Source organism: Cheilinus undulatus, linkage group 8 (assembly GCF_018320785.1).
Source record: "Cheilinus undulatus linkage group 8, ASM1832078v1, whole genome shotgun sequence".
In the NCBI taxonomy this organism is placed as follows: domain Eukaryota; kingdom Metazoa; phylum Chordata; class Actinopteri; order Labriformes; family Labridae; genus Cheilinus; species Cheilinus undulatus.
In genome coordinates, this window is record NC_054872.1 from 38,005,938 (window position 1) to 38,256,948 (window position 251,011).

The following is a 251,011-nucleotide window of genomic DNA, read 5'->3' on the forward strand; positions in this document are numbered from 1 at the left end:
TGTATCTCTGTCACAGTTAGTGCACCCAAGAACTGAGGATAACTCCCTTTTCTAAGCTGCCATGGCAGAGCTTTTTAAAAAATACACAGAAATTGACTGGACAATCATTCTGTAACATTCATAACAGGCTAATCAGAGTGACAGGACAAAATGAGGCATTAGAAATGTGCAGCCCCAGTACTAACCTGAGCTGTGCAGCAACAGCTGCCATGGTTGGAGCTTGATGGTTTCTAAAATTCATACCAAAACCTACTGGAAGATGTGAAAAAACATCTTCTTTGCTAAAGAAGCTTTCTTGTTGTCTCGTTGCTCTTGTTATAACAAAGAAAGTCTGATTTAACTGCTGCTTTGTTACAGCTTATCCAAGCTACTAGCTACAGTGGTAGCAGCCATTGTCCACACCGGCTTATAGTACAACTTAACCCCACCCGTAACGTTCACAAACTCATGCTGAAGCAAGTGGAGAGAAGAGCGAAACATCTTTTCTGCTATTAAAGGTTTCAGTGCTCTTCTTTTAATAAATATATGTGGTCACGCTCTGCTAAAAGTGCTGCTGTGGCTACATCAAAGTAAGTGGCTCCACCAGCAGCCACTGTATATCCAGGCTCACAGTACAGTGGGATAAGATTTGTTACACTTCCTTCTGAGCAACGTCCCACAGATGTGTTTGGGAACGGCAGAACCTTTCGAAAAACCTTGGAGGGTGGTTGGACAAATGCTCCATCACATTCATTATGGGACAATTACAACAACAAAGCATACATATTAGGCATGCTCTGCCCTGGGGAACTACATAACTCTATCTTGATGGGCTATTCACTATCAGTGGAGCCAGTCAAATTTAAACTCTTACCAAAGTCCTTCAGTGTGATTCTTGCTCTTCCTGTTTAACACTGGACCCAAACTAATCTCAAAACTGTTTAATGGATTGCAGTACTGGCCAATCCATGGGCTTTGCAAAGTTAATTGAGTGTCTCAACCATCTGCAATGCAGTGCAATGTGGTACACAAATTTTACCCTGTCACCTCACCTCTATTTTCCTCTGTCTCTCTGTTGACAGAGCTTGCCAGCTTGTTTTATTAGGTAGAGATAGCGGTGCAATAATAAGTTCAAAGAAAATTGTGCTCAATGCTGCACAATGCGAAGAGATAGCTGACGCTCACATATTGTTAGGAAACACATTAAGACTAAACTTAAAATAGCTGCCAATATTAACACTGTCATAGAGGGAGCTCTGGCTTTGCATATGGCCTTAGCCACTTCATCTCACTCCCCATCACTCTTTGGAAATTCACGCCGCGGCATATTTGAATAATCTTTCCGTTTGTTTACATGTAATGAGTGGTTGTGGACTGATGCACGGTGCTGATAGCTGAGGGAAATGAATGGGCCGTCCATATTTAAACCGGAGCATTAGGGTAAAGAGGTTGTTGGTATTTGTACTGATTTTTGTCTTGTGTGTCAGTCAGCCCATGACTAGACTTCAGGCCGGGTCAAATTCCAAACAAATACAAACACAGACGGGAAGTAATGGCGTCTGATGTGGGATGGCATCATGTCTGGATTCTCTGGCTTTGGAGGAGTCTGAGTGAGCCTGTGTGTTTACGTATGCATTTTAAATTTCATGTGTTTGCTTGAGTGCACAATTCTACATTTCATCTTTACATGCAAGCAATCTATGAGTGTGAATGACTGTGCATGCATGTGTGTCATTTATATCTGAATGTGTGAGACTGTGTTTGTGTACCCTGTGTCTGTTTGATGAGGGCCAAAACACACAAGTGGAAAGCTGCCCAAGGGGTGATTGAAGTTGCTGACATTTTAAGGCTATTGAAAACAAAAGCTAATAGGCAGCACCACGTGCCGGAATCGTGTCTGGTTCATGTTTAACAAAACAAGGTCACAGAGGTTGTCGGGCCATGAATTCCATAAATAACTTGATAATGGGATTTTAAAACAAGCCGTCCACCAGTCATCTCCCCTCTCCTCGCACCCTCCCTTTTGCCTATAACGGGCCTTGTGAGTGTGTGAGTGTGTGAGTGCATGTGTGTCTTTCAGAATAGAGAGCAATATTAGAATGCAAATGGATTCACACCGCATCCTCATAAACAACGGTGTTCATTTAACCCCCGACCTCTGCATTTAACTGCCCATCAAGTCATTTGTGTTGGGCAAGACACGTGGAAGTAGGCCAGCAGGGGTGTGAGAGTGAGCAAACAGCCCACTGGTGTGCATACTTGTGGGAATGTGCAGTCTTCTATGAGCTTAATATGTGTCCATTCATAGATAAAAGTCATAAAAGTGTGTTTACGCCTGTTTGTACGTGTGTGCATCAATGTGTCACCACCTCCATCAGTGTGTATCCATGTGTGGTGTGTTTTTTCAAGAGTGGGTTTCAGAGTTTACCATTTGCAATGCTCAATTAATCTTGTCAGCATGCATTTACGCCGGGATTGAACACCTTTAAAGTGGGCCTGGCTTTGTCACTCTCTCCTTCTCTATCCATTACACACACACACACAGTCCTCTGAAAGACCTTCTACACAACACTACTGATTAAAACATATTAGAGGCTCCTTTACCACACGGCACAGGCAAGGATAAAAGTTACCCTCATTTTAACCATTTTATACTTTTTCAAGCCCGTTGCCAGTGAAGTCCTTGATTCCAGTGTCGATCTTTATACTGGTTCAAATATCTCTACTTTTTGTATCAAGTTCCCTTGGCTTGAACAAAAATTTAATCAACACATACATTTTTCTCATGCTCATGCCAGTGAATATCATTTTATTCTTCAATTAGGTGCAAAGGGACAGTTTTCAGGCTTTAATAAAGTGGCATGACTCTTGTTCAAATAGGTCTGAATACTTTTCAACACCACCATACAGCTATACAACCCTTTCACTGACAAACAAAGGGGGAGGGGGGGTAATTGACAGCAAAAGAACCATGTCGACTCTGTGAGCATCCAAAGCCTCAGCCTGTTGCTTGCAAACTGCATGTGAAGAATGTATGTGATGCCATCATGTCTCTTTAGACTGTGGCTAAATGACTGCATGAAAGGGGCTAATGTATGACATGCTAGCTTGTTAGATTAATAATTTAAAAAAGCAACTCTAAGTTCACAAAAAAAGAATGCTTTTTGGCATAACATGGATGTAATTTAAAATGGAGGACTTCATAGGCCAGATAAAGCTGCCATACATGAGACAACAATGGCACTGATAACCATGCAACTCAACACTACAACTCAGGTAAATGGTGATTGGACAGATCGACATGCGACTACAGGAGCTGGTTGAGATACAACTGGTTTTACCCACTGAGCCACAGTCGCTCCACAATAGACTGCTTTCCAAATTATTACGCAAAGTGATATTGTTCCCTGGAATATTCTCCCCAAATATACATTCCTCTTTCTCACAAAAACAAGATTTCACCAATAAGATTATGTCAATTTCTGTGGTATTCTGCGTTTAATAGTAGATTCCTTTTTGTTGACTAATTCAGCGATTCCATCCGCAATTCCATTAACGCGAAAATCATAGGTCCCTAGACACATATAGGTCAGTTCGGTTCAGTTCGGTGCGGGACGGCACGCTTTTTTTGTCGTTTCCATAGAGAAAGGGTCCCAAAAAAGTGAACCGTACTGTCCCACTTTTCGGCACCCTTCCGTAGGGGTGCCAATCTTACCTAACCATACCAAAAAGGTGGAGTTACACAGAACAATAGGGGCTGCACTGACGTCACGTCAGCGCGCAACTCAGCTGCTCACCTCCAGGCTTCAAAGACGGAAGTCTGCTGTGAGAAGCGGGTGAAAATGGGAGTAAAATGGACCAATATCTGCCTAAATGGGAAATATTTGGACTCGACGGAGATCCAAACTGTTTCCTAGTCTGAGGATATCAGTATCTGGCCACAAATCAAGTTTCCTGACGTTTATCTGGATGATTTTAAGAACACAAAGCAGAACCTGAAGGCTCACATCAGCCTGATCTATCCGCGATGGATGAGAAACTAAATTAATGCAGAAGTTTTGTGAATACGAAGCCTTTGAACAGTTCATTCTCATCAGTAACTAGTTTTAAATCTACGTCTTATGTCAGATAAACTGAAAACATCGCTCTGTGGTTGTTGAACGGGTTCGTAAAACTTCAGGCTGCAGACTGTTTTTAAACGAGATCAGCGCACCCCGGATTTCTGACTTAATCTAGTTTGATTTTAACGCCAGCTGAACTTTAACGTTATTTTGAATGCGGCGAATTCTCACAGTACAGCTCTAAACTTTCATATTTTGTCGTATAAACTGTTCTAGACTAAATATATTCACATATTAACGCAGTGTTACGACTCAATCTGTACACGTATTCATCAGCTGAGGATCTGTACTGACAGCGGTTAACATCATTAAGATGTAGTTATTTTTCTAAAGCACTTTCAGCTGAAATAAAGCTGTTTACTGCTTATTCCCGACTGATTTCTGTCACTCACCCTTTCTATAACTCTGCAGCTGGAACAGCTGACTCGTGCTGTCTGTGACTTTACATGCATGCTTTTACAGCCCCGCCCACCCAAGTGAGAGCACAGGTGTCTGTGGAAACGCTAACTATTTGGGGTTTAGCGTACCAACCCATACCAAACCGAACTGAATCAAACCAGACCTCCTGATGGAAACACAGCTATAGTAGCCTGCCAAATATTCACTCTGGTCATGCCGCTTGGTTGGTCACTCTCTTGTTCTTTTCTTAGCTCCATTGTTTCTCCACAGGCTCCACAGCCTGACTGGCTTCTTTGCAGAGGACGGCTTGTGTGCGACTTAATGCTCTGTAGCCATATGCCAGGGCCTGAGGGCCACATCAGGCCCCCCACATCATGCATCCGGCCCCTAGAACATTATCAAATTCAGTAATATTCAGAAGAAAAAACTGATCATGTATATCAGGTATCTTTTATATCTCCCTTAAAAAAAATCCCTGAACCTATCAAACCCTCCAAAAAACAATTAGGATTGAAAAAACTGTCCAGATTGGTTTAATATTTGATCCATTTACAGAAATCTACCTGTCAGTCCTTACTGGCAAATAAGGTGCATAGTAAACACAAAGTTATCCGTTCATTCTTGATTAAAATTGAGGGTTATTTTCGAATTCAGGTGTTTTCCTGCCAGAGAATGAAAACAAAAACCCTGTTTCTGGCATGTTTTTTTCATGTATCAGGACACGGCACATTAGCATTAAACTCAGTGATGAAAAACTTAACAGCCCCAAAAATATTCAGCTAAAATTTCTCAATTGCCCCCTTGTGGTTGGCTATGGTACATGGACCAATCTCTTTTTCTGATGTTTTACAAATGGCAAATATATGACAAAAAAAAAAGAAAAAAGTTACGTTTATTTAAAAGTCTAGCCCCTAAATCGTCCATCAAGGAAAAAACTGGCCCTTGTATGAATGTAGTTGATGACACCTGCCATAAACACTTCTGACAAGAAACTTACTGGTGCTAAAAGCAACCAGTGCTATTTACTTACTCAGGAAATAGAGTGCTTTGTGTAAAATGTGCAAAATATAAAATCAAAGCACAACCAGAATAAGATTGTTATTATCTATTATCAGCTATGTCATTATGTCTTATTATACAACTAATGATTTTTATTTGACACTTACTCATGACAAAAATATATTATAAATAAAAAGTCAGCTTTGCCGACACCTACTTCTGAGGATTTATGTAGTCAAATCTGATTGGTCAGGTTATGAATCACCATTAAATGCCATTTTTTTAATCATTCTTGCTTCTTAGCATGTGCCACATAAGAAATAGACATAACAATATGATCATCTTCTACACTTGAAATGAAAATTTCTTCTATGATAAGATTTGATTGATGGTTTTCTCACTCATTAAGCCTGAATCATGGTGAGATGATGATATTAAACATGTCCATTTGAATACAGAAGGCTGGTGAATGATGATCTTTATGAGCCTATTGGACACTTGCCTGTTTTAAGTGGTTGGTTATATCATTTGATGTCCTGTGGTATGACAAAAGTGGTCAAAAGTAAATTAACTTTACATTTTCGGTTTATTTATTGGTTATTGTGAGGTGATATCTGACAAAGACAAGCAGTTCCCTACATTTCTGATGCTATAAACTTCAAATGAGTGAAATCTTGGAAATGCCTCAAACAGATATGCTATGGTCAAAATAGTTGGCTGTTTATTGATGGGCTCACAGATTCATTCATCGGTTTTCGCAGCTCTGTTGATAAAGCCTGAATGCCCCGTCCACTGGCCTGCCATGTCCCTGAGAGCATCCTTGTACTCAAATATCTCCACAGCCTCAGAAAACAATGTTATACAGTAGCAAGAGCAAGGATTATGGGAGGAAAGATAGCGGTCAAGGTGTCTGACCAAAGGAGACAGATGATGTAAACAATGCACTTAGTCACGCTGTTATGGAGAGGTTATAAAGAGAGAGTCAGTCAAAGAGAGTCAGAGTGAGAGTGAGAGCATACAGGGCCCATTTTAAGAGGGCACACTATGTTCGGCCCCCTGTCTCTTAATCCTGAACGTTTGTCGCGGCTAATTATGGTGGACAAGCCTCTTTATCGAACCTGCTCCTGCCATCGGCATTAGGATGCATGAGCTGCGCCTGTTGTTTTAAACGCTCTCATTAACCACACAAATCAGTGCTGTTGACAGAGTGCTTTTGAATTAAGCGTCTCGCCCCCACCACCGCGCGCCAATGCATGCAGGGCCCAGGACAAGGAGCAATTTATAACACCATTAGCCACACTCGCCGAGGTTACAGGCATCAAAATTGTTCCCGTCTAATTATTCTTAATGGATACAGGGAGGGAGCGACGCTCAGGACAGCTTTTTCATTAGCCCTCAATCAAGAGGGTCGGGGGAGAGAGGGGAGGGCCAAATGTACTGCTCAGGCAAACGGGAAATCAAAAATAATCGTGTTTGCTTTTTTCATAATACAACACGAATGCATAGATGGAGAGAGAGAGGGAAAGAGGGAGGGATGGAGCCAGGGCAAGTGAGGAGATGCAGACAGGAAAAGAAGAACTGCTCTTGATGTAAAAATTCCTGCTGTTGTCTTGTGAAAACAAATTTAAAAGTGACAGTTTTTACTTCCTTGCAGATTCGTAGCACTGAAACTTATGCTTATATATTCATACTGATCTTTAATTCTTAGGATGAGAAGCAGATTTGTAAGGCTTGCTTCCTTGTCAATAAATGCTACAGTTGAACAGAAATCATCAGATTAATCTATCTATTTATTTATTTAATTGTTAAAATACGAAGTTCGTGATGAAGTTTCTAACATGGAAATTTCATTCTTGTAGCCAAACTGAAAACAAATCAATCTCTTTTTGCACTTTTAACAGCTTGTACAAAAACTGGACAGTTACAATATACAAATGGTAATGTGCAGAACTTTGAGGCATATTTGGCCCAAAAACTGAGGCTGAAGTAAGGCATAGATGTGGCAAATAAGCCACCCGAGGGCACCATCGGGTGGGAAGGAGGACTGACAAAACCCTAGTCATGCTCTGGATGTCCTTGCATATTACCAGGGGCATAGGAAAAATTAGAAAGGTCACATCTTTAGGGCAGAGCTAGGGGTGGCTGTAGCAAGTAAGCACAGCCTAGGGTATGGTCTGGCCAGGTAGTGGGGTTACCATGAGGCCCTGGTGGTGCTGTGGATGCCCTGGTGGTGCTGTGGATGTCCCAAGCACCTGAAAACCTCTGGACATCTCCAGGCATATTACCAGGTGTGGAAAAGGTCTGGACAAAAGAAATGCCGTTGAGCTTGATCTTGAGCTGCTGATACCTGATTGGTTAATACATTGCACTACAAATGTATAACAAACAGAAACCAGAAAACTTCAAATCCTGAAAAAATTTAAGGTGCTTATAAAAAGTATCCACCCCCGTGGATGTTTCACCCTTTTATTGATTTTATAAATCAGTTGTGCTCAATATAATTTTGATTTTTTTTTTTTTTTTTACAAAACAACCCAACCCTTTAATGTCAAAGTAAAAACATATTTCTGAAGTACTGCCAATTAAATCAAAGTATGTAAGGTAAAATAAGTGATCACATAAACATTCACCCCCTTCAAGTCAGTATTTAATAGATCTACCATTGGCTACAGTTACAGCTCTGAGTCTGTGTGGATAGGTCTCAATCAGGCTTACACATCCGGACACTGCAAATTTACTCCATTCTTTCTTTAAACATAAACAACCCTTTACAAGTCCAGCCACAAATTCTCCATTGGATTCAGGTCTGAGCTTTGACTTGGCCACTCCAGAACATTCACCTTGTCTTCTTTGAACCATTTCTGTGTAGCTTTCTCTGTATACTTCAGGTCATTGTCTTGTTGAAAATAAATCTTCTCATAAGCCATAGTTCTCTTGCAGACTGGATAAGATTGTCCTCCAAGAGGTTCCTATTTTTTGTCACATTCATTTTACTCTCTACTTTTACAAGCCTCCCAAGGCCAGCTGCCAAAAAGCATGCCCACAGCATGATGCTGCCAACACCCTGCTTCACAGTGGAGATGGTGTGTTTACAGCATTTGGTGTCAGGTAAACAATGATGGCCAAAAAGCACAAGTTTGATCTCATCAGACCAAAGACCTTTCTTCCACTTGACCATGGAGTCTCCCAAATGCCTTTTCATGAACTCTAGTCAAGGGTGAATCTGAGTCTTCTTCAACTGTAGTTTTCTCTTTGCCACTCTCCCACAAAGCTTTGACTGGTGAAAAACCTGGGCAACAGTTGTTGTATGCAGAGTCTATCACATCTCAGCTGCTAAAGCTCGTAACTCCTTCAGAGTAGTTGTAGGTGTCTTGGTGGCCTCTGTCATTAGTCTCCTTCTTTCAGGGTCACTCAGCTCATGAGGACGGCCTGATCTAGGCAGATTTGTACATGTGCAATATTCCTTCCATGTCTTGATGATGGATTACACTGAATTCCAGGGATGTTCAGTGGCCTGGAAAAAAATTTCATCCATCCCCTGGCCTAAACATTTCAATAACCTGTTCTCTGTGTTTTTGGGGTGTTATTTTGTCTTCATAGTGAGATGGTAGCCAGGAAAACTGATTAACCAGTGACTGGACCTTCCAGAGGCAGGTGTCTGCATCACTTGAGACACATTCACTGCACTCAGGTGATCCCATTACACTAATTGTGAAATTGTGCACCATTTGGCTGAACCTCAGTTAAATAAGGTCAGTCACATTGGGGGGGGGGGGGTTTCCAGTCACTTATTTTACAATATATATATTTTATTTAATTGACATTTGACATTGAGGTTTTGTTTGGGTCAAAAAAAGAAAAAAATATACTGACCCTATTTGATTTATAGAACCAATAGCAGGGTAAAACATCCAAGGGGTGAATACTTTTAATAAGCACTCTATATGAAGAATCTGAAAATAAAGATTTTAATGTGATTTATCCTTCCATTTCCACCTCTAGTGTACGTAAACTAATTCAATAACAAGCAAGCCTTGTTTGATGTCTAATTAAGCTAAGAACAATTCATAATTTTTACCCTCATATATCTATTTTGCCTGTGGCAGGTCAGACAACACTCGCCCTGACGAGTCACCCATAACCAAACTGTGACCATGGCTGCTTTCACAGTATAACACACAGCCAAGGGCAACCATTTACCTTCTCCCAACCACCTCACTTCAAACACCAAGGTATTCTCTGCCTGCAATTAACTTCCCCCAAAGAGTGCTCAATCATACAGTATCTGTCATGTACAGCTTCTGAGGCGAGGAATGGGAGAAAAAAAGGAGAGGGAAGCCAAATAGTGAGTGTTAACCATCTTTTTACAAGCCATTAAACGGGAGGACATTACTGCACGGCGTAGTCCCTTAACGAGGACTGACATATGCGAGGGAGGCAGTTAGCACCTAACATTAAGACGCGGCGGCCCACTGATGAGATGGGACATTGTCCATGGGGGAGGTATCAGCGTTAATTAGGGGATAATCGGCTGCGCTCTATATCTCTGTGCTCACCACCATAACTAGCACCCTCTCCCCCCGACGTGAAGATGATATGGTAAAAGAAGAGAGGGAGGGTGTGTAGTTCAGTTGTAGATGGTGTAATTTAGTGGAGATTGGTGCTCGTGTTCTCTGCAGGAAAGAAGGAGAACCAGACGGCAATATCTACCAGAGGATGCATCATGTCAGGATGTGGTGTAGGAATTGCAACACATTAATCACTTTCCTGCAGCGCTCTAGGACGTCTTTTATTACTTATATTACAGACAGGAGAGGTTTTATGATGTTACAAAATAAGAAACAAAAATACCTAATTCTTTACTCTGAGGGATATTACCTGGATGGATTTCCTTATACAAAACAAGTGTTTTAGAATGTTTTTTGCAAGCAACCCAATTTTAAAGAGTAATACTGTGGAGCAAAACGCAATAATATGAGCATCAGTGAAATAACAGGATTCCTGGTTCACTGGAAATTCATTCACTGTGCAGGAAAAATGCCCACTAGAGCTCAAACAACAAAGTTCTATTTGTTTTATTATCAATTTCAACAATAGAAGACAGCGTCTTGCGGTGTTGCATTGCTGTAGGTGTTGGACCGGTCATATATGATGGAAGCAGGGCACATGGCAAAGCCTCCCAGGCCATCTTCTCCAGCCCGCAGGGCATCCGAGGGCATTGAGAGAGACAGAATCGGGCTAAGCATCCCTCGCACTCCCCAGTTTGGCCTGTAGCACTTTGTGTCACAATAGAGAAACAAAAGAGAAGCACATGCTAGAGCGCACACCGTATGCACACATGTGAATGTGAGCATGTGAAGTGTTAACTGTCTAAAAGTGTCAGAGACAGCATGGCAATGAAAGAGAAAAACCCCACCATGGATGATGTCTATGATGGTATGTTGGGTTTTTGACTCAGAAATCAGATGGATTTTTCAACCAATAGGTTTCAACTTTATCTGAAGTCACCGGTGTTAACTGGACCAGGATAAAATGCTCCTCCCCCCTTCCCACGATGCCCCTGGGCCACAGTGATGCACGGCGCTGGACAGGCCAGAATCATGCCTTCCAGCAGAGCCAGCCAATCAGGTTGAATTATACTCTGTGGGCGCCGGAGCGACATGTCAGGGGATATTCGGGTTGGACAGGGCGAAGCTTCGTTTCGTGTGGTCAGTCGGTGCCCTGGGGACAAATGCCTGAGCTTCATATGTGAAAGGTTAGCTAAAACGTCCATCTCCTCCAATAGCCACAGGTAAATGGATGGGAAGTGGGAGTCAGAGTGAGAGTGGAAATTTACCTTGTAAATCTACATTAACTAGAAATGATAACCATTCAAATTGACCTGTCGTTAGGTTACATTTATCTTCTTTGAAGCATACTCTGATGGCATGTGAAACCTGGAGGTCACAACAGAAAAGCAGTATCTTTTTTCTATCCCCCATTCAGCATCCAGTGTGTTCACTCATTCAAGACTTTTAAAAATGCTTTAGAGTTGCATGGAATTTTTATCCAAGGTCTTACCAATCCATCAGGAAAACAGGTTTTGATGGAGAAAACAACAGATGGATATAGCAGATAATCAAGTGTATTAGAAATAAAGGCAGTGAGTCAGCCACGCAGAACCCAAACTATTTTATCCACGCACACCCCAGAAAAAGGAGGCATAAAGCGGAAAAGCACGGTAATTAAGTGTGACTAAAAGACAACGATAAGCAGTGATTAATATTCGATTAAAGCCAGAGGAATTTCCTTTTAAAGTAATTAAGCGTTTATTAATCCGATTTGTAACCCCTGAAGTGTCGTGGAATATGCTGAATGCCAAAATGTAGTTGGCTCCACTTCACTGCTGTTTCTCATCTTTCTACTGCAGATAAACATGATGAAGACATTCACCTTTACCATATGTTACAACCACAGCCTAAAGCTCTGAACTTTGGCTGTCAGCAAGCCACAAACTTTTATCATCAAGGATTTTTGCTCCATACAGCACAATAGAGCGTCACACCGAGGGTTGAATAGCATTCTGTTGCACCTTGAAGCACACAAAAGAGGGTTGGCAGAGGAGAGAGGCCGAAGATAACAACAGAAAAAGGAACAAGGACATGTACATACAACCTGTCTCTGTACAGTGTCATAACACCGTCTGTGGAGTCCATTATCTAAAAAAAGGCATTTCTTAGAGCGCATTCATTTATACTTCTAATTCAGTTTTAATGAACTTTAAGTGACTTTTATGCACGTTGTAGGTAGCCCTAGTCACATACTGAATTTAACAATGCATTTAAGTTACTACTTTTACCATATGGAGCAGCAGCAATCAGCTGCATCCTACTGCACATACTTAATACCATAGATGGATTATGAACCAAAGCAGTTCATGCAGTTCAGGTATTTAAAGCAATCCCAATCACACTAAACCAATAAATGAGAACCAAAACAGCCTGACTTATGTAAAACAGCCGGCAGATTCAAAGTCTGTTTGAATGAGGAAATAAAGGACAAAGGAATCATAACACAGATATCCAGAGCGACAGGCAAAAGATTATACAATATTCAGAGAAAGGTCGGATCTAACAAAAGGTGAAAAAGCTGGAACAACTGACACAAGAGGATAAAAATGAACTGACTCAGGAGGGAAGCAGCTGGTAGGCAATACTGAGAAGGGGATACAAAGATATACGACTGAGATGCATCAGGTACTTACAGACACGAGAAAGACAAAGGAGTGAGTATGAGGAATTTAAAAATGCGATCATTACCAAAATTAAAAAAAGGAAACAAACATGCAATGAAATATGAGGAACAAAATAAAAGGGAAACCATCTATCCTGAAAGCATGACAGTGCTTAAACAATTCAATCAACTTGGTTTTAATGGAAGAAGCTGATGTAAAGTTTTACCTGCAAATTCCACATAAAATAATGTGCACCCTTGCCCACTGGATCTGCTGGGCGCACATGAAACACAGCCCTGAGTAGCTAGAGGTATGAAATCGTGAGATGACAGGAGAACTAAGAAATCATACAGCTTTAGGGCAAAAGTAAACTGGAAGAAATCACCTGCTTTCAGGTGAAGACAGTTGACACTATGAATGCATGTAAATATTTGCGTAGTGTGACAGTTTGTCAGGCTGTATGATAAATGTTTTACTGATCAATAAACTGAGTTTCAGTGTGGGCCTTAAGATCCCAATTCGGACGCTGTGAGATATTATCATATATACATATATATATATATATATATATATATATATATATATATATATGTGTGTTAAAAAAAGAAAAAAAAACAATACTTTTTGGTTTGCATGTTGTAGAGTTGATTTTATTGCCCAAGGGATCAAAAACACCATAACATTCAGTTGTGCACAATTCAGCTACCTGATGAATATGTTAACCAGTTGGCTGGTGTTTTTAGCTGGGTTACAAAAAATTACATGAGTATCCTTGTTCACATTTACTATAGAACTATTTGGCCACACTTCTTTATTATTGAGTTCAAGTGTTTCAATCAGACTATTTGCCACAGGTGTATGAAATCAAGCACCTAGCCATGCAGTCTCCATTTGCAAACATATGTGATACTAAATGGGTCGCTCTAAAGAGCTCAGTGACTTCAAGCCTGGTATTGTGATGGGGGCCACCTTTGCAATAAGATGGTTCATTATATTTCAGCTCTGTTGGATATTCCTCAGTCAACTCTTAGTGATATCTGAAGGAAGTGGAAGTGTCTAGGAACAACAGTAACTCAGCCACAAAGCAGAACATCAAATAAAAATCGCGGCTTGGGATCAATGACTGCAAAGTGCGCATAAGTCTCCAATGTTCTACTGATTCCATAACTGAAGAGCTCTGAACTTCCACTGGTATCAATATAAGCACAAAACATGCGCAACAGGAGCTTCATGGAGTGGGTTTCCATAACCAGGCAGCTGCATGCAAGCCTCACATCAACAAATCTAATGCCAAGCATCAGAAAAAGTGGTGTACAGCACACTGTAACACTTGACTGTGTAACACACTTCTCTGTTTGGCAGTCAGATGGGTAAGTCTGGTTTTGAGCATTACCTGCCTCACTGCATTGTGCCAACTGTGGTTTTTGTTTCAGGAGAGATAATGGTATGGGGCTGTTTTTCAAGGTTTGGGTCCCCTTATCTCCAGTGAAGGGCAATCTTAACACTTCAGCATACCAAGACATTTTGGACAATGATATGTGTCCAACTTTGAGGCAACAGCTTGGGGAAGGCTCTTTTCTATTCCAACATGACTCTTCCCCAGTGGACAAGACATGGTTTGATGAGTTTGGTGTGGAAGAACTTGACTTGCCCACAGAGAGCTCTGATGTAAACCCCACTGAGCACCATTGGGATCAACTGAAATGGAGATTGTGAGCCAGATCTTCTCATCCAACATCAGTGCTTGACCTCATAAATGCTCTACAGAATGAATGGGCATAAATTCTCACAGAAACACTTCAAAATCTTGTGGAAAGTTGTCCAAGAAGACTAGCTGCAAAAGGGGACCAACTCCATATTATTAGCATTGAAATTTAACCAAAGTTTAATCTGTGCTTTCCACCCTCTTCGTGAATATAAAGGCTTCCTCTGCTGAATGGTTGCATTTTAGTTCACAAACTCTCTTCCTTCATGTTAACATATGGGACGTTAGTCAAAAAGATAGACATCAGACCTGGATTAGCAGTAAAGGAGGAAAAGCAATGCCATGTAAATGTAACTACAACTAACTGTACAGTCATTGCACCTTTCATAACTGTGAGTTTCTGCTTCAAATCAGCTGGAGCATCTGTTTTGCTTTTGTTGGAACTGATCTGAGGGATCATTGATGATTTATCAGTAATTACATTTTCTGCAGTTCCACCAGTCCCTTTGTGCACAAGTCTTGACGAAAAATACGTCATAAGTTCAATTCGTCAGCATCCTCTGCAGGGGAATCGGCCTTCACTTTATACAGTGGAAGTAGGGGGAGGTAAATTAATATATAGTTCAAGTTTTTCAGACTCACACTGAGGAAAGACCGTAGTGAATACCAGAAAAAAGTGATGATAGAGAAAGCCTGTAAAATTCCAGAGGTTAAAAGGGAAGCAGCCAGAGTCCATGCTTCTCTCTGTAGCGTGCCCTTTAATCTCTCCTCTTCCATTGTGATGTGTGTATGTGTGAGCGTCTGCGTGTGGTTGCACAATGCGGTCATGAGGCCTGACAGGGCACTCCGGGGGGCACGAACCAGTGCCACGTCCATCCACTGCACTCTGCACAACGCCACGCCATGTCCTGACAGGGTCCCGCTCTCTCCTTCTGCGTAATTTAACACAACTTTCCCAGGCTCCCCAGACGAGTGAAGTCCAGACACACAACGACATGTTAAACACTGCTGTTCATATGTCTTGTCGAGTCTGCTCGGAGAGTCTCACTGCCTGACCCTTTATGTCTTCTTAGCTGGCGGTTGATTTTGTGTAACTTAACCTCTTTTCACACAGTTTACTACTCTACCAATAAACTGCACTGTTCATTTTCCAATCTAACACAAATTTAGTTTAACCTAGTTTCTTAATCTGATCTTTGTGGGAATTATTTTGTGTTACACTTTCCATTTCTCCACCTCATTGATTCTCTTCTCACACACTATCTCAGCTCCTTTTCTCTCTCTACCTTTGACAGTTTCCTGTAAAACAGCCCTGATCCTCAGCCTAAGCTCTCTGTCTCTGCTATCCGCTGAGCTTCCCTGCCTGGCCTCCATCTCCAAGCTCCCTCTCCCCATGGCTCTCTCATCTCGTTGCCCTGCTTGACAGCTTCATCTGATCCACAGGACTTTCAGCGAGAATCTCTGGCGTTCTGCCCGACCCACAGGACTCTAAATCCCACGGTTCATCCTCTCTGGGCTACCTTCCTCCAGCCTCCTCCTCCCACCAGGTCTCAATGTGTGGTAAAGAGTTGTCGTTTCACTCCTGACTAGAGCACAGGTAAGGCTCTCAGGGGTTAGCGCGTCTGTTTTAGAAATCCTGGGATACTTGGACTCGAAAGACGAGGCACAGATTGAGTCCTTTGTATGCAGGAAATGGTGTGTCCCAATGTAAAGCGACAAAGGCTTTTCCTGGTGACTTCTTCATGCATGGCACTGAATCAAACATAGCTACGTCTCTTTGTTAAGATGTGTGTTTTCAGTTTTTCTACACAAGATACTAGGTATCAGGGGTGATTAATCGAAATTTGAAGATTTCAATCATCTTTCATCACATCATATTAATATGCTGTCAGCTGCCATTAAGCAATGAGGGAAGATGCTAAGAAACTAATTTAGCATCGTATAACTGAACAAATGATCTAATTCAATTGTTAATTTTTTAATTAAACTTTTTTCCAAGTTCTGTTCGGACCTTGGGACAAACAGCAAGAAAAGATCCTGGAATTGAAGATTATATGTTCCTGTGCTTAACTGAAGTATCCTCTGTAGGTCAGAGGATACGCAGGTTGCAGATTGAGAACTTGCAGGCAGCAGACTGAGAGCCTGTACATAAGAAAAAGGCCAGTTTTAGTCTACGTAAAGACAAAGAACACCATCCAACCCATTAAACAATGACGAGTGAGGGCTTTAAAGATAGTAATGAACCTCAGAGCTCAATGATACCAGTGTCTACTAGGGCGTGTAAGCTTACATATGTAGTATGCATAAATCACTATAGTCCAGCAAAGACATAAAAGCAGCAGCAACCAGTCTTTGTTTTAGATTCAAACGAAAGTCACAAATTCAGTCTGAAATAGAAACCCAGTTACAATTAACACAAGTAAATAATGTGATGCATCTATTCCACTTAACATCTCTGATTAAAATTATACATTTCTGCAGTTAAAATTAGAGTGATTCAAGCTTAATCTGTTCACCTGTTAACAGAAATATCCACCATATACTAAAAAACATAACTATATACAGTCACTAGAAAAAGTATGTGAACACTTTGAGATTTCTTGGATTTCTGCATAAATTGGTCAACAAATGTGCTCCAATCTTCATCTAATTCTCAACAATAGACAAACACAGTCTGCTTCAACTAATACTGCACAAAAATGGCATGTTTTTATGTTTTTATTGAACAAAACATGTAAACATTCACAGGGCAGGGTGGAAAAAGTATGTAAACCCCTAGGCTAATGACTTCTTCAAGAGCTAATTGGAGCCAGGAGTCAGCCATACTGGAGTCCAATCAATGTGATGAGATTGGATGTGTTGGTTAAAGTTGTCCTGCCCTATAAAAAACACACACCAGTTTTGAATTTGCTGTTCTCAAGAAGCATTGCCTGATGTGAACAATGCCTGGCACAATCAAGAATTGTTGACTTGCATGAAGCTGGAAAGGGTTACAAAAGTATCTCTAAAAGCCTTGATGTTCATGTGTCCACGGTAAGACAGACTGTCTACAAATGGAGAAGGTTCAGCACTGTTGCTACTCACCCTAGGTGTGGTCGTCCTGTAAAGATGACTGCAAGAACACAGCGCAGAATGCTCAATGAGGTGAAGAAAAATCCTAGAGTGTCATCTAAAGACTTACAGAAATCTATGGCACATGCTAACATTTGTGTTGACAAATCTACAATGAGTAAAACATTAAACAAGAATGAGTTCATGGGAGGACACCACAGAGGAAGCCACTGCTGTCCAAAAAAAACATTGCTGCACATTTGAAGTTTACAAAAGAGCACCTGGATGTTCCACAGCACTACTGGCAAAATATTCTGTCCATAGATGAAACCAAAATTGAGTTGTTTGGAAGGAACACACAATGCTATGTGGAGAAAAAAAGGCACAGCACACCAACATCAAAACCTCATCCCAGCTGTGAAATATGGTGGAGTGGCCATCATGGTTTGGGGCTGCTTTGCTGCCTCAGGGCCTGGACGGATTGCCGTCATTGACGGAAAAATAAATTCCCAATTTTATCGAGACATTTTACAGGAAAACTTAAGACCATCTGTCCACCAACTGAAGCTCAACAGAGGATGGGTGATGCAACCGGACAACGACCCAAAGCATAGAAGTAAAACAAAACAGAAACAAAAAACAAAATGGCTTCAACAGAAGAAAATATGCCTTCTGGAGTGGCCCAGTCAGAGTCCTGACCTCAACTCAATTTAGATGCTGTGGCATGACCTCAAGAGAGCGATGCACACCAGACATCCGAATAATATTGCTGAACTGAAACAGTTTTGTAAAGAAAAATGGTCCAAAATTCCTCCTGACCGTTTTGCAGGTCTGATCTGCAACTACAGGAAATGTTTGGTTGAGGTTATTGCTGCCAAAGGAGGGTCAACCAGTCATTAGCCTAGGGGTTCACGTACTTTTTCCACCCTGCCCTGTGAATGTTTACATGTTTTGTTCAATAAAAACATGAAAACATATCATTTATTTGTGCAGTATTAGTTTAGGCAGACTGTGTTTGTCTATTGTTGTGAATTAGATGAAAATCGGAGCACATCTGATGACCAATTTATGCAGAAATTCAAGAAATCTCAAAGGGTTCACATACTTTTCTAGCGACTTTTCATTCATCCTGGTTCAACTATGGGCTATATTAATACAGGACACTTACTTTTCATAATACGGATGAGTCTTGATCACAGAAATCATTCCATCTGTTTTGGTAGTGTCATCACTACACTGTAAAATATGCACACTTTACCACATTTTTCCTCTACAACATTGTCATTTAGTGTTTTAGGCTGTTTGAAGCTCTGTGTTGAAGGGGATATATCATTAAAATTCAGAATTTTAAGCAAAACCAAAGCTTTGGATGTCATGAATCCCGCACCAAAATTTGTACATCTATTTGGGTAAAATTTTTTTTTTTTTTTTTTTTTTTTTTTTTTTTTATTTTACAAGACAAAGACACATCTTATTTGACATAAGGGTGTATGGTAATACAGGCGCTGCATACCACTATCTATTCTAGATTTTCTTTTTCCAATGAGCATCCCCCCACACTAGGTGTGAGCGTGCCTGGTTGTCCGGGACCCCCAGCGGGATAAGCAGTATAGAAAATGGATGGATAGATGTTTAAATGCACAGTATGTAAAGTTCCACAGCCAGGGGGCTCTCAACCAAAACAATAACACAATATGAGGAGTTTGGACTAGCACTGCTGTCCAGCTTTTGCTGTTTACTTCTTGTTTTAAACTGAGGACTCTGCTCAATAAAAACAGTGCCTTATGGCATATTTACTTAACAGAAAACCATTCATACATTTCTCATAAAGAGGGAGATATGTTCTTAAAAGTGCACTTCCACCTTCATGCTGGAAGTGAGCCCAGAATGTGCATTTGTGCTGCATCCTGCGACCGCTTCAGACGTGAACGCGCAAGTCAGATTTAAAATACATTTTTCCCTCATTATGAGAAATTTATTAATGAAAACAAAAAATGTTGCATGCAATCTGTTTAGTGAATACGCCTTATGAGGTGCCTGCAAAACAAGAAGCAAGGCATACACTGTGTGATTTCAATCCAGTCATGGTGGAAAGTCAGCTCATATATATGTGACTGAATCTTTTCCACGCATGAGCATTGTGCACGATTTATGTGCTCACATAGCATAGTCAGATGGACATGCACGACTTGAATGCTCACCGGACAGACTGTGCCAGAAATCTGTGGAGTTCCCTTTGAAAAAGTCTGACACACTAAGGTTGAAGTCATATCTAGTCATATCCTTACTCTCTCTTGCTATCTTTCTCTATACATATCTTTCTATACAGATTTGCCATCTGTGTCAGCTGGGGTAGGCATATTATACTACTTGTTTACTTCCATTATGGGGGGGGTGCACATTAGAAAGTAATTCCTGCTGATGTCATGGTGATTTAGGACACTGATAGTTTACAAAAGTAAAATTATCCAAAGTTAAAGATTCTTTGCTCATGGTTCTGCTCCCGCTGTGGGAGTATGAAGTCATATGACCAAAATATCAAACATGTCAGAAATCAGTCCAACCAATCGGGAGCGGCTGGTTGAGTGGTAGTCGGGTTGTGGTCAGCTGTTGTGCCCCCCTTTACACTGCACGACAAATGACCCATGATCCAACTGAAAGTCAGCTGGACCTCCGAGTGAGTCGTGCCTCTAAAAGTTTGTCTGAATCGGATGAAATTCGCACGGTGTATGCATGGCTTTAGAGCAGACATACCCTCACGCCATCCCAAAGGGGTCCCAGAGGCAAGGCTGGGAACCAGTAGTCTATTGGATTTAACGCCCCTTGTGGACAAAGCATTAAATCTTGCTTCTTTCCTCATCTTGTCTTGTACATGTATATGTGCTGTTTTCTCATGGGGAAAAAAACAATCCTCCTGCTTTAATCAAATCACTGTGAATCTCTGCTGTCAAATTTGAAACTTAAAGCCTTGCTTAACATTGAGAATAATGTTACCCTTTATTAAAAGGCAAACATTGATATGAGGGGACCTGAGCTTTAAAGGTCTACTATATGAAAGTGGAAATCAAAGTGATAGATGTGCCATAAACTGATTTCCCAAGTTGAAGGAATATCAGTGGTTCTGTGAAATTACAGAATAGAGTTAACAAAAGTTGATGCTCAAAATGAAGCAACTGCACAATTTTCCAGTCCCACTTTTGCGTAAATCCTGGTACAAAGTTTCATGCTAGGTATAAACTGTATGAGGACACATCCTAAACTTGAGGAGAAGCGTCCCGTCTCCCTGAAGTCCACAGAAATCAGAGATCACATTTCCAGGCTTGGTCTGGCCAACTCCTCCCCCTTCTGGCCATGTAGACATAGCCCCATCCCATCCAAACACACACAGACAGACACACTCTCTCCATCTCTCAAATAAACACCGCCTACAGCCCCCCTCTTTCTTTTTTTAGCCAGACAGCGAGGGTCCCAACTGCCCCTAAGCCCCTGTTAAAACCACTCCTCACCTCCCGTGTCACTGGGCCATGTCTGTCATTTTGAATCCGCCCATCCTTTCCCGCTCTCGCACTGAGGGCCAAGAGGTTAATAGGGACCGAAACAATGGTCCAGCGCAGACACAACAAACAATGGCCCGTGGGAGCAGTTCGCCTATGGGCTGCATCTTCTCCCAGCATCCCCTGTATGTTTCAACTTCTCCATTCCCCCCTTTTTTATCCCTTATTTATCCCTCTTTATCTCTTCCCTTTTCTCCCCCTCCACCGCTCTGACACTCCCCGTCAATACTCCTCTCTCCTGGACACTCATTTATACCTATTTGCAAGGTTAATTGCCATTTCATTGCCTGCTATTTATTTTTTAAAAAGCCTTGTTAGGAGACTAATAAAGTGACTGTGAAGATGCTGCAGAAAGGTAATTACCACATACGGTTAACAGTCAGGTGGTGTAAAGTGAAGAGGATGTCGCATTGTCATTTCAGCGGCAGAGTTGAGCGTAATTGTTTCTCTCTGCTGGTACTGGGAGGATAAAAAGGAAGGGGGAAGCTGTTAAATTTCCAGTTAGACAGGTGTGTGAGGTGATGAGGAGATAGGAGCAATGCCCTTGTACAATGTTGTGCAAGAATTTGAGTTGTAGAGAGTAAAGGTTAAGACATGTTCCCACAGTTTAATCTATTTCACCAGTTGAATTTGGAGAAATTGTTTATTTTTTATTTATTCATTTCAATATTTTGGCCATTTATGCCATTATTACAGAGGTAAAAGTGGATAGATATGGATTAGAGAGTGGACAATGAAATGAGGAGAAGGAGCCACAGGTCAGGCTGCCTGTGCACACTTGGCACAACCTACTGACAGCTGTGCCCAAATTTAAAACACTGAATATAAATTAATTAAAAATGTGACCTATAGAATACAAGAAAAATAATCTCCAAGGCGGTCTCTTTAATGGTCAGCACACCTTAATTTTCACAGCTTGGTCTAGAAGATCTTAAAAACAATTTGACATGTCTCAGCATCAAGCCATTATCAGAGAGGGTTTGACTTTTAGGGTCTTCTTGACCAAGCTGTGAAAGACATCGCCTTGGAGTTTTTTCCTCTTTAACTCTATGACTACATGAATCCCATGACAAAGAGCACCTCAAACACACTCTTTATTGAGTCTAAGAAGCGCTGCTTTTCACAGATTTTTCCAATGTTTCGCTTTGAACAACAAAAAAGTTATCAAAATCTAGAGCTGATACCTTCCAGTAGGTTGGCTGGTTGATAAGCTCTCATCTGACCAAGATCCTGCTGGTCGCGTGCACACATGTGCCTTTGCATTAACAACATATCTTAAACTCGATGCTTGGACTGAAGTGGCGCTGAGAGTGATAAGTCCCTTTATCATCTCATTAAAATGTACATGTCAGTGTCACAGAGAGTTGAAGAGAGAAAGGATGATGTCTTCTAGTCACTATGTCCTGACCAGCAGATTTTTTTCTCACTTCACCCTGTGTTAATAAACACTAGATGCTGACTAATGTATGCTCATAAATGACACAGCACAGGCTGGAACAAGTGACCCTCTCAATAGTTATCCATATGAATCAATGAAAACAATTATCTAAGGATATTCTGAGTGCTATATGTTGCAATTGTGCCATCATCATTGAAATGATTATAGACAGGTGCACACTGATTGTCTCTGAGTCACCTGTTATTTTAGTACAAGAGAAGGAGGTTAAAAAAAAAATAATAATAATTCTAATTTTGCTTCATAAAGCTTGTTATGTTAATTCTTAGATAGTTTAGACCACCAGAGGGGCTGCAATGAGGAACCTATCATGGATTAAACTGATTCATGATGGATTAAGGCTATTCATCTAGCAGGTCTGTCATCATCATGCTATGTATCTTATAGTTTTCTGTGTGATCAAGTGTGTCAGTGTTGCTTAATAATTTAGAAAGTCAGGATCAAAGAGAAACTAAAATTACACAGGATATAAACTCAAACAAAAACATATTGCATTGGTTCTGTTTTTCAATTCAGTATTTTTGGGCAAAGGTGTTGTTTTACTGTCATGTGTACACTGTTTACATATGTAGAGGTGAAAAGGTCAGTTATTGCCAGTGGTTTTTGGACCCTTGGGACATCCACAGCACAACCTGTGGGCCACCTGAATGGACAGTACCAGAGGCTGTGATCACTCAACACCTCCACCCCTCACTGTGCCCTCAAGATGTGGACTTTGATATTTTTTCAACAGATTACTTTTCCATGCCCCTGGTAGTTTGCAAAGACATCCAGAGCACAACTAGGGTTGTGTCAATCCTCTGTTGGGACTGTTTCTAAAGCATAGTGCGGAGGGCGCTCAACCCAAAGTAGCTGGATCTGTGAGACAACAAGGAGAGGAGAACAGCAAGATCAAACAATAATCATGTATGACTCAACTCAACCAAACTTTATCTGTAATGCACTTTTCATACATAAAAGCATGCAGCCCAAAATGTGTGTTACAAAGAACAGAAAAACAGAAAGTAAAAACATAAATTGATAAAATCAAAAAATATAAACTAAATATGATAAAACATTTAAGAGCAAATCATTTGAGAAAAGGGAAGTTTGATAAAACCTTGTGTAAAACATGCTAAAAATGCTGACTATGGTAATAATAATACGTATAGAATAAAAGCTTGTCATTGTACCATCCAGAGGCAGCAAGTTCTGAAATTTTGGGGCTTGTGTGGGATACATGGAGGACAATTGAAAGAAAACAAAAAACAATAAAGGGATGGGAAATATAAATCAGATCTGTCCATGTTCATGTAATTTAAAACCTATGCTGTTTTGTCAAATATCGGACTTCCTGTCAAGATCATCTGATCTGTACAGCTTGATTCTTGCTGGAAAAAGGATCTATTTGAAGTAAACCTGGTGCATTGTTTTTTAACAGAGCAGAGCAAAAGTGGATGCCTCAGGTTTATAGCTCTAACATTAAACTAGGTTCATGGAAGTTGATGGTGTTAAGGGATGATAAAGACTAAGTTGTGGGCAAAAATAGCAAAACTAGTGAATCTCCTAGCATGATTTAGTTAAGGAATAAATGCTGTCTTCATTTTTCGTCCTTCTTCACTGAAAGGCCGGTAAAACTGTAAATATCAAGTTCTTTCCATGTCAAACAGATGTGAAGCCTTTGAGTGATGACACTGCTTTTATATTAATGTGGAGTAGACAGAGCCCAGACGGAGACAGTGTGAGAACCGAGAAAAAAACAGAGAGAGGGGAGAGGTGAGAGAGGGAAGATGGAGAAGAATACAATGAAGTGGCTTAGCAGACTGAAGCTTCCCAAATCCTTCCATGCGCCCATACGGCGAGCTGAGGCAGAGAAGGAGTCAACTCTTTGCCTTCTGTTTGCTCAGCAACCTCGCCCTGCAGGGAGGCTACGGAAAGAGAAAAGAGGCAAATGTGTCGGGCAGGTGGGATGGGATGGGGGGGCTGGTGTAGGGAAACAGATGGGGTCAGAGGAGGTCATATTGTTGATTTCATTCTCTATTTTTTATCAGCTCTGTTATTTCAAGAAGTTGCTCCCCTACCCCTCCACACACAAATAAATGCCAACAAAAACACCCGTACCAAACAATCTGGAACCCCCAGAGAGAAATGATCAGGGGGTGTCCCCTCAAAACTCCCACCGCTCCCATCTCTACCCCCCACTTATTCTGCCCTGCCGTCTCGTTTTGTCAGAGTCAGCAACAAAACGGACGGTCAAAAAAAAGATAGGGAGAAAAAAAGGGAAAAAAAAGAGTATCGATTAGCCTTCAGAGCTCCACGTGGGCCACTTTTATCGATTAGGAACGAGAGAGCAGCAAAGCACCAGCCATGTTTCGTCTCTCTCTCTCTGTCTCTCCAGGGCCCTTTGTCCAAGAAGAGAGCGATATAATGGCCCTTTGAGAGGGGGAGTAAAGGAGGGAGGCAGAAGACGGAGGAGAGAGGCAAGGGACAAGATGGAGGAGGGGGGCAGGAGGAGGAGAGGGTGATGGCTGTGGCGTCTAGAGCAGGATAGAAGAGTTCAGGCCTCGCGGCGTGGGGGGAAGTGTACAGAGCAATGGTGGAAGGGGGAGGGAGATGGGGGGAGAGAGGTAAAGAAAGACACCAAGGCAAGAAGAGAAAGTCTCAATGACAAAAGGTCGGGGCAGCTGGGCTTAGGGCGACGGGGACCAAAGGGAGCAGCGGGATAATCTGCTAAAGCCCAGAAAGGAGAGATTCAGCATGCGCGCCACCCTCGTAGGGCCTAAGAGCAAATTTGCACATAAATAAGGAGCCAACTTTGCTTTGAACGGGAGGTCGAGGGAGAAAGCATCAGAAAGGGAAAGAGAGTCAGTGAGATACAGAAGGGAGAAGTGTTGGAGCCACAGCTGCCTGCCGGCTGGTCGCTACCGGACCAAGACAAAGTTCAGCATTTCAAGTTCTGTCAGGGAAATTTTTTTCTTATGTTTGAAAGATATTTATCATTTACCTCCCCCTTTCCACCTTAGTCTATCTTCCTCTCTTTAGCTACTGGCCCTGAGCTTTCTTCGTTTGGCCCTCAAAGACTCCTGTCTTCTGTGCCGACATCCCTGTACCCCTGGGGGACGTGCGTGTGTGTGTCTGTGTGTATGTTTTTAAGGGCTGCTGGCTTTGTTGTGACTGCACTGTAACTCTGAGATGTAAAGACATTAACAGACACTTTTCAGGCACAGTGAAGAACACAGAGATGCTAACATTTATTCATATTAAATGACTTTAAAAATTAAAGCTCGAAATTTAAGTTGTTAGTGTATCTCAAAGGAATCTTTTTGCAATAACATGAATTTTATGTTTTCATTCCCTTTCATTTTTTCATCTTTTGTATGCATATATCAGTTGTAGATGGCTTGTTATTGTCAGTGGTGGACATAAGTACATTTATTTGTGCATGAGTTTTGTTTTTGGGAGAAAGTACAACATTTACTCCTCCGCATTTGAAAGACAAATAAGATACTTTGACTCCCCAGTACTCGTCATTCACTACTTTTGCTCAGAAGTCAGCTGATGAATTATCTTTTCTTTTCAAATTCGATCCAAAAGAGAACTATGTTCCTACAGGTCTGCTGTGGTTTAACTAAGGGTGCTTTCCCACCTACATTGTTTGATTCTGACTTTCAGACTTTTCAGTTTGGTAAGAACCAAAATGATAGGTGTGAAACCTCCCCAAAACCATGATCCAAATCAAACAGCCAGACCTTGGCTTGACCAAAGAGATGGTCTTGGTCAGAAACACAGCTCGGTTCACATCAAATGTGAAATCATTTTTTTTACCTTCGTATCAATGACAGAAAATTACGGCATTAGAACCAGAAAAAGTAAATCCAATGTTTAATAAAATGTGAATATTCTCTCGCTGTGTAAAGCCTGGCTGACATTTTCCCCAGTCATCTGATATTTTTGGTTGTTCTTATTAATTTCAAATGGCAAACCTGGAAGCATGTCAGTTTAACAAAAAAAAAAGTGCTCTAAGTAAACAAAGCATTGCAAAATGTACACCCAGGTATTCTTGACTAAACTCGTCTTGCAAAAATAGAGATTTTGCAGTAAGAATACTTAAAGGGGAAATATTTTACCCTTTTAAGACAAGTTTACATTGTTCTCAGAGGTCCCCAAAACATGCCTGTGAAGTTTGTTGCTGAAAAAACACTCCAGTAACAGATTTTGCCTGTCTAAAAAGCCCCCTGTTTCAGCCCTGCTCAGAACGAGCCTTCTCTGTGTCTGTGGCTCTAAATGGTAATTAGCTGTCTGACGCCACCCCTGACCACACCCCTCTCAGGAAATGGATGTGGCACTCCTGATGTTACAATGTTACAGACACTTTCATCCAAAGTTTAGAACCTGACTGGAATTCAAACCATTAATCTCCCAGACAAAAGTCAGCAGAGTAACCCACTGAGCTATCCAGCATCTCAGCTGGCAGCTTAGAGGAAGATCAGGAAGGGACCATGGAACTTTCTTCGGAGCAGGGAGGGCCAAACCAAACCTGGGGGTACTTATTCCCCATGTGACATCATGAGGGTAAAATCTGAGAATGGCTAGTTTTAGCAAACATTTTCTGAATGATGGAGAAAGAGAGGGTGAAAGGGAATGGATTTTTCTGGTATTTGACGGATTGTGGACAGGCCAGGGGCACATATTTTTGTTAGAAAAGCCTGAAAAAGTGATTTTTTTCATAATATGTCCCCTTTAAGTCTCTTGAAAGCAAGTCATCCAGTACTCTAAGTCTAGAAATAATTTGACTGATAAACTTTCCCTGTTATTGTAGCAACATTTCACCAGAACTTTAACTATGAAGTTGTGTACTTTGTCCATCATCAACAGAAAACATACAGTACTGTGCAGAACTTTCAGGCATGTTTGGGCCAACAAATTTAGGCTAAAGAAAGGAGTATTATGGCGAGTAAGTCCACCTGAGGGCACGATCTTGCAGGAAGGAGTATTGACACAACCCAGATTGTGCTCTGGATGTCCTTGGGTATCCCAGGGGTCCTTAAAAAACTGCTGCTGCTGCTGATGATGATGATGCCTCTGTGTCCTTGACACACTGTTGAGATACATTTCTCTGAGTTACTGGTACCCTACTTCCCCAGGTGTAAATGTGTTTATGAGAGTGCCAGTCAGTTTGTTAATCCCTGGTTTTGGTTATTTGCTTTTGCTTTTGTTGTCATGAAATTTGAAATGCACTGTGTATGATAACGATACTAATGTTTTACGCTGCAGTTTAGCCGATTGCAGATACCAGTAATAAAGCTTGCTGTTGGTTCATGCAGGACACAGTAGTCATACACCCAGACGTGATCAGCTGACCTAATTATTGCCTCCCAGCTCCCTCAGCCAATCACAGCTCTTTCTTTCAAATCAGCGGTGTATCTAAATATGACATACGCCTTACTAACGCTTGCATTAATGCTGATGTGCCAAGCTGCTGCCGCTGCTGGCAAAGCTTAATCTCTTCCACCCCAGCCTCCTCCCTTATAGCATAAAGCTTGTTGAACCCTCATATTCAGATTCATGCAACTATGGATTAATTACCTTTGGATGAATTTTATTGTATTCAATTTGTATTGCCATTTCTGTATCCATCCATAGGGGGGTTTCTAGCTATGCTCTCCCTGTAAAGTCAAAGAATGCTGCTTGGCTAACCCAGGTAACATTTTTAGATTAGTGCCTTCTCCATCAAGTAAAACTGTAAATCCATTTTGTAATAAAATGGTTAAATGTTTGATGAGAGCATTCCTGACTGAACTGATGGTTTTTCCATCACTTCTTTGGTACAAAACTCCCACAGTGCTGAAATTCTTTCATATTTGACCACAAAAAGAAATCAGTTTGTACAACAGATGACAACTTCGGCTCAATATAAAACTTTTTTCCTGAATCTGCATTAAATTAATTGAACACACTGAACACAGTGGATAAACTTCTGTTACATATGGTACAAGCTAATATTACAGCTGATATTAACCTACACCAATGTAGAACTGATGCATCTGTGCAGCTCTGATCACAACGTGTCCATAAAATAATACACAAAAAAACAGGCTGTACAAATTGCTGTAATTAAAATGATTAATAGTGTGAGAAAGCACCATAATGATAGTAATAATATAAAGAAAACCTCCCATCACATTTTCAACCAAATGTTTTTACCAAGAAAGGGAGTGCATTGCCTAAACTGAACGAATGCGTTAGCAACATTTTGGTACTTAAAAATTGCCACTATATTGGTGCAATTTAGACAAAGTTCATTTTTTTCCTGCATTCAAAACTAAATTGGCCAATATTGGCAGCCTTAAACTTGTACTTTTGTTGCTGTGGTATCAAAACAGCCATCAATAACATCTCATTTTTACCAGAATTGTATGAATTTTTAAAATCCCACGATATATACTAATTCACCATGTGCAAATGCCCATAAAAGCTGTCAAACACACTCTCCACATCCACTAAATATTAGTTTCAGCTGACTTATATTGAGCTGCTCACAATCAATATCTGAGTTGTTGACTCAATGCTTAGAAATCCCTTTTACTGCCTCTCCTTCATCTGCATCCTCCCTTCATGACTCACGGTGGATTTACAGGATCAAAGACTTCACCTGAGTTCACCTGATGAGCTTGAATAAAGTGCAGTTGTTCTTCGTTTCCTTCACACTTACAGTTAAAACATGCACACCAGTCCAACGCACAAGCTCACAAACAGGTAACATTTATACATAGGCCACAAAAGCCTTAAAATCAAAGTGTACATTTTAACCACATAAATCACAGTGAGCAGAGGCTTTACAGTCTTAATTGGATTGGATATTTTTTTGCAAAACCTGCAGTAACCGCTGGTGTATCATCTGCTAAAAGGTCAAGTATGAATAACAGCCTCTTCTCTTTCTCTTTAAGCACTTTCTGTATCATTCATAATCCTGCAAACACATCACACAGCATCTCATCATGTGCTAACATCAAACTTTTTAAGTACATGCATGCCAGCTTCCTTTCTAATCGTCCATGCAGTGTTTGAAAAGGTGGGTCTGAGATAGATGAGCGATTCAAGAATGAGTTGCAGGTACTTATCGATCAGCCTTGGAAGTTATGAACTAGCTGTCATTTCCCTTTCATGAACGGCTCAATAGGTATTGACTGCAGATGAAAAGCATGTGCAAGTACGGGCGACCTTAAGGACAGGACAAGAAAAAAAAAAAAAAGGAGACTGCGAGGAGAGCTCACTGAGGACAGGCCCTTGACATGCACGTTCATCAGTGCACACAGATGGACACACAAAGACTGAGCTCAGACAATAAATTCACACACATACACTTGCTATGTTATTTGAAGTATAGCAGAGGCTGACATGGATGCAGAGGTAAACATCCAAACCCCTGTAAACACATCCAGTGGCACATATATCTGGCTTAGAGGCCCGGTGCAGCTCGAGACGTGATGAGATCACAGTAAGAACAGCAAGTCGTGTGGAGAGGGAGTAGGAAGGAAGATAAAGACGGGGATTGGAAATGGAGGGTGAGGAGGAGGTGGGAAGGATGGTGGACAGAGATGTATAGATGAGCAGCACTGTGGGAGAGAGAGGGATTTGTGAAGGTGGCGTGTGCCGACGTCACTGCGCTCAAGACCTCGAGTCGTGTGTGCAGGCAGTGGACATTGACAGGCATGTGTCGCCCACTGAGCACCATCCAGATCACAGGCACCCTACGAGGCGCAGATGAAGGGAGGGCTTCGGGCCTCCCTAATCCCGGCTCATCCGTGTTCCATGTTCTGCGGCTCCCAACCATGCTTAGCAGAATTTCACGCCGGAGTCTTTCTGCAAACCTAAAACCAGCGCTCCACACTAAAGGGATAAGGCCAGGGTGGCAATAGGATGAGCAACCTTTTGTCACTCACAGACACCAATTGGTCTCCTTTGACTGCAGTGATCCCTCTTTGCTATCCTTTATAACATCTCTTTTTCTGTTTTAATCACATTTCAGGCTTACGTTTGATTGTTTTCAGATGACTTTTGGGTTTCTTCCTTAAATCTAATCAAACTTAACAACTCTATGACTCATTCTGTGACTCAAGCAGCCTAGTTAAGTGAAGAGAAACCATCCCGTCGGCCTTCCTAGAGCGATGTTTGTGCAAAGATGAGGCACAGGCACAGGATGGGGGTAAAGAATAGAATTAAAGAAAATCAGAAAAAGGAAATGAAATAAAAGAAGGAAGGTATAGCAACCTCCCCCAGCAATGTACTTTGCTGAACAGCAGCGCCCACAGAAAAGGAAACCATGGTTTGAAATGCTGCCATCTGATGCCAGCTGATGCCATTCCTCTCCTAGAGACACAGGCACACTGCCGCGGGCGCAAAGGGAGCAAATCCACACCAGAACTAAGTCTCCCCAAAGAATGGTAAAGCAGGAAAACAACAACTAAGCATGTTAGTTTCACCTCCACGAATATGCATGTGTGTTGGCAGGGGAATGAAAGATGAGTGGCCCTTTGCAAAGCTAGACAATTACAACAGAGCAGCACTGTTATGCGCCGCACAAATAACGCCTCCCCAGGAATCACCAGTGATGGGAAGCAAATGTGAAAGCCGCCATTGGATTTTTTGTGATGAGCAGAAGAATGCGGGTATTTACTGCATGTTATCTCAAAACCCAAACACATTAGGGGCTATTCAACACATAGAGGGTTGAATCTTTCAACCCATTCATTCTGGGCATTTTCATCATTCTGTATGTCTTTAGGGCAATTTATCCTCTTTAGATTGGTTTTGATTCTACACAGTCTGAGGATCTGCATGATGAAATACTTCACTATAGTTGAAATCCTATAAGAAATGCACCATTAGTTTAAAATCACACAGTATATCCTGTTTAGTGCATAAACAGCCAAGGTACACTCTGCAGACAGCAGGCCTAAAATCAGGCTGATCCTAAAGCAGAACATTTTTTTTTTGTTTGCAGGCCTGAAGTTACCTCCCTGTAGCCCACTCACGCGTCCTAATTACAAGATAGATAAGCCAATCCTAGCAGTATAGAGTGATCGCTAGCCTGTCAGCGTCTCTGTGCTCAGGCATCTAGCCGACTGCTGAGCAGTTTACTTCAGCTTTGATAGCAACAGCATCAATAGCAGGACCTAATGGGGTGCATGACCGAGAGATCTGAGCGCAGGCCTTCCATATGCATCTCCCCACTGCATCACAAATCTCATGCAGCATTACCGTGGGCCTGGGAGAGAGGAGTAAGCTACGTTACGCTAGCAAAGTTCAGTCACGTAGCATCACAGTAAATGGGATTTTTCAAATTTGTGTGTGCATGTGCATTCATATGTGTGTGTGTGTGCAAATGTGAGCCTCTTTGGGTCTGTAATTTGCTAGGACTGTGCAGGAGCTTCGCTAGTGTGTTCTTGAATGTGTGTGTGTGGAGAATATCATTATGCGTGTTTGTAGCCGCCTCTGTGCGAGTACATGGCGAGATGTTGTTTACTGCCTCTTCGGCGGCTAGACTGCATGACGGCAGCCGACACAGAGGGGGGGTAAAAAAAGCGAATGGGTGAGGGGAGACAGCGCCAGGGTTATATAGCGGCTAACTGGGGAGCTGTTAAGTTTTATGTTAATTGAAGGGGCTTACACAGAACTCTATTGACAGTTAACATGCCCTTCAAGGTGTTCTTTGTGGTTCAGCACTTCTGTCAAGACAGAGGCAGTCATTTTGCTTCACCTTTATTTATATGCTTGACTACTCAGAACATTATGGAACACTGTGGGGCCCAGTAATAGATGTAGGAGGGGGGCAGGTGTGTGTATGGGAGCTCAGATGACCCAACCAGGTGTCTTGGCCTTCCAAGAGTCATCCAATGAGGGAGCAAGGCCAAGAGGGGGTATCTAAGGGTACAGGAAGAGTAAAAAATAATAAATAAAAATGTTTTCTTGATGTTATGCAAACCTGACAAGGTGAAAATAAGAGGAGGAAAGGTTAAAGTAGGATTTTTTTGTGTTAATACTTCGAAGAAAGCTTTTTTTGACCTCTGTAGCAATCATCACACGCATCGACCTAGATCCAAATAATACAGTCTGAATGCTGCATGTCTCTGTCTGCGTGTTTGAAGCATTTCATTTGAATTCATGAACACACTTGAAGACTGTTTTGATAAGTAGGGTGTGAGTGTCACTGCCATTTCATGTCTAATTGGTTGTGCATACATCTCTAGACAGGACCAGACAGGGTTTCCCACTCGAAGATCAGAGGACTCAAATACCAGCCCAGTCTTCCATCACGCCACCAAGGTCACCTGTCACTTAGCACCCCTCGACCACTGTGCATGTTTGATTTGGTTGACACATTAACAGACAAGTGTGACATTTAGTATTGGATGCTAAGAAGACTATGCCCTTTAAACTCCATCTTCACACTAAACAAGGCTGCAGTGACTCTGCCGGAGCAGTTACAGGGCACGTTTTAAAAGCGTAATCACTAATTAGCAAGTGATTAAAAATGCATTGGAATCAATCTGTATTTAACATAAGGTGAAGTTAAACCACATACCATAGTAGCCTCTGTTGCTGTACGGCCACCCCTGCACCCTATTAATCAAATACATGTAAAACTCATTATGCAACCACCAAATTAGCATCAGCACTTTGTGCTAAATGGAAATAACAAGGCTGGGATACTGCAAACATTGTCATTTTCGGTCAATAAGACAAGAAAGACCTCCCAGTAAAAGGACAGTGATGAAGTATAACAGGACAGAATGAAGTCACTATGCTAATATTAGCTTGGTTGAGAAATGTCAAGCTAGTGAGGGGCGCTACATGGCTACAGCTAATCATTTAGGTTAATTGAGGTTTCTAGAAAACCCGGGCCTTGCAGATTCTCCCTCTCTGCTTCATGTGACTGCTCCCCCACGAAGTCTCCATGTGCCAGCAGTGAAGGGGAGGCACCGACTCTAATTATATAACCCACTATTATCATGGTATGACCTAACATTAATTGGAGCGGATGCCAACTGATGGGACAGGCTAAGGTGGGCAAGGTTAAACATTTTCCCACACTTCCTCATAAAAGGATAAAATGGCTTTAAAACTGCCCTTTCCTTTCAGGGAAAACTTGTCGATGGGACATTAAAGTCCCACTAATTACTGGGCCTTTTCAGAGTCTATTTTGCCACGATCTTGTTCACCTTTGTACCCTGGTAAGGCTGGCAAATCAATGCCCTAGAGGTCAGAACATAAGCGTCTTTGACCCTAAGGCGGCTGACCAGAAACCGAGCATACACTCCACTCCATTCAGCTATGGCACCGGACCCATGCACAAAGCTGCTCCTCATGCAATAAAGATGATTTAGCACAGCAACTCTACCTGCCCGCCACCACTCTTAGCTTTGTGTGCTTTTTGATTAATCATAGGCCAAGAGGGATTTATTGTATGGGGGATATTTGCCTCAGCGATTTAATAATGGTGGAGCAGGAACACAATTAATCAGTAGGAGTCCACTCATGCCCCCCTTCTAAAAAATGTGTAAAATTAATGACTATGAATATGTATATTTGTTTGCTGTGTACTGTGTTCTTGTACTGGAGCTGAATTAGTGAATGCAGTGCTATCAGTGCATAACGTACCCCTCTGTGTGCTGTGAATAAATATATCTATCTCATGGGTGGCCTGATATCTTGCACTCCCATTGGCTGATGAAACTATTGTGTTTTGAGTTGGCATCTATAGAGCTTTCATATGATTAACTCAAATTGGTTGTTCACTCAAAAAATAAGGGAAGACAAACACAGATTGGCACATTAGATCCTCTTCACTTCTGTGTAGTGAACACACTCTCAGGCTCATGCAGGTATGGGAACCTCCCTCCCGCTCTCATAATCATGTACGAGCAGCCTGGCACTATAGAAAAATAATGATGTGCTGTCCTGTTGGCTCATTTATCAGCATGTTTTACAACAGGCGCCGGGTGGAAGTAATTAAACTCTGCCATCATTACAATGAGCCAGGCCCCCCTCTTAATAGACACCCAATGAGACACTAGAGGCTTGCCTGGTAATTGTAGCTCCAACTATCTCTATCTCTCTCGCTTTCTGCATGTGTGTGCAAGTGTGTGTGTTTTTCTGTCTACAATCCCCTTGTTTCATGTGTGGTTTTAATTAGTGAAGAAACAGAGCTGATAAGCAATTGAGAATAAGGGAACGAACAAGTGAATTAGAAAAAGAAGGTAAGGGTCGTTGCTATGCTGAGAGCTTCATTGACCCTTTCATTTAACATTGGACAGGGAAAATTAATCCAGTCAGTGGAACATCTGGATTACATATTGAGGTTGCTCATAAGGGGAATAAAGGGCAGAGCTTAAAAGGCAAAAGCACTGGTGAAATGGGACTTTAAATGTCGCAGAAATTAATAAAAGTGGCAAAAATGGGTTAACAGAGGCAAAATATTGATGCAATGTAGCAGAAATTGGTTCAAAGTTGACAAAAAACAGCAGAAAAAATGATGAAAATGGGTTACAGGTGGCAAAAATGTGCATAACAAATAGTGAGTGCAATTGAAATTGGCAAAATAGGGCAAAATTAGTTGTGAAAAGGTTTAATAGTGGGTCAACAGAGGCAGTAATCAGAAAAATATAGCAAAACTGGCTTAAAAGTTGCAGAAATGGCTTTAAGTTGGCAGAATTGGCTCTAAGTTTGCAAAAATGAAAGGTAGAGTGGTTAAAAGGAATTTCAAATGTAGAAGAAATGTATTAAAAATGTGCTTCAAGTGACAAAAAAGGGTAAACAGAGGAATAACATAGGTGGAAAGTGGCAAAAATTGAGTAAAAGTGCCAAAAATAGCAGGAAAGTGGCCAAAAGCGGTTACAAGTGGCAAAAATTGGCATAACAAATAATGAAATGCACTTAATTTGGACAAAAAGCAGGCAAAATAAGTGGTAAAAAGAGTGGCAAAAATGGGTCAGCAGAGACAATTAGCAAAAAGTAGCAAAACTGGCTTAAAAGTGGCAGAAATGGCTTTAAAATGGCATACATGGGTTAAAGGTGGAAAAACCTGGAGGAAAAGGTGGTAAAACTGAATTTCAAATGTAGATGAAACAGATTTAAAATGGCAAAATGTGTTTCAAGTGACAGAAATGGTTAAACAGGGAAAAACATAGGTGGAAAGTGGCAAAAATTGGGTAAAAGTTGCCATAATCAGGAGAAAAAATAGTGAAGAAGGGTAAGTGGCAAAAATGGGTTAACAGAGGCAGCAATCGGCAAAAATTGCTTTAAAGTAGCAAAAATTGGCAGAAAAGGTGGTAAAATTAGAATTTACAGTGCAAAAATTGGTTTAAATTTGCAAAAGAGGGTTAAAGGTGGCAAATACTGGTAGAAAAGCAGGTGAAATGCAATTTTGAAAAAGAAAAGGTGGGTTTAGCAGTGGTTTAAATTTGTGTTTAAAGTGGCAACAATGGCATCAAAGAGGCAAAACATAAGTAGAAAGCGGCAAAAATTGGTTCAAAGTTGCCAAAAACAGCAGAAACAATGGTGAAACAGGCTTACAAGTGGCAAAAATGGGCACGACAAATAGTAAAAAATTAAGAAAATTGGCAAAATATGGGCCTTAAAGTGTTGAAAAAGGGTTAATAGTGGCATAAATGGGTCAACAGAGGCAACAATGGGCAGAAACGGTGGTAGAATGGTATTTTAAAAGTGCCAAAAAAAAGGTGGAAAAAGTGGTGAAACTGAATTTTTTAAAGTGAAAAAATGGGTTAAGCAGCGGGAACTGGCAAATAAAAGTGATAAAAAGAGGTTAAAATGTTGCAAAAATGGTTTTAAGTGGCAAAAAAATGGTAGAAAGAGGCAGAGATGGGTCTAAATTGCACAACATTTATAAACGGGGAAAATATGGGTGGAAAAAATGTGAAAAAGTGATAAAAAAAGTGAAAAATTAAGTATCTTTTAGCCAGGAAACTAGCAGCAATGCTGCTAGTTTCACAAGTACATTATACAAGCCATTAATCAAAACTGGGGAGGGCCCATTCTCTACTGTCAAGGGCCCAGCCAAACCTGTGGGCAGGCCTGCATATTGACACAAAGAACCATATCAGTGATCCAACATTTCCTTATCCAACCCACACCTTTACCTCTATGCATGGTTGAGTTTTGCATCTTAATAAAGATAACATAGAAAAAGACAGAAAAAGGACACTTAAGGAGGAAAGGAAAAGGGGGTTATGAGCCCAGACATTAGATAAACAGGTAAAAACCTTTCACAGCTAATCCTGCATTTATTAGATTCTCAAAGTAATCTAATACAGATCTTCATCTTTTCAGTAGACCATACATTCAAGAGTAAAATGAGTTGCATCTACTCAATACAATCTTGGATATCATAAAAAAAAAGCTGGAAGACTGGTGGACACGGTCCTTGCTTGCATAAAAATAGAACACTGCATTTAAAACTAATTGGATTTATTTGGTCGCCACTCCAAAACCCAAATCAAATGACTCAGGCTATTTGCCTTGTTGGATTGATGTATTTTACTCTAATCTCATCAGTCATATTAAGACAATTATGGGTGCTTGTCTCAAGGATACATCAGCTATTAAGAAGCCTTATTGGAGATTTACATTAGATCAGTTCCCAGCTTACTAAACGCAGTAGTTCCTTCAACCATACCTGCACCATTTAGTATCACTTATAGCTGTAATGGCACAATTACCCTTCACCACTAGCACTAATAGTGCTCTAAAGGAACCTTCTGACGTAGGGCTGATGTTATGACCCTGGTACATACCCCTGCAAACCCCCATCTAGCTCCCTCTCCGATGTCTGCACTCAGCCCCTGATCTGCAGGTATTGATTAGGCCCATGACCCCAACTGCAAGGCCCATTCTCTAACCCCAACCCCACCCCCCCACCCCCCACTTATCTGGCTCCTGCCTTTTCCATGCTATTTCCATCCAACCCTAATCCCATGATAATCAAATAGGCCCAGACTGGCTCTACAGTGCTGCACCAATTAGCTGTAGAGCGGGTCTGCAGCTAGTGATAGTGGTACCGGCAGAGGTGGTGGCAAACACAGTAGTATCCAGGGAGGCTGTAAACATCCATTAGCGGTTAACCGTCCCTACTCATTTTTCCTCCCTAAAGCTCTCTCATTAGTGCAGCGAGCCCTGACAGGTAAACAGCACTAATGGGAATGGCCTATCAATAAACGCCTCGTGTGTTAACAGGAAGTGCTAGCAAGGGGACCGAAGATACGGAACAGCAGCAATAAAGAGGGGGAAGCGGTGAATTCACTGATATAAATAGCTTTAAACATGGGGAGGTGGGAGGTTATTAGTGATAGATGTTGCATAGGGGGGCTCTGATTGTGTTTCTAGGTGCTTCGCTTAGAGATGGGATGAATTTGCAGCAAAAGAATCAAGTCATTGAAGGAAGAAGAAGCAATTTTGGCCAAATCTAAGACATTATCTAATACAAGGTGCCTAGAGTGTAGGCCACAACCCCCTTGTGGGCCCTTAAACAATGGCTGAGGGACCTTGAGATGTCACAAAAATAAAGGAAGAGTTTCTAATTCCCAAATGTTCACTATTTATGATTTGTACATAATTTTCCTTTACTTTTTGTACATGAATTTATCTGCCTTATTTCCTTATATATTCACATATTTCTTACTGCTTGTGTACAAGAGCAACTGAAATAACCACATTTTCATAGGAATCAATCAAGTATTTCTGACTTATCAAAAATGTTCAAATATATGTGAAGGGATATTTCTGTACTATACTGTAGAGGTGCTGGAAAAATCCGTTCCTCTCAATACTGCTAATATTACATTAAATTTTTCTGAAATGATTAAAATGCTCAAAAAATTGATATGTTTTTCACCCGTTAACAATCCAAGGGCCTCCCTATGGGCCAGCAGATTTTTTTTTTCTAAACTATTCAGTCATTTACAAAATGTTGTTCATAAGTATACCACAAGTTAAACACCATCAGAAAGCTCTGATTCTCAAGATTCAGAGATGCACACAAGTCATTTTTTGCAAGTCTAAGTCAAGTCTCAAGTCTTTGGTAATTTTTTTATATGGGTAAAATCAAGCAAAATTTCACTTTATTCAGCTGAAATCTCCTGAACTCGTTAGTTATGATTTATCTGTTACAGCCTCTTATCTGTCTGTCTCTGTTTCTCGCTGCCTCCATGAACCGTATTTAAAGTTTTAATGTTGTTGTGGTATTTGATGTCCGTTCATTATCAATAAGCAGCAATGCAGAGATTCTAACATTAATTTGTTCCCCACAAACATATGATATTAAGGGATTATTAACCAAGTAATATTTTAACATTGCTCACACCTATGGCTTACGTGGGCGACACAGAGAGACACACAGCTGGAGCGCACACACAGTGCTGACACTGATCCTCTGTGGAGAGGAGCTTTAATGCAGGAGAAAAGAGTATAGGTATTCTGAAACTTTTGCCCTCAACAGACTGAAGTCTGCAGTCTGCAATCTGCACAACCAACATGTTAGTGTGCGTTTCAAAGTAGGTGTGTGCGTGAGCGTTGCGTTTGTGTGTCATTTGCAGCATGAGCAAGGATGAGGAAGAGAGGTTGGTGCTGCATAAAAGGCACACGAACCATCAAAGAGAAGGGGAGGAAAGAGGAAAAAGAGTGACAGGGGGACAAGAGATCATGATGGAAAAAAATTAAAAACTGAAGATTGTGCACGAGTCCCAAATCACGAGTCCGAGGCGAGGTGCAAGTCTTTGCGCACGAGTCCAAGTCAAGTCTCAAGTCAATGATGTGTGCGACTTAAGTGTGACTCGAGTCCAAGTCGCGGACTCGAGTCCCCACCTCTGTCAGGATTCTGACCATGTAAACCATTCCAGGATAAAAGCAACACAGCTGGGGCGCGCTGATAGTCAAGTGGTTAAGGCGCGCCCCATGTACGCAGGCGACCCGGGTTCGAATCCAGCCCGTGGCACTATTTCCTGCATGTCTCTCCCCGCTCTCTTCCCTGTTTCCAACTCTATCCACTGTCCTATCTAATAAAGGCAAAAAGGCCAAAAATAAAATCTTTAAAAAAAAAAAAAAAAAGTAACACAGCAGACACAATGAATGCATTTGTCAGACTACAAACAAACTAACAATAATAAAAGCGCTACAGCTCACCATTGAAAGCTCTCCTGTTCACTTGTTCACTTGTTAAACCATAATACCTACTCTTCAACAGCATCCTCAATAGAGAGGCCTTTAGATTTAATATTGTTATTATCATGTGCAATTTAAGTCCAAGTTAATGTTAACAGGACACAGTTAATGTTAAGTTTTTTTCTGTGTATTTACATTATTGTACACAGCAAAACCTGGAGTGTTGAAATCTCAGTGATAAACATTTTTGAGCAGATTTTAAACCCCAGAGTTTAACTTTAACTCCATTCTGAGTGAAATGGTCTCCAGTGTTGGAGTTATTTGACAGTGTAAATGCACTCAGTGTTAATTCAGCTCTGTAGAAAGTCAACTGATCCAAACACTGCACACTGCCTTTTTAATTCTGGGGGGGTGGAATTTTCCCATCACGCATTGTGTGTTTAAATGTGTTTTAGATGTTCTCAAACATATTTAAAAGTATTTATATGTGTTTATATGTGTTTGGATGTTGCCTGGTGTGCAGTTATCACCTCTGGGATTCATTTGCTCATTGTTCTGGTTGATTGCTGTTGGTTTTGTTGTTAGACACATCTGCACCATGAGTGACCTCGTCCACTGAGTTAGTCTCAGGTGTTCACTATAAGATGACAATCTTTAGTTATTATGAAAAGTGACTTACAATATGAAAAGTAAGTAAAAGTTTTAATGATATCACATTCATATCCGAATAAAAAGGAAATCTTTCAGTTTTCTGAAAGAGTTATACAGAGAGAGTAAATCTAAACACTACAGAGAAGTGCTGAGCTATAGTAACACTAGTTGGTTTTAAGAAAAGTCCATTTTTAACTCCAAAAAGAGTCAAATCAACACTGTGGTGTGGATTCATATATACACTGTAAAAATCTTAGTTTAACTCTGACAGTGTTGATTTGAGTATGCAGGTTTTCTGTGTGATCAGCTGACCAAAGTACTACAAACAGTAGGCTAAAAACCATTAAACTGAATTCATTTTATTCATATTCTAAGGATCAAATAATTATTTGCATCTTCTTAGTGTGCAGCAGACTTGAGTAGATGCTGAAACAAGCATCTCTTTATAAATTCAGTTGTGAATTGCAGTTTATGACATAAACAATTTATCTTTGTCTTAGGAGTTGATCAGAGTTTGGTGATGAAAAGGTCCTGCCCCAGAGTATTTAAAGATTTGAAATTAGGCAAATGTGGCATTTTAAGGTTTTGGAAAAGGGTTATTCAATATAATATAACCTGAATTCTTTGAGAGTCACTTTGATGTCACAGTTCAATAAAACTACCATCAAGGGTGCTTCAAGGCGTGACCTCAGGTATTTCCAAAGCTGCATTTATGACTGGATACTGCAGGCTGCAGTATGTGTTACACCTCTTTGTGTTAATGTGTGTACTTTGTGAATCACTGCTGACTTGAGAGAGTGAGGGAAAGTGAAAGGAAGGACTTAAAAGAAAGAAAGGAAGAAAAAGAGAGTAAGGGTAGGAAGACAGGCTGAGGGGGCTACGAAGAGATGAGAGAGAGATGTTATTTATGTTTGGAGCAGGTTCACTCTAAGTTCACCTTACCATGAGACGTCCCCGGGCGGTGACAACCAAACTGCTGCTGATGTGTGCGTCTGTTAGCGTACGGGTGCGTGCAAGCTCATGCAACTGCTTGAAAGTACAATTATGCTTTCTGCATTTTTACATAAACATGTGCATGAGAGTGCGTGCATATGTGCGGCTGCTCTGAGGGTCAACCACTGAGCAGGAACATCTTAGAGAGGACCTCCTGGTGCACTGCTTAGTGTACTGAGTGTGTGTATGTTCTATGTGTGTGTCAGGGGCCCATTACTAAGTCTGTGGAGCACTAAATCAGCAGTGCTACTGCAGTGGATAAAGCCAATGATACACGGATTACAGCCACACTCAGTCGCCGCTGCCCGCATTTATCCACAGCCAGACAGATAAAGACACAGCGCATGCAAGTGTGTGTGTGTGTGTCTGTGGGTGTGTGTGGGACTGCATGTGGGCCTGTGGCTTTATGGGCATCCATCTTTGTGTGTCTTTTTTGCATATACGCTTAGGAATGCATCCGTGTAGCTTTTGTTGTGTGTGCATATGTGACTGAGGAGTGCATTGTTTTTCTGTAGATCGTTTATTAAAAATACTTATGAGAGCTAGTCAGACTGATTGACAGAGAGAGAGGGGCAAGAGCTAGCTGCCATCATCAAGCAGACCTCTGTTTGAGCAGCGTCTGTAGCCTGGGGTTGTATGGACTTTAATCCACCGCCTGCTCCAATAAACAACAAACCTTATCCTTGTTGAGCCCACATTTACCACTCCAAATCCTGCTACACAAATCTACTGGCACAGCACATATTTTTTTATGAAAAGAGTCATTTTTAAACCTTACCAGGAGTGGAAACTTCAGCAACCAAACACAAGCACTGGTTGGATTCTGGAGTTTGAAATTCTGAAAGCAGAAGTGAATCAAGAAATTAAAAGAAATCGTTAATGCAAAACTGCTGCAATGGTCAAGCATGAGCAATTATTTTAACTCTTTTTTTGTCCAAATCTAAGGTTCAAGTACAATCCTATCTCCAGCATCCCTCTCCTTTCACCACCAGCTCCGTCCCCGCTTCAGCATTAGACCTCCACTGGTCTAATTACGCAGGCTGACCTCCCACAGGTCGCCTGAGTAAAGACCCCCAAAAGATCAATATTCATTCTTTTAGATCTGTCATCCGCTTTTGACACTATCGACCATGCTCCATGTCTGCCCCAACCCCTCTCTACTTTATTCATCTATTTACCCCCGAACCCCCCACCCCCACCACCACAACCTCCATATCAGTGCTCAAATCGAGTCCATGCTCACTGTTATAGGGGAGCTGGTATTTTCAAATGTTCCCCATATGCAAACTCTTTCTCTTTAACTTATAAAAGACACTACATTCTACTCAGTGGTCAAATCGACCGTCCATGTATGGAGGCTTGAAGTTCTGCCATTTACCACATCATCTCCTACTTTCTCATACATGTTTCCACCCTTATCCATCTTCCTGTTTTCTCACTAATGGCCTGAAAAGCCAAAAATATTTTGTAAAAAGACACTAAATGTCTATCTGAAGCAAACACAAGGTACTTGTGCTCTGCTAAAAGGATAAGCGCCCGCTGAAGAAATCCCTTAACCCAAATATCCTTAATATTGGCCCACAAATCAACCACGGAAACCAAGGGATAGCAAAAAGCCAGTGCTTTATTAAGCACAATTCTGAGCTAGAAAATGGGGATAAAATTGTCTGAAGATGGTAACAGGTAATGTGTAACGAGTCAAGATATTCAGCAAAGAAATGTGGACGTTAACCTGAAAAGGTGGCTGAAGGTTCGGTGTGCTGGCACTGCTAACTTTAGCCACATTCTCTAAACCAACTTCACTGTTGGTTCACAGGAACATTGTGAAAGAGGTTTATGGAATGTGGTTTTAGACTACTCATCTTAAGGAAATTATACTTACATACTGTGTTTAATTGGATGTGAAATTATTCGCATAGGAATATCCCTACTTCCAGCCTCCTAGAGCCAGTCCCCTCCATGTTAGTTTCACCACCCATCATGCAAGCAGATTATTTTTCTTATTGTCTCAACTTTCCAAAGTTGTACTGTCTTGCAGTTTCTATACAGTTATTTTATGTCCATATGGTTAAGGAAAAGCAGCCTCTTGCTCTCATCTCCAAAATAATGTAGAAATATCCAGTCATCACACCAAAAAGGAGAAACCAGATGAGCTGTCCTATTAGGGTTGTCCACTGTGTCACTGGTAGGCTTACTATAAGATGAAATAAACAAAAATCCGGCTTGTTTCATGAATTATCACAGATTTTACACCTTTTTTGTTACAATAAATCAAACAATAACTTCCATAAACGTATGTTTGTTGAAGTACCTTTGTCATTTTTGTTTGAAGCTCCTATGAGGAGTTTAAACCTGGCTATGAAATATAAAGTTAATGCTGATGCCTCTGGGAACTATCTCATTTATCTCACTTAAATGTTTTAGATCATCAAACAAATTTTAATATTAGACAAAGATATTCAGAGTAAGTACAAAACATAGTTTGTGAATAATGATTTCATTTTTTCATGGGAAAAAAATCTATCCTATGCCCCAGTCTAGAGAAATTCAAAAACACATGAGAAATAAAAATCATTTTTAATCTATGAGTGAAAACTTCAGACTCCAGTGAACAACAGTAAGAGCCATTATCCACAAATGGGCAATACTCGGAACAACAGAAAGGGCTGGCCTAGCAAAATTACCTCAAGAGTGCATCAAGAACTCATCCAGGAGATCTTATAAACCCAAAACAACATCCAAAGACCTGCAGGCCTCACTTGACTCAGTTAAGGTAAGAGTTCATAAAGAAATGGTATCCAAGGTAGAGTTCCAAACGCCAAAACCACTGCTGACTAAAAAAGAACACAAAGCCTAATCTCACGTTTGCCAGAAAGCATCTTGATGACCCCCAAGACTTTGGGAAAAATATTCTGTGGACTAGCAAGACAAAAAATGTTTTGGAAGATGTGTGTCCTGTTACATCTGGCATAGGATGAACACAGCATTTCATAAAAGAGCATCATACCAACAGTCAGACAAGGTTGGGGAAGTGTGGTGGTGTGGAGCTGCTTTGCTGCTTAAGGACCTGGACGTCTCGCCAAAATTGATGGAACCATGAATTTTGCTCTCTACCAGAAAACTTGAATGAGAATGTCTGGCGATCAGTTCATGAGCTCAAATGCACTTGGGTTATGCAGCAGGACATGACCTAAAACACACAGCAAGTTCACCTCTAAATGGCTTAGAACAAACAAATGAAGGCTTTGGAGTGGTCTGGTCAAAAGTTCTGACTTAAATCTGATTGAGATGCATTAGCATGACCTTAAACAGGTCGTCCATGCTTGAAAATCCTCTAATATGGCTGAACTGAAACAAACCTGTGAAGAGGAGTGGGCCAAAATTCCTCCCCATTCTTGCCTGTTGTTGTTGCCACCAAGGGTGGCACAACCAGTTATTAGGTTTAGGAGGCAATTTTTCCCCTAATACATGAAATCATCTTTAGGAAAATGCATTTTGTATTTACTCAGGTTATCTTTGTGTAACACTAAAATTTGACCAGAAACATTTAGGTGTGACAAATGTGAAAAAATAAGAAATCAGGAAGGGGGCAAATACTTTGTCACAGCACTGTATATGCTATAGTAATAGTTGAAACTGCTGCTGAGGGTAGGTGTCAGACAAGGTGATGAACTGAGCATAGCAGAAACTGCTGTAATTTATATTTCCCCTCCATGGATTCTCAGTAATATTTTCAATGAGTGATTCACTTAAATTTTAATAGACAGGATTACAAGCAAAACCAGAACATAAATAAGAGGCACCATGTTGTCCAAAGGGCTCACCAAAATTGTAACACACCAAAGGTCCCATATAAAAGCTTTAAACTCATCTCAACATATAACTCTTGCTCCCTGATACAATCTCTTCTAATTCCATGACTTAAATCTAAATTTACTTACTACAATAGACTTTATAAACTTGATATAACTTTATTTTTTAATGGGGATTTGGGGAGATTTGGAGCGGTAGGGCTAAGGGGTGAAAACTCCAAATGGGAAGCTAAATCCAGACCCTCATCTCTCCACCTGTAGTGCATCATTGACTTTGGCCGGGCCCGCTGGCCTCATATTCTCCTCAGCAGTGTTATTGTAGATAAGCACCACGTGGCTAATGAACAGAGAGAGGGCTTGTTGAAGGTCAGCCTCTTCATTTAGGGGCCCTCCAATGGGCTGGTCCACTCTGCATGGCTAAACGCATCATCATAATAATGCCAAGGACCCACCGTTTTAAAACTCTTGCATCTTTTTTTTCCATCCCCCCAATATTGCCCTGGCATATTTAACTTTATATCTCTGATATATCCCCTTCATGTGAATTATGTTGATTTTCTGGTTTCTTTCTGAAAGGCTTTTAAAGGTCTTGGCAATTATCCTTTTCTGGATGTGCTTAGAGAGGGATGCTGTCCATCCAGCGTCTGCTGATGATAGGGAAACATGATTTAACACAATCAGAGATGCAAAGCTCGGCTGGATAAGGGTGCTGATGTGACCGGGTGCCAAGGCCGGCCAAGGTCATGTTCATCTGCATGATTAAGGGAGATGAATTCTGCCCTGACCTCTGGATCATGCCAAAGGAAGTACTAGAGTGTGTATGTGTGTCTATAAGTGTATAACTCTTTAACATGATGAACAAAGGATGCAAAGTCGTTTCTGAAATTTTGAAATATTTAAGATTTTGTTACATTTTCATTTCTCTCCATTTGTGTCACTTTTTTTGTCATGAGTAGCACATGTCAGTTTTGTCTTTTTATTTCCTTTGTATTACTATTTCCATCATTCTCTTCTTCTTTCCTCTGCTTCATTAAATTATTACCATCTTTTTTAAAATTTTTTGTGGATATTTTGAGGAAAAGAGTGTCTTTCTGTTCATGTTCCCTCTCCTCTGGCCAAAGGGGAGGTAGATATTGTCTCCCTACTCTCTACTGTCCCCTTCTGGAGGGACAAGGCAGCTGGTTTCCTCACTCTGACACCTGCCCATCACTCCCAGACCAAGTCAAATTAAACCCTTACAGAAGTGTATTACTTAACACTGCCTCTTTTATTATCTGATTTAAATAAAAATACCATTCTTGCCTTTTTCAAGGGTCGCAGTCAAGGAAATTTTTCTGGAAGCAACCACAGTTTATGTCTAAATTAAGACGAAATGGAAAGAAAATCCAGTGTGTTAAAGTTTTATTGTTTTTTGATTAGCAAACTCTAAAGTGAGCGGTGTGTTTGTTCACACTGCGTGCTTTTTAATCTATCCTCTTGATTGTCCTTCAAACAATGAAATGTGAGTACCATCCTGTAGATCTTTGCTGAAAGCATTCATTTAATGGATAATTTGTGTCTACAATCAGGAGAGGCTTACAGTGCCACTTTAAGAGCTGTATTGTACAGTGAAGTATGCAGCACTGTAAGGTATACAGCAGATGAAGGTTATTCCTGTTAGGACTGAAACATTCTGAATCATTTTACTGTAATTCATCCCTGAGTCTTTGGTTTTCTTTCCCGGTAACCTCCTCCTTGTTTCTGTAAGTGTCCAGTGTGGCTCTCCAGCCAGCACCCAGTATGCCAGCTGGCTGAGGGAACAGCCAGAAGCCTTATTTACCCCCCGAATCCCCCTCCCCAACTGATTTCCCCCATGAATACTAATGCAGGGATGCTACCCGAGCTGCATTGGAGGAGAAGATGGGAACAAGGAGAGGGAAAGATGGACAAGAAAAAGAAAGAAAGAAAGAGATACAGGAGTGTAGGTGGAAATGTGTGGGTGTTGGGGGGAGCCCACTTGAGATTTGACATGCCTACACACAACACCACAGCACAAAGTCACCCTCTTTGCTCCAGTGTAAACATTTACTGGGGTCATTTTAAGCCTTTAAAGGGCACTCGTTGAAATACTTGAAAATTCAAGGTCAATAAAGTGACCATATATAGTTCCTTGCCTGTTAATGGTAAAAAAAAAAAAAAAGTGTACGCATATTAATATGTTAACAATGGAAAATAAACACATATAGAGTTCATGAGTATTTACTTCCACATGAGAAAGTTATTTAAATATAAAATATTCATTTTACAAGGCATGGTGAGGTTTCATTAAAATTCTTACTTCTTTTAGAGACAAGGCATGACTAGCTTCAGAATAGTAATGATGATACCACCAGTTTTATCTTTTAATTCCAAATGGGCACACCTATAATAATCACAAATACTAAATTACTAAGTGAATTTTAGCAGTGATGAGGCTCACAATAAAAATAAAACCAATTTCTGTCATTTAAGTTCAATACAACTGTTGTAAAGTGGACTAAAATCAAATATATTTCACCATTTAAACCATTTATTTTTCCTTATTTTCCCATCATAGAATGTGAGAAACATCACAAATGTGAAATGTCTGAATTGATTTGCGCAGAAATAAAGCTCACAGTAAAAATCAAAACTGATATAAAACACAGAAATATAATTAAACTGTTTAAAGGTTTTAAAACTGTCTAAAAATCACACCTATTATATTATTTATACCTTGAAAAGTTCTATAAACTAGTCACATTTACCACTAAAGCACCCTTCAGTTTGTTTTTTTTTTTACAGACTTGTGGCAAAATCCAACTACTCTATAGAGCAGTGGTTCTCAACTGTTAGGCCGGGACCCAAAAGTGGGTCACAAAGCTCTTTCCAGTGGGTTGTGAATGTGTGCCAAGAAAAAAAGGTGGTCTTTAAAAAGTATGTGGAGATACAGGACATCCCTACACTTTTATTATGTTTTCCAGTATTAATGTGGACAAGAATGTATTTTTCTCAAGGTTTCAACTATTTAAGTTTTTTCCCCCAATATTAAATTGCTTCCCCCCAAGTTAATTTGGAAATTCCTTGAGAAATGACCACATTTCAATACTGTCTAAGGAAAATCAAGTAAAATAAAATGTGCACTTACAATGATGCACTTTTCCAACATGTTTTTTTTTGTCCTTTCTCTTTGTTAATTTATGTTTTCTTCCATTTAGGGCCCAAACTACAGCATTTTTCACCAAAAACACCTGGTTATGATTGAATATTTTCAGAAATCTGGGTCTACAAGGAGGTGGTGGTGGGTCCTGACTCTAGACCAGTTGTGAACCACTGCTATTAAGTACTATTATCCTACATTATAATGAGTTATTTGTCAAGAAAATACCCTTAGTATGGCTTGATGAGTTGGCCGTGTTTTAATAAAGACAACATTTGATACCCCTAATGAGCATATGTCTAAATGTGGTTATTTTTCATGCTAAAATTTCAGTAATTGTTAGAATTCCTATGCAAACAAAACCTTTCATGATATTAAGCACCACCACTCACCTTTAAAATGTGTGATTTTCATCAACATATTATGGTTACTTATGATGTTAGGGCCATTCGTTTGGGACAAAAAGAGTCAAAACTGTATTACTCAAGTTCTGGAGGAAACAGGAAGCTTGAGACACTCTGGGCCATTGCTGATTGGTCAGATTATGTGGTGTTGTTACTTTCCGTGATGTTGATTGATCTCCACTGATTGGCTGTGAAAAATCATTCATGTTCTACTGTATCATGAAGAAGGTCAGCCAAAGTGACCATAGATGGTTCCTTGCCCCATAAAGGTTTAATGTAAGATATGGAAACGAGCACCTTAGGATACGACTCCTTGAATAAGTAACATATTTGATTATATTGTTTAAAAAAAAAAAAAAAAAAAAAAAAAATGAAAAGAGGGAAATAAAAGAAAAAATATCTTCTCTTTTCATCCCTGACTTTACTCTGCTTCCTTCCTTTCTCCTGAACACTTGTTCAGCTCTTCCAAAGCCCTGATGAACACAGGAACACCACATGGAGAAGGGGGGGAAGAAAAGAGGGAAGGGGAGGTTGATGGGAAAAGGAGGAAAACAGTAGTGAGAGACCTCCACGCCAGAGGGGCAGATGTCAATCACCTCCTCAGGTGGGCTTCAGAGACACTCACATGCATGCAGTGTGCACCTCCAATATCTAGGGGAATTAAAAATACACGGGCAGAGAGCAGAGGAGCAGAGAGAGAGGGGCAGAGACAGAGAGATGGTAAAAGAGGGAAATAGGGGAAAAAAAGTAGGGGAGCAAATGGGACAAAGGGGGTGTGCAGGGAGATGGGCCCAGATGATGCAAAGGTCGGAAAAGGAATTCAAAGAGCGCAAAGTAGATTCACTGAAAGTCATTACCTGCCACAAATTACCTGGGCAACAAGCTTAAAATAAATAAATAAATCAGTTTGCATCAACAGCAGAGGAGAGTGGGAGAGACTGGGGAGATGCAGACGAAGAGCTGTGGGGGTGGAGCGGGAGGGGAAGGAGTTGGAGGGGGGGCAGCGGCTGGAAAGGGATGAAAAATCGATGGACAAACAAGTGAGAGGGCGCTCGCAAAGAGGAAGCCAAAGGGGGAAAAAATTAAGCATTTAAAGAAATTCTGTGTCGGTGGTTTGGAGGGGAGGATGAGAAAAGGAGAGAGAGCGAGGAGGGGGGAGGAAGTGGGAGCCCGGGAGCACAAAAGCGCCTGAGGGTGGAGGGGAGGGGGTGATCGTGGCAGAGACGGACGGACCACAATGCCCTGCAGCTCGATAGGGTTGAGTGACCACATCAGGTCTGGAGGCGAGCGGCGAGACATGGGCCAAACCTGATGGCTTTAAGTCAAGAGGATTAGAGTCAGGGTCTCTCTCCCTTTCTCTCTTTAACCCCCTTTTTTTCTCCCCTCAAATCTCTCACCCCCATCTCTCTCCCTGCCTCTCTTCATGTGGACTGCCCTGGTGCGGGCCGTCCAATCAGCAGAGAGAAGGACCAAAGTATTACTAATAGTCTGGTTTTAATGTTTCAAGTGGTAAACCGGAGCCCTGGCCCGAATGCTCGGCACCAAGGTAAACAGGTCAATAGTATTGATCCTGATTCTGACTCTCTCCTCTCTCCCCTTCACACACACACCCTAGCACACACACAGTCTCTCAGCTCAGAAACATGGAATGCATTAGAAGCTTTCTGCTATGCTCCGAAGTTGAGGATGGGGAATTGACACATGCATGCACAAAGATGCACAGGAGTGGAAATGTGCACACACCTTTTTTTTTCAATATTCACACATGTAAAACAGCAAAGCACACCCTAATACTGTATTCCCAATGGCCTCTGTATACCTACATGTGAAACAAAACAGGTACACATCAACACATATCGACTATCTCATATATTAATGTCTAATTTGACTTTGTACAACACAATAAAAATATGAGGTAGGTAGGAGCAGTAACAGCACCAGCTGCACCCAAACACGAGGGCAGAGCGAGTCATTTGAATACAGATTCCTATTGTCCTTCTTATGTCAATAAAACTCAGCAGTGCTAAGGAACTAGCGTGGTCAGCAACATTACAGGACTAATTAGCATTTTCTTCTTTCTTCTGCTGGTTGATCTGTTTAAACAAGCCTGGGGGGTCTGCTGTACTTACTGTAATTAAAGCAAAAGGAGCAGAGAGAAAGGCACACATAAAGGCTTCCTCACCAGGGGGACTGCAAAACTAAGTATCCCAGAGTGGCTATTGTGTAGAAGTACAAGGGACTGTACAAAGGTAAAGTTGGCAGGTGAGTGCAGCAGTTAGTGAGGTTTTTCGTATCCAAAGGGGCTCAGATTTTGTCCCTATAATGCCCATACCTGTAGAAACGTCCCTGAATGATACTTAGTTAACCCCTTAGCCACTCCTGGAGCACTGCAAAGTTGCTGAAGCTGCACCCAAGCAAGGCAAAAGAAAATTCCTCTTGGGCAAAGAAAACTGATAACGAATGAAGCTACATTAAATACACAGTGTGAGTCGTAAAAAAACTGAGGAAGGCTTTTTATGCTGGGTTTTCTTTGTCTGAAGTGAGAAGAAAGGAGGTGAAATAAAAGAATATAAATCTTGGATGAAAGTTGGTCAGAAGAAGCAGTGGTGAGTTTAACAGCTGGTTTGAAATCATAAACCTCTCCTCTGATGCTTCACGGTCTTTTCTGGCTGTGGGCCACGTTAGCAGCAGTCATGATCACTGAGGCATTAACAGCACAGCAATGACACCACTGTAATGCAGCCACTTTGCTCTGGATTATGACACTTAGCATGGATTAGATAACCCTTATTATGGCATTCATTTAAGCTAACGTGAGGCAAATTATAGGCTGTCATGTTACTGATACCATGGCTGTTTGGACATGAGCTGACACTGAAGAGGAGCTGTTGCATGATTTGGCTTGATGTGATTGATGCAACAATTTCTCTAGTGTGCAGTGCACAGATCTGAAGAGTGTAATTATTTTATAAGTATGTAATTATTTCCCAAAAGCCTCATTTCAGAGTGAATTGTCCTCAAACTTCATGCTCATTAAATAATTTGGATTAGAAGCATGCCCTCTGATTCCCTGCTAACCCACACATAATGCCATCCAGGAGCAAATGAGAGAGTCTGCTCTGTCGAACGGCTCAGTGCTCTCAGTCTACGCCTCTTGCTTGTTATACATCTACTCCTGCTCAAACAGACTGGCAAAAAGTGGCGGCACCCAGCCCTTCAAGCATATGCAAGTGCCACTGCCAGTTCAATAAGCAAAGAATCATATTTTAAAACAGTTTGTCCCTCGTTCACTAAGGCCCCCGAACTTTTGGCAAATCCAGGACACCACTGGCTCAAATCTACGCTGATGCTGCAAATTCACTGATCCAGGCAGTGATCATGAAAAAAACGCAATATTAACATGGTGTACAATAGATTTGATTTTCTATTCTTGAGATCTACACTCAAAATATTTTAGATATGGCACGCATCGGGCGCTGGTTTAGCTCAGTGGACGCCCACATACAGAGGATGTAATCCTCAGCACACTGGTCAGGGGATCAATTCCTGGTCTTGGCGCTGTCTGGTATATGTCCTTCCTTTAATTTTTGTTTATTTTTCTACTGTCTTAAACTAAGTGTAAAATGAGTCCCTATTTGGATACAGACTTGCTTTTATAGGTAGATTAAAGATTATAACATGACCTTAACCACAGACAAAGGAATCTGCTATGAATTGAAAAATGAAGTAAGAGAACAAAAAGGTGGAGATGGCTTTTGACTTGTAGCAGTGGTGGATTTATTTTACATCTCTGCTGCAGGAAGACTTTGATACGCCTCAAACAAAGTGTGTTGACAGGGACAATAACACTTGAAATTTATCGTGCACTAATTGTTGACCTTAGTTGATCACAATTAACTCAATTAATCTGAACAGCCTTAATTAACACCATAAATTTTTCTGTGTATTTTATCTTATAGGTGTGACTTTACCTGAACAACCTGGTTGTAGATATATTCTTTTGTTGTTCTAGGCACCAAGGAAAGATCATATCTTATTGTACGACTCTTCAATAGCTACCCGATACTTAAAGTAAACTTTAAATTAGATACAATTCACTCTTACTTGAGTAGATTTAAAGACCAGCCTTTTTACTTTTAGTCAAGAAAATTCTAACCAGAGTAGCTGTACTTTTACTTGAATTCAACAGCCAGGTATCTTTTTCTATCTCCTATTGTTACATCACAATTCAGTACTACTTATTTCAACATGTTTATAAAAGAAAAACTATCCATAACTACAAGTTAAGAGTGAACAAATTAGAGCCTGGCTGATTTATCTGTGGGCTGAGGTTATCAGGTCACCATGAGCCTATCACAGACGTACTAGTATCAGTATGTTTGACAAAATTGAAGGGAATAAAAATGTATTTAAAACAACAGCATATGTATGGTGTTCAATTAAGAGAACTTTAAGCTGATGGCAGAGAAGAATCATGGTCCAACATAAGTAAGCAGAACAATACGAGAATGACATACAGGAACAGAAAGGCAGCTTCCAGTAGCAGTTCTAGCTTGCTTGTGTGGCAGTCTATGGCATAACAACTGGTGTTTCTGTGGCAATGATAAACATGTCACAACGAGACACACACTGTTAGAACAGTAAAAATGAAGAAATTCTCTGGCTTTTAAACTTTTAGAAATTTTTGGGGGAATGCAAGTACTCAACTAAAATACACAACATTGGACTCATTTTCTGATGCGTCTCAGTGCAAAGATATGACATTGTATCTTTAAATATCAAGGAGTATGTGTCGTCTACAATTTCTCTAGTGTTTGAAATTATTATTTAACTCACTGTTTTCTCAAATAGAGAGAAGATATTCTGCAGCAATTGTAAGTGGCATGTGACAAAAGTAATGCAGCAACAATTACATGTCTTAAACACAGGTTGTATCCTCTACAAGGCCACAGGCTGTTATCAAAAGTGGCCCATACAAAATGCACTGACATGGAAAAAGTGAGTGTGTGTTGTGACATGTTTGCCAACACATACATGTTCATTTTGGCCTTTATCCACATGCTTACACAATGCATGATGTGTATGCATGCAAGTTGTGTGTGTTTGTGTACTGTGTGTGTATGTGTGTATAAGCCCTGGGGAGAAACCCTGTCTTAAGTTGTGTGTGACAGCCAGCCATCCTGCCAGATCAAGACCTGTCAGCCATGCAACCCAACCCAACCACATCCCCTCACTTCCTCCTCCTCCTCTTCTTCCATCTCTCTCTCTCTATCCCATCCCTCCATCACTGCTACAGCCTTAAACAAGCACCAGCACTTATCAGCCAGAAAAATAATTGGGAGGTCTGCCGCCTGCAATACGCTGGTCCTCCCCTCCGTCCACCCGGGTCGCTTCAGCAGTGTCAGCTCCCATTAGGGGGAACGCCAAGTGCTGGGGCAGAGTTTAACTATCTCTATCACTTACTCTTTTTTGTCCTGTCTTCTGTTTTCATTTTGATTTTTTTGTTCTATCATTTTAAGTCTTTAACGCCACCTCTTTACCTACCTATTGATCTACCTTTATACCTTTTGGATTATTTGGTGAAAGAGTGCTTTCAGACCTAACAGAGCATGGTGATTTAAAAACAGCAGAGTACAAATTTTGCCAAATTCAAATCGCTCAAAAATTTAAATTTTCATTTTCATTTTGCCTTAATTGGAGAAATAGTTATAGAGGGACACAAGGATCTTTTTCTCCTAATGGTCAAGAGAGATACAAGCAAGTGGGACGATGTGTGCATCAGGGTGAAGTGGACGTTGTTGTGGGTACTCTCCGGAGCATCAGTACGTTGTCACTGTCATGTCACAAGGCCGTCTGAGCGTCTCGTGTGGCCGAGCTGCTTGGGAAGCAGGGAGACGGAGAGGAAGATCCAAAAGGGGCCAGCGGGAGTTGATGTTGATGTTGATGTTGCAACTAGGGATATGTGTGTTTGTGCGCGATTGTGTGTGTTTCTACACTGAGGGGCCATGACAGGGACAGCGGTTCAGCTGTCATTCCGGGCGCTACGATGCGACTGGCCGGGGCTGACAGGTCATGGAGGTTCATGTCGGACAGAGCGGTGTGTGGGCGCTTGTGTGTGTCCGCGTGTGTGTTGTAATACAGAAAGGGACGCCTGGGTATTAGCTCCCAAACGTCACATCCACTGAGCCGTGTTGCTCTACCTCTCCATATAAGCATGACATACTGTGACCTCACACAGCCCACTGGTGTTTGGGTGTAATAACCCTTCATTGATACACCAGGGGTGGGCATAATGTAAAAGCAGCTCCGGCACACTGAAATCAAATCTATTTACCTATGATACCCAGGGGTAACTGCCTGCATATGACCATCATAGCTACACAAAAAGCCTCAAGGCAGTGTGACTCTGTGACCCTCTATTTATACTTTTACTACATTGGTGCTCACTGATGTCCTTTAGGACCCCAAATGGTCATCCAGTGTGTCACAATGAACCCTCCACAGTTGACTCTTGCATAAGCGAGGGCACTTTTTAAACCTTTGGCCCATTTCCGAATACATTACACACCTAAATGCAACTCCCACGCATGTATCCTCCAACGCCTAGATACCATTTTGCCCTTGAGCCACTCTCTACCTAAGCTTTTCCCATGTAAGTCCAAGCGGCCGAAACTGCCTCCCACAATGCAAGAGGTGACATTGAGAGGCCCCCGAGTCTCAGCGGATTTGGGGTATCCATCCAGCTACCCGCGCACAAATAAATAATGCAATGGCCGGCTAATGCAGTGGGCCCTGACGCAGTGGCTGACGTTGCCTGCAGCTACCTTTGGGCTGGAAAATAATTACCATGCAAAAGAGGGGGGAAAAAGGCCCCTATACATAGTGTAATGGGCTAAAATGGGGTGATACAATGCAGCTGCCCTCCACGCTCCGATGCCTCTCTCTCCTTCTTTTCCTGCATCTCTGTCACTCTCTCAACTCTCTCGCTCTCTCTTTTTTTTTCCTGATATAAACAGTAGCCAGTGCCTAGCCAACCAGTGTTGCCCGTTTCTCTGAGGGGTTCAGTGAGATGAGAGGCTGTTAGTGGCACCAGCCTCATATTCATGGATGTGGGGTTTCCACTGACACACTGTCACACTTGTTAAAGTAAAAAAAAAAACACACACTACAGGAAAAGGCAAGCAATGAAGTGATAGGTATTTTCTGTTTTTTTTTTAGGAAGTTGTTAACTTGGACAGAATTATAAGACATTTATTTTATTTCTAAGGAATCTCAATCTTTCTAATGTTATTTTAACGATTAAGAAGAACAAGGTTTTTATTTTGTGATTGACAAAGAGAGTTATTCTATACAATTGTTTGTTTATTATCACATTTCAAAGCCACTCAGGTGCAGATTTGGCCAAATCATGAAGCATTTGGTGATGCTGTTGTTTGGTTACCATGCGTCAAGGTAAAGTGCTTAACTACAATCTTTATTTTGAGAGTTCAGTATATATTTTTGGCAATGAATACCTCTGCCAGGCCAAGTATAAGTCTCTGGTTTCCTCACAACCATGCCCCGACAGTGTGTTGTATTCTAATTAGGCTTTGGCATTGACATTGGCCTCAGTTTACAGTGGAGCAAACAGACGGCCCCGGTATGTTGACTAATCCAGTGCAGGCAGAGACGTGCTGACCATGAATTGAGGGCTGATCAATGTCGTGATGTTTACACAGGCCTAACAGTGTTTGCTGAGACACATTTAAACACAGCCCTCCTGCTCTCATCTATCAACCCAGGGAAAGGACCAGGAACAATGGTGCCATTTATCTTTGTACTGAAAAAGACATTCACTGTACAGTGATTATGATGCACACTTAGAAATACTGTGAAATGGGGATGCTGGTAACAGCTGGTTTTGCAAGTAACATCTCTCTTTTTGTACTACAAAGTGGGAGCTAAACAATCATCCAGTTTCCTTAAGTTGACTGAAGGCTTGGACCTCACCTTTTTTCCATTTGGCTTTAATTTTATTACAATACAATACAATACAGTACAGTAAGATACATAAGGACTTGTAAATACCACAACATGACATAATATGAGACAATACGATAGGATAAGATAAGGTATGTACCGGTGTGATCTGGTGTGGTTTGATGCAGCGGGATATGATACAGTGCAATATGATACACAGGCAATGAGAGATGTTCCAGTACCATATTTTCCTTCCCAATACCGATTCCAATACCAAGTTGTTAGGTATCGGCTTAAACCGAGTACTGATCCGATACCAGTGTAAACTTTCTGGACTGACTGTGCAGACTAACCTCTTCCTCACTGCAGTAAACACAGTAGCTTGTGAGTGCAGTGTTTTCCGGCAGCGAAGACAAAGAGATTTTTAGGTTTAAACACTAACATTTAGCATGGTTAAACGAAGCAAAAACTGAAGTTAAACAAAATGGTGCCCACTACTGGTATCAGCAGCCATGCATCCCTACTCTTAATATCCAGACTTGAAACTACAATAATGCAACAGGATGCATTGTGGCTGAGTTGTGTGCTTTCGCACAGTGATGTTAATGTTGAATTGAAGCTTTTCTGTCTCTAATTCAGAGGAGTCACTGCGCCCTTCACACTCTTGGTCCATGTGCAATACACAATGAAAAAGTGAACCATGATCTACAGCAGCTTTTCCTTGCATCCTGACCCCCATCATTTCAACCTCACTTTCTGATGAATGTACTGGGATGGGGGGCTGGGCGCCACTGAGACCACAGGGCATCCTGGGATTGGGGTATGCCGCCTGCCACCAGGTCCCCTTCACTCTAGGGGCCTGTCAGTCAAAGCAGAAAACTTCCCTTTGAAGCTCCGTAAACTCTCTGGAGTGTCCCTCTGCCCCCACCACTTTCTCCCAACCCCTTCCAGGCTCCACACCTCCATCCCCTCATCCTCCCATGTGCTCTCCTCATCTCCCTCTGTTGCCTCCTCCCTTTCCCTGGTGACCCACTCTTGAAATCTGCCGTCCACTGTCCCCAAAAAGTTATCCCCACATCCCCCCTTATCTCCCTCTCAAGCTATGCAATCCAAAAATTGAACTTGAAAAAAAGAGTGGCACAGAAAAGAGCTTAGTTTCACTTTTGCAAACCAAATAAGGTTTAAAATGGTAAGGCGTCATGAGAGAGTAACTCTTAAGCCCTGAAACAGACACGCAGGGTGAATCCCTACGGCTCGCTTGGTTCAATCGTGAGTGACACTGACGGCTTCGACGTGTTTCCCCTTTCCTAAAAAAAATAAGGAGAAATGAAGGAAATGAAGCTGCATTCACAATCCTGGCACATGCTGCTTGATAATTGCTGATTAAGACATAATTTTCACGCAGATCAGGTCCCTGCAACAGAAACTGTGGCAGCTGTTGGTGTTATCAATTAGAGCATTGTTGGTTTTCCATAAATCTAAATCGTGCAAATGATAAATTTGACTTATCAGCAGGCGGCGCTTACTGTATGATGGTGAGGTGTGGGGAGGATGTGCTAAGTGCTGATGTTTAGAAAAATGCTTTGAAGGCACATGTATCATTGAGTGCGGCTCTCCATAGCAGACCATTAGACTTGCTGATGGCTTGTTTAAGAAGTGATGAAATGCGTGTTAGATTTGTTTTGACTGGAACAGCTTTGTTCACACCTCACACTGGCTTGTTAGTGTAGCCAGTGGATTTCAGATAAGTGCTCATTGACTTCCTGGTTACCCACGCTAAAAAGCCATGTGTGTGTGAAGGCACAGCTAAACATGTGTGTTCATGTGGTTTGAGTCCATCTGAGGAAGTGTGTTAAAGGATATAGAGTGTCGCAGCATTAATTGAAAGGGGGGAGACAGATAGCTCAAGCCCGGGGCTGCTGAATATGAAGTCTGAGGCTTAGAGAAGAGTCAGGAGGGACAAAGATAAAGGTGGAAGACTCAACAGTTTTCTCTCTGAGAAGCCTTGAGCCTTGTCCATTGAGACGAAGCAAAACTAAAGTGTTGTTCTCCTCTATCTCAGCCAGCCAAGACTGACCAATTAGCCAATGCTAGCTGCTAATTAGCTGAATTTTAATTAACACCACCGGCATGACCACTGGCATCACCACTTTCCAAGACATTTCAAGATACATCCTACCTGCTCCGAAGCGTCCTCTGAATCATTTTAAGTGGCTTTCACACCAACAGCTCGTTTTCTTTGTTCCGATTTTGATTAAAGTATGATATGCTGTTGAATTTTGAATTTTGTGTTTACACTGCAGTATTCTAAAGCTGGCAAAATGAAGCACATTTTAAAAACTTGATTGTTTTAAAAATGTGCTATATAAATAAAGTGCATTGGATTGGATCGACAAAATGAATCAGCTGTCCTTAGATCATGACCTGCTATGTAAGTAAACAAGGGCCATTTCTAGCCTACTGGAACACTTCCCATTCAACACATTACATAGGTTGACTTGGTGCAGCAAGGCAGTGTTATTTTTGTACCTTTTTCTCATAAGGAAGACAAGACTAAGTCTTGCTAAAAACAGTAACCTAACAGGCCGGATAGACTTATAAATCCATTTCATGGATATATTTCACATTCATCTCAGAAACCTCCTATACAAGTGTTTGGGAAGAGCAGGACAATGATTGGAAGATGAATATCACACATCAGCTCACACAAACTCCACAAGACCAGTGCAGGAAAAATCTGGTTGAAGTTGGGGTAAAAGATTTAACCATTTGTGTTCACTATAATACATTTAGGAGTTTTCTGCCTTTTTGCACACATAAAAACATCAACTTCCACCGCAATTTTATAATCGAATGTCTTCTCTACTGATGTCTCTAGAAATCTTAATCAATTTGGGGGATCTAAGATTGGACACCTAGGCCATTAGACAAATGACCAGCACCCATCAAGCAGGTGGACTTATGAGGTAGTGAGTCACTTGAAACACATAGCGAGGCATTGCACGTTTGACCTCAGGAGTTCATTTGACTGCACAGCTTCCCTCTCTCTCTCTTCTGTGACGGCAGGCGAGCCGTTGCCCCTCACTGCCGACACGTGGCTGGCAGGCCGGCCAGCTCATGGCCACAGGGCCCGCTCCTTTGAATAACGGCAGGTTAAGACATAATCATCTTCGGCGAGGAGAAGATTCACTTTGACCTCATCACCCCCACCCCCCATTTCCTGAGCCCTGCTAGAGATGGAGTTAGAGAGATGGAGACAAAGAGAAAGAGAGAGACAAAGAGAGAGAAAGAGAAAATTACAGTGTGAACCCAGGGGCCAAAAAGAGACAGAGGGAGCGATTGAGGGTGAGGATAGTTAGTTCTCGCCTTTGATGCTTAACTCTCGTCGACAGTGCAAAGACTGAGAATCATAGAGATGTGCTGCGGAAGAAAAAACGTCTCTGTGGGTTGCCGCGCTGCAACCCCAAGGCTGCACAATCACTCTCACATGTTAATGGGCTGCCATTTGGCTACTAAATCAACTGAGGGCAGGAGACTGAGCAAAGCATAAGACAAATATCCAGTTCATTATGGTAAGGCAGTAGAGTTTAAGTCTGAGAACATTAAAAATGACATCTGTAAAAGTTTTCTATAATAAACAGAGGAAAGAGGATGCTAGCTACATGGTAGTACATTTACAAAAACATACATGCTCATACATGTGGCATTAAAGGGTACACAGTAGGGAGCATCACCGCAATTGATGAAGAAAATTCTTCTCATGTACCCGTCCCAGTTTTACACTTTAGATTCTCTCTCTTACTCTGTCTCATGCTGTGTCTGTCTCTTTCACATTCTTTCTCTCTCGCTGGTCCACTAACCCAGTTTAAAGGAAAGCAGCCAGACACCTCCTCCTGCATTTTGTCTGGGACAGCAGACAGCCCTGTTAGTAGGACCAGGCTTCAAATAACTACATATCAACTGCCAATGTTTGTGCATGTGCCTGTGTCAGTGCTTTTGAGTGTAAACCTCCTACAGATGGAGACATCAGTTCACAAACTTGTCTGTAAATACAGCCGTCAGTCTCTATGTTACTGCACACTAAAGCCCTCCATGTCATTCTAATATAATACCAAACCCAAACCTAAATCTGAGCCCTTCAATATTACAGAAAAACATTTGTATCATATCAGGCTTATATCTGCTGATCCACACCCAGATCAAATCTTATATTAACCTAGATGTTGATTAAATATTTATCCAACATACTCAGTCCTAATTTCAAACTGTAGAGATGATGTGCTTTAATTATTGATATGACATGAAGAAAAGTTTGGGGGAGAAATGGCGGAACAGGACTCATGAAATTGGCATGAAGTACTCTGCTAGAAAGACTACGTTTTGCATTCACACACTTTACAGGGGTGTTACTGACAACAGAAAATTAATTGCAAAATAACTGCTGATATGACCAGCCATGGCCAATACTTTTTAATTTAACCACTGAAGGCAGCTGCTGGCTAAAACTTTGGTAAACTGTGTCCCAGGGTGGGAAATTTGCACAAGCCATCAGCCAAATGCAGGTATTTTTGAGCAGTGGCGGGTGGATTTGCTCAACCTACTGGTCACCAGGCCAGGTAAATAAAAGTAACATAGCAGAGTAATTTTGTGAGGAAGAATGGGATAGATTGAGTCCTTGTTTTCTGTTTGTTTCTACTGACTTTACGATCAGAACTGATCACTAATTAACAGTGTTGGGTAGCGTTACTTTTGAAACTAACTCATTAGATTACTGTGTTACATACTGAGAAAAGTAATTTGTTATGTTACTGCGTTACCTACTTCTAAAACTAATGGATTACTTTTGCATTACCAAATATTAAACCCTTTAACCACTCGTTCCACTCGTCGGTTGTAAAAACAACAGATAACGACCGAACGTCTGCATTTGAATGTGCAGACTCTAATACCAATGTAAAGTCTCATTTACAGCCCATAATCTGTATCTCTGCAGCCTGAGAACACCACTAACAGACAGGAAAAACTTGACAGCTCTTTAACATGCTCAAAATCTGACAACAAACTGAGCAGAGGCAGACAGAATCACTCCAAAGCTGTGCGTTATAACAGTGCGTAATCGGAACAGCTGCACAGCTGACTCAATGAAAGCAAACGGAGCTTTTCAACTTATGTTTCACCAGGATGCTGTTCTTGTCCCTTTTATCCAAAAATCCATAATAATGGAGATAATTCCACAGTGGCCTGCTGTCCTCTCTGTCATTTCACTGGTTCAACAAGCTAACAATGTGCGCATAATGGGAGAGAATGTTTACCTTCCGCTGGTACGGCGCTACGTGCCAACGTGACTACAGGAAGAGAGAAGGACAAACAGAGCAGATGCTTCAAGGAACTTTTCTCTCTCTCTCTCTCTCTTTTTGAAGCCATGGAAGAGAGAGGAAATGTGGGATTTTTCTTCCAGTAACTGATTACTTTGTAACACGTTACCCCCATCACTGCTAATCAAGCATTGTCCTCCTCCTCCTCCCTGTCAAAGCTACTGTCAGATATCAGCTGTGTGCTGGAATTGTCTGAAGGTATCATGAGTAGTGCTACAACTTGTCTACTTGCTTGCTTGCTCGGCTTAAGTCCAAGATAGTTAAACAAGGCATGAATTCAGGTGTGAGGTCAGTGGGTCACAGTTACTACAGTGCCACTCAAGAGGAAAAGTTCACTTTTGAGATAAAAAGCCATAGAATTTTAGATGAAACCACAGATTCTTTGTGGCAAACATTAACCTTTTATCTCTCTTTTAATGTACTCAACCATGGTGAAAGCAATAAAACCATTAAATCACGTCAAAATGAATGGCAAATCAACCCCAAAAAGGCAAAATAATTCACTGATATTTGATCCACTGATCTCTGCCCTCTTGTTCCAAGCTGCTCAAGGCGCAGCACTATAGACACGCGTCCTGTGTGACAGGTTGCTTGCCCTCAGTCGGGACAAAACTTTGGCGCCGTGGAGCGCTATGCAGCACTACGCAGCATGGCACAGCCAGTGTGTGCGGACATTATAGATTATAAAACCCCCTAGTCCTGAGCTGTAATCATTGTTGGATCGGTGAGCCAAGGGTCAAACTATACCTCCATGATCAAAGTTACAGTGGTCAGACATCTTCATTTACCTTTTGGGGAACTAAAGAAAACTCGAGGCATACAAAAAATTTTGTACTTTTCTACCATGTTAAGAATAATGAATGGCCAGATTTGTCAGATAGTTTTGGTGTATTAAGGACCAACAAACTGCCCAGACAGTGGCAACACAAGACATGGGCCTTCATAAACAAGTCAAATAACTATGCACTGATAGCAAACTGCACTTGAATGGCAGGGTTAGTATTAACTCTTTCAATTATGTACTTAATTGTGTAGTGCAGACTTAAGTTAGAACAAGGTATGTCACTATAGGTCCTGCGTCACTGCATTTTACTCTACCTACTTTTGCTGTTTTCCTGGCACCACAATTCACACACAACTGTTGTGAACTGATCGTAACGTCTGCTCTGGACTGGTCTATGAGAAAAGTTATCTTATAACTTTTCAACAGTCTAGAAACTTTTTTACAAGGCTTTAAAGTGGAGTGGAGACGAAAGGAATTCGAGTTTTTTTGCACTTCCATGCTGGCTTAATTTATCAACTATCAAAGTTGTTTCCTAACAGAGACTGACTGTTAATATTTAGACAAGTGTGCTAACAGTAGCAGCATACTAACAAGGATAAAACATACAATAAAGAAGAGATTTAACACTGCTAATTATATGGAATCAAATAAATATCAATGCATGGGATTGCCTTCATACAAGGACTTAATTAGAAAATCCTTATTTGAATGGATTAGAGGTAAAGATAAATGACAAGTGAATGGCCTCTAGACTCAACATTTAGAAAAGCCTAACCTGCTAACATAAGTTAATGGGCTTTCACATTTACATGAGAAACCAAACTTGTAGATGATAACAACTTAATTCAGGAATTACAAACCCTAATGCCATATTAAGATTCTCCTGGTCAAATGAGTTGAGCTGCTCTAAGCCCTCACCATTCACAGAGAGTATTAGGGGATTCACTCATGAATATATACCAGCCAAACAGAGTTTAGGACTCAAGTGATTTGTCTTGGCATTTTATGTTTTAATTGTCTCCGAGCAGGAGGTCAATCCACCCAAAACATTTCTGCTCATCAGTGAGTCGTTACTGTAGAGGAATGCATTATAGCCCAGGCACAGATGTTTAGGGAAATACCACACAGTCACATACATGTGGTTAGCCACTGATGAGGGACAATTCTTAACTTAATTGATTTTTATCCCCTTATTAATTTCCTCACCTCTCTCTCTCCCTCCTCCTCTCTTTCTCTCAGGCTTCATCAGCAGTCTGTCAATAGGACTTCGTGGCTGCGCTCGATCCCTTATTGCCTCAGAATCGCCTCAATCAAATCCCAATCAGTCACTCGTACCGCCCATCAGCACCCAACTCTGGCCATTCCCTGCACACACATATAGATGCAGATGATAAATGAAGAATATCAACACAAACATAAGTTCAAATCACATACACCTTGGTTATTACTGAAATCCCTCTGACTGATCAATAGGTCCACTTTTCATTAACTCATTTGCTCCAATTACAGTGAAAGAAGTTCCTGTTCTAAATGAGTAGAGAAGAACAGCAGTGAAAGAGCCAGAGTTTAGGATATTATGAACTATTAAAAGCAGTCCCAAAATAAATAGTTTGTGCTCCTTTTCTAATAAGATGAATCATTTAAACGTCTTAGATTTCTGATGTCAGCTCTGCGCTGTTTCAAGGATCTCCTAAAAGAATTTTACCCTCCAGTATTTAAGAACTTGAAACTTTTTCTTGGCATGATTTGGTATTAGCGTCATTATCATGTTTTATTCAGAAACTTTTTGTAATCTATTGTACTATAAAAGATCCATTTTTTATCATTTATAGGATCAATCAATACTTTATTTCCACACTGAAGGGGATAACACAAGCACAAACACCAGAGTGCTAAGACCAGTTCATGTCAGACTCATTCTGCAACCTTTTACATCCTGAAATGTTCAATTCATAGTACATTAGAATAGGACATTATATAGGGTATCAGAGATTACTTATAAATATCATACTTTCCAAGGCCAGGTGTACACTGTGAGATTTCAATCCAAATCTGAGCTGATTTTTAGCATGATCATGTGTTATTTGATGGGATACAAAATAATTATCTAGTTTTCATTAAGACCAAGACCATGGCAGCCCACCTTTGTCCAAAATTTCCCATCATAGTCTAATTTTCCCCACTTAAGTCATGTTTTTATAAAGCAGTGAACAAACAGCTCCAGAGTGCAAAGCATGGAAACACTTGGATAAACCTTTTTTTTTTTTTCTAAATACAAAACTGATATAAATGAAATCAAACACCCATCAAAGAAAAGTTTAGAAAAATAACATATTTATTGCCTTTAACAGCTTTTTTAAGGAAAGATTTAAAATCTTTATGAGGAGGTCAGACCAGGAAAAAATCATATGGAATTTGCCATTGCCATTACTTGCTGAACAAATTCTAATCAGTACACTACCATCACACAAAATTGTTTATAGAGCAAAAGGTTTTCATAGATTTGGCTTCTTTATTTTTCCCTCAAAGAGCACAAAATCGATGCATTTAACTTTAACATTTACACAATTTTCACCGGAGGGAACATCCCTCAGAACCTCTTGATATTTCTGAGTCCCCTACCAAAATCCTGTGGGGAAACCTTGTTATTGGTACTGAGAAAGGATCAGCCAATATTGCAAATATTATATACAATTTTACTGTTCCGATAATAAAATATTAACTGATAAAATTTGTTTACTTCTTCGCGAGACTCCCTCTTCTGTAACAGTAGGTGGCATGGAGGGTATGTGTCTGCTGTTAACACCAAGAAAAGAGGACGAAGAAAAAGCTGCACACCTACTGCAGCGCAGGCTAAACATAGTGTTACAAGTGTGTGTTTTTTCAGTGTTTTAGAGGAGAATAACATTAATATGTTTGTAAAACATACTCCCCAAAGGGAGGAAGGAAGGTAAGAAGTCCTTCAGTTCTTACACAAGGGATCTTATGAGTTATACAAGAAACGTCATCCTATTAATGGACTATTAACAGAATATAAGCAGCAATAACTGCTAGCATTAGCAACTAGCACCAAGCTGAAGGCTAATGCCAGCAGTGAACCAATTCAGCAGGCATTTGAAAACTGCGTAGAGTGCTGGCAGTGTTATTAGTGACAAAATCAGTCTGACAGTCTCTTGACCTGCCGCTATATCTTAGACGTACACCTGATGTGGTTTCCACACACATTCACAGTCTGATCAACAACATCAACAACAAAACTTTCATTACAGACACCACCAATGTTTTGTGTTAAGACTTCACTTTACATTTTTAACCTACCTTTGATATTAATTATGATAGGGCATAATTTAAATTTTCATTTCAGTTCTGACTTATGCTGTCAAAAACAGCTGTCCACCAAACCTCTCGATCTATTAAGCATAACAGTGTGTTATTATTGGTGTGTTTTATCTGCAGACTGATTTGCAGCAGGCTTTTTGACCCTTAATTTTTAATTGAAGAATGCACTCTACTTTTTATAATGACCAGGGTTTTTTAATAGGGAAACATGTGATTTGACACGTCAGTTGAAGTCTTGTTCAGTTAATTGAAATGTCAGATTTTACAGTTGTCAAGATGTTTAAATTCACATCATAACAAAAGTGAAATCTTTGAAGCAAAGTATTATAACCACAGTATATGTGTTGTTAATTTATGATGTCCTTTGTTTAGCATAGAAATGTAATAGTTAAAGTTAAAGAAAAGGCCAGTTAAAAGTCAGAGCTTTTGTTCTTGGATGTAAACATGAGTGATGTCAGTAAGCTTTTATAAATATCTTTGCTTACCTCAAATTTACCCCTCTTATCTCAAGGCCCAACACAACTGGGCAGACTTATTTCTCACATAAAAAATACCTTGACTGGCAGAAATGCATTAAAAATACATGATCGAACTTCCAAATTCAGAGAAGACACTCAAGCTGATCGCCTAACTTCAAGACACTTTTTCCTGGTTGTCATTTTCACCAGAGGTTTAGTCAATGACAGGAGCTGATGCCTTTATTTATGATGCTAATACACCTGTCAGCCTAAAAGCATAATAAATCTGTGCAAAAATTAAAGAAATAGCAATTTAAAAAACAATTTTTTTAGCCTTTAAACATTTGGTATATGAAATCCCTACTGAATCCAACCACGTGCTTGTTTTGGTAGACATGTAAGGATAGATTTGAACGAATCTTATCACATAAATCCAAAGAAATTTATTTTGAAAAAACCTGAATTGGTATTGTAATCAGAGGAAAAATATTGAAAATGATTTATTCATTTAAAATATTAAAATTTCAATTTTTAAATGATGGTGATTAAAACAGGTTTGATCGTATTATAGTTAATATAAAGCCAAACAGAAGTTTTGTTTTGATCATTTGGCAGAGTAGACTAATAAATGCATTTTTCAGTCTGTCTCATGTAAATACATCCTGTAGACATAAGGGCATCCACCCTTCCCTCCCTCCCCTCACCCCTCCTCCCTCAACATAAAAGACACAGTGTCTTTTCCACCCTGCAGCCCCACCCATGTCCGGCTCATAGTCCCAGCCAGCACCCACCAGCCATGTTTTGTCATCATTAAACCTCACCTGCTCGCTCTGCTTTCCTCACTACATGTCACCTGCATGGGGTTGCCAGCACTGGCAGAGAAGGGGTTAACTCTATTTTGTCCGGGACCTCATGCCCGTGTGTGAATATGTAAGTGTATGTATGCTGTGTGTGTTCCAGCCCACTTTGTGCAGCGCGGAGGCGTACGTGTTTCTGTCCATGTGAGTGTTTGTTCTCTTGTTTATGTGTGTGTGTCCATGCAGGACTGTGGCCTGCTCTCTGCATGTGTGTGTGTGTGTATGTAAAGGAGAAATTTGCCTGTCCTTGCCTAAGTGAATGGCTAGGATTAAGCTGACAGCCCACCTTAGTGATGGCGAAATAATTGGTTGTTCAGCTCTGTCCTTGTCAGAGCGCTGACAGTTCTGCAGATGTCCTGTGCGGTTCTCCAAAGGTTAGGCTCAGCTGGGGCCGCCATTCATTAATCATTCCGCTCTGACAGTGCACCGAGCAGCCTGCAGCTGCCACCCCGTCCCCCTCAATTTCTGTCACCGCCTTGCACCACCACCACCAATACCCCCCCTTCTAGGTCTCCCACCACCCCCCATTTGTGTGTGTATGTGTTTGTGCTCCCCATCGTCCACACAAACAAGTATGCTTAAACATAAATTTGCATGAAAAGTCAAGGGATGTATACAAGCAACAGCGTGCCCCCCGTACATGAGAAGTGTGAAGTGGACAAGCGCTGAGGTAAGGATGTAAACAAAACACACACAAGCAAAGGAGGAAGTCTTCTCTGCTAATGATCTCACTTGCTCTTCTCACATTTATGGCTCAGTAGTGCAGACAGTAAATGACCGACTCTCTTGTGTACATGTAAATAAGCATGTAGATTGTGCTGTATATGTAAAAAAACAAGCATGCATGGATTTCCCATTGCTCTTTTCTTCACACAATACCCAACCTAGGACTCCACTAACCAGCATTAACCCTTCTGGACCATTAATCCAGCGATTCATCATGGATAATGGAGCTCCTGAAGCAGCTCTACCTATGCATTGTATAGTGAGACTCCAGCATAGGATGCTGATGAAACTGATGTTTTATAAAATATAGATAAGGGCCATAATGTGCAACTTATTCAATCTCAAACAGCCGTCTAAAAATGACTAGCATGATCTATGTGAGGTCAGACACACACACTAAAATTACCTCTCAAGTGCGCTAACAGTTCTGACCATGTCAGCAACATTGTTCTGACCCCTTTCCCTTGTTCACTATCTAACGACCCTCTCAACCTATTTTGTCCCATGTTCCAGCCCATTCTCTCTCCTCCGCCTCCACAACTCTCTCAGGAGTGGGGTTTCCATCACAGTCTCTGGTACAGGAGGAGGGTGGGGGGTGGGGGGTTGAGAGAGGAGAGAAACGTTAGAATGTACAGGGAGGAGGAGGTATATGGAGGAGTCCACTGGGCACTAAGTGGTGTGAAGAACTGAGATAAATCCTCCATTATGGTATACCTGCTCCTCTGTATTGATTAACAGCGAGCCAGAGACAAGAGGCCAGCAGCAGTGAGGAGAAAGTCTCTGTGGTCAGAAACATGGTGGTAGAAAAAAAAAAAAAACATTTGCCCAGAAAACTGACCTGCTGTGAGCCAGGACGTATGCAAGAATCCCCACATGTGGTCACCATGGATATGTGTTATAAAACTGTCATAATAAAACTCATGCTAGCATGCTAAGACCAGAAATATTCTTGTTGTTTCGCCTTGCGTTTGCATATGCAATCGGCTACGTCATGAGTGTTGTTATAAATTTACTAGCCTGTATACGTCCTGTCTTACTGGATGACACCACTAGAGGGCACACCAGAGAGTTCGACTACCTGATGTGTGGGATGTAAACTACAAACAAAGAGACCCTCAAAGAGGATACTACGATGATAATTCTAGGATCAAAAATAACAAAATACAAACATCAATAATCAATAGTAACATCAGATCTGCTCAGGCTGATAACTAGTGGTCTGGAGCATCTGCAGGGAATTAAATGTGCATGCAGGGAGGCCTGCAATGGGTTGCAGTAGTCAGTGTGCGATATTACCAGAGCCTGTACCAGGAGATATGTTGTATGCTCTGTCAGGTAGGGTCTGATCCTCTTGATGTTAAACATGGTTGTCTCTATGCAGTGCCAATGACACATGATGGGGATAAATGTGGAATTAGTTATCTTAATTTCATTTAACCAGGATAAACCTCATTGAGATTTAAAATCTCTTTTCAAGGTTCATCAGTTTGTCTTAGTTCAGCTGTTGTCGTCTCTGTTGTGGCCGTCACACCTCTCCTGCCTCCGCACTGCCTCTACCACACATGCAAACTGCATCTCGTGTCTGCATTGTCCAGTTTGTTTGACAGCCGACACGTTAGGCTGTTAGCATGACAGCCATTCTGCATCTGCATAGTGTAGTTAACAGCAAGTACTGTGCAAAAATCTAAGGCCACCATCATTGTGGCATTTCTTCCGGAAAGACACTCAGTTCCTAAGTTGGAGTGGTTTCATGTTCAAGCATGACCCTGATTCTAAGTAGACTCTAATGCAATAAAATAATTTAACAGCTGATAAAAAACAGATTGTCTGGTAGATATTTCAGTAGTCTGGGATCTTATGGTCAGACAAAGAAACTTAAAAAACTGCAGAATTAAAAGAAAATCTCTGCTAAGTGTTACAATAATAACAAATGGATCTTCATTAAACTTTGTTGGAATAAAAAGGCTAGAGATAGCTTTTGCTCAGACTGTAACTGCAGCCAAATGTGCTAAAGGGTATAGAAAACCAATGGTGACCTTGCATAGCATAAAGCTGTCAATTTAAATTTCACTGTTAATTATTGTAGACAAATTTAATTAACAGCTCATTTGCACAGAAACAAAAATGAAGTTTGAATATTCTACAAAAAAGCAGGCCCTGTTTCTCACTTTTTAGATGCCTAGAAGTTGAGCAATTGGAAACTTTACCTCTAAACTCATATTGATCAAGATTTAGCTGGTTTAAGTCCTTGCTTTTTATCACATTTTATGTTCCTCTCATATCAGTCATCTTACAACTCTCCAGATTTATCTAGTGACCTTTTGCAAGGCCACATCCCCAAGTTTGGCTCCACTGGATTAAGCCATTAAACAGCAGGAAAGTAGAACATATAAACAGTAGATAAATCTTAATCTAGCAGCTGCAGTGATGAACTTAGTATTGATAAATGTGCCGTTGATGGCAACAAAATAGCAGCACTTTTACTTTATAGCTGAAACTTAATTGGACTTGAAAAACAAGGGTTATTTCTTCAGGGAAAGGGAATTGTTTGATTATTACGTTTACTTTATCATGTAATCTAAGCATATATTTAAAGATAGGTCAAATCAAGCTGCTAATCTAATCAGTACTCTTTTTGTTGAATGAATCGACTTTCACAGACATTTTTGATATATCTTTGAAAGGTATGGTATATGAACAGCAGCCCTGTAAGCTACATGTAACAGCATGTTGAGAAAAAAAGAGGTATTTTCAGCGACTGGGCAGCAGAAGGTCAGATCAATAAATGAAAAAATGGGTGCCTACAGAATATGCTCCTGCAGCCTCCTTTTTCTAATGCTTACTTAAATGTTAAAGCAACAATATAAATGCTTTAAGAACTGTGTGTACCTTCTGAGTTTTGGCCTTTAAATAAAAAAGTGTTCATTCTTTCACATGGATAAATAAGTAACTTCTGCTAGCCACTTAAATATGTCTCGATGCATATTTCTGAACGTCTTTAAAAAGTCTACAATAAGCTTGTGTGAGAGAGCTTGAGCACAGTAACCCAAGGTTGTGAAACATGCTCAAGTGCTGCTTTGTTTAAGAATAAAAATGTTGCCTGCTCATAGTATGGCTTGTGAGTGATGCTAATTGCTGAATATGATGTTTTCAATGGTCACAACAACACAAAACCCATCAAGGACACAAAGTATCCCAGCGTTTATTTCAAAAACCAATGGGTTAATTTCAAAAGTGAGTATTGACCCTCCACCTACCCATCTATTTACTCTTTGAATAGCAATTGTGGTCTCAGAACCATGGTGGTCTATGTGCTGACATCAGCAGAAAGAGACAGAGAGGGCTGGTTGTTACAAAGAGGAGGTGGGTGGGGCGCCCTGTTGTGCAACTCAGAGGAAATTCCCTTTCTCAGTCCGTCAAAACAGCACTTTTCCCCGGAGACAGAGGCAGCTACGGCATGTATACATCCACAGCAAAACAGATGTGGATATAAATGGTTCAGGAGGAGTGACAGGAGAGAGAATCTTTTTCTTGCCTTGCCTCCAAAAGTTCATTTTTCATTAATATGCGATGATGTTGGTTCTACTATTCTCCCTCCTGCTGCATGCAGGAGGAATGGAGATTTATAGTATTAATATTCCATACATTATGACCATGCCATTGGGGTGATATTCTGGCAATTACACTAATGAACTCTCAGCATACAGTGCCCCGTGTTAACATCACAGCTGGAGGGTGGACATTCTTTAAAGCTCTAATCTATCTCGCCAAGTCTACAACCACTACATCCATCCATATCAGTCATTGCTTAGCGCGATATATTAAAGCAGCCCTATGCAGGCGCAAGGACATCGAAAAACTGGAAGACGTATCACCTCGACCAATAATGGGCATGCAAAAAAATGACGGATTCTTCTGGAATTCAAAGGGAAACATAGCAGGGAGTATCATTGATTTGCCCCTCGGAGATTACCTATGTATCATAAGTGTATGTAGATCATCCAAACCACCACCACCACCAAACGCCTCCTTTTTTCCCCCCCAGTGACTATAGTATTGGATCAGGAGCGCAAAGGGGAGGCACATACAGTAGATGACGAGCTGCAGTCACATGGTAAAGCCCACGGAGGATCTCATCAGCCTCTATGTAGATGTGTATGCTGAGTGAGTGATTGCCCATGGCTGGAAATTGGTGTAGAGGGCTTCACGGGGGAATTGGAGGGACGAGTTTCCACCTCTCTCTCTCTCTCTCTCTCTCCCTCTCTCTGTCATACACACACATAGGCACACAGCCACAAGAACACACTAACACAGACTCGCACAAATATACACACTTATTGGAAAACACCCACTGCAACACACACACGCACCATCCCGCACAAATCTCCCTATATGCACATGCACAGCGAGCCAGGATGATTAAGGTCCTATGCAGAGCAGATTCTGAGTGGTTCTGTGCCTTGGCTGCCTGTTTTCCCTGCTGAATACACGCCACTAGCTGAGTATTCTCCAATGGGGAGGAAACCCGTCATCACAAATGCAAGATCAGGGGTAATTACGTCGTAATATGCCACATGAAATATTTCTTTGTAGCAGAAATGGGATTCCCTTTGCTTCAAATTTAGAAAAAGATGTATTCCACACAGCTTGGCTGCTATTTTTTGCAGGCATATATTTAAATTTGCTCCAAGTACTAAAATAGCACGGGGGGGGATATAATGGTCTGCGCTATCTTGATGTCTCTGTGTCACTGTCGCCCCGTCCAGCTGGCATAGAAGATCAATCTTGCTACAGTGTTGATCAATGATTCTGATCAGGTGAGATTATAGGTATTGCAGAGATATCAATGCGATGATGGATGATTGATAATGCAACCACAGCGGTCGATGACTGGGATATTGCTGATAAGACTCTTGTTGTACGTCCTTGCAAGGCAAACTTACATGAATCGCAGCCATCTCAGAGTCTATCATTTAAAATCTATGTGCAGTATTTGTAGTAAGATGGATTAATAATGCAAATCAAATATATAATTAATATTTTAATGAGTATCCTGAATTTCACTGAATAAATGATATAAATATTGCAGTATATAAACTGCTGCTGTGTAAAATTTAAGACATAACAGCATTAAATAAGCCATTTTTTTGCAATTAGCATAAAATAATTCACCATGTCAGTATAGCTTTAATTTAGTCAGGCAGTTTTCCTGTTGATTAGGTGATACAGATCATAAAAGGAGGTACATAAGACTCATTCTAGGCAATCTAATATAGCTTAAGTTTATTGAAATAACATTTCTACTAAAAAGAAACGATAAGTTTTACCAGTTACCTTTCAAATTAAAGCGGAGTATATAAACCTTGAAATAAGGCCTAAAACTTAAGTTTTAAGAGATCTAAATACAGAGCTCCTAATCACCTTTTAGAATCAAGTTTAGGACATTTTTGACTTTTTTAAGAACTGAGCAGAGAAAAATCAAGAAAATATTTATTGCAACAAATATTCAAAAACAAAAGGCATGTGTTTTTTCTTAGTGCACCAGACAGAAATAAAGTGACAACTGATGTAGGGAAAAAGTGAAATTTTTTTTGTCATAAACACCAAAATTTGATGGTTTTAGGCAAATGCATATTTTCTTTCAACATACAGCATATTGATATTTATCAAAACATAGTGAATAACAGATTGCTTTAAATCAAACAAATGTAGGTAGAAAAGAAAGTTTGGATAAAGACACATCTAAGTCAAAGTGCCTTCAGAATTTGACGACCACTCACTGGTAAAAATTAGACATTTTAAGACTTTATACGGACTTAATTTACGAAACCAATTCAATACTTTTTCAGACTTTTTCAGGATCTGCAGGAACCCTGTGAATAAAAAAAATGATCTAAGGATATTATCAGCTAAAGATGGATGCTTCTAGGGGATAAAATTCACACCATGTGATTTAGGGCATTCATAGATTTTTAAAAAATTTAAAAAAAAGGGGAAATGTCAAAATTCTCCACAATAACAGGCTTTAATGAGCGCTTACCCATAGTTCAAGTTAACTGACTCTAAAAAGTCTGCAGATATTCTGTTTCTTTCATTTACAAAGTCATCTACTGGCTGATTCCATTTTGAGTCCCAGATATTTGATTTGTCAGACCCCTATATCTCCAAAGCCACATATTGTGACCAGTGGTCCATCAAGTCCCCCCCATGGTGGATTAGGGCTGGTGGGGTGATTTGTTACCCTTTTGGGAAGCTGTCTTGGACGCTCATTTCCCCCTGCTGCATATTCTGCCCCTTTGCCGCCTTTCCCCCGCCCCCTTCTCCATTTTGATGAATAGCCGGCCGCATGAAGGCAAGCAGCCGATCTCACCACCAAGGTTACGGTAACCTGGGCCCCTGCATCTGGGGGCTACCTGCCTCCAATAAGCAGAGAGAAAGAGAGAGAGAGAGAGAGGGAGGGAGTGAGTGAGGTAGGAGGGGAGCGGAGGTCTGTGCTGTGCTGGAGAAGGAGCAGCCCAAGGATCCTCATTTATAGGCTTTAAATCTGCATGGCAATTTCTGGAGACTGAGGCTGGATGGGATTCTGATTACTCCTCCTCTACCACCCTCATCCTGCCACCCCTTCTCCCCCTCCTCCTCCTCACCCCAACTCTCCTACAGCAGGTTGATGTCTCTCTGCCTAGCTTTTGTCACTGATCACCCAGCCCCTATACGCCCTGATTACTGGATGAGCAGCATTATGGATCGTTCTGAAGGACAGGAGGGACTTATCTCAATGAATCGTTCTCCCTCCTTTAGAGTACACAGGTGGCTGGATTTCTCTAGTCAGAATATGAATGGATTTATTTGTGTTGATTGGATGGATGGGAGATTGGCTTATCGGCACATTTTCAGCAATATCTAACTGCAAGTGGAGATATATTAGGGAGGGAATGGGGGCAATTAGTGTAAATGAGCTGTGTAAATGCATGGAGATATTCATAATATATATCTAATGTGATTCATAATAGATGGTGAAAGTTAGAACACCTATGCAGGAATATTTCATTAGTATATATATGTTTTTAAAGCTTGAGAAATGTTCAGACACCACATTGCCAATTAAAAAGTACAACTCTAAAATTTCTCATGCCCTTCTGTGACCACCAGTAAACTCTCATGACAACTCAGCCAATAGTTTTGCCACTTTCTCACAGCTGCCAATTCCCAGTTAAGTGGCCAACAAATAACCCCCATATTAAAAAAAATATAATCCATATCTAAAACCGGAGAGTGAAAACATTCTAACTCTGACACTATCTCAGGCTCCCTGCTTTTGTGCGCTTTTATATTTGCACACAAAGCCCTGAACGCAGCAGTTTTCTTTCTCTTTGTATGGGATGTCAGGGTTTTCATCGCAGTCCAGCACCACTAGAGAACACTGTCTCTGCCAGCGATTAGAGCCCAAGGTACAAGAGGGCCACTTCACCTCCGAGATTAGAGTGAAACAAAGGCTGAAGTCTTCGTATTGTGCCAAGAATGGTAACAGACAGGGAGAAGAGAATGGACGGAGCCAAAAACAGACTTGCTGGAGAGTCTGGAGTGGAGTGACTTGTCCAGGAAAAAAAGGTTTCAAGGTCTTCTGAAAAAGGAAATTTAAAGGGGGAAAATGATTATTCAATCTGGCTAAATCTCATGATAAGACAGGAATCAACTGGATCTCTATGCAAACAGAAAGCACTCTTTATCTCAGACTTCTGCAGCTCCATTCTGCTCCACACCTTCATATCTTCCACATCAAGTGTAAGTAGAGCATACAGATCACACTACAACACCTCTGCCCTTTGTTACCTTCCTCCAGTATTGTAGATTCAAAGCACTCAGCCAGAAGGGTCAAGGCCTTGCTGTGTGGAGAGGTGAAGGCAACACGACCCGTCTCCGCCTATTCTTACTACTCTCCACTGCCTCCTCCTGCAGGGCTCCATCCCATTTATTCCTCCATGTTTGTAACTGTATGTGTGCGTCTGCATGTTTCTCACATCTTTTGCTTTGCTCAGTCAACAGGCCCTTGGCTGCCCACCACTGGTTGCTAATTGCTGCTGACATTGTTTGGCCTCTCGCTGCTTAGTTTAGGACAAACCCCTCATTCATGTGCTGCGGACAGCTCGTTAGGGGCCGACCCCCACCTTCTTCATCCATCGCTCCCTCTCTCTGTGTCTCTCTATCCTTCTCTCTCTCTCCCTCTTTCACTGACCTCCTTAATTAACTGGTAAGGCGCTGCTGGGAAATTTGCACACAAAGGCCTGGTGTCTAGCCTGTTAGCCTCCCACTACCCAAACAGCCCCTTCAGCCTCCACCTCCCTCTCCTCCCACTCTTCATCCGCATCCTCAGCCCACTACCGTCTCCATCCCTAAACAGAGGTCATTGTACAGTCATAAAAAAACAAAGATAAAGTGATTCAGTACACATTCGCCCATTTGTTCTTTCTTTTCCAGCCCCTCCTTCTTTTGCTTCCACTTTTTTGCCTTTCTCTCTGTTCCTTTTCTGTATTAATGGCGAACCTCATTAAAAGCGCTTGTTTGGAAGTAGTTCACTAGTGATACACTCTTAAGTAGTTTCTGTCCATTTGTTTGCCTTTTCTATTTAGTTTTATCGCCATTATTCTTGCTCTATCTCGCCTATTCGTCATGCCCTTGCCTCCCCACACTCCTCCCTCTCCTTTTCAGGAAGCTCTTCCAGGCTTCAGCTGGGTTTTTTTTTTTTTTGGTCCCTGAGGAGGGCTCCCCGAGAGCAGTTAGCTGGCTGTCGGGGACGAGGGCCCTCTAAAGGGGCCCGCTCAAGAATGCTGGGGGCAAAGAAGTGTAAACAGGTGGAGCCTCTCCATTATATGGGACCCCCCTCTACACTCACACACTCCACCTCTGACTGTCTCTTTCTGTGCCAATGTCTCTCACGCACACACGAGGACACACAGTATTCTGCATTCCACCATCGGGTTTGTGTGGTGTGTGGGTTTTCCCAAAGCTACCTCTGTTGAGCAAGCTGATGTTGGACCACAAGGCCTCCAAACAGCATCACACATCTCTCCAGGGTGCCTTTTTTGTCCCAAATATTTTGTGAAGAGGTCTGTCCATGGGATCTGTGTATTCTAGAGAGTGTGCGCATGCATGTTTGTGTGTTGAAATGAATGGAACTTCAAAAGTATGTTGGTCATGGACATTTTTCGTTATCCCATCATGCATCATTTTTTCCTTTACTCTTTTTTCTATCAAATCCTTCCATTATTACTTTCCCCTAATTTTTGCTGACTTCATTTTTTTCTTTCAACTCAAAAACTTAAATCAATTGATCCAAGCTCTCTTCCTTAAGTATTTATTTATTCAGTTGTTTTCAACCATTTTTTTTCCCAAGGCACAACAAAGATCAAGCCAAAATCTCAGGGCACACCACATCCATGCAAAAGAGCCCATTTAAACTTATCATAAAACTAAAGTTGTTATTTATGTCATGTAGTTGTAGCAATAAGGGTGTACAAAATCCCATGGTGTATCAAGACCCGTCTCGCCACACCAATTCAGAATCATTTACTTTTGAATTTTTTGCATGTTTCAGCTAAAAATTATAGCATTTATAGCTCATAATTTCACTAGTGAAAGCCATTATCCACAAATAGGGAAAACTTGGAACAGGGATAGCCTTCCCAGCAGTTGCAGACCTACCAAAATTACTCCAAGAGTGCATCGACGACTCATCCAAGAGGCCATAAAAAACCTCAGAACAACATCTAAAGACCTGCAGGCCTCATTTGACTCAGTTAAGATCAGTGTTCATGATTCAACAATAAGAAAGAAACCAGGCAGAAACGGCAACCATGGGAGAGTTCCAAGGCCAAAACCACTACTGACCAAAAGACAACACAGAGGCTCGTCTAACATTTGTCAAAAAATATCTGGAGGATCCCTACATTTTTTGGAAAAATATTCAGCTGACTGACAAGACAAAAGTTGAATTCTTGGAAGTTGTGCGTACCATTACATTTGGCCAAACACTAACACAGCATTTCAGAAAAAGAATGCCATACCAGCAGTCAAACATGGTGGCGTTAGTGTGATGGTTTGGGGCTGTTTTGACTTGCCATAATTGATGGAACCATTAATTCTGTTCTCTACCAGAATATCCTGAAGGAGAATGTGTGGCCATCAGTTTGTGACCTGAAGCTCAAGCACACTCGGGTTATGCAACAGGACAGTGATCTAAAACACACCGGCAAGTCCACCTCTGACTGGCTCGAAAAAAAAATCTTGCCAAAGTCAGGAACTAAATCTTAATGCTTTGAAATGATGTGGCATGACCTTAAACAGGCCATTCATGTTGAAAACCCTCCAGTGTGGCTAAATTAGAACAATTCTGTAAAGAAAAGAGGGTCAAATTTCCTCCACAGCGATGTGAAAGGCTCATTACCAGTTATGGCAAATGCTTGTCTGTGCAGCTGTTGCTGCCAAGGATGGCACAACCAGTTATTGAATGCGACTGATATGCAAAAAAGTAAGACATCGAAAAGGGGGCAGATACTTGTTCACAACGCTGTACATCTTTAGTTCCTCAACAGTGCTAGGTTTCAGATGTCATATTTTGCACTTCATAATGCATAATGTACTTTTCAACAGGACTGAATGCAGGCCAGGTTTTTCCAAAAACAACATGAAATTTGGACTTCAGATCTTAGAACACTTTCCACTTTAGGTCAGTCCTTGTCAGATGAATTCAGTCCCAGAGTAGTTGGCAGCACTTCAGGATTTTTGGGTCATATATGCCTTTATTTCAAGAGAGGATGGCAGTGGAAAGAGTCAGAAACAGGGATGACAGTGGTGGAGAGACATGCAGGACTGGAACCGGAGGCTGGATTGAGCCTGTACTGCCTGCATACATGGTGGGCAACCTTACCTAACCACTAGGCCATCTTCACCCCATACTGGGTACAACCCATGTTGCAACATCCACCTCAGCATGAAACAGGGTTTTAATGCAGTGGGACCAAAAGTTACAGGTATTCAATGCAGATTTTTTGGCCTTGTCCTGTAAGTGCAGCGATTTCTCCAGATTCTATGACTCTAGTGATGATATTATGGATTTTACATGGAGAAAATTCTAAATTCCTTGCAACTGAGGAAGCGTTCATAAGCTGTTGGACTATTTTCCACCCAGTCTTTCACAAAGTGGAGAACCTCAAACTATTGTAGATTTTAAACGACCAAGCCTTTAAGAAGGTTTTCGTTATACCCACATGGTGCTCTCATATATTAAGAATCAGCTTACCTACCCAAGGTGCTTTTTTGTTTTCAAATATTCCAGGACTTTCCCAATCTTTCTTGCCTGTCTCAACTCTTTTGGAATGGGTCGCAGGTATCAAAACAGAGAATATGTGTGTTTTTTAAAAAAGAATTTCAGTTTGACATTAAATATATCGTCTTTTGGCTGTATTTAGTTGAGTTTAGCAAGAAGTCTTTAGAATCACTGTATTCTGTTTTCATTCACATGCTGTACAACATCCTAATTTTCTTTAAATTGGGCTTTGTAGTAAGTTCAACTCATCTCAAATGCCAGATCATTGCTTCTGTATTATTTTCCCATCCAGAAAGAAACAAAACCTCTCTCTGACCTACTTGGCCACATTTTGTTTGTCTTGGTTCTTACAAAGTCCACACATATTAGTGTAATGTGCACTTGAATTTTCCTTTCAACATACCACCGATGATGGAATCCTTTAAGGCAGAGACAGGGTACAGGGGGCGACAGTACGAGAAAGAAAGAGAAACTAACTTCTGTTCGCCTGGGGAGCACTATGCAGCCCATCTGTTGAAATTGTTCCACATATTGTGACCTAGATAAAGAAAAAAAACTTCACTCTTATAGGTAGCGCTGCCTTCATCTGTGTTTGACACTTGTCTATTCATTTTGGTGGTCTAGTTGTCCTAAAATAGAGGAGTTTTGCATAATGTTTGGCTTTACATATGTATGATTTCAATAAATAGGTATTAGAAGAATGATCTAGTATTGAACTACATCACATTAAAGGGGAAAAAGTTATTATTTTTTTCAAGAAGCCGTTGTGTGTCTGAAGTTTGAATTCAAATATTTCACAAGGAGAAAACACAAACAGATCAAAAGTAATCTGCATTTAGAAGATGAATACCATTAGCAGCACTCAACCAGTCAACCTCTGGCTAACCTGGATAGCGTTGCCCAATCTTTTCATTCATTGAAACATGTGCTGCTTTTCTTTTTTCTGTCTTTTTCTCTCTTTCCAAGGACCCCTGTCATTGTGGAAGGAAGATGCCCAGGGTTTTTGTAATGACAGGGGGGATGGAGAAGAAGCAGGGGAAAAGGTTAAAAGAGATATCCTTTTCTTGAATAAGACGGTAAAATTGACTGAGAGAGTGTCTTTCAGAAACTCCAGCTTGACCTTGAAAGAGGACCAGAAGGAGGTTCCTTCTCTCTTATGGACCAAGGATGGAAGGTTAAGTGGTGCCATCATGGCCACACATTTCCAAACATGTTCACTCTTCCACACACACACTGTAAATGCACACACTCACTAAGAAGCACAAGGAAACACCAGTGAGAGGCTCCTATTGTGCTCTGCTCTGACAATATTATCTTTGGGCAAGAAGAACATTAATTTGCCTTCTTTGAAGGAAAGTGCACTTCTCAGCCATCTTCAGTCCACTTGAGCTAAAATTGGAGTGGTGGCCCCCTCTTAGCCTCGATACTTCCCGCCACCACCCACCCACTGATTGTCTATACTGCTACCCCAAATGAGGGCCCAAAGACCCCATGTGCTCTCTCAAGGGGGACTTGGGTAAATGTAAGCTTAAAGGTTGGACAGTGCATGACAAAGCTCTACTTTGTACTATCCTTTAGTAATGAAAAGACATATTTCATATTTAAGGAGAGTTATGATGGACATTAAAGAGTTAATGTAAGAAAGATACAGGCGAAATATAGTTTTCATGGACTATACAAATGTAAAAATGTTACAGGAAAAATCAGAAAAAGTTGCTGCTACTGAGAATGCTTTGTGGAGCTGCAGCAATGGCTTGTTAATTTATCATCTCTTTAATGTCTCCTCTAAACTCAAAAACTTAGGGATGCTTCAACATCAATGCCAGTACTGAGTCTCGAAACTGACCTAGCCCAAGTATTCATCTTCATACTTGTAAAACACTGCAGATACTGTTTAGTATAATTTTACTGCATGATGTTTGCCTCGTATTATGTGAGTAGCTTGATACCAGGTCTGCAGAGATTTCCAAAACTAGAGCACACTGCACACTATACAAAGCATGTGCAAAACATAAGCACCTAAAAGGCTTTTCAAGTGTTTATATTTTGTATCAGTGAGTACCCAAATCTAAGTACTTGCACTTGTTCTTAGTCAGAGTTCTGAAGCAGTAATTTTGGGGAGAAAAAAACCTGGAAAAGCAGTATTATTGCTCAAGTTAACACTGTTTTTCATGGCAGCATTAGAAAGTCAGTTCTTTTGTTCCCTGAAGGGTAAGCGAAGCCTCTTCTTGCTTCAGTCCATTATCTCCTCCTCCCTGGATTTTCTTTTTAATATGGGATTCTGTAGACGCACCTGGGCTTGTTTACTTGTACATTTGAATCCAATTAAAATGTCAAATGTCAAATGTCTTCCTTTAAAAAAATAAAAAAAGTAGATGGCAACTGAGAAGGGCAACTTCTCTGTGGTGCAGCCTTCCTTGGTTGACAGTTCCATAAGTGTGTTACTACACATAGGAGTTTCATTAAGTGTGCATGGCAAAATTGACATGCCATAAATTTAATTCAAAGGCTTTGAAACCTTGGCAGAATATTTTTTGCCTCTTCCCTTTTTTTCTAACCTTGCAAAGCAGATGAATTTGCCCATTTCCATGTTTCTCCCTGCTGAATCCATCTTGCAAAGCTCCCATCTGAACAGATTGGGCCTTGTAAGAAAATGACAGGACCAATCAGGAGTAAGATGGAGTACTTTCGGGCGCAGCGGAGTCGTGTCGTAAGCAAGCAGTGACAAGAGGCCGGTGCAATGATAGTGGAAGAGATTAGTGTGGATGCTGCTAAAGCATCAGTTTTATCAGAACTTTATGACATTTCGCATGGTTCCTGTTATGCAGTTGTCTATGGAGTTTACTCCTCGGAAGTGGTGCGCACCTAAGAAGTCGTGTTTTGTTGCTCTGATTGGCCTGTAAAGATGTGACAGACAGAACGTTCATCCAATAACCCTCTGAATTTTTCAGAGGCTCTTCCCTTTCCCAAAAACCGTCTACGGGAGGTTTTCCAGAAGGATGTGTGAAACAAATCTATCTGGTGTGTCAGGTTACTTTTGTTTTCACTTTCTCAGCCAACCTGATTCTGGCAGATGGCTGTTCACTAAGAAGTCTTGTTCTGCTCAAAGTTTTTGCCTGTCGACATGATCTTTTTCTTTGCTGGTGCATCCAGGTGATTGCTTTCTGATAGAAACATATTTGGCCTCTCAACAACAGTACAAAATAAATGTTTAGCCCGGGACGTTATGAAAAGTATTATAGCATATTAACAAAATAGATTTATCAGTTGATGTTTCTCTGTATTTAAGACTTTAGTTGATATTATTACTTTCAAAGACATACATGTACAGGCAAAAGGATATAGCCACTCTCTTTAAGGATGGGTAAGTCTTGTCACGGACTTGAATAAAAAGTAAGATTTAATGTGGGACTTCCCTTCCACTTCTGACGATTCCTCTCCCGTATGAAGATGTCAATGGCCTGCATAGTCCTTTAAACTAATTTCAACTATCAGACTACACGCCCTGGCCCTGGTACCGCTCTCCTTGAATCAGACTCCTCTTCCAGAGGCCATGCTAAGGCGTCACCTCGAAGTGAGAAGTACAGGAGACGCGGTCATAATTACGGCGCCCTATGCCGCCTTCTCTTTGTCAGCCGCAGCGTACCAACATTAAATTTTAAGTGTGAATGTGATTATCGTGTGGCATTCATTTTTAATGGGCTTTGCCTCTATGTGTTTTAGCATGCGGCAGGGCCCGGCAAACGGCTGACTCAGGCCCTTTTTGTGCTGATGGCGCATATATTTCGCATATATACATGCACTGCTTATTCCTCCTTCTCGTCTTCCTCCTCCTGCTCCGTTCCTCCTCGCCTTCATTCTCATCCCTTTATGATTCTGGTAGTAGGAGATGGGCCAAGGGGATAGAGGGTGAGGCGGTGCCCTCAGAGGTCTAACTAGCCAATGGGGTTAGCCAAAGATTTTACTGGTGAGGCAGCATATCCCAGTTGTCCTCCATGTAGATCAACTTGTAATGGGATTAAGTCTGAAGTTTGGATGAATATAAACAACTTTCACCCGATTACACCAAGGTCAGTTTGTTTTGTAAATGACCAGGTCATGCTTGGTAAAATACCCTCACATAAAACTTTTCTATCTTCTTCTATCTGCTTCTAATCTGTCAAAATCTAAATCCAGGCTTACTACCTGGCCCAATCTGCTCTTGATCCAATCTGTCAGAGAGAAGATGAAGGCTGACTTGGTAAAAGATATGGAGCCTGTAATGAGTATCTCTCCCTCATACAGAGTAACCAGTCAGACTGTAAGAAGCATGTTACCTATGCGCCTACACAGGCTTAATAATGCCTTTAGGAAAAAAAGGGAAAAAGAAATAAAGGTAGGGTTCCCGTGAATCACAGAGGGAGCGATAAGACCTTGAAATTAAAACAGATATATAGCCAGTCCAGTATGGAAATCAATAACATATTATTAACCGGGAGGCCACCAGGAAAGAGAGATAGGTGAGGCTTAAATGCATATATATTCATAATAACAATATTGAGATATATTATAAATAAAAGGAAAAGGGGAGTAAATACCAGGCTGGCTTTTATTAGCTGCCAGTCTCCCTGCCAATATGTGCCGTGACTCCGCTGTCCAAAACGGTAACTGTCCAACGCCGGATCAAATTAGAGAGACTGACAGGCAATAAGAAATTGGTGAAGTTAAACGTGATTCCTGCAGCGGCGCACTCGCAGCTCTTTGAATATTAGTGCCACGGTGTCATGGGGTAGCAGAGGAGGAGGGGGTGAGGTGAGGGAGACAGAGCTAAGGTAACTCCTGATAAAGTTTTATTAAAGCCTTGTGCATTATTTGTCCCCCTTTTTCTCCTCCCTCCGCTCATTCTTTGCCCCTAGATTGTGATAAGCCTTGACAATGACACTGGCATCCCAAGGACGCAGAAACAGCTCGCTGTCACTCGTTTTCTCTCTTTGTGTGCTCTGTCCACAAAACGTCTGGGCTATCTGCCATACCTGTATAATTCTTTGACTCTTATTTGTCCTGATTACATTTATGGGAAGATCTGAATCAAAAGATATCCCTTTAAAAACAAAAATACCAAGTTTTAAAAAATGAAGAGAAAATGTAGATGCATAATAGAAGATGACTGAGCGACAAGAAGAGACTAGTTATAAATCAGACACTGTATATGCTGTCATTGCTATTCCTTCTGTACATATAGAGCCTATATTTTATCTTTAATTTTGAAATTGTTCAAAATGAAAAAAAAAGATCAAACAAAAAGTGAAAGTCTGTACACACTCTCCATTCACCAACAGCTAGTGATTCTCACAACTTTTCAGTCCCATGCACAGACTGTAGAAAATATTGGGCCTGAGTGATGTCAGCCATCTGGATACTGCAGGAGGCCTTTGAGCCTAATCCACAACAGTTGCTATCTTGCAAGCACAGTCTAAAACCAACGCTGGTCAACCTAGAAACAAAGAGGTGGCGCTGAGGCAGGTCTTAAGCTCCCGACAAACAGCCACCTGCAGTCATATCAACTATGCCCCTAGTAATTCATAAATCAGTATCTTTATTCAAACAAAAAAAGAATCACCCCCCACACAGTGCGTGCTCAAAAAGGTATTAACTATTCCAACCAAACTGATTTTTTACACATGTTGGAAAAACATTGATCTGATTTCAGTGTTACACAGGAGAGGAAATGCTGGTATTGTAGGATTCTCACAGCAGAAGAAACTAGGAAAGCACTCAGAGAGCACAGACCTTGCCATTAGCCCTATCTCCCAATAGTACAGAATCCTTTAAAAACATTCCTGGATCTACACGGTGATCCAGATCAGTCCCAAAATCTAATTTGCCGATTACTTCCTCCCTGGTGGGGTGAAGACACGGTGAGGCAAAGCTTTGTCTTCACTACATGTGAACGTCATGGCACAGAGTGAAAATTCCTCTATTCCTCCCAGCATTGGGAGTATTCTCGCTACAATTTGCTGTCTTTCTCTCTGTTATGCTCCAACTCATCTCCTTGACCGGGCATGCGTCTTTCAAACTCTATAAACTCCAAAACTTTGGATAAGTTACTCATGTCCACCATCTCCTGGTGTAAAGTGGTAACAATGCAGCCCTATTTCCCAATAGTACAGAATCCTTTAAAAAAATTCCTGGATCCAAACGGTGATCCGTATCAGTCCCAAAATCTAATCACTTCTTCCTTATGCCATTTCTGACATTTCCTGAAAATTTCATGAAAAGCCATCCATAACTTTTTGAGTTATGTTGCTAACAAACGAACAAACGAACAAACAAACCCACCCAATCACATAACCTCCTTGGCGGAGGTAATAATGAAAAAATATCTGCTCCTACATGTGTGAATTGGTCCTCCTTGTAGAGTAACATAGACTGTGCAATAGAACAATATTTAAATATACTGCCTTTAATGCAAGGATTATTAGAATCACTGTAGCATACAGTATGACACAATCAACACTCAGGGTTTCCGCTACATGTAATTGATTGTGGCACACCACCACGCCAAAATAAAAGCCCCATGCCTTCAGAATTATGATCTTTTTTATCAGATGTTAAAAATGTAAATTAAATTGTATGAATGTATCCATATAAACATATAGTCTATATTTGCACACATTTACGTACCATAGGAGTTTGAAATTGTAATCATGAAATGTGACACTGCTCTAAGTAATTAAATTTTGAAAAACAAACACCCGTGTCTCATCTTCCTGTCTGTCATCACACACGGACAGCTGATAAACATTACTTTTGCTTAGTTTAGTACTTCCCTGATTATAATCCAATGATTAGCGGTAAACTTTAGTAGATAAATTTTCGGGGGGGTAGGCAAAGCATTCCCCCAAAGTTTCAAAAAATCCTGATGGAAACCCTGAACACTGTGTCACCTGTTCACTCTCACTTCCTTTACCACCAACTCGTTCCATTTGTTTTTTCTTGTTTCCCCTTTTCCGTTTATTTTCATTAAGTTTTCCTTCTCCCAACGTCTTCAGTCTGACTTTTAGCGCAGGGCCACACAGGGAGCACCGGTGGGCCCTTTTTTTTTCTTTATTAAGCACCAAAACAAAATCCATTCCACACCCAGATGCAGTTTGACTGCCTGCTTGTGCCGCACAGTTTGTTTTCAAATGAATAGCTGAGAAAACTCGGTGGCCTTTTGCCCAGTATGTACACCAGCCTCGCCTCCTACTGCTACGACTACTATACTTCCCAGCAGGTCCATCATTTCCATTCTGTCTTTTCGCTCTCTTCCTCTCTCTGTATTTCTGACTGGCTCTTTGAACCAAGCATGGGGCCCGGTGCCATTGTAAGACATGCCTTCTTCCTTCCCAAGTTTTGTCTGTGTGTTCTTCAGCCCCATTGAGGGCTCCCCAGCCTTTTTCCAGCGTACAGCTCCTTTTGTAGCCTCCAGAAAGGCCTTCATCTTGCACTTGTTTTCTTCAAACCAACCCCCCCCCCCATCCCCACAACCCTCCTTTTCTCTTTGCCCTCCTCCCTCCCTCCCTCCCTTCAGAAAAAGACAGGAAGTGAATGCAGATGTCGGACCCACCTGAGCTCATTGCTCATTCCATTTCTCTCTATTCTCTCTCCCACGCGTTATTCTCTCTTTCTTGCTCACTCATTTTTGTTTTTTTCTTTTGCCTGCAGACCCCCATGGCTGAAGCAGTTGCTACATCACAGACTGAACACATTGACATACTGAACCTCGCAGTGGAGGCTGTCCATCACAATAGCAGCATGCTTGTTTGTTGTCTCTCTCTGTTGCCTCGCTGTCTAAACCTGTACTTGTCTATAATGTTACAGTACTCAGACAGGTGAACACTGTTTGTCTTCAATCTGAGCCTTCAAGTCTTTGAAAGGATGGAGGAATATGGATATGCTATTCTGGATCAACTCATTGCATGAACCTTAGAAAGTCATGTTCAAATATTTATTATTTGAGTAAAAAATAGAGGAACTAATAATCAAAATAATAGGTCCTCGCATAATGTTCTTATCTTTCCTTTCATGTTGGTTTCACAAACTGAAACAGAAGATAAAATACTGTATTTGAAAAATTTCCTTTATCTCGGAGACTGAGGTACATAGGATGAAATGACCAAAAGACCTGTGAGGATCTGGACTAGATGTTGTTGAACTGAGTGGAGGTGGCTGGGGTGGAGGAGGGTTGCAGTGTCCACACTCAAACGAAAGGCTGACTGTAACATAGTGACAGATTTAAAATATGACAGGTGCATGATGATTGGTTAAACGAGGTTGTGGCAGAATCTGATAAGCTTAGTGCTTAGGACAGTGAACGCCCATAACCAGCTGATCACCAAAGCTGGAGAGAATAACGAATGGAAGAAGGGAGAGCTATGAACCGGTGGTGACTAATAAGTGAGTACAAACAGTCTTTCTGCTTGAACTACTGCTGAGCTCCATTGTTAAATCTGATGACCATTTTGCATAGCATTCTTCACCATTAGTATGTAAACTGCTGTGAATGGGTAGGTGTGACTTGTGGTGTAAAAAGAAAAGCACTACACAAGCTCAAGTCTATTTACCAACATGGGTGGCACAGGTCCTAGACCAGCATATGGCTTCTTCCCTGCATAACATTCCTCTCTTCCCAGTTTCTGACTGTATCTATAGCCCTTGCTAAATCAGGCATAAATGCCTAAAAATAAATCTGATAAAAGAATGCTGCATATTTACTGTTGTTGTGGAGGACAATTTTTTTATATCTTTCTTCTTAAAGACACGGTGTATAAATTCCACCGCCAGGGGGCGCTCATTCAAAACAATGACACACATCCCAAGCTGCACCTTTCTTGTTATAAACTGAGGACTCTGTTCATTAAAAGCAGCACTCCATACTCTGTATTTTCTTAACAGTAAAACAACATTTAGATTTAATTCATGAATTTAACATAATGATGGGGAAAAGCTGATAATAGTGCTTTTCCTGGATTGAGCTACTGGCAAAGCATTGGGAGATCAGATGAAGCAAGGTTCATTCAAGGTTCACTGCATGGGATATATTTTACATCCATCTGGGCAACACCCCATATACAGTGTTTGGGGAAGGCAGAACATTTTAAAAATCTGGGGAGGTGACTGGTAGCTAACCAGAGCAACAAAACATATGACTTGGTATGACCCCCCTGAGAAGTAAGCTACATAACAGGCAGCCATTATTGTCACTTATTATCAGTGCAGTAAGTTGGTCATTCAAACTCTTGCCAAAGCTGTTTGGAGAAGACTGTTGAAAATGTCTTGTTTTGACATAATTATTCTGAGAATCTTCTTTCATCACGGAAGGTTTAATCAGATCTTTTGAACTGTCCAGCAGAAAAATCAGGGTCTTCCGAAAAGCTTTTGGTGTGGTTTTTTGCTCTTCTTTCATAAATAATGTTTTCCTGCTCTGATAAAACTGCTGCCATAGCTGCATCCTTGCTAATCTATTCACTGGCTGCCATTGTTTGGGGGTTTGCAGTTCAATTAAATCATGCCTGTAGAAGCTGCCTCTGTCTCCTCAGATGGTGCTGATTGGTCCATTAATTTCAAGACTGGGACAAATGCTTCAGACTGTAGCTGTGCAAGACAGATCCTCCCGATAACAGACATGGAATCCATTGGCTTTGCAAGGTTGGTGGATCTACAATTCCAACATCATCCCTTGTCGCTGCCTTGTAGCCAGATCCTTGATGTAAATGCTATTATGAATGACAAAGGACATCATAATGAAAATTTTAAAAAAGTAGTGACCTCTGCTATTTGAAAAAGTGGACTGCAAGTAATGTAACCTTTAAGTGTCGTTCAGCCTAAGTCTTCTATTGTGTAGTAGGAAAATGAAGTTGAATTTATAACTTGAAAAGAGATCAGTAACTCAACTTCAACCACATCTGCAGTTTCTGATTAAACATCTACAAAAAGAGTAACAGAAATCACAGCAGAAGCCTTTACTGGAGGGCAAGGAAATCATAGAAACAACCCTGTCTGCCAGAAAAATTCCCCATTGAGTTAGCACAGCTGTGAAACTACTGGGCCTCCTCAAAGCCCAACAGAGTGTATGTCTGTACTGCGGGACATATCCGTTGCCTGGCACCACCCACAATCCTTGGCATCTTCCTGGGAAAACTACGGGACAGTACCCTCACTGCCCCAGGGATCAGGGCAAGAGGGCACACTGCCTGGTGCAGACACATGATGGGCGTCTGGCTCCTGTCACGGTGCCCACTGCCTGGGCAAGGCACGGGAGAGAAGTGGGGGGGCCTGGCACGGGGCACCGGCAACTGGTAAAGTTGGCACAGGGGGTAACGTAGCATTCTTTCACATGCCATGGTGGCATTCAGACAAGGCTGTATTTTGGCAGGAGCCCCCGGTCCTGCTTCTGTTGTCGTTTCAGGCGGTCCCCGGTTCCCCAAACTGCAAATGAGTCTGGAATTTAGTAGGCTGTCTTTCAGCAGTGAGTTGCCATGACTTCTAATGGAGGGCAGGACAGAAGGGTCAACAAGACTTTTGTATTACAGAGCTTTAATTGGAGGGCAAAGTCAACAGAATTTCACTGCTAATTGCCATCTCTGTATCTATTTCCACCCATGCTCACAAAGATACTGACAGTAGATATGAGCCATGTGTGTGCCCTCATTAAGAAAACAGGATCTATCAATTAACCTGATCAGTGCCTCAGAATACAAGCTGCAAATCAGAGCAGAAAGTCTCAAAAAATAATGTTTGGATTAGTATGTATTTCTAAATCTAATCTTAATCCCCTATTTTGACAGTAAAATTATTGGCATTACTTTGTTGTTAATATGACCGATTGAACATCCAAAATCATAACATGTTTCTGCTACCTTAACAACAATGCCTGAGAAATCCCATGAGGCATAGCTGTGGTACTAAAGGTAAGCATTGTAGCGTGTAAGGTGTAAAATAAAAAAAGGCAGTGGACGGCAAAAAGAGTTGGAGGTTGCAGAATGCAAAGGATGGGTGTGAAGGAAGAGGCAAGAGGTGTTTCCGAAACGGAGAAGAGGAGAGAGAAAGTAAGAAAGATTGTGTGTTTGTGTAAACGTGTGTTTGAAAGAGAGAGAGAGAAATAAAATAAAGGTGTATATGTATGTGCAGTGAGTGTGCACTGGTACAGAGATGGATCACCAGCGCTTGTATCTTCTCCGCGGCCATGCCTAGCAGCACGTCAGCGGCAGCCTCCATTTACATTAGGGAGATTTAAGCTGTCTCAGGCAATGGTGACAAGTCAAGGTGTTTCACTTTAATTACACTGGGCAAGGTCACCCCCTAGCTGGCTCCCCCTCACACACGAGAAAAAGGAGGAGGACGACTACTGCGAGGAGGTGATGGAGTAGGGAAAGCTGGTGTGAGCTCACGCCTGTATTTACATTCTCGTTTTCAGACCCCCCTTTCTCCAACCAGTACCCTTTAATAAACAGTCACACACCTTGAAAGCATGTGCACACGTGTGACAATAAGGTCACCATGGATTAAAAGCAGAAATATTTAGAGATAATATACATCAAACCACCGCACAACATACATTTACAATATATTTTCCATTCCACACAAGTAGGATGCAACCATACCCCTACTAGCACACACCCCGCGGCAAGCCTGTTTGTTCCAAATAATCCCTAGTGACAAAATAAACGCCACAGTGTGTGAGGTTATAGCCTTAATGGGCCATACGCCATTGAGGTGACATAGTGTATTACACACCCTTAATATGACACCTTTTGCCTACCGTGCTTTTAGTCAGGTCTCTCTGCCTTTTTCCCTCTTTAACTCTCCAGCCCGTCTGTCCCGGGGCCATGGTGTTGGACTGTGGAACTGACAAGTGGGGACCAGAGAGACTTCATGCAGGGAGTTAACCCTGTGCTGTGAGAGGGCCTGTGCAACATTTTAGAGTTATACTACACTCTCCAGAATCTATCAGGGGTCATTTTTGTGTTTTATGTCTGAACTGTCAGCGTACAAGGGACCAAAGTCAAAGTATCAGAGCAGGACACACAACAATTAATCCATGAATTGCCATTTACTGGCATTATTTTTGTTTTTATTAATTTTCAATTTTAACAGTAACTTGAAAAACAATGACTAAAGCCCTTTACTCCTGTTTAATTCAATTTCCTTGAATATGTTTTTCTATGAGCCAAAATAGCCCAGGTGCTTTTATTCTGAAATGCTAGTGTACCTCCACATAGTTACCTACCTGTGGAATTCCTCTAGGCTACAATAGAGACAAGTAATATATTTGAATAGTTAGTAATAATAGTAGTAATAGTATTTGTAGATTTGAATCAATCAATTGATCCTCATGGATGTAAAGTGTTCAGATTAAATCCAGTGTTTCCCATACTTTCATTTATTTGTGGTGGACTGCCACAAATACATTTGGCCTGCCACAAACAGATTCTGGCGCTACCTGTTCGCCCTTGCTCTGTGAATGTAGCGTGTCGTTAAAATAACTATATCGGGAATATCAAAGTATAAATTATGTGGAAGTTCTGAGCCGCCAGGGCGCATTTCTCGCTGGAGTTTCGCTTCTCCCATTGTCCCTGAATGCATCTCTCACAGCAGAGGGCTGTCTTTTTTTCTCCTCCGCCCATCCAGAAAACTCTTGCACATGCAGCCAGGTTTTTTTTTATATCAGCGGCAAGAGAAGCAAGGGAGAAGAAGGTAAACAGAGCAGCGTGTAGAGTTAGCAGCTAGTTAGATGCCTTTTAAGATGGACAGTGAGAATCAGCACTGGGTCTGCAGCGTTGAGCAGTCGTTCAACTTTGAAAAGGAAGAGGTCTAACTTGTGTGGTATTTGTTAAAATCCGCTGCAAGATGACTCCGAGATAACGGCAGCAGGAATACAACACGCCGCTAAAGACATGAGCCCAGTGTTGTTGAAAAGCCAGGATTTAAAAATCTCATAAAGACATTTAACCCAGAATACAAGTATTCGCTTCATGTGTCATAATGATACATAATTATACGTTATTATTTCATAGCGTGGTGAATGTGCAGGTCACAACTGGTCCATGAGAGCGTTTTGGAGTTGTTGGATTGTGTATTTGATGAGTTTGATGAAGCAAAGCAAAAAATACTGTCTGCTTGCATAGCGTTAGCTATGCAGCTGGTATATCGGTCCCCCCCCAGATCTAGAAACAGTTTGCACCGACAACTCACGGAAACAAACCTATTACTAAGACTACAGGAGTATAGTTTTATATTCAAATCCAAATTCAAATTCACTCTGTGAATCAAGAGTTGGCTGATTTGTGTTTGTAACTGCTGTGTTTCACATATGTAACTGTTCTGTTTGCTGCTGTCTGTCTTGGCCAGAACACTCTTGTAAATGAGATTCTTGATCTCATGTGGTTTTCCTGGTCAAATAAATATAATACATAATAGATAAATGATAGAACTGTGATTCACTGTGCAGCCCTAATCCATACATCAGTAACCTTTATTGTTTGGATGACTTTACATTGGCCCGTCACGCTTTTTCTCTCTTATTCTTTCATCTCACTTTTCCCTTGTCAAGATTTTTCACAAAAATGCTTTGACAAGAAGCAAGAAGAATTTAATCATGTATATTGCAGCAAGAAAATAAAGCATCGCATGCCAGAATTGCTTCTTTGGACCAGCAGAACTAGAGCTGAATCATACTCCAGCAGAAAAGATCACAGCTTAAAACTTGCATTTATGACTCTAAATTTGTGTCCTTTTTAAGCCATTTCTGGTGAAAAGTAGAGCTGGGCGATATGGCTTAAAATGTATATCCTGATATAGTTTTGCTATATCCTGATACACGATATATATCACGATATTTTGAAATGTCCTCTCAGCAGCTGTATAATGTTTAATTCAGCCCCAAATGACACTACTTTGGTGATTAAAATATACTTTTGTATTGGATTTTTAATACAATTGTATGCAGAAAGGGTAAAAATCAATATAAAGTCAAATTTAGCGGTTTTAATTTGAAAGGACTTCATTCAATCTTTTACCAATAAATCAAAAACACATCAATTGTGAAATACTCTGTATTTTTTAGTGCATGGAAAGTTCTGAAATGTTTTCTGTGTGATGTTTACTCTTAATTCAAAGTTTAATGACTGCTGGATGACAGACCTGGCGTTGTTTCTCGTTGCTCGTCTCTGAACGCGGCTAACTCTACGCTAACTCGTCACGCTGGTCCGTTTACCTCCTTCCTCTCCCTTGCTTCTCTCTTGGCTGATACCAAAACGCACATGTGCGGAGGAGAGTTTTCTGGATGGGCAGGGGAGTGAGCTCTCTGCTGTGAAATATGCGTTCAGGGACAATGGGAGAAGCGAAACTCCAGCAAGAAATGCACGCTGACGGCTCAAATCTTTCACGCAATTTATACTCGATGTTCACGATATAGTCATTTTATACATCATGCATGGCAAAAGCAACAATATATCGAGTATATGAGATATATATCCCCCAGCCCTAGTTAAAAGACTGTTTTAAAAGACACAATAATGACTGAATTTTCTCTATGTTGTGCCAATCTGATCACAGAAAGATAAAACAAAATTATTATTTCAATGTAGCATGACAAACCTGAATCAACTAAGATTATTATAAAAACAACCCGATATGAAATGTGTCATGAATTGAACACTTAAATATGGATTGGTATTGATTGATCTCTGTTATTTAAGTCCAAGTTTAGTTAATGGACTGTATATGAAGTAGATATAAAAAAATAAAACCAACTCTCCCACCTCATAAATGCAAGAAAACTAAAATGTTTAATGGAATAAAGCATGTCATACTAAAGTCATCCTGATGAACTTGTATTCGGGCCTTTTTACAAACACAGGGACATGTTAAGTGGATTTTTGATACAATTTACCAGATTTTAGTCTAGAAAATACACTCTAGCCTCTGCCTGAGAGTCCACACACACTCTTAACCCTCTTTTAATTTGTGCCTTTTTTCCACAGAGATTTGATGTCAGGCTGTCAGTTAAAAGCAGCCTTACCTTTCTTATCAGCATCACAGCTTTACCCGTGAAAACTGCAGTCATTTAAAAAAAAATAGAAGAGGCAGGAGGGTGGGAGTGAATGAGAGAAAGGGGAAAAAGAAAAAAGAGGGAGAGAGTGAGGAGGGAGAGGGAGAGAAAAAGAAGGAAGTGCCTTCGGGGGAAGTTATTAAAGAAGGTGCAAGCTGGCTGGCTTGGCAGCAGTTCAAAGGGGGTGGATCCCCTTGCCTCCCTGCACCCAAATGGCAGTTGCTGGCACCACCGCTAAACACACAATGCCTTGTGGCAAAACTGTGTCTTTCATTGACAGATGAGTGGGGCAAGGAAAGGGAGGAGGGAACACAAAATGCCGCTATTCGCACACTTTTTTTGAGGAGGAAGAAAGAGACTTAACCTGAAAGAGGTGTTAGCCCCCTAACCAGTTGTGAAAGGCAGAGCTCCACTAACACACGTCGTCAGCACACACACATAAAAATGTGGTGGTAACATTGGTGGAAGCATGAGTGTAGGAAGGTGTGAAAAATTATGAGAGGGAACGTCATGTTCATCAAAAGTAGCTAGCTTGGGGTACAAGGGATTAAATAATTCTGATGATATTTAAGGGAAGAAAACTGCGGTTCAGAGACTAAATAATCAGCATCTTTACAACAATTTGTCTCAGTGCTTTTGTATTAAACTGCTTTATGTTTACAGAAAAAAAATAATACAAAATGTGCAAACAGATGTAAAATACATGAGTTAATAAATTTCAATTCCCCCTCTTCTTCTCCAGTGGGTTTCGCTCCCCACTTCCCTGTGAGTGCAAGGTTAAAAGATTTTATTGGCTGCAGGCCCTTGAGCGTCAGTCAATACTGCCTGTCAATAGTTCTTATTAATAAATGGATTTCAAAGGATTTATTTTATTCAGCTTAATGTAAAACATGTATCTGAAGCATGCCGCTAAGCCAAGCACTAGAATATGGATGTGCCGTGTATAAGCAAAGAGAGATTTTTGGCTTTGCCACTTGAGAATAACATCGAGGGCCGCTTGTCTACTCAATGTATCAGAATACAGAAGCCAAATGTAAACACAAGCGCAAATCTGCTTCTCCACGTGTTCATAAACACACATATTACACCTGGATCAGTAGGATAACACACACAAACACATGTATGAACAAACCACACACACCGCCAGGCCAGCTTGTAGTTAGATTTATGCATACATATATAATCAGCAGCTTATATAGTAACCCTGACCCTGCAGGTCTAGGGCAAGGCCACAGAGATGCATCTAAAAAGTCTAAACTACAAAGGCATTAATAACGACCTGTCCCATCAAACCCTGCTGGAGCTCAGGCACCTTGGATGGTTGGATAGAGAAATGGAGAGATGGATGAAGGATGGTGTAGAGGAGTTACATGCTAACAATGAAAAGTTCAACATGCTGTAGGAGAGAGGGTTCTGTCTGTGCTGGGGTCAAGGAAACTTTAATGTTTTGTTATTAGTAATTCAAACTCAAATTAGACACTGGGGTGGGATGACCTGAAATGGTAGATAGACTTTTCACATATCTACAGCATAGGACACCTATATATTGTTCAGGAAGGGCAGAATCTTTCTCCAAGAGGGATTGGACAAACACCGTCTGTTACATTTATAGCATAAGCACAGTAAGCATGTGCAGCACCAAGAGCAAACTGAATAACGGGGGCTTGACTGGCAACCGGTTGCTAAATAAGAATCTTGATGAAGTAGGTCAGGAGAAGAGCAAAACCATCTTTTCCTCCAAGAAAAATGTTCAGTGTTCTATAGACATCTTGGATAAAGAAAAATGTTTCCAGTTCTGACAAAATTGCTGCTATAGCTTAAATTTGCACTGCCGCCAATGTCTGAAGGCTTGCAGTACAATTAAATCACAGCCAAAGCTTCTGCCTTGCTCTCCACATATACATCTGACAGGCCTGGTCTTTCTCTCACCTGTGACAGTGTTTCAGCTTGTAGCTTTGCAAGCAATTATAAATCTGGCAGCTCTTTTATATTGAGTCTTAGCTGACTGATTACAGTGTTATTTAGTTTTAGTCACATTTTAGTCATTTTCACTCACTAAGTTGTAATCGACAAAAACTCAAAAACATTTAAAGTCCAGTTTTAGTCAACAAAAAGTCTTTACATTTTAGTCACAATATTTATTCTCTACACACTCACTGTAAAATCAATATAAATGTAAAACACTCATGGACTGGTGAAAATACTGACATACCTTATGTGCACAGTGGTGAAGCATCATGGAGCTTAAATGATAAACAATCCAGCTCTAACATTTTACTCACGTTTCAGCCTCCTTGACTAAAACTAAATTCACTTTTCATCAGTTTTCAGTTTTCATCACTGGTCACTTTATTAGATACACCTGTTTAAACACTTGTTATTTTGAATAGCTAATCAGCCAATTAACATGGCAGTAACTCAATACATTTAGGCATGTAGACTTGAATAAGATGACTTGCTGAGGTTCAATCCAAGCATCAGGATGGGGAAGAAAGGGGATTTAAGTGACTTTGAACTTGGCATGGTTGCTGGTGCCAGACAGTCTGGTCTGAGTATTTCAGAACCAGCTGATGTACTCGGATTTTGATGCACAACCATCTCTAGGGTTTACAGATAATGGTCCAAAAAAGGGAAAATATCCCGTGAGCAACAGTTGTGTGGACGAAAATCTCCCTGTTGATGTAAGAGGTCAGAGGAGACTCAAACAACCAATTGTTATAACCAAGGCATGCAGAATACCATCTCTGAATGCACAGCACATCAAACCTTGAAGCAGATGGACTACAGCCGTAGAAGACCACACCGGGTGCCACTCCTGTCAGCTAAGAACAGGAAACGGAGGTTACAACTCACAAGGGCTCACAAAAATTGGACAATAAAAAATTGGATAACAGTTGGATGGTCTGATTCTTGATTTCTGCTGCGACATTCAGATGGTAGGGTCAGAATTTGGTGTGAACAACATGAAAGCATGGATCCATCCTGCCTGGTGTCAACAGTTCAGGCTGCTGGTGGTGTAATTGTGTGGGGGTTATTGAGGCAGTTCTGAAGGCAAAAGTGGGTGCAAAAGGTGTACCTTATAAAGAGGCTGGTGAGTGTATTTTTAGCTAGTCTAAGTCTTGTCTTTCTCGTACATAAAAGCCAGTTGAACATTTTAAGTTAAATTTTTAGTCATGAACATTAATACTGTTTACAAGACAGAACAGACATTGATTCAGACCAATCTATGGTCTTTAAAATGCTAGGGGTGGGAGGGTAAATTGAGGTACCATACAATGGATATGATGTGATACGATGCGATTTGACATGCTGTGATACAATACTGTCATAGCCCATTAAGATACTGAAGGTGATGCTTTTTTCGTGTTGTTCCATTTTTTTGTCATTTTATGTTTTATTTTGTTATATTTTAACCTCCCCTTGTCTCTGTCTTCAAAGTTCTGATCTTCATGTTTTGTGACAACAAGAGCAGTCAAACCGGTCGTTAAGTTTGAAAACAAGTCAGAAAGTAGAAAAAAAAAAAATACTGGTATTAGAAAAGAATCATCAAAAAGAGGGAAACCACAAGGAACACGGGGGGGGGGGGGGCGATATGAAGGCTTTAGAAAATGAAACATTTTTGAAACAGATGGTAGTTATGTAAGAACTTGCCGTGTTGCTGTGTTGCAGTAGGTGCTGTGGTTCACCACAAGTCTTACACTTTATAAGCAGGATGCACAATTTCAAGGTTTCTGATTTCTGCGAAAAGTTTAGTTTTCACATTATTCTAAAGAAAGACCTAAAAATGTGAGCCACAGACAAAACTAATCTGTTTTAATCTATTAATGAGTTTAAATTTGTTGCTGACCTGAATACCAGCAGGAATAACAAATGTTCTCTACACAGGTTAGGACTACAATGTTAAAAAGTTACAATAGTTGTTTTTTGGACAGGTGCATCTGTCAAGTGATGTAAGGTAGCTGATCCTTTTTTCTTGCGCTGTTCTGCAGGTGTGATAGGTGAAAAGTAAGACTAAAGTGACACATTTTCATTCTTCTTCTATGGTTAATCAATAACGCTGATAATTATGGAAGTACAGTTGTCATTCATGTCTATTCTAACACCTCAGCCATCATGGCTGTATGACAGCATACTGAGCCTTTTGTAGAACAATGAAGTTATGTTTGCTTTCATCGTCTACCCAGTCTTTGTTTGGATAAAAGATCAGACACAGAAAAAAGCTTTGTGTCAAAGGTAAGTGAATAGAAAAACCTATTCTGTAACTCAAACAGTCACATTGGATCCTTATGTAACACCAAAACACAAGTCATCTGTTGCCTTAAAGTGGGGAACTGCATCATAGATGTCATGCAGAGAAACATACATGACAGCGACAAAGAAAACAACACACATTTTAAATATGCTTTCATCAGGACTTTGGCTGAAATGACACAGGAAACCCCAAAGTAGAAATATACTCTGATCCATTCAGTGTTTAATGTTTTTTGGCATCACGGTCCTGATTTGGGAAACACAACTTAGCCACACAATAGCACACAGATTCAGCCTGACTGTGTGTTTTCTCTCCCCGTGTGTGTATGTGTACGTGTCGGGGTGTGCATGTGTGTGAAACTGAGACAGTTGTCAAGCCGAGGCCAACTCAGTCACGCTGCCACTGAGCTCCAAACAATGACCTGAATGTAATGACAGATGACACACAGGGTGTGTGGATGCAGTGCAGGACAGAACCCAAACTCCATCTGTTCCTCTGCCATAGCAGAAGATGGACCATTAAAAAAAGAAAGAAAAAAACGAACATGCCACTGAGGTTAAATCTGTGAGGGCACATACTGCACATTTCTTTCTGTTAAAAGGGGATTTCACTTCAGTTATGGGATGCTTTAAGTGAACACATGGTTTCTTTAAGATGTTTCAAAGCTTAACAAGTCAACAGTAAATATCATATATACACATGTAGACGTACTTTTTACAGAGAGCACACAAGAAACTGCATTATCATCTTAGGAAATAAACTTGTGCTCAGCCCAATGGTGACTCATTGATTACATTAGTTTGAAAACAGAAATTAAACACCTGTATTGGTGTTCAGTAATTGACAACATAACGACTAAAAAGAATAATTTGAGGGGTGCAGATAGCCTAGCAGTAAGGTCATGGCACAGGTTCTAGTCCAGCCTGCAGCTTCTTTCCCGTGTGTCTTTCCCCCACTCTCTCATCCCTGTTTCCAACCCTATCCGCTGTCCTCCAGTCTAGAAATAAAGGCATGAAAAGCTCAAAAATATATCGCTAAAAAAACATTTCATCTGACATTTTCAGATGAAACTCTTGACTATTCTTTGTCACCTAGACAAATGGACTGCAGAGCCATTTCCATGGGTCGTGAATTTGTGACTGAAATGTGTCAAAAAGTTTATGATAAGAAGTCCTTAGTAGGCATAACCCACATCCATATAAATTCAGTTTAATCTACTTTGTTTTGTCATGATAACTAGTAAGCGTTTGGTTGTTTAAGATCTCAACTTTATTTACTTATCTTGCGATAACAACATTGGTTTTACCATGATGTGTTGATTTCTCAAGATTTTTATAAACTAACCAAAATTTACACATTAATGTGAAAATGGGTAAGACAAAACAACGTGTATTTCTTCCTTAGGCTACATGTTTTTTAAAACACGTTTGTTTTGTCCTCTTTATCAAAGTATATGTTTTGTTCTATCTAAGGTCCAAACTGAATTATTTTCCAGTGATTTAATATGAGTTGTTGAAAATTGTAACATACACTATATTGCCAAAAGTATTCACTCACCCATCCAAATAATTCAAATCAGGTGTTCCATTCACTTCCATGGCCACAGGTGTATAAAATCAAGCACCTAGGCATGCAGACTGTTTCTACAAACATTTGTGAAAGAATGGGTCGCTCTCAGGAGCTCAGTGAATTCCAGCGTGGTACTGTGATAGGATGCCACCTGTGCAACAAGTCCAGTCGTGAAATCTCCTCGCTCCTAAATATTCCACAGTCAACTGTTAGTGGTATTATGACAAAGTGGAAGCGGCTGGGAATGACAGCAACTCAGCCAGAGTGGTAGGCCACATAAAATGACGGGGCGGGGCCAGCGGATGCTGAGGCACATAGTGTGCAGAGGTCGCCAACTTTCTGCAGAGTCAATCTCTACAGACCTCCAAACTTCATGTGGCCTTCAGATTAGCTCAAGAACAGTGCACAGAGAGCTTCATGGAATGGGTTTCCATGGCCGAGCAGCTGCATCCAAGCCATACATCACCAAGAGTAATGCCAAGTGTCAGATGCAGTGGTGTAAAGCACACCACCACTGGACTCTAGAGCAGTGGAGACACGTTCTCTGGAGTGACGCATTGCGCTTCTCCATCTGGCAATCTGATGGACGGGTTTGGCGGTTGCCAGGAGAACAGTACTTGTCTGACTGCATTGTGCCAAGTGTGAAGTTTGGTGGAGAGGGGATTATGGTGTGGGGTTGTTTTCAGGAGCTGGGCTTGGCCCTTTAGTTCCAGTGAAAGGAACTCTGAATGCTTCAGCATACCAAAAGATTCTGGACAATTCCATGCTCCCAACTTTGTGGGAACAGTTTGGGGATGGCCCCTTCCTGTTCCAACATGACTGTGCACCTGTGCACAAGCAGTGTGACACAGCATGGCAAGACAATAGAACAGTCTGCCATTTGTTGACAGCCCATCACAAGGCATTCTGTGTTATGGCCATTGGCTTGTGAGCTAGCAGCAAAAAAAAATTGATAATGGATTAGAAAATGGATAAAACTCATTCAATGCCAGTTATAACAGGGTAGATTTAATCTTTAAAGTCCTCACAAAGTAACTCAAGTCCAAGCTTGCTATAAAAACTTCCACAAGGGCTACGAGGCATGGATAGCGTCAGTAAAACTGAGCGCGATAGCTAGCTTCAAGAGAGGAAAATTAGAGGCTACAATTTATGACTTACAGTTTAGCATATGTGGTAAAAGCCCTCATCCCAGCTAAAAGAGTGGAACAGATATATGTGAGAAGGGAAGCAGAATGCAGTCAAAATCTTGTTGATAACATGACTGTTACAGACTTGTGAAGTCATATAATACTGTTGGCTATCTTGTAGAGGAGTGATGGGAATAATCAAATACAGATTGGACTCCATGCTGATGTTTTCTTTAAATTACATGTTTAAACATAACTAACAAACCTAAGGTTCATTATCATCTCTTGGCATTTCAATAACAACTGGAAATTAAATACTGATTAGCAGCACACCATGGTAAACATTACTGGCCATAGCAGGTATGTGTGCTACCTGTTTGTTTGTAACAATGAACTATAACTAGCAAACACACAAGTACTTGTTAATATTTGAGTGCATGTTTGAGTGCTGAGATTATGAGAAAATCGCATCCCTAACATTTACAGTACTTTAACAGATCCCTATAATAATGATAATGAAATTATTTCTATTTTGACTCTGTATGTAGGTCTTTCAGGAAACAAGATTGCACAAATGCCGTATGTGGGTGTCCTTAGACTGTGTGCACATTCTTGTATTTGTGTAGCTCTGTCCTGCTCTATAAGACCTGTCATAAGTGAAGACTTTCAGCCAAATAGTCTGCGATGAGAAGCTTTCCACAGAGAGCACAGCTGCCTGAGCATGAGGCTGAGAGGGAGGGAAACCGTGGCTGTTTTAAATGTATTTTCTACAACACTTTCTCAATTAAAGGCCCTTTTTACACATAGCACTCTGCTAATAACATAATGGCGAGTAGAATGTCATTGAGTGGTGTAATGTACCTAAATCCTTCACCAGCATTTTTAATGCTTTCATAATTGGAGCCCACTTTGGAACATTGTGGCACACGGGAGGCAGCGGTGGAAAGGCAAAGAGAAATGATTTGTAAAGATGTCCGCGCTGGAAATAATAACTAGCCTTGGTGCTAATGCAGGGCTCTTTGCAGAAAGGGGAGGAAAAAAACATGTTGCTAATTGAGTTTGCCTGAAAAAAGACATTTAAAACTCATCATTTCATTTTACAGTCCTTTTTGTGGCACATTGTTTGGAGAGAGGGGAAGGGGAACACGAGTGGTGTTTCACATCCATTTGGAGGTTAATGGTCAAGTTTCAGGCTTTTAAACACACTAAAACTAAACTGAAAGGATTTACTTTAATTAATTGCAAAGTGTGATTTCTTTCCAATACATGTGAACTCTTGCCTTTCAAAACTTACCTACAGAATTTGCTCCACTTATGCAAGATAAATACCAGTTTTAGTCTTTTTTGCAGCAACTGGAGTAATATGATGATTTTACCAAAACATTTTACTGTGTTTAAAGTTGTTTTCAAATAAGTGACACAGAACTTTTAGGGTAATGAGTCCTGAAATGAGCCCAAAATCACTTTCTGTTTAGACTTTTCTAACACAGACATCTAACTTTTTGCTCCTCATTTCATTCTCCTCTTTGTTTCCTCGCAGAAAAAAAAGGTGTTTGGAGGAGACTTCCTCTGATTTGTGAGTCCTCCCTGAGACTATACATTACCGTCCACCACTATGACCCCTAGCCCTGTCTAAACACACCTTAATGGCTCATGGTTGCTGGGCACAGTCCTTGGTTATAGGGCTCCGCAGGCTGTGGCCAGGGCAACGAGAGGACACTAGGCACCAGGATTGAGTGGACTCCACACAGACATTAGCACCCTTGCTTCTAGGCTGTATTGCATCAATGTCAGCGGGTAAAAACATGTCCTCCATCTTCAAAACCACACCCTGAGGGATGAGAAAAGCACCTGCAGACCTCTTATCTATCAAAAGATAATGGCCAAAGTCAAATCAGTCTTTCTCTGAAAGCACTCAGCTGTTGCACCGTGGAAGGATGTGGCAAGTTGTACAAATTAGTTGAAGCCACGTTATTCGTAGATAAGAAATTGTCCTCAAACAGCACGACATCCTTTTAGCACTCCGTGCTTTTTCTACTGAAAAAATGAAAGGTCTCCTGCAGAAATATACCCTCCATAAAATGAAACAAGGAAAAGGCAGCTCGAGGTGAAAGAACAGGGAAATCATTTACGGTAGCAAGATGAAGTGTCTTTTTGGCAACAAACAACTTAACAGGTGCCTTAAGAGAAGAGAGTTGTCCCATAATTGTAAAAGCTTTTTTGATCATTTAACCTGCAGATCTAATCAATCAGCAGAGGAAGCAGATATATGAGCACAGCCACAAAACTACAGTAAGTGTATTATACAAAAGGTTAATAGCTCAAAGAGAAACTAGAGAAGGTCGAAAAATAAGTGGAGGAGATGTATAGTCAATAGACTGGCAGTGAATTTTCAGACTGACCAGGGTTTATATGCTGGGTAATTGATCTCTTTGTGTAAATGAATACATCTGAAAAAGGAAATTCTGAAGTATGCCAGGTGCTCTAAGATAGAGCAACCCATGCATGATATACTCGGGGGAATTAAGGGTAGTTCATGATACAATAAAATGCAATACCATACAATGCAATGCAGGGTTATTCATAATATGATACGATAAGATACCATAATAAACAATACCATTTAAAACAAACAATATAGTGCAAGGTAACTCATAATACAACAGAATATCATGATACCTTGCAGAACAATAGAGGATAAGAGGTAGGATCCCAACAAAATAAAAAACAACATGATAAAATATGATGCAATTTGGCATCACTAGGGATGAGTACCATCATCTGGTACCGACATAGTACGGTTACCTACACATCCGATATCTACTAGACCGAATCACAACACAGATATTCATACTCCATTTCAATACCTTGCCACCCAAATGTGACTCCTTGCTACCCCAAATGAAAGGCAAGAAATGTAATGAAATTTGTGCGATTTATGTGTTAAGTTACTTCAGTTTCCTTTTCTTATTCCATGATCCAGTGGCATCTTATGACGATATTTCTGTAAATCATCCATGATACCCAGAATGTTTTTATTCTCCTGTTGACTTTTGAAACACTTTTATCTCTCAAAAGTATTGATTTAGGCAAGGGTTCCAAAATTTTCAGCCCGTGACCCCAAAATAACAACATCAGAGACCAGGGAACCCCACCTTCCCTGGAGTGTACCATGTTGCACGAAGCATTATCTACAAATGTACATTTTAGGGTTTTTAGGTACATTTTACTTACATTTAGGCACAAATATCACTCAATAACTACAGTTTGATACTAAAATGAATTCATTTTAACCATTTTTTCTTCAATAACTGAAAAGATATTCTGCTTTTAATTAGGCTATATGAAATTTCTCTTAGTTTTTTGGAAAACGTTGTGTGAGCCCTTCCCACTTTGGGAACCACTGGATTTAGGCACTATTTGGGTATCAAAAGTATCGGTTTAGCACTGTTAAAAAAAAAAAAAAACCCTCAAACAATACCCAACCCTATACATCATGACACTACAGTTAAGTATTGTACGAAACAATACCATGCGATACAATAAATAACAATAAGGTACAGTACGGTAAAATATGGGGTAACTCAAGATATGATACAACACAAAACAACACAATCATTACAGTACTGTACAATAGCACACGATACGATTCGATGCATGGTAGCCATACGGTGTTAAGATATAGTAGAATTAAATAAGTTACATTAAGTAATGTTATGGAAAGTAATGTTAGGCTACATAATGTTATGTTACAACACAACAACATGCGATAAAATATTAGATATGATATACAATGGACAGCCAAAGACAGCTAAAGCATAGATTCTGTCATAGGTGACATGATGCAAGACAATCATGTCATGATACAGCTAAACTGAAGAAATAAAGTCCCTCTAAAACATTACAGGAAGAAAGTGTGTATTTATTCACCTCAGCCTGGTGTTAGGTTTCTCCTCTTGTGCTTTATTTCTCAACTTCTCACCACTGTTTTACATTAACCTGCTGTTTCTCCTTTTGTTCTATTATAATGTTGTTGGCCACTTCTTAGACCAATCAACTTCTGTTCACATGATCTTCATTAATGTTTTAAGCAACATTGTTAGGTCTGAAGTAGAAATTAGTAAAATTGGCAGAAAATCGGTTAGAGTCCCATATTTTTCTTAAGTCAGGATGACAATACTGTATACTGATGTATTCATATTTTCCCACCCTACAACATATCTACATATTGAATAAACACCATTATTCCTTGAAAACAACTGTTTTTAGATCAGAGTTTTGATCATAATTTCTGTATAATTTATCTTGAAGCCGTGCTTTATATCTTAAGAATTCTTTGTGATATTAGTGCTGGCCCAAAGTAGCAAAGGGCCACTTTTATTAAAACATACACAGGAAAGGAAATAGTAGCAGTTTTGACAGATGAGCCTGAGAATGGCACAGAACCTCACCAGCTGGTAGTGGACCTGGCGCCAACTGCCCATCTCGGCTGGCAGCTTGCTTTAACATGCCAGTCGAGACCTGTGAGGGCTCAGCTCATGACCGGTGTAACGCCAGAGGGGATCAGCTGCCAAACCGTCACAGTGGGCTCTCAGATGGAGCAACCCAGGCATTAAATCTAATGAGCAGGAACTACAAGTAATTTAATAGACAGTTTTACTAGAGCTGTTACAAATAAGAGGAAAAGCAGTTGTTCAGTTTAAATTGTTTTTATGATGAAATTAAAATATGATTACCCCAATAAAACCTGTTAAACTGTTAAATTATTGTTGTTATAGTTTATCATCTTTAAAACTCTATTCAAGTACCTTATTTTGTTAGTTGCATTAAAGAATTGTAAAGTCACTCATCCACAGTTAAAAGAAAAGAAAAGAAAACAAACAAACAAAAAAAAAAGGACTAATTGAAAGTTAAACTGAAGCTTTCCAAGTTAGTATTTATCCGCCTATTTCAGGTTGTAACACAGTAACACTTCTGGTAGAAATCATTGTTTTATGTAAATCAAATCAATCTTTAAGTTTATAGCACCAATTTGAAGTAATTTAAAATTCCATACAACTCTTACAGCACAGGCTGCCTGTTGCAGTATTGTACACATCACTAGAAGCAGGGAATCTTGGCATATGAATGTTTTTTTCTTCATGTAAATTGACCTGACCATCAGGATGCAGTTGCTCAGCTGTAGTTTTGTGATACTTGAATAGTAATTGTATTTACATTTTAGGCCATAAACTTTAACTTCTGTTGCTGAATATACAAACTGATGACTAATTAAAGTAAAGATGACTGGAATAAATATCCAGGTTAAAATAAATAGGTGGAAAATATCAACAGAGGAATGTACTCCAGAGATGGGACAAAGTTCCAGAAAGACAACCATAACTGCAGCCCTCCACCGACCTATGCTTAGATTGATGGAGGGCTGCAGTGACAGTTGTCCTAATGGAGCTTTGTCCCATCTCCACACAGGATCCCTGGAGCTCATTTAGAGTGTCCATCAGGCTCTAGGTCACCTCACTTACTAAGGCCCTTGTACCCAGTTGCTCAGTTTGCCCAAACAACCAACTCTTTGAAGAGTCCTGGTTGTGCTGAACTTCTTCCATTTGAGAATTATGGAGAACACTGTGCTCTTTAGAAGCCTTCAGTGCAGCAGAACTTTTTTTGAGCTTCCCTTAGATCTGAGCCTTGTAACAATCCTGTCTCTGAGCTCTGCAGGCAGATCCAGACACTGGAGGCACCTGAGGTAAACTCCAAGTGATTTTGCAAAATGTCTGAATACTTACTTAAATGTGGCGTTCCCGTTTTTTATTTTTCATAAATAAGCAAAAATTTCTAAGATTCTGTTTTCATTTTGTCACAATGGGGGTGAAGTGAAGGGGGTCTGAATACTTCTTGAATATTCTGTATATAATTTTCCTGACCTATGTGCTATCCTAATAATACTGCTGTGTATGATAACACCCTTAATTTATTTTTTAAAAACTGCAGAACTCTGTCTTGCAGTTCATCAATTATTGCAGAATCCTATTGTGATGCTCTTGTGAGCCATGTTTCACATATAGAATGTTTTCTTATGACCATCAGTATCTTTTAAAATACCTCAGGAAACATTTATAGACTCTGTAAGGAGCTGTAGACATCAGCAACATCTGGCTAACGCTGACACACACTGGCAGAGAATCCCGCTGAACTCGCGGGATACACATGGAAAAGACAGACAGATGAAGAATAGAGGGGGGATGAAGAACAGGGATGAAAACAGAGACATAGAAAAAGAGAATGGAAGATCCAGGGACTTGTCAGTCATGGCAATGAGCACTGACAGGCTAACTCTGTGGATAATGTTTCTGTCACTGAGCTCCCTAATCACAGTGTTCTTAGTCAAAACCAATCCCCTCGCATGTGTACACTTGCAAAGTGGCGGGATGTTTGGAGCAAACAGCTGAAAGAAGCGTACAAAGAGAGTGTCAAGGCAGGAAGACCGAGTCACATCTCTACCATTGTCAGACATTATGACTGGGAGTCGGAGTAAAATACGCACAAGAGCAGCAAAAGAGATAGAAGAGGTAGAGAGTGGAAACCAAAGAGGATGAAAGAAAGGAAGAAAAAGGGAAAGATGGTTGTTTTAAACACACCCCACCAGGTAGTGCCTGTCAGAACACATTGCCATCCTCTAATTGGGTCATTTTTGATACCCCCTACCACACAGTGCCAGCGTATTGATGGGGAGGTGTCAGGGTGCCAAGAGCCTGCGAGGCCTCACTGGCACTGAATCAAAGCAGGCAACAAACGCTGCCCGCAGACAATCTGGCAAGCCGGAGCACACACAGGCGCAAGAACATCCAAAAACATGGCCCCATAGCTCCCGCCTGTACCACCGGGGCGTAATTGGTACATGGGCATTCCGCAGCATTTTCAAAGGAGGGAACTTAATCCACATGTGTACTATGAAATTGGCTATTTTGTACCCAGCATCCCCCCTCCTCCTCCTTCCTCTCTTGCTCTCCATGTCGCCCTCCCCCAGTTTGCAACCCTTCAACCGATTTAGCACTCCGAATACGTCTTGTTTTCTCTCACATCCTCTTCGTCGACTATCAACTGCCACTCTATCTTTCTCTCAGAAATAGCCCCGGGTTTGACCACGATGTCTTAGGCTGTGAAGGCGGACAAGGATGCCTAATCTTTACTCGGTGCTCAGCTTGACAAGATTTCGCTCGTTCTGAGTTTGTTTGTGCCTGTGTGTGTGTGTTGGTATGTTTGTCTGCACAGTAAGTATGCAGATCTAGAGAGCCTAAAACAAATCAAATTTGTTCGTCAGATGCTTGCACATAAAGCTGTGGAGTTAGGTTTAAGGGTGTGGGTTGTGGATTGATGCTTACAGTAGGATGTGGGTGAGCCAAAGCAAGCACATCCCACTCCTGTCCTAAGACTCAGAATCTTTAAATCTAAATACCAAATAGTAACATCCTCTCATGCATTCCTTGTGTCGTGTACATTCCTACGTTGAAGAACACTGTCGCATCTCCTCTTCCTTTGTGTGCTGGAGTGTGCCTTCCAGCCAGCCTGGCACTGACTGGCACATGGAGTAAAACCGACTCCAGCTGCTTTCTGACCGAGGGGAACTTGTTTAATTAACCACGCTCCGGTTCCAATGAAAGGCTTGGTTTTGCTCCCAGCTGTTGACCAGTCTGTGGCACCCCGGGGCCCTGATGGGGACTGGCATATCACCCCTGGTCCGGTCCGATCCACGTTTCCCAGACAAAGATGGACTCTGCCTGTCATGCCAGGATGTATCACGCCTGAGCCCTCCTTCATAAATTAAACATGAGATCTGGAGGAGTTCTTTTAAAAAAGGAAAAAGACCCAGAGGATGTTTCTCTGCTCAGATTCACCCACGCTGTTTTTCTTTCCTTTTTTTTTTCTATGACTCGGACTCACTGAGACATGGAAAAAAGGGAGAATGGGGAGAAGGTATAAACAGGTGCAGAGGTGAATTAGAAAACAGTGCCCTCAAAGACTTCCTCAAGTGTGTATTTGTGAGTACGTTTGTGTGTGGGCAATCCATTGTGGCCTGAAAGAGCACTTCAAAGAGCCTTCTGATGGTTGTCTGGCCCTTTCCATGTGCTTTTGGGGACGCACTCATATGTACAAAATAAACTCAGCTTTAAAGTGTTACTCATCTTGTGTGTTAGACTAGCCTTGGTGCAGGTGGCTTGGTAAACATAAAGTTTCACCAGGAAAAAATGTGTTATTTGGGGTGCCAGTTTAGCTCAGTGGATGGAGTATACGTAGGCTTCAGTCCTCAATGAATCAGCCCCAGGCTCGACTCCAGGCCCTGGCCTTTGATGCATGGATATTTAAATCTCCTAAACACATTTCCCATCAGTCTTCAGCTGATAAATAAATAAGACAAAAAGGCCTTCAAATAGTTCTATAATAATTCCAACTACAACCATTTTTCAACTGAGCTCAACTTGTGCTGAAACCTTCAAATTTTAACTTTAATCCTACACTTGATCATTTCAGAATCTCCTTCACCAGAAATCTATCTTTATAAAGACACAGAGCACTGCATGGCTGAGTATGCTGAATGTGACCCTTGGGGGGTAAATACATGCAGACGCATGTAAACACCACATAACAACAACACCATCTCTCCATCTTAACCGTAGTATAACCCAGCCCCCCACTCTCCACTTTTACTGCAGCCATGAATCACAGGACTTGTCGCCATTGAAGCGATCACAAGCTGGGTTTATGTTTGTGTTTTCCTTTGTTAATCTTATCTGTGTTGTTGAACAAAGGTCCAACTGAATAGACGCCAACAATAACACTGTAGTTAGCTGAAGCTCAGAGGGCCTAAAGTGGACCTAAAATGAAAGTTACAGTCATGGGGAACAGAAAAGGTGAAATCTGCACGCAGATAGTGTATGACAATAACCTTGCAAAGCAGATGGATATGCTCGTTTCCTTGTTTTTTTACTGGCAAATCCATCTTGCAAAGCTCCAATCTGAACCGTTTGGGCCCGGTTAAAAAGTGACAGGACCAATCAGTGACGAGGGGCAGTACTTTCAGGCGCAGCCGAGTCATGACGTAAACAAGCAGCAGCAAGAGCTGGTGCAGTTATGGAGGAAGAGATTAATGTGGATGCTGCTAAAGCGCCAGTTTTATCAGAACTTGACAACATCTCTTCGTTAAAAGAAGAACAAAGAACAGCAGTAAGTTGTTTTCTATTCAAAAACGACAAAAGTCGAGTACTTACACACATAGACAAAATTGTTGGTACCCCTCTGTTAATGAAAGAAAAACCCACAATGGTCACAGAAATAACTTGGATCTGACAAAAGTGATAATAAATAAAAATTCGATGAAAATTAACCAATGAAAATCAGACATTGCTTTTGAATTGTGGTTCAACAGAAATATTTAAAAAAAACAAACTAATGAAACAGGCCTGGACAAATATGATGGCACCCTTAACTTAACATTTTGTTGCACAACCTTTTGAGGCAATCACTGTAATCAAACGATTTCTCTAACTTTCAATGAGACTTCTGCACCTCTCAGCAGGTATTTTGGCCCACTCCTCATGAGCAAACTGCTCCAGTTGTCTCAGGTCTCCAGACGGCATGTTTCAGCTCCTTCCACAGATGTTCAATAGGATTTAGATCAGGGCTCATAGAAGGCCACTTCAGAATAGTCCAATGTTTTGCTCTTAGCCATTCTTGGGTGTTTTTAGCTGTGTGTTTTGGGTCATTATCCTACTGGAAGACCCATGACCTGCGACTGAGACCAAGCTTTTTGACACTGGGCTGCACATTTCTCTCTAGAATACCTTGATAGTCTTGAGATTTCATTGTACCCTCAACAGATTCAAGACACCCTGTGCCAGATGCAGCAAAGCAGCCCCAGAAAGTAACAGAGCCTCCTCCATGTTTCACAGTAGGGACAGTGTTCTTTTCTTGGTATGCTTCATTTTTGCGTCTGTGAACATAGAACTGATGTGCCTTGCCAAAAAGTTCCAGTTTTGTCTCGTCTGTCGACAGGACATTCTCCCAGAAGCTTTGTGGCTTGTCAACATGCAGTTTGGCAAATTCCAGTCTGGCTTTTTTATGATTTATTTTCAACAGTGGTGTCCTCCTTGGTCGTCTCCCATGAAGTCCACTTTGGCTCAAACAACGACGGATGGTGCGATCTGACACTGATGTACCTTGACCTTGGAGTTCACCTTTAATGTCTTTGGAGGTTGTTCTGGGCTCTTTTGTTACCATTAGTATTATCCATCTCTTCGATTTGTCATCAATTTTCCTCCTGCGGCCACGTCCAGGGAGGTTGGCTACAGTCCTGTGGATCTTAAATTTCTGAATAATATGTGCAACTGTAGTCACAGGAACATCAAGCTGCGTGGAGATGGTCTTATAGCCTTCACCTTTAACATGGTTGCCTATAATTTTCTTTCTAATCTCCTGAGACAACTCTCTCCTTCGCTTCCTCTGGTCCATGTTTAGTGTGGTACACACCATGTCACCAAACAGCACAATGACTACTTGTCACCCTTTAAATAGGCTGACTGACTGATTACAAGTTTGTAGACACCTGTGATGCTAATTAGAAGACACACCTTTGTTGAACATGTTCCTATGGTCACATTATTTTCAATCTTTTCTAGGTGGACCATCATTTTTGTCCAGGCCTGTTTCATGAGTTTGTTTTTTAAAATAATTCTGTTGAACCACATTTCAAAAGCAATATCTGATTTTCATTGGTTAATTTTCATTGAATCTTTATTTATTATTACTTTTGTCAGATTCAAGTTATTTCTGTGACCATTGTGGGTTTTTCTTTCATTAACAGAGGGGTACCAACAATTTTGTCCATGTGTGTACATGTTTATAGTCGCCATGTTTCTTGTTATTCCTCAGTAGCTGTGCACACGCAGCTTGATAGCGGCTACGCCACATGTTTTGTTGCTCTGATTGGCCTGTAGAGATGTCACAGACAGAACGTTCACCCAATCATACTCTGAGTTTTTTTCAAAGCCTCTGCCTTTTCTCAAACATTTCCTATAGAAGCTTTCCCAGGTGGATGTGTGAAACACATCCATCTGGCGTGTCAGGTTAGTATGACAATAGAAATAGCCACTGTTGCATCACCCATTCATGTGCTACAAAATTATTTGTAATATCTTTGGCCTACCTATTTATATGAAGCAACAACTGACAACGCTTGATCAGAGGGTCAAAACTCAGTGGATACACCTAACACCTTTATCGTGGTTGGCAAGTCACCATGGTAAAAGCTGTCATATAAGTCAGCCACATTCCAGAACAGTGTCTTTTGTAGTAGGGGTGCAAGTCCCTTGGGGGGGGTCCCAGTGGATGCTAGAGAGGTCCTGATAACTTGGAGGTGAGAGTGGGAAATGGAAAAATAAGCACCAACTTTAACATTATTTTTGACAGTAACATTTCAGTTAATGTGTTTTTAAATGTTATAATTCTCTTTTTATCAAAATCATCTTGTTCAGTTTCTGCACCAACATCAACGCCAATATCTATCAATTTCAAATATATAAGCACCATGACTTGATGATTCTGATCAATAAATAACAGAGAAAAATTCTGTAAGATATGCTTTATTGTACCGTTGAATATTTCAGAAACAATATTAAATAAATTAGTAAAGACTAGTTATAAAAGGCATTGCAAAAAAAAAATAAATAAACTTTTATTAAAAATAACTAAAATGATCTGTTTCCTTTATCATATTTTCTTAATCTAAAAAATATCATTAACTTTTTAATCTGATATTGTAATGTACAACTAATATATGATGGTTTACAAAATGGAAACCCCATCAGAGTCTATGACTTGTGGGGATCCTTGGGATCCTCTTCTCTAGGGAATCACTCACTTGCAGTAATTTCCAAATTCCGGGCCACAGCCCTGGTGGATCGTGATGTATCGCTGGAAAAGGGATGCCATCTGCATGGAATACATTTTACCATTGTTACAGTGTCAGAGTGAAAACAGATTTCTACCAAGTAATGTCAATGAAACAAATATGTAAAGAAAAATGAATGAATGCAATAAAAGTGTTTAAGGTAAAATAAGTTAGTGCATAAATATTCACCCACTTCAAAGTGACTGACCTAATTCAACAGAGGTCCAGCCAACTGGTGCTCATAGTCTCATAACTACTGAAATGGGGATCACCCGAGTGCAGTGAATGTGTCTCAAGTGATTTTAGTATAAGACACCTGGAAGGTCCAGTCACTGGTCAATCAATATTCCTGGCTACCATTAAACCATGAAGACAAAAGAACATTCCAAGCAATTTGGATAACAGTTATTGAAAAGTTTAACCCGGGGAATGAACACAAAAAAGTCCAAGGCGCTGAACATCCCCTGGAGTTCAGTCAAATCCATCATCAAGAAATTGAAGGATTATGGCCCTTGTGTAAATCTGCCTGGATAAGATGGTCCTCACAAACTGAGTGACCATGCAAGAAGGAGACTAGTGGGACAGGCCCCCAAGACACCTATGACTACTCTGAAGGAGTTACAAGTTTGAAAAGCTGAGATTGGACAGACTCTGCTTTCAACAACTGTTACCTGGGTTCTTAACCAGAAAGCTTTATGGGAGAGTTGCAAAGAGAAACTGTTGAAGAAAATGTATGCACTTATTTTACATTACATATTTTTGTTTAATTGACGCTACTTTGTAGAAATCTGTTCTCACTTGGACATTAAAGAGTTTTGTACTTTTATCCATCAAAAAAGGCCAAGTTATATTGACCATGATTGATTTATAAAAGGCCATGCATCCAAGCGTGAATACTTTTATAGGCACTGTACATGTGCACATAGCTTCTCTCTTACAAAACTGTATAGAAAGATGGGGATGATTTTTTTTTGTGTTACTATTGGCCCACTTTATTATTTTCTGCTTACTGTATTAAAATAAGCTGGAAAAAATCACTTTTGTCTCATGTGGGCCCAAAAATATTTTCAGAGTTCAATATGTGCTTCAGCACAACCATTTTGGTTTGGAAAAGGCTGGTCTGCTGTATTGAAAATGGGATCATACATAATTATGCAGAAGACTTGAAACTGTATTATAACAACTCTTTAAAACAGTTTTAACTGAAATACAGTTAATAAATGAAAAGTGAACGAGACACATTGTCTCACAGACTTCTATACCATCTTATTTCTATTAACAAACAGCAGAGTTGTCCCCTGGTTTAGGGCACTGGGATCACTGGGAAAACATCGGTATGACCCACAGATGCAACTTACTTCAAAAAAGCAGACATCAAATGCTAAACTTGCAGACATAAATACAACTATATAGTTTCTGATTCTCTCTAATGAGAGTCCTTAAGTTTACACTTTCCCCACTACTTATAGGCATAAAAACTACACAGTGATAATTGTTTTGTCAGTGGGTTTTCATTCTGTTTCCACTCTCATCTGAAATAAATCTGACTGTACCAGAGGAATCGAATGCCAGAGTGACATTCTGAAAGCTAATGTCACCACCCAGCCAAAGTGAAAGTCTCTGAGTCTACTGAGAGCTGAAGTGACACCAAGAGAGCTCATTTCACCAGCATCTGGATGACAGGTCATAGCATCACCAAGCACAATTGTCACCTTTACAAGTTGTCATGCGACTTGTGTCCTTGATGCTGTGATAATGCATACTGGAAGGGTGTCATGTCATCATCACCTGATCCCCTGTACAAATAATGTGTGAACACAGGAAGGGAGACAACCATTTTAACAGCCAGGATTAATGGAAAGTATGGTGTTTTTCTTTCTGGTTTTAGTTTTTCTTACTCCAACGAGAGCAAAATTGTTTTAAAGATCTTTAAATCAAAGCTAAACTGTCTTTTTCCTCTCTTCCCTATTGCACAACTCATGTAACCCACAATTCTCAGCCCATCTCCACCTCCCTTCTCATTTTTTTCCCTGTGAGTCCAAGGCAGAGTCCACGGGAGCCCCATTTGCCGTGACATATGGCGAACAAGGCAGGCACTGCGAGCGAGTGGCCCTGTCTGGAGCTGTGACTTAGTGTCGTCCCTCAGTGCCACTGGCAGCACAGGGACAGAGGGATGAAGGGGATGGAGGAAGAGGGAGAGACGAGGTACTGAGACAGAGCAAGGGTGGGAGTCTGGGCAGAGAGGGGGGATTCATGCCGGAGTTTTTGCCCTGGAGACACACTGGCAGTCCTTAGATTAGAGGGGTAATCAATCTCAGCGTGGAGCCGGCCAATCCCACCGCCCCACGGCCTGGCAACCTGGCCTCTTCAGGTGGGGGCTGGGCTGGGGGGAGCAGAGGAACAGTGACAGGAGGGACAGAGAGGAGAGAGAGAAAGGGACGATGGCAAAGAATATGCTTTATTAAGAGTCATTTGTCCTTTAACAAGCCTTGGTGCTGGACAGGTGATGAAGCATAGCACCACAAACACATATGATTACTGTCATGGTTGTTTACTGGCTTAGCTGCCTCTGTCACCTCACTAGGGAAACCTTGTTTTGGGTGCCCCCACTACACAAACACAATACACACACCTGCCCTGAACTGTGCAGCACCACTCTTGGTCACAGCTACGGCTGTGAGCATCCGATAGCCATCATCCATATCAGTGCAAATATAAGTGAAATATAAAGGTCAAAATAAAGAAACTTGTACAAAAAACACCAACTTCAAAACTTTCTGTATACTGCCCTAAGTATACTTTATGCAAATAACAATTATTAACAAGTTCCATGCCACTTTGTATGTTCACAACTGCAGCCACAGCAGCTGCATGCTGTCTTTGTGGCAGCTCTGATATTTTATTCTTAACCAGAGAAACAGCACAATGCCTAGAATGCAGAAGTGTTTAAAGGGCCTGATCAGAGTGAACATGCTTTAACACCAAAGAGCTGATAACAACCACTTAGAAGCATCCTGTTCCAGAGTACCGTTGGGTTCTAAGAGCAAAAAATGCAAAGAACAATAGTGCACGCCAGTTAGAAGCAATAAACACTCAATTAAAGAAATAACTGCTTGGTGGAGACTGGTTCCTTTGTTATAAATACAAAATGATTTTAATGGATGAAAAAGGACTGAAACAAAAAATTTCTTATTGTTAATGTTACCATTTCTGCAGCAGAGCACTCTTTGAGGGATTTTAGGCCAAAACTCCCCCTGCAAATACAATCCTCATTTCCAAAAAAGCTGGGACATTGTGTAAATGCAGAATGCAGCTAATGCAAATTCTTTTCAACTATGTTCAACTGAATACAGCACAAATGCTTTATATTCAGATCAAACTGATACAGTTTATGGTTTTATTTTAATATGCATATTCTGAATTGGATCCAAGAAATACATTCCAAAAAAGAAAAAAATAATTTCTTATTTTAGAAAACAGCTTATTTAGTATATTTAGAAAGAAAGCATTCCAATTCATGTATGTTCACATATGTTGTATACATATGAGTTTTACAAATCCCATACTGATCTGGTTTTTATCCACAGAGAAAACAGGAACTAAGTTAAGGGCCATCATTATAATTATATCACAACTGTCTGGCAAAGCTTTAGACAGAAAAAGCCTGCAGACATTTTGAGCCATCACAGTATGTCAGATCAGGTGTGCAAATTTACAGGTGATTTACCCATTGCTGTCAGAAATATATGTGATTTCTATTGATGCAAAATGCCAGATAATGAATTTTCCAATGTTTTTTAATGTGTGATCAAGAAGAGGGCTTCCCCGTTCCCTGCTTGTGGTTTTAACAAAGGTCTATAGAGCATAGTTTCAGCTAATGGGTCACAGAGGACTTTGCACTAGTTTGAATTGCTCAGTCAACTTTCGCTAATTATCATCAATGTCTCCCAATCCAGTGAATGAATGCACATCAATTACTTTCCTCAGCATGAACAAGAGGAAGAGATGTAATATGATGCAATAAGAACAGACTGCTAAAGGTGTGACACCAGAAGAAAAAGAAAATAAAAGGAAGGAAACATCCTCATGAGGCCTTTTACTGATAAATGAAATAATTAGACACAACTCCCCAGTGGCCTTTATCGTTTTATTTTATTTCGAGGGAAATAATTAGTTTTTTTTTTTCTTTTTGCAAGCTTCTGTGTTTTTTCAGCTTTAATCTTTAATCAGAGTGGAAGATTTCCCTTTGGGCTACAAGGTGCTCTATGTTAAGATGTAATACTCTGTGCTAATTCACAGTTGCTTTGCATCATGAGGATGCAAGCATCATGTATCACCCTTTGTAAATGCCTCACTGATGTTAACCTCTTTATCAAAGTAATGCATTAAAAAGGTAAGAAAGCAGGTACAAGTAAGGGAGGAAAGCTTGTTTTTAATTGGGCCAAGAGGTCTGAGCTGAGTCCCATCTGTGTTCTGGTTGGGACTTAATTATGAACAAACATGGCTGCCTATCGATAACACCACAAAACCACAGCGAGGAGGAGGGTTAAGAATAATCTTAACACCCCGCGGGTCATCGCACACTGTAAACAACATGGATTCATCCGAAAACAAGACAGAGAAGAAACACAACATAAGTTGTATGAAATCAATAAGAGCCAAAGCAAGAATCAAAGCTGGAATAAGGGAAATCAGGTTAAATTGGACTTTTTGTTGTGCTTGGTCAAATATAGTACAGCTGAGATGAACCTCTGGGGAGAGCAGCGATAACAGAGTAATGGTTAAGGAGAGATTGAAGGCACATAGCTAGACAAAGTCAATTCATCTCCTTATGACCCTACACAGTGGACAGAAGCATGGATTTGAGGCACACTCTTATGTCCCTCTCATGAACCCATAAAGCCATTCTAAAGTGGAGACGGCCATGAGTGCTAAGCCAAGGGATTGAGGGAGAAATTCAGTGTCTCAGTGTGTTGTTTGCCTCCAGTTGTGGTCCACAACATCTAAGGCTAGCTGCATTGCTCATCGGTGATCCGTGCTTCCAGGCACTTGCATTAATTGAGCTCGTAATTGAATAGTTGTCTTCATTAGTTCCAGTCCCCTGCTTGCGAGTCTCGGTTACGGATTACTGAGGAAATGTTTGTGCTAACGTCCTCTCGGAGAGCTTACTGCAGACCGCTCTCATTCCTCGGTGATCATTGTCGTGTTGTGTCACAGATGAGAAAAGACTGTCACTCACGGCTGACCAGAGACACGATGTGTGTTCCCGTGGCAACTGCTGCTTTTAGAGGCACCAAAAGGATACAAAACAGCTATGAGGAAGCAGTATGTTGAATGGAGACAATCGACCAAAGTCATTAATATTCTTGTGGAAGTTCAGGCTGTAACAAAAAAGCTTCACCTGCAGGAAAGCTCTGCAAGCAAACGCATGCAACATTAATCTTCTCGTCAAACCTTAAAATAATTCACAAGATCTTGACTTAATAATGAATCCAACCACAAAAAACATTAGATCTTAAGGCTTAGAGAGGCATAAAAAATGATCCAAATATCTTGGAGGCATGGGCCAAGATCTGGCAAGGAAATTCCATCCGTTTTGATTGAGAAGGAAAAACAGGTACACAAATAAACAGCATGCACAGAGACAGGCCAGACAGCAGCACTGTGATGTGCTTGGGGTCGTGCAGCATGGTAGAGAAGATAAAGGGAAATTAAAGGAAAGGTCCCTGACCCTCTCTGATAGCTCTAAATGCCTTGCAATTTTCCACAGGAGACGAAAATCCTCCTCCACAAATGAAGGGCTGCGTCTGACCTCTTCCAAGAGCGCTGGAAGTTTAAGAGAGGTTGACAAAAAAAGAAAGACTCAAAGAGAGGCGAAATGGTAATTTGACTCACCGACAGACATTTCTAACCCCTTTAAGGTGCATTTTAATAAATCCTCCTCAGCAATTTGCATCTCTTGCGCCCAGCCAATTATTATGGCATGCGTCAGATTGAAGCAACATCTATAGAAAGTCTGACACTGTCAAACGGAAAAACAAAATGAAGCCTTAAAAGGCGGCGTCACAGCAAGCAGACCTAGCTCTCACAAGATTCAAAGACTTAACAACAGTTGTTTCCCTCATTAGAGCATCATTTGGCAATAATTATCTTTAAGTGCTCTCAAACATCTTAGGGAGTTGAAACAAACTGTGCCAAGCTGTAAGAAAAATGATGACGGGTTGCTAGAAAGAGCTACAAAAGTGTCTTCAGACACACTACATTTACTGTCAGAGCAAATCAACATCGCCACGGCACTGCAGCTCAACGACATTCAACAAATTTAATCAAATAAAATTTTGGTGAGTAGGAGTGGTAGGGCAGGTGATTAAGCCACACTTAAAATATCTCCCACCGTCTGCCACAGACACCTCACATATGTCTACCTCCCAGCACAGACACCTTTCTCCTCTCACCAAAACGGATTCACCCATTTCCTGGTACCTAACAGCTTCACAAATAGGACGTGACTCCACCGCCCTGGAACAAACAACGCCCGAAAGCATCAAAAATTGATTTTATATGAATATTCAACAAGCAAGCACAACAAACTGAATTCCTCATTTTCACCTTCCTTCCTTTTTCCACTATTGCAGCTTTTTCTCTAACTGCATAATTAATGTGTGAACAGCAGAGTGTGAATTTGTTTGTGTTGCAAAATAAAGAACGAAGGGAATTTATAAAAAGGAGAAGACAACTCTGTTTCTTTGTACTCTTTAGAAAAACATTAGGGTAATCAGAGAGTGAGGGGGTGCATTTGTAATCCATTGAGGTTTAAATTAAAGGAAACAGACTTATACATTTCTATAATTCATTCATTTTTTTAATCACTTGATTTTAGAGAGATACTAAATTTTCTTTTTCATTTTTTGGTCTTTAGTAGGCCAATTTTTGTCCTCAAAAACCACAGATATATATGTCAATTTGATCTTATTTTTTTTTCTATTTCTTATCAAATCATATTTCATTATATATGAAATGAAGTTAAAACCAGAATTTTTAAATCCCATCATAAACTCCATCTAGGGCTGGGCAGTAAAGAGCAATAAAATATCTCTGTTATTTTTAGCTGGCAATGATAGAGCACACACTGTACTCAACACGGTTTTCTTTAAATACATAAAACAAAAAAGGTCCAAATCAATAGGTCAAATGTCACACAGGTGCTTTTATTAACAGTGAGATACACAGTGTCAACATATATGGGAAATATGATAAAAACAAATTGCCTTCTTAAGAAAAAAGAAACTAATTAGTCAACTAATTAATCAAAACCCCCTTAAAAATGGTTATTGCCAGTTTAGATCAAACACTTTAAATAGACTTTATTGTTGTTAATAAGAACTGATTGGCAGTGTTTCTTACTGTAAACAATCATTTTACTGAGAATCAGGGCTGGCAATTATTATTATTATTATTATTAAAATTGCCAATTTCATTTCTGATTTTGGCTGCTCACTTGGGCCTAACATTCTGCTAATTTACAACTGCGATAGGGATGTGCGCATGCCCAATAGTCACATCAACAGTCATGTAATGTTAGTCAGGTTTTGGGCCTAAAACACGCCAGGCTGCAACTTCTGTGTTATTTTGTCAGAACTTAAACTGCATGTTTTTTTCATTTGTATGAATAATATACATCAAAATTCTGTCTGAAATCCCCATTAGTAGTCAGAGAATTGAGTACCATGCATGCAACGTCTACAGCTGCTGTTACAGATACACCGGCATGACGCTCCAGGCAGACGCTCAATTATGTGCAGCCAATCTAAGGTGAATGTTTTGCTCCTATCAGCAGTTGATCATTTATACTTTAAAGCTCTACATGTCTGCTGCAGTGTGTGTGAGCTTATCATGGTGAGCTTTCATTAAAGAGTTTATCTCATGGGACCAAGCATAACTTTGAACATTGTTAGAAATGGTTGTAACACAATAACAAGCAACAAGTTTAGCTGTAAAAGTTTATGAACAAATGTTGCTCTTATGGCATGTGTGTCTCTAGTGTCAGAGCCGCTGTCAGAGAGGGCTGGGCACACAGATGTTTGAAATCAGAAAATGACTCAAAAAACCAAATAGAAAAAAAAATGGGTTGATTGATTTAAAATGCTATTTATGTTAAATACAAGAGACACTGCATAAATCAGGCATTATTTCCTTTAGAATTAAAAAAAAGTAAGTTTATCCAATCATACTCAGCCCTACTCTTCATGATTATGGAAACATTACCACTGAGATTAAATGATTACTGTGCTGCATGCTAGTCATGGTGTTTGCTTCCTACAATCATGAAAACAAGATTATCATGATTAAACCTTCGCTGTGTTCCATTCGCTTTTGTTCATTTGTCATGTGGTAAAAGTTTCAGCATCTGTTGTTATACTTTGGACATTGAAGTATTTCTACATGTTGACGCTATTTCATATCATTATTTTTGATATATTTTTTCACTCATTTATTTTCATTTTTTGCTCTTTTCAAAGCATTAAGAATGGCTAAGTCTGATAATTGCAGACTGTATTCCTTGCTTAATCTATTTGTTGTTATCACAAATGTATTCTCGTTATCAAAGTGCTGACTTCTGATAAGTGTATGTTATAAAGATGTCGTAAAATCAGTGAGAAGTCACATTTAATAATTGCGATTTCAATATCAAAGTAAGATTTTTGCCATAATTGAGCAGACCTAATACAAAACAAACTATACTAGTATAATCTATATTGTTTTGCCCTATTTCTTGTTTGAAAATAAATTGATGTACCTTAAAAAACTTCAGATATTTTCCCAGCCCTACCACCCTCCCTTGTTTTGCCAGGCCTGGCATGTATAGTGTGAAGTAGGCTCAGTAAGACACACAACACACACAAAACCCCTCACACACTGTGTCCACCCACCAACATTATCTCCTCTGCTTGTTAATGGGGATGGCTCACACAAACACCTAAGCAGGAGTGAAAAATCTCCAGCCCCTTGCTCTGATTTGTCCCCCCCCCCGACATCAATCGTTGATCCTATAATTTCTCCCACCTTTCGGGGGTTTCTGCCCCAGCCATTGATGTGCTTTTAAAATGTATGTGTGCCATTTGCCTTCGAGTATACAACTGGGTATACACATAAAACAGAAGAGAAAAAAAGAACGGGTGGAAGTAAGGGGTTTTAAAAGCTAAAGGGATTTTTTTTTTCTCCAAAGGTACACAGATACCCTGAGGAATAGATTTACTGGCCTGGAATCGTCTGTCAAGATGTGATGCATTCGAAAGTTTTGCAGAGATGAATCTAGACAAATTAATGCATTTGTGATTCTTTCCCACATGTGTGCATGTCTGTGTGCAGGTTGGGCGTGCTTGTTGGAGAAGAGGAGGGATCTAGAGCGAGTTAGTATGCTGAAGGTAAGTCAGTGGGCCGGCAGGTAAGTAGGAGACAGAGCAGAGTAATCAGGCTGCCCACAGCCCGGTGGCACAGGCATCACACACACACAGATGGATACACACATAACACACAGCCCTCCAATCGTTCATTTTCCTAATGATCCACAGAGCAGCAGGAGGCAGGAAGCTATGTTGACTGAGAGACCTCTGCCTTAACCCTCAGTCAGAGCAGCATTACTAATGATAGTGTGTCAATCTGTCTCCACCAAGTGTGTTTGTCAGTTTGTGAACTTCTTTTTGTTATTTCAAGCACAACTTGAGGTTACTTTTAGCTCAAAGTCAGAGAGTAAAATTCAAACTATCAACACATATCATATTACTTTACTATCAATCAATGTATTACTATCAATACTACCAATGTAAAAATAATAGGACTGTCATAAATATTTTTAGTAGCAGACTGTAGGTAATCACGATTAATCACATCTTAAACTGAGGGTAACTGACTTCCTGTTTGGATACAGACCTACATATATAGGTAGACTGAAGTCTATGACATGATTGTCACCACAGAAAAAGGAACTTGTCATGGATCTTAAAGGAAATAAGGGAACAGAAAAAGGTAAATGTTGTATAGTGTAAGGCACCTGTGTTTTTTTAAAAATGAATTGAGACATTAGGGAGCAGTGGTGGACTTATTTTACACCACTATTACTACAGTGATCGTGCAGTGACTTTACCAAAGTGTGCTTAAATCACAATTAACATTTGATAGATTGTGGATCTTAGTTAATTACGATTAATATGATTAGTCTAGTCAGACCTAATAACCAAGGCTCCTGTAAAGAACTTTTGTTTTCTATAAATGTTGGCACCCCCTGTGGACAAAGCTGTACATCTCATCTGGTTATTAATCTTGTCCTTTACATTTGTCGGTAGTGTTTCGTGGCCAGCACTAAGATCCAGACTGGGCTCATTTTAAACTTGAACTGAAGCAGATTTGGCCCAACGTGCCACAAACCAGGACTGAAGAGGAGGGCAGAATCAAGCTTAACACATGTCGACATACCCAAGTCACTCGGCAGCCAAGGTCAAGCTCAATGGCATCTCTTTTGTCTGGGCCTTTTCCCACCCAGAGACCACCAGCAGGTTTTGGGCTCGTGGCAACCCTACTACCAGCCCAGAAGACATCCTAGGCTGTTTCCTCACCACATCCACCCCTGCCTCTGCCCTAAAGATGTGGACTTTGTTATTTTTTTAACAGATTATTTCCCCATGCCCTCTGATAATATGCAAAGACATCCAGAGCACTACCAGGGTTGTGTCAATCCTCCTTCCTGCAAGAAGGTACCCTCAGGCAGGCTTACTCCCCACATTTACACCTTAAGGCTTTTGCAAACTGAATCGGTTATCTATGCAAATTTTCACATCAGCCCAAGTCATTTTAGTGTTGGATAAATAAATCTCATCCTGCTGTCTTTCAACAGCTAAATGGATTAGACGATATTTGTTAACTTCTGCGATGGAAAATGTGGAAAAAATGAAAAAAGGTATCTGTAGAGTATGCTAATACAACACAGAGAGCAGCTGCAGTTTTTAAAAAATACTATATAGAGACAGTGAACCTTATAACTTACATTTTAGTTTACATTTTAAAGAGACATAGAGGCATTGTGACGTATTTTAGTCTGATTAAAAAAATCCTCATGAGAGCTTTAATAATTACCAGCTTAAACAATTAGTATACCATACATATGGCATGTTTTTTGTCTACTACATAAAAACCTTTGACCCCACCTTTTTGCTCCCCCCCTCACATAATTTTAGCTGACCACAATTTCTCTGAAAATATTTCTTAGATGCCTAAAAAAAAAAAAAAAAAAAATTCACTCACACGTTTAGGCAAATATCAGGGCGACCATGGAGGCGAGGTGGCCCTGGGTGGCCATTAGGATGCAGCGAGCAGCGTTCCCATGCAGACACCATCTCCACATGGAAAGGTCACCTCCCTCCTTTCGCGGGTAAATACGCGGACGTATACAAATGCAGTTGCGTGCTGAAATGGCTCACCTTAAAAAGGCATTAGGCTCTCTTCCACTGAACTTTACATCCCTGTCTTCCATTATCTTAACCAATGGCATTTCAACCCGTTCTGTAGAAGTCGAATGTTCCCAAAGTAAAAGCAATTTAGTCTGCAGGAGTGATACTCATTAAGATGGAATAACACTGACATAGTTTGACAGATTTTGGGTAATTTCATTGACATTTTCCTCTAAAATATGTTGAAATATTTGTTAAAATGTTAAAAATACACAGTCCTCACAGCTGTCTGTTGTTGTCTTTAGGAAACTGCAGACCAACAGGGAGTGACGCTGATTGAACAACGCTTCATCCTGTCCGACTTGAGATGTGACTCAGTGCTGTTCTCTGTGTGTTCCCCCCCTTTGAGTTCTGTGTGCTTTAGGTTCACTATAAGGCCTTTAGCATCCAACCTGCCTGCCGGGCCCTGCAAGCCTCACCGCTGTCAAGTCACATCTGACCAGGAGACTAACCCATCCTGTCAGTGCCCCGCATCCACCGCTAACACACCTGAGCTAGGGCACGCCTTCGACTCCGGCCCCTGGCATGCTGGGCCTCAAGTCAGCACTGACTGTGGTACAGAGGTGTAGGAGGGTTAGGTCATACTACAGGAAAAACTTGTTTTAGAAATGATGGGTTAGGCTGATGTATTTCTTTTTTTTTGTTATTTTCAAACACATCTTCAGCTGTTTTCCTTAAATTTAAGCTTATATTACGTGTAATTTGATATTTTCGACTATTAATTTGACAGATATATTTGCTAAGATTTAAATCCAAAAGTTCTGTTCTGTCTTTGAATTTGTTTTTCACACTTCCAGCACTACTTTTGAGTGAATTTAACCTCTAAATGATGCATTTAGTTTTATTTATATCCATTGTATGTTCCTTTTCTTTCCCTATTGTTGCTGTTTTTCTATCCTTCCCCCTTTTGTTGTCTCTATCTCTCATTCTCTTCCAGTCCCAGGGGATGGCCATCTTACCTCTGGCATCAGATCCCAGTGGATGCACTGAGGCCCCCGTGTATGAAACGGTAGTACCTCTGCGGTTAGCTGCTCGCGTCGAGCTGAGCCTTGTTCCCGTGATGCTCTCTCCCAAAGGGAATTCCCACCAGGGACAATGGGCAGCTTACCAGGGTAAACAACAGCCTCCTGCATGCCAGCCTGCCACAAAGGCACAGACAGAGAAGAGGGAAGAAGAAGTGCAAACATAGTACAATACCGCACAGTAGAAGAAAAACCCCAGCTACAATACACAAAGCCAAGTCAGATGCATCCCTCTCAGTAGTTTAGACGTTTAGAATCAATGGCAACACAATCACACTCACAATATGTAATTGTGGCTCCAGCTGCCTCTTTGATTTAGTCAAACAATTGCTTTAGTTTGTAGGGAAAATCTATAAGAACTAATTTTCAGTATCACCAATAGCAAGAAAAAAAAGTCTCATCAAGAAAATGCAATGAATTATGGCGCAGTCTGAAGCCAAGTACTGTGAAAAAAAGGGAGCCTGTCTGATGTCACGATTATGTCAAAGCATTTGTGAGAGGGGCTGATATAAAAGGATGGTTTGGTTTGAAATTCATATCCACTTACTGCCAGAGCTGGCCTGTATACCTCTCCAAGTAATGGCTGTTTACAATATAAAAGAAGAGGAAAAATAGCCACTTTTCCCTGCTCAGACATGAAATCCTCTTATGAAATTAGGCTGATAAAAGGGCCTTGTGACGTCGCCCATTTTTCCAGCCTTGCCCGTGAGCGTTATTAATGGCATCCTTGTGGCATGTCATTTTTCTACATCTCCAACACGCTCCTAACAACAGCAGCAGAGGGCTGGGCCTGCAAGGCGCTTTGTCAGAACAACAGCGGAGTCAACACGCAGCGCTGTCAAGTTTCCTCAAAGCAGGTACAACCTGGGAAGAGCTGCAAAAACACACTCTGCTGTGTGCATAAGAGTCAAGGGTTAATTTTTTGTTGGTTCCTGGTTGCCTTCAGTGGGGGAAGAGTGAAAAAATGAAGCTGGGTTGAAACAAATAGCAGCGTTGGGAGAGACGTGTGGCCTTCGCTTAAACAGAGCCATAAATCAGCAGAGTGACATGGAGAGAGGGAGGCAGAGGAGAGGAAAGAGGGAGCAAACTTAAAGTGAGACAACAACCGCATACGATTACCAATGTTTAGCCCCTGTGTAGTGTTTAGCCTCCAGCGTTGTTTTTGAGCCACATCTAGGGGGCATTTTCAGCAAAAGAGGCAGAACAATATCTGCTTTTGGATTAATCAAATGTGTCACCCTATATTATATAGGATTTTTCATATCAGAAATCAATGCAGAAACAATGCTGATGTGATTAAATGGGAATAAACATGCTCAAGCACACCCATACATGTGCATGTTCTTACAGTAAATACATGTGCTCACCTGGCTGTACATTTCAGCAACTACCTCGACACAGGCGAGGATTAACAAGCCTCTTCGGAGTTGCAAAGGAGAAGGAGGTGAACATGCATGTGGATTACATATAGCGAGAATCATCTTGCAGTGATGCTTTTAATGAAGTCCTGTGTGTTTAAAACTGCATGTGTGAAAGGGCCCGTACTGCGTTAAGGCCCCTGCATGCCAGGCCATAAGGCTTTCCTACCGGCTAATGCATTCTGGATCTGTCCGTAAGCTCAGGTAGGGGCAGAAATCTCAGAGATATCTTATGCACGGCTGTGTGTGTTCCAGCTGCGACCCATCCTGTGTCACTCATTTTGTCCTGACTTGTGAGGGATTACCACAGTGTGGGCTTGTGCTGAGGTGGCAAAATAGGAAGGGATAAGAGGGGGACAGGAAGCTATACCGTACTGAAAGCATCTGTGTTTTACATAAAGGCCGAGACTCAGGGAAACCTGTAGCCGTTTGATTGGATCCTGCTGAGGGGGATGTTAATGTATGTCATCTATTGCTATTACAGAGCATAAAAAGAAGTGAATGGAGAGATGGAGTGTGGGTTTTATAGAGGCGACAAAGCAGATCTAGTTAAGGTAAAGCTGGATAAATCAAAATCACAAGTATTCCCAACACATGCTTTAAAAGTGAGCCTAATAGTGTGTTTCCAACAACAGGGCAGCAGGAAAAAAGGAGATTTGGTGTGTTGGTTTGATAAAGCGAAGCATGCAATTGCCTCCTGGATTTCCACAGTTTAGGCCCAAAGTATGTGCAAATTATTTCATTCACCTGACACCAAAGAACAGCGGCCGCTTCGCACTTTGAGAGAAAATTAAATTAAGCGCGCAGAAAATGTTAGAAGAAAAAACTTGGAGGATATAGAATGGATTTATGGCTTTAAATCTGATGGAGCTTGATACTAATACGGTATAAATCCTCGCCTTTCATTATAGTATTATATGAAATGCATTGGAATGGAGCGATGGATCCTATTTGACATTCCGTTACCAGAGCAGTTGCACACAGCTTCACACTTAAGCCCTTTAAAGCTAATACATAAATGTAACATTACATATAGCTGCAGCGCTCAACAGCAGGAGGTTTTTTTCCTTCTTCTGACTGAATCAGCAAACACATGAGATGATTCTCCCAAATGGTTTAATTACTCAAACAGATTGAGGAGCGTAATGATGTTTTGCCTCTCTGATGGCAACAATGCGGCTAATCGGCTCAGCTATTATTCAGACAATGAAAATGAATCATAAGATGCTTGTTCCTTTTTTTTTTTTTTTTTTTTTTTACAATATGTTAATGTTGTGCACAGTAATCGAACCAGATCATGGAAAAATGGTGGCAAGAAGTGTACAGACAGAGTGTGAAAAAAAATTGGAATATGGCATAAAGATCAAAGAAGGGATGCCATGATTTCTCTGATTTCTCTTTTTAATCATTTGAGTAACTTCCGCTTTTGAAGTGAGCTCATGGAGGATACTTTATTGGTTTCTGTGCCTCTGTTAGGGTCAAATTTTTCTTGAAAGTGTAAAGCATGAAATGGAATAAAAGGCATATTGTGATACACAAAGAAGAAGTCACTCCAGGAGGAAAAAAGCAGACTGTTTCCAGCGTTTATCAGGACAATGGCATTGTCTTTCCAGAGCAGGTTATCTCTGAAGCATCCAGTACCTACTTACATCAAAGAGAGACACTGATGAAGTGTTGGGCCCTTCCTGCCTAAACTGCAGGTGTTGGGTGCTAGTTGGGTCTCATTTTGTCCAGTGTCATATGACACAGGGGGGCAAATGCATTGTGCCCTATGGCGTGGCTGTGGCGGCTGCACGTATGGGCTCCATTGTGCTGCGATTATGTAGGACGAACACGCCGCCTGCTAATCCGCCTGTGGGAGGGTGCATGCCTGTGAATTATTGCACTTTTGGAGAGAAAAAAGAGAAGAAGGAAGAGGGAGAGAGAGAGATGAGGAGCACAGGAAGACGAAGAAGAGGAGGAGGAGGAGGAGCGAGAGAAAGAGAGAGAGAGAGAGAAGCCCCCTTGGCTGTGATTATGAAATGGTCTGTCACAGATTAAGGCTACAGGGATGCAGGCAGAGATGAGCCAGAGCCTCCCACAGACACTCTGGCTAGTCAGGCTGCTTCATTGAGCTTACCTGAGGTTATACACGCCTCACATCCATCGATGGATGTACAGCACACACACACACACACACACACAGCGAAAGAAACGAAGGAGGAGGGGGAAGGCAGGAGAAAATGAGAGGGAGGGAGAGATTGAGAACGAGAGGAGAAAGCGTGAAAACAAACATGCTCCAAATAGGCTTGCGATTGAAAGAGAAGGAAAGAAAGAGGAAGAGAGGGTGAGAGAACTGTGCCCAAGGAAAAACACAAGAAAATAAAAGGGAAGAGGGAGAGAGGGAGCTTGAGAAGGCTGGCAGCCACAAAAGGCAGTGACTAAAATAAGACCTGTGTGGCTATTGTCTGTTTCCAGGAGGGCTTTGGTGATAAAAAGCCCACGCTATTTGTCTTTCTCTTGCCTTGCCCTCCTCGAGAGCATAGATACCTGGAGATGTTTTTTTCAAGCAGAGATAGAGGCAAGAGTATGTCAGAAAGGAACTGAGTGCGGTGTGTTCACAAAGTGGAGGCCTGACTGTCTTCTGCAGGTTTGTACAATTACACGGGGAGTCTTTATCCTAAATATCTATTATTTTCACGCCTGGCAGCTTCAGAGGTGAGCAGTGTTGTGAAAAGGGTAAGAAATACTCAACTCTTCAGTGATTGATTGGCAGCTACAGCCTGCACAGTTCTGTCCAATCACACGCTCCACTGTCAGGTTGATTCTTCCCCCGGCTTCAAGTGGGCAAGAAAAGCCGTTGCCTGAGTTTGTTACTGTAGAAACATCTACATTTGATTGGCAGGCCGGCCCTCTTTCAGGACAGACTGAGCCAATCAGCTTAATTAGCCCAATGGTATTTCCAGGTTTTGTATCTACAAGGCTGGGATTTGTGGGTAGGGATTTAAGTTTCAATCTTTTGTTTAAGGATTCACTTGGGTTTGCAAGTCCCACTCACTGGAAGTCAGACAGGGAGTAGATATGCTTCTGACAAGCACTGAGAGGAGTTTTATACAGGTGTAGACAGGTGCTTTTTTCCTTCAGGTGTGGTGGTAACTCATCTTCCATGTGTTGGAAAGAGAGTAGAAATAAGTGATGTGCTTCTCCGTCTACAGGAAGACTTCTCTTAGTCATACTTTTGCTCTTGATAAATAGTGCATGGGCCAACACTATGATAATAAAGCATTCAGTACAGTTCAAGTTATGCAACTTGTCAAATCATTACACAAAATCTTCCTTCTAACAGCAAAAAAAGGAGCTGCATTAACAATCTCAGGAACTTTTCAAGGAGATAAAAGTACCGCCTTTAAGACAGTGTTTGGTGACTGATATCCATAGCAGTGAACTGTAAGTACAAATTGGGATGCCTTATTATGGAAGAAGTTTAAATGTATCGCCAATTTTCTGCATTCATTAGACCTCCCTTGAGCCCTTGTACGTTCTCTCTAAGCCTGGTCAAGCCCATTCCATTGACTGTATTTATGGGCCTGAGACTGATTTAACATGACATCCTGTTATATACATTTATACTACAAATCAGTCTTGTTTCAATACAAAAGTCAGTTCAAAATTGATACTAATAAGAAAAACACAGATCAATGTAATACAGACATGGTCTGTTTATTGTGTATAATAAACAGAGCATTGAGGAAAAGGATTGAAGATCACAGTAACTTAACGTGCATTGGTAAAGTGAGTTGCATTGGTGTGTATTTGCACCCCACCATCTCTTTACCTCATTTGTAACCCACAGCACTATATCATTGAGTAGAGCAAGCTGGCAGTGCCACTTTTAACAGCTTTTCTTTGTCATTATATCAAAAATACTCCTTTAGAAAAATAGTGATAGAATGTTTTGTAACTAAACCACTTGGAGAGTAGGTGTTTCTAAAGACCTCTTGATTAGAGTAACGTGACTGGGAACTGGGAAGCACCTCATAGTTTGGGCAGTGGGTCTGCTCTGAAGGAAGTTATTCTGAAGTTATAAGAAAAAAGACAACTCTAAAAAATCAAGGGGAAAATTTAGTTTTGCTGTTTTGTCTGACAGGGCGTCTTTGACTCCCTAAAGCCTGACCCAAGATCAGCCACATTGGGCTGATCCCAGGATGAGGTGAAAAAATCAAACCTCTTTTGATAATAATCCCTCAAACCATATACATCAATTTACACGCTATAATAACCTGAGCTGTACTACTGCAAATTCTTGGGGGGGAAAAAAAAACAAAAAAAAAAAAAACATTACCTTATCTGAAGGACCTTAGCTGGCTGGTTACAGCATCTTCCGTTGTTTGAGTTTAGCCCGGTTCAATCCTTGTTTCCTGACCGAGTCGTCCTTTCCTGCACAATGAAAGCAAATAACAAGGGTCCCAATTCAGTGCGAGAGATAAAACCATGGTGTAGATCATGTATGCTACTTTAACATACATGATATCGACCACCTGTAAAGGCAAAAAATGTGCAATGGAAATATCCCTTTGGTACTGAAAAGAAAACATAGAATCCAGTCTAGACCTGCTCCTTGTTATTAACTGATTTAAAAGTCTGTTTAAGGAATTTTTCCTAAAGGGATTGCCATTTGTTCAGGAAAATTTTACAACATGCTGTTTATTTAAAGCTATGTGACTTTGGTTCCATCTGTTTTACCATTAGAAGTTTGTGGTCCTACAAACAATACAGGAGGTGAGCTCTCAGACTACGGTAACGGAAAGCTGATGGTTGCTGACTGTTTTTCATAAACTTTGTAACATGTTTGGCCAGGGCACTTGTGAAGAGGTTTTAAATCTTGGGGTTTTTTTGTTTTGTTTTGTTTGTTTTGTTTTTTGTTTTGTTTTTTTTGTAAAATAAAGGTTAGCAATAAAAGCCAAAAATAAAAAAAGTGGCACTGCAGCCTGCCAGCCAGGTCTGTGTTGCTATTTATCCTAGCCTGTTTTGAGCAGTGAAGATGCTAATTGTAATACACAATAAATGGGGAAAAATTTTCACTGGGGTCAGGTAGGCTGTGACGTGTAGCTGTGCAGCTGTACTTGGAGAAATGTTGGAACATTTCTCATTTTTTTTAAACTGGCATGCTAGTCACACTGGTTTATAAGGGACTTGTACCTTTTAAGCTGGAAAATGGTTAAAAGTAAGTCTTACAGGCCATTCAGGCATGTCTTCCCCCATTCTCAAGCCCCTCATTTCCTGTCTCCCTTCAGCTGTCCTATCCCAATAAAGGCAAAAGCCCCCCAAAAGATACTTTGAAGAGTAAGTCTTTTACAATGCATTTTATTTCACCGTGCCTTTCTGTTCTGCCATGAAAGAAATGCAACTACTTAGAAAATTATTGCAATCTGTTTGTCAGCAGTTACAAACAGCAACTTAAATACCTACACTTTAGTGCATGGGAAGGCCGCCTTTGAGTGTTGTTGTGTCTTGGCTGATTTTTCAGCAATTGATGCAGCTCTTCTACTTGAGTAAGGATATTGGTCCTAAAATGGCTTGTTTGCATTAAAGTGTGAATAAATGTACCATCAAAATGGCATGTTACTTTGTTATGATGAGTCATCCTCTTTATTCCTCTATTCATCATGTTTCATTGCATTTTTGTTGCTCTTTTGCTCATATTTGTTCTCTTATAGTGTGTCTGAAGCCTGCACAGCCCGCGCCTTGGTCAGCTGAGGTTGTTCTGAATGTGCTATATAAATAAACTGACTTGGCTTTGAGTCTTTCTAATCGTAAATGTATAGATCAAGTTGATAGAAACATAAACAGATGACGTACAGTATGATCAGGTTACCTTGAAATGTAAATAGCTTCCTTTTACATTTCTATAAAAACATTGTATGACTGTCTAATGGAGAAGCGATGTATTTGCATATTTAGAGAATATTTCTGAGTGCTTCCACACAATGTGCTGTATACTGACTTGTGAGGAAAACTCAAGGACACAGGGCAGCACTCTAAGCAGCATTATCAACAATATGACCCTACCGTGTCCAAGCTGCTTACATACTTCTTCTTGTCTATCAGACTACATTAGATGAGAGGGATAACCCTTTAGAAGTAGTGAGTTATTACAACATCTCGGCCTGACGTGATTGTGACAAGCCAAGCCGATGCCAGATAATTGCCCCCGTGCTCGCCACTTAATGAACATAATTACCACGTTCTTCAGAGTTCACCCCGTGATTAATTGTTACAACATTTCTTTGTTGGGTTCCGACAAATTACCCCCTCGTACCACCGTTGCCATTTTCACATCAGGCAATCATAAAGTACGCAAGCAGGCACTCATAAAGACAGCCTAGAGCCACTTGAGAGCCATGTTGGGATTATTGAAGGAGGCAGAGGAAGTTAAGGACTCGCCAATCAGTCAATTATAATCATCGGGGAAAGGTTTTTGAAGCTGTCATTCCTTGAGGTAGGGAGATGAGGGGGATCTCATGAGTGCTGTATCCGGCGAAAGCACATCAGCGTGTCAGTTTGCTCTTCACACAAATGCACTAACACACTCAGAAATGCAGACGCGCACACAAATAACATTAAAAAAAGGTTCTAAATAACTATGAATGCCTCAGCGCACACAATCCCTTCAAACTCTATGACACCTGTGATCTTAAACCAAAACATGTCTGCAGAAGAAGAAGTTCCAATCCAATAAGCTCGTGTTTTGAGCAATTAGCTTGGGCATATTTCACAGACGACCTAATTGAGAGGCTGTCACCCAGTTAAGCAAGGCTTGTCTTAAGACCATTTGCTTAATAAGCCATGGCCTAATGCAATAAGGTGCCTATTCCCAATCAGCCATGACAAAGTCTAATTTATGCCAGGCCAAATGAGCAAGAGGAGAGGGAGTCTAGGGGCCAACAAATGCACAGAACTTCTGGAAAGAGTTTCTCAGGGAGAAGCTGTCCCACCTAAAACACAGCCCTTTGCCCAAATATGGGGATGATGTGGTGTGTTTTGAGTGTTGCATCATGCAAAAATCATGCTTCTTTTCTTTGCTTGGCACCTCCTCCTGCACATATATTCATGTATGTATACGCACAAACACAGTTCCATGTTCAGACACCCACAGACACGTGTATACAGTACACACAACCCACAGCGCTTCTGCGTGATTGATTCAGCGGAGCATCAGATCGCTCACTGTGACAAATAGCTGGCTGACAGCCCAACACAAAAAAGCCCACACCCTAACACCTAACCTGTGAGGGGGACTGGGGCAGGGGAGGGGGCTGACCTAGCAGCAGGCCTCCACAGCTGTCTCCATCATACCTCCTTTTTTCTTTCTTTTTTTTCCACCAGCCTTTTACTCCTTCTGTCTGATTCACTTCTTCTTTCTCACTCTTCTTTTTATTTCCTGCTCCCTTTCTTACTTCTCCCTTCCTTTTACATTCCTGTATCCTCATCAGTATCTCTGTAAGGTATTCCATCCCTCCCTCTCTTACTCTCTCCTTCTCTCTCCCTCTCCTTCTCAGGGAGTGATAGATTCCCCCTCAGTTCATTTATCCTGGAAGCGGAGGAGACGGCGGTGTGATGTGATCCATCTCGCCGGCGATGGAGGGAGCGCGGCGTCCCTGATCACAGGCCCTATCAATCTCACTCATAGGGGCCGGATCAGCGCTGCTGTCAGACAGCAGACACACATGGCCTGTTTGCCTGCCGAGGACTTCCTACTGTACACCTCTCACACACTGGTACTCACTGGGGATGTGACTATAGCTCAGACAGGGAGACCCACAGAGGGGATGTTGCTGTTTCTGAACTCTAGAGGGGGAGATACGTTAGTCATACTCATTCAGATTCTTGTGGCAGAGCAAGAGCAGGGATGAAATGTGTTAAAGCAAAAATATATCAACTACCTTTACTTGCAAAATGTTGGAAAGTACATATATATGTTTCTCCTTCTGAGCCACTGGAAGCACAGGCAATGCACTAAAAGATTTCTGCACAAAATCTGTCAGATATTTTTCATACAAAAAGCCAAACCCATCTGGTTTCAGCAAATTAAATTTTGTTTTGGTTCATGCAGGATAGTCATTCACCCCAGTTATAATCAGCCTGCTTACTGAGTCAGAGGGCCCCTTTCATCAATATCTTAAGATTTTTCTTAAACTTGCTCTTAAGAAAGTTTCTGAATAAAACCTATGTCAGATTCTTAACATGCTCTTAGCCCTCGGGTCCTAGTATGTCCAGTTTGAGGACATTTATCATTTTAATCATCATTATTTTGAGTTCATAGTCACATTTTTATAGATTGAGGCACCAAATTTGTCCAAAGTTATTATTTTTCCTCATATAAAAAAAAAAATAAATAAATAAAAATGTGTTGCCCATAGAACTCTGTTGATGCCAAATAGCTCCTTCCATCCTTGTTTGTCCAAAATCTGGACAATAGACTTCTATTAAAAACACATTTTTTAACTGTGTGTCTACGGCACCAAAATAACATATAGCAACCTTTTTATGCAGTCACTCGATCACCAGGGCTCTAAATTTCATCATTCCACAGGTAAGGAAAAGTTTGTGTGCTCCTATGTGTGTGCTTGGATGTGAATCTGTATCTATGTTTACAGCCGGACATGCCGTAAGTGTAGTGTTTACAGTCGAAAATGCTACTTCCGAGTTCTGCAGTCTGGGACTAAGAAAGGGGGACATTTGGAAAATTTCAACTTTGCCCTCACTTCATAGAAGGTGGATGGACATGTGCGAGGATGCATGGGTCCTTTGGATCAATAGGAGAGAATATACCATAACGCAAATATGCAGTAAATTTATATATGCGCATAATAAGCGTAATCGCGGTCATATTTTGGTTAGAGGTGGAAAAGCACTTGTCCGTGATTCCTATCATACTTATATCCTCTGAGTTTATATGCCTGTATATAAAATCAACTTAACATAAACAAATGCATTTACTTGCATATGATTTGGTAGAGGATGAGGCTCAAGAAAAGGATGGTAAAACTGGCATGTTTTTCACTCCAACAGACTTATCTGTTTAGCATGTGGTTTTTACCATAAAAAATAACAGTGACATGGTGTACAATAACTGGCATAAAGAGGGTGTAACACTGAATTTTTAGGGGTTTTTTAGTTGTCAGGGTTGAAGTTGTTAAAGAGATTTGAAGCAGTGAAAGTTAAAAAAAGAAATGTTGAAAAATAATTATTTTATCAATGCTTACCTTCATGTCCAATTTCTCGACATACTGGCCTCAACCATGCTTAAAATTACAAGGGAGCGAGGGTTAAAAAGCTGAATTCTTCATACCTATGTTCTTAGAATGCTGGAAGCTCATGCATGTTTCCTATTTAGCAAAGTAAAAAATGACCCTTTAATGCCCATATGAGGGCATGAGACTACAGGGCTGTGTGCAAACACAGAGGGCACATAGGGGTAGGAGGAAAGATGAGAAAGATGTACATACAGTGAACCATAGAAGTCAATAGTGTTGCTAGAAGGAAATTTGGGGCCGATTTCATTTTATATTTAATGCCTGTGGTGGATATTAACTATGCTACACATATATCGACATAAATGAAATTATTTTCCTTTAGACAATGCTGTAATTAAAAACATGCATTCTGATTAGGGTTGAACAGTAGATCTTATTTCTATCACGATGGTGATGTGTGCATGCCCAGTAGTCATACTACATATATGTAGGACAGTCAGGTAACCTCAGGTCACGCTGCTTCTGTGCTTTTGGATTTCAGCCAAAATCACGTTTTCTCACTCCATCACAAATGTGCATTTAGGTCTGCCTGAAATCATTATAAGAAGTCAGAGACGTGAGCTCTGTGCAGCAGTCTGCATCTCCTCCTTATGTCAGGGTAAAGGTGACGCTGCTGCTGTCACTACACAGCAATGACACTTCAGGTAGACGTTAAGTTACATAAGAGCGATCCTAAGTGAGTTAATTTCTGCTATAAATGGCATCTCATGCTCACTAATAAACGGACCAATCACGGCAGGGATGTGACAAATGTTGATTTTATAGGCTCTTTTTGTGTGCTGCAGTAAGACCAGCACTGCAGCTCAAACCTGTAAGCACTTGTTTTACCATCAAGTACATTCATGAGCGTGGTCATGTCAGCTAAACCTAACTTTGATTTTTTTTTTAGAAATAGGTGATGACATTTCAGGAACACCATGGTGAGTTTTTTTGTAAAGTTAACCACCTGCTGTCTTTATTGCTCACCCACAGTCTGTGTTTGTGTGTCAGAGCCAATGTCTGTGGGCTTCCAAATTTGAAAAAAAGACATAAAGACCCAATAAGGAGAAAAAATATATACAGAGACATTTTTAAATTTACATCTATTGAATGTCCACAAAAGGCACCTCATTTATATCTTTTACAAATAAAGTGCTTTTAAAAGTTGACACTCTGAAATGACAGAATACCAGTTAAGCACATTTATATACTCAAGTTATCAAGTTCTACATTAATATTTATTATTTCCCATTTTGCAATTAAGATCGAATATTGCATGGGCAAAGTAAAAGTTTACCATATTCAAGTTATGTCTTTGTGCATATTATTTAACAATATAAAAGATCTAAACTGATTTTTAAAAATGCAGTTAAATTTTGTGTGTGCTAACAATAGAAAGTTTATCATTTGACCCTTATATTAGCATGTAAATGTTTGTAAGAGTGCTATCCAGTCCTTTTTTATTTTCTACTGATAATTACACTTTGGTAAATGTCAGAAACTACTTGAAAACTGTTGGTTTTAGTAACATAATTCTTCTTAAGAACAGCTGGTAAAAGAGGCCCCCTGTTTCTAAATTCTCACTGATTAATCAAAGCTATTTCACAGAACAAGGTGGCCCATTTAACCACAATTTCACTCTCACTGATCCATACAACTCCAACACTGCTCACACAACACTGCTAAAGCTCTGCCTATATCACCCCGCCTCCTTCTTTCTAGGTTTTGGTACATCCAAATACAGGGCCTTTAAACTGCACTGCCTGGAAAGCTGTGACATGCTGATGGGCAGTCATTAGTGCAAAGTTTACCTGTATTTAAATTTAGCAGCAAAAGGCTGAACTGTGTTCTTGACTGAAACATATGAAGAATTCATTATTCAAGTATGGTCATACTCAGCCTATTTGTGAAAAGACAAAAAACAACCATAATTTTAATGATCTTCTCATTCTTAAAAGTTATGTAATGGATTAATATTATGAAGGATTTGGTGTTGTTTCAGCCTCTGCAATGTAAATATATTCAACTTTTCCAGAACTTTGCACATTTCCAAGAATAAATATTGCACACATTGTTAGAATTCACTCACACTGTCAAATCAAAGCCATATTTCTGAACCACAAGTAAGGTAAGTGTACCCATTAAGCCCAGGCACCATTTAAGCCCACTTGCAACTTTGATGTCAATTTAAAAAAAAAGAGGGGCCTGTCTAATGTTATACATTATTTTTTCCAATCACACAATTTCTTAATTAAATGTCAGTTTTTGTTTGACACCAATCACATTTGTCGATACTGAATAAGGCTTGCCTACATTCGTGCAGTCTCAAGAAGGCTCAGATAAAGTCGCCTCAAAACTTTGGTGTTTTGGGACCCCTCCGAAAAAACCTCTTTTCAACTATTTTCAGCCACTGACTTGGTAAATACATTCATATTATGTAATTTGAGAGATTATTGATTTGTTTTTTTGTGAACAAACAAGTAGTTTTTTGTCATTTCTTACTATTTAGTTTCATGTGAAAAGATGAGTCATGCTAGCTAGCGTAGCAAGCGAATCACTAGTCAATACATGTAGCCCTACTGATAGATACACTGCTTAAGGATTAAAAATGATAAGTACACAAACTAAGTGTTTTCTGATTCATTTTACATAAATCTTCAAATTAAGACACAAAAAATGGTTTGGGTGGGTGAAATATTTTCAAAAAATGTCTTTTCCAAGGTGGGCTTAAATGGTACATTGACCCAAAAAACAGCTAGCGTAAGCTAACTTTGAACAAGAACTCCTTGATAATTCAGAAAGTTTGGCTAAAGAGGGATGGCAAGTTTTACAGCATATTTAGGCTACAGGCATTTCTTTATACATTTGTTTCATTTTGGTGAGAAAGTATCTTTATTTCCCTAGAATTTACTGTAGAACCATTTAAGCCCAGTGTGTTCCATTTAAGCCCATCTTATGTGTTTCAATAGGAAATAATGACATTTTTGATAGCTTTTCACTGTAATCCTGTTTTGGATGTTGTTATACTAACTTCATTAACACGAGTACATCACAGATCACACACTGCCCAGAAGAATTGTTATGTTGGTTAATTTTGCATAATAATTTGTTTACAGTGAGAAAAATGCCAACAAAAAGGAAGAATTACATCAACTGTCCTAAAATCATCGTTACAAGCCAAATATTAAATCCAAGTTCAATAAGATATTGTTGATGCACTGTAATGTCATTTAATACTTTTAAAAACAAATACATTTTTTAATTTTTTCAATATTGAATCAAATTTTTTCAATATTAAATAAAATGTTCAATGAAATGTTAAATACTGAAGCCAGTGAAAATTAGTTTTAGGCCTACTTAGTCATGTTTGTGGTGGTCCATTTTCACAAGCCAAACATTAAATCCAAGTTCAAAAAATCAATTTTGTTTAACATGTATAACATGTTACTGAATGAATATGTGTTTACTACCTAAAAAAAATATAATAGATTTTTATATAATATTTATATTTATATATTTATATAAGCCCATGCCAGACTTTTGATTTTATTCATAACATTTCTTTAATTTGTTCTTTAAAATATGCATAAGTAAATAAATGTACTTTCAAATGAGAGATTAATTCTTAATTTTAACAAATGATCATGTTTATAAACCATCTTAGTATCTATGAAAAATACGTGAACTTAGATTTTGGTGGGCTTAATGGGTACACTTACCTTAACCAATAAAAAATGGATATATTTCAAACATCCAAGACTTTAACTCAGACCTATATGAATAATAATTTTGAAGTTAGATATTTGATCTGGGGAGTCAATGCAACAGACAGGATTGTTCCGAACAAAATTCTGACTCAAACAGGGTCCAGATAACTTCTTTAAAATGAAAATTAAGCTCTAAAGAAAAAAAAAGGTTGCAATGAAAACCAGTTTTTTCTTAGTGTAATCTGAAGAACAAAGTTAATTATTATTGATGAATAATGAATATGGTATTTATCATACGTCTTGTGCTCTGTTAGAGATAACTTTAGCTTGCAACACAAAGGTGACTTCAAATTTTTGATTCTAACATAAATTTTATAATACTGCTACTTTAATCACAATGCATATTATCAGTTTAGTCAAATATTGGTAATATGAGAATCATCATTTTACCAGCAGCATTTCAATCCATGTTGGGCCATATTTCCCAACACACTTGCCATATGCTGTATCAAAACACATTAAACTCTTCTTGACACTCAAGTACACAAAACTGCCCTCGCCCATGACATAAACCACCCTTTACACACACTCCCCTTTACACACTCTGACACCCCTCAAAAAACACTTCCCTGCTGACGTGTAACACTCTCATGCACTCATCCACAGACACTTCATAACCTGACATGCATCACCCTGACACGAACACACATGCACACATCCACACACATCAAAAGCAGTGGGCTGTAAAGCGCTGTCCCTATCCACCCCAGACAGCGTCGACCAATCAAATTAGGTCTGATCAAAACATGCCATTCAAAGCCAGGGTCGGGTTTGGGGAGGGGAGGAGGGCACAACCGACGCTCTGACCTTGGGAGCAATTAGCATGACCAGGGAGGGTGAGAGACAGAGAGGGAGACTCGGAGAGAGAGAGTAGGAGAGAGGGGGGTGTGCAGAATAAAGGAGGAGGTAATGCAAAAGCACCCCCACCTCAACAGATCTGCAAAATAGGGGATGGAGCCCTCTGAGGGCCCACTCAGCACAAGGCCCTGGTCTAACCAACCTCCTCCTCCTCTGCAGCCTCTTCACCCGAGCTCCTCTGAGTCCTCACAGAGTTCCCGGTGCGAGACCAGGGCTCAAGTCTGCCCCTGAGGAAACCGAGGCCTCATCTCAGCCTCTTCTTCAGACTCGCTCTCATTGTATCCTGCTAGTCATGTTTGATGTTGTAGGTCATTAGGTTCAATAAGGTCGCTGATATGCATCTGAGGTGAAATAATACTGTGAGTGTAGGGATCTTTTACATATATCAGGGTTCTTTTACTCATTTCAAACAGAATATGATCAATAATTACACTGGACTCCCTCTATAGGCATACCTTTATGCATACACACTCGATCATCCAGAAATGTAGACCTTTAATTACCATTTGAATATATTCAGTCTTTAAATATTGTCTTGTCACTGATCTCCTTCTCAACAGCTCTGTTTCCTCTCAAAGCCTGCAGCATTTCTTAACGTTAACATCCTTCAGCTGTGTTTACACAACCAAGTATTCTTCCAGCATAGAAACAGCCCTCCCGACACTGCACCCCAACCCCGCCAACTCCCCCTCCACCCCCATCTACCTGGGAATCTAATTTCAATCGACTGGCAGACAGAGGAGGTTTGAGGTTACAACCATACAGTAAAAAGGCTGGGCAGGGCCGCCTAAGCGAGGTGCGCAGGTTCAAATTGTTTTCTATAAGTCACCTCTACGGGGGATTTGTGTTTATCCCTGGCCATTGATTCGTTGCTGGGGTTCATTGGGTAAGAGGGAGAGAAGGGGAAGGATGGAAGACCAAAGAAGGGAATTCAGGAGAGGCAAAAAAGAGGGTCTTTGTCCTTCTCTTGGACCTCCAGAGAGGGGTTAGTTGAGGAAAGGAGAGAGGGTCACATGATTGAGGATTCAAGATAACTATACAGATTTTTACACGTGTATTCCAGGTGATTGAATGTGTTTGTCTTTAGAAATACTAGTAAAAACTTTTACTCTGAGTTTAAACAACAAAAAAAGGAGTAGAAATTGCTTTAATAGTCTAGTTATAAGTAATGCTCTTTTTGTTTTGGTAGAAGCCTTTCAAAGTTTGCTACTTTCTGTTTTATATCATCAATCGTTTAATATAAGACCTTTTGTTATGCAAAATTAATATGAAATCTAGTGTATGGGACACACGTTTTACCACCTATCATTTTATCTAAAAAACTGGTTGTGTCTTAGATGGGTGGGACCAACATGTCAGGATAGAATACCAAAACCTGTGCCATCATTACTGCAAGCACAGCTGCCACCATCACAAGCAGCATGCCACTGAATATTCCCCTCCACTGATTCTGTATTGCAAGCAGCTACTTTACTGCTACCAACATGCTGAGATCAATTGTCTATTAGTTTTACTTTTAAGCAGCTTTTCTCCTTATTTAGATCCTGATCCCGTATTTAAAGAAACCAGTGGTGTACTATTAAGTAAATAAACGTTGTGAAACACTGCACTGAAAGAGTCACTAAAGGTAGGCAGCAAGACATACATGCTGTGGGTCTTTACTTCACAACTATCACTGTTGGCTGAGAGCTTGACTACCATGCGAGTATCTAGTAACATTAAAAACTCCATATGGGGAAAAAAAAATGATATGAAAAGAGCTGCACCGCTGCACAGAAATGGCTTGTTTTGGACTTTGGTAAACACAAAAAACCATAGCTCAGGAAGAAGAGTTTTTTTTCTGGAAGCTATTCTTCTCATTTCTGGCCAAAAAGAACGTGATTATACTTATTTTATAACCAGCCAAATATTGTTGACAGGAGCTTTAAGTTTACCTCTGATTAGAACAGCTGGACTTGTTCTGACTTTTTTACATCCAGGTTTGTTAGCAATTTGTATTCCAAAGAAACATATTTCGGTAGCTCTTCCTGCATTATAATACATATTAGTTCATAACATTTGTTCATCTGTCCTCAACTTTTTCTCTTCCTTCTCTTCCTTTCAACTAGTAACCTCCCAAACAGGTTTAAAACTAAATTGCTTTAACATGTTTTATAGTGGTTATACATGTATGCAACAACAAATAGTATGATTTCATCATGGTATGCTAACACTATGGCATCAATCCGATACTGTGGTATAATTTTCTTCCTTTCTCCTGCTCTATTCTAGTTTTGTCTCCCTGTTACAATAGTATATTCCTGATGGGGGGGATTTCCATTTCCCTGCATTGTTCTAGCAAGCTCTTGTCAGTCTGCGCCTGTTGTTCTCTGCTCATAATGCTGCTGTGGAGCTCGCCCCATGACTCGCCTGTTTCAGTTTCACTTAGTGGCTTAATTACCGCTGAGCGTCTTCAATGCAAACGATGAGAGACAAATGGAAAACAAATACAATCAACACACTGTCTTATTAACCAGGTTGTCTGATCCTCCCTTACACCTCTCCTGCAAGACAATACCCACGCCCCATGTGTGTTCTGTACACTATACTGTGAAAAGAATGTAAATACAGGTTTGCATATGCACACAATACAACATTGGTTTGTAATTGAGAAAAGCTAAGAGGACATAGAGGCTCTGATGCAAGGCATTATTAGGCCCATCACTTAGTTTGAATAGAGCAAACAGACGAGCAGACAAATGCAAACTGAAGGCGCTTCAGTTCAATGTATCTATTGATGTTATGTTCCAAAAACATTAGCCTTTATTTGTAAAGTGAATGAAAAGTAATTACAGAATGGTTGAGCTAAGAAGACATTTTAAAGGTAATAAAAGTGATGCAATGACACGAACCACTACAAGAGAAGAAAGGCAGATAAGTAGGGCAACAATGGTAAATCAATTAAATTGATAATCATCGATTATTAAAAGTGCTGGCAATTAATTAAATAATTCATTGGTTGTGTTTTCTAATTAATCCGTCACTTGTCATGCCACTGACATGTTTACGTCTCAGACAAAGGCAGACAGTTGATTAACTTTACTTCACTTGATAGTTATAATCATACGATTAATGGAAATCATGAGGAGAAACGTTCATCAAAGGCCATTATCTCAGAACAGAGAGGAGATGATGGTAACCTAAAAACAGATCTTTGCAGCAAAAACGCTGACCAAACCAAAGTTCGATTTTTGGTTATGAGACGTGATGGAATAAAAAATAGGGCTGCTTGATATTGGATTTTTGTTTATACTCAATATTTACAAATTCCGTTTTAGATTATAGTGATATTGATATCGATATAGACATATATAAACCTAGCACAAAGAGTAAGGAAATTTGTGTTTGGTAGATTATTTCTTGTTGTAACAATCCTTCTTGGCAATACATTTTATACAGTTGGAAAGCCTGTTTATTTCCCTATTAAATGGGGTTACATTTGTGAGGAACATGTATTTGTGGGATGAGCAGCAGAGCTGAGTATGTGGGTTGCACCCATTGAAAAATGTACTAACACTTAGCCACTGCCAAACTGCTTATTCTACCACTGACTCTTCTTTGGTTAATTGTTCTGAAGAAACAAGACATATTGGCAATTTAACAATTAATGCATTTAACAAACAGTAGCCTCAATAGTGTGTGAAAGAGCCACACACAACTAGCCTCCTCCTCATGCTGGTCACACAACACTGTGGGATGGCATCTCATTATTTAACCAGCATTTGTCCCAAGTCAGACAACGTGGTTGTGTTGGTCACTCTGGCACTAACAACACACCCAAGCTGATCCCACAAGTGTTTGAGTTCTTGAAGTCAGGCCATTCCATCTCCCAAATTCTGGAGGTAGTCTCTGATAAACCCCACTCTGTGGGGGTGAGCATTGTCATCTTGGAGGATGGAGTTTGGTCCCAGACTGTGGAGACATGGGATTGCCACTGGTTGTAGAATCTCATCTTGACATCTCTCTGCATTGAGATTGCCTCCAATGAATACAAGCCTTGTTTTTCCAGTGATGGAGGTGCTGCTCTATGCCATCACACTGCCTCCATCAAAATATGTTATTCTTGGTGCAGCAATCAGCATAGCATTCTCTGTGTTCTCTCCACACACTGATCCTATGCTCCATCTACCATAGGCAGTTCCTCCACAATGTTCTTCCACATGTTCAGGTTGCAGCCCACGATTGTCAGCACCTGGGTATACCAGGAGCTCAAACAAGAGTCAGTAAAACAGCAAATTTTTCATGGGTGTAACCCACATACTCAGCTCTGCTGCTCATCCAACAAATGCATGTTTCATGTGGAACCACTTAAAAGAGAAATAAACAAGACTTTTCAAGAGTATAAGATTTATGGCAGAGAAATATTGTTACAACAAAGAAATAATCTACCAAAGGTTTGGATGCAGTTCAGCCCTAAAAGTTCAGTCTATAAAACAAACTTCAAAGTTCAAACATGGACAAAGAAACAAACTTAAAACACATTAAAAGTTTTAGGACAGTGGATAAACAAAGACATAAGCTGACTAAGGTCTGTTGGTCCAGCCTAACACTACTCAAACTTACTCGTACATACAGCCAATATTAACATGATATAATAAATGTAAATATCAAAAGAAATTTTCCATTCATATTTTTATATTAACAAGCTCAAGTGATAAAGGTTTCTAAAGTATCATAATATCGATGACCTTTAAACTTATTATTATCAATAAAGGGATGAAAGTTTTTCAAAGTATCTGATCCATCAAATAATCCAAAAATAATCTGCCAAGATAATCATTAGTTGCAGGCTTAAAGATGAACTTATATTAGCAGTGACAAAGATTGGATAATACTTTTGGAAATATAAACAAATCCTTAACTAAGTGACGGGTTCGGTCCTTTGATATAAAATAACTGGGATGAAAACCAAAAGGTATTACCTTTTTTTAGACAAGACAAGATAATTTAGCTAAATTCATGAAGTATAACATTAATTGGTTATTAGACTTCCTTCTATCAATCAAAGAATCAATTAATAAACTTGTTGATTTGGCTCTGACTTCTGTTATGTTCAATTCCATAAATGAGTGTTATACATGTCTTTTTTGTATTAAATAAGGAATGTATTATCAAATGAATCCACAAAAAGGCAGAGAAAGTTTTTCTTCATCAAATTTGCCTTTAGCGTCATCCCACATTAAGTCTATGTAGCATTATTTTTTATTTTTATCTAAACTCCAACTGGTGAGATGTTACAGTGTTGATCCATCGATGGATGTGTTTTGGTACATGCTTGATCAGCCATGCATGTTGTGGATTTCATCAAGGAGCGTGTATTCATTTGTGTTTGTTTAGTTTGGGGAGAGAGTCTCAGCTTGACAGTCATCTTGAGGGGCCGACTTGCTCTACCCATAAACAAGACTGGTCCAAATTAGCCGCTCAGAAAGCCTGTGGCCTTGAGTGGTGCTGTCCTACCCCCCAGCTACATTATTGAGCAATGCTAATGATGCAGGCTCTACTCATTTACTCTCTCTTCAACACCATTTCACTTGCTCTCGCATCAGATTTAGGCGGGCTGACTTAGCAGCACGCTTTATCATTTTAGATTCCAACCCCAAAAGAAAAAGAAAAAAAACACACACACATACCCAGTGGGAGCGGGACTCTTCACTCTGACTCTTGCTGACTGACTCTCTCTCAAGGTTTTGGTAAGGACTGCTGCTCCTCCAGGTTTTAATAAGCAGCGGAGCAGAGGGTTTGTGTGTGAATGTGTGTGGTTTGTGTACGCATGTTGCTGTATGTGTGCGAGTTTGAACAGTGAGCCGGTAACGAGACACACGCCCCCTCTACCACCAGCAACCACCACAACCGGCGCTGCACCACTGTTTACTCTAGCAAATCCTGAACGAGGCCGCGGTGCTCCGATGGGGCTTTGCTCCTGTTAATTGGTCATTAAAAGTAGTGGTTTGTGGGCCTCACTAAATCTTTAAACAGGCCATGAAATAATAAAAGGGGGAGGTTTGTCACCGCTGTTAGCTCCCCAGAGCAAGCAGCGAGGGAGAGAGGAAAAAGGAAAGAGGAGCAGGACTCGGCTTTTGATCATTATCTGCAGAATTAACATGACTGATAATGATTGCTCTGTTCATTTCAGGCCTTGTAAATACACGGTGGATGTGGGGCTGTACGGCAGTAGATGAAAGGAGGTTGTCACTGATGTGTGAGGGGGTTGAAAGAGGTGGGCTGGAGGGGAAGATTGTGGCAGTAATCATGATTAGTGGGAAAAATACAAAGTCTTGTTAGACACAGGTTGAGGCGGCAATAGCTTGTTGTTCCTCACACTGAACCTACAGCGCTGTGCATGTTTGACACCAGCTGCTTAGAAGTGTGTCGATGCATCGCTGTGTTGAGCTCTGGGAGAGGAAACATTACTGAAGAGGCAGCAGAACCACCAATGGATGTGCACACACAATATGCAGTCAGAAAAAGTGGAGTTATTGAGCGAGTCTGGCTAAAATCTATGAAAACAAGTTGACCTGATTGAAATCATACTATATTGAATTTCTGCGAGTCAGACTAACACATCTAGATAATGCAGCCGAAGACTGATTTACTCTTACATGTGTGTTCCTCAATCAGACCAGACTGGCTGAGGCATTCTGTATATGCTCCACAGTCTCTGTGCTGGACTTTGACCCAGACGTTGAACAGCCTAAATGCTAAGCACAGCAGGAGTTCTTGAGTCTTGACTGACACAGTGGGGGCCAGACTTTCAAATAAACTAAAATAAAATACATATTCTGTTATAATCAAGATATTGTACAAATATTTGCATTTTCTTTCAAAATACACAATATTTAAGTATTAACAATGAGAGCAGACCCCATCACCTAAACTGCAGCAAGCCATTAATATGCTGTGTAGTGACTGGTGAAAATATGCAGGAAACGGGTCTTTTGGTCAAAGTTTCAGTCAGCGAAAACTACAATCTCTATGAGCCTGAAGTGGAAAGTTGACTCGAAAAGTGTAGATTTAGTTACGAGTAGACTTGTAAGGATGTGTTTGTTATGCATATTTACTAAAAAATGGTGACAGGTGGTTTTGTGAGGTCGAATTTTAAGTCATTCCTAATAAAACTGTCTCAATATTAATTGTTTTTTGGGGTCAATTTAATAGCTGTAGTGGCCAGATGGGATGCTTTAGGGTGCCTGATTCGTTCCTCAGGCCACAAGTTGATGATCACTGATCTAGAGCATTGGCTCCCAACTTGGGGTTTTGGGGGCCATGAGGCTCCGTCTGCTCTGCATTGTTTGCTTTTTTACATATCAGCAAAATTCATGATAAAATACTTTGATAAAATGTTTGGACAAAGGCCTTTTTGTATGAACACATTTTCCTGGGTACAAGTAGGGGGCCCTACAGAAAAAAAAAAAAAAAAAAGTTAGGAACCACTGATCTTGAGGCATGGTGTTCATCTCCCTGTACCAAAAGCAAAGCAGCTGAAGAGGACATATCTTCCAGTTCTTCTAAATCCCCTCTGATGCACATGATTCAGTGGTATGATGCTCTGATATTGTTTGTGTGATAATGGTATCGGAAGATATTACCTTAAAGGTGTATCATCCGCAAATATGAATATCTACGCAGACATTTACAGTCAATATTTTGGCTATAAAAATCTGTTTATATTACATGTAAATATTGGTCATGCAAACAATACATTTGTAGAGATTTAAGCTGGACTAACTGACCTATGTCAGCTGACTCTTTTTCTTTTTTTTTAACTTTATTGTCTTTATTTGTGTATTAACATGCAATTAACATCACAAAGGAAAAGAAACACATCTTGAGATTGGGCCTCATTCATCATGTAACAATAACACTTTCTGAAGATAGAGCACAAATGCTATTCACAGAGGTAAATCGTTTCCAAAGTTGTAATAAAATAAATAAATAAAATACAAATATATAAAATCAAATAACAATGTTAACAACTCAAATAAAATTTGACTGATAAGGGTACAAGCATTTTAATGAAGAAACTCAGTAATTTGTGTCCATCGTCCTAAAAAGAGGGGCATTTTTAGTTGTAACAGCAGTCATGTTTTCCAACATGTAAACATGCTTCACCTTCTGTAACCATTGGTCAGTCATGGGAGGGTTAGGCTTCATCCAATTAATAGTAATCATTTTCCTTGAAATCATCAACAAAACATATAATATAAAACACTGATCTATGGTAAACTGGTGATTGGGAAATACATCTAAAACAAACAACAAAGAGTCCATGGGGAGATCAACTGACAACATTTTTTCCAGTTCTTCCTTGATGTTTTTCTAAAATGTTTGTATATCCCAAAAGATATGAGTATGGTCACCAACCATACCACAGTTCCTCCAGCATTTTTTGCTGGGTTGGCTTTTGGAGACAAAAGTTGGTAATGGTGTTCTGAAGAACCTCACTTTGACCTTCCAGTCTGAAGTCTTCTCTAATCACCATTATTCCTTACAATTCAAAGTGTGTTTTAAAGACTGAAATTTTTTCATTTGTTCATCTTCAAACTTTAAATTCTGTGTTTTAAGGACTAGAGTTGAAAGTCTGATCTACATTTAAATATCAGTATCAATATATGTGTAAATGAAAATGAATTTGTAATTATTAGCATATCAGATATCTGCAAAAATCCAATAAACCCCCATCCCTATTGTTGGCTGGTTCAAGCAAATGGAGCTGGTGGCATCGCTGTCTATCAGCTTACTTCTCACATCACACACAGAAAAAACTGAAGTATTGAATTTTCAGTGTTAAACAACTCAAAGTTGTTTTTGACTATTAACATGTAATTCTGACTTCATTCTGAGCTAAATGGCCTTGAATGTTGGGAGTTGTTTGACAGTGTTGATCCATTCAGTGTTAAGAGTGTTTAGATGTGTTTTACAAATGTTTAGATGTTGTCTGTAATTAGGGGTCGACCATTATTGTTTTTTCAGGGCTCATACCCATACCGGTTATAAGTAACTCAGGAGACTGATTTCCAATATTTGAAACTGATATGCATTCAATATGTACAAAATGTATCAAAAGTAAAATTGCATGATCAAAAAAATTAAGGAAAACACACAAGTTAGCCTTAACTCTATCAGCATGACAATTGTCACAGAGAAACACAGCAGAAACAGGAAAACAGGAGATGATGCCATACCCTCACTGTGGCACAGGATATTTGGTGAGACTGTGGAGAGTTAAAATAAGGCCACAGAGAAAGAGACAAAAGAAAGTGGAACCAAAGCAGCATACTTTTGGATTTATTATCTTTATTATCTATGAAATAAAATGCTGGTGCCGTTTATCGGTCAAACCCCAAACATCAGCCTCAATAACCAGTCAGGACGATAATCCTTCTACCCCTGCATGTTTAACAGTGATCACTGCTAGGATTCCTTTGCTCATGTTGCTGGTGAATAACTGCTGTTTTTTATGTTGAACAATTCTGCACCATGAGTGATGTGATCTACTATATTGGTCACTTCCTGCCTGTGGCAAGGATGGTCTATAAATAAGGGGTAGAGAGATGACTTTCAACTCAGCATGCATGGTAGCCCTGTGTCTGTCTAATTGCTCTATCTTGGTCACAATACACCTGACTTTACCTCAAATAATAAAAGTGAGGTGTCAGTTTTGATCAAGTATGAAAGTTATTCGCTCTGTGCCAATAATTAAAGCTATAAATATCTCAAATACAACAAAAGCTAAAGGAAGTAATACAATATTGTGTTAAAAGCACACTTTAACATGAAAAATAAAACCCTAAGAGAGTTAAATAACACTTTTAAAGTGTTATTCTAACTCAGAACCTGTGAGAATTGCATAAACTTGGAAAAAGTGTTAAAAGTTTGACACCTTGAGAAATAAATTAACACTGATTTTGCTGTGTAATTTCCTATAATCCTTACTACTTAAAGTCAAGCAGGAGAAGTTAACTGTCAATATGAAATTACAAAAAGCTTATTTTTTATGCGCTAAATATGCCAGAGTAGTCTATAAAACATGTTATTTATTCTTTGCTGGATGTGTCACTAAAAAAACAGTGGAGCATAAATTAAGAGTATACCCACTTCTGAAGGCACCACCCCAGCACTGGGCATACCACCATCAGCAGAGTTTGACGTGCTTCCGTCAATAAATAGATATTTTCCCCTGTGCATTTATACTGGGACAAGGACAGTAGTCCAGCTGAAATACATACCTGAGCTAAACCATAGCTCGACTTAAGCATGTAAGGAGCTGAGAGAAAATCCTTTCTCCTCATCACTAATGATATCAAAGAAAGTCAGCTTAAAAGACGACACCAGCAGGATAAAGACAACAGGTGTCAGAGCACACACACAAGCTATACGCTGTATTGTACCCGCCTAAGCCCTGCGAGAGTAATGATTCTGTTATACTTGCATGGCTTCTCATATATTGATTTGGACCAGGAGGAGGCCCCTCCCGCAGGGGCCCCATTCCTCGACTCCCCACCCGGCTCCTATTGTGCTTGCGTGTGCATGTGTGCAAAATACCAGCAGTTGGTGTGTCAACAGAGGTTGTGTGTTTCTATGTGTATGGAGGGAAAAAAAAAAAAAGATTTTAAGGAGACGGCATGGAAGTTCCTGGATCTCACTGATGTCTCTACAGATGTAGACCAATCCTGTCAGCCTCACACCTTCACACAAAAGCATGAGCGCATCACATGACCACGCACACTCATGACCGTGCACACTCATGACCGTGCACACACATGACTGTGTACTCCCTCATTGTTGGGGTATCAGTTCAAGCCGCCAATAATGGCGCAGTGGACTGTGAAGGGACAGGCATGACCCAGACTGCCCACGGAGTCGAGTTTCTGTGTGCGTGTGAGGATCCATACAATCCTGTGCGCTCACACCAAAATACGCGCACACATAAATGAAGAGAGCCTGATCACTGACCTATATGACCTTTTCCTCGTCGCCACCCTCCTTCTGTCTGAGTTGCCCTGTGTGGGTGTGTTTGTGTGTCCTATACAGGCCCCCTGTTCCTCCCCTAACCCCCCTCCATCCCTCCCCTCTCCTCCTCCGTCCACCCAAACCCCCCATTGTTTCCTCTCCTCCCCTCCATTGTCTCAGCTGAGAATGGGGGGATGAGCAGCCAGTGAGAGCAGGGTGCTGATGTAGGGAACTGTCTGCTGGGGAGTTCATCATACAAGCACCCCTTATCTAATAAAAAAACTTCTAAAAAAACCCCTCTGATGTGGTCTTCGTCGACATTTAACTTGCAAAAGTAAGACTGCAGAAGTGTGTAAAATCCATCTGGAAGCTAATTACCTGCATCACAACCATTAGTTATTTTCTGTTTAATTGAAAACCAAATCACACTTAATTTAATTAGAAATTTGCATAATACTTTTTCCATTTTGTTTAATGCACACAGTAATTTTCATTTTTACATCACTCCCCACCCTCAAGTTTAACAATTTCAGACTCTAAGTATTTCATAAAACAGAAGACATTCACAATTTCTTCTCTCACCGATCACACAAATTTTCTGTCCTCCTATTATTTGTAATGGCTAAAATAGTGTCTTTTTAAATGTCATCCATCATGCTTAACCCTTCTTTTATTGAGAACATTGTAAATACATCTCACTTTACTGTGACAAAGCTAAAATTTGTCTTATTTCTACTCCGACTGCTGTGTTTTAAGTGAAATGAACACACAGGTAAATCATGATTCTACACTGGAGATACATTTGACCTGTGAAGTAATATTAAGAATACGGGCCGTTTTGACATGGTAGCTAACTAGGTTTTGGCTGCCATCTTCAGGCTGTTGTGGGAATTACATTCCCAACACACAAGACAGGATTTACAAGCCCTAAAGCTAAACATGGTGATTGTTCCTTCATGAAAATTAGACATCCCCACCCCTAATCTCTTCTAATTTCATTCAAGGCTTTGTAGAAGCCATAACCTTAAGACTTGTATTACACATAATCATTAACTGTGGCATCTGTTTACATAAATGCACATTATCAGCTTGAATTCTTGCAGATTTATACACGTTAATCATTTCCCTCAAAAGCGTGAATGGTTTATGGCGAGGAAATAAACAGCTGAAGAGTCACCGCATTAATATATGGCACGCTGAAGGCGGAATAATCACTGTGGGTTTCTACTTTCAGAGAAATATTCACAGAAATAATGTCTCAATAGCCAGATAGCTCTCAGACCAATTCTGCAAAGTTTACTATTGGAGCCACTGTGGTGATATTTTTTAATGTACAAATCTATGTGGAGCATTAGGTACAGTGAGGAGATGTGTGCTTCAAATCATGCTCTGCACCCTCCGGGAGTTGTGGTATTAAATAAGACCTACCTTTGGAGCATTAGTGGAATTCAATATGTGCAATGTAATTATTCTGCTCAATAAGCCACTGGAGGAGGATATTCCATTTACTACACGCTCTAAAGCAGGTAGAGTCAGATGCTGTTTTATGTTCTCACAATATAAGCAACATGCTACTGGTTAAGGGGGGAAAATTACACATGCATTTTTTAATGTGTTTGCTGTAAGCATACGATTAGGATGGGGTACCATTTATGCACCATTTATGCATTTCAGAGCTGTTGGTGATGATGGAAGCAAATCAGTAAATTAATTTTATATGTGAGCCAGAGCCACTGCTACTAAACTGATTTGTCAATCTGGTAAATAATGCAACAACTCTGGAAAAATGCTTTTTTGTCAGTTTTAATCAGGCAAAGAATCCTGACTGTCCAGGTTACAACTTCTCAAATTTAAAGATGTGACACTCTTCTCTGTTTTATTACACTTTATTCATTTCTACTAGCTACCATTTGCAGTCATCCAGTTTGTTGCTTTTCAGGCTTGGGCACATGACGAAATCAGGTTTCCATATGATACACCTTTGGCATGGCATAGCCTTCAAAAAGAACTAAAATTTGACACACTGGTCAAAAAATCTGAGGGTATCATAAAGTTTGTGGTCAAACAGACATGTGGGTGTTTTTATGAAACTTTAAAATCTATTTCAAATTGTGATTTTACCATGTTGTGTTGTTTATGTCAGGTTTTGTTGTGTTTGTGAATTTGTGCGGCAGCTACCAACTGATCTCCTGTTAAAAGTGACTTTTAATCTCAAAAGAATTCCCTGGTAAAAATTAAAATTAATAAATACACAGAATTTTTTTTTTTTTTTGACTATTAGTCACAGAAAAAATGCATCTCAAGACTTCAAGGCTTTGCCATTGGTCCAGGTCCAGGACCCCCTGTGAGGAAGGGCCAAAGATCCCTGGAGAGGTCACAAGGCTTTGTCTGCTCTGAGCCTGTTGAACTGAGATCTGAAATTATCAACTAAAATTATAATAACAAACATTTCAAATATTTTATTCAAAGGTCCGTTGGTTAGAAAAACCATAGGATAGGCCTTTTTTCTTGGGGTTTGATCAATGACACCATTATAATCTAAGCTGATTTGACAGCAGTGTGCCACTTTTTTTGTGTGGGACCTGAGGGGCTCAGCTTTTCCAAGATACAAATAAGTGTGGTTCAAAAGAAGGTTTGGAACTACTGCACTGTAAAATAATAACGTATGTGGGTTAACAATTATTCTGGTATGTAACAAACTAAACAATAAATTATTTTACCAAAAAAACAGACTTATCATTAGCATAACTAAAAGTCACAGCTTTTAAAGCTGCATTCTGTTGTTTTTAAGTCCTGTAATATTTGCAGCATCACCATCTCAAAATACAAAGAACAGAGCTCATGTCAAAAAGGATCAAAGAAGTTACTTTTATGCAACATGAGGAAAAAACAATGATAATACATGCTGTAGCCTATCTGCAGTATCACCAATTCAAAACATAAAGAGCACAAGTTTGAGAAGAGAAACAGAGAGGGGGGGGTTATGCGTTTCATGCTGTCCCAGTTGCCTAAAGTGATTCTCTCAATAATGTATTAGAGCACTTGTTTATTATTTACTGTTTACACAGCTCAACTCATGCTGCTTTTGTGGAGACACATTCTCACCCGCGCCGTCTGCGCAACAAGACGTGGCGCAGACAGACGAGCCCGGGCGCAGACAGACATGCCGGGGCCCCGCCAGCCGGAGCAGGCAGCCAAGCAAACCGGGCAGCCACGCGCTCCACGCCACGCTCAGTTGATGCAAAGGCACTGGACTGAGAAATAAAAGACATCTCGGTTCATAGGAGCCGTTGTACATGCATCCTGAGGTTGTCAAAGAAAAAACACACATGCACTGAGGGGGTTGGAAAAGGGTGGGAGTGGGAGGAGCACTGACGGGGGTTCTGATATTAATATTTATGCAGATATCTTACTGGTCAACGACCCACTCTTCCGCTTTTATATCTTTGATTTGCTTTCTTTTAAAGTGGTCCTTGTGTGAATTAAGGAAAGTTCATAATCTGGCATCAGAAAAGGTGTGCAATGTTGTTTTCTCTGATTGAGTGCTTTCAGTATGAGTGGCTTCTGGATGTAAGACTTTAAGTTTGCTACACTTTCACCAAAAGCCATTCTTAACTCACAGAAACATCAAAACATAAAGAAAAATCTATCTTCTACTTAATGACTGAGAAATTCTTGAATTGCTTTATAAGAAGGATATGTTTCACGCTTAAAACTTTAGACTTTTATGAGATAAAATAAAACCCTTTTTTGATTTTAACAATCATTATGAATGGGTCTGTAAGTCAAATAGGAAAACATTGCAGCATTTTCGGTATGATTTGTTGAGTAATAGAAAATTACAGTAATTTTTTCATAACGTATACTTTGTCAAGCTATATATATATATATATATATACATATATATATATATATATATATATATATATATATATATATATATATGTGAAATGAAAATGTGTAATTGATTGGGGGTAAAGATAAATGGAGCAACAGCATAGGTCATAGTAAAACACTTTCAGCACTCAGACAGCCAAATGTTTCAACGATTACCTGCATCTTGGATTAAATAATTATCTTGATGTTAAATATGAAATAGAAATTATCCTCTAATTATCCTCTTGCACAGAGAGAGCAGAGTTTGCATCTCTCACAGCACATGTGAGGTGTTTATTCATGGAATGAAGCACACCGACATGAGTCTGGTAATTACAAATAAAAAAAGTCTATCTCTGGTCATAGCAGACAATAATTGCATCCTCTCGTGTACACATTAAAGTAAATCAGTTCCCAGGCCAATTTCTTAGAAAAAAACTGTGGAGGTAGACTTTTACACAAACACAGCAGACACTTACTGTATCCCAAAAACAAAAACAACCACACACACACATGCAGCGTTTTCAAAGTCATAAAACGAGGGGACTTCAAATGCAGCTATTTGTTTGGGGCCTGTTGTCGTGGGAATAGGCAGTGCGACTGTGCTGGTTCATTAGAATTCCTTTCAAGTTGTGGAGTGCGGCCTCCCTGTGTTCCTCTCCCCATATTCCCTGACCCCGATGCATCTCCATGGGGCTGAGGTAGGGCGGGGCACAGGGAGGAGGAGGAGGAGGAGGAGGAGGTAGGGTTTGGAAGTAAAAGAATAGTACAGAACACTGCAAACAAACATACACTCAATAACATGCACATGCAGCGGGACAACGCACATACTGTACCGTAAACACACACCAGAAAGAGTGCTTGAACTGGATGTGAAGTCACACAGAAAGGAAGAGGAGAGTAACACACACTTGCTGCAGCAGACAGGCACATAATGCAGATAAACAAACACAGAGAACCCCAAAACTCTCCTCCCTAACAGTGTCACCTCGCTGCATCACCCTCTCAGGGATGCAGGGGGGAGGTTCGCCTCAGCAGGCACAGCTCAACGCTCGGTCACAGGAGAGACTGCGATGTTGTGTTTTTGCCACCAGAGATGATGACAGGGAAATTGTTTGTGTAATGCACCTGGATCTTTTCTGGCACGCTAATAATTACTCCCCTCATCTGCTGCAAGAGCAGCTAAATGTTGCCTCGACAGTCCTCAAAATTAGGATGAATTCAGAAGTGTCTGCATCAGACGATGATTGAAAATGAGTGAGTGGCTTTTCAAACAGAACACTAGATTACCGAGGAGAAAGAAAAATAAATCTCCCTGATCAGCAGTCATTGAAGTTCTGATGGATCAAAATGATTTTAGTAAACACATCAGAAAATGTGTTACTTCTTTTGATCATTTCATTTGTTTGAACAATTCAGATTTGGTTATTTCAACATTTGTGTGTTTTCTTATTTCAATACATTTACTTTGGTTCAGAAGAAACAAGTGGAAATAAGCAAGTACAAATGAAATTATTCACTTGCATGCCAAAACAGCAAAGATAATGACCATAATAAGAGGGGGAAATTGTTATTTTCATTCTGACAAGGTTTTCTTTTCATTTATTTGATCAAAAAATTGTTAAAATGTTTTCTTCTGTTCTTACAATCTTTAACACTAGCATTAAAAGACTACTTTAAGACGGATGGTTAGAATGGTTTTAAATTGTGTCCACTATGATCAAAATGACATAAAAACACTCACCAGTGATGGCATAACAATCAGCACTGAATGCATCCCTACATTTGTTAAAATATTTGCTAGATATCTAGCATGATGAGTGTGCACTTTATTCTTTTTCATTCAATATTTAGTGATCAACATTCTAAATTTGAACAGTGTTAAATCATGCCTTTGAGTGGTAGTGATCCAGTTTGTTTGCAAAATAATACTGAACATGTTGGCTATTCTACGGTTGTTTTGTCCATCCTCTTTCACCTATGTAACAATTTGTCTCCTTTCACAGCTTTAAGAACACAAACATATCTTTCTTGTCAATGTGCATGGCAATATTTAGAATGATTCTTGTGTGTTCAGCTTTAAATAAACACACTCCAGTGATCGCATAACAGTCAGCACTGAAATCATGTCAACATGTGTTGAAAATATTTGCTCGATATTGAGCATGATGAGTCTGCAGTTTTATTTTTTGCAGTATTTGGTGATGAGCGTTCTAAATTTAACCGGTGTTAAATCATGTCTTTACAGTAGCAGTGGTCCAGTCTGCAGATTGAACCTCGGCCTGCATGACTTTTTTTCTTCTCAGTTGGAGTGAGGTCACTTTGGCAGGCTGGGCTCCCGGACGAGACCCCAGCGGGCGCCAGACTGCAGGGAGAGGGACGCAGAGCTGCTGCCCGTCACAGCCCACTGGTCGCCTGACGGGCCCCAAGGCCTGCCAGACTGACACCACCCCCGGCCGGGCAGGAGGTAGAAGAGAGGGGGCAGGGGAGGGGGCCAGGGGAAGGGGCGTATGGAGGTGGAGGTTGGCATAGGGGACAATCAGTATCCAATGCATTTATCTATTTCAAATAGCAGGGCAGAAAGGGGGAGAGAGGGCACTGAGAGAGGGGACAGTCAGTGGTGTGATACTATGCCCACTGAGGTTGTTTCAGGTGACACAGGCAGAGAGCGCAGAGACGAGAAAACGCAATAGACAGCAATTACTCAGCACATTATAGATAGATAGCTAGAGCATTGTAGTTGAGTCAGAGAGAATTCAGGCAGATAAAAAAGTCATGTATTATCTGTGAGAGAATAAGATAGAGGAGAAAAAAAGGATAAAGGAGTGAAAAACTAGTTGTGTGTCCCAGCATGTGTCTGAGGCGGGCGGAGGGCAACACTCACAGAGTCTCTCAGGCGTGTCCAGAGCATGAGCCAGGCACCGCTACTACCTTTAAGAACACACAAAACTACACACTCTCCTATGCATGCACACCTGCAGTCTGACACTCAGAAACAAACGCATAACGCTCAACATGCTTGCAGTTCAATGCACCGACACGCTCAAACTTTACACAGCAATTATAAAGTTGATACAAAGTCACACTGAACATGTCAGCTCGTCCACAGATGTTCTGTGAGTTTTTTTCCTTTTTCACACTTTATAAGAAGATGTCTCCTTTCATAGAGGTAAGAAATCACTAAGATATCTTTATCCTCAATGTGCATCGCTATGATATGTTTGTGTAAACATGAGAGATTATGCGTTCAGAGGAGCTCGTTTTTCCCACTGCTTTTAGCATAGAAATGGATATCACATGAGGGAGGTGTGATATATACTCATGACTGGAAAGTAACTTAATACATTTACTCAAATTACTGTAATTGAGTAGCTTTTTGTGTACGTGTACTTTCTGGTTATACAAAAAATCTGACGTTAAATTTAATTCTTTCAAGACCTTTTTCAAGACCCACTTGCATCTTCACTTTCTAACCAGTTATTTTGGTAATGCAGTCATGAGGATGTTTTGTGCAGATTGTAAGATAAAATTTGACATTAAAGTCAGGAAAATGCAGATAGTACTATCTTATTATAGTATGCAAATAAAGCTTTCTTTAAGATGCTAGCAGTGCAAACATGAACAGATTCAGTGCTAGTATCAAACTCAGCCAAAGCTTTACTAAAAAGCTGCTTTTTATTTGCAAAATCCTGTAAATTTCAACAGGATTAGTAACTTGCTAGCTAAGGACACAGTGGAGCGTTAAGGACTCACTGAGAGTTCTAATGGCCAGAGCACAAACAAGCATGCAGACTGACATCAGATCTCGTGGAGTTACATCAAAATCTCCCATGTGTTAAAACCAAATGTTAAAACAAGAGCAGCTTGGTTCATCTATTTATCTGCCGTTACTGTCAATATCTGAGACCTACGTTTAAAATCATCTAATCATAGTCTTCATTTTTGTTTAAAGACATACATATACTGTTTATGTTTTTAAAACTTCTCTTTATACATTTTTTATATTTGCAATTGTGATTTTTTTGCTAGACTTCTGCTCTTTGTTTTTTGTAATGCTGCTGCTCTAAGTGTCTCTAATTGCCCTCCCTGGGGACTAATAGATTTCTGAAATGAACTGAATTGAACTGAAGAAAAGCTAGCCTACAACCTCTGAAAGAGTAAAAAGCATACACAAAAGTTAATGCATTATGGTCTAACATTTAAGACCTATTAACACTTTTAAAGGCCTTAATTTTGTTGAATCAGTTATCTTTTTAAATACGTATTCAGTTCCTGCAGACACCCTGACATTCAGGGACAATTTTTGAAATCACTACTTTCACTATATACTTAGGTATATTTTCGAGGAAGTACTGCACTTCATTACATTTTGAAAAGCATCAATTGCTGAGTAAACAAAGACTTAGTAGTAGTTTGGCTTTGACTAAAATGATGGTCAGCAGCACATACAGAGACACATCAAATCCCAAACAGCTGTTGCATTTCACTTATTCTAAAGGTTTGACTTTAACTTTAAACTCTTTGGAGATTAATATCTTCATGCTGTCACTGTTAATAAGGAAAGATCATATTTTACTGTCAGCTCCTCAGCAGCTAAAATACTTTTTCACTTTTACTTGAGTAGATTTACCGGCCAGTAATTTAGCTTCTTCTCAACTACATTTGAACTTAAGCAGCTGTACTTTTACTTGAGTACAATAATCTTGTACTCTTTCTACCTCTGTGTATACTGTATTTGCAATATGTAAAGGTATGACACTTGCCAGTGAGATATTCAAATTAAGAATGCACTTTCCATGTACACTCTTGTAGGTACACGTTATAACCACACACTTAAAAACACACGTTTGTGGACTAAAGCTGCAGCTGATGAGGGGAGCAGATTGAATCTTGTCAGAGAGGGGTTCACGTTCCACGGTGGAGCGTGCACTGTAACTTTGCAATTAAATAGTAAATGGATCAATGTTTGTATATGTTTGTGTGTGCATGTGTGTGTTTGGGGGGCCTCAGGGGCCCGTCCTAATGAGCTATCTGTGTGCATTTCTAACAAGAGCTCGGTGCAGCGCCCACGGCACTGTCATCCTGGGCCGTGGCTGACCTTGCTCGGCTGCTAGGCTGTGTCGTTTGCTATATTTATGGCACCACCACCATCTTGCCGTGTGTTGCTAAGTGTGTCTATGAGTGTGTATATTCAGCAGTGTGCGCATTCCAGGAGGGCGGGAGTGCAGGGGGGGCTCACTCAGGAAGCAAATACTGTGTATATCAGCATAATGAATCAAGTGAGGGAGAAGGGGAAAGAGGGAGGGTGGAGGGGAGGAAGGGATGGAGAAAGCCATTTTCCCTCTGCTGTTTTCTCCCCTCTTTGCAGCCGGCCCCTGTGGTGTCTATTCCCTCTATCCTGCATTTGCCTTTTTTCCCTTTTCGCACCTCTTTCCCCTTTACCCCCAGCATTGTATTTATTTGCTCGACCTCATCAGATAGTTGCTCCCTCCTTGAGCACAGTGTAAACACCAAAGATTCAAGCACTACAAGCTGTACTGTAGACAGCACTCAAGAGCTTATTTGATGCTCTGTCTACATGTGTTTGATGCTGTCTCTGTTCCAGACAAACAATTTAAACCCCCATAATGCAGACACAGGAAAATGTAAGCTCATAGCATGCATCAGTTTATGTGGAGCCACTGTGCATGCATGCACCCAGCTGTATGAGTTTGGCACAAACCAAGCCAGCTGAATCACCAATGAAATAATAACAATACATGTGCAGGGAATCAACTGGACCCCCCGTTTGTATCTGGGCAGGAGAGACAGGCTGCTGCACACTCACACCCACACTAAGCTACATGCACGGCCTCAATATGCAAAGCTCCCCTGCGCTGGGTTAAGGGAGAGGGGCGTGCTGCTGTGAATACTCATCTGAGCCTGGCAGAGGGAGCTGTGTGTATCCCCCCATAACCTCAGGGCGAGGGGCAGGGGAAAGAGCTCCATTCGCGTGGGACACACATACACAAATGTGAGCATACACATCTCAAACACACACACAGACACAAACATGTATGCTCAAACACACACATACAGGCAGGCGCACGTTTGCACATGCAGGCGATAAGCGAAGTAGCACTACGGGGAGGGGGCGCCGTGACCAAAAGTAAAGTTTTAATTCGGTCCTCGGGGACACTGCTTACTCATCCAACTCCCCCAAGGACCGACTTCCTCTGAAATCTATTCAAATCACATCTCTCCTCCGCCTTTTATTGCATTTCTCATATCCCCCCATCACAAAGTGACAAATCACCACACACTCCACAGAGCCAACATCACTTTCTCTGCATTTTTGGGGGGCAGATAGATTTGGGGGATTTTGACTTTTAAAGTGATTAGAGAAACTCACTTCCCACTGGTTTCTCCATTATTTTCTGGAGCATTATTGTACATGAGCTGAGACGTTTTTGAGTTGAGAAATACCTTTACCTGCAGAAACATAAAGCTAAAGCTGAAGAAATAGGATCACTTTCTTTCTTACTTACTTATTTAACTTAACCTCCAACAAGACTAGGATCATTTGTGGGGGTTTGTGTGATACTGGGGCTAAAGCAGTACTTTTTAAAACAGTGCCTGTGTGTAAACAGTGCCTGAATGAAAGAGTTGATGAGTGTCTAAGAACTGTCTCAATGTTAAAAAGATTAAGAAAAATATCTTAAAAGATGCCCAGGTCAGACCAAAGATTTGTGACATGACAAAACCATGACAGAACATCCCTAATGACAGTCACAGGTGTCTGAATTGAGCTGTTGCAGCTTCAAACAAGTCTTCTGATGATGCTGCCTGCAATTCAGCTTGGCCACTCGCAGACAATTGGTTCTAGAACTCTGCAAGCAGATAAATGTAAAAATACCCTTTAAATTGAGTGATTGTGAGAGTAGTTGCCATGAAAGCGATGCATCATCTCTAGACGCAGCAATGTAAACAGGTCCGCTTTTACAGTGTCGCAGAGCGGCCCATCACGAGCAGTGATGTGAGTTTCAGCTTGTCGCAAATCTTTGATCTGAACAGGGCTTAAGAGGCTCAAGCAAAATTCTTACACTGGAGCTGCGTCAGAGACAAAAAAGTAAATGTGTCAGTCAGTGTGACTGTGTTCTTGGTAATAAAACACAGGCAGAGCACAGACGTTCCTCCAGAAAGCAAAACAATTAAAACACATTTATGCTCCACTGAAATACATATTGCACAAATGTCTTTGGTCATAGAGCTTTAATGTTTTTGCTCCTTCATCTTGGTCTGAGCTACAGGATCATCTTAAACTGAAGCTCCAAGAGTTAGTTTGAGATTTAAAACTACAATTAAGGAACATTTGACCAGTGTATGCACATTAGTGTGAGGTGTTTGAGTTTTAATTTAGATTAGTATTTCAGCTTCCCATAGTCATACAAACAAGATAATTGAGGCGAAATGATTATTGTGCCATAAACCATGGCACATGTGGTAAACACAGTGTATGAACCTTTCCTTTAAAAGCATGGCTAGTGCCTGCAGTGTTGTACCTCAACATGCTAAATGTTCATATTTTTGAGAAACAGTAAATTAAACATTTCAGTTTGTCATGAATGACAAAATGAGCATAGCCCAATTTGAGACCGCTGAACATGCTCCATGAGAAACAATGAATTAAAAGCGTTACAACCTGTCTGTAAACACATCCTTGGTGAGATTGTATGATACGTTAAACAGCTGAAATAAACTTCAAAGTAAAAGCATGATTTATTTTTTCAATTATCAGACTACTCACATTTTCTCACAATGCTTTTATTTTAAAGTTGTTTCAAAGACAGTTATTATATTATCAGTTTACATTGGACAGACCTTTCTTCAGATCCATGTTAAACTTTCTTTAAAAAAAAAAGTCATAAATCTTGTTAACCCTTGATCATTAAATGTTGTTCAGATGATTCAAATCATCATGTTATGTGTGATATTTGTTCATTTAGGATCTCTCTCTCTACCTCTTTCTCTGACTCTTGTAAAGAATGCACTGCTTTTTTTGCACCTGTAGATTTTTTAAGCTCATGTTTTTAAATGTAAATAAGATCAAACAATAATTTAGCCATCACTATAAGGTTTGACAATAGCCTGTTAAACAAGTAATTATTAGGATTTATTGATGTGCATGAATTAGAATTTACCTTAGTACACATCTCTTTAACCTTTCCTGCATAGAATAAGTCCTCATGAAATGTATAATAACAAGTAGTTCAACACTATGTTACAAAGCTGTGTTTATCTCCTAAGGCAATATGTAAAACAAAATCAGTTAGTAATCATGTTAAGTTATCATGATCTCAATATCAATCAAATAACTATGATTATGATATTTACCCTAATCAAGCAGCTCTAAAGCACATATTTCCTGCTGAATACTGCTGATTTGTTGTTGTTGGGCTGTCATATGAATGGAACTTATTGTGATAATGTCTTGGTCAGGTCTCCCTTGTAAAAGAGATTTTTGTATCTAAATGAGAATACAGATGGTTAAATAAAGGTTAAATTTAAAATATGAATACATTTGGAGTGACAGGGGGTCACAATGGAGTGTCCAGATACCAAAATTAAGCACTGAAATCTGTGTCACACTTCAGTCTGGTAGGTATCGGCTGTGTTGGTACTGGTGCCAGCATGGTACTGGATTATGATACTCATTCCTAAATACAGCCATATATCAAAATTTTACATCACATACAGAATTGAAGTTCAGCAAACCTTTGCAAAAAAAAAAGCTCACACACCTCTCCCTCTCAAACGCACATCAAACACTAATTTCATTGCACACTTCCTCCCAAACATCCAAACACACAAGTGTAGGTACACACTCTGCTACTCAAGTCCCACACTTCCTGCCAGTGTTCTCTCCTCCATTCTCAATAAAGCAGGTGATGAGAGCGTCGAGCTCTAATTAGTTTATGCAGACGTATGAAGCTGGTGGGACAGGCGGCATTGTTATTATTTCTCTTCCAGCCCACTGCAGACACACACTCACACACATACACAACAACAACAGTGACACTTACAACGTCGCCTGCCGCATCCCCGACCGCACTCATCGAAGACGATTGAGGGGGGTGAAATAGTGGAGCGGGTGAGGCTGGATGAGAAAGGGGGTGTCAGGATGAGGGGAGTCAGTGCGCGAGCTTGAGACGAGAGGGAGAGAAGCGCCACTTGATATATTCGTAATGTTCCTTAATATTTTCATTTTGATGTAATTTGTGGCCCCGGTTTTTTAAATATCCGCTCTGTAATAATGTTTAATTTCAAGGGTCAGTCTGCCAAGGAGTATATTAAAGCTGATAAAACTCATTTTCCACAGGCCCAATATCGCGCCCAGATCAGGTTAGGAGGCCAGCCTCCCTGAATATTTCATCTTTTATCATGCCGATAATAGGAAGATGACAGAGGCGCATTATTACAATGAGAGAATTGCTCATTTTCCTGACGGGGAGGGCTGCCTGGCTGCTTGGCTGCCTGCTTTCCCTGACTGCCTGCATCAATGACTGGCTGGGGCTGCAGAAAGCCGAGGGCTCCACAGCCAAGTGTTTGTCGTAATAAAAGAAATTCTTCCCTGGGAGAAGGAGAGGTGACGAGCGAAGAGGAGGAGAGGAGGTGTGGGGGGGGGGGGGTGAGAGAGAGGTAAGAAAGAAAGTGAGAGAGAGAAAAGCAACTTTCTTCAACCACCTCACTTATTTGATTGCGATGAATAATAAATGTGCAGGCTCCCAGTTGGGGGGGGTAAGCAATGCAGCAATAGCAGAGTGTGTATGTGTGAGCTGGTGGTGGTGATGTGGCAGGGTAGGGGGCTCGGTGATAATCACAGATTTCAAGAGGGTCCCCATTCCGAATTAACCCATTTAATTGAGCCATTAGGAAAGAACAAAACCAGGGCTATGGGGTGAGACGGGGGTGCATAGTTGGGTGGTGGTGGAGGGCTAAAGTCCATCAGCAGACTTGGGAATGGAACCTGCTCCATGCAAATGACTAGCTGGACCATCTCTGGCGCCAGAGCGGCTTAATAAATGGACCCAATCAAGGCTGTTCTGGGGACCACCTGTGTCCCGTACAGGTCAGAACCATTAGACCCACATTAGAGGGCCATGATAGACGCAGGCGCCACTCCAGCCACCCCAATAATGAGGATAATAAGAGTACCATAATGGCATATTTATGGGCTAGCTGAGAGTGGCTGCACTGTTTGGGTTATTCAGAATTGCAGTGAAAGAGGAGAGGGATCTTAGAGACAGGTAACTGTGAGCCTGAATGGTGGTGAGCAATGTACAAAATCATAGTCTGCAGTTTCAATTACCAACATGATTACAGGACTTAATCCTTCAGATATAAAGCTTGCAATAAAAGAAGACACAAACGAGTAAACCAGAACGATCAGAATAAAATTACTCACAAGAGACCTAGTTATGATACATTTCCATTTCCACTGGTTGCTCTGTGTGGAAGATCTGTCACACACCAGGTGGGCCTATCTTGGCATTTAATATGTTAATCTGTTATCTTTCACTTCATTCAACTATTCTACTACAGTCACTGCATTGAAGGAATTTTCTCATTTTCTGTCTCTCTCCTGCGCTGTAATCTAGACAATTTCTTACTGTGCCACATTCAGGGAACTGAGGATGTGAATTTTAACAAACTAATTACTCAAACATTCTGGTGACCTCAAAAACATTTATCATTTGGTGTAAACTCTGTGTAGGCTTTAGTTCGGAAAACACTCATCAAAAAAACTCTATTACCAAAGAGATGTGAGTGTGTGGTGGAGGGAAGGAGCCCATACCTGGAGCTACAGCAGCTGGGGAGGCATCGTCTGTTCAACACGCATGTTCTCCATCTGTCTGGAAAATGCAATGAAATTCAGTAACAAATAAACGTTCAGTTCAGCTTACTTTTAACTTTTAATTGTTTTTTCTTTCAATCTTCCATACTTCTGTGTCCAGGCAGATTATGTTAAAGTAAAGCTTCTTTTACCTATAACATCACACTTACATGTTTTTTGCACAGATCTGATCTTCTTTTGTGTTTCCTGCTTAGAAATAGCCACATGTAAGGGCAGAGTAATACTTAAATTAAAGCGCTAACTAAGACCCAGGGCCATTTTCCTCAGCTGAGTATCCAAGTAAACAGCTATCAACATTAGCAATTATTAGTTGCTAGCTTAGCTATGAACATTCAGTTGCAAATTGTTTTAATTCAACATCTTATGTTAGAAATAGGCATAGCGACTGCCCTCCACAGGCTGAAACCAGGCTACAGCAACTGAAGTTTTCTACTGGCTGATCTGGTGCCATGTGGCGCATGAAGTGCCGACATTCCTCACAATAGAGCTCAACAGCCCTCCTCCTGAAGTTTGGTGACTGTAGCAGCATAAAACGATTGTTAGCGTTGCAGTGTTTCCATCAGCTTGTCTGGAGCTTTAATACAAGCTGGGCTCAAGAGGGTCTGTCTTTAACCCAGCAGCGTGCCGCGACTCGTATTACAACAGCTTAAAGGGATACTTTAACATTTTTGGCAAATTTGCCCATTGCCATAATCCCTATAGTCTTAGTAATAGGTTTGTTACCTTTAGTTGTCCATGCATGCTATTTTTAGATCGACGCTGCTGAGTTCGGAGCTGCTGTGCCAACTCAATGGAGACAGACGGTATTTTTGGCTTTCCCTCATCAAACTCATCAACTCTGACTCTCAACTGAAATAATAACGTATAATTATGTAACATTACCACACATGAAGCAAATACTCGCAACTACTTTTCGAGCAAACCACTGGGCGGAGTGACACAGTGTGTGCCTGTGGCAGTGCCGTAGTTACTTGGTAGTTCCGGCTTTACATTTAGCTTTAAAACATCGCCGTCTCGTAATGTTCCATGATTATTTCATACCTTGGTGAATGTGCAGGTCACAACTTGTCCATGAGTTGATGAGTTTGATGAGGAAAAGCCAAAAATACCATCTGTCTCCATAGCATTAGCTGCGCAGCTGAAACAGCTTGCACCGACAACTACAGGAAACAAACCTATTACTAAGACTATAGGAATTATGGCAATGGGCAAATTTGCCAAAATGTTGAAGTATCCCTTTAAGAAAATATTCATAGGTGTGTTAAATTTGCTTGTTTTAAGTCCATGATGATTAAAAGAATTCGGCTGTGGTGATAAACACAGCTGGAGAAACGCTGGTACCACTGCTAAAACTAAGTTAAATCAATGATGAATATGTTACAGCCAACATATCCTAACAATAGAAGTCCGTGGTTGCGGTTTTCCCTGAGTGCTTTTATTGTGAAGGCCCTCATTAGGAAATAAGGTGTTTTCCCTTGCAGTTTGACACACCTCCACAAAAAAGTGAAACTTCAAACTATAGGTTCAGTTATAAAGCAGTGAACACAGACAGACTTGTGAAAAGCTTTTTTGTGATATTATGCTCAGACATGACCTCAGTATGGCATCACAAGTTTTTTTTTAGGAGGAGAGGGGGTTACAACCTCTGAAAATGCCTTCAAAAGCATTATCACTTTTAATTTTGTAAAACTGCAATATAATACTGTTATCATGAAGGGCAAAAAAAAGAAAGACTGTGATGTGATATTCAGGCCATATAGCCCAAGCCTGTGATATGGTATGTTATGTGTAAACATTTGAATGATACATCACTGAATCAAAAAGAAAAAAAAAAAGAATTGCAGATTGCGGATGTGTCACAGCTGCCATTTGTCGGTTTCAGAGCACTTCTTACTAAAGTTAATTTTTGCTTGGCTATGAAAATTGACTTCCAGTCCTCTCTGTAGTATGAATAAAACTGTTTATAAATAGCTCTCTGTGCTTAAAATTTTCTGTAATTCAAGGAAAAACACGTAGGAAACAAGAAACATTTACAGATATATCCTGGCATTTGCATCAGCTGTAGGCCTGGAAATTACACCCTCGAAAAGACCAGCGAGATCGACATCCCGTGCTTGATTCAGACTGGTCAGGAGAGGTGACATTGGCGAGTGTGGCACTGTTCCAAAAGTTGAACGGCTTTCGACTGAGAGCAATTTAAGCGATGCTATGAATAACTTTGGATCCTTAGTGCTAAAACTGATGGACTACTTTTTTTTGTATTAAAAATCAGTGCCATGAATAGAGTTTTGGTGAATAGAGTTTTGGATTTGAAAAGGTCAAAACTACTCAATAAACTCTTATTTTTGGCCAGAAAATGTATATTATTTAATTGGATTAGTGAGAAACCTCCCACTGTAACTCAGTGGTACAAAGAAATTTTTAGAGTTTTTCCTATGGAAAGACTAAGTGCCAAATTAAAAGGTAATGATGACACTTTTATTGACACATGGCAGCCTCTAATGGACTACCTGCCTAAGGATCTAAGTGAAATTATCCAGAGGGGAAACCCTGGCTTACAAGGTCCCAGGCTGAGCTGATCAGTAATAAGAAATATTCCTTAACAGGTACAGGGACACATATTTCTTGATATGTTGATAGAATTTTGTTTGTTTGTTTGTTTTGTTTTTGTTTTGGTTTGGTTTTTTTTGTTTGTTTGTTTGTTTTTTTAATTTATTATTATTTCCTTTAATTTTTTACTTTATTTGAGTTTTTGCTCACTTATTTTTTTCCCATAGCTCAGACCACTAATTAATGTTGTTGTATTCTTACATGCACTGTCGATATGCAATTCAAAAATCAAATAAAATCTGATTATAAAAAAAAAAAAAAAATCAGTGCCAGGGCAAAAAACTGACAGCTGTGGACACAAGCCCTTAAAGCTTTTCTTCACAATTTGCTGTATGTTGACAGGTCCACGTTTGACCTCTTTTCACAGCTGTGGTCAAATCTTTTTGAGCTTCTGATCAAGATCTGTGAAGGGACCTTTTTTTAACATGTTGTTCATTTGGCATCTGTGATTTGTTCAGTGTTAACACACAAGGTAAGGAAATAGTATATGGCTGTATCAATACTTTGTCAAACATCTAACGAGTGGGTGTGAGTGTTCAGATTAATGATAATCGTTTTATGTTGATCTTAAGTTAGAAGAGTAATCCAGTTTGCCTTGGCATATGAATAATAGCTGTTTACTCAGATCAAAAGGGGGAAAAAAAAAACATTTGTCAATGTTCGACTGGACAACATAATCTCTACTAGACTGTCAGTGTCACTCCTGTGTTTGTGCTTCGGGGGAAGAACAACTTAACCCAATCACATCCCCACCCAGCCTTAACCACCCTGCAATGAGGTGCTAGACACTTTGGGTGCATCCCTGTGGAGAGGAAAAGGAAGTGATGAGTGTCCCAAAGGGCAATGGAGGTCACCGCTGACCAGCGTGACTGCCAATGACCCCAGGGAAGGGTGGGGTGGAGTCAATGTGTCTGGACCCCCACCCCAATCAAAAATTAAAAAAAAAAATAATAAAAAATCTGTCACTATTTCGGGAGGGGTTGGAGGTGGTGGGCTGGGCCGGGTTAGGGGGAGTGGGTGATGGTGGGTACCAGACTGGGGCACCTCGGGGGACTTTTGGAGAGGAAGAGCCATGCACCATGTCTCCTGCTACCAACCGTACTTCCCTCATTTGATTGTGAAGCCATGAATAATGCATGGCGGATGGGACTGAAGGAGGGGGGAAGGATGGAGGGGTGGGGGGGACCTCAACCTTAAAGGGGCCCTGCCACAGTGGGAGTCATTACCGATGAACAACCACACTGATGAGCCACGAAGACAGAGAGAGATAGGAAGAAGAGAGGGAGAGAGATGGGGAATGAATGGAGGAGAAAAACAAACAAGTTACAAAAAAAGAAAGAAGGATGCCCATGAAACCCGCCTTCTCAAACATCTCAAGCATACCGCTTATTGAGTGTTTTTCCTTCCTCTGTTTTCATCACGTTGCAGATGTTTTGTTGTTGTTTTCTTCTGTTCATTCAGCTATTCATAATTCAAATCAGGAAAATACTAAACATCTTTTCCTGCTTGTTTGTATTTGTATTCTTTGTGATAAGTTTTATCTGTACACAGGCCAGAACTAAGCATGAGGATGTAATGTACAAAAAAACTTTGGATACTTCAGTTTCACTGACAGACTCCTTTCTAAGGGAAAATATCAACCGGCATATTGACCAAATTACCTCTCATCCTTATCATCGCCACCACTGTGGGTGTTTAAATAGCTAGTGAGATGCCACTTTTCACGCTGGGCTAGAAATAAATTTAAAAAAATTACATGTGGTACAAGGCTTTCATTTGAGAAACACAGCTGGTTTTAAATACACTCATGGCATGCTTGAGTATTGAGTTTTTGGCAGCTTTGTAACAGTCACTGCATCTATTGATAACCTTTCTTGGGACTAAATGAGCCAGTCTTACTGTATCTATTGTGTAAGTAGTGACCTACGCTCAGAGTGTGCAATGTGCAAAAATCGTCACCCAACAAACATTTTTTGCAGAGATTCAATGCCAAAAAAGGAATTTCACATACAGCTACAAGATTATAAAAATACAGCTAACTTGGTTTTGATTTGAAATTTCCAATATGGTTCATGATGTAAAGGATGAGATAATATTTTACTTTTAAAAAGGCAAGGTGAGTAAGTGATAATAGGTGCTGACAATAAAATCTGCACCTGATTCATTTGATAGAAAATTCATCTTCAGTCTTTTAGGCAACTGGATCTCAACTTGGGGCATTAAAGATTACGTGGGGCACATTAAACTAAAAGAATTAGGGATGTACAAATGCATCAGTTTAACATCCATATCGGCCAATATCAGCTCTGTTGCCATTAGCAAATGATGAGGAATAGACAAATGTCAGTGTCACAATGACACAGTTCTACTTTAAAAAAATATATAACCTAGAGTGATCATCAGTGTTGAAAATAACTTATTTTCACTGTAGCCTCTTTGAAAAGGGCAGAAAAAGTCTGCTTATTTCTAGAAGCTGCATGACAGATATAAAATAATTTAGAGTTAAAGTAAAAGCAGCAAAACGTGTGGTTTTAGATATACATCCTTTTAGGATCATGCAACAACTGTCAATATTTACAAATTTAAATTGTATTGTCATGCAGCAGTGTGTGTATAAAGTCTTACAAGTAAAAGAAAAAATTGTATAATCTTGTCATTTATGCAAAGAGAGTAAAATGTCCATGTCGTGATTAGCAGGGTCCATTTGTTTTTTTTTTTAATTCTCTCTTTGCTTTTATGCATCATAAAACTCTGCAGCACAGACTTTTTACCAATCTAAAAGGTTTTGTGTTTCTGAGAACACATTCAGGGCTTAAAACAAGCACTGGCTCTGCCTATAGGTATCAGTTAGGAGTGCAAGCTATTAGCTGGTTAAACAGTTAAAGTTGGACCACTCTGTAGTCAGCACCAGAACTACAACTTGGTTAAACTATTAACTAACATCGTTTTCAGGACCGCAATCCTGGTCAAACGCTCTGTCCAATCTGTAACACAGCCACCTAGCACTAGTAGCCACTGTAGTTATTAATGAGTACCATCATACTGCCACATACTGCTCTTTACTCTGATTTTAACAGACACAAACTGTAAGCACTGATAGCATCTTGAGGGAACAGTTTGGTTTAGCATTAATCTGATCTAATAAATAGGGATGAAGTTGTTTTACCATCACAGTGTGAAGTTGGTTTACAGAATGTGTCTATTTGACTTTCTCCCACAATCAGTGCATCTCTAAAAATGAAGATTACACACTTACTGGATAGTTTATTCAAAGATCTGTGGAAAAAATTAAAAAAGGTCAATGTTCCTCACGCTTTAAAAATCAGACAACTTAGTCCTCTGCACTTCTAATTAAGTTAATATTGCTTTTGTCAGCAGTAGAATCTCTGTTTTTGGGTCCTGGGGACATCTCCAATTTTTTAAATATAAGTCGGAGGGCTCAAAAGAAGATTCCCACTCAGTAAAAAAAGTGTAATATTTTCAGTTTGAAATTTTAGTCTGGAAATTTGCTGATTTCATTCAATTCATGGCATATTAGTACATAAACAATGTGAGGGTGGCAAAATGTCAATGGCAGTCAAGTACTGGGACTCTGGAAAGTTTTTCCAAATTGTTCCTTTCTAAAATTTTCAGAAATCATCACTATAATAAAAATAAAATCAAAATTTTAATAATCGATTTGATTATCCCAATGATATTTTCATATTTTCATACAAATACTGATGCATCCAATTACCATCACATTGCAGTGTTCTCACATCAGCCATGACAAAAAGTCAAAAGAGACTCATGTTACAAATCCATAGAAACACAATTTCTTTCTGCATATGCAAGCTGCTGAAGCAGGAGGTGGGTGGGAGAAGGAGAAGGAAATGAGCAGAGCCATCCAGCAGTATTGCTGCTGCTAGAAATGTGTGCACATGTGTGTCTGTGCAGGTGTGTATTTATCTTGAGTGCTTGTGCGCGTGTGTGCTTGAAAGCCGTTCCTGAGGCAGCAGCTAAGGCGCTGTAGCAGGACTAGGTGTTATCACTCATTCTGATTCCGTATTACAGCATGACGGATGGGCCCCCGCGGGCCGGTGAGCGTCGCCGTGCGCTTATTACCGCAGCTCTTAAGTGGGAGTTGATTTAGCTTAAATAGGTTGTTTCATAAGGAGAAGACACCAGCGCTGTCACCACTGCTCTGCTCCTCGCTACAGCAAACTGCCACTCTAATTGAATAATGCCTCCTCTACATACCTATTAGGGTGCTTAGGTACATAGTGTGCCCCAATAATTGCTTATACAACCTGGCTAATTTGGCCTTCACCCCGTGCACATACAAGCAGGCACACATGCACACACACAAGCCTCTTCTTCCAAAAGTGTGATATTCATGTTGCCACATAATCCACCATATCTGTGTGCTCTGTGTGGGTTAGTATTTCATAGAATTTAATGTTGGAAGATCATCACTATTGCTCCGGTGTATTAGCAAAAACAAAACAAATAGGCCTATATCTGAGTCATAAATTCCGGATTTGAAACTGCATATCTAATTTGATATTCCTTTAACCTGAATCCAATGGAATCATCCAATTCTCAATGCTATAAGAGTGCAAATAGACCTTCACTACTAAGGATTAGTGTTTCATTAGCATATCACAAGAAGGTATTTGAGCATGCATGTTCCAATAATACAAGTGCCACGGTGTTTAACCATGGAGGTGGTTACGATGGGAGGAGGTTCCAATAAAAGGCGTTGATATTAGCAAAACGTGGCAACGTTTCCTTGTTTCAATTGGCTTTAAGAGATTATTGCTGATGCAACAGTGCGATGGCATGTGAATTGTGTGCCACAGTGGAGTGAAACCTCTGCCAACTTTCTCTAAGTGAACAAGGCACCATGGATTCCTGCCAGCAACAACATACTCCCAGGGAAGCCGAAGTTGGCCGTCAATCATGAGCTCTGAAATGGAAACGCACCCACTTCTCTATGGGCCACCACTTCACTCAGTTTGTCAGACAGACACCCAGATATTCATACACATGCTAACACTAACAAACACACAGAGGCCCTGAAAGGAAAAAAAGGGTGAGTACTTTAGGGGGAAGTTTGATCAGGGCCAAGGATGTCTTTATCAATCACGAGCAGCTGCAGTAGGGATTTCAAGACTCCATGAGCAGCATGTTAATGTTCCCAGCTCACTGTCCTGGGGTCAGAAATGATCAGGTTGGAATATAACTTTACTCACTGGACAGAAATACAAATATATAGAGTTGGTATATGCTGGACATGCTGTTCAAGTGTTCGTATCTGTAATGAGCTTCACTAAGTCTCAAATTGGCTGGCTAGTGCCAGTGTGATATAGCACACTGGATTACTATAATAATACCTATTTATTAGGGATGCATGATATATGTTTACTGGCAAATATTGGCTTAAAAGGTGAATCATCAGTATATTGTAGGTATTTTTAGATATGAAAAATTTTACTGATATTTATGACATCAGCTGTAAATGTCATCTGGATGTATGAGTAAGTTAATGAAGCTTTAGGCTTGATGGTCAGTGTAGTTTATGGCAAACAGGTTTTTTTTTTTTTTATGAGAAATCTGAAATCAGGAAACAAGCTGTTTCCTACTTATCATTCAAATAAGGAAAATACAGAAACAAACTTCTCCAAACTTAGAGAAGTTTAACCTGCATGAAGTATGGTTTGACTTTACAACAGAGAAGGGAGGAAACGTAGGCTACTGGGAACCACCATTATTAATGTCCCTATACAAACAAATAAATGGTAGATAATCAGTAGACATGCAGATTCATATAGTCCCCAATGCTCATAGATACAATACTTCCACAAATACATCAAACACACTAATTTTCTCCCTTGACACTCTCTTCCACTCACATTCAAACACTTAGAAGCATTTACAAACTATACATTAGTACAAAGAGCATATACGTGCCCACACATACACAGCCCTGTGGGTGCTTGGTGTGCCACCCCGCTCTCTTTCCCATGCGTACTTGCTGTGCCCTCTGGTTGGCTGTGATTGATGACGGCCATGGAGAGGCAGATCATTTGGGTGGCCCCATCTACACAGGACGTAAATCAAATCAGCTTCGCTAATGATTCTCAGACGCTCATCTGGCAGCCGCGGCCAGAACCCTATCGGGTCTTTCACGGAGGGACAAAAGAAACATCAATAAGTCCCAGAACGATTTTATTTGACCAACAGTTCCAGAGATTGATGTCCATTTCCTTAAAGATTCCTAAGTGAAAGAGAGGCACTTCTGTCAAGGAAAAATCAGGCCTCATTGTCAGTGCTGCATCAAAAGTCTGAAATAGATGCCTGTGTGTGGGGTACTAAGAATATGCCTCTATCTAGATTTGATGCAAGTTGATGTAATGTAGCTCAATAGTGAAAAGATCTTTGTTGAAATATCTTATATCACCTTGTTAGGAGGAGATTTTAAAGAGGTGTAGAAACTCCAGACCGTCAACACTCTCTCTGAGAAACTCTGTGGTGAAAATCCTGTTGCTGGCTGTGATATTATAGATCACACTGCTGGGTGAGAGGACCTCAGCCCTCAGTCCTCCGGGGATGACCCATTACACATTTTCATTAAAACGTCTGCCCAATACAATGCCTTGATTTGTCCATAATTTATGATGCCATTACAAGCCAATTAGTGCCAGGATCCCTCTGCCCTGTTCAGCATGCCAGGCCTTTGGCAGTGAAGAGAGGGCACACACTGCTGCCTTTAGCTGCACATGTACTAGCAAAGGCTACTCCAGCAAGTCAAGGCTTCGTTTTTTATCTCAGACTGTGCTTGTAAAAGTTAACTATACATTTACAGGTACATCTCCAAAAATTAGTATATCATGAAAAAGTTCAATAATTTTTGTCACTCATTTCAGAAAGTGAAACCTATATATTAAATAGACTAATTACACAGAGTGAAATATTTCAAGCCTTTATTTCTTGAAATGTTGATGATTATGGCTTACGGATAATGAAAACCCAAATTTCAATATTGGAAAGTCATGTTGTCACATCCTAATCGTCTAATTAACTCCAAACACCTGCAAAGGTATCCTGAGCCTTTAAATGGTCCTCAATCTGAGTCAGTAGGCTACACAATCATGGGGAAGACTACAGACTTGACAGATATCTATAAGACAGTCATTGACACCCTCAACAAGGAGGGTAAGCCACAAAAGGTCATTGCTAAAGAAGCTGCTTGTTCACAGAGTGCTGTATCCAAGCATATTCATAGAAAGTTGAGTGGAAGGAAAAAGTGTGGTAGGAAAAGGTGCACCAGCATAAGGGAGAACCGCAGCCTTGAGAGGACTGTCAAGAAAATCCATCCAAGAATTTGGGGGAGCTTCACAAGGAGTGGACTGAGGCTAGAGTCAGCGCATCAAGAGCCACTACAAACAGACCAATCCTAGACATGGGCTACAAATGTGGCATTCCCTGTGTCAAGCCACTCCTGAACCAGAGACAACGTCAGAAGTGTCTTACCTGGGCTGTGGAGAAAAAGAACTGAGATGAAAGTAAATTTTGCATGTCATTTGTAAATCGAGGTCCCAGAGTCTGGAGGAAGAGTGGAGAGGCATCGAATCCACGCTGCTTGAGGTCTAGTGTGAAGTTTCCACAGTCAGTGATGATTTGGGCTGCCATGGCATTTTGGCAGCTTTTGTTTGTTTGATTAACCTTCTCTTTTCATTGATTATTAATTAATTCGGTTTTTCCAAGCATTTCTTTTCCCATCCATTTAAATACCCCCCATGCATGTCCAGATTGCTGGGTTTTGTTATTTTAGTTTGGCTGTAGTCGTCGGTAGTCCTATTTTCTCGTTGCTTTCTTTTCCTGACTAAATAGTTGGGTTCTTTTGGTTAGGTAGTTTAGTTAGGGGTGGTAGCTGGTCCAATGGCCCATTGCGAGGTTAGCCACGTCCACCATCCCACTATTGTTCTTTTTGGCCGGCGGCTGCAGCCTTTTAATTTCATTGATTTATTTACTATTTGATTGATTAATTATTTCAAAACAAATAAAGCTTGGATTATTATTTTGAAACTCAAACCACTCGTGTCTGTGTCTTTATATATATGTTATTGGTCTCTTGTGCAAGAGCCTTATTTTTGGTGGGTTAAATTAATCTTTTTTAAGAGGCCATAACACTGGTTCAATGACCATGGTGCTACTGTGCTTGATTGGCCAGCAAACTGGCCTGACCTGAACCCCAAGCCATAATCATCTACATTTCAAGAAATAAAGGCTTGAAATATTTCACTCTAATCAGTCTATATAATTTATGGGTTTCACTTTCTGAAATAAGTGACAAAAAATATTGAACTTTTTTATGATATTCTAATTTTTGAGATGTACCTGTAGACTGCTTCATAAGAAATACACCTCTGCTAGGTCTCACTTCTAGAACTGTTTACACTTTACTCTGAGACATGCTATCATTTTTTTCAAAATGACCTGAAACTTCTTGCCCCTTGTACAACAAGAAAAAGGCCCGTAACAGCACCAACATTTTAAATAAGATATGATTTCAGCAAAAATCTACCATTTATCTATTCAGTGCCACAGCAACACAAATAGAAGCCACTCAAAAAATGGGAAACGGTAAATGTTAACAAGCTTGTAAAGTGCTTTTGTAGCCATCTAACTAGGTTGAACTTCCCTTTACACACCCATACCACATTCACACACTGATGACAAAGGCTGCTATAAAGAATGGTCATCAGTATAAAGTAATCCCATTCATATGCAATAATATACCACTGAAACAGCAGTGGGAGCGATTTGGAGTTAAGTGTATTGCCCAAGGACACACTGACATGTGACTGCAAGAGCCAGACTTGACATGCCAGATAGACTGTTTCACATATCCGGGGCTTGGGACATATCTCACATCCATCTAGGCCACCATCCACCACACAGTGGTTGGGAAGAAGAGAACCTTTAAAAAAAAAAAAAATCTTGGAGGATGTGTCTGTCACATTCATTACAGGTCAATCATGGCAACAAAACGTGACACAGTAGGCACCCCTAAACTACAAAACGCAAGCTAGACAGGCAGCTGTTATCATTGTTCACTTTCAGTGGAGCCAATTGGTAAACTACTCTCTTGTCAAAGACAGTCAGGAGAAGAGCAAAACACCTTTTTCTCCCAGAAAAGCTTTCATTGAGGTCCTCTGTGCTTTATTACTTTGATTTGTCCTTCTTCAGTTTAGATTTTCCATGTTTAAAAAATAAATGAGCTCAAACACCGAACGCATTCTTTCACGATAGAAGCTTAATGTTTCCAAGAAATTTTTTTCCTACAGGTCGGCTGCTAAATCTCAACACCTTAAGTCATAAACAAATAACACAACAGCAAAGTAGTCTGTGTAAGCGCTCCTAACACCAAATCTGAATGGGCATTTACTTATAGATAGCGGTGTCCATACAGATCATTCATCAATACTTTTATCAACACCTCTTTCCATTATGTAATACAAAAAATATAGTAATTACATGTAAAAAACTAGAAAGGCACTCAGAGAGCGTAGACCTCCGCCATCAGCCCTATCTCCCAATAGTGAAGAATCCTTTAAAAACATTCCTGGATCCAGACAGTGATCCAGATGACTCCCAAAATCTAATTTGCCAACTACTCCCAAGGGGGTGGAGACACGGTGAGGCAAAGCACTGGCTTCGCTACGTGTGGACTGTCATCGTGGAAGCCCCCATGGTCTCACCGGCCGACTGGAAGTCATGGCAGAGGGTGAATAGTCCTCTATTCCTCCCAGCATTACGAGTATTCTCGCTACAATTCGCTGTCTTTCTCTCTGTTACACTCCAACTCGTCTCCTCAATCGGGCGTGTGTCTTTCAAAGTCTATAAAGTCCAAAATTTTGAATAAGTTACTCATGACCGCCATCTCCTTGTGTAAAGTGGTAACAGCGAAGACCTCTGCCATTAGCCCTATCTCCCAATAGTACACAATCTCTTAAAAAATTCCTGGATCCAGACGGTGATCAGGATCTGTCCCAAAATCTAATCAGTTCTTTCTTATGCCATTTCTGACATTTCCTGAAAATGTCATGAAAATCCGTCCATAACGTTTTGAGTTATGTTGCTAACAAAGAAACCAAAACAAACAAACAAACAAACAAACCCACCTGGTCACCTCCTTGGTGGTTGAAAGTTGAAAGTTTTAACATTTTAACACTGTTTTGATGCAGACAAAACTCGAATCCTGTCAGTTTATCTAATTTACCTGAAACAACGAAAAGGAGCTCTGTTTGTCCGTGTTATTTTAGTAACGACCAATCACATACTCTTACCAAAAATACAGGTTTCCTAAGAATCATTGTTTTTAATGCTGCATAGATTGATTCCTTGATTCCTTTTCTTTACTGCTATATGACCCAGCTGCAGAGGTTTGTAAATTCACAATCTGCATCATCTGCATACAAAACAAATGTTTAACAGTAGCCCAGTAGAGCAGAGAGTGACTGTCCTCAGCAGCTTGTCTATAAGATAGGAGGGTAGTGGTGGTGGTGGTGGTGGGGGGGGGGGTCTCATCAAAGCCAGTGCACCCATGCATGAAAGTCAATCCACTGCTTGTGTGTGTTTTATTTATTCATTAGTGACACGCGGCTTGAAAAGGAAAAAGAAAAAAGACAAGAAAGTTCCATTCAAATAAGCATGGCATCCCCCGAGCAGGACTGTAAGAGAGAGAAACAAGGGGGGAGAGATAAAAGTGTGACTGTGTGTGTGTGTTTGCCAGTGTGTAAACAGGGTGCTGGAGGAAAGAGAGATGAGGGAAGAGTGGGATGACTTCTTTTAATTTGGGGAACCCCTCGGGGGAAATCGGGCCCGTGAACACGCAATTATGACAGTCATCAGTGAAGCGCGCACATGAGGAAGTGTGGCATCGAGCGTAAAAGGAAAATATCAGGATGGAGAAGGAGGAAATGATTTGAAGTATTATTATCTCATGACTCTGCTGCCCCTCCCCCACTGATAATCACTTATACACATGCAAAGTGCACAGGCACACACACTTCCATTTGTTTCCTTTTGGAAATGATAAATGTAACCAATACTAGGTAATCTATTACAATTAACTGACAGATTTAGCAGTGGGAGGGGGGCAAGACCATCATCATTGGCCAATTATCATCTTATTATGGCTGTTAAGCGGCCTCATATTAGGGTCAGTGCCCCTCATTTCAAGGGAGAAATAATAATTGTTAACCTCTGTGATAGGGATGCACAGAAACTATTTAACACACCCCAGGAGGATCCCTCATGGCTAAAACAAAGTATGTCAGTTCACTGGCTATGAGTTCAAATGATTTTCTATAAAAGTTGATTTCAACAGTGACCATGCCTCAGATCATTGACTTTTTCATACTGCATCCATTAATTTTAATGTGTTAACAAGGGATGTTGATTTCCAGACAAGACTTCAGTCAACATACATACTCTATACTCTCTTGCCTTTGAGCTCAATTATATACCAGGGTGTGATGCTCAAAACATCATTAGCATCATATCTGGGATATCAGGCTCATGATAGCCTGATATCCCAGCACTTATGAGTTCAAAAGGTCAATAGTTGGTATCAGTAGATAGGGAAGCTTCTGCTAATATTTACAGTCGATATACTGGTGGCAGTAAATGTAAATTTGTAAAACTTTTAGCAGTACCAGCAGACCTAACTTGGCTGAAGTTTTTCGTATTTTTATTTTTTTCATCCTTATTCCTTAAACTTTTAAGTTTGCTCTTAGGTGTGAACTTTTATTTTTTGCATTTGAGAAGAAAGTGTTTTTTGTCATCCATCTTTTATGATAGAATTAAAAGTCGCTGGCACTGTTTTATGTCTGTTTCAAAAACAAAAAGACTTTCTAGGGATGATAGTATTCGATTTTGATAATGTACAATATGCCAAACATCTTAGCCAACATTGATAATGATTCAGATATATAAATGAAGTTCAGACTTAGAACTTCAGTTCTTAAAACACAATTTAAAGTTCAGGGAAAGGATGAGAAAGAAGAAAGAAAAAGGCTTCAGCTAACATTGGTCTGTTGGTCCAGCCTAAAACTTCAGAAATATATCAGTATGTATCACCAATATAGGTCAATATTTAATCTGCCAGTATTGATAGATCTTTTAGCCAGGATTTGGTGATATCATGTTGTAGCATCATGCATCCCAAACATTTTAACAGCAAGAGTTAAAAAATAATACCAGTACTGGAGAGACTTTACAGACAAAAACTGTTTACATGTGGGTAAGGGTATGGGTATTGGCTAAAATGAGTTTGGAAATATTAGGATATCGGATATCAGTAAAAATCAAGTATTGTTCAACCCTAAAACATATCAAAATAGTTCTTTTATGTAAGTACCATTATAGTGAATTTAAGTTTAGTGTATCAGTGTTTTATGGATGAATGTTAGTTACATTAAAAGAAAAACGTACATAAAAATATTGATCCACATTGTTACCAGGGCTGGGCAATTAATCGAAAATAAGATTAAATCACAATTTGGCCTGCTGCAGTATTTCTTTAACCTGAAATGTGTGTCAATATAGCAGTTTAAAACTTTTTTTGCATTACATATCATGCAATCATCTACATGCAACTTTTTTGAATAGTCTACAATAATCCTACTTTTTTGTACATTTTATCTATTAAATATGAGAATGACATAAAAATTATAACTCCCTTCAATACATCAATTTCAATCCAATTTGCAATATAAGTCAAAATCATCACAATTGGACATTTTTCAAAATTATTCAGCTCCAGTTTTATCTAATATTATGTTGGTCATAATTATAGAATGATTTATTGCTTGTGCTTGTTGGTAAAAAACATAATATAAGGAACTGAAGAAATAACTGCATATCAAATTGCAATTGCAATACTGGGGGAAAAAAATCGCAATTAGATTATTTTCCCAAATCATACAGCCCTACTTGTTGTGTATGGTAATACTGCTGTTAGATCGATTAGTTTGGCACAAGGTGACCTCTATATTGTGAAGGTAGGATAGGATGGGCGGGCACTGGGGAAGGTGAATGTTTTTCTTTTTCTTTTTTTTTTTTTATTTTACCAGGAAGGCATGAGTTTGTAGCACACCAGAACACCAATTGTATGTGAGAAACTTTTGGGAATAAACACCTAAGAAGCTACATTTTTGCATGGACAATGACACTTTAAAGTGTGAGAAAAACTTTTTCTGCTTACAAAATATACATTTTCATATGTTTCTTTAAAATACAGGTTTTCTGATGTGTTCATTGCAAATGCTCATATTCTCATTACTACTACATTTGGATTAATTGCTCAACCCTATAATTGTGAGGTTAATAAAAGCATACTCAAATGGAAAAAAACAAATATCCCAGAGAAAACATTCCTGATGCCAACCACCAAAGAAATCCTGAACTGGACATGACACAATCCAGTGAGGCACATCATCAATAACAAAGGAAACTGAATGAACTTTTTGCTTTGGAAATGTATGATTGCTGAGCACATGACTAAGGTAAAATTCTCATTAGACCCACAGATAAAGGGTTTACATTAATCACATATTTGACTTGTGGCAATACGCAATAAAACAGAAGGAAGTCTGAAATTCAGGAACATCTTTAGAGTTGATTCTCTTTCAAATTGATGTAAATGGAAAATCTATAAGGGTATACCTGGCGCTGCACTTCACTTTAACACTCCACAGAAAGAGACAAGAGACTGGGTAAAGTGAGTTTTCCAATAACTTTTTCTTTTGAGTCAGGTAAAACCAAATCCATTTAGCTCTTAGATAAAAGTCAATCTTATATGAATGACTCCTCTAAGTCAACCTGGGATATATGATTTTAGGAAATCGCCTGTTTGCAAATAACTTTCAATTCCTTTCCAGCCTAAATCGAGTTTTTCCTGAAATTCTCTTTGTGGTATATTGCATCTGGCTGAGTGGCCTTTATTGTGCTGGCTCTCAGGTGGGCTTTTATATGGGAAGGCCGGACCCTGGGGCCCTGTCTCGCCTCTGGCTCATATTGAGACAGACACTGAAGTGACGATTTCCTCCAATACCCTGACTCCCTCACTCAGCAAAACCTCTAAGTGTGTTACCTGTCCAGGAGGGTGGCTTAGATAGAATGAAACACTCACTTGTCACTTTTATTAACCCTCTTATACCCCTTTTTCCCTCCTACACCCCCCCAGCCCCACAAAACCCAACAACCTCCTGCTATCTCTCAAACCCCCATCCTTCTGTCTTTCTTTTTCCCCCTACATTAACCCGCAATTCTCCCTATCACACCCCCTGAAGCCAAAATCATCTCCATTTTGCATAATGCTCCATTTAAACTGATAGTGGTGACATGAGCAGGAGGGCACTCGGAGTGAGATGGAGAGAATGGGGAAGTGATGAAGCTTTGTCCTCTCTTTCTAACTCGCTCTCTGTCTCCCTCCCTCTGCGGCTGCCTGTGACCCCTGGTGGCAGTTATTATCCACAAGGTCACAGTTGGTCCCGTGTCCCATGAGCAGGACACAACCCCTTCCTAATGCAGTCCCCCACTAGGCCTGCTCCTGTGAAGCCATATACTCACTGCAGCGCCTCTACAGCACTCACTCATACGCACATAAATACACACAGTATACACTACACATTAAGCCAGCAAGCTCTACTCTTCCTTACTAATGCCTTGTGCAGGTCAAGTGTGGTTCCTTGAGGCAGGAGAGATGCTCAGTAGGATGGGGGTATCATATGTTGTCAAAGTGAAACAGATTGAACTGTTGAATAAGACAGTTGTTTTAGGGGCAAAAAAACATCTTTAGCTGTTGGTCGGAAGAAAAAACAACACATCAAAAAAAAAGGGTAGGGTTTTTAATTATTATTTATATTGAGTGGAGCTTGAGTTCAAAAGTCAAAAAGGTGATGATTCCATCTGTTATGTCTATTTTAAAATAAAACAAATTTTTCATCCTCACAACTGTATTTATTCAAGTTTCAGGGCCTGAATTTTGCTGCAGGATTGTGTGAATTGGACACAATATTTTGAACTCCCGGCAAATCTCGCTCTATTATGTGAGAAAATCCTGCATAACATAAAAACTCAACATTTATTTTTTACAGTGCCCTGAATGTCATATCATAAACATCTGCACAGTTAAGGAAATTATACTAGGTCACAGCAGATGAGCAACTTCATGTAAGTTTGGATCATAAAAGCATCAGCTCGCTTTCTCTCCATCTGTTATGGCAGGTAAGAGCAGAGGTTACTGTGTGTGAATGTAGCATCCTTCAAAGAAAGCTGCAAGCCCGCCAGTGCACAGCCTATCCAGGTAGGCTGTAGTTGCTAACACTAGATCACCTTTCACGACTGACAGAGTCATCCATAATCTCTTTTTTCTCTTTCTGCACTCATTTGTGTGCACCCAGCTTTGGTGAAACATTTGAAATGTTTGGATTTGCTTTACATCATGAACGAGGCTTGTCATCGAGTGGGCCATGGACCCCTGAGAAACATTTCACAAGTTGTAAATAAAGCATTTTATTAAACCTACCACTGCTTAGAATGGTTAAAAGATCTCACAGACAGGTGTGAGAGAAGGGAGGAGAGTGGGCAGTACGAGCTAGATGTGGTAGATGTGTTTGGGGGGTTGAAGTGAAGGTGAGCAGATCAAGTTTATCTGTGATCAAACCCTTAAACATGATTCAGAATGAGGAACAACCTCTAAAACTAAATAATGTGATGCTTGAGTAAATGGAGTTGTAGGTTAAACTCAAACTGAGTAACGATACCAAAAGTTAAAGTTACTGTCAGAAACCTCAATTTTGGTGGCACCTGCAAACAAAATGGTGCATCTTGTCCTGTATTTACATACTGTAAGTAGTGATCTCAGACTGAGTGAAAAGCATCCTAAACATGTTGCTGACTTTTGATGATCATATAACTCACTTTGAATCTTGTCTTTGGAAATTGATCTTTAAGGCACTTCTGCATGTAGTAAGTTTCTAGATCCAGTGAGATGACAAACATTTAAATACAGATACAAAAATAATCAATTATCTTTTGATGGCTTTGATTGCCTTTAAAGGTCAAATAGAGGAATCAACTATATATCAGCCTGTTTTTTGTTTTTGTTTTTTTTTTTAATAAAAAGATTCGGTCATCAGTGTATCTATGCTTCCAGTCTTTTTGTATGCCCCCCAGTTCAAAAAGTGAATTTCAGGCCCTGAATCTGTCATCAAAAACGAGTTTTCTTTCACCTGGTCCCAGGCCTGCCAACAGATTTGCTTGGGCCCCTGAAAAACCCAGAGAATGAGCTCTCCCCAGTTGTGATGTATTGATAGCATCAATGTAAGCACTGGCGCCAATATCCTGGCTAACAGTAACTTCATTTTAGAGTTGAAAAGTGTGTCAAACTATTATTATTACTTGCATATTCATTGACTTTTAACCCCTTTAACCCCTTTTCCCACTCATTTCTGCCACAATTATTTGCCACTTTTCAGGCAGTTTTTTGCCTGTTTTTGCCTCTTTCTACCACTTCACACAATTTTCAAGTTTCAAGCCATTTCTGCCACTTTTAAAAAACAGTTGCATCCCCTTTTCCACCCATATTTGCAGTTTTTAACCAATTTTTGCTACTTTAAACCCCTTTTTGACAATTTAAACCAATTTTTGCCATTTCTAATCATCATTTGCTCCTTTAAAACCCATTTCCCCACCTTTCAGCCCATTTCTTAAACAAGGCAGGAAATCTTAAATGTCACTGATGTGACACTGACTTATGATGGAAGACATTATGCAAAAGTAACGAGGTAGACTATGATTTTATTGAATACTTACAGCTTACTTCAACACAGAAAACACTGAAAATACATCTAAGATATCTATCTGTCTTAATATTAGAATGTGTTGTTTTTATCATATTTTGTGCACTTATCAATTATAAATTGATGGAGTTGTAGTAGAATTGGAAACATGGTTTCGATTTTGAGAGGTTACAGGATAAGTGGGGTGAGAAATGGCAAAATTCCAATTTTGATGCAGAGTTTAACAAATATTTGTTGTGTTTTTCTTCTGAAATTAAGGATACTATCTATATGCATTAATGTTACTGAAAGAGTAAGAAAAGTGGAGGTCATTCTTTGGTCAAATATATGATGGACTGACATCCAGTCACTTGAGCTAAAAAGTTAGGTCCTTTTTGAAACAGCGAGCAATTGAAAGAGATCCAAGTGGATGGGAACATTTCTGCCTACTGTGAATAATCACAGTAGTGACCAGAGTTACAGTGTTGCCTTCATTTTTAACATGTATCTTTGGAGCATCTGCAAGAAAAGCCAAAAATGATGTCATCAATTTTTTGGACAGCCTTTTCATCAGACCCTCTAAATCTACAAATTACATTGTTGATGCTTGAATTAACTCATCCTTGCTGGCCAAAAACAGAATGAGACCCCTTTGTGAGACTAACAAGTGACTTCAGATGAAGAACAATGACAGACACAAGCCCAGACAACATCAGAATCCATCTTCCTTCATGTGAAACATTCTTAAATATTCCAATCGAGAAGTGGGCAGAGACAGAACACAACCTCATAAATTCAAATGGTCGATGCCCAGAATGCCAATGGTTTCAGTTTTTCCTGCTGCTACCAATTTATATTTTCCATATGGGTCCTTAAAAACAGCACATGGAGGTAAGTCCTTGCCCTTCTATGTCTCCCTGCCTCCCCCCTGGGGACAAAGGCGGTCAAAAGTCAAGGAAATTCTGATTCCTCCACACAGCACACCAAGGGCACCTAAACACAAACCAAACAGCTCCCACAATGCCTCGCTGTTGGCAAACTTGGGTTCCCTCCCTCAGAGAGCTGCTAGTATTCTAAATGGTAATTATTACTCACACACACACACACTCTCAGGCATGCATACACACTTCCTGGACTGTACTGATGAAATGCAAAAGACAGAGGAGAGAAGGAGGAGTTCAGGGAGAGGCAGAGAAGAAAATGAGGTGTAGGAGGGAAAAATGGAAGAAGTGAAGCACACCAGAAAAAAGATGGAATATGGGACAAAAAGTGGTGGGTATGTAAATGTGGAGTCAGAGAGTTCAGGACGAGAGAGGAGGTATAATGTGCTGAGCTGACCTGGGGGCCACCGGGCTCAGCGTCCAGGGGCCGATGGGGAACGGTGGCCAGATCTCAGCGGTTATCATTATGTTGAGGGGGAGGTTTTCTCCGTCCCTTTTCTCTATCCCTCCCCCCAATCTACCTCAGACTCCATTTCTCTCCCAGGGCAAAGGTGAGGCGGCCTGGGGAACGGCGGAAGGTGAAGGGTAACGCGGGGCAAGCTCAGGGTCGGCCGCCGTCGTTAGCGATGCAGCTTGACCTGCTCACCTATAACTTTATACATTTTACTCCCCAAGTTTTTCTTTTTCTTTGCTTCTTTTGTCATGCACTGTCTTGTTCTGTGCCAGTTCACAATGGGATAGATGAAAAGTCCCCTCCTGAATTTTGATAGGTCAAATGTTTCACTAAAGAAACTTGTTAGGGCTAAAGTTTGCCAAAAAGTCTCCAAAAGAATCAAAAGATAGGCACAGTCTTTTTTTTTTAAGGAAAATAAAAATTAAATCAGAAGTAATTTAGAGGGAGAATGTTGTCCAAGGTTTTATGCAGCACTGACTTGATACATAATAAAGATAAATACAGATCTTTCAAATCTTTCACATTTACATATGTTTTAGATACCATGTGTTTTAAAGGTAACATTCTTTATTCTAAGGATTGACAGTATAAAATAGAACCAAAACTACTGCTGATTGATAAGACAGATGAGTAAGAGAGGAATGAGTCCATCAAAAATTGTAAAGTCATGCACACTGTCGAATTTGCACAAAAATTTTTTTTAATGTTCCTGTGCAGAAATAATGCCAATGCAATTTAGACACTGTTCATGAGTTTGCCTGCAATTTGTGGAAATTAAAAGAACACAAAATGACCCAACAGTGGATGCCAGGTATCCTATTTTTGTTGTTATAGTATCAAAATTAGGGAAGTTAAAGTCTGATACTGGTCTGACGCTGATTTAAATTGTTAGATCAGCTATTGTGGCAGTGGGCCAATACATGACACCAATCCATGGAGGTAATCCTTGCTGCTGCTCTATAAAGCTCAGTTGTATGCAATGAAAAAACATACATCGGCTACATCACTGTCATCAGTGGTATTTCAGTATTTCCGTTACATCAACTTCTACAACTTCAAGCAGTATCTACAAAGCGTATGTTTTAAAAAGCAACAGGAGAAGGAACCAAACTAAGAAGGCAGACAAAGCTATATAAAACTGTATTGGCATTGCATAGACAATAAACACTTGCTGGCTTGAAAGCTGCATAACACTTGGAACTCCCGCTGAAGAATACTGAAAAAACTGACACTGTGATTTTTTTTCTTTCAGCAAAATGTATTGCCATTTTCATTTAAAAAAAAAAACACATAAGTGAAGTAAATTAACTTTAAATCAACAATTCTGTTTTTTCTAAGTTGTGTCTTTCAAGGCCAGCTCACACTACACATTCTTTTTGGTTGTTCACAAATGCTGTGTTTCAGACTATACAAAGTATTGTCCCGTCTTGGCCAACAAACTGGCTGCACTACAAGAGTGAGCCCGTGAGTACAATGAGTGAAGCTCTCATGGTATGCTGACATCACCGCTGTCTCTGACTGTGTGCAAGTTTACAGGTTGGTGGTGGTGGTGGGGGGGTCTAAGAGTGACAATCACTCTACAACAGAACAGTCTATGTGATTGTAGTGGTCCTTTGCTTGTAAAAAGGGAAATCAACAAACAAGAAACATTTATAGCTACATCTAGAGGAGGACAATGTGGACAAAGAAAAGGGGAGAGAGGGAGAAAAAGTAGGGACTCTTGTAAATGATGATGCAAAGATAAGGAGAAAATCTCTACCTGCTGGTAAGTGTCAAGATTCACGTCAACAGGATGTCAGGGCAGGGCGTCAAACTAGAAGAGGTAAGAAAATTTCTGACATGCTAGTCTTGTCAAATCATGGTCATGAGGAATCTAGAATGTGTCATTAATGTCATTCCCAAATCAGAATCAGGCCCACATTTTGACAATGTGCTGCACCATTGCAGTTGTGCCAAAATCTGGCCGAATTTGTGTTATCTGAGCCAGCCTTTAGTCATTCCCAGATTTCAAATATTACTCACCATGCAGCCCTCTGACAGCAGTTCTGACACACACACAGATAGAAGAGAAGGGAAAGAGGCAAGAAAAAACAGATGGAAAGAGTGACTGTTACTTCATAAGCATTTACATCATTTACATCCAACAACACAGTAGTGGCAGGATGACATGAGCCATCAGCCCCACTTGAAACCAATGCACACTTTGTCATCACATAAATAATTTCTTAAAGCACTCACCAGGTCTCTAAAAACATAAGAAAACATTTGTCAGATGAGTTAGGGATTGTAAATGTTATACGTTTCACTGAGGATACCTGAAGCTATGACCTTACCTCAATGTGCAGAGCTACAGGCTGCAAGCTAACTGATCAAAAAATAATGACTGGATTTCATTTAGAGGAGATCTATAGAAAAAACATAAGTGAGCAAAACTGGCAGCTTTAGAAATCCAATGCAGCTATCTGTCCGTGAGGGTTTGGAAAGACACCAGTGTGAGAGTGAGAGATTGGTTTCTGAGCCCCAGAAGTTGGATTGGTGCATCATCAAATGTATAAATATTGTTTGATTTTACCAAAGCTTAATCATCTGGTGTCGTGACAATCCTATATATAATGTCTCTGTCTACAAAAAGGATGAAGAGGTTTAGTAACACTGATATGATAATAGCTAAGACTAGCTTCTAGGTTTCTAGAACTCAATTAACTGTAATAATGCTGACAGTGTTTTAAATAACTGGAAAAGAGGCAGAAAGAGTAAAGAATGGAGTTCAAGAGGGAGACGAGAAGCCAGAAGGACCCTTACACCTCAGATCTGGAAGATCAAACAGACAAGCACAGACACATGCAAGCCCATCTAAAACACATAGCACTTTCCGCAGATTAGAAATCATTTCAGTTTACAAAACCCTCCCTCCACAAAAGGTGTTCTTTTCACAGAGAAGAGGCTTGGTGCAAAGAAGAGCCCCCGGCCCTTTCATTGTCAAGCTCTTTCTTTTCTTTTCTTTGCCGCCAACAACACCGCCCTCTTTATCAGTGCAATTACAGCACAAACAGACTCATCACTGGACCGACTGTCCTCTCCTATCGCCTCTATTTTCCACAAGCAACCTAATTAGTCCTAAAGAGAGAAAAGCAGATGAGCAGTGAAGAGTAGAGAGGCAGAGAGAGAAAAAGACCAGCGATCATGTCCATTTGTACGAGTATGGAAAAGCAATTGTGTGTTTGTTTACGGATGTATTTCCCCCCTCTCTGTTTTCTCTTTCTTTTTGTTGTTGTTGTCCTCACTCTTTCTATTTCCTTTTTTTCCCAGAGAAAGAAAGCCTTCAAAGGAGCGATTGTGCAGGGCAGCTGAAGTGGTCTGTTGGTAAGCGGACAGCAGAGCAACACAACAAACATGGCTGGCACTAATCAGGGCCCTGGCTAATGTAAACAATGTCATTTTTTGCCCTTAATGAGCCAATTTTCCGCAGATACGAGAGGGCTAACAATTGGGGCAGCGCCTTTGATGTGATTCATCTGAAGGTTTGTTTGTGATCGCTTGGCACTTTTTGTTGGAAGCCCTGCGCCCAGCTGCTTTCATCTACCCCTGAAAAGGGAAAGCCACGACTCACTCGGGTACAGTGGGAGGGGGGGATAAAAATAATAATTTCTTTTATTTCCCTTTTTTTAAAGACCACCACCCTCCCCCTTTTATAGTAAAATAGTCCTAATCAGCTGACCAGCCCCTTCTTTTTTGTCTCCCTCCCTCTTAGCCTCACACACACACACACACACACACACACACTCTCATGTGAACATAGAAGAGCGAAGGAGCATCGTCCGTGAGGGATGAAAAAAGAGCAGCGTTCATGCTGGTGTCTATAGCGATCAAATAGCGAACTCATTAAAAGGCGCCCCAGTGTGCGAGCGGTGGACACTGACAGGGCCTTCATTAACATGGTGCTGACAAAAGGTGAGGCAGACCAAAGAGGCAGCCGGCGGGCCAGGTGTGTGTGCCGCGGCGCCTTTCAAGGTGGCACCATAGCCAGAGGCAGGCAGGATGGCAAGCCACCTCCATCAAATGGCAAACTGACCAAGAAACAAGCTGGTCTCTATTTAGAGACTACAGAGAAGGAAGCAGATATAGTTTTCAGAGTGAACTAAAATAACACAACTTTTTTTTAACTTTGTTCCCACTGAGCTAATAATTTAACTCAGAAGCAATGATCTATTTCATAAAAAAGATCAGTGAGGAAATATTTCGGTGAAGTTCCTGCTGATTTATCATAATAAAGTAAACTCTTCAAAGTTAGTAAAAGGCCACAAGAGCACACAAATAAAAACAAAAAGAGGAGAGAGGAAAGAAAGAGGTATTGATGTAATGAAGGTAGTCAAAGGTAGTGACCAAAGGCAATACATCGCCTCATGTCCAGGCCTATTCCAATCAATCACTGGAGCTGAAGTGAAGTCAACTCCAGGCTAGTCAGTCAGCCAGACCCCCCCACTCACATCCCCATATATACATATATACACACACAGAAACGCACACACCTCTGCCTGCCTCTCTGGCCATGAGTCAGGGGCCCTCTGGGGCCAAACACTCACACATACACACACACTGCACCTGCTGGGCCCTGCAGTTACCAGCTGTCAACTCTACGTGTTCTGTGCCGTCTGTTTAGTGTGTGTGTCTTTGGTGTGTGTGTTAGGAGTAAAGGGTTGCAGCAAAGTTACACGCCTCAGCTGGACCATAAACGGAGAAGAAGTAAGTGATGAGGGACCTTCAAGGACATTTAACAACAAATGTTGAAAGCCCCTGAAATAAAACCAAATTTTAAAAAAAAAGTAACCTTAATAAAACATGATTAAAGTTTATTTTCTTTAAATCCGTTAGTAAAATCAGAGCTGTGGGGATCTGACTTACAGATTTTCATACCGTCTGAGACAGAGGTGCTGAAAAAAAAAAAAAGTCAGTTTACATCAGATTTGCAAATATTAATTCCTACATTCTGAATAGATTCAAAATTTCCAGAAATCATGTAAATAAGGTAGCCCACTTCAGGAACAGTTCATATGCCCAAGTGCACATCATGCTTATAAATTCACCCCGAGGGAAAATAACCAAAAAGTCAGCCAACAACTGCTGACAGGCACAGACAATAAAAATAAGAAGATCATCTGTTTTACTTCAAAGACCACTGTAATGGTTAAACATGTTGAAATCCTGAAGGGCCCTAATCCTTAGTTTTTCATCAATTTATATCTACTAAGCAAATTTAGTGATAAAGGAAAACGTTCTGTGATTCAATAATGTTACAAAATACAACAACCGCCAAAACATTCAGCTGAAATGTCATCAGTTAACATGATGACTTGTATATTTAGCTGACAAAAACGCTTCAAATGGGCAAAAAAGAAAAAAAAAAACTTCTTGATATATATATTTTATTGTGCTTTTTCATAATAACACCAAACTTCCTATAGCCTGATACCTCAAACAATAGCCAGAAAATTCCATTTTTTTTGGAACTGAGATGTTTATTTAAACATACTGAAATCCCCCACAAAAAAATGCCATAAAATTTCATGTCTTTTTTGTACCACATTTGATGCTTTAGGCATTTCTGGCAATTAATCATCAACTGGAGGGCATTTTTACCATTTATCTGATATCATTCAAAATGTTTTTAAGAAAATTAATGATCATGTTGATTATACAGAGGTGTCACAAAATTGTGTATCAAATATGATACAATTTAAGGGGTTAAAAAACACCCTTTAGTGTATAGTGTCATAAGAACGCCACAAAACAGACTGGATTACACATTATGAATGCAAGGATTTGCATGGATTTCTCTTTCTTTTGTTTTATACTCATGGTTTGAAATGAAAAGTAATTGGGAGATCAGCCTTGTCCCTTGCTATATGAGATGCAACATTATCTATTTTCTGATGCCCAAATAAACTGATTCATGAAGGAAAAGGAAATATTTTAGTTTTAGCCCTGTCACTGTCAAAAATAAAATCATCCAAGTTTTTTCCCTCATGACGTACCACAAAAAGAGTGCAAACTAAAAGGTCATGCACCCAGTAACAGTGCAAATAGCCATTAACCAGTAAAATGGATAGTTTTGGTGGAATAATAAGAAACATTAGTGTGTTTACCTCCAGGGCATGACCTTAATCCTGAGCTCCCTCCCTACCTCTGTAAGGGACACAGAGATAGGAAACCAGGCTCAGGCAACAATGAATAACATGTCTGTTTTGGGGGGGAAAATCAATAATGTGTTGTGATGTGAAACTGATTCCCCACTGGATTTCGCTGTGCTCTGTGTAAGCCTATTCTCTGTGTGGCCCTGAGGTAAATAGTGTACTTTGTTACAGTGTGTAGCAGTAAGCCTTGGAGACCTGTGCAGCGATTAAGCCGTACTGGAGCACATTAGACCGGGCCATGTCAAGGCGGGCTGAAACAGGCCTGGCATGGAAAGGGAAAAGGGATGAAGAGAGGGCTACACCAGAGGGAAAGAGAGGATCAAAGAGGAGTAAAATGGAGGAAAAAAGGATGGGAGGGCAGGGAGAGAAAAGAAATATGAGGCTGATAAAACAAGAAAGATTACATGTGTGTGATTTCAGCTTATGCACAAGTCACCATGCAATACTTCACTCCCCCATGGATGCATTTTCACTTGCAGAGAGTGAAAAATGCTTAGCAAACCTAGGACACTGGGTGGTGTCACTGCTGACACTGAAGAGAGAGACAGTTGGGATGGTTAGCAGGAGCAGTGGATGAGTGCGGCCAGGATAAAGAGAGAAAACAGAGACAGGACAGGGAGGAGAGAGTGACAAATTCCCTGCTGATGACTATTTACAGGCTATTTCCCCCTCACCGCAGAAACCTGAGGGCTCATCTCTCTTTTCTCATTTCCTTCTCTTTATTTATCCCTCTTCTCTCTTCTGTGGTAAATTTGTCACTTTTGCATAATGGTGCTATACACTGGGGTGGACTGGTGTGGAGCTGGTGGAGCTGGGATGGCATGATGAGCAGCCCAAAGGTCTGATGGAGAAGTGCAGACGGTAATGGAGGAGAGGGCTGAGAGGAGCTGATAGGAGCAAATCTTTCCTCATTCTGAGGAGGGGGAAAAATCTCTGACCACTAAACCCCCAACCCCCCTTTTTATGTTCTGTCCCCCTTGCCCCTGTCACCCACCTCTCCCCTCCATCCCTCCCTCTTGTACACCTACCCTCCTCTCTTTCACCATAGCCTTTCTCCTCGGCTCCTGCTCACCCCTCCACCCTCCCCTTGTCTCTCCAGGAGGCAGTTGTCAATCAAGTGCGTCTCCCACAATCCCTCTGGAGCTCATTGTGCCCGCGGTCGCTGGCGGAGGCAGGCGTTGTGAGGCGGCAGAGAGCCGCAGATGGAGGGAGCGCTGTCAATCATTGTCACTAATTATTAATTTCTGTCACTCAGGCCCCCGTGGCAGCCACGTAGCGGGGGCCTCTCACTCTCTCCCGTCTCTCCCTCCGTTCCTTCTCCAGCCTTCTCCTCTACACTCATTCAGCGAGTCGGGCTGCTTCCCTCTGTCCCTCCCAGGTTCAGTTCCCTTCTACCTCCCTCGTCCCTCGTTAAAGTCTCAGCCTCTCCTTCGCCTTTGCCTCTTTGGTTCAGGTCGCCTGTTGTTTCCATTTCTCCTCCCTCCCTCTCTCACCATGCAGTCCGCTCTCTCTTCTCTCCTTCTTCTCTTTCTCTCTCTCTCTCAATACTCCCAGGGTGAGTTGATTTGGTATGCCACCCTGGCCACACAAAGTTCAACCTTTCATTATGTGATGCACGTGCACTAAGAACTGCCCCCTCTCCCCTCCTCTCCTCTCCCATCACCAGGTCAGTCCCCTTGACTCTCTGCTCCTTTTTAATTGTATTCTGTCCTCCTCCCCTTGCGGCCCCTCGTTTTTCCTATCTGACCCCCCCCAAACGCACCACGCATGACTCCTCTAATTCCTTAAGAATCCCAAAAAGACTTAAAAAAAAAACTGCTTTACTTTTTTTTCTCCCTCTTCTAAATGTTCCAGGTCTGAGGTTCTGATTTGATTCGGTGAACTTGCTGTTTTCAATTTGCACACCGGCACTTTTGCCTGTGATGTCACTGTGATGGCGGCTAATGAGGGAGGCCTGACCCGCATGTAGTTGCGACTGAGAGCGGGGCCGGTCCACTCCACTAAGGGTTCTGATCCGCACCAACCCTCACCTCATTACCAGAGGTGTAGGGCCAGGAGGCAAGGGAGAGAGAAAAAAAGCAGAAAGAGAGAGAGAAGGAGAGATAGAGAGTGATTAGGAGTTACAGTGCACACATGCACAGCCATACAGTATATTCATAAAACAAGCTGCGTACACAGGCCCTATTCTAAATATTCCTCTGCCAAGGTGCACAAACACGAATCCATGCACTTACTCACACCATGTAATACACATATATGTTGTATACAGTCACAATGTTGAATAATTACACACACTAAGGAGTAGCCACGTTAAAAAATACACATTTTTCCCCTTACCAAACATTCATTAAAATGTCCACATAAGCACCATCACACACCTCAATACACACCTTTACAATCTTGCTCATCGTATATACATCCAATTACATGTGCACTAAGTAGACTATAAGACTGAACAGTGAAAGCTTGTTAAAATTATTGAGTTGTGTTAACTTGGAAATTCAAAGCAGCAATTTCAGACTTATTAGATCACATTTTTAGTTTTTCATAAATAGTTAGCCTAATACTTAAGGTATTCTTATCTAAACCTATTGTTGTACTCAAACTATTTTTCAATCATTCCTTAATCCACAAAGTGTTCCCAGCATGCCCTTGGGCATTTTGCTTTTAGACTGAAAGTCAAAGTAAACTGTTTAACTGGGCTTTTATGTTACCCGTTATGCAGTCATCACTGTTAAGATTCTTTAATCACATGTTCTAATCATTTTTGTTGTTAGACACTTTCGCACTCAGTTAACGAGGTCCTGCCTGTAGGGAAAAAATATAGCATCACATGATAGGTGAGCTAAATTTATTTTAGGAACCCATCCCGTATCACCCTTCAGTCATTGTTACCCAAGTTAACAGCACAGAGTGGCATTTGGGTGGAATAAATGGTAAATCATAATTATGTGAAATCAATGAGTGCAAATAGCAGAAGATGAGGAGCATGTAGCTCTAACAAAAATCATAGTCATTTAACATCCTTATGAGTTAAATTCAAACAGAATTTTAGAAAGTATAGTAAAGTTTCCAAAGCTCAGTTCAACTTTGGAAATTTAACAGAAGATAAATACCAGGTGGCATGTACAAGTAAAATCAAGTTAATCTAAATTAAAATCACTTAACTACTCAACAAATGCTATTTCTTTCAGTTTGTATTGCTTTAAAAATTACGTAATAAGTTTCCTTTATTTTAAGTTATTCTAGCTAGTTTACAGCAAACTTACATTTTCCCGAACTGAAGGTTACTCACCATTAACATAACTAGTTTTTCTTTACTCTCCTTTACATTTGGACAAAATAAATATACACATCCAGCTGGTATTAACCACAATAATGCCCAAATACTTTTAACTTGTATCCATCAGGATACATTTTCCCAAAAGCTAAAGAATGCAATATTTGCGAAATTTAGCATCATCTGCATCAATGGAAACAGGATACTAATTTGAGTTAATTTCTCCACCAATAGATTTGTAAACACATCAATGCTCTTGAAAAATTGGGTATTTTGAAAAACTATTAGGGACACTCCCTGTAAAAGGGTAAGACCACTGCATTCACAGTCTGGCAGTGAAAGCACACCAGATGTTATTTTTGTGGTCAAGGGCAGGACAGTGAAAGTATGTGAGGTCAACAGAGAAGCACAACAGTAGAAGAACAGTGGCAGAACTCTTCCAAGTGAAAATAAAGGATTTTAACTTCTTCATTGCTCTTAGTTGCAGCAACATTTACAACACAAATGGTACCTATCCTGCACACAAAGAGGAAAGACATGATCTAAATAGATGGCAAAAATTATATCTCCTAAATTCTGTCTTTTTGTTTCCCCAGTGTCTGTCCAGAGGGTATATGCTTGCAGCCAGCCTGAGTCTACATGAACACAACTAAATTGTGTTGTCAGTTAGCTGCCTGTTTACATGGGTCTGGGGTCTACTCTCCCTGTTCTTGTCACATGATGAATTAAATGGCTCCTGTCTTGGGTTTATGCTGCTGTTCCTACACAAAGCAGCAGAGTGCAGAGGAAGTGTGGTCACCAATGTCCAACTAAGCACTGATACATACATAAACAAATCAAAGAACAGGACTTTGGTCAAGTTATAGATTCAATGTGTGCTTAAATGTTCAGTACATCTGTATGAACAATAAAGTTGAGGTATGGTTGTACAGTAGCTTCATTAGGATATTTAACTGGACTACAGTCCTCCTCACTGTGTACAAGCTCAGGGGGAAATTGATTTAGTGACAAATGTTGTTTAGATTCTATCATGCTATTTAGGGACAGGCCTCCTTGTAGTTGGTCACTATGGATCTTCTTTCTGTTGGCCTTGCTAAGAAGTTAGTTATCGATTGCTGGTTGTAAGCTGCCTTCTAACAGTGAAAACACGTACTGCGAAAACATTACAAATTTTACAGCCCTACATTTTGTACATGTCCTATAGTTTACTTTTGGTACAAATAAAATACACAGTTAACCCTATATGGTGATATCTAATGGCAGAAGACAACATGGCTTATCCTCGACTTCACAGTAGGGCTGGGTGATTTGTTTTGTTGCTCTCAACAGTGATTGTATCATGGTGGTATAATAAAATTAATTCAGATTACATGCTCAAATGCATATTCAGGTGTAACAACTCCCCTTCTTTCACCACAAAAGCCTGTGATGGCACCAACTCTTATCCGAGCATATGATTCCAGAGAAAATATTCTATATGTCATTCTGTGTTCATGTCATTGTAACTGCTCCTGGGGTTTTAAGTTTCATTTCTCTCCTGCTGAGGCGTCAAGCTGCAACTGTGCCAACTACATTTAATGACATAGGCATTCATAATAAAAGCACTCAAGCAAAAAGGAAAAAAAAAACACTATGGACTTTAATAGTGAAATAGCTAGTTTATCGTTGACATAACTTTGCAGAGTGACAATGAGTGTTTGGAGCTACTGTTTTTAAAGCTACTCCTCTAACCCTGTTCAACATCACATCCAGCTTCTTTTAATCAACATGGGCTTAAAGCAAACAAGTCATCAGTGACTTAAAACACATATTTTAAGCCTGATATTAAACACATCACTGCAGTCAAACCAAGTTGATCCATTGCAGCTCACAGCTTGTGTTAAAGTCCCAGACAGGCCAACAGACATGCTGAGCACACTCGCTGTGTAGTGCTGTTATTACAAACATCAAACTTTGTTTTTTACCTCATTGCTGCGCTACAAATTAATTGCAATGACACAAACAGGTGACGTTTGGCTACCTGGCTGCTCTTTAATATCAGAGCAAAACATGCTGATGAACAGACTGAGACTGAGTTGTCCCCTGCCACATATCAGTTTGTTTAGGTGAGTTGTATACATATTAGAGTAAATCAGTCTTCAGCTGTATTACCTAGGTGTGTTTGTCTGATTTCAAGAAATTCTACTTAGTACAAGTCAAGTTGGGAAACACATTTACATGTATTTAAAAATACAGTTTTAGTCAGTCCAACACAATAATTCTGCCTTTTCTGATTGCGTGCAAAAGTATAATGTGTATGCTGCATGCTTGCTAGAGACTGAGAAACACATTACAAATGCACATAGACATACCCACTCTCTTTAAAGCCCACACTTTCTACACACCATATACATCTTCTCCCTCGTCTCCTCACGGATTACTATTCGCGACAGACCTGTGCTGCTCTAATGAGGGGCAGAGGAAGAGGCCAGCTGGACACCACTGATCCTTCACCTCCCATCTCCCTCCTCCCTTGCATCACTCCATCTATATCTCTCTCCAGCCACACACACAAACACACACACATCCCTTTGCCCCCACAACCCCCTGCATGCCCCAAAGTCCTGTTCTGCATACAGCCATTAGCACCCCTCTACCCCTAACCTTCTGTCTCTGCTCCCCTCACCTCCTCCCACCTCCCTCCCACTGCCTGTCTGCCTCTTTTCCTCCGTCTCCCTTCCTTCCTGTCGCTCTCTTTTCCTAGGCACCTGTCACTTTTCCCTGTCTTCCCATCGCTGTTGTTTTTTCTCTCTCAATCTCCTTTTTCTCATCTCCTCTTACCTGTCACTGTCTTTCTCTTGCCATCTGATTGTCTCTTTACTCCCTTTATCTATCCATCCCTCTTCTCTCCGTCACGAACCTCCTTTCTCTCCCTGTTTCAGAGCATTTGTGTGTGCTTCTGCATTTGTGCGTGTGTGTGTGTGTGTCAGCATTCAGCACCTCAGTGGAGACAGGGTTTATTGGGGTAATGCATTTATCACTGCTGCAAGCCAGGGCCTCACCTCCTTCTTTGAGTCAGTGAGTAATGAAAATGGGATCACTTCTGACAACACTGTGCAACACACACACAAGTCTCAAACAAATGCACTCCTTAGAACACACACAAAACACAAAAATGCATAGTCTGGCTTTTGCAACAACTGCACGGATTCAAACACACGAGCAGGTATTTAGAAACATCTAAAAGTCTCAAATAACTACATCTTAATGATGCTCATGAGCTCACGAGCACATAACTCTCACAAATGAACTGGCAGTTTGTAATGGGACAGCCATTTGGGGGTTTTTTGTATTTCTTTAGATAGTTGGGTTTTTTTCATCTTTAAAATCTGCACTGAAATCAATTACTTCCAAGATTGAATACACTAAGAAGCTTTAAATTTGATTAGAGTTGATAAGTACTCCGCCTATGCTTAATGCTTTTCAGCACGCATTTTCCCAAAAGTCCCGACCTGGCTCGCAATCCTCGCTCCAGTTCATCCCAAAGGTGCTCAATGGGGTTGAGGTCAGAGCTCTAAATGGCCAGTCAGGTTCTTCCACATCAAACTCTTCAAACCATGTCTTTATAATCCTTGCTTTGTGCACCCGGACACAGTCTTGATGGAATAGAAAAGTGTCTTCCACAAGCTGCTATGGCGTCAGTTTTATCAGAACTTGATGACATTTCTTCGTTAAAAGAAGAACAAAGAACAGCATTGAGTTGTTTTCTTTTCGAAAACGACAGAAGTCGTGTACTGACGTGTCTGCAGTCGCCATGGTTTGCGTTATGCAGTTCTCTATGGAGTTTACTCCTTGGTAGTGGCGCACCTCAGTAGCAGATACAATGTCATGTGTTTTGTTGCTCTGATTGGCCCATAAAGATCTGAAAGACAGAATGTTCATCCAATCACCTTACAAGTTTTTTCAAAGGTTCTGCCCTTTCCCAAATAGACTCTAAGGGAGGTTTTCCAGAAGGATGTGTTAAACAAATCCATCTGGCATTAGGGATGGGTACCTTTCTCAAAAAGGCATCCCTACATGCAAATGAGTCTGACATCTGAAAGATTTAACTAATAACCAAAACAATTTATTTAGGAAACCATTTGTTGTAACATGTAACATTTTTAATAGGTTAGATTATGTGTTTTGGTGAATGTTCTTAATGATGATTGATTTCTCTCCACTGACTTTATCTACTCATTTTCTCTCTCTTCCATATTATCATTCACACAAACGCATGCCTCTGTCTCCTTCTGTTGTCTCTATGCCTGTGTGATCTTTTGTCAACACTCCTACGTTAATAAAGGTTGAAAAGATTCTGCGGTAATCTGCATGTTGATGAGGTTTATTTACGAGCATAAATATCGATCATAAATATCGATCATAAATATCGATCATAAATATCGCCAATAGTGCCAGGCGCTATGAGAAATATGCACGGAAAAATAAAACGACAAAAGGGGTCATCCACAAGTTTACTGATCCCTGATGACTGAATGTTAAAATATTAAAATGATTGTCAGGTGACCCGCAGAGGGGCCGCTCGGTCATAGTATGTATAGGAACTGATCCCCTCCGTTATTAACAGCACACCTGCCCCCACACACCTGTGAGGGGCCGTGTGTATTTCTGCCTGCCGTGGTGAGAAGACCAGGAGGTAGCTGGTGCGGACATGAACCCATTGCTGCTGATTCTGACCACGTTTCCCACCGGTTTGACAGTTTCCAGCATTGTATACCAGGGATGGCAGGATTTTACTGCATTACAAGTGTCAGACTTGTTGCGAGAATTTAATAAATTGTGCGCAATTGCTGCAATCTCGCGCCGAAATTCAGCGCTCATGTAACTATCGCTGACGTAAAACAAGCGAGACATCGGTTCATACACAACTTTAGAGGGTAAATCACTTGCATTGGAAAAGTCTCTCATGATGCTGAGTCAAAGCATACCCTCACACACGTGACGGCAGCTCTGACACAGAGAGGAGGGGGCGGGGCTCTCTGCTCAGTGAGCAGTTTGCTCAGCTCTGCTCATGTAGTCAGAGGGCACGGGCAGAAAACCAGGACTTAGAAATTAAATACATTAATTTAAACAGGATAAATAACTTTGGGCTATTTAGTTTGTTTAATAAAAGGACCAAGTAAAACCTGCTCCATAGGAAAGTTATCTTTAAATTGCTTCTGTTGTGATCTGGCGCTATATATAAAAAACAATTAAATAAAATACAGTCGACGTTCAAGGGGGGAGAGGGGTGCCGTTGGCTGGGCAGGGCACCCTCCCAATAGAATGGTAGGGGAAACACTGAAAGTAAACAAACTACTTCGTCGACCATCAACTATGTGTACTGAACATCTTCTTTCCTTATGTAGTTCTTTTTCCAACAAACTAAGATGTCATCTTTCCCTGGTAAGAGCAGAGTCTGCTCCTCACTCATCAATCAATCATGTGACTGTCCATGCAGGAGCATATCGGAGCCTTAGTACTATTAAACGTCACACACCCGAAACGTGCACACAGGATTTGTTACATTCTATTTGTATTTACTGCAAAAATTAATAGAAAGTGGCAAATTGTTTCATTCTGCGATGAAAATAGGACGAGCCCGTGGCTCTGTCATTCCTTCAAAATCACCCTTAATCCATCCATCCTGACAGAGAGCTTCTTACAGCATCAGCTGTGCCAAGTTGGAGAGGTGCAGAGCATTTTTTGGACGCACTCACACTAGTCAGTCCATACCATGCCTTAATCTAGTGTCTCTAAGGTGACTGAGTGAACAAACGTATAACTTTATCAAGTGTATTTTCATGGTTGTTATCCACATGATAAATGGGCAAATCACGGTGTTCAAAGCGAGGATTCGGTACAAGAGAGAGGGCGGCGAACGAGCAGGAAACAGCCGGGGCCGATCTGAATCATCAATTATTCCACTGCTTCCTCAGGTTAGAAGTTTTGCCATGGTAAACCTTGAACTCTCCTATCTCTCTTCCTATCAGCCATGCTTGTTTTGTTGATTCAGTGAGCTGCTACCGACATTATTACTCTCATGCATGCAACGCTGCATTCATGTCCAGCATGGAAATTGACTATTCTTCCACTCTCTTGCAGTCATGGATGTGTTTAGGTACCGAAACATGGTACTGTTTGATTTTACATGAATCGGTACTCGTTGGTACCTACAAAAGTACCAAATTCGGTACCCATGCCTACCTTGCTCTAGTTTTGTGTCTGACTGTGAGGATGAGCCATCAACATCTCCCCTCACTGCTTTATTTTCTATATCATGTTTTTAAACAACACAGTCTCAGTAATGTCAGTGATTCATAGCCATAGGAAACAAATAGGCTACTTCATTAAACAGGTGCGTAAGTGAAGAATTAATCCATTAAAAAGTTGTAAGCAATCTCCTTCACACTGTGTAAATTGCACAAGAGAATAGGACACATTTAGGGATTAAAACACTGCCTACATATTGGTGCAATTTATATACAGTGTGCAGTGTGACTAAAGTATTTGGTTACTGAAAAGAAATTACTTTCGGGTGCAGATGGCCTGGCACTTAGGTCATGTCCCATGTATGCGGGCAGCCTGGGTTTACGACTGGCCTGGGGCTCCTTCAGCACGTCAGTCCCCGCTCCCTCATTCCCGTTTTCAACTCTATGCACTGTTTTTCTCTATAATTAGAAAAAGAATATTGGTGGCCCAGGACGTCTATTGTTGTTAGTGCGATATTTCAATATTTCATTGATTTTAAGTATGTATCACAGTTAAAAAATCTGGTATCAAGGCTACTACAAAGAAAGGAGATTAATGCCCTTTTGCTGGGATTAGAAAGATGGAAAAAAAAGTATATCATTTTTTTTAATCACAGTTCATTTTTTTCTGTTTTTGCGATGCCAAAATTAACAGATAAAGGCAACTTTTAGAATGCTTTAGGAGATAGCCTCAGTGAAACAAATTGTTAAACACCCTTTCTAATGATTACATTCCACAGCAAGTGCTTTACCTGGCAGTTTTAAGAAATCCTAACTTCACTGCCCTTAGTTGGCTTCAACAGCCCAAGAAAAATGACAAAGAACACCTTAACTGTAGTCTGATAAATACTTTACTCTAAGTAACTATAAGCAGATGAGTAAGTTGATATCATGTGGCTCCAAAGGTAACATGTCCAACTCTTTCTCTGTAGGAGGAAAGCAGGTAAGGATCAAGTGTTAATGGCCAGGGGTGCCTGTCTAATCCCATTTACTCTGCTAGTGTCGAGAGGGTGGGGGAGCTCTTCACCAGTTTAAAACGATACCATCAGCACAGGTATTCAAGCTTCGCTCTGATTGGCCTTGACAGAACAAAACATCGCCGGAGCAAACAACTCAAGCACCTCCCACTACATCAAACTCAGGAGGACAAGGTCAGATCAGCGACGTAAACTTTAATCTTAGAAAACAAACTTCTCTCCACACTGCACCCTTAAATGCGGTGTATCGCAGCGCAGGAGGGCATTGCTAATGCACCAAGCCGTGCGTGCAGAGCCCAAGTCAAAGGACTGCTGACTAATGTGCCGAAATGGTTGAAAATACTCTGTGGTATTGCAGATGGCAGAGGTATTTGTTATTCATATGGCCCTCAAGGTGCATCCACAAGGCTGTGCGTAAAAGTGTGTGTCCACACGTGCAAGTGTGGATGTCTATGAGTGTATGTTTTTTGTGAGTAGGTGTGTGTGTCTGGTGCTTCATCCACAGTGCTGAGGATGCCATTAATGCTTGCTGCTGATCGCCCTCCCACATTTAAATAACAATAGTGCAGTCAGAGAAAGCATTGGTGTGAATCCAACCCGCAAAACACCCAGGAGCTGCGGGCCCCACTCCTGCTGTGTATCTGCATGTTTGTGTATATGTGTGGGTGCACTCATACATCCACATACATGTGAGTCTCAGAAATATAGTAAGACAGAAACAGGAAGGTGAGCGCGCAAGGCAGCAAGAAAGAGGAGAGCGGGCTGCAGCAGTGTCTAAAATACACATCAGCAGTGAGTTGTGCAGAAAGGTTGTGTGATGAGAGAGTGCAGGTCCAGGGAGCTGCCCTATTAGCATGCACTGGTGGCCCTGGATCCCTCTGTGGATGAGCTGCATCTCCTCTAAACTGAATACATTGCTGGGCCAGAGGTGGACAGAGACTGACTGGAGGGTTTCAATCTAGTTTCTTACTTTAGAAAAAATAGACGTTTCAAGTTTATCTCTTATTCTGAAGTGGTCTCAAAAACATCTATCAAAGCACGATCCCACACAACTGAACATTTAGTATTTCTGTCATTATAAAATCATTTGGACAGCTCATTATGAGAATCACCAAGTGCAAAAAAAACTCATGTTGAGAGATCACATGAATAAGTGTTACAAAAAGAAAAATAATTATAACATTTATGGTAAATCAGAAACAATAATCAATTCACAGCTCAAGAACAAAACAATCATGCTATTTACGGGTTAATCATTTTTGCATCAAATCAATCAAATTTTTCGTTATAGGCATGGCTAATTTCTGAAAACACTCACATTAGGCTTCATGTAGGCGTCACTTAATGTGAGCTACAAGTCTACTTTGCAGAAGCAACACTTGTATTCATTAGGGGTGTAACGATTCATCGATCTGGATTGATATAGCTTATCGATTGTTTGAGCAATGATTCAGTCAAATCGATTGAAAGTATAAACATGGTTACTAATCACCATTTTTACCTTATGCTTTTATTTTAAAAGTTCCCCCACATGCTTGGTTATGACAGTTTCCACCCATCCACTAGTCACAACACCGCTAGGCGCAGATAGCAGGTAATGGCTGGCAGCCAAAATAGTATCAATATTGTGGTTTTTTTTCCCTTTATGTGAAAAGTAACAGATTGTGGTAAATGGGTTCACAATATCGTCTGATATCGATCGCAGGCCTCTAAATTGAATCAAATCTAAATCGAATCGTGGCAGACTTTGTGACATTGGCAAATATTGAATCGTTGTTCTGAGAATCGATATTGTATCATATCGAGATGAAACTGGTAATTTACATCCCTAGTATTCATAAAGACCTAAAAAGACAACTATTGTACTCAAGTACAAGTACAGTTACTTTGTTTGCAGTTTACTTCAGCAGAAGTAAAAGTACTGGTCTATAAATCCACTCAAGGAAAAAGGAAGTAAGTTGAAGTTTAACCAAAGTACTGAGAAGCTACTTTTGATACTGGAGGGGCTTGTACTGTGAAATATGATCTGTCTTTAATGTACAATAACAACAACACAATAAGTCCCTCCAACTAGGTTGTTTATTATCATAGTCCAACATTACCAGCTGTTCTCATCACCTGGTCACACCTATCCGATAGCACTGCTCATCTTCCTTCACTGTTAGCCTATCATATCACCACTGCCCCTTTTAAATGTGGCTTTCTCCTCCACCAGTTTATTCATGGCACCTCCCTATCACTGCCAAGTCTGCAGGCCCATCAACATTCATCTAATCAGCCTCAGATGGCATCATGAACCACCACCACCACAAGTGTATGGACTCCACGATGGGATAGATCTTGCTGCTGCTCAGGGCAGATACCATAGACTGTAGAAAGAATCGGACAAACCCTGTGTGACATCAGTCGTCTACTTACAATAGGCGGACTCAAACAGCTCTTGAAGCCACTCCTTTGGATCAACCTAATAGCCTGCCCACTAAGCGCGACCTCCTGTCAGCCTGCTAGCTAGCATTCTGGTTGACAGAAATGGAGCCTCTGCCTGCTGAGCTATCTGTCAATCAAACGAGACGTGCCAATCAGCTTTCATCATCAATATAATCCATCAATCGTGGTACAAAAAAATTCACCCCCCGTACAGTGGGAGCACAATAAGACACTAGCTAATGAGACATGTTTGGTGTTTTTAACCAGGCTATAAACCAGTTATTTCTAGTGTCAAAACTGGCTGTTTAACATGTGTCGAGACAGGACTTCCAGTGTTCTGCAGTCAGCCTCAAGTGGACACTCGTGGTATAGCAATTTTTTGCACTTCCGCATTGGCTTCATTTTTCAGGACTGGAGACTGCCGCTTGGCAGACATCCTTCAATCACATTATGTCTCTGTAGAGTTCAAGCATCAAAGAGCCTCTGATTATCTTCTGACCAGTTTCTAAGTCTCTCCTGATTGAACTGTATGTTGTCCTTACAAAACAAACTAAAATGAATTAAAATAAAATTAGAGACAAGAATACCCCCTAAAATTTAGCCTAGTCTTTAACTGCAGCATACTGATTGACATGTAAACCCAAGACTTAGCGTGTAAATCACCATTTTTGATTGGAGAAGACTTCATTCAATGGTATTTCTTATGTCTAGAGTTGTATTCAAATATCAACTTTGAATAAGCTAAATAAATGAAAAGTAAAGGGCAGCCCATTTGCATTTGCTTTTAAAAATGTATGTTTTCTTTTTCAGGCCTTTTTGAGTCTCAACCCTGACAAGTACCTGGAAAAACTAACGCTAAAACTACTAATAGCTTGATACAAAAATTAGACTAGTCTAACAAAAAGCGGTAAAAACTAATTAAAACTAAACTGAAATTGAAAACAGAAGCGAAATTTGAAAAAAAAAAAAAAAAAGAACACCTCATCAAAAATCCCAAACTACTATAACTTTGCACCATACACAACACTGGAACCCAGGACTTAAAACAACTACAGGCCTATATCCACCTTGATTAGTTTGATTGTTAACACCTGTTTGCATATTAACTGATACAGTCTCTACCATAAATGAATTAATAACAAACTGATAACTCCTTCAAAATAAATTATAAACAGACTGTCAAAATAAACAAAATGTTCATTTATTACAGCAAAAACAACTGATGGTACTTACCGAGCACTCTGAAGTACAATTTTCACAACTTATTCTAGAGGTGTCCACTGTGGTAACCGCCCACCTGAGAGATGAAAGACGTTGGTGTTAGCTAAATGACCGTTTGCCTGATAACGGTTAAAACTCCTGTGCTAACTTACTAGCAAGTACGGATATGTGTTGACTTCGTTATCCACAACTAAAAGATAACTATTTTAGGCGACTCATTATCGTCGTCATAGGCCTCTACTATGGACAGTTCGGGATATTTCCCCCCGAGTTTGCGGACCCCGCAAAACAGCTCTCTGTCAAAGCAGGTAGAATACAGATGGGATGCAGTAAGGTAAGCTCAGTTCTAACAAACATCGATGACGCATTTTTTTTTTTTTTGCCAACTTCAGCGGAAACCGGAAACGCACTACAGGTGTCAGGAAGAAGACGCTATTTTTTAGCAGTCTTTCTTTCTAAAGTTTTTTTTTTTTTTTTGATTACTATTAATATTATTTCATATTCTACATCTCACTTAGGATTTATTGTTGGCTAAACTCTCCAAAACCCTCAAGAAAATCATAGTCCATTCTAAAGTTAATCTGTGATGACTATATTTTATATTTTACCTGAATTATAACCTTTCTTATCAAAGCAACAAATAAATGAACTTACTTTATTTACACGTACAATACAACCTTTTTCAAAATACAAACCTTTTTTCTTAAAATTCAGAAACCTTTTTTTGGTAATGTTAATAATGTAGATGAGTGCATTGAACCATACAATTTCAAATGTAATGTCAGAATACATAGCAAATCCATGATGTGCACAAACGACAGGATGCCAGAGAATAGAGTAATGGGAACTGAGATGACTTTAAGGGGAAAAAAATATTTAAGAATTGAGGGGGGGGAAAGCAGAAAATGGTCAAAAATTGGTTAAGACTGGCAAAAATTTAGATGGAAAATTTGTGAAATATGATAACAGGCTGGAAAATTGGATTAAAATTAGCAAAATGGGTTGAAAGAGACACAAAATGGATAACAGTGATAAAATGGGTGAAGTGAATGGGTAGGAAAGGATGGTGAAAATCTGTAAAAAAAAAAAAAATGTGCGAAAGTTGGATAGAGTGACAAAAAAGACACAGAAATGGATAACAGTGGCAATACTGGGCTAAGAAAGGCTGAAAGGAGCCTAAATGGGTGGGAAAAATGGTGACATGCAACTAAAAGTGAAAAAAGTTAGTTATACTTGGTGAAAAATGGTCAAAAAGTAGCTATAAATAAACAAAAATTGGATAACAGTGGCAAAGTTGGGCCAAGAAAGGCTAAGAAGGGCAAAAATGGGCAGGAATAAGCAAAAAGTGGCAAAATGGATTTAAAGTCACAAAAATGGATAGCAGTGGCAAAAATGGGCTAGGTAAGACTAAAAGGAGCAAAAATGGATTGTAAAACATGTTAGGAAGCAGTTAAAAGTGACAAAAACTTGTTAAAAGTCACAACATTGGGTTACAGAGGCAACAACGTGCAAAAGTGGTAGAAATGGGTATCTAAAGTAGTGAAAAGGGTTGGAAAGTAGCAAAAATAGGTTAAAAGTATCAAACTTAATTACAATGGGCAAAAATTGGTTGAGAGTGAAAACACATAGCAATAAATAATTTGAACATCAAAACCAATAATAGCTCGACACACTTTCCGGCTCCAAAATGAAGTAACCTAACTATTAGCAAATGCAACTCATCCAGCCAAAATGCATTGATATAAATAAATTACAACTGAGGAGGGCCCAGGGGACCAGCCAATTCTGTGGGCAGGTCTGATTCTACTTAAGTAAATTTTAAGCAAAGTAACTGTGCTTTTACTTGTGAACAATAGTCATCTTTTTCAGATTATTCCAGCACCTGAAATATCCCAGAAATATCTGGAGAAATGCTACAGTATCACATAGCACAAATAGAGTAGGTTAGCAAAAGTTTGTTCCACCTTCACTTGTTTGTCAGTCAGTTGGCAGGGAGGTGAACTTATAGAGATGTTCACGCCCTTATACACCATGACCTGTCTTGACTATGAGTCACAGACGCCAGGGCAACAGTCTGCTGTGAGCACTGCGGTAGATTGGCGTTGCTTCGGGGCACCATGAATTGCATGTTTAGACAATATGATGTCAGCAGAATTGAGGAATTAAGCGCCCAAAGCCAGGAGACGATACAAATGAACTCAGAGATCCTAGGTAGACTGAAATGCTTTTATTTCATTGTTTTGCAACAGATGTTGCCAAAAGATCAGGACGGATGTGTTTGTAGTCAGTACGACTCAGCTTGATTTGAAACTTTGAGTGTAAAGCTTTGTGACTGTGTAACTTTTTCCTTTGTCAAATTTTCTGATATGATTAGTGTATTAAGAAAATGTTTTGAAATTCAATCTTTTTACTGTGCTCCTCTGTTTCCCAGGCTTGGAGGGTGATAAGGCCCTCCACTTCCTCCTGGAGGGGGGAGCCCTTTTGAAGGTCCGCTCCTCATCCTGGAAGAAGACCCGCTACTTCAAACTGCAGGATGACTGCAAAACCATGTGGCATGGGTCAAAGAAAACCTTCAGGAAAAAGGATACCTGTGAGTACTATCCCAGCAACACACCTGTGTGTGAGATCCCAAAACTTCTGCACACATCTGCCTGGTGTTGTGAGGGATGTAAATTTCATATCTCTTCATAACATAACTTAATTCTGACTTAACATTCAGTTTGTGTTTGTAAATCATAAAACTTTGTCAGTCACTGTCTGATACCCAAGGTATAATGTCTTTTTGGCCACTATATGTGGGGATTTTGCACTGCAACATCCGTATTAATTTTTAAAAAATGACTAATCCTGTTCGACACATATTTTTAACTGAAAACTTGTGTTTGCTTACTTTTGATAGACCATGTTAAGTTAACTTACAAATCAGGCAGAACAGGAATTTGCCAATTATGTCATATGAAGGACAAACAAAGAAATGCAAATGGACAATAATATATGTAAATAAATTATATTTAATAGGAATTTTTATGGTGTCTAAAGACTCACAGTCATTCCTAATATTGGAGTATCAGCTACTTCTAAGTTTACCTAAACATTTTAGATGTTTGAAAAAGTGAAAAGATCTGTTTCACTGTACAAAAACTTTTAGTGCAACTTCAGTGAACTGCAAACAGCAGGCTGGTGTTTACAAAGTGGGCATGTCTGTGACGACTAAAGATACCAAAATTAGTTGCAAAATTCTTTTGCTTCAGCAGACCAAGCTTTATTTCCTGCTCAGTCCTTTATCAAATGATATGATAGATTATAGAAGTATAAAGTAACATTTGCAACTCTTTCCCTGTCTTCAGTTTCCATTGATGACATTTCGGCAGTGCGGCTGGGTCGTCAGTCGGAGGGTCTGAGGACGAACACAGAGGAGCAGGATGAGGGGCGCTGCTTCTCCATCATGTTCAAAGGCCGCCGCAAGAACCTGGACCTGATTGCCAACTCTGAGGAGGAAGCCAGGCAGTGGGTTGACAGTCTGGAGAAAATGTTGAAGAGCATAAACAATCTGAGCCAGGATCAGAGGATGGATCAATATCCTTAATGTGGTTTAGGACAGTGGTTCCCAACCATTTTTCCTTGGAGCCTCCTACTCGTTTCAAGGACAAGCTGAGCCCCCCTAAAACCCTAACAAAAAAGTTATATTGCCATATCATCGCCAAAAACCAACATCCATTTAATTTTTTCATTGATAAACCCTAAGGAAATGGCTCTTTACAGGTTTTCTTACCAAAAGACCATCATATAAACTGTTTATTAAGTTCTTTAACATGATTTCACTTAATATCATCATCATCATCATTTTAAAGGGTAATAAACAGGCTTTCCAGCGGTATAAGATTTATAACCAAGAAGCATTGTTACAACAAAGAAATAATGTACCAAACACAAATTGCCTTACTTTTTGTTTTAAGTTTATATATATATTAGGGCAGTCAAAATTAACGCTTTAATGCGGATTAATGCATCATCATGATTAATCTGATAAAAAAAAATTTTAACACAATTAACCTATCTACAGTGCAGATTGACTCAAAATCCCTGTAACGTCTCTGGCAATGCATTTCAGGCAGTTTGTCCAAGTAGGGTTACCGTCAGCATGCCGCTGCGAATGCACAAATGGGCTGTTGATCTGGTAGTGACCAACCAACTCGATATGGAAGACGCTAAACAGCACATTGGCCCTCTCGATGGGAAATTTGAGTAAAAAAATAAAAACAAGACAGAACAGTCGACCGACATAAAGAGCTCTAATTTTGTGGTGCAGCGCAGGGTGGCGGAGAGTGGCGCACCCCGCGCAGTGGTAATTTCATCCGTGCGCAGCCAATTTGGCAATTTGGTAGACCGGGCTGCACCGAGATGGGTGTGGCGGCGCACCAGGGGAGGCGTCGACAGATTCAGCTTGGCGCAGTGACAGTTTCGTGCCAAAACACTGCGCGGAAGGTGCACTGAAAGCCCGCCAGCTCCAAACTGGTCTATTCTAGGGGCAGGCGAAGCGCGCCCGGTGTATTGGTAATTTGGCTGACAGGCGCGCAGTGCGCAGATGTCACCAAAACCTCACACGCAGGTTTCCAGAGTGTCAGGCACATTTCAATGCAATAAGCAATCACAGCAACCACTATTTAATGTAACCGTCTGAAGCAGCATATACATTTGTATCTATATAAATTGTCCCGTCACATCTGATGTCAGATCAAAGATGTTTGTCACGCGTAACTGAAACTCAACCTGATGGTAGCTGGGAGTGATAAAAACTAACGAGTTCACATCTCTCAGCCAACCACAAACAGCCACGGCATCCGATACGGAGTATATATTCAGCTTCTCTCATCTCATGAAATTCAAAAGAAAAGAAAAAAGAGAGAGACGCTCGCTGAATAAATGTAAGTCAGTCGGTGTCTTAAGGATTTACCTGTGATTGCCCATATTTCTCTGTTTTAATCTTTATTCTTAACATGATCTAAAAAGATGGAGTACATTATTGCAAGGAGGATGAGGAGGAGATACCGGGAGAGGATATATCACCAAAGGTTCTCCTATTTGGCGATGAAAGAGCAGGAATGCAGGTGGATCACAAGCATGATGCCTGGATTAGCCTGCTGCTGTGTTTAATGTAATTGTCACTTAATTTTGTACTCCTATTCATGACACAGGAACAGATTACATCTGTCCCGCAAGGTGGTCCACACGGTGACGCACATCGTGGCCTCTGATGCACAGCCCGGTGGCCACTGTGTGCCTTCTTTGCTCTGACAGCTTTTTTTTGGCCCTTCTCCTTACATCATTGAACCGTTTTTTACATTGGGCAGCGGTTCTCAGAATATCTGGGCAAATTTGATTGACAATATTAGTAACTTCCCACCAGGCAGTTTTTGCATCATCAGCCAGTGGAGGTCTGTTAGCATTACCATATATTCTGTTACTGCGAGCTTGGACCTCCCGGACCAGCACATCAGTTTCCTCCTGGGAGAAGTTTGGCCACCTGGAGCTGCTGCTGCCGTCTTCGTCCATGGTGGTGGCCAGGTGAAATTGGCACTGCGCCTTGCCCGCAGCACATTTAAAGGCAAGGAGAGGCGTTCATCTAATTGGTGAAGATTACACTCAGCTGTGTTAAACCCACTCACGCCTTCTCTCCTCCCTCTTTGCCACTTGCGCCGGTGGGAGGGACGGAGGCATGTGTGCGCCATGCTGCGCCGGACTGCGCCATGCACGAAAATTGCAAAATGCCCTGGACACACCCCGTTGGCGCGGCGCAGGCACAGCGCATGCACATTCTGTAGGAAGGAGTTTTCTTTTCATTGAAAGCACTTCCACCCTAAAATACTACATTAACACGAAGCATATGTTCGTCAGGGATTCTGCTAGCACTTTGGCTAATGCATCGCAAAGCTTGCGACAAACCACCCTCACGGAACGCCAAATTTAAAAGGCTGGAGACTAAGAATAAAAGTGAATATTTTTCATCAAATTGATCTGTACTGTTTCGAAATTTGACATTAGCAGCTGCTTACTGGGTGCCAAACATGTCTGGCCCGGCTACATTTCTTGATTTAAAAATTTGGCCCAGTTGAATTTGTAATTGAATAGCATACCTAATATTTTCCTGTCTGGATAATGGCATAAAAGCCCAAAAGTAACTATCAGAGGTGGAAAAAGTGCATGACTATTGTACTCCAGTCAAAGTACAGTTACTCTGGTTAAAACTTACTTACGTTAAAGTAAAAGTCCTGGTCTGCACATATACTCAAGGAAAGGTCAAAAGTATTTAATTTATAGTTCACTTTAAATATTGAGTAGCTTCTGAGGAGTTGTACAGTAGCTAAAATATGATCTTTCCTTATTGGCAAGAACAAGAGAATAGATCTCCAACCAGGTTGTTTCAGGTACAGTCACGCCTCATAATAAAGTTAAATTCACAGCAGTATCAATTAAACTATTATAGAGTTAAAGTCCACGCTTTAAAAGTGTTTATATTGGTACACGCTACATATAGTTAAGCTACACTTTTGAAAGATATTTTGCAATATGACAGAGCTGCAGTATCTCTAGAAAATCTGAGGCAAGGTGGGTCTCCCCTGGCCAAAATAAAGCAGAGAGTCAACCTCATAGCAAAGCAAGGCATTCTGACTGAGAATGGTGACTATGCATCCCTTGGGAACACCTTAAGTCACAGGCAGGAACTCTTAACTCAGACAATAACCTCCCCCATGGTGCAAATGTCTCATCAAAAACAACAATATTCAAAAGTAACAAGCTGTTATGGGTTATGATCTGGATTAATTCTTTCACTATGTGCTAAAACTGCTTTCAAAAAGTACTCTTAAAAGTACAAGTACCCAAAAACTACACAGTTACAGTAATTTGAGTTAATGTTATTAGTTGTTTTCCACCCCTGATAACTATATGTACTATATGAATACAGTTAATTCATACTCTGACAATTAATCATTTATATGTTGTAAAATGTCAAAATATAACAAAATAAATTGAATCCTATCTTTTGTATCTAGAACACTTAGCTTTTCCCATTTCCTGCCCATTTACATCTATTTAAAACGCTGTCTTAGGGCACCCATGTATAGAAGATATAATCCTGAACACACTGGTCAGGGATCTATTCCCAGTCTGGGCACTGTTTGGTGTGTGCTCCTTACATCAGAAACCTTCCAGTTGGATCATCAGCTGCCTGCAGAAAGCAGACAAGAATAACGACAATCAGCTGAGTTTGAAAGAGGTCAAAAGCTTCTTACGAATGATCAATGTCAATGTTGATGACGAGTATGCAGAGGAACTCTTCAAGGTGATGATGTGCCCAGAGCTTTTTAATCATCTGTCAATAGTATCGTGTGTATATATCCTCAGTAAAAAAGTAACAGTACTGAGAGTGATGTTTTTCCTTCAACCTCAACAATTGTGTAATTGTATTTACACTACATGTTGTATTTCTCCCAAACAGGAATGTGACACGGTTGTATCTGGGTACCTGGATAATGAAGAGATTGAACATTTCTACAACCTGCTGACCCAACGGGCCGATGTCAAAGAGATCTATGAAGAGTACGCTGAAGCCGATGGCCTCATGAGTCCTGAGAACCTGGTGGACTTTCTGATGAAGGAGCAGAGAGAGGAGGTCACAGCAGACGACGCACACAAAATCATAGAGAAGTTTGAGCGTGATGAAAACGGTCAGCATAATTTTTGTTTATACATTAGTGTTATTTTCAAAACTATAGTATCAATAAACAATAAAGGTATCAGAGAGCCTTGCATGATATGGTAAAAATGTGAATTGTCATGACTGTCTTTATGGGATATGTGGTGTGATGAATGGACAAATATTTATTTCTTTGTTTTTTAAATATATCTGCTCTTCTTCATGATTTACACATCTGTTTTGCAACAAATGAAATTAATTCCAGATTTTTTTTTCCTCATAAATTACTGTGCATCCAAAGGTACTATATAGCTAGCTTGAGCTTCACCTTGACTGCATTAAAACATTTATACTCATCATTAACATTTATCCTCTGGCCTCCATCTCACTGGTAATATGTATACTCATGTTGAGTAAGGACTGCTAGTTCAAACATGATTTAACTTCTCTGATTTGTTGCAATAAATTCAGACTTTTACAATATGTTCATTGCAAATTCTTATTTACTGTAGGTAAATGATGAAATAAGGACTGATTGCACAGTCCCAGTGATGACCAGCACCATCCTTGCGATTTCCAAGTCAAATATTCTGCTGTAACATCAGCACATTACATAGAAAGGTTCATTGATGGTACCTGAAGCAACAACAGAAGTCTGTTCAGTGTTGTTGGTGCGCCTCTATACTAGGTAATATGTTTTTTTTTTGCATGCCTGTTTTTTACTTTTTACAAGAGAGTTTATTTTTCTCTGGAGCAACAAAATGTAATTTACGCCATCTCTACAGTTAGGACCCCTTTAGGATTCTGGTATGAAATGAGAAGAAGAGAAGCCACACCTTCTCAGCAGATGCACTCTTAGGCTGGAGATAAAGATGCTGTTTCTCCTTGAATTCAGGGATACACTCCCCTCCAAAAGTGTTGGGATGGTGAGGCCAGTTCCTTTTTTTCTGTAGACCATGAACATTTGGGTTTGATATCAAAAGATGAATATGAGACAAGAGATCAGCATTTCAGCTTCTGATATACAACTTAGAAGATAGCATTATTTGTAACAGAACACCACATTTTTAGGGGTGAAAAGTATTGGAACAGATAGACTTAATATAGGTTTAAGTGAATAAGACTTCATATTTGGTTGCATATCATTTGCTTGTAATAACTGCATCAAGCCTGTGACCCACTAACATCACCAAACTTTTGCATTCTCCTTTTGTGAGGCCATTTCAGGCTTTCACCACCGCCTCTTTCAGTTGTTGTTTGTTCTGGGTGTTTACTCCCTTCAGTCTCCTCTTTAGCAGCTAAAATGCATGCTCTATCAATCTTAAGTCTGCAGAGTCACTTGAGCAATCGAAATGCAGTCCACATGGAGACAAGTTTAGAAGTATCTGCAAAAGTATTTTATCATATCATATATATATACTTTTTAAAACCGGGTCCCAGAATGAACAAATCTGTATACGCCGTCCATTTCGTCTCCGTGTGTACAACTAAGCGCATCTTTCCTGACACTATTACTTCATAGCATAATTCACTCACATGCGTGAGCTCATCCAACAACAACAGTAATGGCAGATTACATGATTGTGATCGTGCTGCAGAAGCTACTGAGCTTATTATGGCTCTGACAGCAAAATCTTCTGCTCCTCTACTACTAATATGAGCAACAAATGGTCATGGAAAACAGCACATGGTACAAGTTCTCAGATCCACCATGGAGTGCAACCAGAAGTGCAGCCAGGAGAAAGTTTTGAGTAAGAGAAAACTTTTGGGAGCACTTGCTTCATAAATTTATTCTCTGCTTATGTGGACATTTTTTGACACGATGCTGTGTTTACAGGAAACTTTCTAAACAGAAATATATCGTTTTCATCTCTATGTGGATAAGGCCTAAATCCCCCTTGATGAACTCCTTTGTTGTTTTGGTAGTGTTTTGGGTCAGTGACTAAATGTTTCTGTGGACTTCTGAGTTCATTTCTGCTGCCATCATGTGTTACATCATCAATGAAGAATAATGAGCCTGTTCCAGAAGAAGCCATGCAAGCCCAAGCCATGACATTTCCTTCACTGTTTCACAGATGAGCTTGTGTATTTGGATCATGAGCAGATCCTTTCTTTCTCCAAACTTTCTATCACTTTGGTAAAGGTTCATCTTTGTCTCATCTGTCCATAAAACTTTGTCCCAGAATTTTTGAGACTTGTCTCTGAACTTTTTTTTTTTTTTTTTTTTTACAAATTCCGGCCTGGCCTTCCTGTTAGTCTTGCTAATGAGTGGTTTGCATCTTCTGGTGCAGCCTCTGTACTTTTGTTATGAAGTCTTCTGCGATTAGTAGATTGTGATACTGGATCCTAGATACTCATGCCCTCTGGAGGTTGTTGCTGATCTCACTAACAGTTGTTTTAGGGTCTTTCTTTACAGCTCTCACAATGATTCTTTCATCAACTGCTGCTGTGTTCCTTGGCTTACCTGTTCAATGTCATGTTAGTACACCAGGGGTTCTTCAGGGCATTCCAACTGGTTGTACTGGCTATGATTAATATTTATGCGATGGCTCTGATTAATTTTCCATCTTCTCTCAGCTTCAGACTAGCTTGTTTTTTTCATCCATAAGCAGCACTCTGGTTTTCATGTTGGTTAAACTTCCAAGGTTGATTCTAGCTCTGTGGGGGCCCTATGCAATATGCTGTTAGGGGGCCCCTAGTTTGCCTAATTACAATGGAGAGATTCCTCATCTATTAGATGATCCATGACCACCCCATATCACAAACAAATGCTGAATGTTCAGCCTCATCTGTGGAGAATTTAAATTACCTGTCTTCATCCCTTACATGCTTAAAAATATAGGATGTAAGAATAAAATAAGCTGGAATGATGAGCTGTGGCTAGTGTATTTGTAGCATTATTAAGTCAAATTTGTTGAACTTCACCATCATGAAGTGAGTGGCATCCACCAACAGGAAGAATGATTTACAAATACCCATCATTCTTCTTAATAAGGATATGAATGGCCAACGACGTTATGGCATCAAAAATAAGTTACAATGGGGCAGAAAAATGTAGTTTGGAGCACTCTAGTGGCTTATGGGGTGGCCATTTCCACCATACATTTGCATAGTCCACATATAGCCCTGTACACCTTTAATTATAAATGCAGTCTGCACAGGCAAAACCCAAATCTGAAACTGAGCATGGACATTTAGCACTATTTTTTGTGTAAATAATCAGTGTAATAGGACACCTGGGCAACAAAACACGCCTGTCAGTCACATGTTCCAATACTTTGCTCACATGAAAATGGGTGGGTTTAATCGAAGAGTGCTATCTTCTAAGTTGTGTATCAGATCCAGATATGAAAACCCAGAAATAAAAGCTAAAATTTTGATCTCTTGTCTCATATTTATCTTTTGATGTCAAACCCAAATGTTTTCAGTCTACAGCAACAACAGAGGAATTGACCTCACTGTTACAATACTTTTGTAAATTTACTTGCTTATGCATGAAGCATGTTATTGGAAAAAAACACTAAAGGGTACACTCAAGAGAGCTAAAGCCATATAAAACCACCTGATGTGTAAGATGCAAACATAAACATGGTGAACAAGGGAAGGTTACTGTAAGGATAATTCTGAGATGAACTAACATAATATTAAAATCAACAATCAATAGTAATGTCAGGTTTGGTCAGACTCATGGTGTGGTCAGAATTCACTGTCTGCAGGGACATATCACACCTGGTGTATCGGTTCAATCAGTGACTGTGTTAACTGGTGACTTTCCGACTATGTTCCTAGATGTAGTTATTACAAAAACAGAAAGAGTATTTGGGAATAACCCTTTGTTTAGTGTTTTTTTTTAAATTCTCATCAGATATAAGATTTATATGGCAGCTTTTATTGGCCTTTACTGGAAAGATAGGCCAGTGGATTGAACCGGAAACAGGGATGAGAGAGTGGGGAATGAAATGCAGCAATGAAATGAGCCAAAGGCCAGACTTGAACCCAAGCCACGAACACAGGGCAACGCCTAACCACTAGACCATCTGCACCCCATTCATCAGATATGTACAGTATTTATGAAAACTCCATTAAATCAGTTTCTAAAACAGATTTATCTGATCAAGCTAGTTTGATGGACATGTTTGCCTCTATGCAGAGGCAATAACACAGCATAAAGATGTGTTATTGGGAGTGCACTCTACCTCACACATGCATACTGCAACTTGCATCTGCAGAGCTTTAATTTTTAAGGACATGCATAGCCAATGATGCTGGAAATGTGTGGCACCCATTATGCAACATTTTACACATAGATAACAGCAAGTTTGTCTCCTGTCTTTTGTTTAGCTGTGGGTAAATAGCACCGCTCTTCTCATTCTGACTTTCCTTCTTATCTTGCAGTCCAGCAACAAAAGCTGCTGTCCAGAGATGGCTTCCTCAGGTACCTGCAACATCCGGACACCATGATACTAAATCCGGATCACAGAGAGGTATACCAAGACATGAGCCAGCCTCTCAGCCACTACTTCATCTCTTCCTCACACAACACCTATCTGATGGGAAATCAGCTTGCAGGGTCCAGCAGTACGGAGGCGTACATCAGGTAATATCAGCTGTTCAGACAGAATGGGAGAATCTGTCCTTCGACTCCTGAATTCAGCTGTTTCCACTGGGAATATACTGAAACAATCACTGCAGTCTGCAGATGTTTCTCCATCTTTGGTGGATTGTCAAATTTCCTTCCTGATAAAAGCTGACAACAGCAGGGAGTCTCTTGTTTGCAAATGTTCCTTAGTTGATAAATATTCTGTGATTTCTCTGACAAATTTATTACAACTTGGATAATTTTATCAACTTGGGAACCACTGCGAGGTAAATACGGATAGAATAATTATATTTCAAGCTTTGACACTTTACTATTCTTTTGTTTTACTGCTGCAATAGAAAAAACATTTTCAGTAACTTACATGAGTCTCTCTTTTGAATGTTTTTGCAATACTGAGACTTCAGTCAGGAGATGTTCAGAAACTCTAGCCTACAACTTTTTCAAGTGATGTTGGATAAAACTTCCTAAAGTCAGGTCAGGTATTGAAGCACATGCAGGTTTCATATTTTGCTGTGTCAACCTTGGCCCTGTACTGCTTTGGCCCCTGATGGCCATCATTCAGGCCTGCACCAGGCCCATGCCCCATCTCCACAGGTATCTTCCAAGCTGACCCTCCATGATACACAAGACCACCCCAGAGGTCTGGTCTGACCCATTGTGTCCCAGGCACCCATTAGGTAAACAAGTAATCAAGTTTAGTCCTCTGACAAAATAAATATGCTTTTTAAACAGTTTTAATCATCATATCTATTTCTGAGTCTTAAAACCTTGTGAACCATAAACCTTAAAGGAGTCCTAACTAAGGCTGGCTAAAGACTAGCCAATTTCAAGCCCAGTTTTAGGCCCAAACCCCCACCCACCCAGTGTGAACAGTTTCAGGCTTCTTGTTGCTGATAATATTCCCAAATAATCCTTAACCCTCAAGCCCTCTTATAACCTTTTTAGGACCTTTCAAGTGTATTTTTTGCTCTCATTTTGGCAGTCTTTAAGCTATGATGAGGATATCTGATGAAGATGTAGTTTTTTAAATGAATTTTGGAAATTCAGCATCCACACTGTGTTGACAAAAGCCTCCACTATGTAGACAAAGACCTTACAGTCTTCCTCCTGGAGCCCCTGTTGGCTCCACTGACTATCATCAAAACCACGTATCTTCATTCTACTGCCGTTGCAATACAGAAATATGCAATCTTGTTAATTCCCCCAAAATTGGGTGTTTTCTATCGGTGTGAGAGTTTGGTGCGTATGTATATTGAGAAATTAGTGTGTGTGTGTAAGTGTGTAGGAATAGTCAAAACACACTGAAATCTGTGTAGAAAAAAACATCTGCATTTATCAAATAGTTTTTGTGTAAAAAGTGGCATTGTGTAAATAAACTGGCATTTAAAGGGTTAAAATTATGGAAAATGAAATCACATTTGCTATACACGATAAGGACTGGAGTTAATGACCAAAAGAAAAAATATATATGATTAGTGTTTTCAAATATATTTAGGGATGTATCAAGGGCCTTAACGGGAAATGTGTAATTTTTTTTAATATATATATTTTTTTAATGGGGGTGGGGTAAAGTCTGTGGGACTGTATTAATTTTTTTTTAATACTGCTAATCAAGTAAGAGCTTCCAAAATGTGGAATTGCAATTATCACATTTAGTCCTGTAAGTCAATTAAAAATAATCTAATTGATTATAGGCTTTGTAATTAATTCGTCACAATAAATTGCGTAATTGGTCATTTGAAAAAGATTGCGGTACAGGTAGATTTCATAACAATAGCAACAAAACAACAGAAATTTCACGTTTCTGAATGGCATCATAAAGTTTTATTAGCTTTTGAAACAGAAGAAGTGGAGACCGAGGGCAGATTGTCTACTTACTACTCAATCTAGGATAGTGTTGTTCTTGTAGAATATGGATTTTATCCATTAAGTTTAAAAAAAATTAAGAGCACAGAGAATTTTTATATGCATTCTAATCAAAGTTACAAAGCTAGTTTAGCCAGTTGTGTGATGGCATCAGAGTGCAATTAATCTATATACTTTTTTATCACATTTTAACCCCTGTGACTAATTCATCAAAATTAATCGAAAATTTCAACAGCATTAATCATATGTGGTTGGTGAGGTTCCAGGTTGGGGTGCTGTCAATGGGATACATTCAATAGCCAATGAGAGCAAAAGTGAGTAGGAGAATTTCTGATTTGAATTGTGAACTGCAAGGACGCCACCCTTGTGGAGCTATCTTATTGATTCCTTTTCTGTATGAGATATTTCTGAATGGCAGCACCTTGGCATAGACTGTCTGAAGCCTCTATAGCTAACTGTCTTTGTCAGGGCTCTGCAGAAGGGCTGCCGCTGTGTGGAGCTCGACTGCTGGGATGGACCAGACAATGAGCCACTGATCTACCATGGTGGAACAATTACCTCCCAGATCCTCTTCAAAGATGTCATCAAAGCAATCAAGGACTATTCTTTTAAGGTGTGCTACAGGCCTTAGTTTTCATCTTTATCTTTTAAATTTGCACAGCAGAAAATTTCCAGTGATACCTATGTTGTCTGTTTTTTCCTCTATTCCCAGACATCAGATTACCCAGTGATCCTCTCTCTGGAGAACCACTGCAGTGTGAAGCAACAGGAAGTCATGGCCCAGCACATGAGCACCATCCTGGGCAGTGCTCTCGTCACTTCCCCCCTGGGTGAAGGCATGCCCACTGATTTCCCATCTCCTGAGGTTTGTGCTTCTTCTTATCAGTAAACTTTAAATTTGTACTTTGAAATACCACTAGCTCACACAGCCACATGTGTGTTCATGCACCTCCAGGAGCTGAAGGGGAAGTTCCTAATCAAGGGGAAGAGGTTGAACAAACTGGAGGCCATGTTTGCATGTGAGACGGCAGCCGACAACTACTCAGACTTTACAGAGGAGGAGTGGGATGATGAAGAGCAGGAAGAGGGGGGAAATGAGGAGGAGGATGAATGGCATTATGAAGAGGAAGAGGAGGTGGAGAAAAGAAAGGTCAGGATTATGGCAAGATAGATAAAATTCTTGGTTTAACGTAAACAGTTCTGGATCACTTTTGTCATTCTTACTTAGATTATTTGTCAATCATCCCTTAATCTGGAGAGATTTCCCAGAATGCCTTTGGGCATCAGAAACTTTTGCACCCTGAGTGAAGTTTTCAACTTAGTCAGATAAGTCCTGCCTGTGTAAACCAATTTCTACTTAGCAAGAAAGACATCCTACTCTGTGGAAGAAAACCTTCTGGGTTAAAATGAATCTTGCAATCTTTCACTGTAGGACTGAACAGTTGAAGGCTGTGTACATTTATGAATCCAGAATAGCTATTTCAGCTCTATTTTTCTGAGTCGATAGTGTTTTTTGTATTTGCGCTCAAATTATTTGACAATCATTCCTTAATCTGCATAGATTTCCCAGTATGTCTTTGGGCATTTGACACTTTTGCACCATGAGTGAAGTTACTGACTCAGTTAGACAAGTCCTGCCTGTGGAGAGCAACCACAATACATAATGAAAGGAATTCCTGGTTGACTGTACACCTTTCAGTTATTGTCACTTATAGTCTCCTCAATTGGCCTACCTTTAGTGGACTAGATGTTAGGGATTAAAGGATGTGATAGAAATAGGGGGAAAATGCAGTGGATGAAGAACATGTAGTTTTATGAGAAATACTTTAACATGTTGTTTTAAGTTGGATTAAAACTGAATTTTAAGAGTAGTTTAACTTCAAGAAGTTAACTTTACATAAACATGATATTAATATTGATATAACTGCAATAACCTGCTACTTAACAAATGTAGTTTTTTTCAGTGAGTATAGCTTAAAATTTCTACCTAATTAATTTCCACTAATATTTTGAGATTTATTAACTTATTACAGTTTACAGTGTAAATTGTATATTCTAAGTTAGGTTACACTCAAAAAAAATCTTTTCACTACTTAAAAACTTTGACGTAATCAGTTTCAACAAATATTTTGAATACTTTCAACTTGTTTGGTTTTATATTGTAGGACACTTATCACTGCCAGACATTACCTTGTTCCTTATTTTTATTAAAATCTAGAAAAAGAAAAGGAAAGAGGTAAAACTGGCCGAATCTCTATCTGACATGGTGATCTACTGTAAGAGTGTCCACTTCCGAGGCTTTGAAGACGCGAAGAAAAACCTGAGCTTCTACGAGATATCGTCCTTCAAAGAGGAGAAGGCCGTGAGGCTGGCAAAGAAATCAGGTGAGGAAGAGTTCAGACTGGATTTAAGTGTTTTAGTCTTTAGTCTTTAAGAACAATAGTAACTGACTGATGCGTCCAAACATTCCCTTCGTTAGGCTACATATCGCTGTTATGAGGTCAAAACCTTGTACCTAGATTTTCAATTATTTTGTTGGAATTTTTTCCATTAATCAGTGCTTTTGGTGAACCTTTGCATCTTTCTGTGGGTTTGAACAAAATTTAAAGAAATAAAAAGCATCAAAAGATGCTGACTGAGACTGAATTTTTTTGTTTTTTTCATTACCTGAAAAGGGTGAATTTTGGAAACGAGGCTTTGGCTCGACACATGCCATATTAAGTCATAAAACAGAGCTCTCAGGGCACAGTAATGTTGTTAACTTGACTATCAGGTACAACTTAATCTATTTCTAGTTTTGGATCTTTAATTGAACCGATTGAACTTGATCTTTCCCTTCTCTTCCTTGTGATTTGAAAACAAATATTCTTTTTAAAAGGGTCAAATCAATTCAGGCACAACAATGTTGTGTCTTTTGAGGGTCTGTCTGTCGGAATAAAGATTTGTATATAATATACTTGTCACTAACCTGACATGCCAGGTAGACTGTGTCATGTACCCACCGAAATGTCACAGTCCATCTGGGCAGCGGCCCATAGTAAGTGTGTAGGAAGGGCACAATGTTTGAAATAAATCCCAGAGAGCAATTGGATGAATGTTTTGTCTGTAATATTTAATCCAGGCTATTCAGAGCGACAAAATATATCACACAGTATGCATGCACAACTCCAGAGTGAACTTGACAAAGTAGCCAATATCTGCTGCCAACTATTAGTGGAGACAGTTGGCAAAACAAACTCATCATGAAGCCGGGTGGACGAAAAGCAAAAATGTCTTTTCCAACACAGACATGGAATCTTTATAGACTACACAATTTTGTATGATAATAGAAAGTCAAACTATGTCTCCCAGCTCTGAAGCTAAATGTGTTTCCCTTTAGCTAATGCCTTTATCAAACATAACGCGGAGAAGCTGAGCCGTATCTATCCAGGTGGAACCAGACTTTCCTCCTCTAACTATGACCCTGTGCCTCTGTGGAACGCTGGCTGCCAGATTGGTGGGTAATACTGTCAGAGAAGGACTGTATTGCAACATGTATTATCTGACTGGTTTCAATTCATTTTTGTTGCTGCATCTCTATTCCTTCCTTTTCAGTGGCCTTAAACTTCCAGACTTCCGGCCCCCAGATGGATGTGAACCAGGGCAGATTCCTGGTTAATGGAAACAGCGGCTACATCCTAAAACCGGCCTACATGAGGGACGTAAACACACAGTTTGACCCCAACAACCTGACCCGAGGAGACTGGCTGAAGCAGAAGACGCTCCATGTCAAAGTGAGTTTTACTGACGTTAAACCTAAAAAGCAGACTTTAAAGGCTGAAAAAGTCTGAAATGATGTTCCCTCTGTTTCTCTGTAGGTTATATCAGCTCAGCAGCTCCCCAAAGTGAACAAACAGTCCATTTTGAGCCCAGTGGTTAAAGTGCAGGTGTCAGGAGTGCCGGATGATAATGACGAGGAAGAGACTGATTTTAATGAAAGCAATGGTACATGTTCCTTACAAACACCACAGCAAGACTTTTCAGAATCAGCAGATTTTTTTCCATATCCTTACACTTTGCATATTAACAGGTGCAGCAGGTTTATTTTGCTCATAGGCAACTGGCGATGCAACCTGTCTGTACATCAGTGTTTAATATTGACTATAGAGAAAAGTGGACAAAGCTTGAGTGTGATCAGTCACTTGATTACTGAAAGGGGCTTTCAAGGCCAATCTGTGGCAGCAGCCATACCGAAAACACTGCCTCAAACCAACCATCAGTGATAGACAAAGAGGATAAGCTGAGGTGGGTCTTAGACCTTCTTACACAGTGCCATCTTGCAGTCATATCAGCCACGCCCGTTTCACCTATGGGCGAAACCTTGTCTCTGACAAAGCATCAGCACACTGCCCAAGTGTGATGTTTTCAGTGATTGATGCCACATTTCTCCTCTTCTGTTGAAGGTTTTTGCCCTCAGTGGTATGAAGACTTCCAGTTTGACATTCATGTGCCGGATCTGGCTCTGGTGAGCTTCACTGTCCGAGACTTTGGCATTGTGTCAGCTACTGAGTTTGTTGGACAGTACACACTTCCATTCAACAGCTTAAAACTGGGTATGATCTGCCACTCTTTATCAGAATGTTTTATCCTCTCTGTAATCTCACAATATAATTCACTCACAGTTTCTTGTTGTATAGATAAACATAGATAAGGGCTATCTATTTTAAGCTTTGATAGAGAGCTTGATTCATCCCAGAAGAAAATTTAAATGCCCAAAGCTTTCTCTTCTACATATCATGAGACAAAGTCTTGATTGTCATCCCAGCCACTTTAAAGTTTTAGATTTTTCTCATTAGTTTCTTTTTTGTATCTCTTAGAATTCACAAGGAGCAATGGTTAAGACCATAGCCAAAGGAGTCTTATTTGAGACTTAAAGCAGATATCTTGGTAATGTTTCATTTTCATCTCCAAAGGAGAAAATAATGAGACAAAGAGAGACTGTGAGGAGCCTATAAACCTCTAATAAAAATTCACAACTTGACATCCATTTTCTATATTGCTGATCCCGTTGGGGGTTGGGGGGTTGGGGCCTACCCCAGTGGTCATTGGGCGAGAGGCGGAGACCCAGAGAGAACCCACCTATGCACAGGGAGAACATACAAACTCCACACAGAAAGGTCTGACCAGGAAGCGAACCCAGGGAACTCCTTGCTGTGAGGCAACAGCATTAACCCCTGCACTGCCATTCAGCCCCCACAACTTGACAAAAACTCCCTTTATTAAAACAGCAGATTAGAAAGCAATAATTTATCATTTTTTAAAACTGCCCATGAAACAGACAACACCTAATACTGATGCTTCTATAATATAACAGGTTTTAGCTGGGTGGCCAACAAAACAAAACAATCAGCAAGTTTACCTTTTTCTGTTATTTTTAGTGCCTGTTAACAGCTACCATGGGGTAACATGAGAACAAAACAGAAGTAAAGAGATGACAGGATCATGCAAAATTAAAAAGATAAAAAAGAATAAGAGAAAACCAGTCAGGTTCAGACCTATAAGAATAGGGCTTTGTTTCAAAATGTATTGCATTGAAATAGTACATTTTCAAGACAGCAATAAATTATTAGAAGATCAGTGAGAACAAGACTAGGCCAGGACACTCTTGTGAATAAGATTTGTAATCTCAGTGAGGCTTTCCTGGTTAAATAAATCTAAAAAAAATAAAAGAAATAAGACTCTGTGCTCCATGTAAGATCAACATGAGAGTCAGAAACTGAGTTTGAAAAAAAATTAAAGGGATGAGATTAAATTGAGTAAATTAAGAGATATCTCCAAATTCTCCGCCTGAGCTCGAAAAGAGTCTCAAAACTTGAGAAAAATCTGAGAATCATTTGATAATTGGGGAGATCTTTCGAACTGAAAGGGAGACCTGTTGAGCTTTTGTGCAGCCATTTTATCTGGAGACATGGGTGAAAAGCTGGAAAATAAGCCATAGTCTCATTTAGCTTTCACACAAATCTCAAAGTTGTTTAGAAAAAATAAATGAGACATTTTTAAGATGTCTTTTCTAAAATTATTTTCCTCTGGGATACTTCTTACAAAGAGCATTTCATTTTCTCTTTTCCTGCTCCCTCACAGGATACAGACATGTTCCTCTGCTCAACAAGGATGGAGACCTGCTTCCCTCAGCTGGACTCTTTGTACACATCATGATCCTCGATGCAGAGTAATGGGTCAAATACTGGCATAATTCTGTCTGCAGGAAGCCTACTTCCATCATGCAGCCATTTTTGAAGCTGGTTTTATCTGGATTTTATTCAGTTTTCATTTCTCATTATTAGTTCATGACTAACTTACTGGCTTAACTCCAGTAGTTTAGGCAGCCACTTTAAAACATTGGACTTCTTAAGGGGAAGTAGCATTAATAGAAAATAATGTGCTACATCTGCAATTTAAAATGTACATTAACCGGCCACTTTATTAGGTACACCTGTTCAGTTGCTTGTTAACACAAATTGCCAGCCAATCACATGGCAGCAACTTAAAGCATTTAGGCATGTAGACATCGTCAAGAAACCTTGCCGAAGTTCAAACCGAGCATCAGAATGGGGAAGAAAGGAGATTTAAGGGCTTTGAATGTGGCATAGTTGTTGGTGCCAGAAGGGCTGGTCAGAGTATTTCAGAAAGTGCTGATACTGGGATTTTAACGTACAGCCATCTCAAGGGTTTACAGAGGATGGTCCAAAAAAGGGAAAATATCCAGTGAGCAGCAGTTGTTTTGATGGAAATACCTTGTTGATGCCAGATGTCAGAGGTCAGAGAAGAATAGGCAGACTGGTTCATTTTGATTGTAAGGCAACAGTAACTCAAATAACCATGTTACATCCAAGGTATGCAGAATACCATCTCTGAACACACAACATGTTGAACCTTGCAGATGGGCTACATCAGCAGACAACCACACCGGATGCAAATCCTGTCAGCTAAGAACAGGAAACTGAAGCTACAATTCACACAAGCTTTGGACCATAGAAGATTGGAAAACGTTGCCTGGTCTGATGAGTCTTGATTTCAGCTGCATTCAGATGGTAGGGTTAGAATTTGGTGTTACAACATCAAAGCATAGATCCATTCTCCTTGTATCAACAGTTCAGGCTGGTGGTGGTGATGTCATGGTGTAGGGGATATTTACTTGGCCCACTTTGGGCCCCTTAGTGCCAATAGAGCATTGTTTAAATGTTAAAAACCCCTTTAAGACCACAGTGTACCCATCTTCTGAAGGCTACTTCCAGCAGGATAATGCACCATTTCACAAAGCTCAAATCATCTTAAACTGGTTTCTTGAACATGACAATGAGTTCACTGTACTCCAGTTGCCTCAACCGTCACTAAATCTCTATCCAATAGAGCATTCATTCCCAACCTGGGATCTGGAGGTGCCAAAGATCCCAGAGGGGCACAAGGCTTTATCTATTCTGAGGCTGTCAAAATTAGATTGACATATATTAACTAAGATCATGTTAAAACTTTAGTTAAATAGCTTCTGAAACATCTCTTGGTTTGATAAACATATGTAGGCCTACTTTCTTTGGATTTTGTCCATGAAAAAATTAAATTTGAGTTGATTTTCAACAGCAATCTATCACTTTTTTATTTGTGTGGGTCTGCTTTTCTTAGATACAAGTGGGGGGGCTCCAGGGGAACAAAGTCAGAAACCAGTGCAATAGAGCACACTGTTGAAATGGGAAATTTGCATCATGTATGCGGAGCCAAAAAATCTGCAGCAACTGCATGATGCTATCATGTCAATATGGACCAAAATCTTGGCAGAATTTTTCCAACACCATGTTGAAACTATTCAACAAAGAATTAAGGCAGTTCTGAAGGCAAAAGTGGGCCCAACTAGTACTACTAAGGTGTACCTAATAAAGTGGCTGGTTACTGTATTTGCATTTGAGGGGGTGTGAAACTTTGCAACATACACCATATGCTATACTTTTTGTTGCTTAAAACGCCGCTTGAATTTTTATGTACACATGGAAAGTTTTATTATGCAGTTACAGTGGTTTCAAGATTTATTAGGCCTGGGTCTCTTATTTCTGGTCCATCAATGTTTGTGAATATATATCTTTTTGTCAAATGTCTTTGTTCTGAAATTGTAACCAACACGAAAACAGTGAGCTTTGCAGGGGGTAGTGCTGCTTTTGGAAGTAAGCTGTAATGTTGCTGCATCACATACTGAGAAAAGTAGCATGTCATAGTACTATTGCATCACCCAAAAATTAAAACCCTTCCATTTTTTCCATATTAGTTGTAATAAATGGGCTGCACGGTGGCACAGGGCTTCACGCTATTGCCTCAAAGCAAGAAGGTTATCGGTTCGCTTCCCAGTCAGGGCCTTTCTGTGCGGAGTTTACATGTTCTCCCCATGCACACATGGGTTCTCTCTGGGTACTGCAGCTTCCTCCCACCACCAATAACGTTCTCATTAGATTAATTGGTGACTCTTAATTGGCCATAGGTGTGAATGTGAGTGTGCATGTCTCTATATGTTAGCCCTGCGATTGACTGGAGACCAGTCCAGGGTGTAACCCACCATGCTCTTGGTCTCTGCCTCTCGCCCAATGACAGCTCTGATAGGCTGATAGGAAAACTGTTACATAATATTTGTTGTGCAAAAGTAACTTTAATACTTCAATTGCAAAACTAAAGGGCTATGTCACTACTTACATAATATCTAATGTTACAACGTTAATCACAGAAGAAATCTGAGTACTCTTAAACTTTTATTATACTACTGTGTCAGAGTTACACTGAGTGGCCTACACTGTTGTGGGCACCACATACACTATATGGACACAAATATTTGGACACACCTGTTAATTATTGAATTATGATCACCTTTAATAATCTGTAATATAATAGAAACTTATTCTATATATTTTCTCACTTAACAATTCATTTCAGTAGGAGACCATGTAGTCTTGTTCTTAGCATGATTTCACCACTGCCTGCTCATATAGTTCAAATTAAAACAACAGAGTGACTGACAGACTGCGTGACTTGTGAAGAAAAGCACTGTAAGGACAAACAAACCAGATATCACATGAACACACACTTACTGAAAGCATCATCATTAGTGCTCAACATTTACATCAGCACTAGCCCCTATGCAAAAAAGATTTTGCATCTTCGTGAGAAACATAAAATAGTGTAGGTCTTTATGAAATAACATCTTGACCAATAAACTTAGCGATAAAAGCTAAATAAAGCTAAAGCATTTACATGCTTCATTGCTTCATTTGTATTTACATAAATGGTTAATTTGCCTAACTGGCCATAAATGGTCAACAAATGTGACTTTTCCACAGTCCACCCAGTAAATGCAAATGAGGCGATGCTAGGCGAAGGTGTTGATGTAATCTTAGATTAATTGAAGAAATGCTGCTTTGTGCCTCACTGCCATGATGACATTTTCTACAGTTCTTTTGCAGTGCTGCAGACATGGTTTTTCACTTTGTGCTGCATTGTTTTGTATGAAAAGTGCTATATAAATAAAGTTTGATTGATGTTAAAATGAAAATGTTCTACTTTCTTTAGAAGCAGCAGCTGCTGCTGGGACACTGTGGGCTCCACCAATCAGAACGTTGCTGTGATACTCTGGGATCGTGGGTAGTGCCTACCCAATATTGTACATAAACCATGTCAAAAGTACTGTTTTAATGTGATACTTTTTATTTTTGTTCCATTTGTTTTCCTTTTCTGTTTCTGTCCCCACCTAGCAAATTAGAATGACATTCTCAGAATTATTCAACAGCTGAACAAAAACCCTCACAACAGCTCAAATATGAAGGCAAGATGGATTCTCCTTCTCTTTTCCTAGGAAATCCTAGGCGGAAACATCATGCCGTCTGTGAGGAAACAAAAGCTTTGGCATCATTGGACTTTCCAACCAGACCATGATCCCAAGCATACCTCAGATTCCACCAGTGTTTGTTTGCAGAAGTCCTGGAAGATTCTTCAATGGCCATCACAGTCTCCTGATTTGAACCCCATAGAAAATATGTGGTGGGATTTGAAGAGGGCAGTTGCAACATGCAGGCCGAAGAATATTACTAAACCGGAGGTCATTGCACATATGGCCAAAGATTCCTCAGGAATGCTGCTAGAAGCTGGTGTCTGGCTATGTATCTTGTTTGAAGCAGGTCATAGAAGTAAAAGTGTGCTCTAATAAGTACTAAAGATGCTTGTCATGAAGGGATTGAATAATTTTAAGACTGAAGAAGTCATTATAAGTTACATTTTCAGTTGAATTTGGGAAAACCACTTGAAGCATCAGTTGTGTTGAGCTATTTTCAGTTCCTTTTGTTTGATGTGTTCATTGCAAAAAGCAGAACGTCGACATTTTCACACTAAACCTGATTTGCAATGGGGGTTGAATGATTTTGACTGCAACTATAAAATAAGTCCACCAGTGCTCCTCAATGTCTCATTTCCCTTTTAAAAAACTCACAGACAGCTCAGTGGACAAGTCAAAAGTCATCCAAGCCTTGTTTTAGCAAACATTTATTTTTTTGCAATTAAAAGGGTGCAAGAATTTGCAATTAAAAGAAATCCTAAGATCAAACATTTTGATCTTTTGACAGATCTTGAAATAACATTGCATTTGCATAACTACATTATGAACCTTGTTCATTCTGACCCTCATGAACAGCACCTCAGCTCCAAATGCATGCTTTCCCTACATATTCTTCTCCTTTTCTTCCTCTTGTTAAGTGAAACAAATAGTCACACACAGCAGCGATATAAAGGGGGAAACAAAGTAAAAGTGGGATACTGTGGGTGTACAGAGTATAGACAGACTTTTGGAGCAAAAAAAGAACGACAGAGACAAAAAGAGTGAGAGGCTGAGTCTAATAAGAACCAGGAGACGGCGTGCTGGTGTCTTGTGGAGCCATTTGAATACAGGGCAGCCGCAGCTGGAGTCTGTGTCGAACAGCTCCGCACTTCACACAGCATCACCATCAGGAGAGCAGAGCGCTGGTAGTACTCTGCTGGAGTCTTACACGCTGCTTCACACACTCCCACAGACCAGCCAGCGTGTGCGTGTGTGCATGAATGTGGGATAACTTCATGCTTCTCATTACTCAGCCACTGTAATATGTGTGCTCCCCTTTCTAGCTCACCATATTGGGGGCTGCTGTTCCCACTGTTGGCTTACAGAAAAGGAAAGGACCGGCCTCACCTCTGTTCTGAATGCATTAGCACACATCACATTTTCAATCTGGACCTCAGCACAGGTTCCCCGCGAGTCTGCTGAATAGTAACAGAGTGTATGCATGCAAGTGTATGTGTGCAGGGGAGAGAGAGAGAGTTTAAAAATACCCATACTCCTGTTCGCTGCTGATAAGTTGTGTTATGAGAAACTGCTGGGGCAGACAGCAGGGTCATTAGCATGGCTGTAAGATTGAGAGGTAGAGAGGAAGGCAGAGGAGGACGAAGGGAAGAGAGGAAGGAAGAGAGGGAGGAGAGAAAGAAAAGTTTTCAAACTTTTTTTGAGCAAACAAGCGAGTGAGTGCACATATAATCCAAAAGCAAATGATCCTCCGACCTTTCACTTCCTTACTCAGCCACCAGAGGAAGTGTAATTGGCACCTACAGTCTACATCATCTGCCAACTCCGAGGTCCAGGGATGGAGATTAAATCCAACAAAAGACAAAGCCAAATATTGATCAGACAGCATGGGAAAGCAGTTTATGTTGTCATTGAATTTGAAAATTAGCATGCAAATTCTTGTAAAAACAAGGCAAATCATCCACCACTATGTTACAAAATCAAACACTGAAAAAGGTACAACATATTGATGCCCAGTGCTTAATTGATCCAGAAATGGAAAACAGTGCAAATAAACAGGGGACACAGTAATTAATCCCTCAAAACCCAAGAATACATATATACATCGTTAACATCTGTTTTACGTCTTCAGCTGCGTTTCTCACCCTAACAAACTTTTGATGTTTCCCGTGACCCTTTAAAAAGGACCCAACCCCAGTTTTGAGGCCCTAACCCTAACCATCATATGTGTATAATAAAGTTCTATTTAAAGCGGTGAGTGCAGTTTTAAAAAGTAACATCCCCAAACTAGAGCTACCATGTGGTGACTGTATGCCACTGCAATATATATCATACCATACAGTAAAAGTGGTGGGTCAAAAGAAAAGGCTAGGGTTGTTTTATGTGGTGGTGTGTTCGCTGGAAATCTTATTTCTTTGAGTTAGCATAGTTGGGATGAACATGAGGCCCAAAGACCTTTAAATTACACCTTGACCTCCAAAATGCGTGGAAATGCGTGTAAAGTTTGAAGTAAATCTTTTGAAGCATTGAGATATGGGTCACAAGCAAGGGATAAACATAAGGCCTAACAACCCTGACATTTCACCTTCAAAATCTAACCAGTAAATCCTTGAGTCAGAGTAAATGTGTGCAAATTTTGAAGAACAATGCCCAAAGAGTGTGGGTCACTAGCAAGGGGTTAACATTAGACTGTAAGACTTTTACCTTTAAGACGCCCCCAATCTGATCAGCTCAACCTCAAGTCATAATATCTGAATGGATGGTTTGAAGAAAATTCCTCAGATTGTTTCACACTTTGAAATTTAACCTGATATTTAATCAGTTTATCCTTCATTCAGAATTGACTTGTGTGCCATGTCTGAATGAAATCCCTCTTTGAGATAAAGATTACAAGCAAAGGATGAACATGAGGCCTAAGGATATTTACTTGTGACTTCCCAAATTTAATCAGTTCTAACTTGACTAAGAGTGGACATGTGCAATGTTTGAAGAATGACCCTCAAAGAGTCCTTTATATACTGCATTCACATGCAAGGGATGAACATGAGGCCTAAATACCTTAATCTTTGACTGACCTCCAAAATCTTATTAGTTCATCCTGAAGTCAGAGTGGATATGTTTTCAAAAAATAAACGAAATCCTTCAAAGCATTCTTGAGATACAGATCACAAACAAGAGATGAACTTGAGGCCCAAAGGTCAGTCTCTGTACTCAAGCCACTCCATCATCTTTAATCCTTTTTCTGCCCTAAAATTCTCATAGGCCTCTTTGACAGCGATTAAAACGTAGTCTACTGCTGAGTGCTGGTCAACACCAAACAGACTGTTTATTGTTTTCATAGGAGCTGCTTTGCTATTCTGTGTGCTGCTGGTGCTCCTTTAGGATCTAAAAATAAAGAGAAATGAAACTCTGATGGTCAAAGGACATGCTTAAACTTTCAAAACAAAACTTTTAAAAAACAGTCACAGAAAAGCTGCTGATATATCTGCGTCTGTCAGTGTTTTTGAAAGGATACAAGAACAGCTTCTCAAATTTCATTTTATGATCTAGAGTCCCTTTCAGCAATATTGACTCTGTCTCTGACCTCTGATGTACTCATTAAAATGAAAGTCTGACTGAAAGTGTGAGAAACAACAAACGCCCCTCTCAATTTCTGTCTCTCTATAGGACATACAGATGGCAGGGAAATTAAAGGGATAATCTGTGTAATCCACTACCCAAGACATGAATGGCTAAAAGTATGACTGGACTTATTAGTGATTAAACTTTAAATACATACAGTAGTTTTGGCCCTGGAACTCTCCCATAGATGCCATTTTTGCCCAGTCTATTTCATATTGTTGAGTCATGAACACTGACCTTAACTGACCTTAACAAGTGAGGCCTGCAGGTCCTTAGATGATGTTCTGGGTTCTTTTGTGACCTCCTGGATGAGTTGCAGGTGCACTCTTGGAGTAATTTTTTGTAGGTTGGCCACTTCTGAGAAGGTTCACCTCTTTTCCAAGTTTTCTCCATCTGTGAATAATGGCTCTCACTGTGGTTTGTTGGAGTCCCAAAGTTTTAGAAATGGCTTTGTAACTTTTTTTCAGAGTGATTTACATCACTGACTTTGTTTCTCATCTGTTCTTGAATTTCTTTAGATGGTGAAGTGACATGTTGCTTTTTGAGATCGTTTAGTTGACTTCCTTTTGCCAGACTGGTTCTATTTAAAGGATTTATTGATTTAACAGGTCTGGCAGTAGTCAGACCTGGGTGTGACAGTGAAATTGAACTCAGCTTTTCAAAAAATGTGGTTAATCACAGTTAACTCATTATTTAACAAAGGAGGGCAACTACTTTTTCACAAACCCCCAGGTTGGTTTGGGTGGCTTTTATCCCATAAAAATAAAATAATCAAGTCAAAACTAAATTTTTAGTTTACTCAGATTATCTTTGTTAAATACTAAAATTTGTTGGGTGATGTAAAAAATTTATGTGTGACAAAAATGAAAAACTTAAAAGATATCAGGAAGGGAAGGAAAGATGTTTTTACAGCACTGTGGTGTTCTCCTGGGTGGCAGCGCCAGAGAAGTGACAGACAGAACTTTGCTCCAATCACCTTCTGAGGTTTTTAAAGGTTCTGCCCTTACCAAACGCTGTCTCCGAGGTTTCTTCCAGGTGGATTTGACATACTTCCCCTGCCACTGATATGTGAAACAGCCTGTCTTGTGTATCAGGTTAGCTGATGTCTAAAACATCAGGAAGTTAGTCAGCCTACTTTTGTTATCCTGATGTGCTCGTTTCAGTGCATAATAAATGTTAATGAGTGTGTTTATGTAGAAGTTATTTCATCAGTCTCAAAACTCAAGCCTCTCACACTAAACTTGTGCACAACAGCACGACAAAACGTCATCACAACGTCACAACTGTCTGGTTTCTCCTCCAGCACTAATGAGCAAGTGAGAGTGAGAGAGAAAGTACCCTGATTAGTCTGGCAGCATCAGTGTCAGACACCCAGCGGGGCGTCCACAGCTCCGTGTGTGTTTCTGTGTGTGTGTTATGTGTATATTCAAACATTTGTATGGCTGCCAGTTTTTCTACTCTCCTGTTTTTTTCTTGCCTTTCCTCCTCTTTCTCACTTTCTTCATCTATTCTGTCTCTAAGCTCCAAAAACTCTGATCCCTGCATTCGCTCAGTCTGGCAAATGACTGCAGGGGCTGACAATCCAGTGTCAGCACGCGCCGCCACAGTCAATAACGCTGTCCCATGTCACCGCACTACACTGGCTAAAGCTCACATTTCTTATCCCTCCAGAAACTGCTGCTTAACAGCCCTGCTCTGCCTTCGCCAATCCTTCGAAACGCATCGCCATATCCCCCTCGTAGCCCCACCCTGACTCGTTTCTTTGGTTCTCCAAATGACCAGAACATCCTTGGGTGAAGTCAGAGCTGCATATTTTAAGGTCAAGTGAAGCACCCAGAAAAATTTGGGATCAAATGTGATATGCTTTTTGACGATGCCCCTGAATTCTAAGTAAGTGATGGGTGACTGATCTAGCTGTAACAAGGCAGGGTCATGTAGGCCAGAACCAAAAACACACTTGAATTGCATACACGCATACACAGGCATGCATGCATGGGGCGCAGTGGAGCTCATACAAGTGTTACCAAGAAATTGTACTCTCCACCATAATCCACTTCTCCCTATCGTGTTCCATTAACCTCACCGTGAACATCCACACATGCTCACACACTCACGTCTGTCAGTGTCAGAGTCTGTGTCGTCCAGCTCCATTGTATCTGCATGAGGCTGAGATAATGGCATCTGTCGCTGCTCCTTTTGTCAGCGCGGTCCCCGGCCCCTGCTCGCTGCTGGTCCCCATTAGCTGGCTGCTGGCCTGCTGGCCCCTCCGCGCCACGCTCCGCTGCCTGAGCGAGAAAATACAGGAGACGCCTGTCCCTTCCCACAACTCACACTTTGGTTACCCTCACCTTCCTCTCCTGTCTCTCTGCAGGTCTGCGCTCTGCTGCAGGTTAGAGGAAGCAGAGGAGTTTGTTAGCCTTAAAAAGAAGAGGAAGAAATGGCAGCTGTGTTTGGAGTCAGAATACATTGGACTCATTGGAAGAGATACCTACAAAAAGGTTTCTTATTTTTTTGTACATATTTGTCCCACTGAAATTTTTTAGATCTAACAAATTCTAACACTAGACAAAGATAACCTGAGTAAATACAAAATGCCATTTTTAAATGAGGATTTCATTTATGAGAGAAAAAAAGCAAATCAAAACTACAGTATGTGGCCATATTTGAATAAAGTAAAGAAATTCAAGAACAGATGAGAAAGTCATTGACATCTATCAGTGTGGAGAGGGTTAAAAAGACATTTCTTAGACATTGGGACTCCAGCGACCCATGGGGAGAGCCATTAACCACAAATGGAGAAAAACTGGAACCTTCCCAGGAGCATATTATAAAGAGTTTCCCTGGTGTTGTGACAGATAAACAGGAAGACAGATAAAATTGACAAATAAAAGACTAAACCTTTCTTTCTGATAAATCATTGCATTGTTGAAATCAGTACTTTTTCCACATCACTGTTTTAAAACCCAGGCATATAAGATGATACACTCTCTGAACTTTTGCAAGTTTTTTTTTCCATTTCTGGTCAGAAATGTAATTATTTCATTTAACCTTTATTTATTTATCCTTTTATTAGGTTAGTGCTATTGAGATCAGTGATCTCTTTTTCAAGGGGGACCTGGCCAAGACCAGCAGCAATATATAGTTTCAAAAATCAAACATGCTCAAGCTTGAATAATTCACAATTAACAATAAATGCAATAATAATGAAACATCTGCTAAGATAGAGGCATACAGAAAAGTGAGCTGTGCAAATTAACATCAGTCTGCATATCGTTCTTAGCAAAAGGTGCAGAAAACCTTCTTTTCCAACTCAGTTTGGGCTTTGACAACTACAACAAATTGAACAAATTCAAATGAATGCATGTTGTGTAATCTCGCTACACTTAATATTAGCAACAGTTTCCAACAATTCCATAGGGATGTCGTATTTAAGGATAATGCAACTAAAAATGAGACCTTAGATTAGTGGCATGGGTAAAATTAGCTGCAAAATGTACTTTTTAAAGGTCTTGAGTAAGACATCTTGTCTCACTTGAAGAAAAATAAGTAAAATTTCCTAACTGCACTGGCAGCTATTTACTCATTAGAGTCAAACAGGACTATTTATTAATTTTTTTGATTATCTATATACTTTTAATATTTCTGTCCCATTTTCACCACAAAAAGGTGAAACCAAAACAATAAAGAAATAAGAACAATCTTTTGCATCCTCACACACATGCAGAGAACATTACTGGGTGTATCTTACCATTCATTTTCTGAAATATTTACACTAAGGCTGTCAAATGATCAGCTTTTAAAAATGTGAATAATCCCAGAAATTTCTACAGTAAATTGCGGTTAATCTGCTTTTTGCATCACATTATAAAATTTAACATTGATTTTTTTGCTTGCTGGACCTTAATTCCTGATGGTTTTTCAAATTTCAAATAACTCCACAACCTCTGTTTTTTATCATTGTTATGATACAATGGTAAAAAAGCAAAATAACGTCTGCAGGGGTTATCTGTGTAGTGGTGGATGTGGGAAAACTTGTGGATGTTTCTGCCCTTGGCTTGGAAGTCTTTTAACAATTTGACCCTTCGGATGCACTAATTGAGGAACTGTTTGCTAGTTGGTCTTACACCACAGGGTGGTCATCCTTTGTTGGCCAAGCTGCTAAAGAAATGTGGGGATTTAGGGTATACTCACTTCTGCAGGCGCCACTGCACCACTGCTTTTCAGGTATATGTGCTCTTACGCAGTGTTAATTTTGTCGACTGAAACTATGACTAAAAATGTTTGTCAACTGCCTTTTTTTCCATGACAAACACTAGACTAAGACTAGCCAAAAATAGAACTGTGATGACTAAAACAGACACAAAATAAGTTTAGTTTTCATCAAGATGACCAAAACTAGACTAAAATGTAATTTAGGTTTTGTCAGACATTAAAAATCCATTATATTTCCCCACTGTGGGTAAATCTGTCAGAAAACAATGCATCTGCATATCTGTTGCCTCTCAGCTGTAGAAAGCAGGGACCCCAGGTTTGGCAGAGGGCATAGAACACACTACCATGATTTGGTACCAGATTTAGGCAAGAGAATAAATGCTTAGACTAAAAGTAAAGACTAAAATGAGAGGACTTCTATGGAGTAAAACTAGACTAAAATGCTTTTGAGTTTTCGTCAACTAGACTAAAACTATAAAGGGCAGAACTGACTAAAATGGGAGTAAAACTAAAAGACATGTAATCAAAAGACTAAGACTAAAACTAAAAATAGCTGTCAAAATTAACACTGCTCTTAAGCGAAGTATACTTTGATTAGAAATGAAACACTTGTTAAGGTTTTGCAGTGCAAAAGCTGCATCTAAGAGTCATGTTATGGATTAATTTTAAGCTATCTTTCCCCTAACATCATCAGTAACTCATGTTAAACTTGAGCAAAATAAGATGAATACCTAGCACAATGCCACTTTGCTCAACATGTATGTTACTGCCTGGAATAATCAGTTTCGATTATTTTGATTAATCTGTCTGTTGCAGACCTCTACAATGGGGCAACCTTGACCGTGTAGCAGAAAGTGACGTACTTACCCTTGTCGGGTTTTTTTCCTTGGTTTGTGGTGTGTTGTTCTTAATTTTTCCCCCCTCCCTATCTCCCCTTCCCTAACCCTAGCCATTAGGGTTTTGGTGCCTAACCCTAACTCTCTTTGGGTTTTTCTTAGTTTGTGGTGTTATTTTGAACCTCATCCCCTCCCCCTTACCCTAACCTTTAGTGTTCAGGTGCTTAACCCTAACCCTCTTTGGGGTTTCCTTAGTTTGTGTTGTTATTTTTAACACTGTTGTTTAATTTAGTTTCTTTTTTTGTGCCTAACCCTAACCCACTTTAGGTTTTCTTTACCCTATCCTATCCGTATCCTTCCCTTACCCTAACCCTACGTATTTGGGTGCCTAACCTATTGTGAAAAACATTCACTTATCGTAACCCCTGCCAACTAGCAGAAAATATAGATCATTCAGTTCGTCATTCTGGTCCCAGCTTAGGTAATGCGTGTCACTTCCGGCCCCACAGTCGAGGTTGCCCCATTGAAGAGGTCTGCAACAGATGAGACCAAAACGCCCCACCACGAGGTGTGCAGCCAGATCCTGTAGCTATTTTTTTTTTCATTTTTTCTGTGATGATGAGTAAACTTCAGTAGAAAACTTCTACTTATGTATCTCCTTTACTCTGATAATAAATCTCGTTTTCCAGACAAATTCCTTAAGGAATTACCAAGTTTAAACCAAATGTCTAAGGAAAATGGAGTAAAAGAGATGTATGCGTGCATACCCTTCTGTAATGATTTGCTTTTTAAACATGTTTTGTCTTTTCTCTATGTTTGGTTATATTTTGTTCCCTTTGGGGTCCAAATTACAGCTTTTTTGTAAAATAAGAGTGCTTCGAATTTGTCAAAATTTGGGTCACAAATTCTCTAAAGGAGGCGATGGTTGGTCCTGATGTCTGACCAGTTGAGAACCACTGCTTTAGCCATTTACTGAAATTGAAAGTAAGTCAACAACACAAAAAGATTTTGGTAGAAAATAGCTTATCATTCATGATTTCAGAGTTGAGACGATGTCGATATACCTCTGATATGTGACCTGTAATTTCTACCTTCAAGTGAGATTTCGTGGATACCATCATTCTGACATACTACTAGAGTTTATGTACTAAACATAAGGATGTCACATTTACAATCTGAAGCATGCTTCATCATGTCTAATGCACTGTGTTTCTGTATGAACTTAGTTTCTCCTCATTTCGAACAGGAGCAAAGCAGCAGTGTCAGAGAAGGGATGTTAACTTGCTGTTAAGAGCTTGGTACAATCAAACAATCTCTAAAGTGTCCATCTCAGCACTGTGTCCCTTGTCTACGCTGCATAATTACACTCAGCGGAGCCACATTTCTTTACAGTGTAACAAATGAAGTCTGTATTACATCTGTCACCCATCTGAGACGTCTCACTTAGCCACATCATTTTCCCCTCATCCCTCATAAGCACGGCTAATAAAATGTAAAGATGGGAGATAACACAGCACTGACGGAATTTTATTAACAACCTAATGGCAATATCATTGTTGTAATGATACTAAGATGACGGGCGGGCTGGCGTGCGGAAGTGAGCATGACATCACAGGGAGTAAAGTGTGTTCTGCAGCCTTTATTTCATTATTGGTTAAGCTTCCTTATTAGGGACAGGGGGCAGAGGCAGCGTCGCCTTTGATAAAGCAAGCCAATTTCAGCAGCTGCTATGTTCCTAAATTACAGCTGTACATCATGCAGGTCCCTCTCTCTCTTTCTCCACTGATTCCTCAACTTCTCCTCACTCTTCTCTCTCCTGTGCTCTGCTCTCTATCTGCAGGGACTGTGTGTGATGTTGATCTCCATGTTGCCTGCACTGTGAAGCAGAAACAGTGAGAGGAGAGTGAGGGAGGATGGCTTAAACGGCAGACAACAGCCCCATCTACAGGTCAGATTCATACAACTGATTACTAAGGGCACTGAAGATTATCTGGTTGTACTTAAAGTGAAAATAAAGCCCTTATTGGTTACTTTCTATGGGCAGGATTTCCAACTTCATCCCAAAAGGAAACTTTTATTTTGAAAAGTTGACTTGTTCAGTAAATCCCTCATCACGGGCATGACCTGACCTCATTTTCACTACCATTTAAAGCTCCTTTAAGCAGAACTTTGAAGTTGTGTCAATTATTGGACCTCCTGTGAATGAAGCTGGATTATTTACCTCTGTTAATCCTGTCACTTTCATGTGTAAAAAGTGATGAAAAATCTCACCCTTTTTGCCTAAATGCGACTCACATTGGATTTTTAGCTTTAAAAATGTTCAAAAGGCCGTTTTGGAAGCAATCTGTCAATCGCCTGGTCCGACACCTACCCTGTGGCAAGGGTGACAAGCATATAAATGACATATATTCACGTTGTAAATCTGTATCCTTAGGGTTTTGTTAGCTTTTAAAGGTCTTTTTAAAGCTTCATTTTACATTTCAGCCTGTTTCACAACTACATAAAAAAATCCTAATTGGAGCTTCAGTTCTTTTTAAACACTAATCCTTTGTTCCTTAAAATGTAGTTTTAAAAATCTGCTTAAATCTCTTAAAGTCATAACTGATACCTTTAAGATTCTTGTTCTGATCATAAAAAACCCAATGTAGATTTTTTTATGTGATGTAAAATATCAGTATGAATTAAATCAGAAAATCTCAGAAGCCAAAACATGTCGATTTTTTATTTTTAAATGCAATATAGAAAGGATAAACATTTGACTCCCTGAGACTGCCAAAGGTACAGGTGCCACTGTTATAAAGGGCTGTCGAACCTAGAAATATCTTGAAACAATCATAGAAAACAAGCTTTGGAGCAAACTGTGAGGCTGTATATTAAAAATGAAACCAGTAATAAACCAGTGTTTATTTTGTCCTCCTTCCACACTCTGCTTTTACTGAATAATTTTGATCTTTTTGCTTGGTGTCATGGTTTGGGAACCTGTCTCTTAAAAACAGAAACAGTCTTAATCAGACTGTGAAGTGGTCCTGTTGTCTGGATGGAGAGTCATAGTTTAACCTAGAGTCCCCAAAGACCAGACAGTTACAGAGGCTAGCTGGATCATTTAAAAAAAGAAAATACATACTGAATTTCAGCATCTTCCATCTAGATGTAGGTAAAGTACTGGCCTGAAAAAACAGCCGATATAAAAATAGTTTTGTCCCAGCAGCCATGAGCAACATCAACAAGTCATAAAACTAAAATATCAAGAATGCAGAAGCAAAATGATGCATTATTTACTAATTATTGATCTTTGCACATTTTATTCCTCCTGATCTTGTCTCTATTGATGACACATTTCTATCTTTGTACCCATTATGCTTGCTTTTACTTTCCATGCCTCAGCCATCCTTATTTTTATCTTGCATTAATACCCCTTCTTATTTGTACTAAGGGTTACCCCTTTGTTGTACTGACCACTATGGTCACTGTATGTTTTGTCCTGCGGTGCTGATTGTGTTTGATAGAAGCTGGCTTACTCTCTGTGAACCAAATCTACCTAAAGTTACTTTGCCTTATCTTATATTTGGTAGTTACTTTCCTCTCTCTGAACTAATTGATTGGTGGAGTTATCATTTCATATTAAGCATTTACATATTAAACATGCTATACACATTGTAAAATCACATTTGTAAACATTAATTTGAACAGAAAATTAAAACAGATATCCTTAAAAAAGATGGAAGAACGTAGATATTTTTGTACAAACAAAACCTTGTTGGAGCGTTGAGGTCACCAAAATTACTTTGCACACTTGAAAGTGGAATAAATGATTCTGTGTTTGGATTTAGGAATGCCACCCGTGGAGTCCCCCAGGGATCAATGATTAGTCCTTTACTGTTCATACTTTATATCAATATCTGCAGTGTTACTGAGTCTTTTAGAATACATAATATTTGCAGATGAAATTAATTAAATTTTTTCTAGAAGGAATTTCAAATAAATTGTGTGTGGTGTTGAAAAGGAAAATCTCAAAACTTAGTTTGATGTTAATAAATTGTCTCTAATTATCAAGAAAACTAAATTTAGGGTTTTTTGGGATTTGAAATTAAACTGATTTTGCTATTACACCAAAAAGTTCTAATGTTAACATTGAAAGAATTTTTGACACCAAACTTCTCAGGTTTGTGATTGATCATAAGTTAACATAGAAAAATATATTAAAGGAAAAAAAAAACAGCAGCAATCCTGTGTAAATCCCTAAATATATGGGATTATAAGGCCTTAAATTTAAATCAATTAAATCAATTAATCCCTAACTGCTCCTTACATATTACTGTGTGTATATGTGGGAATCTTCCTTCAAAACTACAACAAATTTAACAGTAATACTGCAAAAACCAGCCATATGTATAATCAATAAGGCAGACTAAAATCAAAGACATGTCCAGACTCTGGAGAAAAGTTCTTCACAAAACAGGAGAGTCGACATGATATGAGAGGTGTTTCTAAATTTACCGTACTAAAAGCCAGCAAGGCATAAAAAGGAGTTTTTCTAGTGTGTTTCTATTGTTGGGGTTTAACTCTGGAATGACACCAAATAAAAAAGACGTCATTCAATTTTGGCACTGAAGAAAATGGTTTGTAAGCTATTTTCAAGGCTCATAGGTGTACTGACTTATCTGTTATTGTTTAAAGTGATCAGAATGCAGGACAGGCTTTTATAAGCAGTTTGCTTCAGCCTATGCCTCTCAGTCACTGCTAGATATATGAGCACTGACTTTGTTCAAACATTTTTTTAATTTTGTGTGATGGCTGAATAAAAACTACTACTAAAGCTGTATGACTCAGCACAGTCTACTGAGAATTAAAGGTTCTAAGAACTAAATGATTTCAGGAGTGGCTAGATCATGTTATCATTCAGACTAACGCTTGTTAAATATGCAGATTTTTAAAGCTCTCCCTAATGATATACAGTGTAATTAAAATCTTTACCTCCTCTAGATCATAAAGACACTTTAATCTTTCAAAGCATTAGCTTTCACTACTTCAGATCAGTAGCTATAAAAAAACATTTTTTTGTATGATGTAAATATTTACATGTGTTGGCACAAAAAATGCCCAAACCCCTATTCCATAGAGGCTTTTTAAAATCTCTTTTAACCTCTTAAGACCTGACCTTTTGTTTGGAATATATTTTTAGCTTTTCCCACTTCTTCAGGAGAAGAAAAAACTAAAATGTTATAACATCAGTCCAGTCCTTGAACAGGCTTTCCTTGGAAATTTTTCCTTCCTGAAAGCCACATAAAGTCTCTGAAATTTCCAAAGAAATTACCCACAATTTATTTGATATTTGCAAACATATTTTAAATCATCCCATGAAAAGTACCCAACAATCTTCAAACAGTTCCGAAACGTTTCAGTGAAACTTAAAATCCTAAATTTTATCACACATTTTTTCCCCTAAATAATCAACACCAAAAAAAAATCCTGAAAAATTTGTCAGAGTTCCCAAATTTTCTAAATTCAAAGCAAATTCCTCCAACATTTTCCAAGCAAATGATCAAAAAATACCAAAATATTATCCAAGACATCCAAAAATCCAGAACAAGTTCTCTCAAATTTCCATAAAAATATTTTAAAATTTTAAGGAACCAACCCCACCAAATTTCACAAAATATATCCAAAAAAAAAAATCACATTTCCACAAACAGCCAAACAACTGTCCAGAATTTCCATGAAAATGCCAAAATAAATGCAAATATCAACATAAATTTCCCCAAAACTTTGATGAAATTCTCCAAAATATAAAAACATATACCTTAAATTTCCATGGAAATACTTATAAATTTCCAAGAAAATTCCCTGAAATATCCAAACAGCAATTTCTCTCAACATTCTAAGCAAATTACTTAAACTCTGACAGACATTTTGGACAAATCTCAAAAATTCTAATAGCAAAAACTATCACTACCTTGTAGGAGAGACAAAATGTAATGTCCTCATACATACATTTAAGGTCTTTGGAGGATATGTTCATTTTTAATTCTATTTCATTTTTGATTGCTGTTATTGTGATTTGCCTCTTTATTTCAAAGTCTCTTTTCTCTAATGTTTGACTGTCTACTTGTAAAATTGTTTAACTAGGATTTTAACATGATAATCACTTCAAAAATTCTAAATCCTGATTGATCACTTTCTTTTGGGATCTGAAAACCATTTTAAGAGGGTTCAGCCATGTTTTTATGAATGATATTGTGCCAATAGATCTTCAGTGTTTTAAATGTTTTCTATTATGTAGAAGGTGGACGATTAGGGGGTAAAAAGGATAAAGCTCTCTCCCAAAGATAAAGACATGGCCCATCCTAAACTTAGGTGAAGATTACCTTTAATTTAAAACCTTAATACGCAATATTACCTGATAAAGCAACAAAAAATGTTATTCTTTGTTGTCTGATTCGAATGCAAACCCCCTATAAAAATAGTTTGAGCCTTGATTTTGTAACAGTAACACTGGACCAGGACAGTAATGCCAGTGTGAAAAACCAATGATAAGACCTGCACCTATTTTTTCCTCCTGCTTCATATCTGACTGGAGCCAGGACCAGGAGATGAATATCAACCAGGGGGTTGGCACTAATGCTGCAGATCCAATGTGCATGTGTTGCTATCATTAAATGGCAAAATGGGAGGGCCCATTTAATAAGCTTTTTGGTCAGTCATTTCTGGTCCAGTCATTTCTGTAGGTAGGCCTGATCATGTACATTTATTTTTTGAAAATTTTCCACAAGTGTTGGGGGTTTGGACATATATTAAAGGAGCATATAGGAACAAAAGTTGCAGATTTTCTAAGCTATAAAAGCTTTAGCATCTGTTTGCATGATACAAACTTATTCCTATAGGAATAAAAGCAACTGCACATTTTTCTTTCATTATAATTGAGATTTAGTGTGTTTTTCTTATATACTGGTAATTTATATTCTTTATGTTTCTGTGCACAAATATGTGTAACAAAATCTGTGCTCAAATTTCCACCATAGGATCTGGTCTGTTATGATTCTTATTTCATTAAAATTGCTGGAAAATGAAATAACAGTGTGAGTTACTCCATGAAAGGTCGGGCTCTGTCCATCCTGAGCTCTGACAAAATCAGCTCAGAGTCCAAAATGACCTTCAAAACAGCGTAAACACGACCTCCCCTCTTCCCTGAATATGAAGTGACTCACGGATCAACAAACCATCAGGCTGACAGCCCTAACCTATCTGCCATTAGGCCGAGGAGATATCACACTTTGCTTTAATTCACCATCTTTCAGGGTGTCACACTTTATATTCCTTGGCATGGGTTGGCTACATGCGGATGCATAATTTATCTCAAATTAGCGCCTATTTGAGTAAGCATCAAAGCAAGGCGGCTAAGGTTGGAGGAGAGCTTAAGGAACCGCAGGGAAACCATGGCCAGGATTAATGCGGGAGATTTTTATAAGAAATTACTGGCTTAATGAAGTGGATAAAAAAGCTGTCAGTGTTTTATTGCATCTAAATTGTGTGGAAGTGGTGTTTAGCTGTCTCGCCTGCTCCCCACATAATGGCCTGTGACAGTAGCTGTGAGGCTTATTTAACTTAACTGGTGAATAACTTGCATGGCAGAGCAATTCAGCCTGTTGTTTTTATAAGCTTTAAACCAGTAAGGGGATTTTTTTTAAACTCACCCCCTCACTTTAATGTCTCAAGAACAACAACCAACTCAAAAATGGCACTTAACAGAGGATTGTTTCATATTAGAGAATCACTAAAATAAGATGTTGTGCAAATTAGCAAAGACTCAAAGGTGAATGAATGGTGAAAATAAAAAAATACATCTATAGAAATCAATTTAAGGTAATTCATAATTGACATCATTAATGCATAATCAAATTTACTCATTGGTTCCTTTCATTGTGCTGCCCACATAATCAAAACAGAGGTTCTTGTTCTAAGTGCAGCTATTATGTAGTGAAAAAAAGGCTATATATCTCACCGTATGGTTTTAGCAGATGATGCATGTTCACTCAACAATATGAAAATGGTTATCAGGCTTTAAAGAGCTGCAAAATAATATCAACATGCAGTAGAAGAAAACAAGAATGATCCTATAGTGCCATCTTGTGTTTGGGTTGGAGTAAAGGAAAGGTAACGGCTGTTAAGAAGACTTTATTTTGCCTCGACAAAAAAAGTTAAGTTTTGTTTTTCTGTATATTCATTTTGCTCTAAAAACACACAAATCCTATTTCACTAGCTGCAAATGTGCATCTTATGTGATGCAGTGTATGTCTGCAATAAGTGACACTGTTCTTAAGCTTAAAATCTTTCAGGTTTGCTGATAATGTCATAAAACAGATCTAGAAATGTGGTCCTGTGAATGGGTTATTGAAGGAAAACTGTTAGCAATATTCTGCCCATTTCATCGTTGAAATATGGACCAAATATTACAATTACCTTCTAAATAGTGCTAAGATATGGTCATGGTAAGATAGTCCTCTGTCTTTTTTTATGTATATATTTTGGGCTTTTTATGCCTTTATTGATAGTGCAGGACAGTGGATTGAGTCAGTTCATACATTGCTTTGTGGATATAATACCTCAAGGATGCTTTTAAGGATTTTCCTGAAGCTTTTGCACAAATGTCCACTCAGACTGAGGGGTGAACTGAATTAAATTTTTGAGGTCAAAGGTCAGTGTAATAAGGCCTCATGTTCATCCCCTTCTTTTGAAGTTGTTATTTCAAGGGTGGTTAGAGGGATTTTCTTCAAACTACTATGGAAAACAACATAATGGAGATTTATTTTCCTTATATTGTGATTGCGATTTACACAACACATTTAAGACAACATTAGATCAATTAAGCAAAAACTGTTCTTTCCTGTAGGCCATCATGTATATATTAGGATGAAATTAGATAATGCATGATTCAATACAAACATTTCTCTCTATATATCTACCTCAGTCACAATAGAAAATTGTTTTGTTTAACTTAAAGCCTTTTAAACTGCCATGACAGCTAGGGCTGAAACATTTTGAAAAAAAAGATTATTTTTGACTCATATTGCAAATGCTATACGAATTGTATTGAAGGGAATTATCTTTATGACATTCTCTTGTTATAAGGAAAAACATACAAAAATAAGGAAAGTAGGATTTTTACAAACTGTTCAAGAGAAATGCATAATGTGTAGCACATTACATCCCTGCTGCAAAAACAAGTATTAAACTGGTATTTTGACACATTTCAGGTCAAAGAATTATGCACCTTCTGCAATTTGAAAATTGCAGACAGCCATATTGAGGTATAATCTAATTTTTGATTTATTGCCCAGTTTCATTTATTTATTCCTATGATCATCCCTTTATGGGGGATATTTATACGTATGTGAAGAACACTGTGAGGGATTTTCTTAATTCTTTAAACAAACACTTACTGTGGAAGATGAATGGATTTGGTCATTTGGAGGTCAGTGTCGTTAGGCCTCATGTTCATCCCCTCCTTAGCACTTATTGTTTCATGGGCACTAAGAGGGATGCTTTGTTAAAACTGCAAAAATGTCCACTCTTGCATAAGAATATAGTGATTCAATTTTTCAGGCCACGGGTCAAAGGTCAAAGTCATTAGGCCTTTTTTATTGCATGCTTGTAAACAATATCTACGATTTTTTACTATGCACAAACGTCCACTCTGACCTAAAGGTATTTCATATTGCATAGATTATGGAGGTCAGAGATCAAGGTCATTGGGCCTCATGTTTAACCCTTGCTTGTGAACACAACACCAAAAACACTTTTAAGGGATTTTCTTCAAACCTTGCTCAAATGTCCGCTCTGATTTATGAATAACATGATTCGTTTTTTAAATTATTATTTTTCTGGCTTTTTTGCCTTGATTGGATAAGACAGCTGAGAAAAGACCAGCAATATGGGGGGGGGGGTGCATCAAACAGCGCAGGGACCAGGAATCGATCTTGACATCAGTGCATTGAGAGTTATAGCCTCAGTATACGGGTGCCTGCTCTAACTGAACTTAACTGGTGACCGATGTTTAGATTTTTGCTAACGCTTCATTTGAGGGATATGCCAAGACTGTCATCACA

General features: G+C 40.1%; 1 long non-coding RNA gene and 1 pseudogene across 2 annotated transcripts; one reads left to right on the top strand and one right to left on the bottom strand.

The window, feature by feature from the left end:
• Positions 1-23,249: 23,249 nt before the first annotated feature.
• Positions 23,250-208,583, bottom strand: LOC121514037. 2 transcript variants are annotated; one of them, XR_005992249.1, is made up of 7 exons: positions 208,392-208,583; positions 208,252-208,315; positions 166,975-167,032; positions 131,697-131,791; positions 63,973-64,131; positions 42,054-42,113; positions 23,250-23,335 (listed from the first exon to the last, which is right to left on the bottom strand). It is a non-coding gene; the product is annotated as an uncharacterized LOC121514037 (long non-coding RNA). The 2 variants fall into 2 exon arrangements; XR_005992248.1 differs by lacking the exons at positions 23,250-23,335; positions 42,054-42,113; positions 63,973-64,131 and adding exons at positions 96,890-97,215; positions 97,309-97,364; positions 125,895-126,074.
• A 1,773-nt stretch (positions 208,584-210,356) lies between these two features.
• On the top strand, positions 210,357-228,613 carry LOC121513879 (annotated as a pseudogene).
• Positions 228,614-251,011: the final 22,398 nt, after the last annotated feature.